Source organism: Haliotis rubra, unplaced genomic scaffold (genome assembly GCF_003918875.1).
Source record: "Haliotis rubra isolate DU_JTF1 unplaced genomic scaffold, ASM391887v1 Scf486, whole genome shotgun sequence".
NCBI classification, from domain to species: domain Eukaryota; kingdom Metazoa; phylum Mollusca; class Gastropoda; order Lepetellida; family Haliotidae; genus Haliotis; species Haliotis rubra.
In genome coordinates, this window is record NW_025767175.1 from 417712 (window position 1) to 706069 (window position 288358).

The following is a 288358-nucleotide window of genomic DNA, read 5'->3' on the forward strand; positions in this document are numbered from 1 at the left end:
ACAAACTTAATAAATGCAATAAATATGAATCAGCCACTTTATGGAATAATATATTCAGTATATTTTGCATACAGGTACACCTACACAACATAGTAGTCAACCAGTATTTAAACATCACACGTCTGTATGTGAAGGATTAAAATCAAGCTGAAATTAAACATCAACATACAATGTTTTACTTTTCACAAAAATAAAACAAATTTGTCAAAAATATGACCAACACCATCCCATCTTAAATTGCATCCTAACATATCAAGATGTTAGATTTATGACACAATATGAAATGTTCCCCTTACAATAAAAGTAATATCTCAGAAAAATACCAAAGACACACTCACACCAACCCCACTGGCTGTTCTGGAGCAGGGAGTGCAAACCCAGAGATGCCAACCCTAATTTAGCCCAATTAGTATTTTGGCCACCAACTGATGCAAAAATTAGTATTAACCTTTCCAAAGAATGTTCATATTTAACACAGAATATATAGATATTCTAAGAACTTGTTATTAACATTGTACTCACCTAAATCAGTATTAAGTATCCACATATTGCTTGATACTGAATAAAAAGTGGTTGCAATTTATTGTGTATGGTACATATGCTATTAATAATTTAATTTAATGTATTTTATCAAAAATTAGTATATTTTTACTGCTATCATAGTCTCGTATTTTATGTTGTTTTTTCGTAATGAATACGATAAAATCGTATGGGTTGGCATCTCTGCAAACCATCCCTTTATTCAGACATCTTAACAGAGCCCTCGCCCATATCACTTAGTGACTTGGACGGTATGAGCTACCTTTTAAAAACTATCTACCTGTGCATACCTATCCATACCCCACTACACTTTTAGCAAGCAAGGACTACAATGAAATCAATGTGGGTGAAGATCTTGTAGACCTGTTATTACTCCTGCAAGTTTGCGAAATGACCAATTCCAACTTGTTCATGAGAATCACAGACAAATCCTTACCATTATGCAAATGAATTCCATACAAATAAACAGTGTAACAACTGTAAAAACTTCCATCAGCTTGCCGTCTAGGAACTAATGAACACAATTATCCATAAAGAGAAGTGTAATGATACGTTATGTCTACTGATACACTATATTTGGTGTTGCTAGGATACAGACAACTGGGTATTGACTTGTGAGGGCTGCAGCGACACAAGCCCCTACGTGTACGCAATGTTAAATATACTTAACACACATCGACACCTAATACTTGCTCACTTGGGCTGCAACGATTCGGTTCGATTCATCGAAAATCGAATCTGACACCTTAGTTTTGATTTTTGATAACCATTATCATTATTTTGATTCGATATTTAAATATCTATTTAAATTATTTCCACATAGCCAGAACAAGCAGTTTCGAGCGCTGAAATAAGGCGAAATGTGATTGGTTGACGCCAGGCTAAATATCCAATATGAATTGTTGTTAGAAGACATCGCCAAGTTGACGGTGGATTTCTCGCTAAAAAAGCAGACTCTCAGTCCAAGTAAATTTAGGCTCAGTATTATTCGTTACACTGCTATACTGAATCTAACAAAACCTAGTAGAAGGTCGCATCAGCTAACCTGTGAGCGACCTATGATCGCCCAATCAAACGCGAGACGGCCGAACGGATTTAACCAATCAGACAACAACTACTTGTTAGGGTTCGGGGGACCTACAAAATGTTTTGGGATTTTATCTTCCCTGGTCGCTGACACTGATCTATCAACAAACGAAAATCCGCATAAAACACAAATTTGTGACCTGCAGAAAAACGCTTATGGGTTTCTAATAACATGGCTACTATCTGCTTATATTTTCGCAAGATGACATCCTTGAATATTGACAAAAACGCTATTTTCGGCGACTGTTTACTCATTGCGTGTATCACTCGGATGCGATCGTGCGGAAAATAGAATTCGGAATAGGTAAAGGTTCAAACGGTATGTGCGAATGTTTACTTTCGCGATTTGGTAAGCTGTGTTCTGATTGGTCAGTCCAAAAGGTTAGCTGACGCGACCTTCTACTAGGTTTTGTTAGATTCAGTATAGCAGTGCAACGAATAATACTGAGCCTAAGTTTACTTAGACTGGCAGACCCTAAGTTTACTTAGACTGGCAGACCCTAAGAGTTACATGAAATCTCATGTTTTTACTTGTGGGCAGAATCGAACAGGAAATGATCGAATCGAGGGTCAAGTATCGAAAATCGAATCAAATCGAGGTCCGGGTGAATCAATGCAGCCCTACTGCTCACGTGGATTGTCATAATCCATAACAGCACCAGCGGTGGAGCTTGTAGGTGGGCAAGAGTTGGGTCGATGTAACTCAAAGATGGAAAAGCATTAGCACCATGGAACTTGGTCCATATGTTCATCTAAATGTTTTACTCCCATATGATACTTCTCTGCTTGAATATATGACAACCCAACCGCAAAAGGAAAAGGTTGTTACAGGTGAATATATTTTAAGCTAAGGCCAGACCAATTTTATTTCTTGTTTTACGGATCTGCCGGTCATATTTTTTCAAGAATAAGAAAAAATTAAAACTTAATTTTCCCCACTCAAAAAATAAAATCCTAATGTTTTATTGGTCAAAAATGTAAATTTACAAGAAAAGTTGTTTTAGATTGTGTTTTGCCCCATATAAACTTCATAAATTGCCAAAAGTAAAATACTTTTTTTTATTTTTTTATTTTTACCCTCCTGCCTTTAGGTTTTCTGAGGACAAAAATCCGTAAAACAAGAAACAAAATTGGTATGGCCTAATCTGAGTTGAGACTTTTGAATTCTTGGTACGAGTGAGCAAAGCTCTTGCAGACCAATAAGAGTCTGGAATATTTGTGTTCTGTGTGGGTTTCCATGTTTCTGTAATGAGGTAGTGAAAATATAAAAATGAATTGTGAGGAAGGGAGACAAAACATAACAATATTCAAAACATGTGAAAAAGTCTTACTGTGTGGTCTCTAATACATGCAGCCAGAAAAAAAGCATTCCTGCATCAACATGCCAGAGTTCACAGCCCTGCCCACATACATATTCCAGCATCCATCTTGAACAGGATCACCATAATATCCACCACAAAGCATCACTACGCTCTATATCTCCTGAAACACACTCCCGTAGCAGCACCCAAACTTCAACAGAAACTTACACGATTCCAGCTCTCCCTTCTATCCAAAAGAAACTTGACATTTGAAAAAGTACAATGGTCTGTGATGGAAGCATACCAGGGCAGAGATGCCAACCGATACAATTTTATCGTATTCGTTATGAAAAAACAACACTAAATACGCAACTACAATAGCGGTAAAAATGAATGAATTTTTCAAAGAAGACATTTAATAAAATTATCAAATAGCATACGTACCATACACAATAAATTTCAACCATATTTTATTCAGTATAAAGCTATATGTAGATACTTATTACTGATTTAGGTGAGAATATCTAAATGTTTTTATTGAATATGAAATTCTTTGGAAAAGTTAATACTAATTTTGGCCCCAAAAATACTAATTTTTGCATCTGTTTTGGCCAAAATACTAATTGGGCTCAATTAGGGTTGGCACCTCTGCTAGGGTGTCCATAGATACATAATGTTATTTTAATATTATTCCAACTTAACCATTCAGCTACACTGGCTTTTGACAAGAGCCCTTTAATGTTCATGAATAAGTTCATGTCAGCGTACACAATATACACTGATGTCAATGCTGTTAAAAACAAATCATATTGATAGTAGAGATGACAGCTGGCATTATATCAAAGTGTTACTGTCAACGCTATGCAAGAGGAAACACTTAAGTGCCAGCATCATGTACTGAACGGAATTGGGCAAAACAGCATGTAGCAGATCCTTGAACATCTAAGGACCACAACTCTGTACAGTGACTTAGGTGTCTAAACTGCTATTCACTAGAAGTCATGGAATGGTAATAAGGAATAAATTGTGCCCCCTGAATGTTAAAAAACTTGAGAAAAACTAGAGATACTTATTAGCACTAATCAGAAACAGTTTCCACAATGTAATGGGTATCTAAAGGACTAGCGTTTGGGGATGTTTCTACAGGTTATATACCAAAACTTCCACATCCCAATCCTACCACACATTGTTAAAACAACAACTCCTCATCACCCCTTATCAGGTAATAATTTATTACGAAGTGATTGTTTGTATTCATTACTGATTAATGGGTTAAACCATTACAGACTGAGGTAATCAGTATGCTAAAGTGTGTGCAGTCAACCAGAAATGTTGTTGTTATAAGCTGTGGAAGTTTTGGGATGTGGAAGTTTTGGGAGGATACCTTTCTATGTGTTATCACAATTCAGGCTAGTGAACTTTCAAGGTATATTTCAAAAGACACTTAATATTCACAGGCCTAACAAAGAAAACAAAAACTTATGTTTTCAAAACCATAGAAATGAAATAGACACTCATTGTTTGTTTTAGTGTGCTAAATTAGTCAGTGTTTTAGTGTGCTAAATTAGTCAGTGTTTTAGTATGCTAAATTAGTCAGTGTTTTAGTGTGCTAAATTAGTCAGTGTTTTAGTAAGCTAAATTAGTCAGTGTTTTAGTGTGCTAAATTAGTCAGTGTTTTAGTGTGCTAAATTAGTCAGTGTTTTAGTGTGCTAAATTAGTCAGTGTTTTAGTGTGCTAAATTAGTCAGTGTTTTAGTGTGCTAAATTAGTCAGTGTTTTAGTGTGCTAAATTAGTCAGTGTTTTAGTGTGCTAAATTAGTCAGTGTTTTAGTATGCTAAAAGTCTACACTAAATTAGTCCAGTGTGCTAAATTTGTGTTTTGAAGAAGTCTTAAGTTGGTGTTTTAGTGTTCATTGGTTAGGCTTTCATTCATTGTTAGGTCTGATATTTATGTAAACAGAAGGTAAAATACCAATATATGCATATATTACAACTGGAAACTGATTGTCATTGAATGCAAGGACTAAATGGTTTTTAAACCAGTCAGTCTTGGTTAAAAGATAACTTGAACTGATGATAATTAACTTCTAAAGTCCATAAATACTTTGTAATTATGCACTTGGATAAACTAACAGAATCTGGGTAGTACACTGAATATGTAGTCTGTTATGATAGTGTGAAAATGGCTTCTTATCTTCGATATCCATAACACAAGGTGGAAACAGCTCAGAATCTGTCATCGATGTCGAAGGATCATAACCATCTTAAGCCAGAAAAGCTTGACACCCAAGGAACTCATGCTCAGTGAGTGAGTTTGGTTTCACGCTGCTTTTAGCAATATTCCAGTAATATCACGGCAGGGGACACCAGAAATGAGCTTCACACATTGTACCCATGTGGGGAATCGAACCTGGGTCTTCGGCGTGAGGAGCCAACGCTCGAACACCTTAACCACTAGGCTACCCCACTACCCCCTCATGCTCAGCGAGTTGTGCCACTTAATGCCAGATTCTATTTCAGGACATAAATAATTAAAAATGTTTCTCAGCTCAAATCACTGACATGATCAGATAAATCTTCATTTCCACCTCCAGCTGTTAGATGCTTATTCGAGATGTGATGCTTCAAGTCTTTATTGCAGGTTGATTTGATTTTTACAAGAGCTTCTCGGGTGGATGAAAATTTCTTTCACTGTGGCGAGATCGTCTGAGCTCATTTTGAAAGTACTGTATTGTCTTGTTTATCCCAACCATCATTGGTACCTGTGGATGAGAACAAATTTGTAATCACGAGAGAAACCAAACCAGATCTTTAAAGTCATGGCAAAAAAAAAGACTTTTACTCACTAGACTGTCACAACACACTTGTGGAAATAGAACTGCATGTGCCTATTCCAGCTGACTATACATATACATTATTACACGAGCAAGTGTGTCATACGACTTATACGAAACGAGTGTAACTGCATGTGCCTATTCCAGCTGACTATACATGTAGATTATTACACGAGCAAGTGTGTCATAATTAACTTATACTGTAAACGAAAGTGTAACTGCATGTGCCTATTCCAGCTGACTATACATATAGATTATTACACGAGCAAGTGTGTCATACGACTTATACGAAACGAGTGTAACTGCATGTGCCTATTCCAGCTGACTATACATATACATTATTACACGAGCAAGTGTGTCATACGACTTATACGAAACGAGTGTAACTGCATGTGCCTATTCCAGCTGACTATACATATAGATTATTACACGAGCAAGTGTGTCATACGACTTATAATGGAAGCGAGTGTAACTGCATGTGCCTATTCCAGCTGACTATACATATAGATTATTACGAGCAAGTGTGTCATAATCACGACTTATAATGTAAACGAGTGTAACTGCATGTGCCTATTCCAGCTGACTATACATATAGATTATTACACGAAAGCAAGTGTGTCATACGACTTATCTGAAACGAAAGTGTAACTGCATGTGCCTATTCCAGCTGACTATACATATAGATTATTATTACGAGCAAGTGTGTCATACGACTTATACTTAAACGAGTGTAACTGCATGTGCCTATTCCAGCTGACTATACATATAGATTATTACACGAGCAAGTGTGTCATCACGACTTATCATGTAAAGCGAGTGTAACTGCATGTGCCTATTCCAGCTGACTATACATATAGATTATTACACGAGCAAGTGTGTCATACGACTTATACGAAACGAGTGTAACTGCATGTGCCTATTCCAGCTGACTATACATATAGATTATTACACGAGCAAGTGTGTCATAACGACTTATAATGAAACGAAAGTGTAACTGCATGTGCCTATTCCAGCTGACTATACATATAGATTATTACACAAGCAAGTGTGTCATACGACTTATCTGTAAACGAAAGTGTAACTGCATGTGCCTATTCCAGCTGACTATACATATAGATTATTACACAAGTGTGTCATACGACTTATAATGTAAACGAGTGTAACTGCATGTGCCTATTCCAGCTGACTATACATATAGATTATTACACGAGCAAGTGTGTCATACGACTTATACGAAACGAGTGTAACTGCATGTGCCTATTCCAGCTGACTATACATATAGATTATTACACGAGCAAGTGTGTCATACGACTTATACGAAACGAGTGTAACTGCATGTGCCTATTCCAGCTGACTATACATATACATTATTACACGAGCAAGTGTGTCATACGACTTATACGAAACGAGTGTGACTGCATGTGCCTATTCCAGCTGATTATACATATAGATTATTAAGCGAGCAAGTGTGTCATAACGACTTATAATGAAACGAGTGTGACTGCATGTGCCTATTTCAGCTGATTATACATATAGATTATTACACGAGCAAGTGTGTCATCACGAACTTATCTGAAACGAGTGTGACTGCATGTGCCTATTCCAGCTGACTATACATATAGATTATTACAAGAGCAAGTGTGTCATAACGACTTATCTGAAAGCGAGTGTGACTGCATGTGCCTATTCCAGCTGACTATACATATAGATTATTACGAGCAAGTGTGTCATCATACGACTTATCTAAAGCGAGTGTAACTGCATGTGCCTACTCCAGCTGACTATACATATAGATTATTACACGAGCAAGTGTGTCATACGACTTATACGAAACGAGTGTAACTGCATATGCCTATTCCAGCTGACTATACATATAGATTATTACACGAGCAAGTGTGTCATACGACTTATACGAAACGAGTGTAACTGCATGTGCCTATTCCAGCTGACTATACATATAGATTATTACACGAGCAAGTGTGTCATACGACTTATACGAAACGAGTGTAACTGCATGTGCCTATTCCAGCTGACTATACATGTAGATTATTACAAGAGCAAGTGTGTCAAACGACTTATACGAAACGAGTGTGACTGCATGTGCCTATTCCAGCTGATTATACATATAGATTATTACACGAGCAAGTGTGTCATACGACTTATACGAAACGAGTGTGACTGCATGTGCCTATTCCAGCTGATTATACATGTAGATTATTACACGAGCAAGTGTGTCATACGACTTATACGAAACGAGTGTGACTGCATGTGCCCATTCCAGCTGACTATACATGTAGATTATTACAAGAGCAAGTGTGTCATACGACTTATACGAAACGAGTGTGACTGCATGTGCCTACTCCAGCTGACTATACATATACATTATTACACGAGCAAGTGTGTCATACGACTTATACGAAACGAGTGTAACTGCATGTGCCTACTCCAGCTGACTATACATATAGATTATTACACGAGCAAGTGTGTCATACGACTTATACGAAATGAGTGTGACTGCATGTGCCTACTCCAGCTGACTATACATATAGATTATTACACGAGCAAGTGTGTCATACGACTTATACGAGACGAGTGTGAAATTTTGTATTGCCCGAGCTAGAACGAGGGCAATACATAATTTTGCATGTATTTCGTATAGGTCATATGACACACTTGCTTGAGTGTAATAATTGCTTTATAATCCATTTTATTCAGGTACATTTGATCAGTAAAACACGGTATGCAAGTGTGAAGGCCCTCTTCATTGACGTCATGTTCAATTGTTTAATGACGTCACAGACGATGAAATACAGAAACAATTGTAGCTAGGTAAAAGTGATATGAGCACATATGATATATATAGGACACTGGTTATGTTTCACCATATGGGTAATAATATGATATTATAAACCTGGTCATTTCCAGCAAGTCCACAGCTCATTTCAGGTTCACATTAAACATCGACATTTTTTAAGAGTGAGTGAGTGAGTTTAGTTTTACGCCGCTTATAGCAATATTCCAGTAACATCATGGCAGGGGACACCAGAAATGGGCTTCACACATTGTGCCCATGTGGGGAATCGAACCTGGGTCTTCGGTGTGATGAGCCAACACTTTAACCAGTAGGTGGAAACAGTGGAACGCCTCTTGTTAGGACCCCATGTTCAGGTTGTTCCAGGGTGCATATACAAATTACTTTAGATACATTTATAGAGTTGTTCCAGGGTGCATATACAAATTACTTTAGATACATTTATAGAGTTCTTCCAAGGTGCATATACAGATTACTTACAGAAATGTTAAAAGCTTGTTCCAGGGTGCTTATTTGAGAAGTGAACTTGATGTGGCAAATACATTTATGTATAAGGTTCAATAATATGTAATTTTTCAAGTAAAATTGATATTTTTATACTCATCCTGACTCATGATCTTTTGCTTATTTCCCGTCCCTTTGCGAATGGTAGTGGAACACTTGAATCCCTTGAATTTCCCGAAGCGGACGTAAAAATACACTCACCCACGAGTTACCTCCCTTTTCCCGCGTAAACAGTCATGTGACCAGCCTTATAATAATGATTCTTGAAGTAACTGTTAACAAAACCAAAGAAAAAATCACGCAATCAAAATGAGGATTTTACCACAGGCTGCCAGTTGAGATATTTCCGGGCTCGTGTGATGTCTGGGCGACGCACGCTTTGGATCGTCCTGCATTGCTGGTTTCGTAATAATCTTACTCGTGCTGGATTCTGCAAACATAGTTTGGGGCTGAAATTAGTCTCATAAACACAAACAGTGATAAGTATTGTACATATTCCTAGTTCACTAAATCCACAACCTAATAATACTCACAGCACAAAATGATTACCCTGCTCAACAGATCAGTGTGTAGTTGATTCTAAGCTTCCTGGTTACATGCAACCCAAGTCTGTGAGTGGCCATGTTATCTCATCCTGCTGAACAGGAGGTATGCAACCTGACACACTAAAAAATGTTTTACTAAGGTTTTGAGTGAGTGAGTTAAAATTATAAGTCACATCGGCAGTATTTCAGCCATATTGTGACTATATCAAGTTATATATTTATAATAGCTATAGGTACATTATAAAAGTCTTTCAGCGAAGGACAGTAAACAACTAGTTTATCACAGATGGAAATTTAAAAACTAGTAATTACACTTAAAACATTTTAAACTATACAAGACGATACGATATAAACAGGCTATAGACTGCCAACAACTGAAGGTAGATCACCATACTAGGGACCATGGGGACTTACAGTACATTTGCTTCCTGCATGGACCCAAGCTGGATTTACATCATCCCTTCAGCTATTGGCAATTTGAGATAATCTAGCCATAAATTAAAATAACATATATGCTACGATTAACTAAGGATTTGAAGGCAATGAATGAGAGATCTTCAAATATGTCCACCAATCCAAAAACAATTTCTGCGTACTCCATCTAACTGATCTTCTTGGTTGTTTGCGTGTATTGGTTCACACCACAGTCGCCAATGTTCCATCTATATGACGAGAGCTGTAAACAATCAGGTCCAGATGAGACATACCAGTGATTGATGTTATGAGCAGGCTTTACACTGGCAGGGTATGAGTACATGCAATCAACCATGTCACCTGATCATATCAACCCGTAAAGATCCGGGGTTAGAATTGATCTTCAGTAACCCATGCTTGTCGTAAAAGACGACTAAAGGGATCGGGTGGTCAGACTCGCTGATTTGGTTGACACATGTCATCGTATCCCAATTGTGTAGATCGATGCTCATGCTCTTGATCACTGTATTGTCTGGTCCAGACTCGATTATTTACAGACTGCTGTCACATAGCTGGAATATTTATGAGTGTGGCGTAAAACTAAACTCACTCACTCACCTGATCATATCAGTCACTTCTGGAGAAAGCAAAAGCTGAGAGGACAATTTTGACTAAGAATCCCTTTCTATGTTTGAAAAGTTTCATTGCTACCTATTCAGTGGAAGCATAGTATCGTCAACTCATGGAAGATATACTTACTGACAAGTGACTTGATGATCTTGGCAAAGTCCATGATAGTGTGTTCCTCTGCATTGCCGAGGTTGCAGGGGAGGGAGTAGTTGCTGTTCATGAGAGCAATGAGCCCATCCACGAGATCGGATACATATTGGAAAGACCGAGTCTGGGTACCCTGCCCATACACCTGGCAAAACAAGCAAGACAAGAGGGAGTGATTTACGCTGCCTTCAATGGAATTTCCAACAAGTTGAACCCCAACATCTCAAACGAATGGGACCGCCTCCGTGGTGTAGTGGTTAGAGCATCCGCCCGGAGAGCGGAAGGCAGCGGGTTCGATCCCCGGCCGCGTCATACCAAAAGACGTTACAATGTGGTACTTGTTGGTTCCTGCCTGGCGTTCAGCATTAATGGGTACAACAAGGACTGGTCGGCTCGGAGTCAGTATAATGTGTCTGAGTGGGGTATTCACGCTTCACTGGGGCATGGTATCTCAGTGAGCTAGCACTATAAAATCAGCTTAAGTCTGGGCTAGTACAAGCAGCCACACACACATATACACACGCATGCAAGTCGTCATATGAGTGAAATATTCATAAGTGCAACGTTAAACCCCATTTCACCTCACTTTCACCTCTTTTGGTATGGCCATTTCGGGGATTTTGTTAATTGACCTTCCGTTCTCTATGTTTCGCCTAACCACTACACCGCGGAGGCGGTTTGGGGATCAAGAAAAAATAGAACATTTACAGCAGGGTTCGACACATCCGACCCAACCTTCTAATCGTCAGACAAGAGAAGGCAAACTCACTTTGAGCATGTTTTCCTACTTGTTAGGTTTCCTTCGATATTGTGTTCATCTCAGTATAGCTGAGATGCATTTTGACTTGACTTGTTTTGTTTGTACATGGGTGACTTGACTTGTTTTGTTTGTACATGGTTTTTTTTAATGCCATGTGACAGTGGTATGTAAATAATATGGATGCAACATATACACTATGTGGCGAATATGATGTGTATCACGAATATTGGGTAATGAAAACGATTAATTATTCCCAAATACAATATTGTCGTTAAGTGATTGATGCACAACATGGAACGCCCATGTTGACAGTGTTAATTTGTCACAGCAATAACCAGTTATCTCATGACACTCACATTTGGTATGTAATAGTTATAGTCGACAGTACCATGTGCGGCCTTGGCAAACTAACATGACTTGCGCTATTGCATGACTAGTGCATATTCCATCCTTGCATATCTCACTTTGAAAAAGGACATAAGGGTTCAAGTAAAACACACTCCTTAAAAATATTCGTTAATATTCGGTTCTGGTGACCACGAATAACGAACTGAATTCATGAAGGGCTAAGGTTTGATTCACCGAATATGCGAGTGAATCGCAACAGCCTTAGTAAATAACCAAGTCTGGACCAGAAAATCCAGTGACTGACATCAACAGCATCAATGCAGCGTTTAAAATCCCATCTGTCCGACCGTCCGGAACGGTCTATTTTCATCTCGGACGGTCAAATTTCAAAAGCAGCCTGTCCGGTGGTCTGGTAGATATTTTTACCCCTAAGAGTAAATATTTCACAATATCAGACAGGTTCTCTTGTCGTCCATTTAAGGTGTTTAAGGTATTATGAAAATTATGTTAAACTATTTACGATTGTACAGTTCATGTTACAATAACCAATCACAACACCTGCACTTTCAGTTTACCTAAACTCGGTGCATTGCCTGTTAGTGCTATGTAGTTCATTGTGATGCCTACAAACAGTGAATGGAGCTTGCGCGAGTTGGAAATGGCAGTCACAGTTTATTATTGTTGACAACCAGACGGGCAAGTTTGTATCTGGACTGGTAAGTTTTTAAAGTGACCAGTCCAGCTGTCTGGCTTGGAGTTTTGAGAGTTTTAAACACTGATCAATGTACAGGATGGGAATATAACAACACGCATCAACGAAGTCAGTGAGTCTGTCTATCTGATCTCTTTGTCTTCTGTTACGACAAACATGGATTGCTGAAGACCAGTTTAAACCCAGATCTTCAGGAAATTCATGTGGTAAGGTGTGTTTTGTACATATTGGGGCAACTTACAGTCAAGGATTCATTCTGTAAAGCCTGTAGTATAAAGTTGCTGACCACTCTCCCATCATTCATGTGCTAAGGTGTGTTTTGTACATATTGGGGCAACTTACAGTCAAGGATTCATTCTGTAAAGCCTGTAGTATAAAGTTGCTGACCACTCTCCCATCATTCATGTGCTAAGGTGTGTTTTGTACATATTGGGGCAACTTACAGTCAAGGATTCATTCTGTAAAGCCTGTAGTATAAAGTTGCTGACCACTCTCCCATCATTCATGTGCTAAGGTGTGTTTTGTACATATTGGGGCAACTTACAGTCAAGGATTCATTCTGTAAAGCCTGTAGTATAAAGTTGCTGACCACTCTCCCATCATTCATGTGCTAAGGTGTGTTTTGTACATATTGGGGCAACTTACAGTCAACGATTCATTCTGTAAAGCCTGTAGTATAAAGTTGCTGACCACTCTCCCATCATTCATGTGCTAAGGTGTGTTTTGTACATATTGGGGCAACTTACAGTCAAGGATTCATTCTGTAAAGCCTGTAGTATAAAGTTGCTGACCACTCTCCCATCATTCATGTGCATACGGGGACCAAATGTGTTGAAAATCCGGGCAACTCGCACTTCCACACCATCCTGTAATACAATAGATCATATTTATTAGCCTCAAATACAACAATTGGTTCATGGCATCGACCTTTAGAATATCTTCAAACATGTCCATCATTTCATCAATCAAACTAAACCATTCCTCTGTTCATCCCAATCTGTTATATTCTCAAACTCAAGATCTCTCATGTATATATTCTCTGTTTTATGCATATTTGATTTAAATCATGTAAATATAATTGTAAATGTTGGGAGAGGTCTTCATTAAGTTGGGTAACCTGTGCCCAATCTTTTTCTTCAATGAACTATACTACCCATCAAAGTTTAGACAAGCACACCAACTTGGGGAACCAACTGAAAACCTTATGCAGATGAATTGCACAAGGATGATGCTTCAAATTGCGAAAGGCATGAGCAAATGTCGTGCATGTGAACAGATTCGTTTTGGTGTAAAGTTTTGTTAAGAATTAGCCAATTTTCACAGATTTTAATCATTTACTGAACTCATGACAATAATCTTTTCAATGTTACGAATATGTTTTACAATACACCAGTTCATAACTAAACAGTACCTTTAAACAGTATGGAATATTTTGCAAAAAGCTAGTTTAGAACAGTGGACAAGTAAGTGGCTACATTTACACTAGTGAGTCTAAACTTTTGATGGGTAGTATATGTTAAAATCAATCACCTTTAGAAAACTTCAAATTAACTGCCATATTTACAGAATTAGATCTTGAATGACCAATGTCGAATGATTAATCATCTGCATCAAAATGCCAAAGTGAAGCATCATGGTTGTTCAAAAGTTCGTGTGAATACAATACGTCCATGAATACCTGTTTAGCATAAGCGTAACATGTGGTCTCTGCAACCCTCTTGCCCTCATCATAGCACGCCCTGGGCCCGATGGGGTTCACATGGCCCCAGTAGTCCTCCGTCTGTGGGTGCACCTCGGGGTCTGCAGGCACAAGTAGAGAGTGAGTGGTGGCTTCTGGGCAAGTGTGTGTGTGTGTGTGTGTGTGTGCGTGTGTGTTGTTTGGGTGGACACCGGAGTGAATGGAGTTTAAGCATTTCAGGTAACATTATTACAGGGATTCCTGCGTCCTATACACATAAAAATTGACAATGGACGAAACAAAATTTATTAGCGCGTCCACAGGGATGCAGAAAAAGTCCAAATACTTTTTCAGTGGCATTTAGAAGTTGTACATTGATGTCCAAGATATTTTTATGGATTAAACTTCTTTTTTAATTTCTCTGATGAAGGGACCTGGAATGAAGGGACCGAGAATGTTGTGAGACGTCGTGAATTAAAAAGAAGTTTAATCCATAAAAATATCTTGGACAAATACTTTTTGTCAAAATTCCAATCAGGTAACAATAAGTTATCACTGAGTCTGCTACTAGCCGGGTTATGGTATCATTTGCAATTTAATTATCCTCGAGTCATCTGTTTTCGTTCAACATCTGTTTTCGGTCGGCCGTTTGCGTGTTCATTTCTCACGGTTATTAGCGAGATATTACGTCACCAGACAGGTTTTTTTTAGCAGGAGGTCGACTGCTTCAGCTCTGAGTAACAAAATGCTTCTTGTCAAATTTAGTAAGGTACATGATTGCAAACACATGTAAATGTTACGTTTTAGAACCGAGTTTACTAATGCATAAATTTCCATGTAATCAAAATGCTATATCTAAAATATCGTCAGCTCCACCTTTTCAGTATAAGCGTCGTCTCTGCTTGTTTATGGTATGACGTATCATTATCACATAACATATCACGTAGGCGTTGCCGTTGTAAAATATATATGGAAACTGGATAGGGTCATCTCTTATTACGATTTTCAAAATACTCATTTAATTTTGAAACTGCAATGAATATTTCTAATGCGATGGGCCCAGCTAGTGTACTCATCCTGCATGCTGTCATTGGGTCCACCTCAAGCTGTGCACCCCGTATGTGTAGTGAGATCTTCTGATGAGTTTTGGTGCCCTTGTCAGCGAACCCGGAGAAGTAAGAAAGAAACATGCCTGGACATGTGGCTGTAACTATGCAAAGTCTTATCATGATTAACTTTGTCATGAAATTATTTGACCATAGTTTCTAATAATTAGTATTGGAACTATTACAAATATTATTTTTGGACTGGATGTTTATCAACTTTATATTATAAAAATATCAGCATAGCCACCCGAATACTGCTATTAGATTTCAGTTTTACGGAGAACCAATGAAGTGAACGAAAACAGATGACGTCACTTCCGCATTCACGATCTTTGCGTAGCGAACTCTGAGGCCTGCTGTGCGGGTGAACCGTGGGATTAATCCGTCAGATATTTGAATATCATAAATAAATAACAAACAAACGAGGTAAGTTTGTTTATTATCGATTTATTTATGCACTTTATGTTACGTTGGTCGACAATCCTTACATGACCGAAAACCGAATACACAAGGATACTGTAACAATGTGATGATCATGATACACAATACAATAACAGTAACTGAATTACAACAATATTACAACATAGTATTAATAATAATATTTAAGTGTCTGGGGCCCCTGAAAATTAAGAGTATGAGTCCCAGGGACCCTCAAATATAGGACTCAAGGTAAATCCCTGATTATTTAAACAGTTGCAATATCAGTGGAGAAAAGTGTGAAACGAGCGGTAGAGAGAGTTTGGTCAAATAGTTTTTGAACAGTACATCAGTTATTTCAGGAAGCCCAAACTTACTCATGAGCGTTGCCATTATTACAACATTTGTGGAACAAGACAGATGGGGGTTCATAAGCAGGGTGAATGTGAGACTCAACAGCAGATCCTGGCATGGCTAAGAGATGCAACTCTCCTAATCAGGTCACCAGCTACCATCCCCAATTCATTGTTTACATACCCCATCTGTGTTGTTTTCAATCCCGAATTTCTGTTTAACCAACAGCATTTTAAAGCCAGGGACAAACATGTTTTTATCTCTCTCGAATACACGGAGCATCACTCACCTCCGTACACCTCAGATGTGGATGCAAGAAGAAGCCGGGCTCGCACCCTCTTAGCTAGACCTGGAGAAATAGATGAAAGGGATAACTTCTTAAACTGAAGGGTTCTCTTGTACAAAACCCTAACACTATCTCAGAAAAGAGAAAATGGTAAATGACAGTCACAAGTGCCGTGATCTATTGCAATCACTGGCTTGTCTGGTCTAAGACTCATTTATCTACATGCTTCTGTCACAGAACGTCCAGAATATTGCTGAGAGTGACATGGACCACAGCTCATGATACAAACCACTGGCTTGTCTGGACATAACTCAATTATATAATGTCTAGACATAACTCAATTATATAATGTCTGGACATAACTCAATTATATAATGTCTGGACATAACTCAATTATATAATGTCTGGACATAACTCAATTATATAATGTCTGGACATAACTCAATTATATAATGTCTGGACATAACTCAATTATATAATGTCTGGACATAACTCAATTATATAATGTCTGGACATAACTCAATTATATAATGTCTGGACATAACTCAATTATATAATGTCTGGACATAACTCAATTATATAATGTCTGGACATAACTCAATCATATAATCTCTTAACGCGATCTTCTCAATTTATGCTCTGGGCATAACTCAAATATGTCAGACATAATCAATTATATAATGTCTGGACATTCTCACCACAAATGAAAACCCATAATGTTAAGCCCACTGCTTAAATTTGGGATAACTCAATTATATAACTGACATAACTCAAATTCAATTCTCTGGACATAACTCAATATAAATGGAATGAACTGTATATATAAACAGAATAATTATGAATGTCTGGACATAACCATGAACAATATCATTATAGAACTCAATTATATAAACCTTGACATAACTCATTATATAAGCTTCTTAGTGCTAAGATAGTCGTAAGTTAATGTTAATGTATGGCACTTATTACGACATATCTTTAATGTCTGGAAGAGAGTTTCGAAAATCTAGGCCCTAAACTATATGAATGACACCCCGTCTTTTGATGCGATATTTACATACTTTACTCTGTTCTTTGGGAACGTGTCCTATGATATCATCATATTTTATTGCGACTGCGTATGAGTTATATGCATTAGAGATTGTCTATTTGAGTATAGAGTACCTGACCTCGCTTGGGACTCCAAAATGTTATGTACATGTGAAAAGCTCTAACTGCACTACAAACGTTATATATGCTGAAGTTTGCCATGTGCTTTTGGAAAGGGACGTCACTCTAAACAATAAAATTTGAAATCTGGGAAAAATATCCCATTTTAAGCCCATAGGGTTGTACATAAAGTGTGGGAGCTGAAGTCATCCCTTAGCTCTAAGATCGCTTTCAGACAGGAACAGAGGCCTGTGAGATCCCAGCACATCTTAGTGCTACAGTGATCACAAGCCAATGTTAAAGTGTGGGAGCTGAAGTCACCTTAGCTCTAAGATCGCTTTTCTGGAACAGAGGCCTGTGAGATCCCAGCCATCTTAGTGCTACAGTGATCACAAGCCAATGTTAAAGTGTGGGAGCTGCCAAGTCACCTTAGCTCTAAGATAGCTGCTGACGGAACAGAGGCCTGTGAGATCCCAGCCATCTTAGTGCTACAGTGATCACAAGCCAATGTTAAAGTGTGGGAGCTGAAGTCACCTTAGCTCTAAGATCGCTTTACGGAACAGAGGCCTGTGAGATCCCAGCCATCTTAGTGCTACAGTGATCACAAGCCAATGTTAAAGTGTGGGAGCTGAAGTCACCTTAGCTCTAAGATCGCTTTACGGAACAGAGGCCTGTGAGATCCCAGCCATGTTAGTGCTACAGTGATCACAAGCCAATGTTAAAGTGTGGGAGCTGAAGTCACCTTAGCTCTAAGATCGCCAATGTTTTGGGACTGGAACAGAGGCCTGTGAGAGCCCAGCCATCTTAGTGCTACAGTGATCACAAGCCAATGTTAAAGTGTGGGAGCTGAAGTCACCTTAGCTCTAAGATCGCTTTACGGAACAGAGGCCTGTGAGATCCCAGACATCTTAGTGCTACAGTGATCATAAGCCAATGTTAAAGTGTGGGAGCTGAAGTCACCTTAGCTCTAAGATCGCTTTACGGAACAGAGGCCTGTGAGATCCCAGACATCTTAGTGCTACAGTGATCATAAGCCAATGTTAAAGTGTGGGAGCTGAAGTCACCTTAGCTCTAAGATCGCTTTACGGAACAGAGGCCTGTGAGATCCCAGACATGTTAGTGCTACAGTGATCATAAGCCAATGTTAAAGTGTGGGAGCTGAAGTCACCTTAGCTCTAAGATCGCTTTACGGAACAGAGGCCTGTGAGATCCCAGACATGTTAGTGCTACAGTGATCATAAGCCAATGTTAAAGTGTGGGAGCTGAAGTCACCTTAGCTCTAAGATCGCTCGGCACGGAACAGAGGCCTGTGAGATCCCAGACATGTTAGTGCTACAGTGATCATAAGCCAATGTTAAAGTGTGGGAGCTGAAGTCACCTTAGCTCTAAGATCGCTTTACGGAACAGAGGCCTGTGAGATCCCAGACATGTTAGTGCTACAGTGATCACAAGCCAATGTTAAAGTGTGGGAGCTGAAGTCACCTTAGCTCTAAGATCGCTTTACGGAACAGAGGCCTGTGAGATCCCAGCCATCTTAGTGCTACAGTGATCACAAGCCAATGTTAAAGTGTGGGAGCTGAAGTCACCTTAGCTCTAAGATCGCATTTACGGAACAGAGGCCTGTGAGATCCCAGCCATCTTAGTGCTACAGTGATCACAAGCCAATGATAAAGTGTGGGAGCTGAAGTCACCTTAGCTCTAAGATCGCTTTACGGAACAGAGGCCTGTGAGATCCCAGCCATGTTAGTGCTACAGTGATCACAAGCCAATGATAAAGTGTGGGAGTAGAAGTCACCTTAGCGCTAAGATCGCTTTACGGAACAGAGGCCTGTGAGATCCCAGACATGTTAGTGCTACAGTGATCACAAGCCAATGTTAAAGTGTGGGAGTAGAAGTCACCTTAGCTCTAAGATCGCTTTGATCTCTCGTAAACAAGGGATGCAGGGGGCCTAAACTGCAAAAGAATCCCCAAACAAGTGGACTCAATCCCTCACAACTGACCTTCAATGTACAAAGGGTTGACGATGTCATGGTGAAGTAGTTCAAAGTTTTCGTGTCCCATCCAGTGTTCAACATTCCGCTTTCTGCCAGTGAAAAAGTTGTCAACAACGGTAACTTCATGACCTTGGAGCATCAGCTGGTCAACGAGGTGAGACCCCACAAAGCCAGCGCCGCCTGTGATCTGAAACAAAGATGGCTGAACTTGGCATCTGCTTCTCAATAATGAGCCCTTATTAGCAGTTTAAAGCGTTTTTACAGTTATCGGCTAAACACCTATGAATCACCTGATAATAAATTCACATCATCAAAGTTTCCTCGATTCTTATGTCTGTGCTAACACAGAATAAGTCTTATATGGTCTATGCACTAGTGGTCATGACTAGCAGTGAGATCCAGCAGATTAGTGGTTGTTTCCATCCCTGGGAACTAGCAGACTAGTGGTCATGACTAGCACTATCCCTGGGAACTAGCAGACTAGTGGTCATGACTAGCAGTGAGATCCAGCAGATTACCTGTCGTTTCTATCCCAGGGAACTAGCAGACTAGTGGTCATGACTAGCAGTGAGATCCAGCAGATTACCTGTTGTTTCTATACCTGGGAACTAGCAGACTAGTGGTCATGACTAGCAGTGAGATCCAGCAGATTAGCGGTCGTTTCTATCCCTGGGAACTAGCAGACTAGTGGTTGTTTCTATCCCTGGGAACTAGCAGACTAGTGGTCATGACTAGCAGTGAGATCCAGCAGATTACCTGTCGTTTCTATACCTGGGAACTAGCAGACTAGTGGTCATGACTAGCAGTGAGATCCAGCAGATTACCTGTTGTTTCTATACCTGGGAACTAGCAGACTAGTGGTCATGACTAGCAGTGAGATCCAGCAGATTACCGGTTGTTTCTATCCCTGGGAACTAGCAGACTAGTGGTCATGACTAGAAGTGAGATCCAGCAGATTACCGGTTGTTTCTATCCCTGGAACTAGCAGACTAGTGGTCGTGAATATCCCTGGGAACTAGCAGACTAGTGGTCATGACTAGCAGTGAGATCCAGCAGATTACCGGTTGTTTCTATCCCTGGGAACTAGCAGACTAGTGGTCATGACTATCCCTGGGAACTAGCAGACGAGTGAGGAAAGGCAACATAATTTGGGCAGTACATTTTAAGTTTTTCCTTCAAGGGAAATCTGAATGCTTGAACTTTTGCTATTTTCTGTAGGATTACAGATTCTGCATTACAATGAAGGGTATGACAGTACCATAGTGACATGTGGTACAGTGCTCAGCCTCCTCAACTTGCTTACTCTTCAGTGAGCATGCCCACTTCATGCTGTGCATCACTCTTTCCATGCCAGCCATGTATGCAAGTAAATCACATTGACTTCAACATAATATATCATTCGAGCACATTAAGCACCATTATTTGTTTGAAGTTCATGTCAGTGTTTCCTGAATCAAAGCAATTCAAAACAATGGACACAATCCATGCTGCTTTGCCCAGTATATTCTCTGAAACCCCAAAGAGTCTGCAATGAATTTTGTCAATTGTTGAAAGGAGTTTAACATTTGTTTTTCATTAACAGCCAGGTTACCTGTACATCCAACCTTACCATATTAACATTTGAAAACACCCACTCCAGTTTAGCCTGGTTGATCTACAGGTAACAGAAACCCATTATGTCTATCTCCAGAGGGTTCCATGCATGGATGTCTCTCTCTGTATGCAAATAACATTTACAAATCAAACTGTGCTGTCAATCTGTCATGATGCCACCAACATCTGTGTACTGACATCATTACCACCTGTGCAATGACACACCTACAATTACTACTCTCCCACTAACACCTACAGGGTTTTACCTCAACTCACACAGAGTTTTAAGGGTCTCCGACATATCACATCCACCTTTAGTTTCTTGTAAAAGCTGTATGTTGATAATGAACCAATTTGAAACATTGCTACTGGTACAGAAGTATGACAGTCAAATATCAGGGTAATGTTTTGACATTTTGGGATCAGTAGTAGACAGTGTTTGCAATACTTTAATTTGCCAGTTGGCCATCAGGGCCTGCTGCCGCCTGCAGGATTTAAAATCTGCAGGCCCTGAACCAAATCTGCAGGCCCTGAATGAAATCTGCAGGCCCTGAATGAAATCTGCAGGCCCTGAATAAAATCTGCAGGCCCTGAATGAAATCTGCAGGCCCTGAATGAAATCTGCAGGCCCTGAATGAAATCTGCAGGCCCTGAATGAAATCTACAGGCCCTGAATAAAATCTGCAGGCCCTGAATGAAATCTGCAGGCCCATTTTGCTAAAGTCAAACCCATAAAATCAAAATAGACTACACTGTACACAGTTTCACACTGTTTCAACAAAACCAATTAGCGAAGCCTATGGCGCAGAACGACGTTTTATTTGTTAAAGACTGGTGTTGACATTCCTATGTGCAAAGAGCTGAAACACCAGGATGTGAAACTGTAAGTTATCGTAACATGATGGATCATGGATGATTCCCCAACGATAATAGAGAAAAACAAAACAAGGAAAGATTCCAGTTGAAAAACAGACCGATAATTTACTGAAGGCCACAATGACCTGCAGATGTTTGAAACTGCCGGCCCGATACAATAACAACCGACGCTGGGCCTCTGTGCCGGCGATTATTTCGAACGCTGGTAGTAGACCACCATGATTTGTCCAACTTTATTCAGTCTACGAGGCATACTGTGTACAAGTGATCCCAGTGGCGTATTGAGGGAGTCTGACTCACTCCTCTTGCAGTGCATAGCCAGGTTCAGCTGCAGAGAATCAGGGGATCTTGATGTAGATCACAACTGATCAAGTTGATCACAACGTATGATAAGCAGAATCAATAATATTGACAGAAATAATAGTCCACAGAGATTAATATCAACCCTTGAAATCAGGAACAACACCCAGAGCACAAAAGTGGCTCTTATGCACGTGCACGTTCAACTATAGGATGTGTTTTTGTGGTAGTGCTGACATGAACCTTTCATGGAAGAACTTACCAAAATCCTTTTCCTGTCTTTATAGGTCAGGAACTTCACCTCAGGATAAGTCTTCTTCCTGTAACAGGATACAGAAGTATTGGCATCACACATATTTACTCTTACACACGCACGCACGCACGCACGCACGCACGCACGCACGCACGCACGCATGCACAGACAGTCGTATTGACAAATCCCATGCAGAGAGTTACATATAAACAGATGCACATACAGGTATATAGTAACAGATCGAATATAGAAACTTTAATGTACACACGTGTGTGCACTCTGACCTGAAACTCCACGAAGGAGTATGAAGGTTGTGGCTGGGGGTTACAGGGTAGGAAGGATTGGCCACACACCGAGGAATTAGATCTGAGAGCAGGATATAGTTGCCAGCTAAAGCATGGGTACAGTGTCATATTTCATTTATGAAAAGAAAAGCTAAGGCCAAGCTGTTGCTCCTATAACAGAGACAATGTATCCACAATAACCAGTTTGTCACCATTTAAAGTAGATATTAATTTTAGTGAGTGAGTATGGTTTTACGCCGCTTTTAGCAATACTCCAGCAATATCTCACGGCGGGGTACACCAGAAATGGGCTTCACACATTGTACCCATGTGGGGAATCGAACCTGGGTCTTCGGCGTGATGAGCGAACACTTTAACCACTAGGCTACCTCACCGCCCCTACTTTAATTTTAACCACAGTAGGTGGTGAGATCAGGTGAGGTTTGTTTTGCTCATATACTGACATACATACATATGAGCGAGTGACTGCTTGTACTTGTCTTAGCAGATACCAGTTTCTTTTTGTACTGAGCTCACTGGAGACACGGTACACTGACTCCTGAGCCGACCAGTGCTTGTTTCATCTCAATCATGATATAGGTTAACATGTATACCCCACTGGAGACACGGTACACTGATTCCTGAGCCGACCAGTGCTTGTTTCATCTCAATCATGCAGGTTAACATGTATACCCCACTGGAGACACGGTACACTGACTCCTGAGCCGACCAGTGCTTGTTTCATCTCAATCATGCATATAGGTTAACATGTATACCCCACTGGAGACACGGTACACTGACTCTGAGCCATGTATACCCCACTGGAGACACGGTACACTGACTCCTGAGCCGACCAAGGCTTGATGCAAGTTAACAAATCTTTTTGGTATGACATGGTCAGGAATCAAACCAGTGACCTTTAGCTCTTCAGATCGGGGCTCTGTCCACTACACCACAGAGACATCAGAAAACCAACAGTCAGACATTACAGATATACACATCAATGTTAATATCTTCACCATGTTAATGTAACAGAGTTACACTTTTGCTTTCTTGGATTACACAACAGTGCTAAAAGAAGCAATAAGAAGAAATATTAATATTTGTAATTTTTCATTTTTGAGATGCAGAGGATGATTTAACCAGTACCAGCATAAACATCTTCCTACAACACCAACTAGCCCAAGCCAAAAAAAACCCAAACATGAAGAACTACACATATATATTTTCACTGCCACTGACAAAGCAATTGTATCACAAAAGTCCACAAATCATGAAATTATCACTGAGTGGCATTTGGTAAAGCTATATTATTTTGTTAGCAAATTAGAATTTCTTCTTCATTTCAAACATCATGCAATTATTTTAGTGACAATTATATGTGTAAAGTTTCCATAGCCTGTTGTCTGCAGATTTGAAACAATGTAAATGGGAGAAATAATCAGTAATAATGTCACAACATATCAGGTTACGTAGATAGTTTCTAAAAGGTTTCAAGGTTCTTAAAACGGTTGCTTTACACTGGAGGCAGTGATGATACCAGGAGGGTCACAGATGTGGAGAGGAGCTTGGGCGAGCTTTTAGCAATCATCTGTTTGGGGAAAATGCTACAATCCTGAAGACTACTTACCAGTGTTGAGGCCTTTAGAAACAAAACAGGAGGAACAACAAGTTAAAGTCATGTTAAAGAGTTTTACTAAAGAATCCTAAACTCGACTCAATACATTTGCAGACTGCCTGGTTTTCTGATTCCATCCAACACATATGAAATAGGATATGAAATATCATTCTATCTTAAAAGAAGAATTTTGGGGCACTTATTGAAAAAAATGTTGGATTTTGCAATCTAAATTTTCATTTCTCTCGTCATATTAAACTTGACATTGGACACTTATTGAAAAAATGTTGGATTTTGCAATCTAAATTTTCATTTCTCTCGTCATATTAAACTGAAGGTTATAAATGAAACACATTTCAGATGAGAAGTTTGTCAACTTTGTTGATATGAAAATAGCAATATTTTATGCAGGGGTTGAACAAAGCGTAATGGGATCAGACACAGGGTTTGTGAGTTTGAATGTCAATATCCTGCTAGTTTTGACATTCCATGTTAATAAACCTTATGGTGTCATTTGAACAAAAGACACGATGACACTGAAAATACCATTTTCTTTTCGACAAACATTTGTGAATATTATTTTACAGAAACAGTTTATGACTTACCATCATGCTGATATTTGCCCGTTGAAAACTCTGAATTTTAGCTCAGTTAAATACAGCATATCATAAATATCGTTACTGAAGTCAGGTTCACAAAAATTGAACTATTTATACAGGTTCCTAGTATGAAACATATTTCACACTACATCAAGTTATTCAGTTATATTTTCATAATCGCTTTGGCCTTAATCTCTGTACTTTTTAAAACACCAGGATATTTTTGGATAATGATGTGTACTATATATCTAGTATTTATATGCAAAATATTGGTTCAATAGGCCCCTATTTATTGCAGCTGAAACTGCTTGAAGATACCCACCCTCTTTAAAGTACCTTATGCTGAAATTAATCCATCAGGCAGGGCCAGGTGTGTGAAAACAATTCAGCAGGCTAAAGGTTAAAGAAATATATTATCCATTTGGGGTGAAACGGTATACCACGGTTTTAGCAGAACCGCGATATTTTGTCCCCGGTTTGGTAAACCGTAATCATCATGCAATCTAAACAAATCAGTATTTTCGGTTTTCATACCGTCATTTTATTAACCTTTCCTAAAATGTCTAGAAATTGAATCATTTTGTCAAAATCTATGCATTTTTTTGCTTGACTGCCGCTCTTTTCCGAGAAGTAAGTTTTCGTATACTGAACTGAACCGGACTGAACTGAGGTGAGGTGAGGTGAATTTGGGTTTAACGTCGTGCTTGAGAATATTTCGCTCATATGACGATGTGCATGCGTGTGTATGTGTATGTGCGGCTGCTTGTACTAGCCCAGACTTAAGCTGGTTTTATAGTGCTAGCCCACTGAGATACCATGCTCGCAGTGAAGCATGAATACCCCACTCAGACACATTATACTGACTCCGAGCCGACCAGTCCTTGTTGTACCCATTAATGCTGAGAGCCAGACAGGGACCAACAAGTACCATATTTTAACGTCTTTTGGTATGACGCGATCGGGGATCGAACCCGCGACCTTCCGCTCTCCGGGCGGACGCTCTAACCACTACACCACGGAGGCGGTCCGGACTGAACTGAAAGCCTTGTACAGCAATATGTACCAGACCATGATAAAAGCGTACTGTTTCACCCCTATTATCCATAACCTGCAGTAGTCCCTGTTAAATGCCATATGAAAACAACTATAGCTGTGCCAGATTCATGCAACATTTATTCAGCTAATTCCTTTTCATGTGTGGTGCAGGAGCTCTATTGTACAGTTGGGCAATCCTCTCCTGTTCATTGCCTCGATGCTCTTGAGTGCATCATCAACAGGCAGTTAGCGGAACTCTTCCTTGTAGATCTAGGGCATTGGAGTTGACTCATGCCTGACTCTTTTTCTCAGGGTGCTCACGAGTCTAACTGTGTCTGGACTGTTGGCCCGTGATAGTGCTCTCCAGTAACTGTTCTGATGAAATTGTTGACAAGTTGCTTCTACGTCTTCTACTTTCAGTAATCAGCCACATTACCAGACTTGTTCAGTTTATATAGAGGATAATATATAAGTGCCCATGTCATACTATGTCTTTTTGTTTGTTTTTCCACATTTTTTTATTCACATCAGTAGGTACAGTCATTTTATACAAAAATCATACACATTGACAGGTGACAGTTCTAGTTACAATCGTTTTATACAAAAATCATACAATCAAGGTTGTATAATTTCGGATCGTCTAAGCTTGAGCAATGAGGTAAGTCGGTGCTATGGGTAATATTACTTGTTTGCTCCTGGGTTCATTTGGTTTGTTTTCATAATAGCACCATATCATTCTGGGTAACTAAGAGGTAGAAACATTCATACATTATTATACAGATGTCATGCCTAATACAAGCTTGTACATGTTGACAGTTCACAACACATCAGTCTTCAAACATGAGTAGATACATTCAAGTATTACTGCACAAAGATCATAGATTGTATACACTGAAGAGTCATAACACATCAGACCATGTTGTGTAATGGGAGCCCGTTTACTCCACATTCGTCTGGCTGGTTTTTCATTCTGGCAACATATCTTTCAAAGAAGCGATGGAGGATTTTAAGGAAAAAATTAAATTTATAATACAGCTTATGGATATAAATATGTATATCTTTTCCCATCCTTGAATCGACACATATTGTAATTCACTATCTCAAAATTCTACTTTAAGCATGTTGAAGAGTCATGACGCATCAGTCCATATTGTGAGTAGTGGTAGCCATTTGCTCATACATTCATTTATTTGGTTTTTTATTCTAGCAAGATATCTCTCAACTTGAAAAATATCTTTCAAGGTAGCAATAAAAGATTTGAAAGATAGAGATTCATTTCTAATACAACCTATCTGCTAAAGATCTCCCTGGAATGAATCCTGTTTGATTTTCGTGTATCAAAAGATCCAAAACAGTTTTCATTCTCTTAGTGATACATGTGCTGATAATCTTGTACAGACAATTTAAAAGGGTGATTGGTCGCCAGTTTTTAAGATAGGACCTATCCTTGTTTCCTTTAGGCAGGCATGTTATAATTCCTCTGTTAATGTTCAAACTCAAACAGCCGTTATCTGTGAACCCAAACCTTTAGTTCTTTCCAAAAAAACTTTAAAAATTCTATTGGAAAGCCGTCTACCCTGAGGCTTTTGTTATTTTTCATTCCTTTTACTGCTTTTGAAATCTCATCCAATGTAATTTCTTTTTCCAAATTGTTTCTTTGTTGTTTATGTCATACTATGTTTACGACACTCGTGCCTAAATGTTGGTATTTCTGGAGCGAGAGCGAGGGATATACCAATATTTAGGCACAAGTGTCGTAAACATAGTATGATATGGGCACAAATATAATATTCTGTTTATTTATGAAGTTGTCAAATTGAGGAAAATAAACCCAGATCTACTTTCAAACACAGGCTGGCTATCCGCCATCGCCGTATGTTGAACGCAACGTCACAGAAGAAACGTAACATCATAGCACTGCTCATGACGTCACTTCGCCATGACAAAGTGATATTTTGCCCTAGGGCATCGTTAGAAAAATATGAACTCCGATATTTTCGCCTCCGTAGGTAATAAGCCGAAATCCTGCATGCAGCACTTGTTGTGGTCCTCTCTGAGATGCAACAAGCTCTGCTTGCTGAACACCAGCCATAGAAAACACAAAATCTCTATGACTGGGTCTTGTATACTTGTTGGTAAACGTGACAATTAAAACATTTTAAGTTTGTATCCCTATAACTGAAAAGCTGAGTAGGGGAATCAAAGTATGATGATTATCGGTACCTTTAATCAGAGTACAGGGATTATCGTAGCTTGCTTTCTATAGTCTGTTTCGCAGCGAAAATGTACCGATGAATTTCAATTTAAACAAAAAAGTAAATCGAATAAAGTGAAATTAAGATTGCGAATCCTCATAATTTTACCTTGCCATTTGAACATTTAAATCTCATAATTTAATTCAACTTAGGATAAAGTCATAGATTCAAATCGCTATTATTGGTATGTATTACAAGGGGTAAGCGCATTAGTTAGAACAGTGAAACAAATGCACGTGCGGTATGTGATGAGCGTTGACTTAGCCAACCCTACTTGTTCTTGGTGTTTCATTTAGTGTGGAGGGACTATGTCCTATTTTCAAAACAAACAACCTCTTTTTTTTTTTCCTCGATCACTGGATGTCAATCTCAACGGCACGTCGTATTATCAATCTCAACTCCCTGGGGACAATACAACTCTTGCAGCCACTAGGCGCACCGAGTTTGCGTGGCTTTCCAATCCTTACAAGGTACCCATTCACAGCTGGGTGGACTGGGACAGATAGTCACAGTACTTTGTCCAAGTTTACTGCACGTTGCTGTACGTCCGCAACTAGGTGCACTTATTCATGTGGCCACCATATAAGTGCACAGGGTTGTGTACTGTACACTAGGGGTTGTGACAACACCGAAAGAGTCTGCACACAAAGCTGACTCCAAGGTTTTTACACCCAGTCACAGGTGGGCTCGATCCCATCACCTCAAGCTCTCTGGATCACTAGCCCGACTCTTTAGACAGTTCACCCACAACGTCACAAATATCGACATAATTAATCATAAAATGAAAACATCTAGGAACTCTAACCCGCATATTCACTGCTTGAATATTCAAACGCAATCACTGTCACTACTGTGTTCCACTTGTGTGATAGGGGTCATGGGACATTGTTTATGTAGGACAAATCTCCAGCTTCATTACCTCACAAGGTGCAACAATATCCACAGACATGCCTGAAGCAGGCCTACCAAAGAAAATTTTCCCACTGTGCAGAAAAACACAGAAAAGCCCACATTACTTGTGGAAATAGCAACATAAACATAATACCTCGCTACTGAAACAGTAAAAATGGCAACAAAAAGACTATGAAACTGCAACCATTTTATATCAGCGAACTTTGACATGCGCATGCATGTTATGATCTAAGCTTTTTTAAAATTTTTGAGCAGCCGTGAATCCTTTTAGTAGAAAAAGTATGGAAAATGTCGAAATAGTTGCTGTCAGTCATTTCATACAAATGAAAAGTAAATATACAAGTGAGAACACAAGTTTGATGATGATAAATGCCAAATAACACAACAGAAATACTTTAAAAAGAGAATGTAACTTTTGTCCAAGCTGGAAAATGTCAACATGCGGTAGAGGCTTCCTCTTCCATGTGCGCATGCGCAAAATCGAAGTTGCAGGCTCTTCGTTCTTTATCCAGTTTTAGAGATTTAAAGTAGCCATTTTCACTGTTTCAGTAGCGAGGTAATATGTTTATGTTGCTATTTCCATGAGCAATGTGGACTTGCCAGGGTTTTTCTGCACAGTGGGAAAGTTTGTTTGGTAGGCCTGTAAATGATATCCTCCCCATCTCACACTGCCTGTGCTTTAAGCAAATTTCACAACCAAATAGTTCATCTATGTGTACAAAGTGGAACACTGTCTTTGTGTGCCATTTAGACACTATTGTGATGAACAATGGGGAAAGTTCTATGGATATACATATATATTAATAATAAAGAAGTTGTATATCGATTTAACTTTCCCTGTTGTGTGGACATAGTGGAACACTGTCTTCGAGTGGCATTTAGAAATTGTTGTGATGAACAACAAAGTTCTATTCATAGAATGCTCAGTACTTTGGGGAAAATCAGTCGCGGATTAAAACTTTTTATGTTTAATCCTGGATTGGCTGCTCTGTGCCCATAACACTGAAAGCTAACTTTTCATTACAGTTAAATAACAATGTGTTGTCCACTTGAGAAAATATGCTGGCTGTGCTAAGGATATCATATGGTCAGCCATAACATCTAAGGACAGGTGTACTGAAATATTACTGGCTTTCAACATGAAAAGAACCATTGTACTACATAAACATCCACTAAGAAAAATATATCTTTCAACAATGTCAACTGTATTACTCTCAGCAGGTGGCAACACTTGGATTCCATGCCATAGAACTTGTATAAACACATACAGATCGATTTCTTACATTGACAATTATACATATACAATAGACGTACATGTATCAATAGGGCTTCCACGGGTACTCGAGTACTTGAGGACAAGTCGGGTCTAGCTGGACTCGAGTCCATTTTCAAGGACTCGAGGACTCGAAAAGGGAAGATAACTCTGATTATTTGGCGTTGACAGACTGTCTGCCATGTGCTAAGCATGAGCGGCCGTTAACGTCTAATATTAAGATAAGATATAACTTTATTATCCCGGAGGAAATTCTTATACATCCAAACTGTCTCAAAATGAATATATACACAGTTCACAAAAATATACACAATAATTACATGCTCAAAACGTATGCTATTTATAAATAAAACTGACATGATATAATTCAATTAACCACATAGGTAAAGAGGCTGAATAATTCTAGTTCTAATCACATGATGGTGATTCAAAATATTTGTTGCATTCACGAATACTTGATGGTATGAAAGACTGTCTAGCTGAGACTGTTTGTTTTGAGGGAAGGTAATCGTCAGCAGCGTCCAGAAGGAAGTAGTTCAAAATGGTGAGATCAAATATATCAACTATCAAATCTAATTTTAGCTCCCTTTTTGACAATCTGGCGCTCATAGATAAAGGGAGTATACTCGAAAGACACTCCAGAAATTTTGCAAGCAGTATTAACAATTTTGAAAAGTTTGTTTTTGTTGTGATGAGACAGATCCCCATACCAACATAGAAAATTGTAGGTCAACACACTTTGAATAAAGGTTTGATAAAAAACTGTCATTACGGTTTTGTCAATGCCTTGACGATAATAATGTTCAGAATCAGAAATTAGGCCAGTAACAGTGGCATCATCTGCAAATTTCACAGTGAACAAGTCATATATTGACAAGTAACAGTCATTGGTATACAAAACGAAGAGTACGGATGAAGGAACACAGCCATGTGGATCTCCAGTAGAGGTTGAGAGCAAAGAAGATTGATAGCCATTGACACTGACATACTGAGTTCTATGTACCCTGAATTCTTTAACCCATCTGATAATGTTTTTATTAACACCTAGATTAAATAGTTTACTCCTCACACGGTGTGGCTGTATGGTATTAGTTGCTACAAGTCTGCAGATGAGAGTAAATATGATACATCGTTTGAGTTTTCACTTTGTAAAATGATTAGGTAACTATCTTGACAATTGATAGACATGGAGAAAGATAAAAAATCAAATGTATGGGCGTATCTTGATCTGGATAGTGAAAAGAGCAAAATAACCAAATGCCGCCTGTGCGGTATCTCACTGCGTTTTGCAGGCAGTACAAGAAGTACGAAGAAAAAAAAACGTTTGTCAAGTAAACATCCAAATACTGATTCTGACCAATAGGAAATGTTAGTCACATGACGATATGAAGTCGGAAAGAAGTAAGTGTTCACTTGTGTGATCGGAACACGTCATGCCGGTTACGCTATCGTTTGCTTGAAAGGTATGAATTTCGAGTACTCGGGTCCGAGTCGAGTCTCACCCCTCGTGTACTCGAGTCCAAAAAAATGGACTCGTTGAAGCCCTATATCAAGGAGAATATAACGATCCAGATCTGCTGTACTCTCCTCAACCTTGTGAATAAGTGAGTTGGAATTAAAGGACCGTTCATAATTAATGGCTCGTGGCGTGATGATGCTTTTTATGGAGAAGCATGTACAATGTAAATGACCCCATAATTTTAAAATATTTTTATGCACAAAATTGCTCTACCCCTCTAGTTCATGTGTAAATAATTGATGACCCCCCTACCTCCTCAGAACGACAAATGTTGTCAAACTCGAGTTTGACAGTGTGAACATTCCAACAACTTGCCACGAACACCAATTTCAGAGTTGTCAAACTGTTGTTGAGAAATACGATCGGTCTTTATTCTCACCAACTTTTCCATCAAACTTTCGGTGTTGTCAAACTCATGTTGTTCAGAAACAACCATTTGCAGTCAAGAAAATTGTCACGGGACCGCACCGAATAGAGACATGGTGCTCAAATGACATGAAAATTTGACATGTGTTTGACGTGTGAAAACGCGTAAGTTTGACAACTTTAAAAATTCTAACAACGTGTGTTGTGAAACTTTAGTTTGCCGTGGAAAGGAATGGAGCAAGGGATGGTGTAGACAAACTGAGAAACACGATAGACACAAATCACGATACAAATTCACAAGGATAGGTTTCTGGTGCACCCAAGGGACACAACTCTGGCTGTAAGAGGTGACTAACGGAATTGAGTGGTCAGATTCGCTGACTTGGTTGACACATGTTATCATATCCCAATTGCGCAGATCGATGCTCATGCTGTTGATCACTGGATTGTCTGGTCACGACTCGATTATTTACAGACCGCCGCCGTATAGCTGGAATATTGCTGAGTGGTGCTAAACAACCAACCAACCAACTCTGGAAGATGTACACACTTTTAACAGAAATTACCAACACCACAATCCCCTTTAAGTCTGTAATCATCGTTCGACCTGCCCGGCCAACCCAGAAGGGTGATTTTCAACTTGGACTGCCAGATTCTCAAATTCACCTGCCTGACGGTCGGGTTAAAATTTAGACATGTATATGAAGATATTTTGTGGGCAGGTAAGTTTTGGTCAGGGCTGGCAAGTTTTACATCTAACCAGTCCTGCGGTCTGGCTAAAATTTTTGGGAGTTTCATACCCTGCTATAATGATACGACCTTGGTACATTTTCAAAGAGACCACAACAAACTCAGTTTGAGCAGAAACTTTGCTCCATTCAGAGTGAAAAACCGTGTTTGTTTCCATTGAAAATGTTGTGGGTTTCAATCACTGTGCCTTGTTTGCAGTTTGTGTGGCTATTTCAGCTTGAAGTGTGGACCTATTCCATAGTACATTTGTATTTTGCTCTCGGATGAATTTCTTTGACAGGCTCTACCCTAACCCAGAGTCCCAAACACACTTTGGTCAATAGCAACTGTAAAACTGACGCACACAAAGTGAGACTGCCATCTGATGGCTGTTAATTTACTTTTAATTCATAGCTTCCTGTAAAAAGAAATTGGCACAGAGACCTTTAAGGTTTTCACCAATGGCACTGAGAAATATTGGTTTTGTTCAGTTAGGTGTGGCATGGATAACCTTTGACCTTGCCTGCATGTGGATGCTGCACCTTTGTACACCTGTAACAGCTCGGTACAAAACAAACTTCAGCGTTAAGGCATTAAAGATAGGACCCAACCTGGCTAGTACATGCACAGCACACAATCATTTTTCTGTCTTCTCCACAAAAGAGTGTCCTTGATTTCTGTGTTTGCAAGCTGTGAAGACTACTAAATAAGACTTCATTCAGTATAAAGGCCACAGGCCGAAGTACAATATGAATCCAAGATATCTATATACAAGGTGCTAAGTTCACAATAGCAACATATAACATATATTCACAGCATTGATATTATGTACATATACATGTACAGTAATGAGCAACGTAACATGAAAGAAGTTTGCATTAAGCAGGGGTGGATACAGCTTTTTTGAGAAGGGTGTGGTGTGTGTGTGTGTGTGTGTGTGTGTGTGTGTGTGTGTGTGTGTGTGTGTGTGTGTGTGTGTGTGTGTGTGTGTGTGTGTGTGTGTGTGTGTGTGTGAGTGAGTGAGTGAGTGAGTGAGTGAGCGAGTGATTGAGTGAGTGAGAGTGATTGGGTGGGTGAGTGAGTGAGTGATTGGGTGAGTGAGTGAGTGAGTGAGTGGGTGATTGGGTGGTGAGTGAGTGAGTGAGTGAGTGAGCGAGTGATTGAGTGAGAGTGATTGGGTGGGTGAGTGAGTGAGTGATTGGGTGATTGAGTGAGTGAGTGAGTGGGTGATTGGGTGGTGATTGGGTGGTGAGTGATTGGGTGGGTGAGTGAGTGAGTGAGTGAGTGAGTGAGTGAGTGAGTGAGTGAGTGAGTGAGTGAGTGAGTGAGTTAGTGAGAGAGAGTGATTGGGTGGGTAGGTGAGTGAGTGAGTGAGTGAGTGAGTGAGTGGGTGAGTGAGTATGAGTGAGTGAGTGAGTGAGTGAGTGAGGAACGAGTGAGTGAGTGAGTGAGTGCCTCATGAGTTAATGGGTGGGTGAGTGAGTGAGTGAGTGAGTGAGTGAGTGAGTGTGTTTAAATGCCACTTTCAGCTACATAACAGCACTTTATGAGTGAGTCTGGCTTAGTGCCTTTTCAGTAAAACTATGGTATCTCATGTGCTAAGCTCCTCATAATTTAGCGGAACAAGTGAATCACCACAAAGGAACCATGAAGATCTGGTTCAAACTGGTCTCAAGCAACCCATGCTTGTTGTAAGAGGCAACTGACTTTCTGACTCAGGTCGCCAAATCCCAAATGAGTGATCAATGTTCATAATGTCAATCACTGGATTGTCTGGTCCAGACTTGATTATTTACAGACCACAGTAATATGGGTGGAATATTGCTGAGGGTAGCGTTATTCAACAACAAAACACAACAAATTTCACCCTGAGGCTGCCCTACCATCTCAGCACCAATGACAGGTTAACAAATCATGGTATAGGTCCGTCTCCTATTCTCGCGGGTTTCCTATTCTCGCGGTAAACACGTTTTCTGCCAAATCGCCGAAATCGCCCGACCGGTAGTTGACACTTACCGGGTGTTTACACCACCGACTGGTAACTAGGAAGTGGAGTGTCACAAATATTGGGTAGTTTATACCAACTTGGACATATCATTACTTTTTCCTGCCATTTCCGGCAGGATTGCTCTTACATACACTCAATAACGTTAATTCCTGGTAATACCGCGAGAATGGGAGAAGCCTCGTTTCATCAATGGCGGATGGCATTGTTTATCACCGGGCTCACGAGTGGTAATTCACCTGATGGATCTGGCAGCTGATAGATGCAGATGTTAGAGGAGAAGGCCCTTCATTTAAAAACAACAAGCATTCATACGATAAGAATTGTTTATGTTATTTTTTCAGCCGATATCCGTAAGTACCGCAAAAATAGGAAACACCTTCCTACAGATTATTCAAAATCACAAAATACTTCGTTGACTCTACATAAACATGTTATGAAGCATACTAAGGCCTTTTCCCTAAATTACTTGGTTTACAAAATTTTTTAAAAGGTATTAGGTCGGTAGGGAGTGTGAAAAGAGAGAAAGGGAATATGGAGTGAGTGAGTGTGGTTTTACCCCGTGTTTAGCAATATTCCAGCAATATCACAGCAGGGGACACCAGAAATGGGCTTCATATATTGTGCCCATGTGGGGAATCGAACCCGGGGGCTTCGGTATGAAACCGCCTCCGTGGTGTAGTGGTTAGAGCGTCCGCCCGGAGAGCGGAAGGTCGCGGGTTCGATCCGCGACTGCGTCATGCCAAAAGACGTTAAAATATGGTACTTGTTGGTCCCTGCCTGGCGCTCGGCATTAATGGCTACAACAAGGACTGGTCGGCTAGGAGTCAGTATAATGTGTCTGAGTGGGGTATTCCTGCTTCATTGTGTAATGGTATCTCAGTGGGCTAGCACTATAAAACCAGCTTAAATCTGGGCTAATACAAGCAGCTGCACATACACATACACACGCATGCACGTTGTCATATGAGCGAAATATTCTCAAGCACGACGTTAAACCCAATTTCACCTCACCTCACCTCACCTTCGGAGTGACGAGGGAATATGGAGATGTTATTTGCACACTTGACTATATCAGATATGCCAGGTGCAGCATGCCTGTGGCATTACCTTTCTCTCTGTTCCACAGGTAAAAGCGAATATGTCTCACTAATCAGCTCAGAGAATAAAATATTTAAGTTGAATGGAATGGTGTGGACCAGCAGAGATCTTACACCCACATACAAGTACTGTGAACAGGGTTGCACAGGGAAAGCTCAAACTTGAAATGTAGTAATTTCTGAGACATGATTTGATTTCTTTTGTAAAATATAAAATAGTTTCAGGGAATACATCTATATCACTACAGTGAAAGGTGACCCTCATACCAATAACATGATTGGTGATTTATGATTGATCCTCTGTGAGAAACTGTGATTTATGATTGATCCTCTGTGAGGAACTGTTATTTATGATTGATCCTCTGTGAGGAACTGTGATTTATGATTGATCCTCTGTGAGGAACTGTGATTTATGATTGATCCTCTGTGAGGAACTGTGATTTATGATTGATCCTCCGTGAGGAACTGTGATTTATGATTGATCCTCCGTGAGGAACTGTGATTTATGATTGATCCTCTGTGAGGAACTGTGATTTATGATTGATCCTCTGTGAGGAACTGTGATTTATGATTGATCCTCTGTGAGGAACTGTGATTTATGATTGATTGAGGAACTGTGATTCATCTTTGATTTTTCCCTGTGATTTATGATCATAATTTAATCACCCCTACCATATGACACATGGATCACAAACAGTTACTGTGACTTTTCCTAGCCAAAATTGTGACTATTTATATCCGTGACTTTTTTTCCTGTGACTTGTGATAAAGTTTGTACAGCATGTTTCAACAGAATGAAGCCATTTCTGCTACGTGCATCAGATTGAGCACTTCCCTCATATACCACGATGAGTGAATTAATTTCTGGACTTTGTAGAACTTAGCATGGAAAACGTCATGACGGCTGCTCCAAGAATCTCCCCTTGTTTGGATTGTAGACAACAAATATGTATTACATGACAAAATGGCTGCAACAATATCTTCAACAAAACAAAAGATATAGTCAACATGGCTATAACTTCCATGGATGGTTAAACTGAATAGATTACATGATGGAAGAATTATCATTTTCTAGATTTGTTGACTACACAATGTCATAAAAGTGGTCAAATGTTACATGTTCTATTTGGGATTACAATTTCTTAGAAAAGTTCAGATTCTTGTACATTTGTTGGGTTGAGTCCCATCCGGGATTCAAAACCACACCCTCAGAGTCAGGCACCTAATCGCCAGCAAACAAAGTCAGCCGCCTAACTAGCTCAGCCACCGCAACTTCTACAAAATGAAAGTCGGACAACTGGTAGTCTAGACTGCGGACATTGTGTACCCCGCTGAGGGTGTGGGTTCGAATCCCGGATGGGACTCAACCCAACAAACGTACAAAAATCTGTACTTTACTAAGAAGTGTTATCCCAAATATAACATATGTCACCTTTGATCACTTTCTAAACGGCATTGTGTAATCAAAGGTTTCGGCCATGGGAGCCGTGCCAACTTACAATTATCACTACACATAAAAAGACACCGCCCAAAACTGAACAGGACCCAGGTTGATTTCATCCCACCACCTAATCCAAACCCAAATAACTCAATCTCCCTCTCTCTGGCTTCTCTAACTAATCCCATCGCCTACTATAGTTTGGCATGAAATGCATGTGGACCCGTCTTTTTGTAAATATCTCTTCATCCAATGACCCAATCAATCTCAAACTGTGCAAGTGGATGTTTTGTCAGACAACCTAATCACATTGCAAATCACCGATTTGATGCATTTGTATTAAAGAATCTGTCTATGTAACTGTCAACAAAATAAACAGCAGAACGCAGACGGCTTGCAGAGGGAGGGAGCCAATGACCAGTGTTGGGTCATGTACCCTCATGTGCCCTATTTATATACGAATGTACTCATTCACCACTTCATGCTTGAAAACAGTATAAGTATCTATAGCGAAATGTCGTTATTGTACAATAAAGAAGTTGATCATCTATTAAGACTTGTCATTCCTATTGCTGAATCTTCAATGAGTGAGTGAGTCAGCAATATTAAAGCAATATCACAGCAGGGGACACCAGAATTGAGCTTCAGTCATTGTACCCATGTGGGGAATTGAACCCTGTTCTTCGGCACGACAAGCGAATGCCTTAACCTCTTGGCACATTCTTAAACAAATCTTGAAAAAGATAACTTTCATTAAAGAGCTATTATTTTTAATAACTCTTGTCTGACACCAACCCTTGTCTCTCACACCCATCCTTGTCTCACACCCACCATTGTCTCGCACCCATCCTTGTCTCACACCCACCATTGTCTCTCACACCCACCCTTGTCTCACACCCACCATTGTCTCTCACACCAATCCTTGTCTCACACGCACCCTTGTCTCACACCCACCTTGTCTCTTGTCTCACACCCACCCTTGTCTCTCACACCAATCCTTGTCTCACACGCACCCTTGTCTCACACCCACCCTTGTCTCACACACCAATCCTTGTCTCTCACACCAACCCTTGTCTCACACGCACCCTTGTCTCACACCCACCCCTGTCTCTCTCACACCAATCCTTGTCTCACACCCACCCTTGTCTCACACCCACCCTTGTCTCGCACCTCCACACCAACCCTTGTCTCACACCCACCTTGTCTCACACCCACCCTTGTCTCAACACTCAATCCTTGTCTCACACCCACCTTTTGTCTCACACCAACCCTTGTCTCACACCCACCTTGTCTCCACCCATTCTCTCTCACCCACCCTTGTCTCACACCAATCCCTTGTCTCACACCCACCCTTGTCTCACACCAATCCCTGTCTCACACCCACCCTTGTCTCACACCAATCCTTTTCTCACACCCACCATTGTCTCTCACACCAATCCTTGTCTCACACCCCATCTTTTCTCACACCCCATCTTTTCTCACACCCACCTTGTCTCACACCAATCCTTGTCTCACATTCCACATTCAACATATATCAGGCCTATATATTTGTAAAATTCATGGATGCGAAATACTTAACACTCACCCTTTTTCAAGATCTCGGATTTTAGATTCCAGCATCTGAATTTCCCTTTCTATGTATCTGTTGGAATTTCTGAAACAGAAACATTATTCAAGTCACAACATGTAATGATCGGCAAACCTCCAACCACTTGTATATACAGTGTGTTTGTTACACAAGGAACACAAGGTAGATATACTGTGGAACTACACTGTTCTGACATCAGTGAGTGAGTGACTTCAGTTTTACGCCGCTTTTAACAATATTCCAGCTATATCACAGTAGAACTACACTGTTCTGACACCAGAAATGGGCTGGGACACCAGTAGAAAATGGGCTTCACACTGTTCTGATATCAACACAGGGAAGGTGTACAGTAGAACTATACTGTTCTGATATCAACACAGGGAAGGTGTACAGTAGAACTACACTGTTCTGATATCAACACAGGGAAGGTGTACAGTAGAACTATACTGTTCTGATATCAACACAGGGAAGGTGTACAGTAGAACTATACTGTTCTGATATCAACACAGGGAAGGTGTACAGTAGAACTATACTGTTCTGATATCAACACAGGGAAGGTGTACAGTAGCACTGTGCAGAGAAGGTGTACAGTAGAACTACACTGTTCTGATATCAACACAGGGAAGGTGTACACACAGGAAGGTGTACAGTAGAACTATACTGTTCTGATATCAACACAGGGAAGGTGTACAGTAGAGAAGGTGTACAGTAGAACTATACTGTTCTGATATCAACACAGGGAAGGTGTACAGTAGAACTATACTGTTCTGATATCAACACAGGGAAGGTGTACAGTAGAACTATACTGTTCTGATATCAACACAGGGAAGGTGTACAGTAGAACTACACTGTTCTGATATCAACACAGGGAAGGTGTACAGTAGAACAACACAGGGAACAGTAGAACACTGTTCTGATATCAACACAGGGAAGGTGTACAGTAGAACTATACTGTTCTGATATCAACACAGGGAAGGTGAAGGTGTTCTGATATCAACACAGGAAGGTGTACAGTAGAACTATACTGTTCTGATATCAACACAGGGAAGGTGTACAGTAGAACTACACTGTGATATGATATCAACATATCAACACAGGGAAGGTGTACAGTAGAACTACACTGTTCTGATATCAACACAGGGAAGGTGTACAGTCTGATATCAACACAGGAACTGAGAACTATACTGTTCTGATATCAACACAGGGAAGGTGTACAGTAGAACTACTGTACTGTTCAGGGAAGGTGTACAGTGGATAACACATACTGTTCTGATATCAACACAGGAAGGTGTACAGTAGAACCATACTGTTCTGATATCAACACAGGGAAGGTGTACAAGAACATAACTGTACCGGTAATCTAATCTTTAAAACAATCAACACAGGAAGGGTGTCAACACAGGAAGGTGTACAGTAGAACTATAATATCAACACAGGAAGGTGTAAGGACCTTTGGTCACATACCGTTCTGATATCAACAAAGGAGACTAGTTGGTTATGGTGGTAAAAGCTCACCTCTTTTGTACATCATCGATGCCAGGCAGACTGCCGTACACCACTGAAACAGAGATGACGAGGAATGTATCAATAATATTCCAAGAAATGACCGATCAGCACAAACTAAGGCAAGACTTATTTATCTTGGTTTACAAATCCGCTCTCGAAACTGAAATGTAAAAGAAGGAAAAAAGCAGTCGTATTATTGTTCCAGCCAAACCAGAAATAAGCAAAATGTTAAACACCCAACTCACATCTGTTGCTATCATTTTAAATATATTATTTCACATACTAGCATTAAACCTATTGAAAACGTTTCTTTAAACTTCCTGCCCCAGTTTTATTGAGGTCTTATCCTGCCTATTCAAAATCTTCAGGAAATTAAAGAAAATTATTTCAAGTATCAGGGATCATTTTGGAATTTATCTGAATAGGGCCTATGGACTTAGATATGAGTGGACCCTGTGTCCCAGCACTGGTGTCTCCACGGGGTACCAACCAGACACAGAACTGTCGAGGAGGGTATGAGAAGTAGCAACCCTCCATCAGTGTAGATATGAGTGGGCCCTGTGTCCCAGCAGTGGTGCCGGGACCCACGGGGTACCAACCAGACACAGAACTGTCGGGGAGGGTATGAGAAGTAGCAACCCTCCATCAGTGTAGATATGAGTGGATCCTGTGTCCCAGCAGTGGTGCCGGGACCCACGGGGTACCAACCAGACACAGAACTGTCGAGGATAGTATAAGTATAGCAACCCTCCATTGGTGTAGGTTTTGAGAGGGCCTTAGGAAATTTTGGAATTTGTTTAATGAAATGATTATATCTGAGGCTGTGAATATATATCCATTTTTTTCTGCATTTTTTGTGGCTGAACGGCCATGATGATTCACTGTCAAGCTCATTATTGAAGCCTGAAAGAAAATGAATACATTTTATCATAAAATTTTAATCAGGGCCCAGGGTCATACTGTATTGTACCATGAGGGATCAGTATGTGTTATACCCCCCTGAACTTGTTTACAATGTGTCATTTCATATTTCAGTCCACATATGCCGCAATGGCACAGTCATAAATGATCCCTGAGTATGTAAATTTTGTGTCTTAATTGTTTCAACCTAGTAACCTGAAATTTTGGGATGACTTATAAATACCCGTAAAGACACTTAAAGTAGAAGATAAATGAACACATGCAATGTTTTTTAAGCTCACATATCAAACATTTGTGGAAATTCACTCTCTGTCATTGATTCAATGAGGGAAAGAACTCAGAGTATATATATATATATATCTATATATCTATATCTATATATATAGATGGAGGTCTACTGATTAGTGAGTGAGTGAGTGAGTGAGTTTTACACCCGCTCAGCAATATTTCAGCTACATGGCAGGGGTCCGAAAATAATCGAGTCTGGACCAGACAATCCAGTGATCAACAGCATGAGCATCGATCTGCGCAATTGGGAACCGATGACATGTGTCAATCAAGCCAGCGAGTCTGACCACCTGATCCCGTTAGTCGCCTCTTACGACAAGCATGGGTTACTGAAGGTTCATTCTAACCCAGACCTTCACGGGTTCTACTGATTATAGGGTTAGTGAATATTTCATTGCACTGTTAATAACTGCTCCAAATTCACACCTAATAATATCCCAAAACGTTCGACGTTTGCAGTGCTTTCGCCTATATCGGGCTATATACGTGCGCGATCGGAGTGAACAAGCACTTTCATCGATAAGGGCGGATGACTAGTGGTTGTCTTGAGAAGTTTTATTGACAATGGAAATCCGGAAGTTAAGTTATATAAAAAGCAAACAAACATCAAAATTATTTACCATGATCGTTAATATCACTTCAGATGCAAAATCAACTGCCTATATAACAAGAAATAGCAAGCGAAATTTCAGTAAGATCAGTCGTCTGCTTGGGACAGGCAATATATGAATACACATGTAGGAAGCCACGTTTTCACAACACTCCCTCGTGGTGCAGAGCGAAAAGTATGGCTCAATGTGGAAACCCCAAACAAAATCCCTGGATGTTGACAGCGGCAACGGTTTCGCCGATATGATGTCATCAATGCCATTTTTTAGGAAAGACTTGATATTTTTGTGTGAAATAGATGAATATATCCTTTATCACTCAAGGTTAGTAAAATAAAAACTTTAAATGATATTAAACACAAAAGTTACGTTTTTGTCTTACATAGTCGAAAACCCCTGACACCGGGATAGAGGCATAAGAAATATCATTCATTGTAACAATATGCTTTATCTATAATAGTGGTAGACTGACATCCAGTGCTATGTAAACCCCTCCTAAATGAAGTTTTGTTTTGCCGCTAACATCAAACAATAGTCAAAATTTTTAAGCTGCTGTGAACAGAATACAATACCCTCCGAGCAGTTTACTGAACATAAACATCATGTATTTTAGCTATCTGGTAGATTCATAGTCAAAACAGTACAGATATCAAAAGTATCTAATTTATCTTTTGTGCTTCATTGATTCATAAAAAATACTAAAATATATGTCCCTCCTCTTCAACCCTCACTTTGATGTCGAAAAGATATCCAAATACACCACGGATAGAAATGCACTTCACAGTTTTTAATTCTGCAGGAAATTCCCTCTTCTGTTATGCCATCCACTTGGAGGGAGGGCAAAGTCACTGAGAACTACAATCATAGCTGTAGCTTTAGGCTGCTTTATCTAGAATACAAAGCCATATGAGCGGATACCCTTAAGCTGCTTTGTCTCGTATACAAAGCCATATGAGCAGATACCCTTAAGCAGCTTTGTCTCGTATACAAAGCCATATGAGCAGATATGCATAAGCTGCTTTGTCTAGAATACACAGCCATATGAGCAGATACCCTTAAAGGTCACATGCAACCAAAAAATCAAACATAATTAAAACACAATTATCACTTCTTCATGACATATAATATGCATTGCTGATTATGAAAAAACAAATAAACAAAATTATAAGCGTATAATCGCAAATCAAAAGTGCAATATTTTGTACTTGGGTTTACCTCCCTCGAAACGAAGCAGCCGGGATACCGAACCCAGTCAGAGCGGGTGGGTGTGCACTCAAGTGTAACGGCTGGTTCATTAGCAGATGCTGCCTTCACGGCTCATTGTGTGTGTATATATAGAGATGTTGGGTTTTATAAATACATGCTCATTTTTTGTGTATAACATTTTGCAATCAACAGACATCATAACATGTCATGTGTTCAAGTATCACACCTGCCTGTCTGTGTAATTACATAATGTGACAGAGACCGAACTCGGGCCATAAATCAATGCGTTTTGTTTATGGTGTATAGCCTGATTGGTGTTAAGTTCAAATTGCATGTGGTCAGTGATCGCAGTTGTGTATTTAATATTGTCATTAGCAGACAGGCAGGCAGGCCGACACACAGGTGTCAATAAAACAAGACATTGAGTTTTGTCTGTGGCAGCAACATATCTATATCACAGTTAGAAATTGTGTCAACGCTAAATAATGACATTGCTTTTAAGCATCGAACTGAGAAAGTGACTCAGTAAGAAGAACGCGGTGGTGAAATAGACAAATGAAATTATATAAACAGTTTATTTACTGTCATAACATATAAAAAGCTCGCTACTGTGAGATATCAACAAAACATTATGAAAATAGCTCACACCAAAGCCTTCACCGAGTATTCACCAGACAGCCCGCTTCCAAGTTGCGCGAACCTATTTCACTGCGCACGTGCTATGAGCGCAGCCCAGCTGTTGAAACCCGTATTCCCCAGAAAAGTCTGGGGAAAATTAGTGAATCGTTTGAACTCCGATTTCGCGCGGGTTTTTTCATCGCGTTATTTTTCAACTTTATAAGTTGAATTTGCATTTTTGACGCTTTGTTTCGGTAAGTCCATACCGAAAGGTATCAGAATCTGCAAAGTTGTGTTTTACGTTGCATGTGACCTTTAAGCTGCTTTGTCTAGAATACACAGCCATATGAGCAGATACCCTTAAGCTGCTTTGTCTCGTATACAAAGCCATATGAGCAGATACCCTTAAGCTGCTTTGTCTAGAATACACAGCCATATGAGCAGATACCCTTAAGCTGCTTTGTCTAGTATACACAGCCATATGAGCAGATATGTTTAACCTGCTTTGAACAGTATAGAAAGCATATATGAGCAGATATGCTTAAGTTGCTTTGAACAGTATACAAAGATATAGAAGGTGACATTTATAAGCAGCTTGGAACAGTATGTTTTGCAATGATTAGAAATGCTCTGTTTCATTCGTAGATAAGAGTGTGAACAATCTTCAACACTGCAGAGGTACAGATAAGCTGCGTATCTGCATAAATTAAAAAAATATATATGTGAAAACTCAATTCCTATTAAGTCTAGTGCATACAAGTACGCTTGAGGCTTGGTAAATACTCATTAAATTTGATCTTACATGCATGCTTACAAAAATGTCAAATCTTAGCTTGCGTACCGGTGGATAGATAAAATAACTAATGTATATTGAGAGGTTCTATTTCAACACATGAACTTGGCAACTTGCTGTCTTTCTTATAGTTTCTCATACTACAAATCAAATATAAATAACAAACCCGTAAACCAACATTTAAACTTTATTATATTTTACAGTTAATGGAAAATGGCAAAATACCCAATTGAGTTTGAGTGAGGTGGGTACAATTCATTAGGTTACTCATAGGAAAATTTGGATACCCAATTGAGATGAACACAAGCGAGTACATAACTCAATGACCAAAAAAGTTATCTGTAGCTCTGACACTCGGGTAGGGCAAAAAAGTAAAATCAGTTGGCGGGAAAGTGAGTCCAAGGAAAGATAACTCCTCAGTTTGAGTTGCTGAGTTTGGTTTTATGCCGCTTTTAGCAATATTCCAGCAACATGCCTGGGGGACACCAGAAATGGGCTTTACACATTGTACCCATGTGGGGATTCGAACCCGGGCCTTCGGCGTGACGAGCCAACGCTTAAACCACTAGGCTACCCCACCGTCCCCTCCTCTGTGTTTGAAGTGGGGGACAGCCCTAAATGTTGCACATCATTGACGTCTACCAATGAGCCATTGACATCCAGATTCAAAGACATGTCCTCAAAGGAAATTAGGTGGACACATCCATTTGAGTGTGAGTGAGTTTGGTTTTATGCCACTTTTAGCAATATTCCAGCAATATCACGGCGGGGACACATCAGAAATGGGCTTCACACATTGCACCCATGTGGGGAATCGAACCCAGGTCTTCAGCGTGATGAGCAAACTTCTATTTAAAGACGAACAAACACAATATGTACAGTTACTAGTATGATTTATTCATTTCGTTGTGATTGCTAAAATGTGATTGCCAACCTCATTATTGGGTTTTTATCTGCTCAGCAGGGAATACAGTTGAGTCAGAATTATGGATTGACAGCCACATCTAACCAAAACAAAGTTTAATTCCCGCAAGTAATATACAACAGCTGTGATCATCACTAACCCAAGAACAGATGTGTCCATAGATGGATCAATTATCAAACCTATGCCATTTAAAGCTGATTATAATGACTCATGCTTGTGGGATAGCTCTCATTTCATTGGGATTCTGACACAGTCCTTCTCAGTTGTATTTTGACAAGATTCTGATGAGGTACAACTATAAGGAGGTATATTGGTTACCTGTGAAATGACACTTGAACACTGTCATGAGGCTGAGTCGGCTAAAGGACTAAGGACAGATAATTCAAAATAAATTCAAAACTTTCAGTTTCAAAAGCAATACTACTCATTATAATCACACAATGCCATTTAGAAAGCAGGGGTTCAAAAATCCCATCCCCCGACGCCCGGGACAAGTCAGTTTTCATTTCGGGCAATCAAATAATGGTATCATACTTGTCCATGGGCTACTAGATAATTTCCACTTTCAAACTGCAAATAAACTTGGATTTAATTTCATATCTGCTAAAAAATGTAGCTATTAAATTTGGCAATGATAATAAAGTAGAGTTATCTTTCTTTGCTATTTATCACTTTTCAATAAATAGTCCAGTAAACATTAACATCAAATACCATGTTGATTTATTCTTTCATGATTACATCATCATAATTATGTCATAAAATCAGGGCACGTGGAAAATTAGTCAGGACAAGTTACTTACTTAAAGTCACTTGCCCTGTGGCAACTGGCTTTTCAAAAATATTTTGAACCCCTGGAAAGTAGTCAAATGTAACAAGTGCAAGTTGCGGTGGCTGAGCGGGTTAGGTGACTGACTTTGTGTGCTGACAATTAGGTGCCTGACTTTAAGGGTGTTGGTTCGAATCCCGGATGGGACTCAACCCAACAAAAGTACTAGAATCTGTGCTTCACTAAGAAAGTGTAATCCCAAACATAACAGATGTTACAATACTACTTGTCCTTTGACTTTGAAATTTCTTATACTGGTGCAGAATCAGATTCCCTTAAATTTTGACTGTAGGACCAATGTGGCTAAAGGCACTGTTTGGCAGCCATATTGGATTGAAGTTTTTAGACCTGTTTTAGTCAGTTTTCAGCTCAATTCACTCTAATTTACATTCAAAACGGAGGACTGAGTTCAAACTTGACAACTAAGGTTAACACATTTTGGGGAAACACATTTAGAGTTCACACAAACAAAATCACCAGAAATGGTACCATGAAGACATCCCAAAAGTCAGTATCGTGTGTGGTCTCTATGGGCATCTATGAAATCGTTGTATCGTCAGTACATGGAATGAATTAGCCGGTCGATGGAGGTCATACGCACTTGGGTCCATACTCTGCGAAATGCCTGATCGAGTCAAGCCGTAGTTGTCGGCCTTGGTTGGAGGCCATTCAGTGTTCTTTGAATTTTGTTCCAAAGATGTTCTACTGGATTTAAATTCGGAACGAGTGCAAGATTTTGTAGGGTTTGGATGCTATTCTATCTTAGGAAGTCATATGTTGCTCTGGCAGTGTGGGCACGACCGTTGTCTTGCTGGAAGATGTGATTTCTGTAACGTCGAAAATGTGGTACAACATGGGGTCCTGTGACTTAATCAATATAGCGAGCAGTTGTCATGTCATTTCCTCATCCTTGACCAAGATTCTGGAACACCACAGTATTAACTAACTGGTTCAGACCGATTGCACCCCACACTACGTTGCTTGGACCACCCCACGAGTCTCTTTCAACAATACACTCATTGGAAAACATTTCAGCACGTGCTCGCCATACTCTCACTCTGCCATCGACTGTCGAAACACAATATCGGCTTTCATGAGATAACAGCACAGTTCTCCATTGTCAATAAAGCCAATTTCGATTGCTGAGTTGCCCATTTTGGTCGGTTTTGGCGGTGATGAGCGGTGAGGACGGGAGTACGATATGGTCTGTGACAGTAGAGGTTTGTCCCGTGCAAACGTCCACGCGCTGTATCGGCACTGACAAGTCTGTTGTGAGTCCAAATGGTCTGCCGTGCTGTTTCCGTCGCTTTCAGAAAAGCGATTCTGCAGATGATTGCGCACAGCCTGCCATTCTTGACGTTGTGATGTTATTGAAGGTCGCCCACTGCGTGGACGGTCTTGAATGCTGTTAGTGACCTGATACCATCCCTGATGTCCTAACATGAACATTAAAATGATTGGCAACCCTCCATGCAGTCTGGACAACTTGCAACCGTCCCACGACTTGGTCCCTCTGAACTCTTGTAAGACGTGCCATGGTTATTGTGTCAAAACAAAAATGATTTCAGGCGAGTTTGGGACTCGCTTTCATTGGTAGGGTTATGACGACATGCACGTGCATTTTCATTTTCACGAATGTCATACGGAACCGTTAACCATGTCTGCCTTTTTCGGTGCATTTGGTCGATATGCTTTTTCATCAGAAAACACACTGATGTTGGTAATAACTGTCAATTTGGATTGGAAAACATGTTAAAGGTCACATAAACCCTAGGGGGTACAAATACATAAATCACTAACTGGCATCGTTATAAATGAAACCCTGTCATTAAAACTACTCATTTCGACCTTTAATTGACTTAAATCGACCTTTTTGACAACAGTGCACAATTCTCACCCGCGAACGAAATTTCAACCAATCAGAGCGGCGCGCCTCTGTGACGTCATATGAGGAATAGCTTTGAGAGCCGATGCAGAATTCATCTACATTTTAGGGGGTAAATTATCGTGTTTACAGGCTTGTATAAACCTGAAATCGTGACAATTCTTGTGGAAAATGAAAGCTATATGTTCTCACAATCTACTGTCATTTAATTTTGTCTCCTGCTTTGCCTAGTTTCCGAAGTTACAACTTGTTTTCATAGACGATTCTGTCAAAATCGATTGGTGTCGTTAGGCCCTATTTGTATAATGACTGATCCAAATTGATCCCATTTCTGTGTTGTTTTACCTCGATATTTAATCATGTCATGTAAAAATCTGTTTGTATTCTCAAAACAGTGTCGGCCCATAAGTTTCCACATGCAATACAGCAATTAATACTCCCTCGTTGTAACCCGTGTTAGGTGGTATAAACCTACACATGTTATTTGTCATCATTCACTTGATGGTCAGTTAATGAATTTATAACAGGTATAATTAGTGGTAACACACTTAGATTACCCGACAAAGGTTCCCATTTGGCATTTCTTGTGTCTGGAGTAAATATTCAACATTATAAACATCGATCAAAGGATTAACCGATAATCATCATCATCATCATCATCAACTAGGAACTTATATAGCGCAAGAATCCAGTCAGTATAACTGCTCAAACGCGCTTTGAGAGAATGCATGTCACATGTATCAGCAAAGTCCACTCGGTCTAGGCGTATGTCTTTGAGAATAAGTGAGTCTTGAGATTGGTTTTAAAAGTGGCCAAGTTATTTATAAGTCTCAGTTCTAGTGGCAGATCATTCCAGATTCGTGGAGCTGCTCTGGCAAAAGATCGATCTCCATAGGTGGTGGTCCTTGCATGTGGAACACACAGCATGCTTTGTCCAATGGATCTAAGAGACCTGGCTGGCTTGTATTCCTGGAGGAGTTCCTGGAGATACACAGGGCTAGGCCTGTCCTTGCTTTGAAGGTTAACAGGAGCACTTTATAAGTGATTCTGTCTGCCACCTTCAACCAATGAAGTTTCTTTAGCACTGGAGAAATGTGGCTGTCTTTCTTTGTCTTTGTTACAAGTCTAGCTGCACAATTCTGAACGCGCTGCAGCTTTGCAATCAATTTCTTTGGTAGTCCAATTAGAAGAGCATTGCAGTAATCTAAATGGGACACAACACAGCACTGAACAAGAGATGTCACGGTCTTTAGATTTACAAATCGACGATTTGGGCAATGTTTCGATATTAAAATATGCATGTCTGCATACTTTGTTTACATGGGACTCTGCATTCATAGATGAGTCAAATACAAGTCCAAGATTTCGTGGCTTCTTTGCTTGGTTCAATGATGCAACCTCCAATTTCAAAGATGGGCAGAGCAAGTTTACTTCTCGCTGACTTTGAAGAGAGAATCAGCAGTTCCGTCTTCTCACTGTTGAGCTTGAGAAAGTTTAGGGTCATCCAGTCCTTGATGTCCTTGATACAGTTCATCAAACCATCGATATGTATCCTCTACTGATGTTCTGTTGGAGGGCTTGAAGGCCAGATACAGCTGGGTGTCGCCAGCGTAGAGATGGAAAGAGAGATTTTTGGCGAAAGCAATGTGTCCCCAAGAGGTGATGTGTAGATTGTGAACAACACTGGTCCCAGTACAGAACCCTGTGGAACTCCATACTTGAGGCTAACTTTCTCTGACATTTGCCCATTGACTCTCACAGCCTGAAATCGTCCAGACAGATAGGACTCCAGCCATAAATAAGCTTCACCAGTAACTCCGAATCTCTCATTCAATCTCGCGGAGAAGAATGGACTGATCAATTGTGTCAAAAGCAGCTGACAAATCGAAGTTAACACCAACACTGCCGCACCATCTGAATCAATGGCCTGCAGCAAGTCACTCTGCACACGCACAAGAGCTGTTTCCGTGCTATGATTACATCGGTATGCAGACTGCAACGCTTCTTCTTTCCCAGTTCCGGATGATATGATCATGAAGCCTTGACGCTGCCACTCTCCATGATCTTAGCAGCAAAGGGCAAGTTGGAGACTGGTCTGTAATTTTTTAGGTTGTTTGAGTCCAGCCGAAGATTCTTGATCAGTGGTGTTATAGATGCTAACTTGAAGGTTCTAGGAACACAAGCTTGACTGAAGGAAGCATTGATCACACTGGTTAGTGTTGGTACTGTTTCATCGAGACACTCCTTCAACAACCAGGTCGGCATGGGGTCTAGTGAACAAGACTTTGTAGGACTCCTCACAATCACCTGTCTCACCTCCATCTCATAACACGCTGATTGATTAATTACTTTTATCTTACACAGCGGAATTGTCAAAAGGTAGTGTTTATGTATGTAGATTTACTAATCTATACTGAATACACTCTGTCGTGTCGGTGTCTGCGTAAAAACAACGTCCTTCTTTCAAAGGATTAACCGGCAATACATTGATTGATTGCCCATTATTGGCTAACTAAATTACTGTTTTTAAAGAAAGGCGGACATTATGCAATTAGTTGCCAGGTGTGCTATCTTGGGTGACCAATGAGACTATACACCAATACCTGAAAAGATTTATCACTTTTTCGTATATTAAACTGTTAAAAGACACATCATTTGGAACAGTTTTGTGGATATTGATGGATACATTCCTCAAACAAGGTAATGGCCTGATATTGTTCCTATAACTTAAATCTGTTTTAATTTTAATATTTGCATTTTGTTTTTATTCATTTGTCGTAGCATTCAACAGAATCCTTGTTTTCGCCGTGAAGTGTAATGAGACAGACAACATGCACTAGGGTGTGTGTGCGAATTATGATTCACATTGGCAAACTATAAAATGTCTAGATATTACAGTTCTGTTATAAATTCACTATAAGTATCAGCAGATCGTCTGCTTTTTATTTAGTTTCAAAATGCATACAAGTGTGATAATAAACTAATTAGGATTATAAGACCAAATATAAAGATGCACATTGACTAGTATCTACATACTGGTGAGTGGACATTAACCATGGGAATGTAGCAAGAAATGTATGGGGCAGTGACTTCGACCCCCACCTCGCTTCAAATCGTTATGTTATAAGTTGTGTCATGCAAAATCCGTTTGGTTATGATTCCAATACATATTTAACAACGAGTAGAAAGTAGTCTTGATTTTCTAACTTGATGAAAACAAACTATAATCTCATTAATTCTAACAGATTTTTTTATTTTTAAAAATGGCGGCGCCCTGTCGGGAACATCCGCCAGTCTGAGGATAAATGGTATTTAGGTTTGTTTTCACCGAGTTACAAAATCAAAACTACTTTCTACTGGTAGTAAAATATGTATTTTATTGATGGCCAATAGGATTTTGCATGACATAGCGTATATCATAACAATTTCTCTCGTGGCAGCGAGGTGGGTGTCAATATAATACTACTTACAATATTATTGTTACTTGACCACAACCTCACTTCCGAGGAAGAAATCGTTATGTTACAAGTTGTGTCATAGAAAATCTTTATGGTCATCAATCATATGCATATTTTACTACAACTAGTAAGTAGTTTTGATTCTTTAACTTCCGTGGAAGCGATCTGAACACAAGTAAGATATCGTTTCAGGCTTCCACAACGCCGCTTACGCGACTCACAAACATAACCCATTTAGCACTTAACTTCGCGGGTCCTGTGGAAATCTGTGCATGGGGACACCATCGCCCGACCCATAGGAGCAATTGACGACAAAGCAACGATTCGGCATGTCGTCGTTGATGTCGAGAAATCATCAAAATGATGAGCGTGCTACACATTTTCTATACAACTAACTGAAAATCGTTCCTCATATGACGTCACTGCAGTGCTCTGGCGACAGAGTTACGTAACCTGTCTGTGGTTTCGTTGGCGGGCGAGAGGGAAGCAGGCGACTTTTTGGCCACTTTTAATCGCTCGGTATTAATTAACCACAAGTTTTTAAAGAATATATTTGGTGTTCCTCATAAGACTAACCACAAATCTTTCATATGTAATGGTTAAAAGAGTAACAAAAAACAAAGTTTAGTGGTTCTTTAAGAAAACGGTACATTCATAAGAAAAACACCACCTTGCAAGAACAAACTTTTGCATTTGGTTTTGAAAAGCGACGTTTTTTTTGTGGTTCAGTATATAACAATGAGGTGAGGTGAAAGTGGGTTTCATGTCATGCTTGAGAATATTTTTGCTCATATGACTACGTGCATGCGTGTGTATGTGTATGTGCGGCTGCTTGTACTAGCCCAATCTTAAGCTGGTTTTATAGTGCTAGCCAACTGAGATACCATGCCGCAGTGAAGCATGAATACCCCACTCAGACACATTATACTGACTCCGAGCCGACTAGTCCAGGTTGTACCCATGAATGCCGAGTGCCAGGCAGGGACCAACAAGTACCATATTTTAAAGTCTTTTGGTATGACACGATTGGAGAACGAACCCGCAACCTTCCGCTCTCCGGGTGGACGCTCTAACCACTACACCACACAGGCGATCTGTATAACAATGTTATAATACAAATACACTTACTGTAAAGCAACCTTACTCTCAACATTAGGCCAGACCAATGTTATTTCTTGTTTTACGGATCCACCGGTCGTATTTTTTCAAGAATAAGAAAAAAAATGTATTCTCCCCGCTGAAAACATACAATTTTCATATTTTTATTGGCCAAAAATGTAAATGTGCAAGAAAATGTTTTAGATATTTTTTTTGCCCCATATACACTTCATAAATTGCCAAAAGTAAAATACTTTTAGTATTTAAAAGGAATATTACTCTGACGGGTGATTTATATATTTATTTATTTTTCCTCCTGCCTTCAGGTTTTCTGACAACAAATATCCGTAAAACAAGAAATAAAATTGGTCTGGCCTTATCAAGAAAATGAATTCAAACAATATTTCCAACTTGTGAGACACCCCACCCGTGAAGATCTGGGTTAGAATTGGTCATCAGCAGCCCATGCTTGTCTTAAGACGTGACTCGCGGGATTGTGGAGTCCGCCTCGCTGGCATGGTTGACAGGCGTTAATTTTCACTGTTATTGTGTGCCAGTAGATCAATGCTCATGCTGCTGATAACTAAAGCAGTATTCAGCTAGTTGTTAATTATTCACAGACTGTCGCTTGGATCATAGATGAGTGTCGTATCAAAAAACAAAACAAATAGTAACAGCTTGAGTGTGGGGCGACATACATGGAAGCTAACAACAGACTGACTCATATTCTGACACCAGTATCACAGACTTAGTACCGTAGCCAGATACCAGCCAGATGTGGCAAATCAATACAGCAAGTGAAACCTAGTATAGCTTTAATGATGCTTCAAACCCATATATATTTTATAAAACCGATTCATTACAGTACATCTGGATCTGCCCACAGGCCAATGTTCAGACCCGAAATAAATGTCAGTTTATGCTCCTGAATTGTTTCTTTTATGAAAATTTCAATTCATGGTGACATTTTGTGTTATTAATGATTGCATTGGTAAGTCGACCAGTGAAGAAGGGCGAGGTTTTAATGCTTGGTGTTACAATATTTTCCAGAATGTAAATTGAACTTACAATGGTGACATGTTAAAATTAGGGCTGCGCAATATCGTCGGTTCTGACATGGAAACGATACGTATTGCATACGCTGATCGAAACTTCGTAACACTCGGAAACCTTCGGATATTTCTTTTTTTTAAATTGTTCCTTTCCTTGTTTAATTTGTGCCAAACATTATTTACATTTATATTTTGCCATGATTAAAAGTTTTCTTAAAGCCTAATCAAGCATTGTGATTTTGTTGTGTTTTTGCTTTATAAATCAAGCATTAACTCGATTATAAGTATTTTTTTTGTTAAAAATAATTCTTGCAATATATTGCAATACATATTGCAATACATGTTTTCGCATCGCAATATATCGCAATACGAACATTCCCTGCAATACCCACCCCTAGTTAGAATCAGAATCTAAATGCCACTTAAAGACATTGAAAAGATATCTCTTCTTGACAAATGTAACTATTATTACACCTTTATCTGACAGCCAAGAACATGTACCTTTGAATCCCAGATAAAGCCCACTTATGATATTGATAATGTCTTTAGTGTAAAATAGCTACTTCACTTTGCATGATGTCAGGGCTTTGCTTTGCAATAGTTGTACTGGATTAATATTTAGCAGCTTACATGAAAAATGGTTCACATATGTATTTTTTTAAAATGTATTTCAATTACATAAATAAAGTACAAGGAGATCATATCAAACATGGAAGACATTAGCCCATGGACGACAAAGGAACCACGTCATTGTCAATGAGTAAGTGAGTTTGGTTTCAAGCCACTTTCAGGTGAAGTGAAATAGGGTTTAAAGTTGTACTTAATAATATTTCGCTCATATGAGGACGTGCATGCGTGTGTATGTGTGGCTGCTAGTACTAGCCTGACTTATGCTGTTTTTATAGTGCTAGCCCACTAAGATACCATGCTGCAGTGAAGCATGATTAAATTACATTTGTGACGTCATTCCATTGTCTGTTCGCTCCATTACTTTTCAGGAATGGAGCGATGTGTACCAGTTTCAAAATAAAACCTTCATTTTGTCATTTTGACATTTAATTTTGATAACAGAAATATTCCCAATACTTCGAATGTAATTTAAGTAGGGTAATATCCTCGTAACTCTCCATTCCTTAAAAATAATGTGCCTCGGCCCCTCAGGGGCCTCGACTCCATTATTTTTAAGGAATGGAGAGTTACTCTGACATTACCCTCTACATAAACCACTCAGACACATTATACTGACTCCGAGCCGACCAGTCCTTGTTGTACCCATTAATGCTGAGCGTCAGGCAGGGAACAACAAGTACCATTAATTTAACGTCTTTTGGTTTGACGTCACCGGGGATCGAACCTGCGACCTTCAAGCGGACGCTCTAACCACTACACCATGGAGGCAGTCTCAAGCCACTTTGAAGAGTATTTCAGCTATGTTGCAGCAAGTCAGCGCCATGTTGGAGGAAAGCCTGACCTGAAGCCTTCACCACTTTGGAGCTGATAAACTTAGATACATAATGTCTGGGACTTGCTGCCACTATCATGGGTGTCTGTTGTGCCCAAGGGACCTAACTCTGAACAGCAAATAGTGGTGCCTTAGATAAATGGGCACCCATACCCATGAAACACAAATATGTTGTACCAAATAAAAAAAAACTATTGTTGCAATCAACAAAGCATATGAAAGTCCCACAATTGAAGGGGAGAGAAGAGACAGATAATGACTCCCATAGCTCTCGGAATCTGTTATCCGTAGTTTCACTCTATGTTCTTCAAAGTTTTAAATGTCAGGGCTCGATTTAAAGAAATGAAACCTACTTGCACCCGGTGCAACCTTAGGTAGAAACCTTGTTGCATCAGATAAAAATAGGTTGCACCTGCTGCTCAATATAAAATCTTGTATAAAATATGAGGTTTGAGTTTTGGTAATGATAGTTTAGAACATTATAACAAAAGAAATCTGGGACTGATAAGATTAGTTATCTTACTTCCTAAAATGTCATGAACAGTAAGTCCTTCAGTCGCTGCTCATACAGTCATCAGAGTCACTCTTCCAAGTCAGTTACTCATCATTCTGTTTTCCAGCTAAAGTCTCAAAAATTGACTTGCACCTGGTACAAGTTAGACTAATAACTAGGTTGCACTTTGTAGTATTGGGTTGCACCAGTGCAAGTAACAAAGCATTAAATCGAGCCCTGAATGTCAATCACTAAAATCACGAGAATATCTAGGTATTATCACATATAACCAATATCAAAACTGCTGTGTAAAAATGTTTGTATAGTTCTCTTGTTGTGTAACACCGCGCTGAGCAATATTCTACAATTTCTACCCACATGACTGAAGCGTGTGAATGAGTGAGTATGGTGAGCAATATCCAGCAATATCATGGCTGGGGACACCAGAAATGGGCTTTACCCATGTGGGGATTCGAACCCGGGTCTTCGGTGTGATGAGTGAACGCTTTAACCACTAGGCTACCCCACTACACCCGAAGCCTGTGAATAATCCAGTCAACCCAAACATCATTGAGATGATGACAAGCATGTCAGCCTCCCATTAGCCACCTCTTATGACAAGCATGACTTGCTGAACAGCCACTCTAACACGGAGCTTCACAGGGGATGTAAAAATGTAAATACCTGTGCTGGTATACAAATCAACTGGACAGAATAGACAATTCTGGCAGCCAACCAACCTGACTTCACCAAACGAAAATTAACCGAAGCAATCCACATCAAACGACACCGACCCCTGATCAACAGAGACCAAGGTTACTTCATCCCCTCTGTGTACGATATCCTCATCAACCAACCGTAACTGGTTGTGTAACTTGTACAAACACCCGTAAACCCCATTGGCTTCTATATATAATCCCTTGTCACGGGCTTCTACATATAATCCCTTGTCACTGGCTTCTACATATAATCCCTTGTCATCACATTGTTACTGTACATCCCAATTCACGTCCTTGTTGTCTTCGTTAATTATTTACTGTATATACAGTCCCCAGTTTTCTACCTAACTCATACTTGCTTGACGATACAAGAATGTGTATAGAAATGTCGCATCTACCGAATAAAGAAGTTGTTTATCCATAAAGTTTGTCTGTATATTACTCTCCAACATCTAGACAATGCCACTCAAAGAAGTTACCTGTGCTGGTAGCAAACAACATCACTCTTGTACTGTCTACTGCACTGTACACAAATTGGCAAGATATCGTTCCACTGCTGTTACTAGTGAGTGCTATTTGCCTTCAACACTGGTCATGTATATTACCAGATTAGTATCATCAGGGGTGGAAATATCTTAAAAATTGCTAGTGTACTCCGGTACAGTGGCACAAGTAAAATCACTTGCCCTGATAATTTTTCCACTGTACTGGCCGATTTTGTTGTTGATTTTTTAAATAAACAACATAATTAACATTGAAAAGTCAACTGGACACCAGTACAGTGTGATATACAAATTTGCTTGCCCGACAGAAAAAAACACTGGACTGAGGCGTCGGGCAATGATCATACTTCTGATTAATACCAGGTTATCTTCTTAAGGTGACACACAGAGATGTTTTAGCTTATAAAGTAAATATTAAATACTGCATCTATAAAATAGCTGCTTTCCTGTTTCTGGTAGATATTTATAGATGGAATGCAGACAAATGCATGGGTACAAATTGACTTGAATGGTTGTGTGATGAGGTATTATAAGGGTTACTAGGCTTTTCATGATATTATGTGTTATCACTTTATACTTAGAAGCTTATTACAACCCATTAAGCATTGAATGCTCTGTCGTTAACACAAAAGACGGCCCAAAGTTGTTTGGATTTAATATTATGTTTTGGAGATTTAAATAAATAAATACAACAAAGAGGATTCAGGTGATCCTGGCAGGCAGACTGGTTAAGCTCATCATCAGCTCAAGGCCTTGTACCTTCACACACAGCCCAGTCAGTGAATGGGACGTCTCCCAGTAACTGCTGCCTAGTCAAACCCACCAAGTACTGACTTTTCTCAGAATATGTAGACTCCCCAACACTGTAGCCTTCTGCATTACTCTGAGTGTCAGAGGGGATGTGTTCTCGGTGGAGAACCTGGGGACATTCCTGTTCTGTGTTAAGTGAGTGAGTGAGTTTGGTTTTACCCCGCTTTTAGCAATATTCCAGCAATATCACAGCGGGGGACACCAGAAATGGGCTTAACACATTGTACCCATGTGGGGAATCGAACCCGGGTCTTCGGCGTGACGAGCGAACGCCTTAACCACTAGGCTACCCCACCGCCCCGATCTGTGTTAAGATGACATCAGTATATAGCAAACCAACGACACAATTTAAAGGACAATGGGGACCCTGGTGACAGCTTATGTGTGATGCAAGCACCACATTTGCGGAGTACTGCACTTTACCGGGCGCACTTTTCCCGATTAGTTAACCCCTAAGGATCGTAAAGGGTGCCTAACCCTAAGAATCGTAAAGGGTGCCTAACCCTAAGGATAGTAAAGGGTGCCATACCCTAACCCTAAGGATTGTAAAGGGTGCCATACCCTAACTCTAAACCCTAAGGATCGTAAAGGGTGCCATACCCTAACCCTAATCCTAAAGATCGTAAAGGGTGCCATACCCTAACCCTAAGGATGGTTAAGGGTGCCATACCCTAACCCTAAAGATCGTAAAGGGTGCCATACCCTAACCCTAAAGATCGTAAAGGGTGCCATACCCTAACCCTAAAGATCGTAAAGGGAGCAGCGAGGGCTGCGCCTGGTAAAGTGCATTCTAGCCCACATTTGTTATTATATATGTTTTTAATTATTATTATTGCCCTCTACTGTATCAGGATTATATAACAAATTCTTATTACACATTCATTACAAACACATTGAACACAAACACACATAATGAAAGCGTTCTCATAAGTCATTCGATAGAACCACTACCTGTATGTGCATTTAAACTGTTAGCTGAAACGTGCTGTTAAAAAGTATGAGAAATTCACGAGACATTTCCAAAACCAGGACGTCTCCTTGCAGTTGATGGAAGTCAGTGAGGAACATTATATTTGGATCGTGTTGTTTCTGCAACTGCTCCAAGGTATCTCTAAACTTCATCAATCTAATTACTAATACGTCATCAAGAAATACAAATTGCTACTTACCCGCAACGATAATAACAACAAGAATAATTATCACAATTTGTCGCATTTTCTTGATAGGTAATTTCATCTGCCGGTTCTTGAGCGCAATCATCTTGTATCTCAACACATCGTTACATATTTCATTTGGACCAAGACTCGACAGTCACGCAGATCCAAATGCAGCTGTTCGACGCAAATCTTATCAACACATACTAACATCCAGTAGATTGGGAACACCTGCAATTCGATTTGACCTTACAATTACTTCCGGGTTACAATGGGGGAGGCTAATGAATATTTTGGACCAATCGTCTTGTAGTAAATTATTTGGCCCGGCGACAAACGTTTGAGCGCCAGTTTTGACAACACATTACGAAAACACGATAGGTAATGCATCCTAAACGTCTTTATCACTGTTTTTAAATATTTGTCATTCATAGTTATTCTGAGATACACATCACTGCCTTCCACATCATTTGTTTGAGAAACAGTTGTTTTCTTTTGTATAGGTTAAAACTCAAGCGACAGTGTTTACGTTTCCGCAGACTCCAGTTTCACTCAGCTGTGAGTGTTTTGGTCCTGGGTCGAGTTATGGACACTTTAAATCAGATGACAGAAAATTAGTGTGCCCAAAATTAGGTTAATAATTGATTGTCTATGTTCAACACCCAGTAATCGTTTTGAGGTAAACATTTTCATACTTTTGTTGAGTTTAACTTCCATCGGTAACGCTTGTTTTGGAAAACCGCTGGCTTTGAAGTTTTAAACAGAGGGTCCGCTAAAGAATATGTTCACCAACAGTTTTTGTCAAAGGATCCCAGGTTAAAGGTTTGGGGATAATCATCCCTGACCCTAACACAACAAACCAAGTTAGAGAATTCTCGAGAGATCAGTGAAGTGATACTGGAAAGATTTCTGCCCGTAACCCCCAATTTTTATCATTCTATGCCAAAGATTTATAGTAAGAATAGATGTTTTTTATAGAAAGCCTAACCTAACCCTAAACCTAACATAATGCTAAATATAAACCCTAACCCCTTGAAATAAACATAATAAATAGAATACATTATGATTCCAAGCAGGGGTTAGGGTGGAACTCTTACCGCTTCTTGTGGCTATTTTGCCAACATGTGTTTTAAAATACCGCTGATGTAGCTAACAAGCAAATTCTGTTACATTTGATAACACCAGTATGCTCGTGATAGGCAGTCAACGTGTTAAGATGCAAATAATGGTCCTTTCCTAAGTAATACTATGATACACCCTTGAGTATTCATAATATATGAGCTTTGATTTGTGTACACCTTTTGTTGCAAATATTGATCAGTGTGTGTTTTATTTTTGTTATGGTTTATTTACTAATTCACTGATTTCAGGCATGGCGGAAGATCAAGACGCTATGGAGGTGGACCAGAGTGTTCCACCCACTCCAAGTGCTTCTCGTGTTTTCAATCCTGCTGGTATGTAACTTTGAGAAAAATGAAATATGTCACAAATGTTTTCCACAGGGCTCCCACAGGTCAGGGAAAAGTCAGGGAGTTTTGGCTTTTCTCTGAAAGTGAGGGAAAAGTCAGGGAATTTTGGTAATGGTATGCCATGCCTGTGGGAACCCTGTTCCATCTCCACAGTAGTAACCATAGAAACAACAGGTCATAAGTGTTTAAACATGCTTAGAATTTATCTAGCTCAGTGTCAACATTGACCAACAAGTCTGCTGCAACTGGCAGTAAAATGTCTAGATTTAAAAACTTTCAATTGCTAAAATATTATGAAAATCATACCTTTTTTGAAATAATACAATTTTGAAAAAAACATGATTTTTACCCCAGTTTGCTGCAAGGGTGCATTGTTGTGGAGAGATGGATGGTACATGTAAAGCTGTTGTCTAAGGTGTGGAAATTCACTGGGCACATCAGAAACACATCTGTTTTGGTTCCATTCCCAGTTCATTTAATTAACAACGCCTAGTTTGGGAGGTGGGGTGGTAACCAAAGTGTGACTTTAATCACTTTAGGCTTTCCTCCCTTGTCAAGCTGACATCATGATAGAACTTGAATGTTGTTGAAAGGTATGGAACCTAACTCACTTCACATAGAACCCTAGATAGATTTCAGCATCAATAAGCTGTTTGATGTTGGCCAAAGTGGCCTTTGGTTTGAATGCTGGATTCATCTCTCTTTGTTTGATTAGTTTACTAGCACCATATGATATAATAGGTGGTGAGGTAGCCTCACAAGCATTTGCTTGTCACGCTGAAGCCCCAGGTTCAATTGCCCACATGGGTACAATGTGTTAAGCCCATGTGTAGTGTCCCCTGCTTGAATGTTGGTAAAAGCAATGCGTAGCCACACTCACTGCCTGAATCAGGATGGTGAGGTAGCCTCATTGTTAAAGCGTTTGCTTGTCATGCTGAAGCCCCAGGTTCAATTCCCCACATGGGTACCCTGTGTTAAGCCCATGTCTAGTGTCCCCTGCTTGAATGTTGCTAAAAGCAATGTGTAGCCACACTCACTGCCTGAATCAGGATGGTGAGGTAGCCTCATTGTTAAAGCGTTATGCTTGTCATGCTGAAGCCCCAGGTTCAATTCCCCACATGGGTACCCTGTGTTAAGCCCATGTCTAGTGTCCCCTGCTTGAATGTTGCTAAAAGCAATGCGTAGCCACATTCACTGCCTGAATCAGGATGGTGAGGTAGCCTCACAAGCGTTGGCTTGTCATGCTGAAGCCCCAGGTTCAATTCCCCACATGGGTACCCTGTGTTAAGCCCATGTCTAGTGTCCCCTGCTTGAATGTTGCTAAAAGCAATGCGTAGCCACACTCACTGCCTGAATCAGGGTGGTGAGGTAGCCTCATAGTTAAAGCGTTGGCTTGTCATGCTGAAGCCCCAGGTTCAATTCCCCACATGGGTACAATGTGTAAGGCCATTGCCTGGTTTTCCATGCCATTATTTAGCTTTAATATTGCTAAAAGCGAAGAATGATCATGCTCACTGCCAGAGGCCTAGTGGTTATAGCATTTGCTTGTCACAGATACTATTTGTCAAACCTTTGGCTTTACTGTGATATTGCTGGAATATTTGCTAAAAGTGGCATAAAATTAAACTCACTCGCTAGACTTCAATGAGCCAGTACACTGTTTTCTTCAGATTTTGCTCCTATTGAGATTCCGAATGCACCGGAGTCAGTAGCGACATATGACATAAACGGCCCACGTCTGATGATCACACACATTGTGAATGAAAACTTCAAGTCCTATGCTGGAGTGCAAACATTGGGGCCTTTCCACAAGGTAGGAGACTGGTTAAACTTGTGCACTTTATCATTGTACACTTTACTAAGTATTTCTTTTAACTATTAATTCTTTTTCAGAAGAGGTCTTCCTTGGGGTGTGCATTTTTTTCTGCTGCTGAAACTGTCTAATGACAATTGTAACAAGCCCATTTCTGGTGTCTCTATCCATGATATTGCTGAAATAATGCTAAAACACTTTGTGTAAAACTAAACTTACTCACTCACTATTAAAAATATTTTACAGATAGAAACCTCATTTTGTAGGTTCCTCCCTTCTCTCCCCTACCATGCATGTGTTGGAAGCCAGAAGAACTCAATCCCCAAATCATCGTTCTTTCTGCTAACAATAAATATCCACACATGACCACTTTCTAGATAGCTCTGTGTATTCGTATGTCTGCTTTTGTACTTATGTGCCTTTGTCTTGAATTACAATGGGCTTCATTTCTTAAAATCTGTTGTTATTTTGCAGAGTTTCACCTCAATTGTTGGACCTAATGGCAGTGGAAAGTCCAATGTCATAGATTCCATGTTGTTCGTGTTTGGATATCGGGCAAATAAGATACGATCGAAGAAGATCAGTGTTCTCATCCATAACAGTGAGAACCACAAGGGCATCACCACATGTACAGTGGCAGTACACTTTCAGAGGATCGTAGATACAGGGGTTAGTAGACAGTAGTACACTTTCAGAGGATCGTAGATACATGGGTTAGTAGACAGTAGTACACTTTCAGAGGATCGTAGATACAGGGGTTAGTAAACAGTAGTACACTTTCAGAGGATCGTAGACAGATACAGGGGTTAGTAGACAGTAGTACACTTTCAGAGGATCAGATACAGGGGTTAGTAGACAGTAGTACACTTTCAGAGGGAGATACAGGGGTTAGTAGACAGTACACTTTCAGAGGTTAGTAGACAGTAGTACAGTCACACTTTCAGAGATACAGGATTAGTAGATTCAGAGGATAGTAGACAGCAGTACACTTTCAGAGGATCGAGTCAGATACAGGGGTTAGTAGACAGACAGTACACTTTCAGAGGATCGTAGATACAGGGGTTAGTAGACAGTAGTACACTTTCAGAGGATCGTAGATACAGGGGTTAGTAGACAGTAGTACACTTTCAGAGGATCGTAGATACAGGGGTTAGTAGACAGTAGTACACTTTCAGAGGATCGTAGATACAGGGTTAGTAGACAGTAGTACACTTTCAGAGGATCGTAGATACAGGGGTTAGTAGACAGCAGTACACTTTCAGAGGATCGTAGATACAGGGGTTAGTAGACAGAAGTACACTTTCAGAGGATCGTAGATACAGGGGTTAGTAGACAGTAGTACACTTTCAGAGGATCGTAGATACAGGGTTAGTAGACAGTAGTACACTTTCAGAGGATCGTGAGATACAGGGGTTAGTAGACAGTAGTACACTTTCAGAGGATCGTAGATACAGGGGTTAGTAGACAGTAGTACACTTTCAGAGGATCGTAGATACAGGGGTTAGTAGACAGTAGTACACTTTCAGAGGATCGTCAGATACAGGGGTTAGTAGACAGTAGTACACTTTCAGAGGATCGTAGATACAGGGATTAGAGATACAGGGGTTAGTAGACAGTAGTACACTTTCAGAGGATCGTAGATACAGGGGTTAGTAGACAGTAGTACACTTTCAGAGGATCGTAGATACAGAGGATCAAAGGGGTTAGTAGACAGTAGTACACTTTCAGAGGATCGTAGATACAGGGGTTAGTAGACAGTAGTACACTTTCAGAGGATCGTAGATACAGGGGTTACTTTCAGAGGATCAAAGATACAGGGAACAGTACACTTTCAGAGGATCGTAGATACAGGGGTTAGTAGACAGTAGTACACTTTCAGAGGATCGTAGATACAGGGGTTAGTAGACAGTAGTACACTTTCAGAGGATCGTAGATACAGGGGTTAGTAGACAGTAGTACACTTTCAGAGGATCGTAGATACAGGGGTTAGTAGACAGTAGTACACTTTCAGAGGATCGTAGATACAGGGGTTAGTAGACAGTAGTACACTTTCAGAGGATCGTAGATACAGGGGTTAGTAGACAGTAGTACACTTACAGAGGATCATAGATACAGGGGTTATAGTAGAAAATTTTGCATTTTTAGAAGAAAGCCGATGGCTAGTTAGCTCCTAAGGAAACACCTTGTCATCATTGTGAGTGCCCTGTGACACGTTTGAAAAAAAAGAAACATTTCCCTGTTATCTATATCAACTGCTGCGTATTCACTCAAAACTTTCGAGGACAGGATTTCTGAATATTCCCTCATTATATTCCATTATTAACCAGAATAGCTTTTATCATGTGTTGACATGTTTAGACAACTCATAAAAAAACCTGTTGAACATTATTCAGGAATCTTACGTCTTTCTTGGGGGAAAAATTGAGTTTGAGTTATTTTTCTAGCCAGGAGATGATGAATATACGATTGTCCCCAACTCCAAGTTTGTGGTATCTCGTACAGCATCGAAGGACAACAGCTCCAGCTATTCTGTGGATGGGAAGCGAGCCACGTACAAGGAAGTGGCCAAGTTTCTCAGATCTAGTGGCATAGACCTCGACCACAATCGTTTCCTCATTCTACAGGTTTGCTGGTTTTGTATCTCACTGAAGTTAATAAAGCATTGCATGTTGAACATTTTAGACTTCATTGTAGCCACGGTTTTAGATTTTGGAAATTTTGGATCCAAACAAGGAAGTGACCTTCTGTTATAAGCACAAGGCATCACGCAGGCTTTGTATTTTGTTTGCTGTTGTCACCCTGCGACTCTATTTTAATGCTAAAGATCCCCATGACTTGTAAATATATTGATAAGCTAATTTCAGTATAACACGTATATCATGCATTTATTCCTAAATTTCAAACACTGACAGTTAAAGTGGTTGAATGGACCTTTGTAAATATTTCAAGTTGTCCAAAGTTTGACACAAAACACACAACTGCAAAATGATGACAAAATAAGGAATATATGGGTATAATAAGAGACCCACAGTGTTCTTGTTAACACAAAAACCTGTGCGCTTCACGCAAATATTTTCTACCTGCGTGTTTTGCGCGCAAAGCATTTTGTGTTCTGGGAACAAGTAACCGAAAAACATTTTCCCCAAGGAAACAACTAAATAAAATATAGTTTCTCTCAGCTAATTTAACTTGCTAATGATGACAACATGCTCTAAAATGCAACAAAATGACGTCTAAATTTCAAAAGTTTACGGGGGAGACCCCGCACCTGTCTAGAGATCTTGCCGCACTCTAGCTCAGGCATACATCTGTGGTGCATGCACACGCAAGATACTTGGGGCTGTGCATTTTAGGAACACAAAGGTTTTTTTCTTACCGTGAACACTGGACCCAACTTTTAGCTTGAGACAAATGTAACAACAGCAATGTTTGACTGAATTCAACTTGAACAAGTTTGAAATGATTGCCCCAATGATTCCATCTGTTTGTGTGCAGGGCGAGGTGGAGCAGATAGCCATGATGAAGCCAAAGGCACTCACAGAACACGAAGACGGGATGCTGGAGTTTCTGGAGGACATCATCGGCAGTAACCGTTTCAAGGAACCCATTGAAGTATTGTCAAAGAGGGTTGAGGCTCTCGGCGAGATGAGAGCTGAGAAGGTAGGGTGAAAATGTTCATGTGATGCTCACTTGTTGAGTAATGAATACAATAACAATTATTCGATATGTTCATTGATGACACAAGTTAGGTTTGATGATAAGGCTATTAGACAGACAGACAGACAGACAGACAGACAGACAGACAGACAGACAAAATAGTTTATTTATGTGTCACGTGAATGTACATGTCAAAAATGGCATTGGTAAAAAGACATAGAAAAATACAGACACCAGGCCAGATGGCCAACGAGACACACTAGACAATATGTGCATAAAATGTGTAGAATATAAGATTAAAACATTAAGGAGTATTAGAATGCAGCTGACCTGATAACACCTGGACTGTAATAGAAAGACAATAGATGGGCTTGGATACTGATTAGCTTGGACTCGACTGAGTGGACTAGACTGATTGAAGGGCACAGGTAGTTGACTTCAGGCAGTGGCCAGGAGAGGATGTATTATGCTGGTGAGTAGATATATAGCTGAATTTACAATTTACACAATAAGAAATACATAATTTGTCATGATTTGATCATGTTGAAAGGGGGCGGTGGGGTAGCCTAATGAATCATTAAAGCGACTGCTCGTCACGCTGAATACCCGGGTTCGATTCCCCACATGGGTACAATGTGTGAAGACCATTTCTGGTGTTCCGTGCTGTGATATTGAATTAATATTGCTAAAAGCGGTGTAAAACCATACTCACTCACTCATGTTGTCAGTGTCATTTGTCACGGGAGGGTACGTAAGATCCAAAAACTTTCAAAGTAAATTTAGGCTTGCCACGTTTTTTATCGTAGAATATTTGTGCTTTTAATTTATGGCTAGATTTCTCTTCTGTCGCCAATGGCTGTGGGGATGGTGTAAATCCAACTAGGGTCCATGCAGGTAGCAAAAGTAATGTAAGTCCCCATGGTCCCTGGTATGGTGATCTACCTTCAGTTATTGGCGACTTATAGCCCATTTTTATAGTGTATTGTTTTTCCCTATAGTTAAAACGTTTTAGATTAATTACTAGTTTTACATACATATCTGTGATATTCTAGTTGTTTTACTGTTAAAACGTACATAATTTGTCATGATTTGATCATGTTGAAAGGGGGCGGTGGGGTAGCCTAATGAATCATTAAAGCGACTGCTCGTCACGCTGAATACCCGGGTTCGATTCCCCACATGGGTACAATGTGTGAAGACCATTTCTGGTGTTCCGTGCTGTGATATTGAATTAATATTGCTAAAAGAGTCGGCAGGTGTTTTACAATATACATATATTTCATTTTAATATCAAATGTTCTCGTCACGATATGGCTGAAATATTGCCGATGTGACGTTAAATATTAACTCACTCACTCACTCATTTGTCACGGCAATGACCAGTGACCATATTATTGTTATATTAAACATACAAACAAGAATGTTGACTGTTATCCTGTTTGTCTTGGATATATTCTAGTTTGCATTTTTTGTTTTAATAAATAACACCTGAATCCAAGTAAAACCTCTCACCTTTAGAAACTTCATGAACATTTGATTGTTGCGATCACAAATAATGAGTTGAATTCATGTAGGGATCCAAGACGTTTCCTGTGTTTATTTTCAGTTGAATCGTGTGAAGGCTGTAGAGAAAGAGAAGGATGACCTGGAGGGTCCTAAGAATGAAGCCGTGGAATTCCTCACCATGGAGAACAGTATCGTGAAGCTGAAGAACAAGCTGTACCAAAAATACATGTGAGTGGAACAACTTCCAGGGAATAGGGGGCGGTGGAGTAGCCTAGTGGTTAAGGCGTTCACTCATCATGTCGAAGGCCTGGGTTCGATTCCTCACAAGGGTACAATGTGTGAAGCCCATTTCTGGTGTCCCCTTCGGGATATTGCTGGAATATTCCTAAAATTGGCATAAAACTAAACTTGCTCACTTCCAGGGTGTCGCAGTTTGCCGTGTTGCTTTGAATCTTGCTTTGCACTGATTATGCTCCCAAGTGTGTCACTTTAATCTTTTACATCCTGTATATAACTAAAATACTGTTCAAGGCATTGATAAACCAAACTTGATCACTCAGGCATTTATCCAGGGTTCCAAACTAAACGTTCTTGGCAATACAATTTGGGAATTGTATTTTGTTTAGTTAACAGTTGCATTTTTTTTTTAGTTGTGTTCTGAAAGTCAGTGTTATTTTAACATAGCTTTCAATGAAATAATCTGAAAGTAAACATCGGCATGATTAAGACATCGTCCAGGGCTAAGATCTCGTAACTTTTCTCGTAGTATTCTTACTTCCTATACTCTAACATTGACTTATGATAGTCGTAGCGCTACGAGAGCTTTGTGAAACGGGGACCAGGTGACTAAACCATGACTGGTTTGTTAAGTCCCATTCTAGTCACATCTACACTGTGTTAGCATTATTAGTACATCCTTTACATAAACAGGAAGCAGGGCTCCAGATAAGGGCCGTATCGGCGTATGTACGGATAAAAAATATGCACGACACGGTAGCAAATAATTTAGAAAACGTAGCACATACGCACCACAGCAATGGTGTACGGTCTTGGAATCATTTACAGACGTATATTTATCTGAAAGAGTGTTGTTTTATTGTAGATTGACCTGTTTACACAGGAGTAGCAGTATTGTGGTGCATATAATAAACGAAACACAAGATTACTGACACGCCATTAAATTCCATTCAGTACTCAAATTGTACTCTTAAGTTTATCCAGTACTCCAATATTGAAAAAATAAGGAGTACGTACTCCCTGATGTTGAAAAATTATCTGGAGCCCTGAGGAAGGTTGCTGTTTCAATTTGACAGATTAGAGGTGCCATGATACATTATAAATTGTTCACTTGTCTCGAGGGGGACATGGGCTGATGTACCATCGATGTTTGTTTATATTGCCTGAGCCCGAAGGGCGAGGAGAACATAAAGAAACATCGAGGGTACATCAACCCATAGGTCCCGAGGGACCAGTGAACAACGTATTTATCTTACTGAACACCTCAATGGGAATTTTGAACTGTTTGAAGCATGGGTATCGGATCATAGTATGGAGGACAAGACGACAAGAAAAACAAATTTAGAGTCATCTCTCTCCCATTGATTTGCATTCGCAGAACATCGGTAATTTCCGTACATCAATGTTATTCGAGATAAAGAATTGCTACTACAAAGTACCAAATGAGTTCGGCATTTCCAGCGGGGTACATAGAAAATGTTACTCACTTGCAAGAGGGGTACATTGAAAATAATAGAAGAGCACTCACCCAATCAGAAAATGACATTTATGTGTGAGGCAAGATAAAGTGTAGGGTGAGACACAGTGTGTGCCGATTTTGTATGATATTCTCCATGTTCCTGTCAGTCAGCTAACAACATGAACAAGTTGTTTATCAACCAGTTCCTAATTAACTTGCATGACTGCTTTATTTAGGAAGAGAGCTTTTATGGATGTCAACTTCTTTATTATGAGGAACACGTTTCGGAGTATATCCTTTCTCCTTCATCAGGTAAATAATAAAGAAGTCCACACCCATAAAAACTCTCTTCCTTATGTGTATCACTTCTAAATGCCATTCAAAGACATTGTGCTGTATTTAGGTTTGTTCTTACAGTTTTGTACTAGAGACTGCTGATATAGAATGTTTCTTGCCATACAATACAAGGAAATCTCTTGCTTTATTAATACAAGACATAGAATTTGTACTTGTTCAGTCTTATTACAAAATACAGACTTGAATCAGTTCATAGATAGGCACTCATCTACTACAGAGGCCCAGATAAGCTGCGTATCCGGGTAAAATACGCATAGAAAATTTCCAATTACGCATTGAAAAATAATTGTTGCGTACCAATTACACATTTAAAATGTCAGATACGCAAAAAGTTTAATACAAATGCGTACGGAATATATTGATAAAAATCGTTCGTGTAATGGAAAAAGACATCAATTGCTATCAAGTTGTACTGTCAGTATAGGATGAGTGATGTTTTATGAAATCATTTCCATTATATTTAAGTTGGTTTTGCTTCGGTATGACATAAGGCAGAACATACCTGCTTAGTAAACTTACTCAATGACATAATACTTAGGTGAGTAAAATGACTGAAATACGTGAAATATGTGAAATATGCAGATATATGAAAGCAGTGGGTAACGGAAAATGAAATACCCACTCAAAATTCATAATACCCACTCCAAAAAAATACAGTGGGTACAGTACCCACATAAGCTAAATCTTATCTGGAGCTCTGCTACTATATTGTGATTGAAAAATTTGTAGTGCATTGATACATCTGTAAATTGTAACGACTACAGAACCGACAGAGTTCAGTGTTCAAAATAATCGCTTGTCTCCTGCCTGAGGCTCTGTTTGTCTTGCACCTTTTAGAACATGATTTCCAGCTGGCTGATACTTTTGTCTAGATAAAATGAAGTATATAATATAATACATGTTATAAATAACTGACCCTATAAAATGTGTATAATTCTTCTCATCCATAGTTATTTATCTTCATTGTTCAGTGCAGCATGAATATAAATCTAAGGTTTTTATTTTTTATTCAAGAATGACAATTTATTAGCCTATCCAGTCAGGGCTGGAATCTCTCTGAACTTAAGGACTGCTAATAGTGCTATGTATGTATGTATGTTATCCAGTGGAGAGTGTGCAGTGAATGAGGAGAAGGCTACCAAAGAGTATGACAAGATCAACGATAGCATGAAGGAAGTGAACTCCAAACTGGAGGAAATCAATGCAGCCAAGAAAGAGAAGGGGAAGGATCACAAGAAAATATACAAGTAAGATGTGATGGCTTATCTTGTGTGATTAATTATTTTTCCTTATCCTGACTCATGCTTATTGCTTGTCTCCCTTTCCTTCCGAATGCTAGTGGAACACTTGAATCCCCTTTTGAAGCTCCCTTAAAAAAAGCGGACGTAAAATCACTTACCAGGATTCATCTCCCTTCCCCAGGCTTTGGCGGGAAAACGGCGCCACCTGTCACCATGCTCCTCACTCTCTCCTGATTTGAATACCATATCACCCTGATTATTATATGTCGGCTTCTTAAACACACACACACACACACACACACACACACCCACACACACACACATATCATATTATGGTCGTCCCTTTTTGATATATATGCAATTGCATTCGAAAACAACAGGGTTTACAAAATATCCACAATATGATTGTACCGCCTTTTTTGTTTACATAAAAAAAAAAAGTTCAACATTTTACCATAAGAGGATCTAAATTCATTTTAGCCTTGAAAACACCCTAATTGCCAGTGATTTGACCTAAAAAAGGCCCTATATTTAGCTTAGCTATGATTTTACAGGAAACTAATGCATAATAAAACCACCTTGCAATGATAGTCATGTAAACTAGTCTCCATTGCAAAGCAGAACTTTCCCAGTGCAGCAATATAAATAAGAGTTATTTCCCCCTGATGGTTGGTCCCACTTATGTGTTTCAATTCTTGATTTGGCCCTGAAAGGCCCTTAAATTTGATGGGTGATAATTTGTATGAACCCTGTTGTTATATACATCCATTATTGCTGTTTAAATTCAATTTTGAGATAGAGACATTAGAGCTACAGATAACTTTTTGGGTCATTGAGTTATGTACTTGCTTGTGTTCATCTCAATTGGGTATCCTAAATTTTTAACTAATCCTGCACTACTTAATTTTCCTGTGCCAGATGATTGAGTTGAAAGCCGTGAGACTGTGATCACTTCCTGGTCTCGGTAAACATCCGTCTCAAATCACCGAAGGTGACGCCAGCCACCTCAAATTCAATTGCAAGGGTAGATTTTACTAATTTTCCATTAATTGTAAAAATCAAATCAGTTGGGTATTTTGAAGTAAAATGTAATGAAGTTTAAATGTTATTTATATTTGATCTGTTATATGAGAAACTATAAGAAAGACTGCAAGTTGCCTAGTTCATGTGTTGAAATAGAACCTCTCAATGCACCTCAGTTATTTTATCTATCTATCAGTACGCTAGCTAAGATTTGACAGTTTTGTGTGTACGCATGTAAGATCAAATATATTGAGTATTTACAAAAATTCAAACGTTCTTGTAAGCAACAAACTCGGTAAGAATTGAGTTTTCACATAAATGTTTGCGTAATTTACGCAGATACGCAGCTTGTCTGTACCTCTGAGACATCAAATATATCAAAGGGGTGTTCATATTGGAGAAAATTATTGTGTTTGGTGAACAAATGAGCACATCTCAAAATCTTCATTGTTCTTTTATTTCACTTTTGAATAAGAACAACATTTCCCTCCCTGGTGCAGTGTTCACTTTTTGAATAGCGTCTGACCCTCTGACAAATCTGGCAGATTCGAAAAAGGTCTGATAGAAGTCTGGTGCTGGACCCAGTGTCTGACTGTATGTTTCACAATGACTTTGACTCAAGTTGTTATATGTGACATGTGACACTTGTTTGCTGTTTGTAAATCTTATACTTGTGTAGAATAATTTAATGCCAATTATAGACAAATGTGTAATTCTACTTGTACGCGGTGCATTCCTGGTGTAGATGTAATTTTGTATGTTTCTGACCCTGGTGTAGATGTACTACTTGTATGTTTCAGGGAGTACGAGACCCTGGTGTAGATGTACTACTTGTATGTTTCAGGGAGTACGAGACCCTGGTGTAGATGTACTACTTGTATGTTTCAGGGAGTACGAGACCCTGGTGTAGATGTACTACTTGTATGTTTCACACGAGACCCTGGTGTAGATGTACTACTTGTATGGGAGTACGAGACCCTGGTGTAGATGTACTACTTGTATGTTTTCACGGAGACCCTGGTGGATGCAGGAGACCCCGGTGTAGATGTACTACTTGTATGTTTCAGGGAGTACGAGACCCTGGTGTAGATGTACTACTTGTATGTTTCAGGGAGTACGAGACCCTGGTGTAGATGTACTACTTGTATGTTTCAGGGAGTACGAGACCCTGGTGTAGATGTACTACTTGTATGTTTCAGGGAGTACGAGACCCTGGTGTAGATGTACTACTTGTATGTTTCAGGGAGTCTGAGACCCTGGTGAAGCAGTGCGAGGAGACCAAGAATGAGTTCAAGGAGTTCGAGCGTCAGGATGTGAAGTGTCGCGAGGATCTGAAACACTCCAAGGCCAAGGCTAAGAAACTAGACAAGACACTGGATCAGGAGACGAAAAAGGTTTTATTTGTTTGTTGTTTAATGCGACATTCAGCAATTTGCCAGAAAATTTGGTCCCATGAGATTCAAACAACAGCAATCTTGTATACATAAGCCGAAGTCAGTCAATGAGAAGTTGATTGGTGTAGCAAACCTAATCCAATTAACAAACCAGCGGCTCACACCTTTCCGCCTTTGACGGGTGAGTTCAAAAGGCAGATTAGTGATTTTACGGAAATCACTGTCTGTGCTAATCAGACTGAACTGATAAGGTGCCCCTATTAGTGATAGGGAAATCATTAGATAAACACATGCTTAGGCGGAGGAATTAGGACTGGATCATATATTTTTCTACCCTCATAGACATACCTATGTCTCGAATACATCGATAAGTCGAATATATTACTTGGTCCCCAGAGATTCGCCTCATCGGGATTTGACAGTATATATTTGCAGTCTGTAAATAATTGAGTCTGGACCAGAAAATCCAGTGATTGACATCATGAGCATCATGTAGGAAACTACCGTGATGTTCATCAACCAAGTCAGCAAGCCTGAACTTGTGAGAAAGATAGCACAATGTGACATTTCTTAATTAAATGATTAGAGGTTCCAGAAGATGTGCCTGACTATCGCGGTATGTTGTCAGATTAACATCCACAATATTGGCATGGTCATCGATATTGAGTCATACCAACATGCAGCTGTATTTCAGGATTGTTTAATTCACATAGTTGACGTGAATCCTCTTAGTCACCACCAAATACTGTACAGAGCTGCCTGCCAGGAACCTGGGATCATGGGTTTGAATCCCGGCTTTAGCTATATTCCAGCAATATCACAGCAGGGGACACTAGATATGGGCTTCACATATCGTACCCTATTACACATGTGGGGAATTGAACCCTTGTCTTCGATGTGACGAGCAATTGCTTTTCTTGGCTAGGCTACCCTACCATCCCCCTATGAGTTAGCATCATTATGCTAGTTTAGGTGCAGTAAAACTAGATCATCTGTGCGTTTTGATAATGTATGTTTTTAAAGATAAGAACTTGACATAGAATAAAAATCATTTTTACTGGTTTATCAAAACTTTGATTGCTTCGACATTGGACCTTCTGAGCAATTTTTGCTTATTTCAGTTAATAATCTTTAATTCTGTTTGTGTACAGATCGAGGAACTGAGAGCTGTGCCAGAAGAAAGCGAGAAAGCAATTGCTGGTCTGAAGAAAAAACTGGAAAAACTAGAAGCGGACAAAGCCAAGGAGGAAGAAAAAGTGAAGGATGTCATGGAGAGTCTGAAGACAGAGACAAAGGTGGGAGACAAAGGTGGGTTGTGGAGGGTCTGAAGACAAAGGTGGGTTGTGGAGGGTGGGTTGTGGAGGGTCTGAAGACAAAGGTGGGTTGTGTGGGTCTGAAGACAAAGGTTGGTTGTGGGGGTCTGAAGACAAAGGTGGGTTGTGGAGGGTCTGAAGACAAAGGTGGGTTGTGGGGGTCTGAAGACAAAGGTTGGTTGTGGAGGGTCTGAAGACAAAGGTGGGTTGTGGGGGTCTGAAGACAAAGGTGGGTTGTGGGGGTCTGAAGACAAAGGTGGGTTGTGGAGGGTCTGAAGACAAAGGTGGGTTGTGGAGGGTCTGAAGACAAAGGTTGGTTGTAGAGGGTCTGAAGACAAAGGTGGGTTGTGGAGGGTCTGAAGACAAAGGTGGGTTGTGGAGGGTCTGAAGACAAAGGTGGGTTGTGGAGGGTCTGAAGACAAAGGTTGGTTGTGGGGGGTCTGAAGACAAAGGTGGGTTGTGGGGGTCTGAAGACAAAGGTGGGTTGTGGGGGTCTGAAGACAAAGGTGGGTTGTGGAGGGCTGTGAAGACAAAGGTGGGTTGGGTCTGAAGACAAAGGTGGGTTGTGGAGGGTCTGAAGACAGGTGGGTTGGTTGGTCTGAAGAGGGTCTGAAGACAAAGGTGGGTTGTGGAGGGTCTGAAGACAAAGGTGGGCTGTGGAGGGTCTGAAGACAAAGGTGGGTTGTGGGGTCTGGAAGACAAAGGTGGGTTGTGGAGGGTCTGAAGACAAAGGTGGGTTGTGGAGGGTCTGAAGACAAAGGTTGGTTGTGGGGGTCTGAAGACAAAGGTGGGTTGTGGAGGGTCTGAAGACAAAGGTTGGTTGTAGAGGGTCTGAAGACAAAGGTTGGTTGTGGGGGTCTGAAGACAAAGGTGGGTTTTGGAGGGTCTGAGGACGGACAGGTTGGTTGTGGAGGGTGTGAAGACAGGTGGGTTGTGCAGGGTCTGAAGACAAAGGTGGGTTGTGTGTGTCTGAAGACAAAGGTTGGTTGTGTGTGTCTGAAGACAAAGGTGGGTTGTGGAGGGTCTGAAGACAAAGGTGGGTTGTGTGTGTCTGAAGACAAAGGTTGGTTGTGGGGGGTCTGAAGACAAAGGTGGGCTGTGGAGGACTGAAGAAGGTGGGTTGTGGAGAGTCTGAAGACAAAGGTGGGTTGTGGGAGGGTCTGAAGACAAAGGTGGGTTGTGGGGGTCTGAAGACAAAGGTGGGTTGTGGGGTCTGAAGACAAAGGTGGGTTGTGGAGGGTCTGAAGACAAAGGTGGGTTGTGGGTGTCTGAAGACAAAGGTTGGTTGTGTGTGTCTGAAGACAAAGGTGGGTTGTGGAGGGTCTGAAGACAAAGGTGGGTTGTGTGTGTCTGAAGACAAAGGTTGGTTGTGGGGGTCTGAAGACAAAGGTGGGTTGTGGAGGGTCTGAAGACAAAGGTGGGTTGTGGAGGGTCTGAAGACAAAGGTGGGTTGTTGGGGTCTGAAGACAAAGGTGGGTTGTGGAGAGTCTGAAGACACAGGTGGGTTGTGGGGGCGTCTCAAAACAGACAGGTGTGTTTTCAGGGGTCTTAAAGCAGACAAGTGGATTGTGGGGGGTCTAAAGACAGACAAGGGTGGATTGTGGGAGGTCTCAAGAAATAGGGGGCTGTGGGGTAGCCTAGTGGTTAAAGCGTTGGCTCGTCACGCCGAAGACCCAGGTTCGATTTCCCACATGGGCACAATGTGTGAAGCCCATTTGTGTTGTCCCCTGCCGTGATGTTGCTGAAATATTGCTAAAAGGGGCATAAAACTAAACTCACTCACTGACTCAAGAAATAGATGGGTCATGGGGCTCTGTGAAATAGAATCTCACCTGTGTGACCTTTGCAATGAAATATATCATGAGATAAAAACTCCTCAGCAAGCCTTGGATTTTAAAACTTTTTGCATATATATATTTGATATCAAAAGACACTTGAGTATATTATTGTCAGCAGAGTACCCGTTAACAGACCATTATCAGTTGAAAGAATTTCCTCAACTCAAATTCAAGCCACAGATTGCTCTATGTTAGACGTTGTGTTTTAGCACCTAAAATACTTTATATATTGCAGCTGTGGTTTGATAAATATAGATAAATAGGACATTTCTGTATTTACTATGACATGTTTCAGGGCCTACAAGAGGAGAAAGATGGGAAGGAAGAGAAGCTGTTGGATTTACAAAAGAGTGTCAATGAAACCAAGTCAAAGGTAGGCATCAACAAAAGATTTGAAGAGTTTGGCCTCCGACAGGTGCTTATTGTTCCCAGACATCCTGGTGCCATGTGCATGTCTTCCTTGGTTCAGTTTCCTGCATCAATACTTCAAGGGCTTGTCCACTAGTCTGCAGCAAAGTCTGTTTTCCAGCATTGGCATTTCATGTTCTACACTTTTACACTTCAGCAATAATCTAATCTATTGTCATAATTAACCTACCTGTGAAGATCTGGGTTAGAACTGGTCTTCAGCAACTCTTGCTTGTTGTAGAAAATGACTAATGGGATTGGGTGGTCAGTCATGCTGACTTGGTTAACACTTGTCATCATATCAAATTGCGTAGAACGATGCTCATGCTGTTGATCACTGGATTGTCTGGTGCAGACTCGATTATTTACAGACTATCGTCTGTCTATAGCTGGAATGTTGCTTAGTGTGGCGTTAAACAACAAACCAAAATCATAATCAACCCTGAATTATTACCATGTACAATAAATTAAGACATGTTTTTGCCTGATATATGTATAACAAAGATGTGTAGTGTAGAATGCAAACATAGACATTGTGCTATATGAAAGTAATTTTAATTCAGCCTGTATAGATCCTCTACACATGGTACAAATTTGAAGCAAAATGGAAAAAAGGCATATGGGAAAAAGGCTTATAAAACCCAGGCTGCACAAGCCAGTTGAATCTGGTACCAGTGCAGTTTTTTCAAATTGAAATTGTATTAATACAAGTTTTGTGTATTATTTTGAATATTAGAGACATGTACTGAGGATGATTTCTTCTCCCTCAGCTTCAAGTAGCTCAGTCTGAGTTGGACCTGTATCTTAGCAACCAGCAGACGGCGACCAACAAGCTGGAGGAGATGCAGAAGAACCTCAGCAAGGCTGAAACAACCATTAAGGAAAGGAAGAGGTACATCTTAGAATCTAACTGAAATTAATAGCCTCCCAGCTAGGGCTGGAACCAATATGTCAGGATTGTCATCAGGGGTGGAAATAACCCTTTGCCCGACGCCCGAGTCCAGTGTTTTTTTCTGTCGGCCAACCATATTTGTATATCACACTGTACCGGTGTCCAGTTGACTTTCCAATGTTAATTATGTTGTTTATTTAAAAAATCAACAAGAAAATCGGCCAGTATAGTGGAAAAATTATCAGGGCAAGTGATTTTACTTGTGCCACTGTACCGCTATTTGAGCTGAACACTAGCACAGCCCATTTTTGTAAGTTATTTTCGCCCTGGTCATCAGCCCTGTACCGGATAGACACTGGTCTCAAGTCTTACTGTTCACTACACAAAGATGTGAGGACATCCCCTGGACCCGTGAAGATCCGGGTTAAAATTGATCCTCAGTAACCCATGCTTGTAAGAGGCAACTAATGCAGGGATGGAAATAACCCATTGCCCGACGTCCCAGTCCAGTGTTTTTTTCTGTCAGGCAAGCAAATTTTTATATCACGTTGTACTGGTGTCCAGTTGACTTTCCAATGTTAATTATGTTGCTAATTTAAAAAATCAACAAGTAAATTGGCTGGTATAGTGGAAAAATTATCAGGGAAAGTGATTTTACATGTGCCTCTGTACCAGAGTACGCTAGCTGGAATAGCTGAGTGCGGCGTAAAACTAAACTCACACATTCACTGAAGACATCCCATAACAGGTCAGGTGCGGTGGGGTAGCCTTGTGGTTAAAGCGCTCACTCGTCACGCCAAAGACCCAGGTTTTATTCCCCACATGGGTACAATGTGTGAAGCCCATTTCTGGTGTTCCCCCCTGCCTTGATATTGCTGCAATATTGCTAAAAGTGGTGTGAAATTAAACGCACTCACCCGTAACAGGTCATGTCGAAACGACCTTTTTCTGATCCTACTGCCTTGAAAAGATTGACACAAGGAAATCCAACAACAGTTATGTCATTGAAGATGTGAGTGCATGGCCTCAGATCAGTCTCACAATGTGTTCATTCTTTCAAAGCATGGTCATACCTGCTTGAGGCCTGCAGAAAAAGAAATTACAGAAGGAAATCAACCTCAGAGTCTGCGTTTGTTTCCCAAAAACTGTCTGGTAGCTTTTCGCCATGCTGACATTTTGTTTTAAAATATTTTTTATTTGTATGAATCATGAATATTGTGTAAATTTTGTTTGGTTTTCTTAAATTTGTAAGTGTGCAAATAATAATGTACCCTGAAAAGGAAATGTTTGTTCTTGTTTGGCTGTGAGATATACTACTGACTGGAATAAATCCCTTATTTGTATTTCAGTGGAATTGCTGAGCTGGAGAAGACCATCCCTGAAGTAGAGAAACTGGTGGCCAAATGCAAGAAGGACTTAGAATCAGCCGTCAGTGTTGAAACTAAGTCTACAGAAGAGGTATGTGCGACTTGTGAAACAAAGTGTATATGAAAGGGGGGTTGACTACCTTAATCAACATCTTTGGTAACACTTTACAGGAATGGTCAGGTCCAAATTGTCAGTGGATCATTTTGGACTTAATAATAATAGTGCATATTTACAATGCGCTCATTTCCATGCTGGCAGCATGCTCAAGGCATGTGAAATATTGCGTTTCTATTGACGTTTTGTTCAACAGTCTCAGGCTAATAGACCCGTGAAGGTCTGGGTTAGAATGAACCTTCAGTAACCCATGCTTGTCGTAAGAGGCGACTAACGGGATTGGGTGGTCAGGCTTGCTGACTTGGTTGATACATGTCGTCGGTTCCCAATTGCGCAGATTGATGCTCATGCTGTTGATCACTGGATTGTCTGGCCCAGACTCGATTATTTACAGACCGCCGTCATATAGCTGGAATATTGCTGAGTACGGCATAAAACTAAACTCACTCACTCACTCACTCAGGCTAACAGAGTTCTGGCTGTGTCTGTCCCTTATTTTCCAATTGTTTGTCTGAGCCAACAACCTGGCAACAGAGACAATGGGTCAGCACTAAGATATGTCTCTGGACTTCTAAAATATTGACTAGACAGTATATGTATGACTCAATTAATTGCAGTCCAGTTTGTCCAGCACAGTATGTCTCAATATAGCCCTCACTTTCAAGAGCTGCCAGTTAGGCATTAAGCAATGATTATGATTGCATAACACGTTTGATGGATAACAACTTCCTTTTTAGTCTTTATACAGCGTTTCTGAGCTAATTCTGGGTCCTTCATGAGGTGAATGCTGAAGGAGCAATAGTTAGCTCTGAAACACTGTATAAAGAATAAAAAGGAAGTTGTTATGCATAAAAACGTGTCATGTATTCATGTTCGTCCAACTTCTTAATGCCTTTCAAGAACTTTCAAGTGATTAGTCTCTCAATATAATATGGGGTGAGGGAGCTAGACCAGTGGTTAAAGTGTCCGCTCGTCATGCCGATGGCCCGGGTTCGAACCCTCACATGGGTACAATGTGTGAAGCCCATTTCTAGTGTCCCCTTGACGTGATAACGCTGGAACCATACTAACTCACACAATATAATATGGGGTGAGAGGGTTAGACCAGTGGTTAAAGGGTTTGCTTGTTATGCTGAAGACAAAGGTTCATTTCCCCACATGGGAACATTTGTGTCACTCATTTCTGGCACCCCCCTGCAGTCATCATCTTCATCATCATCATCATCATCAATTTCTAATTCTACCTCAATATTTTGTGTCAATAAGTCATTAATCTTCTAAGGATACCAGAGACAAATACACTTACAGTAACATTGTGAATGAGATTCAGTGATTGTAGTATCTTGCTGTCTGTGTTAATCTGATCAATTTATCTGTAGGTTCGTGTTCTGAGAGGCAAGGTGGAGGACGCCCGCAACTCAATGCAGTCCGCCAAGAGACAGGGCCGGGTGATTGAAGCATTGATGGAGCAGAAAAAGTCTGGCAAACTGCCAGGGATTCAAGGCAGATTGGTATGGTGGCTTGCAGTTAACTTCATCTGAAAATGATTCTGTGAGATGTTTTTGTCAGATGATAAAATACCTGATAGCCGAATTATCATTGGTTGATCCGAAATTCCCAGTTAAAATTGGTCCGAGGCACACCAAGCAAGTGACTTATGGGATCTGGCGGTCAGAGCTGCTGACTTGGTTCATTGATGTCAATGTCTCCCAGTGATGTAGATCGATGCTGATGATGTAAATCATTTAATTGTGTGGTCCTGGCTAGAGTATTTACAGACTGCTGTCAAAAAACAGGAATATTGATGAATGCTACTCAGATAGCAACAAAGTCTAACAACAATCATATCAGCACTTATTAGATTCTTTGTAAGTTGTACTTATGTTATGTTGTTTTTAGGCTTTCATTTTGAAAATAGATGTCATGTGAAACAAACGTCAACAATAATGGACAAAGTTTACAAAGTAAAGTTTTACAAATTTACAGAAAAAGTTAATGAGTTAATGAAACATATCTGTGAACAACCCTGACATGGCATGCAATGTAAGAATACATCCTGAAGTACACCAGGGTACACTGAAGGACAGCTTTCCCATGTTTGTTGTTTAATGCGGGTACTCTGCAATATTCCATCTATATGGTGGAGTAGTGTTGGGAATTGGTGTAAATCTCATAATTAATGATTGGTTCATTACAACCGATCAATCATCGAAAATAATTGGTTAGCGTCATTTATCAAATTTTCATGGTTATGTTTGTTAATGCACAAAAAATAAAGAAAGAGCATGTAGTTCTCTCGTTTTTTTCCGCAAATTGCTCAAAATGCATTTGCAAATTTCACATCTTTAAAGGATGACTAGTGAGTTAGGAACATACATTTCCTGAAGTTGTTAAGATAAACTTAATCATGACTTGGAACGAGCTTGTAGTGCTTATGCAATGTCGAGACAAAATCAACCTTTTGAAAAATATTGTTATTGTAAACAAGTGGTCCAAAATTGTTTGTGTTCGATCATGAGAAAACATGATCGATTGTTTGGTCGTGTTGTCATTGTGACCAATCTTCGATTATTTCAATTAATCGGACCACCACTATGGTGGAGGTCTGTAAATATTCGAGTCTGGACCAGACAATCCAGTGATCAACATCATGAGCATGGGATATGATGACACGTGACAAGTGCAGCAAATCTGACTACCCGATCCCGTTAGTTGCCTCTTACGATAATTGTGGGTTGCTTAAAACCAATTCTAACCCAGATCTTCACAGGGACCCAAGTTGATCGGTTGTATGTGTTGTTACTATGTATATTAACTGTCAAGTCGATATTTACCCTTTACTGTTTGGTGTTTCAAGCGAAGTAGCATCCCTTTGTATCACTTAGTGTCTATTCAAAGGATCATCGACCACCTCCGTGGTGTAGTGGTTAGAGCATCCACCCGGAGAGCGGAAGGTCGTGGGTTCGATCCCCGGCCGCGTCATACCAAAAGACGTTAAAATATGGTACTTGTTGGTCCCTGCCTGGCGTTTGGCATTAATGGGTACAACAAGGACTGGTCGGCTCGGAGTCAGTATAATGTGTCTGAGTGGGGTATTCATGCTTCACTGCGACATGGTATCTGAGTTGGCTAGCACTATAAAACCAGCTTCAGTCTGGGCTAGTACAAGCAGCCGCACATACACATACACACGCATGCACGTCGTCATATGAGCGAAATATTCTCAAGCACGACGTTAAACCCAATTTCACCTCACCTCACCTCAAAGGAGCATAAGACTGGTGTTCCGACCAACTCATCATATCCTGTGTGATGTTTACACAGGGAAACCTAGGAGCTATAGATGAGAAGTATGATGTTGCTGTGTCTACTGCCTGTGGGGCCCTGGATCACATTGTGGTGGACACCATCAACACTGCACAGAGGTGTGTCGAGTTCCTCAAGAAGAACAATGTGGGTTCGGCCACCTTCATCGGCCTGGACAAGATGCAGCGATGGGTGGAACACACCAAGAGGAAGATCACAACGTAAGAAATCACTGACACCCATGCGTCAGAGTCTTAAGTTTTAATAGCCAATAATTTTCAAAAATGTCTGAGCAATAAACATGAACCTGACACTTGTTTCAAGACAAAGAATCTTCCATTTAAGCTTTTCATCCCCTAGTATGTAATATGGTGGTGGATATAGTAATCAGCATGTAATCTGTCATCCGTCCTGTCTCTTTGTCATGTTTGTCTGGACCATATCTCTAAAACTACTAGATATACATCCAGGAAACACACATGTTCATTTTATCACCTGTGCCTTCTGTTATTTATGGCTCATTTTGTTTCTGCTTCCAAGGCAACAAGCGTGATGTTCATGTTATTCATGTTGGTGTGTTTGTCCAGACCATAGTTCCAACACTACTCATTCATGAAACTTTGCAAACAGTTCAATTGTCAACTGGTGCCTTTTGCTATTTATAGCTTTTTAGAAATTTCATGTTTTCGTTTTCCATTGCAACAAGTTTGACTTTGACTTAATTAATAGGGATGTGTTTTTCCAGAGCATTTCACCAAAACTGCCTCTTTTCTTCAGTTCTCATTGTCAATGATTGTGGATCATATATAATCATATGTAAATTTATGGGGAATGTACTGATTTGTTTCAGACCAGAGAACGTCCCACGGCTGTTTGATCTCATTAAAACAAAGGATGCTACAATCCTGCCAGCATTTTACTTTGCACTGAGAGACACTCTTGTAGCTAAGGACTTGGATCAGGCTACTCGGATAGCATACGGGAAGACACGCTACAGAGTTGTGACACTGTCGGGACAGCTCATAGACACATCAGGTACTAGAGGCTCTACTACACTGTCCTTGGATATAGGACTGTGAGCATTATGAAATGACATGATGTTAAAAGGTGAAGGCCATGGGAGGTAACTCAAGTTGGCTTGGTTCTGTGTTAAAGGGTCAACGATGTTCCACACTTATATTAGAGGTACCATGTATTAGTTGTGTACTGGTAAACCACCATTTGCAATGCTAATGAATCTGTATCTCAATATATTTTTTCAAATTCATGTGACCCATGAAGATCTGGGTTAGAATTCATCTTCAGCAACCCAGGCTTGTTGTAATAGGCAACTAATGGGATCAGGTCATTGTATCCCAATTACGTAGATCGATGCTCATGCTGTCGATCACTGTATTGTCTGGTCCAGACTTGATCATTTACAACCCCTGCCATATAGCTGGAATATCACGGAGTATGGCATTAAACAACATCCAAACCAAAACCAAATTGAGGCATATTTTCATCTTGCAAAATTTCCTTGACAAGTGACAAGTCGAGGTGAGATTATGACACTCAAAAGTGAGCAGCCTGATCTATAAAGTGAAACTATTCACGTCCATCTTCCTGTATATACAGTTGTTACAATTTGTGGAGATGTCCATTTTCTGTTCAGGTTCAGGAGGAAATGAATGACCAAATTGTTTTAGGTGCTACAATTCACTTTGCAGAGTTGTCCCTTGAGCAAGTCAGAAACATATGATCTTGGGTTCGAATCACAGTCAGGGGCGGTGGGGTAGCCTAGTGGTTAAAGCGTTGGTGGAGATGTCCAAGAACGGGTTCGAATCCCCACATGGGCACAATGTGTGAAGCCCATTTCTGGTGTCCCCCGCCATGATGTTGCTGGAATATTGCTAAAAGCGGCGTAAAACCAAACTCAGTCAGTCGAATCCCAGTCTGGCCTTACTGTTTGTCTTAGTTTGTCAGAATCATATCCCTGCTTGTTGTTTTCACCACTGTAAATGTCTAATACTGCATCATTATAGGCTTGCCTCCAAGATTAAGCTGAGATGCTTTGTTATGACTCAAACACTGTTCAAAGTGGCAATAGTGAGTGAGTTTAGTTTTACACCACACTCAGCAATATTCCAGCTATATGTGGGCGGTCCGTAAATAATCCAGTCTGGACCAGACAATGCAGTGATCAACAGCATGAGCATCGATCTGCACAATTGGGAACCGATGACATGTGTCAACCAAGTCAGCGAGCATGACCACCCGATCCCGTTAGTTGCCTCTTACGACAAGCATGGGTTACCGAAGGCCAATATTCTAACCCGGACTTTCACGGGTCTCAAAGTGGCAATAAGACCAGATAACTCACTCACCATATCAGGTTCCTAACAAATTATAGATTAAAGAACACATGCAATGTGTTGTGGTTAAACTGCAGTACAGACTCAGATCACTTTGTAATATAAATATGCTCATAAATGTACTCATTTATTGAATTTTCAATTGATTTTTGCTATATTTTTCACAATATTGCTGCCCTATGTACAGTGGAAACCTGATAAGTAAACTTTCAAGGGACTCACCAAAATTGTTTACTTATCAGGTATTTTACTTATCCAAACTCATCAAAACCTGCAAATGACAACCATATGCATGTATATGTATACATATGTAACATGAACAACTTATCAGGGCTGGCCTCCAGTTGTCAGTGTATTGTCAACTGCTTGACGCCAGCGAGCTGTAAGTAGGATGTTTGTTTGACTGGAGACTGACACGACTGCCCCTCATGTCGGATTATGTGACAACCATATGCATGTATATGTATACATATGTAACATGAACAACTTATCAGGGCTGGCCTCCAGTTGTCAGTGTATTGTCAACTGCTTGACGCCAGCGAGCTGTAAGTAGGATGTTTGTTTGACTGGAGACTGACACGACTGCCCCTCATGTCGGATTATGTGACAACCATATGCATGTATATGTATACATATGTAACATGAACAACTTATCAGGGCTGGCCTCCAGTTGTCTGTGTATTGTCAACTGCTTGACGCCAGCGAGCTGTAAGTAGGATGTTTGTTTGACTGGAGACTGACACGACTGCCCCTCATGTCGGATTATGTGGTGATCTCTAAGTTATCCAGTCTCTTTTTGTTAAGTAATTTACTTCCAGGGACCGTGAGAAGACATTTAGTTAAGCGGTATTGTTTACTTATCCGAGTTTAGTTAACAGGACTCTAATAGTGATAATTAACAAAGAAATTTGCCGGGACCAAAGAAAAGTGTTTACTTATCCGGTCTGTTTAGTTAAGCAGTCTTTACTTAGGCGGTTTCCACTGTATTATACAAGAATACAAACGGAAATTGTGCCAAATGACCTGATACTAAACTGAAAGTGGAAGTTAATTCTGTGGACCAGTGTAGCTTCAGCAGATTGAGCCCAACCACATGCTTTGCTGAGTGTGACATTTTGCCTTTGTCAGGTACCATGAGTGGTGGTGGTACATCCGTGAGTAAAGGCAGAATGGGATCGTCCCTTGCCTCTGATGCTGTGGATCCGAAACAGCTGGCCAACATGGAGAACACGCTGGAGAAGGTGAGACAAACAGCTTGGTGAGATGGCCGTAGACTTGGTGGAGATAGCCACGCTGGAGAAGGTGAGACAGATAGCGGCGTAGACTTTGTTACTGATACTGTCCATGCTCTTGAGGACCATCGCCGTCGTCCAGTGGGTATATCCCATGTTGGGATTACAGAAAGTCTTTGGTTTGATCCTTCACTTCAAAAAGAGACAACACACAACACTTATACATTTGTGACTTTTGGCATTTATATCTGAGCTTGGAAAGACCAACTTTGGGTATTCTGGATAAGAATATAGGTCTCCAGCAAGCTGTGCTTGGAAGGGAGTATTAAGTGGATCAGATGGTCAGGCTCAGTGACTTTGCTGATGGCATCTCACAAATTTGTGGATTGCGTAGATTGGTGCTCGGATGTCAACCACTGGATTGTCTGGGCTCAATTGCATTCAGAATTACATACGTTTTGGCAAACAATGCCCCCAAACATCCCTCCAAACCAGTGTGCAAGAAATAGCCACTGGCATGCTAGCCTGTGGCTAGTAAAAATCCAGTCGGGCCAGTAAATCTCCACAGTCACTGGTCCGACTGGCTAGTGAATTTTCATTGGGTCATTTTGTAAATATATCACTCTCTCTGAATTGTTAAGTTATGATACACTTTTAAGTCGTGCAAGATTATGGCCTGATAAGTGTTCATCATATTAGCAGCTTAATGATGAAGCCCGTGTCTACATTCAAATTTTGGGCTTGTGATTTATTTTGTGTGCTAGTAACTCTCAGGCATAGCTAGCCTGACTGGCCAGCAACTATTTCGCACACTGCTCCAAACATTAAAATATCACTTAAGATATATACTGAAACTAACTGTTGCTGTCCTGTGTGTTGGCAGTTAATGTCTGAGTCCCGGGAAGCTAGAGGACGGAAGGAGGACCTAGAGGACAAGATAGGGCACAATGAGAAGGATCTCACCAACATGAAACACAGTCTGCAGAAGTTCAAGATGGAGATCAAGGTAAGATCTTAAACACAGCTTGTTGGATGACAATCTTGTTGAATGACAATCTTGTTGAATGACAATCTTGTTGGATGACAATCTTGTTGAATGACAATCTTGTTGAATGACAATCTTGTTGGATGGCTGTCTCTTAAAACCAGTCACAGACAGAATGTGTTCATTTCTGTTAAATTATTCTGTCCTGCATCAGCAACTGCTGAGTCTGCCATTGGACAAGTCCATTAAAACTACTTTTAGTCAAGAGGAAGCACAGGGGGTTGTCTAAGGCACCCTAAATAGCTGTGTAGAGTTGCATCTCACAAGACCAGCAGAAACCAATGATTGTTAGTTCAAAATCCCCATCTGACCCGATTTGTTTCAGCATCATACCTGTGTTCATGGGCTTCACCAAAGTGGTGAACCGTCTGAAAACTTCCTCACACATTCAGCTGACATGCAATGATATAAGTGGAATACTGTCTGCTGTACTACCTGAACCGAATTACTAACTTCCCTTCTAGCAACCTGAGGGCGGTGGGGTAGCCTAATGGTTAAAGTGTTGGCTCGTCACGCCGAAGACCCGGGTTCGAATCCCCACATGGGTACAATGAGTGAAGCCCATTTTTGGTGTCCCCCGCCGTGATATTGCTGGAATATTGCTAAAAGCGGCGTAAAACCAAACTCAGTCAGTCAGTCCATGCAGTAAAACAAATATCCACTGAAAATGGCATTAGGCAAGTTAGTTGTCTTGTAACACCAACATTATTGTAACTTTACTCAAATCATCATAATCTTGCAAAATGGGTTTATTTTTCTTACAGGGTTATTCATGATGAAATGGTTTCTGCTGGATTTTTGTTTCAATTCACTGAATCTAACCTTGCTGATGTTGTCTGTCTGCAGGCTCTGTCAGACCAGACCACAACACTAAAGGCGCAGATCGTGGAGCAGCAGGAGAAGGTGAAGGCCGCAGCTCCTGATCAGAAACAGCTGAAGGAGTTGGAGAAGAAAGTCCAGGAATACAAGAAAGGTTTGATAAATCAGCTTGATCTTATTGTCCAGTAGCTATAGAGAGGTTGGATAACTCCACAGCCTCAGATAGTCCCTCAAGTCTTATTGTCTGGGTTTGAAATGTGTCAACCAAGTCAGCAATCCTGACCACCCGATCCCATTATCACTTCTTACAATGAGCATATGTTGCTGAAGACCAATTCTAACCCAGATCTAACATGTGTTAGACTGCTAGTACTTCACAATTCTTGCAAAGATTGTTTGAAGGTTACTGGTCTAATACAGGGATAGTGTTAAGCATCCAATGGCATGCTCCATTACTGATTTGTATTTTATTGAGGAATTATTCTTTTTCCAGATTATGACAAAGCCAGTGGCGCTGCATCAAAAATAGAAGCTGAAGTACAGAGGTAAATTTGATGAATATATTTTTAGGACCTAGTGTTGAAAGAAGTTGGATTATGTCTGTGAAGCTGATGCAGAATAGAGAAATATGCCAGTAATATGTATATCGTAAATTTTGTTTCATGAAACATTAAACTCAGCAGTGATGAATTTTTTGTATAATTGTATTTTCTGGTGGAATTAGATGTTAACTCTTCGAGTGTGGTTTGTTGTTTCACACCACACTCCACAATATCATGTGTTGATACTATTAGGTGATATCATTAACATCTTTTGACACAAACGGGATGCAATTACACGCAGCCAAGTCAATGAACCTGACCAGCTTCTGTGTTAGTTGTCTCTCAAAGCAGCACAAGTTGCTGAAGACAGTACTAACACAGATGTTCATTGTTACATATTGTGGTACTGGAGTCATGAAACTTGACTCATAATAGGATGGATATAGTTATAATTGTTTAACGTTTTTGCAAATTCTCATTAATATATGACAGGATGTCATTGTCAATCAATTTGTGATTACCTCAGTGCTGAAAAGCTGCTGGCCCTAAGGACCCAGAACCATGAAAAACTGTGATTAGAATGTGGAAATAATTCCTAATTATTGGGGATAAAAAAGCTATCGGCCATAAGGACCTGCAGAAAACAAAAGCTGTGGGTCCGAGTGGTTTTCAGTCGGCTTAGGGCCTAAGGACCAATGTTATTTCGAATGCTGCCTTTCATTGTTTATGAGTGAAGACACTCAGCAATTATTACTATGCAGTAAGATTTCACATTCTCTTTGTTGTCATTGATCATTTACAGTAGGGAATGCTAGTACAAGTAGTTATCAAGCTGGGTTGTAGCACACCTTTTGGGAATTAATACAGAATTGATGTGTATCACAGCCAGCAGACTGTAGTGGAAATATGGATACTAAAAGTTGAATTAAGGTGTGAAGTCATTGATACATGTGTGTATAATCACACACTTAGTACCTCTCATTATACCTATGAAACACACCACTCATATGCGAATCTTGATAACTTCGACTAATTTTCTTTCAGCCTCCACCAGCAAATCATGGATATTGGCGGCTCAAAGTTGAAAGCTGTTCAGAGTCGTGTGGATGCAGTTTCACAGCAGATAGATCAGGTCACTGGACAGATTACCAAGGCCAACGTTGGAGTAAAGACATCTGAGAGGTAGGAATGTGGCCTTTGTTTTCTTTTCCAATGTTCCTGGTTCCCCCATGTGTCTGCTTCCTCCATGTGACTGCTAACCCCATATGATTGGTTCCCCCCTGTGACTGCTTACCCCATCATATGATTGGTTCCCCCATGTGACTGGTTCCTCCATGTGACTGCTTACCCCTTATGACTGGTTCCCCCATGCGACTGGATCCCATGTGACTGGTTCCTCCATGTGACTGGTTCCCCCATGTGACTGGTTCCTCCATGTGACTAGTTCCCCTTGTGACTGGTTCCCCCGTATGACAAGTTCCTCCATATGACTGGTTCCCCCATGTGACAAGTTCCTCCATGTGACTGGTTCCCCCATGTGACTGGTTCCCCCATGTGACAAGTTCCTCCATGTGACTGGTTCCCCAATGTGACAAGTTCCTCCATGTGACAAGTTCATCCATGTGACAAGTTCATCCATGTGACTGGTTCCCCCATGTGACAAGTTCCTCCATGTGACAAGTTCATCCATGTGACTGGTTCCCCCATGTGACAAGTTCCTCCATGTGACTGGTTCCTTCATGTGACAAGTTCCTCCATGTGACTGGTTCCCCCATGTGACAAGTTCATCCATGTGACTGGTTCCCCAATGTGACAAGTTCCTCCATGTGACAAGTTCCTCCATGTGACTGGTTCCCCCATGTGACAAGTTCCTCCATGTGACAAGTTCCTCCATGTGACAAGTTCATCCATGTGACTGGTTCCCCCATGTGACAAGTTCCTCCATGTGACTGGTTCCTTCATGTGACAAGTTCCTCCATGTGACTGGTTCCCCCATGTGACAAGTTCATCCATGTGACTGGTTCCCCCATGTGACTGGTTCCCCCATGTGACAAGTTCCTCCATGTGACTGGTTCCCCCATGTGACAAGTTCCCCCATGTGATAAGTTCCTTCATGTGACAAGTTCCTCCATGTGACTGGTTCCCCCATATGACTGGTTCCCCTATGTGACTGGTTCCCCCATGTGACTGGTTCCCCCATGTGACAAGTTCCTCCATGTGACTGGTTCCCCCATGTGACAAGTTCCCCCATGTGACAAGTTCCTTCATGTGACAAGTTCCTCCATGTGACTGGTTCCCCCATATGACTGGTTCCCCTATGTGACTGGTTCCCCTATGTGACTGGTTCCCCCATGTGACAAGTTCCTTCATGTGACTGGTTCCCCTATGTGACTGGTTCCCCCATGTGACAAGTTCCCCCATGTGACAAGTTCCTTCATGTGACAAGTTCCTCCATGTGACTGGTTCCCCCATGTGACAAGTTCCTTCATGTGACAAGTTCCTCCATGTGACTGGTTCCCCCATGTGACTGGTTCCCCCATGTGACAAGTTCCTTCATGTGACAAGTTCCTCCATGTGACTGTTTCCCCCATGTGACCAGTTCCTCCATGTGACTGGTTCCCCCATGTGACAAGTTCCTTCATGTGACTGGTTCCCCCATGTGACAAGTTCCCCCATGTGACAAGTTCCTTCATGTGACAAGTTCCTCCATGTGACTGGTTCCCCCATATGACTGGTTCCCCTATGTGACTGGTTCCCCTATGTGACTGGTTCCCCCATGTGACAAGTTCCTTCATGTGACTGGTTCCCCTATGTGACTGGTTCCCCCATGTGACAAGTTCCCCCATGTGACAAGTTCCTTCATGTGACAAGTTCCTCCATGTGACTGGTTCCCCCATGTGACAAGTTCCTTCATGTGACAAGTTCCTCCATGTGACTGGTTCCCCCATGTGACTGGTTCCCCCATGTGACAAGTTCCTTCATGTGACAAGTTCCTCCATGTGACTGGTTCCCCCATGTGACAAGTTCCTCCATGTGACTGGTTCCCCCATGTGACAAGTTCCTTCATGTGACTGGTTCCCCCATGTGACTGGTTCCCCCATGTGACTGGTTCCCCCATGTGACAAGTTCCTCCATGTGACTGGTTCCCCCATGTGACTGGTTCCCCCATGTGACAAGTTCCTCCATGTGACAAGTTCCTCCATGTGACAAGTTCCTCCATGTGACTGGTTCCCCCATGTGACAAGTTCCTCCATGTGACTGGTTCCCCCATGTGACAAGTTCCTTCATGTGACAAGTTCCTCCATGTGACTGGTTCCCCCATGTGACTGGTTCCCCCATGTGACAAGTTCCTCCATGTGACTGGTTCCCCCATGTGACAAGTTCCTCCATGTGACTGGTTCCCCCATGTGACAGGTTCCCCCATGTGACAAGTTCCTCCATGTGACTGGTTCCCCCATGTGACAAGTTCCTCCATGTGACTGGTTTCCCCATGTGACTTGTTCCTCCATGTGACAGGTGCCTCCATGTGACTGGTTCCTTCATGTGACAAGTTCCTCCATGTGACTGGTTCCCCCATGTGACAAGTTCCCCCATGTGACAAGTTCCTCCATGTACAGGTGCCTCCATGTGACTGGTTCCCCCATGTGACAAGTTCCTCCATGTGACTGGTTCCCCCATGTGACTGGTTCCCCCATGTGACAAGTTCCTCCATGTGACTGGTTCCCCCATGTGACAAGTTCCTCCATGTGACTGGTTCCCCCATGTGACAAGTTCCCCCATGTGACAAGTTCCTTCATGTGACAAGTTCCTCCATGTGACTGGTTCCCCCATATGACTGGTTCCCCTATGTGACAAGTTCCCCCATGTGACAAGTTCCTTCATGTGACAAGTTCCTCCATGTGACTGGTTCCCCCATGTGACAAGTTCCTTCATGTGACAAGTTCCTCCATGTGACTGGTTCCCCCATGTGACTGGTTCCCCTATGTGACTGGTTCCCCCATGTGACTGGTTCCCCCATGTGACAAGTTCCTCCATGTGACTGGTTCCCCCATGTGACTGGTTCCCCCATGTGACAAGTTCCTTCATGTGACAAGTTCCTCCATGTGACTGGTTCCCCCATATGACAAGTTCCTCCATGTGACTGGTTCCCCCATGTGACAAGTTCATCCATGTGACAGTTCATCCATGTGACAAGTTCCTCCATGTGACAAGTTCCCCCATGTGACAAGTTCCTCCATGTGACTGGTTCCCCCATGTGACAAGTTCCCCCATGTGACAAGTTCCCCCATGTGACCAGTTCCCCATGTGACCAGTTCCTCTATGTCACCAGTTCCTCCATGTGACTTGTTCCTCCATGTGACTAGTTCCCCCATGTGACCAGTTCCTCCATGTGACCAGTTCCTCCATGTGACTGGTTCCCCCATGTGACAAGTTCCTCCATGTGACTGGTTCCCCCATGTGACAAGTTCATCCATGTGACCAGTTCCCCATGTGACCAGTTCCCCATGTGACCAGTTCCTCTATGTCACCAGTTCCTCTATGTCACCAGTTCCCCATGTGACCAGTTCCTCCATGTGACCAGTTCCTCCATGTGACCAATTCCTCCATGTGACCAGTTCCTCCATGTGACTAGTTCCTCCATGTGACCAGTTCCTCTATGTGACCAGTTCCTCCATGTGACCAATTCCTCCATGTGACCGGTTCCTCCATGTGACTGGTTCCCCCATGTGACAAGTTCCTCCATGTGACAAGTTCCTCCATGTGACCAGTTCCCCATGTGACCAGTTCCTCTATGTGACCAGTTCCTCTATGTCACCAGTTCCCCCATGTGACCAGTTCCTCCATGTGACCAGTTCCTCCATGTGACCAGTTCCTCCATGTGACCAGTTCCTCCATGTGACCAGTTCCTCTATGTGACCAGTTCCTCCATGTGACCAATTCCTCCATGTGACCAGTTCCTCTATGTGACTAGTTCCTCCATGTGACCAGTTCCTCTATGTGACCCGTTCCTCCATGTGACCAGTTCCTCTATGTGACCAGTTCCTCCATGTGACCAGTTCCTCCATGTGACCAGTTCCTCCATGTGACCAGTTCCTCCATGTGACCAGTTCCTCTATGTGACTAGTTCCTCCATGTGACCAGTTCCTCTATGTGACCAGTTCCTCTATGTGACCAGTTCCTCCATGTGACCAATTCCTCCATGTGACCAATTCCTCCATGTGACTAGTTCCTCCATGTGATCAGTTCCTCTATGTGACCAGTTCCTCCATGTGACCAATTCCTCCATGTGACCAATTCCTCCATGTGACTTGTTCCCAATGTGACTGGTTCCCCCATGTGACTGGTTCCCCCATGTGACTAGTTCCCCCTTGTGTTTGGTTCATCTGTAAAGAGACCTGAGTTCTAATCAGTCATGGATTCCTGGAATAGTCGTGGAATCTTTGTGTGAGGCTCCAGGCCTGAAAATAGATCATGGTGATGTAAGTGGCAGGAAAATATATAATGATGAATGACTGTCAGCTTTCCAAACAGAGCCATGCTGGATTACTGCAGGTATTGGTGTATTGAGATTTGGGGCAGATATAAAAATTGTAGATGGATGTATTCCTTTTTTAATAGCTAAATAAGTATGATGGAAATATCTATAGTTTCAAATAAATTAAAGTGACAAAAATAGACACAGCAATGCTACTGCTTTAATTTCTAAAGAATTTTTCAGTGAATAATTATGATAAAAAATATAATTTGGCATTCCAGTTTGTCTTTTGTGAACCTTTTTTCCAACTGGATTTTATTTATATATCACGTTTGACTGGCAAAATATGGTGTCAAAAATATTTGTCAGGCTAATAGTGTATGACGCTGTATAAAGATGAAAAGATGAGAACTTACAGGTGAAGAATCTGACCTAGCTTTTTTCACTCTTCTCTAGTGTATAGAAATATGAATAGACAGGTTTTTCAATTTGTGGAGAAGATTTAGTTGTGTTAAAGTCATTTACAGTTTCCATCCTTTGTCTCTTTGTGCGATGTACATTGATGTGTTTCTTTATGATAAATGAAATGATCTGCGTGCAGGAACTTGAAGAAGGCCGTGGACAAAGTGAAGTCTGTAGAAGAGGAGATTGAGGAGAACAAACAGAAGATTGCTGAACTGGAGGCACAGTTTAAACAACTGGAAGAAGATGCCAACAAAGTCCTGGAGGCATACCAGCAGTCTCAGGTAGGTTGTTGTAGCCATGATCGTCTACCAGCAGTCTCAGGTAGGTTGTTGTAGCCATGATCGTCTACCAGCAGTCTCAGGTAGGTTGTTGTAGCCATGATCGTCTACCAGCAGTCTCAGGTGGGTTGTTGTAGCCATGATCGTCTACCAGCAGTCTCAGGTAGGTTGTTGTAGCCATGATCGTCTACCAGCAGTCTCAGGTAGGTTGTTGTAGCCATGATCGTCTACCAGCAGTCTCAGGTAGGTTGTTGTAGCCATGATCGTCTACCAGCAGTCTCAGGTAGGTTGTTGTAGCCATGATCGTCTACCAGCAGTCTCAGGTAGGTTGTTGTAGCCATGATCGTCTACCAGCAGTCTCAGGTAGGTTGTTGTAGCCATGATCGATCTACCAGCAGTCTCAGGTAGGTTGTTGTAGCCATGATCGCCTACCAGCAGTCTCAGGTAGGTTGTTGTAGCCATGATCGTCTACCAGCAGTCTCAGGTAGGTTGTTGTAGCCATGATCGTCTACCAGCAGTCTCAGGTAGGTTGTTGTAGCCATGATCGTCTACCAGCAGTCTCAGGTAGGTTGTTGTAGCCATGATCGTCTACCAGCAGTCTCAGGTAGGTTGTTCAGGTTGTAGTTGTTGTAGCCATGATCGTCTACCAGCAGTCTCAGGTAGGTTGTTGTAGCCATGATCGTCTACCAGCAGTCTCAGGTAGGTTGTTGTAGCCATGATCGTCTACCAGCAGTCTCAGGTAGGTTGTTGTAGCCATGATCGTCTACCAACAGTCTCAGTTGGGTTGTTACAAAACCATAAAACTAACATATTACAAAGGCTTATGGATCTCCTGGCTTTGTCTCGGTCTCTTCACACATGGCCAATCATTTTCACAGGTAACAGGCCTCTTGACCTATGAGGGGCAGTGGGGTAGCCTAGTGTTTAAAGCGTCCGCTCATAAGACCGAAAACATGGGTTTGATTCCCCACATGGGTACAATGTGTGAAGCCCATTTCTGGTATCCCCCAGATATTGCTGGAATATTGCTGAAAGCGATGTTAAACCATACTCACTCACTCACTCTTGACCTATGAGGATTGACATTATGAGCATCTGATGTCATGGAGTTGTTATTCCAGGAGAAGATGGGGGATGTGGAGAGCTCCCTGAACGAGATCAAGAAAGAGCTGGGCAAGTTGGAGGAGGAGGAGAACACCCTCCAGAAAGAGACTATTGAGGTGCGACATGAGCTGGAGAAGTATGATGGCATCATCAAGACAAACCAAGCCAAGATCAAGCACTGGAAGAAAGAGGTAAGAGACATATAATAAGGTGAACACAGAAGAGGTCCTGTGACTGTAATCAACACACATACTTACAGATGATTGTGACAGTGCTCAACCCATTTACTGGATTGGACTGATGTTGTAGACAACCAATTTACTTGCTGATGACTGTGACTAAGAAAACCCATTTACTACAGTAGACAGTGGGTGTTGTCAATGTCTTTACTCAAGAAAAGCAAGATTTATGCATATTAGTCACAATAAAGAAGTTGACATCCATAAATCTTGCTTTTCTTATGTATTCCACTTCTAAATGCCCTTTAAAGAAATGTGGAGACTGCTGTTTTAGTCAGCCCATTTAATCTGTGTGTTGTAGCTTGGTCATCTGAGCCTGAACAAGTTGGATGGTGTTGAGAATGAGGAGATGGAGACCGTGGCAGCAGAGAAGCTAGCCAGCATCAACAAGGAGGAGGTCCAGTACGAGATCACTGTCCTGGAAGAGAAGCTGGCACAGATGAAGCCCAACATGGCTGCCATTGCAGAGTACAGGAAGAAGGTGAGTTTGCCTGATCTGGTGCATGGATTTATCTAACCTTCTCCAAGGTCAACACTGTAAGTCCGAGACTGGTAGATGCATGTGTCCCTTGTTCACCAATATATTGTTGTTGCCTTTTTCTTGAAATATTGGACTTACTATCAACCTGAGATGGAAAAAAATCACTAATGTTTGTATTATTATAACTAATTTGTCTTCCCTCAGTCTTAAAGTGTTCTTTCAAACAAGGAGGTCACAAATAACTACCATTGACTTCAGTAGCATTGAGGATATATTAGACATGATTTAATTCTTGGTAATCAAGGGTGCTACATAATGCTAGCTAGTTACAGTTCATGTTTATACAATGCACCTCCCTCCCCACAATTACAACTGTGTTTCAGGGGAGGGAATCAGTACACTGTATATTATGGAATCACTAACAACATGTGTGCACTACATTCACTATTGACTTGCAGGAGGAGCTGTATCTCCAGCGAGTGTCTGAACTCGACTCGATCACCGAGGTACGGGACCAGCAGCGGAAGTACCACGAGGACCTTCGCAAGCAGCGACTGGATGAGTTCATGTCAGGATTCAGCACCATCACCAACAAGCTGAAGGAAATGTACCAGATGATCACTCTCGGGGGAGATGCAGAGTTGGAACTGGTCGACTCACTCGACCCGTTTTCGGAAGGAATTGTGTTCAGGTGAGGACAGCAGTAACAATTATTGTACCTGACAGTTATGTATGCATCATTCTCTTTCCCCTTTCTGAGAAGCACATTGTTTTCACAGGTAATGATAGGGCACCTGACGTAAAACTTATCAGAGCCAGTAGCCCAGTTGTTAAAGCGTCCGCTCGTCACACGAAGACCCAGGTTCAATTCCCCACATGGGTACAATGTGTGAAGCCGATTTTCTGGTGTCCCCTGCCGTGATATTGCTGGAATATTGCTAAAAGAGGCGTAAAACCAAACTCACTCATTCTGATGACACATCTGTTCCAGGTTACATGAGGTAACCCTGAACAGACTTTGAACACCAAATCTAACTGAAGGTTGTATATGTGTTGAGTCAGTCAGATGTCAGCTTTCTAAAATACTAGTAATTTACTTTCCTTCCCTCACCACCTTGATTAAAAGCAGAATCCTTCCTTGGATGACGTTCTCTCTTGGGTGTATATGCCATGGCATTCACAATAAATGGTATATTATTATCTATTCAGGACAATATGTAGGTACAACCTTTGTTATTTAAATTCTGAACAGGTTTGGTTTTAGATAGAGAAATCAGATATACTGGTCTGCATGCTTTGCTCCCCAAAACTTCAGGGGTTGTCAGATCTTCATGGAGAGGAGTTGCGTCAAAGTAAATGGTTTGATGAATCATTATCATGTGGAAATCGTGCGCTTGGGGTCATGTAAAGCCTACTGTCTGCTCACATCCACATTTTGTTATGTTGCAGTGTGCGACCGCCCCAAGAAGTCGTGGAAGAACATCTCCAATCTGTCTGGAGGAGAGAAGACTCTCAGTTCTCTAGCTCTTGTGTTTGCCCTCCATCACTACAAGCCCACGCCTCTGTACGTCATGGACGAGATTGATGCTGCTCTGGATTTCAAGAATGTCTCCATTGTTGCCAACTACATCAAGGTACGTTACACAATAGTGGGATTTAGTATCTTTATCACAACCCCATCAGGATTCCAGGTTACAATACAACCCTAGCAACCGGGGCGGTGGGGTAGCCTAATGGTTAAAGCGTTGGCTCGTCACGCCATAGACCCGGGTTTGAATCCCCACATGGGTACAATGTGTGAAGCCCATTTCTGGTGTCCCCCGCCGTGATGTTGCTGGAATATTGCTAAAAGCGGCGTAAAACCAAAATTAGCCAGTCAGTCAGTCCCTAGCAACCAATGCTTGACTAAAGGTACAACTTAATGGATGAAGTGGAAGACTTGGTGATTTGCTGTGATGACATGGATCAATCTGAACCAGACAATCCAGTGATTGTCGATACCATGCAGCCGCCTTTCTTAATGTGGTACCTCCACTGATTTAGCAAGCTGATGGTAGGGGTGTGAGTGTCATTTGACCATCAGAAGCATGAGCATTTATCTATGCAAATGGGAAACAATGATTTCCATCAACTGTGTCAGCTAGCTTGACCACATGATCCTGTTTGTCACCTCTTACACACATGGTTTGCAGTAGACCAATTCCCAACTGGGTCTTTATCTGGCTTTCAGCTACATAACAAGAGGTGTTGAACTCAATGACTATTTGAAAAACTAAAATCATATTTCTTTTCAAAACAAATTGGACATTCTATGCATTACTTTAATACTAATTTCTACAACTGATTTATTTCAGGAGAGAACAAGGAATGCACAATTCATTATCATATCTCTGTGAAACAACATGTTCGAGTTAGCAGATCGATTGGTAGGGATCTACAAGACAGATAACTGCACAAAGTCAGTCACCATCAACCCCAAGAAACTCTCTATACCACTGCAGGAGATCAATGCCTGAGATCAGTGCCTGAGATCAAGATGTCTGTACAGACACCAGTCCTGACTGGTGGAAATATCTAGGATGACAGTCACTATGAAAAAGCAATGCTGATTGGTGGAAATATCTGGGATGACTACCAAACTGAACCAGCAATGCTGATGACTGACACAATATCTACATGAGAGTCACAATGTAAGACCAATGCTGATTGGTGTTGTTTTTCTAGGACTGTTACAAGGTGCACCAATACTTATTGGTGGAAACTTCCAGACTGAATGTCATGAAACACCAATGCTGATTTGTGGAAATTTCTTGGACGGTCACAAGAAAGATCAGTGCTGATTGGAGGAAATGTTTACGTTGACTGTTTTTAACAAAAATTATGGGACAATTATCTGAAGAAAGTTATAATGGTATTTATAAGAATATCATTCATTTACTTCATTACTCCTCTGCATACAAGATGCATATATAAGATCATGGTTAACATTGAAATGGTTTACTTGACCCTAAACATGTTTCTGTCACAGAAAAAATGTGAATCTTTTGATAATCGGTAAATGAAGTGAATTTTAATAATAGATGTAACAAAGGTTTTGAAGATGCATTCATATTTGATATAGCGTCATCTACTCAGGTCATTTCCTCGAGAATGAGTCCCGTACATGCATTACATTCAGTTTCTGTTAGACCAAGCCCATACAGGGTTTTATTGCAAGAAACATTCATGGACACAAACTGAGAATAGATACCCGTGACTTGTTCTGCTCTTCCCATGGGATACAAAAACAGATTGACTGTTACCAATTGGTAAAAGTCAATGTACATTATATTTCACTCTCATGATATAAGCACCCTGTCTCAAAGATTGATTTTCTTTCATCATTACAGGAAGGCTTACAGAGGCGTAGCTACCATTATAAAAAAGCCCAGGCTTACACATGATTGTTGCTAAAAACATTGGGCAAGCCCTCAATACCACCTAACTAATGTTTTGCAACCTATCAGGCTTACTACGCGCTTAAGTAATTTATAATTGTCGTTGATATAGTGATCACCCTGGCACCTCTATTTTCATGTCTCAGATCCTTAAACATTGTTGACAGTCCACCAAAATCATATACAGAAAGATGCCTGGGCAACTGCATGGGAAGCTGTAGCTGACTGCCTTTATGTCAATGCCATACTGTAGACCTAGCCCCTTTGATAGGTGGCATATTATACAGGAGATTGGTATGTTAACACAATAGGGATTTCACGATACATAAGTTTCATGAATTGATACGTATCACAATACCCATTTCACATTGTATACTTGTCTTTTATTCTAATTTCCCATCTTTGTCCATGAAAAATAATCATTTATAACATCAAAAAACATGATACAATTGCAAAATGAAAATGACATATAAACATATTTAAACCGATACTTTCAAATCAGTTTTGAATGTATCAATAATTGTATCATCTTAGAAAAAGTATCAATGCATTGTGGCATCCCTATAACACACTGTCTCAATGATGAATTAAGTTAAAAATACTTTCAAGAGTTGTAGCTCTAAGAATGCTGGTTTTGCAAATGGCACTTGGTTGAGTTATGACATTGGTACTATTTATTCCTCATACCTCCTATTCATTCACTTCTACTGTCATACTGAGATTCTTTTCACTTTCTATGCCTGCTTCTGTCCTCATTAAATCAGACATCAAACAAGTGTTGGTACTTTTATTTACAAATATGTACAATGTCGACAGTAGAAATTCTGGATTCACCTTTGTACATTTGCATTTTGGAACCAATGTTGTGTGCAGTGATCAGTAAGTAATTCTTGAATACATGACACGTTTTTATGGATAATAACTTCTTTTTATTCGTCACCTGATGAAAGAGCAAGAATTAGTTCTGAAACAAAGTGATAAAAAATAAAAAGAAGTTATCTATAAAACGTGTCATGTAATTCTGATTTCAAATATTTGCTGTAGCATTTCATCGAGTCCAATACACTGAACCCTAGCTGACTGGAGTACTCTCACTAAACGCTAGATTAGGGATATAGATCCAACAGAGTCATAGTAGCCATCTTGACCTGTTGAGTAGCGCTTTGAAAGATGAATGGCAGTGACTTCCTGAGGACCAAAGTCATACTTCCCAAATTTCTGAAGGAAACAAAACAAAAAAACAAGTGAAAAAATACAGCAACATTTATGCGAGTACATTCAGTTAAGTTCTTCTGCCATATTCTCATGGCATTGGGATCAGGTGCAAATTGATGTCGGTGAATGTAGATTTCAACCCAGACATCTCAGCTATATCACAATATTGCCTGTATATTAGTGAACTGAGTTTTATACGCACTCAGCAATATTCCAGCTATATGGCCTCGTTCTGTAAATAATAGTCTGGATCATACAATGCAGTGATCAACAGCTTGAGCATCAATCCACGCAATTGGCCTGTACATAAAGTCTTGGCTGTATGAAACTGATGGATGATAACAGCAACATCCGTGATCTTAGGCTGTCATTGCAACCCAAAGTGTAAAGACCGATGTACCTCCTAGGTACTGTTTTCAGCATATTCCAGCATCCAACACAAATACCTATAGGGCAGTGTATGAAATAAGCCAGTTACCAGCCCAAAATGGATTTAACCAGACCAGACACCAAGATATGGTGGATTCACTTAGATGTATGGAACATCTAAAGCGTTTACCAGACCATCGGGCTGGCAAGCAGTAAATTTAGACAGTGAGTCAGAAATCTAGCTCGTCTTGGACGGGCCTTATTTCATATACTGCTATAGGGGCAGCTGTCTGTGGACCAGGTTGGTTGAATGTTCTTGTATGTCATGGTACATACTTAGTAGCAAGTAACAGATAACTCACTCTTAAAACCCCAGCAGCATCAAAGACTCCCTCTCCTTTACATTCCTCCTCGACTCCGTCACTTCAGCCTGGGCAGTTCCAGTGGGATCTTTCCTGAACAGTGTGTTCATGACAGTCACGTGAAGCTTGACTCTCTCAAACTGTCGAGGCATCAGTCCAGCTGCACTGAACTTGTCCACTAGTCGGTCACACAGAATCTGTAGACTGACAGTGGTGATAATCTATGATTTTAATGTAGAGTTGTGTTCCCTAGAGATATGGTGTATTTTTCTATCTTCAACCAAAAAATTATGTAAAATCCAAGGAAAACAATCAGATTTACCAACTTCTAGTACAATTAACATGGGTCAAACACTTGCTCACGTCCAAACAGTAACAGGATACTTTCTGACATGGACTGAATATTATTTCCTTGGAATGCTCTCCCACTGGAAATCAGAAATTGTCCAACAAGACTCTATTCTAACTCATCTGAAGACTTATCTCTTTTCCGCTCAGTTAACAAGCTCAGTGGAGCAGTCATGTTTATTCTGGAAACAAGGAGCTATACAAATCATTCATTCATTCGTTCGTTCATTCATTCAATTACTGACTCCCTGACTTACACATCGTGAGACGCATCAGTCATCTTTATCTGGGCGGCGTACAGGACGTCCACAGCGTTGGGATCGTCGTTCATGTACTCCAGATCCTGGACCCGAGTCAACAACTTCTGTCCCTTCAGTATTGGCCTGGAATCAGTGGGGTTATATGATAGAGAATACAATAAAATAGTCCTTGGAACATTTATATCCGATGAAATGAGAATTTTTACTGCCAAACATCAGTGGCTATCAAGGTGGAATATCCGTCCATAATTCTACACACACAAAATTGCCTTTACGTGGTGATATACAGTACATGTTATATTTGGCATTACACTTTCTCAGTGAAGTACACATTCTAGTACTTTGTTATGTAGAGTCCCATCCACGATTTTAGTCTACATCACAGACTGTACCCATCAGATAAGTGTATTAACATACAGAATATGTCTCACAAAGGAAAAATAATCAATGCCCGTTTGTGCCCAAATTTAAGAAATACCAAAACTTACATAAATAATATGGAACCTTTATCAATCAGGTTTCTGTGTTGCTGCCCCAGAATTGTGTCATGAACTATTATCACTTCCAAACATGAGTGAGTTTAGTTTTACGGCGCTTGTAGCAATATTCCAGCAATATCACAGCAAGGGACACCAGAAATGGGCTTCACACATTGTACCCATGTAGGGAATCGAACCTGGGTCTTTGGCGTGACTAGCCAACACTTCAACCACTAGGCTACCTCACCGCCCCTCAGGTTGCTAGAAGGGAAGTTAGTAATTCGGTGCAGGTAGTACATCAGACAGTATTCCACTTATATCATTGCATATTATCAGCTGAATGTGTGAGGAAAGTTTTCAGACGGTTACCACTTACAGCGCTCCAGATAATTTTTCAACATCAGGAGTACGTACTCCTTATTTGTTCAATATAGGAGTACTGGAAAACCTTAAGTGCACATTTAGAGTACTGAATGGAAATTAATGGACTATCAGTGATCTTGTGTTTCGTTTCATATATGCACCACAATATTGCTACTCTTGTGTAAACAGAACAATACTTTTTTCAGATAAATACGCCTGTAAATGATTCTAAGACCATACACCACTGCTGTGGTGCGTATCTGCTACGTTTTCTAAATTATTTCCTACCGTATCGTGCATATTTTTTATCCGTACATACGCCGATACGGCCCTTATCTGGAGCCCTGATAATACGTAACTACTAATACCCATTGTGAATGGTCAAGCAACAACACTCATTGACTCATAGATCATCTGAAACCCTGGAAGAGTACTGAAGCAACAACACTCAATGACTCCTAGATCATCTGAAACCCTAGTAGAGTACTGAAGCAACAACACTCAATGACTCCTAGATCATCTGAAACCCTAGTAGAGTACTGAAGCAACAACACTCAATGACTCCTAGATCATCTGAAACTCTGGAAGAGTACTGAAGCAACAACACTCAATGACTCCTAGATCATCTGAAACCCTGGAAGAGTACTGAAGCAACAACACTCAATGACTCCTAGATCATCTGAAACCCTGGAAGAGTACTGAAGCAACAACACTCATTGACTAATAGATCATCTGAAACCCTGGAAGAGTACTGAAGCAACAACACTCATTGACTAATAGATCATCTGAAACCCTGGTAGAGTACTGAAGCAACAACACTCAATGACTCCTAGATCATCTGAAACCCTGGTAGAGTACTGAAGCAACAACACTCAATGACTCCTAGATCATCTGAAACCCTGGAAGAGTATTGAAGCAACAACACTCATTGACTAATAGATCATCTGAAACCCTGGTAGAGTACTGAAGCAACAACACTCATTGACTAATAGATCATCTGAAACCCTGGTAGAGTACTGAAGCAACAACACTCAATGACTAATAGATCATCTGAAACCCTGGAAGAGTACTGAAGCAACAACACTCATTGACTAATAGATCATCTGAAACCCTGGTAGAGTACTGAAGCAACAACACTCAATGACTAATAGATCATCTGAAACCCTGGTAGAGTACTGAAGCAACAACACTCAATGACTAATAGATCATCTGAAACCCTGGAAGAGTACTGAAGCAACAACACTCATTGACTAATAGATCATCTGAAACCCTGGTAGAGTACTGAAGCAACAACACTCAATGACTCCTAGATCATCTGAAACCCTGGTAGAGTACTGAAGCAACAACACTCATTGACTAATAGATCATCTGAAACCCTGGAAGAGTACTGAAGCAACAACACTCAATGACTCCTAGATCATCTGAAACCCTGGAAGAGTACTGAAGCAACAACACTCATTGACTAATAGATCATCTGAAACCCTGGAAGAGTACTGAAGCAACAACACTCAATGACTCCTAGATCATCTGAAACCCTGGAAGAGTACTGAAGCAACAACACTCAATGACTCCTAGATCATCTGAAACCCTGGAAGAGTACTGAAGCAACAACACTCAATGACTCCTAGATCATCTGAAACCCTGGAAGAGTACTGAAGCAACAACACTCATTGACTAATAGATCATCTGAAACCCCGGTAGAGTACTGAAGCAACAACACTCAATGACTCCTAGATCATCTGAAACCCTGGTAGAGTACTGAAGCAACAACACTCATTGACTAATAGATCATCTGAAACCCTGAAGAGTACTGAAGCAACAACACTCAATGACTCCTAGATCATCTGAAACCCTGGAAGAGTACTGAAGCAACAACACTCATTGACTAATAGATCATCTGAAACCCTGGAAGAGTACTGAAGCAACAACACTCAATGACTCCTAGATCATCTGAAACCCTGGAAGAGTACTGAAGCAACAACACTCAATGACTCCTAGATCATCTGAAACCCTGGTAGAGTACTGAAGCAACAACACTCATTGACTAATAGATCATCTGAAACCCTGGAAGAGTACTGAAGCAACAACACTCAATGACTCCTAGATCATCTGAAACCCTGGTAGAGTACTGAAGCAACAACACTCATTGACTAATAGATCATCTGAAACCCTGGAAGAGTACTGAAGCAACAACACTCAATGACTCTTAGATCATCTGAAACCCTAGTAGAGTACTGAAGGAACAACACTCAATGACTCCTAGATCATCTGAAACTCTGGAAGAGTACTGAAGCAACAACACTCAATGACTCCTAGATCATCTGAAACCCTGGAAGAGTACTGAAGCAACAACACTCAATGACTCCTAGATCATCTGAAACCCTGGTAGAGTACTGAAGCAACAACACTCAATGACTCCTAGATCATCTGAAACCCTGGAAGAGTACTGAAGCAACAACACTCAATGACTCCTAGATCATCTGAAAACCTGGAAGAGTACTGAAGCAACAACACTCAATGACTCCTAGATCATCTGAAACCCTGGAAGAGTACTGAAGCAACAACACTCAATGACTAATAGATCATCTGAAACCCTGGAAGAGTACTGAAGCAACAACACTCATTGACTAATAGATCATCTGAAACCCTGGAAGAGTACTGAAGCAACAACACTCATTGACTAATAGATCATCTGAAACCCTGGAAGAGTACTGAAGCAACAACACTCATTGACTAATAGATCATCTGAAACCCTGGAAGAGTACTGAAGCAACAACACTCATTGACTAATAGATCATCTGAAACCCTGGAAGAGTACTGAAACAACAACTCACTCGACCAGATCCTCCTTACACTGCTGCAGTAGCTCTGTTGCCATGGTGATCTCGGCATCGTTGAGAAGTGCCAATGTCCCCAGGGTCAGGTGGAGCTTCTTTGGGTTCTGGAACAAGCTGGCCTCCAGGCTCCGATCCTGCAGCATTAGACAGGTGTTACATCGCCATTAGACAGGTGTTACATTGCCATTAGACAGGTGTTACATCGCCATTAGACAGGTGTTACATTGCCATTAGACAGGTGTTACATTGCCATTAGACAGGTGTTACATCGCCATTAGAAGTAAAAACATTCCACAAAAGTTTAGGGACTGTCCATAATATATGGGGTGATGATGACTTTAAGGGGTGGGGTGGGGTCACCCATTTTGTTAAGGGGTGGTCAACTATTTTGTCGGGGTGGGGTGAGTCATTACATGGGGGGATGATGGGATGTCACATTGTACATAAATTATAGGGGGGGGTCAGTCACATTGTCCGCTTCTCCATAAAAATCATCACCCCCCAAAAAAAAACAACAAAACATTTCTTGACAAATAGGAAAAGAATACTTGTTAAAACGAATACAATATTAATTCAATATAAAGTTTGATCCATATCTATCAGAACGATTTTGATTTATTTTTTTTACCACATTCTGCATCATCACGGAAGCACTAACCATGCCTATCACAATACTGTCCTGTCTGTCTCGCGCCTGGTGCAGTTCACATACAGACAAAGAGCTTCGAGGAAAAAGCTGAGAACTCTTGTATTTCGCAAAGTCCATTAACAGCTTTTTCACATTTGTGTGTTCTATAGACTGTTTGTTTTCAATAAATCTGGAGGTGTTAAATGTTATGCTTCCTGGCATCAAATATGTACTAAAACCTGCAAATCTGACAAACATAAACCGGTAAAGTTTATGAAGGAGATGGTGTTCACTCATTGCACCCAAGTTGGGTTTCGATTCAGGTGTTTAGTGTTAAGGCCAGACCAATTTTATTTCCTGTTTTACAGATTTTTGTCCTCAGAAAACCTAAAGGCAGGATGGAAAAAAAATAAAAATAAAAAAATCACCAGTCAAAGTAATATTCCTTTTGCATACTAAAAGTATTTTATTTTTGGCAAGTTATGTGTATAAGGGTAAAAAAATTTTGTTGTTGTAAGTTTACGTTCTTTGCCAATAAAAACATGAGCGGGGAAAATTATTATTATTATTTTTTCATATTCTTGAAAAAATATGGCCGACGGATCCATAAAACAAGAAATAAAATTGGTCTGGCCTAAAAGTGATTGGGTGTGGTTTTACCCGGTACGCCACTTTTAACAATATTTATCCAGCAATATCGTGGTGGGGGACACAAGAAAAGGGCTTCACACATTGTACCAGTGTGAGGAGATGCCATACCTACCTCCACATGTAGCCTCAGGACATACTCCATGTAATAACATTTCATTTGATGCAGTGAAGGTTCAACACTGATTCTGTTTGCCGTTAGTGTGTCACAATAACTTTTGCCTTTGAACATACTGTTGGTCATTGGGTGTGGGAATATGTTTGGCCTCTGGGTGTGAAATTATGTTTGGCCTTAAAGTGTAGAAATATGTTTGGCCTTAAAGTGTAGAAATATGTTTGGCCTTAAAGTGTAGAAATATGTTTGGCCTTTGGATGTGGAGATATGTTTTGTCTTGAGCTGTAGAAATGTGTGGAAATAAGTTTTGTCTTGAGCTGTAAAAATGAGTGGAAATATGTTTTGTCTTGAGCTGTAAAATGAGTGGAAATATGTTTTGTCTTGAGCTGTAGAAATGAGTGGAAATAAGTTTTGTCTTGAGCTGTAAAAATGAGTGGAAAATGAGTGGAAATATGTTTTGTCTTGAGCTGTAAAATGAGTGGAAATATGTTTGGTCTTGAGCTGTAAAAATGAGTGGAAATATGTTGGGTCTTCATGGTGTGGTAAACATATCTGGTCTTTCATTGCTGAAAAGGGATGCTACTGACAACTCACCCCATCACACTCGCGGAGCACATCCGTCTTGAAGTCAACAAAAGATTGCTCGATGTTGTTGATGCAGATGGAGAGGAAGTGGGTGAAAGGTTGTTTCTGGCGGGCCGACTCTACGATCACATCAATCCGTGTCTTGGCAGAACTCACTCCCTTCCTGTCGTGTCCAAGAATAACTGCAACAAGCATTACATTGACAATAATGTTACATTTCTACATACATGACATGGTAGTTAGTTTGTTGTTTAACACCACACTCAGCAATATTCCAGCTATATGGCGGCAGACTGTAAATAATTGAATCTGGACCACACAATCCAGTGATCAACAGCACTAACAATAATCTATGCAATTGGGATACCATGACATGTGTCAACCAAGTCAGCGAGCCTGACCACACGATCCCTTTAGTTGCCTCTTCATGGATTACTGAAGACAAATTCTAACCCGGATTTTCACGGGTGTCACCGCACTAAGCAATATTCCAGCTATATGGCAGCGGTCTGACAATCCAGTGAACAGCATGAACATAGATCTACGCTTTTGGGATACAATGACCTGTGTGAACCAAGTCAGTGAGTCGGACCACCTGATCCTGTTAGTGGCCTTTTACGACAAGCATGGGTTGTTTAAGACCAATTCTAACCTATATCTTCACAGGTGACTTGACATGGTAGTTTCACAACAACATAAAATTTTCTACATTCATGAAGTGTGTTTACAATAACATGACATTTTCTACCATGTTCCATAAACAAGAAATATTGGTTTCTCAGTGACATGACTTATTCTTCATTCAGGACTTGAGCAATTGCATAGATCGATACTCATGTTGTTGATCACTGGATTGTGTGGTCCAGACTCGATTATTTACAGACCGCCGTCATATATATAAACATGAGTGAGTAGGTTTCAAAGTGACATGACATGAGCAGAGGTTTTCAAAACATGACCGTAGTGTGTCAGTTTCATAATATTATCACATGAGCATGATGAGCATGTAGGATGAAAAATGTGTCCTAAGCAGCTGATTTGTAGGATGAAAAATGTGTCCTAAGCAGCTGATTTGTAGGATGAAAAATGTGTCCTAAGCAGCTGATTTGTAGGATGAAAAATGTGTCCTAAGCAGCTGATTTGTAGGATGAAAAATGTGTCCTAAGCAGCTGATTTGTAGGATGAAAACTGTGTCCTAAGCAGCTGATTTGTAGGATGAAAAATGTGTCCTAAGCAGCTGATTTGTAGGATGAAAAATGTGTCCTAAGCAGCTGATTTGTAGGATGAAAAATGTGTCCTAAGCAGCTGATTTGTAGGATGAAAAATGTGTCCTAAGCAGCTGATTTGTAGGATGAAAAAATGTGTCCTAAGCAGCTGATTTGTAGGATGAAAATGTCCTAAGCAGCTGATTTGTAGGATGAAAAATGTGTCCTAAGCAGCTGATTTGTAGGATGAAAAATGTGTCCTAAGCAGCTGATTTGTAGGATGAAAAATGTGTCCTAAGCAGCTGATTTGTAGGATGAAAAATGTGTCCTAAGCAGCTGATTTGTAGGATGAAAAATGTGTCCTAAGCAGCTGATTTGCAGGAGAGGGGCAGGGTTATTTATCTACATAGACTTATTTAGATAAGGTTTCTCATTCATTAAAAACAAGTATGTACTTTGTGTGGCAGGTATGAAGTCATGTAAGATTTGGTTTATTTGAAGTTGTCATTGTCTATAATTTTAACACAAGTAGTATCATTTTTAAGCGTTAGTCTATGGTTATTTCGAGCATGATTATGACATTTTTGTGCTGACAGAGACATGGCTCAAAGATCGTGATCAGTCTGTATTGGCTGAACTTCTTCCGGAAGGGTGTGACATCTTACAGGCTAACAGACTCATCGGAAGTGGAGGAGGTGTTGCAGTACTTTATAAAAGCTCTCTCAAATCTAACTTTATTGACATCAATCAAGGAAAACCTTCCATTTTATTCATTCAACTTTCAATCTGATGAATGACTTTGTGCGGATGATATGTATTTATCGCCCTCCTATATCAAGAAAACATAAGGTCACATTTGATGACTTCCTGGATGAGTTCTCTGATGTTTTGGAACAAGTTACGACAGATCAAGACCGATGAATTGCAATCTAACTTGAAAACTAATAAACATAAAATACTCAATGAAACGCTGATCATAATCAAAACATAATACCCACTCTGTGAGGTTTTTGCAGAATTTTTGTCCTAAAAATAAAAAAGTTGTTTAACAAACTATCATTAAAATATTGACACAGTCCATTGTTTGTTACGAGGGAGGAGTGCAGAGAAAGGGACAGCCAGGTGTTCGAGAACGGATGGAGACAGCACAGCACAGGTTAATGAATAAATAACTTTGTGAATGTGCTTCTCGAACACCTAGCTGTCCCTTTCTCTGCACTCCTCCCTCGTAACAACAGTGAACTGTGTCAATATTTTAATGATAGTTTGTTAAACAACTTATTTATTTTTAGGTGGGTGTCTATAAATAGCAATGTTTTGGTGCCATAGCTATTCAAAGTTTAGAAGAAATATGAGCTGACATATTTATGCTTATAATGTTAGGTTTATTGTTGATTTATTTCTCGAAACTTGACTTGCACCTGATGCAAGTTAAACTAATAACTAGGTTGCACTTTGTAATATTGGGTTGCACAAGTGCAAGTAACAAAGCACTAAATCGAGTCCTGCATTATGTAATGTGCATCTGTTCGCATGAATTGATATTACATTCATTCCTTATATGTTAGAAATGATATCACAGGTTCAATGATTGTATATATTTATCTACCTTTATATGTTTGTGCTTAACTTGGCACTTATTTTGTAAACATGTGTTTCAGGGTGTCTGTCAATAAAGAACAGATCCCACAACCCGTAATCAGTGTCTGGTCCTCAGAATTTCCATTCACATCCCGGTTACATTTGTACCATTGTGTATCATGATACAGGTGCATATGTATCAAATAAAAGGTGTGTGTGTATTGTGAGTATTACAATGAACTGTGGTGAAAGGGAGTTTCACTAAAATATCAAGGCTAATATATCTTCTTTGAGTCAGTCCCTTTATATAGAGAGTAGTGATGGTAAAGTCTGGTTTCAAGAGGGTCTGGTTTCAAGAGGGTCCAAATTAACAGGGTTACATACTAGTCCTGATATGATTCATTCGTGTATTCATTAAATTGAACCATAACTTTCATGAATTTAATTTATTTGTGAATATATATTCGCATTGGTATTCGCCTCATAGTGTATTCGTTGCAGCCCTATTACATACCAATTTCCCCCTCCTGTCCAGCCTTGGGAATACGAATCTGTGTACGTGTTTCAAGCTCCAGCTTCTTCTTGTTCTCTGCCTTCTTCCCAATGATGAATTTGAAGTATGCACTGGGTATGTTCAATAATATTCGGAAGCCGTTCTCCGTCTCCTCAATATTGCTGAAGGCATCACAAACTTCGTCGTTGTAAACACAGCTAGTGACATCATCTGTAACACAGAGACACCTTAATCAGGGGGGGGTGTTATGTTTGTTGTTTAATGCCACATCCAGCAATATTCCAGCTATATGGCAGTGGTCTGTAAATAATTGAGTCTGGACCACACAATCCAGTGATCAATATCCAGAGCATTGATCTACACAATTGGGAACCAATGACATGTGTCAACCAAGTCAGTGAGCCTGACCACCTGATCCCATGGTTGCCTCTTACAACAAGCATGGGTTACTGAAGATAAATTCCAACACGGATCTTCACAGGTCTCATGAGTCAGACTTAAGCTGGTTTTATAGTGCTAGCCCACTGAGATACCATGCCGCAGTGAAGCATGAATACCCCACTCAGACACATTATACCGACTCCGAGCCGACCAGTCCTTGTTGTACCCATTAATGCTGAGTGCCAGGCAGGGACCAGCAAGTAGAATAGAATAGAATAGAATAATACTTTAATGCCTTTTCAGGAATTTGTGTAACATCAGCAGAGCTACTGACACATCAGAGAGATACAAAACATATTTACATAAATTCATTGATTTAGGTATCTTCACATTTGTTTAAGAGAGTTATGGTACTTGGAATAAAGGATGTACGGGCTCTCTTAGTTTTCACAATTGGAACTTTGTAGCGGCGGCCTGAAGGGAGGAGGTTGTATTCCGAATTTAAGTAGTGAGTACGGTCAGATATGATTTTGACAGCTTGATTCACGATTTGCCGCTCATATATTGATGATAAACATTAAAATCTGACTACAGCGATTTTATTTGCAGTGTTAACAGTTTTGTCTATTTTAGATTTGAGATGAACTGAGAGAGATTCGTACCAACAATGGAAGGAAAATGTTAAAATACTCTGAATAAATGCTGCATAAAAAGATGACATCACAGATGGGTTAACATTAAAAGATCTCAGTTTACGCATGAGATGAAGACGTTGTTGACACTTTTTGTACAGGGCTTCAGTGTTAGAGTTCCAGTTCATCTTACAGTCAATGAAGGTTCCCAAATACTTATACTCCGACACTGTCTCAACACATTCACCGTTGATTATCACTGGAAGCATTTCTGTGGACTTACTGCGAAAGTCAATTTATCAGAACTTTCCTTTGTTTTTGTGACATTTAAGAATAAGTGGTTTTCTGCACACCAAGTCGTAAAATGATTAATGTCCTCTTTATACAGTTCTTCAGAATCAGTGTCGTTCAGTTTGCCGACAATTGCTGCATCATCTGTAAACTTTTGCAGTTGAACAGGTTGAATTTGAGCTTGCACAATCATTAGTGTAGAGGATGAAAAGAACAGGAGATATTACACAGCCTTGTGGTGCACCAGTGTTGGTGGTCCGTTTACTCCGTTGAACAGTTTCTGTATCATGATATGTGGCTGGATGGTGTTGAACGCAGATGAAAAGTCAACGAAGAGGATCCTGATGTATGACTTAGGTGTCTCTAGATGTTTATAGACATTATTCAGGAGTGACAGTGTGGCATCAACAACTCCTCTCCTTGACCTGTAGGCGAACTGAAGCCGGTCCAGTATGTCGGCAACTTCCTGACTGAGATGTCTCAACAAGATGTGTTCCAGCTACTTCATTGCTATAGATGTGAGAGCAACTGGCCTGTAGTCGTTGAGTTCTTTTGGTTGTGTCTTTTTAGGAACTGGTACAATTTCTGATGTTTTCCAGACCGAAGGAATAACGTGTGTATTCACTGAGAATTGAAACAATCTAGTGAAAATTTGAAGTCTGCACTCTTTCAACACAATGCCGTCAAGGTTGTCAGGTCCTTTTGCTTTTCTGATGTTAATTTTGGAGCAGCTTTGAATGACGTCAGCTTCTGATATATAGATACGACCTTCACTATCCTGTACAGCATCACTAACTTGAGCTCTCTCATTGATATAGTCGTGACAATCAAAGCGGCTGTAGAAAGTGTTGAGGTCCTCAGCAAAGGTCTTATTGTCCCCGGCTTTGGTTGTCTGTCGTCGCCTGCTCTTGCCAATCATCGTGTTCACGCCTTGCCAGGCTTGGTGCAGATTGCTTTGCTGAAACTGTCTCTCAACTTTCTCTTTGTACGCTAGTTTACATTCACGAGTTTTAAGATTGATGTCCTTCTGTACGCATTTGAGATTTAATCTATCTTTCTTAATGTACACTCGTTTCTTTTCGTTTAATAAAGATTTCATTTCTTTTGTGATCCTGGGCTTGTTGTTTGGGAAAATTCTGATTTCTTTTTCTGGTATTATGTTGTTGACACAAAAATTAATATAATCAGTAATGACGTCACCCATTCCTTCTAATGTTTCTTCTGCATCATAGAACATGTCCCAATCCGTACACACAAAACATCCTTGTAGAGTATCAATACATTCTTTGTTCCATGATTTGACAGTCTTAACATATTACCATATTTTAACATCTTTTGGTATGACACGATCGGGTATCGAACCTGCGACCTTCCACTCTCCGGGCGGATGCTCTAACTACTACACCACGGAGGCGGTCGAGTGAGTGAGTTTAGTTTTAAGCCGCTTTTAGCAATATTATAGCAATATGATGGCGGGGGACACCAGATCATGTGTCTCATGAGTAGGACAACATAGTATTACCTACATCCTGGTACACAGCAATATGATGGCGGGGGACACCAGATCATGTGTCTCATGAGTAGGACAACATAGTACTACCTACATCCTGGTACACAGCAATATGATGGCGGGGGACACCAGATCATGTGTCTCATGAGTAGGACAACATAGTATTACCTACATCCTGGTACACAGCAATATGATGACATGGGGACACCAGATCATGTGTCTCATGAGTAGGACAACATAGTATTACCTACATCCTGGTACACAGCAATATGATGGCGGGGGACACCAGATCATGTGTCTCATGAGTAGGACAACATAGTATTACCTACATCCTGGTACACAGCAATATGATGGCCGGGGACACCAGATCATGTGTCTCATAAGTAGGACAACATAGTATTACCTACATCCTGGTACACAGCAATATGATGGCCGGGGACACCAGATCATGTGTCTCATGAGTAGGACAACATAGTATTACCTATATCCTGGTACACGGCAATATGATGGCGGGGACACACCAGATCATGTGTCTCATGAGTAGGACAACATAGTATTACCTATATCCTGGTACACAGCAATATGATGGCGGGGACACCAGATCATGTGTCTCATGAGTAGGACAACATAGTATTACCTATATCCTGGTACACAGCAATATGATGGCGGGGACACCAGATCATGTGTGTCTCATGAGTAGGACAACATAGTATTACCTATATCCTGGTAACACAGCAATATGATGGCGGGGACACCAGATCATGTGTCTCATGAGTAGGACAACATAGTATTACCTATATCCTGGTACACAGCAATATGATGGCGGGGGACACCAGATCATGTGTCTTATGAGTAGGACAACATAGTATTACCTACATCCTGGAACACAGCAATATGATGGCGGGGGACACCAGATCATGTGTCTCATGAGTAGGACAACATAGTATTACCTACATCCTGGTACACAGCAATATGATGGCGGGGGACACCAGATCATGTGTCTCATGAGTAGGACAACATAGTATTACCTATATCCTGGTACACAGCAATATGATGGCGGGGGACACCAGATCATGTGTCTCATGAGTAGGACAACATAGTATTACCTACATCCTGGTACACAGCAATATGATGGCGGGGGACACCAGATCATGTGTCTCATGAGTAGGACAACATAGTATTACCTACATCCTGGTACACGGCAATATGATGGCGGGGGGGACCAGATCATGTGTCTCATGAGTAGGACAACATAGTATTACCTACATCCTGGTACACAGCAATATGATGGCGGGGGACACCAGATCATGTGTCTCATGAGTAGGACAACATAGTACTACCTATATCCTGGTACACAGCAATATGATGGCGGGGGACACCAGATCATGTGTCTCATGAGTAGGACAACATAGTATTACCTATATCCTGGTACACAGCAATATGATGGCGGGGGACACCAGATCATGTGTCTCATGAGTAGGACAACATAGTATTACCTACATCCTGGTACACAGCAATATGATGCATGGGGACACCAGATCATGTGTCTCATGAGTAGGACAACATAGTATTACCTACATCCTGGTACACAGCAATATGATGGCGTGGGGGACACCAGATCATGTGTCTCATGAGTAGGACAACATAGTATTACCTATATCCTGGTACACAGCAATATGATGGCGGGGACACCAGATCATGTGTCTCATGAGTAGGACAACATAGTATTACCTACATCCTGGTACACAGCAATATGATGGATGGGGACACCAGATCATGTGTCTCATGAGTAGGACAACATAGTATTACCTACATCCTGGTACACGGCAATATGATGGCGGGGACACCAGATCATGTGTCTCATGAGTAGGACAACATAGTATTACCTACATCCTGGTACACGGCAATATGATGGTATGGGGACACCAGATCATGTGTCTCATGAGTAGGACAACATAGTATTACCTACCATCCTGGTACACAGCAATATGATGGCGGGGACACCAGATCATGTGTCTCATGAGTAGGACAACATAGTATTACCTACATCCTGGTACACAGCAATATGATGGCGGGGACACCAGATCATGTGTCTTATGAGTAGGACAACATAGTATTACCTACATCCTGGTACACAGCAATATGATGGCGGGGACACCAGATCATGTGTCTTATGAGTAGGACAACATAGTATTACCTACATCCTGGTACACAGCAATATGATGGCAGGGGACACCAGATCATGTGTCTCATGAGTAGGACAACATAGTATTACCTATATCCTGGTACACAGCAATATGATGGCGGGGGACACCAGATCATGTGTCTCATGAGTAGGACAACATAGTATTACCTACATCCTGGTACACAGCAATATGATGGCGGGGGACACCAGATCATGTGTCTTATGAGTAGGACAACATAGTATTACCTATATCCTGGTACACGCAATATGATGGCGGGGGACACCAGATCATGTGTCTTATGAGTAGGACAACATAGTATTACCTACATCCTGGTACACAGCAATATGATGGCGGGGGACACCAGATCATGTGTCTCATGAGTAGGACAACATAGTATTACCTACATCCTGGTACACAGCAATATGATGGCGGGGGACACCAGATCATGTGTCTCATGAGTAGGACAACATAGTATTACCTACATCCTGGTACACAGCAATATGATGGCGGGGACACCAGATCATGTGTCTCATGAGTAGGACAACATAGTATTACCTACATCCTGGTACACAGCAATATGATGGCATGGGGACACCAGATCATGTGTCTCATGAGTAGGACAACATAGTATTACCTACATCCTGGTACACAGCAATATGATGGCGGGGACACCAGATCATGTGTCTCATGAGTAGGACAACATAGTATTACCTACATCCTGGTACACAGCAATATGATGCATGGGGACACCAGATCATGTGTCTCATGAGTAGGACAACATAGTATTACCTACATCCTGGTACACAGCAATATGATGGCGGGGACACCAGATCATGTGTCTCATGAGTAGGACAACATAGTATTACCTACATCCTGGTACACAGCAATATGATGGCAGGGGGACACCAGATCATGTGTCTCATGAGTAGGACAACATAGTATTACCTACATCCTGGTACACAGCAATATGATGGCGGGGACACCAGATCATGTGTCTCATGAGTAGGACAACATAGTATTACCTACATCCTGGTACACGGCAATATGATGGCGGGGGACACCAGATCATGTGTCTCATGAGTAGGACAACATAGTATTACCTACATCCTGGTACACAGCAATATGATGGCAGGGGACACCAGATCATGTGTCTCATGAGTAGGACAACATAGTATTACCTACATCCTGGTACACGGCAATATGATGGCGGGGGACACCAGATCATGTGTCTCATGAGTAGGACAACATAGTATTACCTACATCCTGGTACACGGCAATATGATGGCATGGGGACACCAGATCATGTGTCTCATGAGTAGGACAACATAGTATTACCTACATCCTGGTACACAGCAATACGATGGCGGGGACACCAGATCATGTGTCTCATGAGTAGGACAACATAGTATTACCTACATCCTGGTACACAGCAATATGATGGCGGGGGACACCAGATCATGTGTCTCATGAGTAGGACAACATAGTATTACCTACATCCTGGTACACGGCAATATGATGGCGGGGGACACCAGATCATGTGTCTCATGAGTAGGACAACATAGTATTACCTACATCCTGGTACACAGCAATATGATGGCGGGGACACCAGATCATGTGTCTCATGAGTAGGACAACATAGTATTACCTACATCCTGGTTGGTACACAGCAATATGATGGCGGGGGACACCAGATCATGTGTCTCATGAGTAGGACAACATAGTATTACCTACATCCTGGTACACGGCAATATGATGGCCGGGGACACCAGATCATGTGTCTCATGAGTAGGACAACATAGTATTACCTATATCCTGGTACACAGCAAAATGAAATGAAATTTATTTTCTGACACATGAGTAATGTAAAGATATTTTGCAAAAAAACCCAAAAACCCTTCCTACCTACCTACCCTAGTTCTGAAATGTAGGAAATCGGAACCATAACATTTATTTTTTTGGGCCTAATAAACATGCATGATACACATTAGTGTATCACGTCAGTCATAAAATAGCTACGGTAATACATACAGTCACCATAGCTATACATGACACATATACATGATACAAATTACAGCATCATGGTGGTATAAAATACCCTACAGTACAAATAAACTCACGCCAGTATACTAATGTACTGGTGCACAATACATCATATATTTGTCTAAAACACTAAGTATGCATACAGTAGAACACGGATATAACGAACTCCAAGGGACCAAGAAATTTAGTTCGCTATATCCGTTGTTCGTTATTCACATTTGACCGTCATCTTGGATTGTAGAGATGTAGAGACATGTATATGCTGAGGCTACAAATCTTTATTCTTGTACATGTACATTGACATAACACTTAGTGTTCGGTGGAAGGAAGACCAGTTTGACGTGTGTCCGGTGTTTCACAACAGGATGGGCAGGACAATTGTCTACAAACATCAGGATCTTATGTTTTTGTCTCGTCATACTCTTTTCCAGGTTTTTTATCCACTCTGTGAATAATTCACCAGTCATCCAGGCCTTGGCATTTGATCTGTACGTTACTGGCAAACTGCGTACATTTTTTAAACATCTAAGCTTTGCTGACTTCCCTGTGACTAACAACTTAAGTGTTTCACTCCCGGACATGTTTGCCACTTGATGTATACCGCTAAGTGGCTGAGCTGACACTGAGTGAGTTCGCTAATCACGTCGTTAATTGGGTCTTGGGGGTAGTAAATCAGTTCGCTATAGCCATTAATTCGCTACTCACGAGTTCGTTATTCGCGTATAATTTTAATGATATTATAAAGGACTATTGACGGGACTTTTACATTTGTTCGCTATATCCGTTTGTACGCTATATCCGTGTTCGCTATATCCATGTTTTACTGTATATTTATAGACAAACACCTAACATACACTAAATAAGATCAAACACTATTCATTAAAACATATAATCTAACACACTAAATCGTAATAGCCCTACTATACATACAATACTAAAACATTTAACTTACCCCATAATGTGCTGGTGTTGTGCTGTGATTCTCATGGAGAAAGATGTAGAAAGTAAAAGGCAGTAGAAAGCTTTAATATGATAAGGTCAGTGATAGCTGAAATCTATGAAACAATGGAAACCATGACAACATTCCAATGCAGAGACTGAACCTGACACAGATCACTTACCTAATCTAACCCCTAACAATAGACCCCAAGCTAGATGCTGCAACAAGATTACCAATGAGCTAGAAAAACATGCAGTGCAAGTGTTAGTGTTAACATGGGTAATGCATAGGTGGAACCAGAGGGAGGTGCATCCCCCCCGCCTTTTTTCCAGAAAGTTCATCAAAACTCTAGTGAAAACGGGTGAAAATGACCTGTGCATCCCCCACCCCACCCCCCACCCTTCTCAAAAAGCTACATCCGCCCCTGTAATGATAGGATATTTTTACCGTTTATAATAATGAAGTTTAACACATTAAAAATGTTACCCTTTATTTACACATTGTTACAATACCATCTACCAATTCAATGATAAATGACAACAGGGGATAGGCTTGTACAAAACGAAAACTGTAACTCACCTGTGAACATGTCCTCTTCTGCTGTATTTACTTCATTTTTATTAATTGGATTTTTTCTGTAACATCTGTTTGATACGACAACAATCTGTGGGCGAAGCACGTCCATTACGTGACTTGTGTCTTGAGTTATGAATGTAATGTACTTCACACACGAAGATTATGATATATTTAGTTCAGTTTAGTGCTGCTGACATGTCAACAATCTCTTCTCGCGTGTTTTCAGAGGAAGTTGGTATCGGAAGTTTAGTGAACGCATGCGCAGTCCATTCGATAAAAATGTCAGCCATGAATGAACCTCGGAAAGTTGCAGGTGCCCGTTTGATTGTCTGTTACTGAATTCCCTGCGGAGGTATTTTATCAATTGTGAGTGATCATCTATATGACATTAGCATGTGTGTGTCCTGTTATTCAAACATTATTTCTAAAAGTCACTGATTTTCGTCTTGAATAATTTCTATTTTCACAGTCAGTCTGTCAAATATTTTTATTTTTGAAACACATTGTTTCGTTTGTACTTTCGGTTTTAAATATATGACTGTACTTGTGTAATAACAATCCCATAAATATTGAACTGTTATCTTTATGGATAATTATTGCATCGGCCATAATATCCGGTCACTTTACCGGTTTCTAGTCCTTTAAATTATCATGTTCAAGGGAAACAGAGAGAGGTTGTCGATGACATTTGAATGTATGCATGTATTGCACAATTTACTGATGGTGAAAAGGCCTTCCTGTTAGGAATGTTCGTTTTACTATCTCAGAATTGTGACCTGCCTGTTCTTTGCAGGAAATTGTTTGTAACGACAAAAACTGTGACTAAACATGCTTTCATAAAATAAATAATAAACAGTGTTGAAGTACATACCGCCAATTCGAAATAATCAGTTTCATGTTGCGTAATTTCATTTATCTCTGACATTTATGATATTTTGGCATATTACATTTTACTGGGTTCAGCTTATAAGTATGTCACATGCCTCTTGGATCCTTTGTGTTAGTTGTACATAGGATTAAAGGATATATATTCAATAGTAAATATGCTGCACAATACAATGTTAGGTACCAAATAAACTGATATAACAGATTGACTTAAATACAAAATATAAATACCTTGTACTTAAACATACTGTTCAAAGACTTTGTGCGGAAAGATATGTGCTATGGCACTGAACGTGATTACAACATGGAGATATACCCCAAGTCTTTCTCAAATGTAAAGAAAATATTCCTACCCAGTAAGTTGATGTAATATAAGGACATGATCTCAACTGCCCCACTTATGGAGTGCTATGTTCCTGGACTTGAAGGATGTTACTCATTAGTGTTGGGAATTGGTTAAAATCTCACAATTGATGATTAGTTCATTACCACCGATCAATCATCGAAAATAATTGGTTAGCATCATTTATGAAATTTGTTAATGCACAAATTAATAAGGACAAAAACATGTAGTTATTTTTGGGAGTTTTGCTAAATTTCACATCTTTAAAGGATGACTAGTATGTTCGGAACATAAATTTCTTGGTGTCTTTAAGATAAATTCAATCATGACTTGGAACAAGCTTGTAATGATTATGAAATGTAACAGACAAAACCAACTCTGTGAAAAATATTTTTGATGAAAACAAGTGTTCCAGAATTGTTTGTGTTCGATTATGAAAAAACATGATCGATTGCTTGGTCGTTTAGTCACTGCGACCAATCTTCGATTATTTCAATTAATCGGACCACCACTTTTACTCATAGACCATGTAGACTAAATATACTACAATAATGCACATATACTATTACTATTCACAAAGATTTGAATTTGAATATCTACATTTGTATGTTAAACAAACCATCTACAAATACTTATTAAACATTCTAAAAATAAAATCAATACTTGCACACTTCCATTCATTCACTAGATGTGATATCATCAGGGGTGGAAATAACTCTAAAATTGCTAGTGTACTCCGGTATAGTGGCACATGTAAAATCACTTGCCCTGATAATCTTTTCACTATACCGGCCGTTTTCTTGTTGATTTCTTAAATAAACAACATAATTAATATTGGAAAGTCAACTGGACACCGGTACAGTGTGATATACAAATTTGCTTGCCCAACAGAAAAAAACACTGGACTCGGGCGTCGGGCAATGGGTTATTTCCACCCCTGTATAATATTTAGTGATCTTTGTAAATATTTAATTAGACAGTCATAAGCTACTTTAAACTGATATTACATACATTTTGTTTACTCTTAGAGACAATACAAATACTGTATTATTCCAATACTAGGGCTGCGCACTATAACTGGTTTACCGGTTTTTACCAGTTCAGACGTGAAAACAGTACGTATTGCGATACGTGATCGTAAAACCGGTATCTTGACATGCATTTGAGTGTTTTAGGACAGAGCCTTGGGGTACTCCACACTTCAATATAGTAGCAGGTGACATGGTGTTCTGTACACATACAGACTGGGTTCTGTCCTGTAGATAGACTGGGTTCTGTCCTGTAGATAGACTGGGTTCTGTCCTGTAGATAGGAAACACACCACTTGAGGGCAGTCCCGTGGATACCGTAATCTTTTCCAACCGATCTGTCAGAAGTTTATGATCCACAGTATCAAAGGCGGAAGACAAGTCTAAGAGAACAAGCATTCCAAAGTTACCTTCATCTACATCTTTGTCATTAGACTGAACATATCTTTGTCATGCCAAAGACTCAGGTTCGATTCCCTACATGGGCACAATGTGTGAAGCCCATTTCTGGTGTCCCCCACTGTGACAATAGGCTTTGGCATTGCATTAGTGTTTTTATATCTTTTGGTGAGGACCTGATAGCTAAATAATTGTTTGTTGTTCACATTCACAACCCTCCTATGAATGTGTGTGCAATTCTGCCAACAACATACTGTGCATAATCCAGCAAGTACCAAGAAGAACAGCCAGGTAACCAACAAACGTGTGCAGTGAAATTTCAATTTCACACGTACAACTCGCACACCTGGCTGTTCTACCAGCAAGTGGTCCTCCCTCGTAAGAAAATAGCGAAAAGTGACCACAAAATAATGATCGTTTGTTAAACAGCTTTTTTATTCTGGTGTCCAAAATTATGACTCAAATCATCAGAGCTGTCTGTCGATTTCATGGGACTGTGCAACATTTGGTTTTGTTGCAGTTATTAGATTTTGTGTTAGTGAGCAATTCATCAGTCTCAAATGATGTCAACCGGACTTTACTTACTCATATATACATACACAAACATAAACCCCCAGCCCCAACACAAATCAGCATGCCTGTCTAGCTGACAGAAGTTGAAGAGTTAGGACAGGTCGGGACAACCAAATAACAACAGAAAGTTCTTTTCACTTCAGGGGTGGTGGGTAGCCTTGTGGTTAAGGGGTTTGCTTGTCACACCAAAGACCTTGGTTCAGTTCCCCACAAGGGCACAATGTGTGAAGCCCAATTATGGTGTCCCCCACCATGCTATTGCTGGAATATTTCTAAAAGTGACATAAAACTGAACTCGCTCACTCACTCAATTTTTACTTCAGTCATCTTTACCATGACGTCGGTCGGCAGTGATGTCGGAGCTGAACCAAGCAGCACGAGTGAAGACGAGCAAGGGATGTGTGTGAAATCATCAGTGTTGGATGTTGAGCAGGGCACCATGGAAGAATGTGTGAAGCCCTCTGAGGCTGTTGATGCTCTTGGACAGCAGCTAAGATATCCCTCTGATGAAGACCATGCTGGGAATGAAAGAGTTACCTCCCCTAGTGATGTTGGCAGTGGAGGTAAGATGCTCAGATTTATGTCAGGCCTTGTGATGTTCAGTTTGAAGTCACTATACTAGCAAGAGACTGAACAAATGGGAGTTTCTCATTTAGGTCATGTGTATTACAATTGTATCCTAAACTCCAACCAATCCACTTTGGAAAACAGTTCTGCCCAAGCTACAAGTACCTTTAAAGCTATGGGCCATGTTTTTGCATGGAAAGTGAAAGGTTTCATTTATGTCAGCTGTTCATTATATATTTTGGTGGAACTTGAGCATTTGCCTGTGATTTAAGTCAGAGGTTGAAAATGAATACCAGTATGTTTCTTATCAATATCTGAATCAGTCTTGGACTAAGAGCACTGCCAAATACACACAAACTATACACTACAGGTTGCACAAAGTCACTGTGTGTTGAGTTGCATTACTTAGACATGCAATAAAACCATGGGTTTGAATCCTGTTCTGATCATATTTCCAACACCAACTCCGTTGTGTAGTGGTTAGAGCGTCCGCCTGGAGAGCAGAAGGTCATGGGTTTGTTCCCCGGCCGCGTCATACCTAAAGATGTTAAGATGTGGTACTTGTTGGTCCCTGCCTGGCACTCAGCATTAATGGGTACAACAAGGACTGGTCGTCCTAGAGTCATTATAATGTGTCTGAGTGGGGTATTCATGCTAAACTGCGGCATGGTATCTCTGTAAGCTAGCACTATAAACCCAGCTTAAGTTTGGGCTAGTACAAGCAGCCACACATACACATGCGTGCACATCGTCATATGAGCGAAATATTCTTAAGTGCGACATTAAACCCCATTTCACCTCACCTGATTATATGTCCAGGTTTGACAACACTGTACACTTGCCCTTTGGTTCCGTCAAAGTGGTAAGCTTCTAAGACTTGCATCAGTTAGACTATGTCCCAACTGGAAACATGTTAAAGGAGGAGTTCAACTTGCTTTCTCCCTAGAACTCAACTTTGTTTTCTTTGGTTGTAGGTCAAAGCAGTTCAACCTTTAAAGTACAAGAAGAAAGCCTCTCTAGCATGGTGTCCACCGACAGGCCAGACAGACAGGAAGTCCACACAGGTGGGGATACATTTGCACATGGTTACATGGGATATGTGGAGTTGAATGGGCTTGTAACCCATACTCTCTCTCTTTCTCTCTGCCTCTCTTTCCTTCTCTCTCAGGGGCGGTGGGATAGTCTAGTGGTTAAAGCGTTGGCTCGTCACGCCGAAGACCCGGGTTCGAATACCCACATGGGTACAATGAGTGAAGCCCATTTCTGGTGTCCCCCGCCGTGATATTGCTGGAATATTGCTAAAAGCTGCGTAAAACCAAACTCAGTCAGTCAGTCAGTCCTTCTCTCTCTCACACACAGACACACACTTGGTTCACCTTCACTCACACAGAGAAAGAGAGAGTTCACTCACACACACATAGTTCAAGTACGCAAAGCTCTCACTCAATCACTCAATCAATCACTCAATCACTCCAGGAAATATTGCTGACCATGCATAAATCATCATAGACTTTCTCTTTTTCTTGCAGTGAGGTACTCCAGTCCAGTGTCCAATTCTTTCGCAGATGCCACCATGTCTTGTTCAAAGGATATTAGAGGTATGTAAGCTTGTATGACCTGCATTGTCCATTTTCTATAATATTGGTAAGACTTCTTGGTGTAATCTTCAGGCTGAAACAATTCCACTTACTCCAGTTAGCTCCCTCTAACTCAACACCTTTCAGGATCTAATGCTGGTTAAATTCTGTTACATATGCTTGTTACTAGTGTTGGGAATTGGTTAAAATCTCATAATTGATGATTGGTTCATTACAACCGATCAATCATCGAAAATAATTGGTTAGCGTCATTTATGAAATGTGTTAATGCACACAAAAATAAGGGAAAAAACGTAGTTCTTGGGGGTTTTGGCAAAATTTCACATCTTTAAAGGATGACTAGTATGGAGGAACATAATTCTTCTTCATAGAGATCGTCCTTGGGGTACATATTATGCATTTTCCGGCTGAAAAATGTCCTGTGACAGTTGTATCAATGTTGTTTGAATAAAAAGATTGAACAATAAATAAACTCTTTTATTTATTATACGGCCCCTACCTCACGGAGTTACCGCCCGTGCGCATGCGCACCATATTCCGCGAACTTTCCCGTGGTTTACGCACGTGTTGCTCTGCCATGGCGGGAAGTTTAGCGTGCCATGTGGTCGTAATATTGCGTATTGAACCAACTATTACTTTCCGTGGTAGCCTTCACGTATTTTTCAATGTTTTCTACGTGTATATATGCTGCTGGTCCGCCGTTAGCTACATGCTTGCGTGTTTGCTTTCAGGCCTTTTCATCCTGTTCGGTCTGTGGACAGAGCATTCCACGGGCCGACAGGCATGACCAGTGCGTCGCCTGTCTAGAAAAGACTGGCCATGACGCGGACACATGTACCATATGTCTTGGGTTTTCCCCCCGGGCCCAAAAGCGGAGGGCGGCGGACACGCTATTTTACAAAGAGATGCGTGAGGCGGGTGGGGAACTGACGCAGGTCCCCCCGTCTAAGACTAAGAAACAGTCACGTAAGGGAAAAAAATCCCGAAGCCAAACCCCGTCTCCTGCTAGTACTGGTGGTTTTGATATGACACTAATGGACAAATTGTTTCAGCAGCATATGGACTCTGTGAAGTCCCTTGTTCGTGAGTCTGTTGGAGGTCTCCGGCAGGAGTTCCTTGCTCACTCCGGACGGGGGGCGGAGAGTCAGGGGGTGGGATCGCCGGGCTCGGCTCGATCCCTCAGCCTTGAGGCGTCTGTAGACCCGTTGCCTCTGGCCGGGTCCGACGCCTCTCGGCTGCCCCAGAGGGGAGGTGCTCCCAGTCCCCTCTCGGAGTTGGCGCAGGGACCGTTGAGTATTCCTGGTGTTCCGGTCCCTGCGCACTCCCGCCCCATGAGAGCGGAGGCACCAGTTCTGCCTGGTCTGCCTCCAGCGTCTCGGGACCGGGGTCCGTGCACGCTTCCAGGCGCCGACGTGGAGCGCTCTGTCTGCTCTTCCCTCTCTGTGCTTCCTAGCGCTAGGCCGCCCACCGGGTCGGGGTTAGGGTCCTCTTTGGAGGAGACCCAGCCTCTGACTTCGGGCACCGGCGCCGAGTCAATGGAGCTTGGGGAGGTAGAGGAGCATGACGGAGGTTTCCGCTTTGCCTCGGCTCTGCGGGAGGTCGGCAAAGAATTGCCGAGGGCCTACCCCAAGCCGCGGTGCCTGTTGGCCGCTCGGACTCGGCTGAGTTCCGCTTGCCAGGCGAGGCGTTTGCCCCTCGGCAGCCCTCGCAGACGCAGCTCCGCATTCTGCCTTCGTTGGTTCAGGACGTGGTCGAGCCCCTCTTGTCTGGTACCCGTGTTCGGTTCGACTTGCCGGACTTAGTATGGAGGTACCAACTTGGGGAGGACTCCCTGTTCGTTGTTCCCATCGTTGACGAGTGCGTGTTCACTTCCGTCGCCCTGGGGGGAGGCTCGGCTTCCTCCGGAACAGCTCCGGCTGCTCGGCAAGGGCGCCTCACTCCACCGTTTGCCCTCGCGGGCGACCCCCTGCGGCACGCGTACCGGACCTACGAGGTGGTCTACCAGAACGCGATGCAGCAGGTCAGGGTGGTGGTCCATGAGGCCTCTCCTCGATTCAGAGGTCGGCCCTGAGGCGGAGGGCATGCTCGGCGTTTACCGCGGTAAAGATGTGCTGCTCCGTCCGGAAGTGCAGGCACACCTTGGCGCGAATCTTTGGCGGTCTGCTGCGCCGACGGTGATGTGCGCAGTCATGGGGATCGCAGAGGCTGTGGCTGTCGACGGCGTCACCGGTGCTCCACAGCGACGCAGCAGACCTTGCTGGCCCTCCCTTTCCGTCTGGGAGCGACCCTCTTTCCAGGGGCACAGCAGGTCATCAGGGAGGCTGCAGCTGCAGCTACCTCCTTCAAGGACTCTAAGGCCTTGTTGGAGCATCCGCGGGTGTCTCGCCCCAGCTCCCGCTCCACCTTCCTCCGCCGGGTGCAGCCTACACCCGAGTCTGCCGGCTGGCTTCGGCCGCTTGGTAGGGGTAGGCGGAGGAGCAGGTCCGCCAAGGGTAGGGGCAAGGAGCAGTCCTCTGCCCCGACCTCCCGTTAACCCATCAGGCTGCCGCTCAAGCCGTGTGTCACACCCAGTCAGCTCTGCTGCTCGGGACAACGCAGCTTCCTACCCCATATCCCAGTGGGAGGTCAGCTTCTCTCCTGCCGGAATGGGGAGAAGGCTACCAACAATTTTTGCGGTCTGCAGCATCGGCCATTTACCACTGTGGAAGCGAGGTCCGCCGGCATCGCCGCATACCGTGCCGCCATGTCAGGCAAGGGCGGACATATTGCAGTTCAGGCTCTGCTGGACAAGGGCATTCCACCGTGAGAGGAACAGGGCGGGATTTTACTCCACGTACTTCCTCGTCCAAGAAAGAGGCGGGTTGGCCCCATTCTCAACCTCTGAATCGCGATGCAGGGAAGTACCATCCTTCAAGATGGAGACACTCGGTGATCTCATCTGTTCAGCCCGACAGCTCAAATCAATCGACCTAAAGGATGCGTGATTCTGCATGTGCCCATACATCCATCGTTCAAGCAGTACCTTGGTTCTCCGGGATGTGTTACCAATTCAGGGTGCTCCCCTTGGCATATCGACTGCCCCAAAGGGTGTTCACCAAGCTCATGTTAGTCCCAGCTACCTCGCCGCTCGCAAGGAAGGCGTTGTTACCATTACCTCGGCGACTGGTTGCTCGGAGCACTAACACAGCCAGCGAAGTCTAGATGCTACTCACACAGTGATAGACATTCTAACTTCACTGGGGTGGATAATCAACCTCAAGCAGGTACCCACCCAGGACTTGGTTTTTCTGAAGCAGGATCTCCGTTCCTTGGGAGGCAGACGGTGTCCCCAGCCCCAGGCCTCCGGAGGCGCCATATGGGACTTTCTCCTCTGCTTTGGTGCGATCAGTGCGACTGTCAGGTACTCACCCCTGTTTATCTCCCGGGCTGGAGACGGGCGTTCTGGGCAGCGAGCAGATGCGGCTCTCGGAACGGATCCTGGCCCTGCGACAACCAAGTGGATGCTCGACAGGCAGATTTTCAGTCAGTAATCTCCCAGTTGTGCAGATGGTCGCTCCAGGTGGATCTGTTTGCGTCCGATCTGTTTGCGTCCGTGGACGCATCAGACACCCGATGTTCTGCTCTCGGATACCGGACCCAGGGGCGTTGGCTGCCGACGCCTTCCTGCTGGATTGGACGGGCAAAGTGCTCTGGGCGTTCCCGCCGTTACCACTCATTCCCGTGTCCTTTCACAGCTGTCCACCCAGCCAGCTCGGGCTACTTGTGCTACTGGCACCGCTTTGGCCGTCCACAGAGCGGTTTCGGTAATTCTCAGGTTTCTGGCTCAGCCTCCTGTTCTATTACCTTTACGACCGGACATTCTCACTCAGAACGGAGCCCCACCCAAATCCACGGATTCAGTGGGTGGCTTGGCCTCTGTCAGGTCTAACCTCGAGGCACGGAATTCCTGCAGCAGTTGCAGACACAATTCTGGCTTCGGACGGGATTCGACAAACGTTCAGTACGAGGATAGGTGGTCCCGCTATGCGCGCTGGTGTTCAGATAGGGGGATTGCAGATCCCTTTTCTGCGGATTTAGTCCGAGTATTGGAGTTTTTGCAAGCTCGTTTGGAAGAAGGCCTGGCGGCTTCGACCATTCGTGGCTACTCCACCGCTATTTCCACTTTTCACACCCTTGTCGATGGTGCTCTTCTGGGGCAGCACCCTCTCGTACAGCGCTTTCTTGCTGGCGCGGAACGGATTCGACCTGCGCTCAGGCGAACCAGTCCACCTTGGGATTTGTCAATTGTGCTAGATTGGCTGTCCGGTCCCACTTTCTCACACCTATCGGCTATTTCCATTCAGTTGTTAACTTGGAAAGCTGTTTTTCTGGTGGCGGTAACATCTGGACGTAGGGTCGGCGATTTACATACTATGTCGTCCGACCGGCGCTGACTGTGTTTCACACGGATCGTGTCAGTATTAGCCTCCCAGATACTTACCGACCGAAGGTCGATCACGCTTTCCATGTGACAGCTCCTATCGAACTTCCTACTCTTACCCAGCCTTCCACATCGGGGACCACTCCTACGAGCACTCACCCGTTGGATGTCCGTGAAGACGCTCAAAGTCTATATCAAGCGAGCGTAGGGAATCTGCACGGGTACCCAGCTGTTCTGTTGTTACGGTGGCGGGAAGGCTGGTGTGCCAGCGAGCAAGCAGACTTTGTCTCGCTGGCTAGTTTTCGTATTTGTGCCGCTTATCAGGCTAAGGGCAAGCCTCCCCTGAGGGGTTGAAGGCTCACTCGGTCAGGGCAGTAGCCGCATCAAAAGCTTTTGCATCGGCACTCCCCATTGAAGAGATCTGTTCTGCCGCTATTTGGAGCCGCCAAGACGCGTTTATACGGCACTATCAGCTCGATACACATTCCCCGTAATCGCGCGAGGTTTGGCCGTTTGGTTCTCTCCAGTGGACAGTGTCCTGCCACCCTGACCGAGTGAGTCTTGGTTTATTGGTTTGTTTTTTGACGCTGCTGTACAATAATTGCGTATTATTGACATATCTGCTACTGTGAGCTAACTACATGTACCCCCTTCGATTCTCTCAGGAGTTATTTGTCGAATGTGGCGGTATTTACATTCCCCCCTACGGTGCTCACTAATAGACACATGGTGGGTGGGGCTTTGTTGACATTCGCACCACGTGCGTTGTCTCACTATGCTAAATGGAGGTCGTCTTTGAGTACAATTCCTCCCTGTCAGTTCCCCTCCCATAATGCCTCTCGCCGAAGCGCAACTGGGACAAGTGACAGGTGAGTGTTATGGCGTCTGTTCAATTTTTTTCCATGATACGATCGCTATATTTTGTGTGTACTTGGACAGAATTCCCTCCTCCCTGGCCTCCGGTCTTTGGGAGTCTGTGTTTATGCATAATATGTACCCTAAGGACGATCTCTATGAAGAAGAATTAACCAAACCTGAAGAGGTTTTCAATTCTTCGAAGAGAGAGTCGCCCTTGAGGTAGGAACCTCCGCCTCCCGCAATTCTGTTCACTGATATATTCAGCAGAAGGAATGATGATACGGGTCTAGGAGCCTACCCAGTTGGTGCGCATGCGTAACGGGAGGTAACTCCGTGAGGTAGGGGCCGTATAATAAATAAAAGAGTTTATTTATTGTTCAATCTTTTTATTCAAACAACATTGATACAACTGTCACAGGACATTTTTCAGCCGGAAAATGCATAATATGTACTACCCCAAGGACGACTCTCTTCGAAGAATTGAAAACCTCTTCAGGTTTGGTTAAATTTCTTAGAGTCTTTAAGATAAATTCAATCATGACTTGGAACAAGCTTGTACTGTAGTGCTTATGAAATGTAACAGACAAAACCAACCTAGTGGAAATACTGTTAATGAAAATAAGTGTTCTAGAATTGTTTGTGTTCGATTATGAGAAAACATGATCGATTGCTTGGTTGTTTAGTCACTGCGACCAATCTTCGATTATTTCAATTAATCGGACCACCACTACTTGTTATATTGAGTAATCAATAAATCATCAGCAAAACTAAATAGGCAGCGTTAATCAAAAGAACCTTCTGAACAATTTGATTATCTTACAGACCCATGTGCAGTGCACGGAAGCAGCGGCTTGTACAACCTAGGAAACACATGCTTCATGAACGCTGGGCTGCAGTGCCTCACGTCCACTGCCTCCCTTGTCAAGTTTCTGCTGGAAGACTTTGTTCTTGAAGAAACCAACAAGAACACACTCCTGGGTCAGTTCTATAAGCTGCTGTGCAAGATGTGGTGTGGCCAGTTTTCTGTCATCCATCCTAAGGAGTTTAAGGACACTCTTGGACTTTACCATTCCCAGTTCCAGGATTACAGACAGGTGAGATTGGAGCTCTAGAACTATGGACATTGCACTAAGTATGTTAAATCAAGCGTGCTTCAGCTTGTCCACCACATGGCTCTGTCCTGCTTGTATCCTCCTCAAGGAAGGTCGTGGGTTCGACCCCCGACCGTGTCATACCAAAAGATGTTAAAATATGGTACTTGTTGGTCCCTGTCTGGTGCTCGGCATTAATGGGTACAACAAGGACTGGTCGGCTCGGAGTCAGTATAATGTGTCTCAGTGGGGTATTCATGCTTCACTGCGGCATGGAGGGGCGGTGGGGTAGCCTAGCTGTTAAAGCGTCCGCTCGTCACGACGAAGACACGGGTTCGATTCCCCTACATGGGTACAATGTGTGAAGCCCAACTTTGGTTGCTAAAAGCGGCGTAAAACTAAACTCACTCACTCACTCACTGCGGCATGGTATCTCAGTGGGCTAGCACTATAAAACCAACTTAAGTCTGGGCTAATACAAGCAGCCGCACATACACATGCATGCACGTCGTCATATGAGCAAAATATTCTCAAGCACGACGTTAAACCCAATTTCACCTCACCTCACCTCAGGGAGTCTACAAGACTGCAGGTCTATTTTGACCAGACTGTAGATTTTTCAGAGCTATGCAATATAGAGGGATGAACACCAAGCTGCAGGGACATGCTCTAAGTGCTTACAACATGATATACATTATTACCCCGGATAACCAAAGATGCTGTGAGGTGCTGGAAGGTTAATAGTGATATGACTTAATAGCAGAGATGCCAACCCATACGATTTTATCGTATTCGTTACGAAAAAACAATACAAAATACGCGACTACAATAGCAGTAAAAATATAAGAATTAAAAAAAAACACATTAAATTAAATTATGAAGTAGCATACGTACCATACACAATAAAGTTTGACCTCATATTGAGTATCAAGCTATATGTAGATACTGACTACTGATTTAGGTGCATACAGTGTTAATTACAAGAATACCTATATATTTCATTATTAAATATGAAAATTCTTTGGAAAAGTTAATACTAATTTTGGCCCCCAAAATACTAATTATTGCATCAGATTTGGCCAAAATACTAACTGGGCTAAATTAGGGTTGATATCTCTGTAATAGTCACATGACTGCCGGGTGAACAGAGGCACTTCTGAACAAACTCACTTAAGGTGAGACCGCAGGTGTCACTTGTGTTATGGTGTACTTCCTTGTGTCAAGCTGGTCTGTTAGTAAGGATCTCTGGAATGTCTCTGATCTTGTATGTTACTGATCATATAATCTGAGACCCGTGGAGATCCAGGTTAGAATTGGTCTTCAGCAACCCATGCTTGTCATAAGAGGCGACTAACAGGACCTGGTGGTCAGGCTTGTGGACTTGGTTGATACATGTCATTGTATCCCAATTGCACAGATCGATGCTCATGCTGTTGATCATTGGATTGTGTGGTCCAGACTCGATTATTTACAGACTCTCGCCATATAGCTGGAATATTGCTGAGTGCGGCGTAAAACAACAACCAAACCAAATCATATAATCCTACGATTCTATCGCTGACAGAACCATAAGACTAATTTCACTCACTCATGTGTTCTGTATTTCAGCACGACTGTCAGGAGTTTCTTGCACTCCTGCTAGACACATTTCACGAGCAGCTCAACACGGGGCGGTCCAACCTGGCCCCTCTCTCCAACAACGAGGCCATGCCTGGGTGCTCACCTTTACATGTCCTCGAGCCCCTGTCCAACTCGCTCAATAATCAAGACTCTTGTCTGCTGATGGAAATGTCAGATGCTGGTGATGACCAAACCCCAGATGGAACTTTATCATGTGATAACAATCATGTGACTAGCTCTCATAGTCAATCAAAGCCCTCTGTGTTTGTGATCAAGTCGACACGGAGAACCAAACGTTGCTACGGGCCCAAAGACAGGCAGCGAGTGTATATCTAGTACCACTGTAAATAATTCCTCCATGTTTTCTTCCGAAGACAGCAACCAATCAACAGTGTCCCTGCACAGTACGGACTCCGAACAAAGCCTGAATATCAAGAAGTTGCAGCTGCAGTCGACAGGAGATGTGGGCAGATCAGAAGAAGATGTTACCATGGGAACGGTATCCTCATCCACCGATTCTATGGATAAGAACAACCACAGAACAAATATCAACATATGCAACACAAATACCTCCATGCTGAACATGACAGCTAAAGCAGCTCACCTAGATGCCAGGACAGGCCACAATGTCGTTTCCAGCAAGACGGACAACTTGGCCCAGTTGAATAATATTTGTTCCTCTAAATTACCATCAAGCTTGCTTGAGTATTACGGTAAGGAAACCAAAACTCTTAATACAAATGTGTTAGTTAACGAAGCAGCTGAAGGCGAGATAGCAATAGATTCAGATAAGTTTGCCAAACAGGATAACCGGCGGCCAGTGCAGGAGGAAGTGAATATATTACAGGAAGTTCTCGGGGAAGAAGCAAAGGCTGACAAGGATGTCGATCCAGTGAATTTTGGGATCAAGGATACAAACCTGCGTGTTGAAAAAAAGAGCCGCTTTCTGTCCAAATCCTGTCCTAATGTTTTGGATTCGGAAAGGGTTCAAGATGTTTATGAATTAAATAATATCAAGCGAATCAAGATCGACTCTGCTGGGCCCAGTAAGCATGTTTCTATGCATGAATCTGAGAAAAATGTTCAAATGCAGGAAATGTCCAAGTTCAATACTCAAAAAGTTCTAGAGGAAGAAATGTCAGACGGAGAGTCTTCGGCGGAGAGTATGGATGCAGAGGAAGTGGAGAGTTCGGAAGATGAAGGGGACGTAACTTCTCGAAGCAGCTCTGTTAATGCTCTTTCACTAGATGCTAGTTTTGTTAATAACCGAGCTGAGATATACCAGGAGGAGGCAGACGCTGCATGGAATGATTATCTCCGGGAGAATAACAGCGTTGTGGTTGGCAAGTTCCAGGGCCAGTTTCAGAGCACGGTGAGTGCCATAGGTGGCTGCATACATCACATCGCATGCTCAAACACACAGAGTTCACACACTCACACACACTTGACTCATGCACAAAGAAAGCACACAACACACACAAAGTTCACTCATCCACACAAACACTTCTCTCATGCATACACACACTTCACTCACACGCACAGTACACACACACACACAACACTCATGCACACACACAAGACACGGAGTTCATTCATCTGCACAAACACTTCTCTCATGCATACACACAGCAAACTTATACTCAAATAACTGGCGCACGCGCACACACACTTCACTCACACGCACATTACCCCCTCCCCACACACACACTTCAACCAACACACTCATACACAATTAACTTGTACACACACACTTCACTCACACAGATCACACACAGCACTCTCATACTCAAATAACTTGTACACTCACACACACACTTCAATCACACACATCACTCTCATACTCAAATAACTTGTACATCACACACACACTTCACTCACACACTTCACTCACAGCACTGGCCTTCAATACAGTTCACACACATTCATTCACATTCACACACACACAGCACTCTCATACTCAAATAACTTGTACATACACTTCACTCACACACTTCACACACAGCACTGGCCATACAGTTCACACATTCACTCTCTCACACACACAGCACTCTCATACTCAAATAACTTGTACACACACTTCACTCACACAGTTCACACACAGCACTGGCCGTACAGTTCACACTCATTCATTCTCACACACACAGCACTCTCATACTCAAATAACTTGTACACACACTTCACTCACACAGTTCACACTGACCACTGGCCGTACAGTTCACACTCATTCATTCTCACACACACGGCACACTCATACTCAAATAACTTACACACACACACATATCACAAACAGTACACACATTCACTCATGCTCACACAGTTCACACACAGCACTCATACTCAAATAACTCATCCACACATCACACACACATTCACACACAGTTCACACACACTCACACACAATAACTCATGCTCACACACATTTACACAGTACAGCAAACACACTTCACATACACTCACTCATGCGCACAGTACACACAGAGCACACTTAAAGTTACACACAATGCTTGCTTTGTTTTTGACAGTAAGGGACCGTTTATAATTTATGGCCAGAGGGGTGATGATGATTATTATGGAGAGGCATGTACAATGTGAATGATCCCCCCCACCCCTCCAAGATTTATGTACAAAATGAATGACCGCCCCTGCATGTCATGTACAAATCAATCAGTAGCTGTACTGTAATTAAGGGGACTGCTGAAACAATAACTGTACTATAGCTAGAACTATATTTCCACTGGGCTAGAACTTTACTGTAACTGCTTTGACTACTTGGTAACTATACTGTAAATCGCTATAGCTTAGTGTAACTAACAACCTCCATAATACCAATCGACTTCCAAATTATCTGTTACACTGCTGCCAATTGTTTTGTCACTTGTAAGTCCTCACCACCAATAATGATAATGCATGTAGTTGACAAAATGGAGATGTCAGTTTCATGAGCAGCTGAAGGAGTGGATGCCGGAATCTTTGTCATCTAAAGCAATTAGTATGAATGAGTTTTCTGCAACATGGAAATCGTTGTTTGTCGGTCACTTACTGTTATTTCTGTCTGCAGGTTGTCTGTTCTGTGTGCCGCCACGTCTCCGTCACGTATGAGCCGTTTATGTACCTCTCGCTGCCTATCCCCAGGGCTATGGAGAGGCAAATATGTGAGTTATTAGTATATTAGTTACCAATCAAGCATAAAGTTAGCAATTATATGATGTAATCATCAGTAGGGGTGGGTATTGCAGAGAATATTCATATTGCGATATATTGCGATGCGAAAGCATGTATTGCGATATGCATTGCAGTATATTGCATGAAGTATTTTTTAACAAAAAATACTTAGAATCAAGTTACTGCCTGATTTATAGAGCAAAAACACAACAAAATCACTATGCTTGATTAAGCTTTAATAACAAATTTTAATCATGATAAAATGAAAATGTGAATAATATTTGGCACAAATGAAGCAAGGAAATATCCGAAGATTTCCAAGTGTTACGACGTTTTCCGTATCGCAATACGTATCGTTTTCATGTCTGAACCGGTAAATACCAGTAAACCGGTTATATTGCGCAGCCCTAATCATCAGTGTTCCATTCCTCCATCAGTTTGGGAATTCAGACTGTTGTATGTTACACTATTTTGTTATGCTATCTGACATTTGGTGTGTTTGGTTTAAATGATCATTATAATCAAATTAAACAATGTAACTGCGTGTGTATTCAGGGTGTTTTAGCATATTTGTTCTGAAAAGAAACAAGATCTGTGTGATAATACCCATACCTACACAAGGGCAGCTCTCTTATAAATGTACCGCCGCCATATGGCTGGAATGTTGCTGAGTGTGGTGTAAATATAAACTCACTCACTCACTCTTATAAATGTTACAAGACAATAGTGTTAACACTGCCCCCTGTCATGAGACACACTAGATTATCTTTCTGTTCATGTAGTGAACAGTTGGAAGATAATCTGCATGTTGAAACAAGTATTACCATGAAGTCTGAGAAAGAGGCACTGTTGTGACTATATAATGGGAAAATGGGATTAAATGTAAAATATATACGTACAAAAGACCCCTTCTGGTTGTTGGTTTGAAAATGCAGGGGTGGAAATAACCCATTGCCCGACGATCGAGTCCAGTGTTTTTTTCTGTCGGGCAAGAAAATTTGTATATCACACTGTACCGGTGTCCAGTTGACTTTCCAATGTTAATTATGTTGTTTATTTAAAAAATCAACAAGAAAATGGCCGGTATAGTGGAAAAATTATCAGGGCAAGTGATTTTACATGTGCCACTGTACCGGAGTACACTAGCAACTTTAAAGATATTTCCACCCCGGAAATGGGTTGAAGGTTGTGTAGGAAGGTAAATTAGGGTATCAATATTCAGTCTTCACTTCTCAAAGAAGGGTCTGTAAACTGTTATACAAGTAACTTATGTTGAGCAAATTACATGCATTGGAAATCATGGAGCAAGAGCCTTCATTTAAGACGCCAACATTTGAAATCATTTATGATCATAACCAGTTGCATTAGTGAGCAAAGTTTCACCACTCTTTCAGGGGCGGTGGGGTAGCCTAGTGGTTAAAGCGTTGGCTTGTCACGCCGAAGACCCGGGTTCGATTCCCCACATGGGTACAATGTGTGAAGCCCATTTCTGGTGTCCCCCGCGTGATGTTGCTGGAATATTGCTAAAAGCGCGTAAAACCCAAACTCAGTCAGTCAGTCACCACTCTTTCAATAGTTTTTTAATTGAATTGAATTCATGAAGAGATGCGGTTCAGTTAATCGAATACACAGGTGAATCATAACAGCTCTTGTCCGTACTCGGGGTGGTGGAGTAGCCTAGTGGTTAACGCGTTTGCTTGTCACGCCGAAGATCTGGGTTCAATTCCCATATGGGCACAATGTGTGAAACCCATTTCAGGTGTCCACTGCCGTAATGTTGCAATACTCACTCACTCTAGTCCAGACTCAATGACCGGTATTTACACACAGCTTCATAATGATAATAGTAATCCTGAACAAACAAACTTTCTGACGTGAACCTGCTGGTTTGTAGGTGTGATATTTGTGCATCGTGGTGTTCCCCCGACACGGTACCTCCTGAACATGCACAAGACTGACAAGGTGCACAAGTTGAAGCGGGAACTCCTCCGCCTGCTCCACCAACCTGACTGTGATATCATCCTAGCTGAGGTCCTCGACTCGCATGTCTCTCGAGTCCTGGTGAGTAATCTCAAGGGAAAGAAATACAAGACCAAATTCTTGGTGTCTGGGATAGAATTGGCTCCGTGTCATCTGTTGTGGTTGTTTGTTTGTTGTTTAACATGCTCAGGAGTGTTCCAGCTATATCAACCTGCGACGGTCCGGGTTAGAATTAACCTTCAGTAACCCATGCTTGTCGTAAGAGGCGAATAACGGGATTGGGTGGTCAGGCTCACTGACTTGTTTGACAAATGTCAACACATCCCACTGTGTAGATCGATGCTCATGCTGTTGATCACTGGATTGTCTTGTCCAGACTCGATTACTTACAGACAGCCGCCATATAGCTGGAATATTGCTGAGTGCGGCGTAAAGCTAAACTCACTCACTCACTCAATCCAACTATATTACGGCAGTCTGTAAATAATCAAGTCTGGACCAGACAATCAAGTGATCAACAGCATGAGCATCAATCTGCGCAATGTGTCAACCAAGTATGCGAGCCTGACCACCCAAACCTGTTAGGTGCCTCTTACGACAAGCATGGGTGGCTGAAGACCAATTCTAATCTGAGACTTCACGGGTTATTCTGGTTGCGAAATGTGACTAAAGTTTAGATACATCCAGGGAGTCAGGTTTGGTGTGGTGGTCGGTTCTGTGTCATTGTCACCAGTCACGTGGGGGTGTTGCTCATAACATCGATCACAAGGTTAAAGGGGGCAGCATTTCTTTTCTTTTTCATTTTACTGTGAATCACCAGATTGTCAGGTCCAAATTTGAATATTTACTGGCCACAGTTGTTCGTAAGCAAAACATATCACAACATTACACTTAAAACTGGTGAGAGTCACAGTGGCACAGAGGTGAGGTGAGGTGAGGTGAAATTGGGTTTAACGTCGTGCTTGAGAATATTTCGCTGATGACGATGTGCATGTGTATATGCGGCTGCTTGTACTAGCCCAAACTTCAGCTGGTTTTATAGTGCTAGCCAACTGAGATACCATGCCGCAGTGAAGCATGAATACCCCACTCAGACACATTATACTGACTCCAAGCCGACCAGTCCTTGTTGTACCCATTAATGCCGGGCGCCAGACAGGGACCAACAAGTACCATGTTTTAACGTCTTTTGGTATGACGTGGTCGGGGATTGAACCCACGACCTTCCGCACTCCGGGCGGACGCTCTAACCACTACGCCACGGAGGTGGTCCAGTGGCACAGAATCACAGACACTAGAGTACTAGAGGGCGTTGGGGTAGTCTAGTGGTTAAAGCGTTGGCTCGTAACGCTGAAGACCCGGGTTCGAATCCCCACATAGGTACAATGTGTGAAGCCCATTTCTGGTGTCCCCCGCCGTGATATTGCTGGAATATTGCTAAAAGCAGCGTAAAACCTAACTCAGTCAGTCAGTCAGAGTACTAGATATGTGGTTATATCTACCAGCGAAGTTGATTGATAATCTTTTTCAATTTTAGGATGACAATGTAATGCTGAGATACGTCAATGACACATCCAGGAAAATCTATGCATTCGAAATGGTACAGCCTTCCCTCCCTCCTGAGGAAAGCCCAGACGACAAACAGGAACCAGCTGTAGCAAGTGTGACAAGCTCATTACCAAGCTCTGCAACCAGGTCAGTGGCAGAAACAGCCACGTCGAGTGACGCCATGACAGATAGCGCAGATATATTCAGCAACATGGACACTTTTAGTAATCAGCCAATCAGAGATGGCCTATTCCACTCCAATAGGACTGCACAGTCCTCCATGGTGACTGTTGATCCAGAACTGGGAGATAACTTTTCCGAATCAAAGAGTTGGTCAAGAACGAAGACGGAGAAGGAGACTCCACATCCCACTTCCCCAGAGCTACCGTTCGCAGAGACCGACATGGGGAAAGAAAATCCCGATCTGGCCGGAACAGGACTCTGGGAATGGTCCCAAGTGGGTTTTACCGATTGTGACAGCACGTGGGACAATGTGGCAAGTTCGTCAGACTTTAATCCACCACCGATCCCCCAGGATGTGATAAACAGCATTCCCGGAATTGCGGATCAGTGGCGGACATGTGCAATCTGTCTGGAGGAGCTGTCCGACAACGACCTTCTCACCCACGAGTCCTGCAGCGGGACGTTTTGTCAAAACTGCTTAGAGGTAGGATTGCATTGTATGCTACTTCGTGTGCCTGAAATGAATCCACTGTGAGGTGCATATGATATGTATCATGATTACTGTGTTACAAATACAAATATTGAGTAACGAAGACAACAAAAAAGTTAGCAGTTGATGTACAGTCGTGACCCGTTTATCCGGACACTTGTGTTTTTCTTGAAATTTTCCAGATAAATGAATTTCAAGATATCTGAACCAAGGACCATATGTAAAAAGACATACAAAGAAACGAACATAATAGGCCTCAAAAGTAATCTTTATTGATAAGACGTCAACACGCTTCAAAGACTGCCAACTTGTTTTATGTTAGGCCACGCAAGGCCACTCGGTAAAATGCGTGTGTAAACGTACTGACATCCAGATATACAAGAAAAAAATGCATATAATTTAGGGTTTTGTATGTGGAAATGTCCATCCAGTTACGGAAACCGGATTTCCGGATAATTGAGTAATTTTTCAACGTTGTGAATTTGTTTTAAGGAATTTTTGTTCGGAAGGCGAGTTTTCCAGATATCTGAGGTTTGTATAAACGGGGCACGACTGTATTCATTATATTCAGTGAAACAATGACATGTTTTTAACCTTGTTGACAACGTTAATTTATCACACCTGTAACCACATATCTGTCAAAGTAGATAACGACTTTTATTCTGCCCGGCTTGGATATATTCCTTTTTGGATATCTTGCTTTGATAAAAATCACCTAAAATCGAGTAAAGATACTCCATTTTAAAAATATGTAGGAATATGTAATTCTAGTCATGGCGAATAGCAAATTGAATTCATGAAAGGATATTTGTGCATTTCTACTCCAGCAAGCATATTCTTGATTCCATGAATACTGATTGATGAATCTAGGGAGTGTTAGATCAGGGTGGTCTTCCCACACGCCCCCTTCTGTTCAACAAACAAAAAAAAAAGCATTTGATTTTCTTTCACATTGTTACCCTATTTCATGAATACATTTACCTGTTGAGTTACTTTTGTCTGTTTAATTGCACGTTTCTATATTTCAGATGTCTGCCAAACACACAACTGAAGCAGGATACTGTTGTCCAGTAAGTAGATTGTGTGTTTCTTGATGCATCAACACCTTGGTGTAGTGAATAGAGCAGAGAGCAAAAAGTCTTGGGTTTGACCCCCTGGCTACGTTTGTCTACCTAAACACTTTAAAAGATGGTACATGTTCTAACCCGAGTCAAAAGCCCCTCTGGACAAAAGCCCTAAAAAAATGACCAAAAGCCCCTCACTTTAAGTGTTAATAAGAAATGTTTAATGACTTGAACATTTTTATTGCTTTTGGTCGAGGGGCTTTTGGCAGGTATCCTTGTAACCCAGCCTGGTGTTGACCCTTAGCAGATAACAGAAGGACTGGTCAGATCTTGTTTAAAACTATGAAACAGGCATTTGTTTGGACAAGTACAAGCAGCGACAAACACGAACGCACGTATGCATACATATTGCTCCAATCCAAGTGCAGTAAGGGGGCGGTGGGGTAGCCTAGTGGTTAAAGCGTTCGCTCGTCATGCCGAAGACCCGGGTTCGATTCCCCACATGGGTACAATGTGTGAAGCCCATTTCTGGTGTCCCCTGCTGTGATATTGCTGGAATATTGCTACAAGCAGCGTAAAAAAATACTCACTCACTCACTCCAAGTGCAGTAATCTTGTCCATAAAAGTTAAATACCATTTCACCTCACCTAATGGGTGAAGCGTTCGCTCGACACGCCGAAGACCCAGGTTCAATACCCCACGTGGGTACAATGTGTGTCCTCTGACATGATATTACTGAAATGTTGCTAATAGCGGGCGTAAATCCATACTCGCTCACTAGATCTATAATTAACTGTATCACTGTTGTAACATGGCGGGTCCATGTAATGTAGAAAGATAGACCACAACTGTATCTGTTTCAACCTGACTGATTACCCCGACGTGAAGAAGCTGGCCACACTTGGATATTGCTGGAATATTGCTAAAAGTAGGGTGACACCCCACTCTTTTCATTTCACCTTGTGCCTTCATCATGAGGACGGGTGGTGGGTAGCCAAGTGGTTAAAGCGTTTGCTCGTCACGCCGAAGACCCGGGTTCGTTTCCCCACATGGGTACATTACGTGAAGCCCATTTCTGGTGTCCCCAACCGTAATGTTGCTGGAATATTGGGGTGAAACCTCTCCCTCTATCACTTCTCCTTGTGCCTTCATCATGTGGCGTTAAACAAACAATGAAAAAAGTATTCTGTCACGTCCTTCGGACATCCTTCTGTGTTATCTTGGTTCCAGATCTGCCTTATGCCCGCCAACATGATGGAAGACTTCTCCCCCTCTTGTGAGTGCGAGCTGTCAAAAGCCAAAACTCAGGTAGGCAGACGTCGAATATCCTCGATCTGTACACACTTCCAATGTGAGACGTCAGTCTAATGAGGCCTCACTAGCTGTCCATGCAATAACACTGTAATCTTTCTGGAAAGAGGTATGGTTGATAGGACTGCAATGGAAGTGATTGATACTAGTGTTGGGAATTGGTTAAAATCTCATAGTTGATGATTGGTCCATTACAACCGATCAATCATCGAAAATAATTGGTTAGCGTCATTTATCAAATGTTCCTGTTGTCTTTGTAAAAAATAAAGAAAAAACATGTGGTAATTTGGTTTTTTGCAAATTAAACAAAATCCATTTGCAGATTTTGCATATTTAAATGATTATTAGTATGTTAGGAACACAGATTTCCTGTATTCTTTAAGATAAATTCAATCATGACTTGCAACAAGCTTGTTGTGCTTGTGAAATGTAAATTTAACGACACAGACAAAAGCAACCTTGTGAAAAATATTGTTGATGCAAACAAGTGTTCCAAGATTGATTGCGTTCGATTATGAGAAAACATGTTCGATTGCGTGGTCGTTTAGTCACTGCGACCAATCTTCGATTATTTCAATTAATCGGACCACCACTAATTGATACTATGACTATTTGGTAACAAATACAAAAACAAGTGAGCAAGTTGATGTATTTTTATGTTCATTGAAATACATGAAAGACAGGCACCAACTGTCTTTATAATGCAGTTGTGAGTGGAGGTGTAGCCTTGTGGTTAAAGTGTTTGCTCATCACCTGCCATGATATAGCTAGAATATTGCTAAAAGCGGCACAAAACTAAACTCACTCACTCAATACATTTACCTTAATGATTATCAAGGCACAAACTATGGATATAGCAAGAGAAAATTAAACTCCATATCAATATTGAAAGTTTGTTGATTAATTACAGGGTAATGATTCTCATATGTTGCTGTTGAAGGTGATGTTACTGTGTGTTGTAGGGTAATAGCCATACCGATAGCATTCCGATGTGATGTGAACATAGAAGACAACAGCTGCTCTGAGAAGTTGTTTGGTCATCCTACTATTCTATATGTGCCAAATAGACTGCCTGGAGGTTGTCTGTATGACATGATTGACGCTGTGTTGCCATCCCCTGCGATGTATTCTGTCGTGTTAACTGATGGACAGGTGAGTCGCGATGACATTCCCTGCGATGTAATCTGTTGTGTTAACTGATGGACAGGTGAGTTGCGATGACATTCCCTGCGATGTACTCTGTTGTGTTAACTGATGGACAGGTGAGTTGCGATGACATTCCCTGCGATGTAATCTGTTGTGTTAACTGATGGACAGGTGAGTTGTGATGATATTCCCTGCGATGTACTCTGTTGTGTTAACTGATGGACAGGTGAGTCGCGATGACATTCCCTGCGATGTACTCTGTTGTGTTAACTTGTACTCTGTTGTGTTAACTGATGGACAGGTGAGTGGCGATGACATTCCCGCGATGTACTCTGTTGTGTTAACTGATGGACAGGTGAGTGTGATGACATTCCCTGCGATGTACTCTGTTGTGTTAACTGATGGACAGGTGAGTTGCGATGACATTCCCTGTGATGTAATCTGTTGTGTTAACTGATGGACAGGTGAGTTGTGATGATATTCCCTGCGATGTACTCTGTTGTGTTAACTGATGGACAGGTGAGTCGCGATGACATTCCCTGCGATGTACTCTGTTGTGTTAACTGATGGACAGGTGAGTCGCGATGACATTCCCTGCGATGTACTCTGTTGTGTTAACTGATGGACAGGTGAGTCATGATGACATTCACGGCAGGTTTTTCTGCCACATTAAGCCACCATGACTTAAACTGAAATAGTTTGTAAAGCAACTTTTAAACCAAACTCACTTGCTAAAACATTACTGCTACTTTAGTAAAGGGAAGTAACCCACATTACGTTTTGTTGCAGGGTCTACGGTGCTCTCGATGTATGTACACCGCCCACTGTACAGGCTGTGTGTTGTGTCGGGAAGGGGAGGTAACTCTCCAGCCAGGGGACAATCTGACCATCCACATGATGGACATGTCACATGACCAGCAACAGGAAGCAGCAGCGTATCATGAACACGCCTCCATGCAGGATCTCAGACCCAGCGACCCCATCACTGTCTATGACTGCTTTCGAGCCTTTACTGAAAGGTTGGTTTTGTTTGTTAACATCTTTGGGGGGCGGTGGGGTAGCCTAGTGGTTAAAGCGTTGGCTCGTCACGCCGAAGACCCGGGTTCGATTCCCACATGGGTACAGTGAGTGAAGCCCATTTCTGGTGTCCCCCGCCGTGATATTGCTGGATAATTGCTAAAAGCGGCGTAAAACCAAACTCAGTCAGTCAGTGTTAACATCTTCGGTCTGCGTCAGCCCAACTTTCTAAGCCAACATAACCAAGGACTTGTATTAGGAAAATGTCAGAGTAGAATGACACACAATCAACCCTGTCTGTCAGGCAAACCGCCAGAAATATCCCTTACCGTAGGTTAGTGGTATTTGCTTGTCAAGCCGAAGACCCACGTAAGATTCCTCACATGGGTTCAATATGTAAATCCCATTTCAGGTGTCCCCAGCCATGATATTGCAGGAGTATTGTTAAAAGAGTTGTAACACTCTTTTTCTTACTGAGTCGCATTAAGCCCAGGTCTTTTGCTCTGATATAATTACTTTGAGTGACCATCCAGCCTAAATTCAGGGTGTGTGGGTTCTTGAGTCTTTTATATGAAAGAGGGGCTTTTGGATGGCCTTGTGGTTAAAAAGTTCACTCATCATACCAAAGACCAGGGCCTAGATTTTCGAAGCTCTCTTAGAGCTAAGATAGTAGTAAGTTAATGTTAATGTATGGCACTTACGACTATCTTAGCACTAAGAGAGCTTCGAAAATCTAGGCCCAGGTGTGTACAGCCCAGACGTTCATGCCGTCATATTGTATGAATATTGACAAAAGCAGAGTGAAATCACACTCACACACTTTACTTTTCCGGGCAGATGTACAACATACAAAGATTTGCTTTTATCAAATCCAGACAATCTGTTTCCATGATGCTCGTTTGCTTGCAGTGAGATCCTGGACGAACACAACCCCTGGTACTGTCCCACATGTCAGCAGAACCAGTGTGCCAAGAAAACCATGACAGTGTGGCGCTACCCTGACACACTCATCGTGCATCTCAAGAGGTGAGGAGGCACACCTCACACATCCCCAGATCTGTGAAGATCCAGTGGTTGCAAGTCTGTCATCTGCCCTTAAAAGTTTGAAACCCATGCTTGTCATAAAAGGCGACTGATAGGATCGGGTGGTCAGGCTTGTTGACTTCTTTGACACATGTCATTGTATCCACATTGCATAGGTCAATGCTCATGCTGTTGATCACTGGATTGTCTGATCCAGACTTGATTATTTGCAGACAGCCATCATACTGCTGGAATGTCGCTGAATGTGGCATTAAACAACAAATTTTTTTTTTAAAATTGCAAATTGTGATTTGCATGTAACGAGTAATTTTGGCTTTTCTTACATATACAGTTTACGTGTACTTCCAGATTTGTCTTTCATGAGTTGTCGAGTACTAAAGTCGACAACCAAGTAGTCTTTCCTCGCAAGGACCTTGACCTTCAGCAGTTTGTATCAGGACCAAAGGTCAAGGACCTTTCATATGACCTCTACAGCATTGTGTGTCATTTCGGAGGTGAGATCAACCTTTCATCAAACTGTCTAGTTGTCAGGGGAATGTTATCATTTGCTTGTATATTGATGTGATTCTTGCCATGGACAAATGATGTCTTGTGTGCAGGTAAAAGAGTTTTAAAAATATGGAAATAAAAGTGCAAAATAATTTAACCAGGCGTAAAATTATGTGAGTAATTGAGTATAACATGTTACTACTGGTAATAATCTGCCTTGAAATAGGGACCCGTGAAGATCCGAATTAGAATTGATCTTCAGTAACCCATGCTTGTCGTAAGAGACGAATAACGGGATTTGGTAGTCACACTTGCTGACTTGGTTGACACATGTCATCATATCCCCATTACATAGATCAATGCCCATGCTGTTGATCACTGGATTGTCTGGCCCAGATTCTATTATTTACAAACCACCGCCATATAGCTGGAATATTGCTGAGTGCGGCGTAAAACTAAACTCACTCACTCACTTGAAATAGGACTTTCTCACTGACTCTCTGATGTCACCTACAGGCTCTCACTCTGGCCATTACACATCGTACACAAACCACCCCCTGACTTCTGAGTGGTTCTACTACAATGATGAGACGGTCAGCAAACAGGAGCCTCGCAACGACGACTACAGCAGTGCATACGTCCTCTTCTACCAGAGGAAAGGTGAGAATATCCCAATAAATTGAGAAGAATTAAAAGAAATTCTATAACATGGAGAAAAAGTACTTTAAACTCTGATAGCGACAGGCATTTAGAAATATTGGTTGTTTATGGAGACAAGGTACAGATTTTTAGGTCAGATTTTTTAGTCACCTTGTCCACCTTCCGTCATATGTCATAAACTTCTCAAACCATGGAATCAATTTTAGGTGAAACTTGCTCATTTTCGCCAACAGTTAACTTCCCTATTTTTTACTTCAAATTTACATAAGCTGCTTGGGCAGCCATATTGAAAATATGATTGCTCACATTTTTTAGCTGTTTGGTTATTATTTTCACAATGGAATGAAATTTGGTATGTGAGGCAGTAGAGGTGGGCTCAATGTATTCAGTATTGCACCCTTTTGGGTTTTTTATTTTTATATATTTAAAAAATTTCTTAGCCAGATTCATATCATTTGTTTCTAACCTAAAAACTACATTTCTAACAATGTTCTTGCTTTTCTCCAGGTACATCCAGTAAGTTCCAGCCCCCAGCTATTCTGCCCTTCCTCCTGGACGACTCCTCCCCTCACACCTCCCCAACCCCTCTAGCCGTCGACGCCCAACCGGGACCCTCCACCTCTGAGACTCATCCCCTCAAGCCAAACCAGCCTGAAGACACACCCTCACCATCAATGAGGGACGAGGCGGGGCCATCTGACTCCACCCTACCTGCTATGGACAATATGATTGGACAGTCTGACGACAGCCCCATGTCAGTCATTCAGCCTCCTGCAGAACAGGTGGAAGCTGACAGCACCTTTGATTTCTATTCTTAGTTTCTTTTCTGAAATATTTGTCATCTTGATTTCAGTTTTTAATTTTATTCTGTCGAAATAATAATTAATACCAGTATACGGGTATTTGATTTGCTGATATCAAAAATTATCATCTGAAATATGTTTTGTTGAAAACAGAAAACTGGCAGATTACAGTTGAAATTTGTAAAGATTGGTAGAAGTGTTTAAGGATCGTCATATAGTTTACCAGATGGTTTAAAAAATCCAGAAGACTTTGTGAAATCTGGCAAATTGATCTGCTAATTGTGAATATTCAGTGAACAATCAGGATTTACGTCACACACAGACGATGGGATAGCCTAGTTGTTAAAGCGTTTGCTCGTCACACCAAACACCCGGGTTCGATTCCCCATATGGACACAATGCGTGAAGCCCATTTCTGGTGCCCCCTGCTGTGATATTGCTGTAATATTGTTAAAAGCAGCGTAAAACTCGCTCACATCAAACACCCATGACTTGAATTGAACAGATCTTTGACTCTTCAAGGGTAATGCTAAGGCAAGACCAATTTTATTTCTTGTTTTACAGATTTTTGTCCTCAGAAAACCTAAAAGCAGGAGGGAAAAATAAAAATAAAATAACCAGTCAAAGTAATATTCCTTTTAAATACGAAAAGTATGTTATTTTTGGCAATTTATGAAGTGTATATGGGGTAAAAAACAATCAAAACATTTTTTGTGTGTAAGTTTACATTTTTGGCCAATAAAAACATGAAGATTATATTTTTTTAACAGGGAAAATTGAGTATTTTTTTTCTTCGTATTCTTGAAAAAATACGACCGGCAGATCCGTTAAACAAGAAATAAAATTGGTCTGGCCTAACATGGCTACAATACAGGATAAACCAATGAGTTGTTTACTGACTTGTACAGACTAGCGATGGGTCACAGCTTTGTGAATACAAGTACGATGATGATCAAGCAGTCTGTTTGCTGATCTAGGTATTTATTGTCACACTGGGAGAAATATAACTACTGAACACACTAGTGGTGGTCCGATAAAATTGAAATAATCGAAGATTGGTTGCAGTGAATAAACAACCAAGCAATTGATCACATTTTCTCATAATCGAACACAAACGATTTATGGAACTGCTGTTTTTGTCTTTGAAACACTTGATGAAGGAACATATCTTCGAAGTTGTCAGGACCTGCAAACTTGTTAAATTCTTAGAAAACTCACTTCACTAACTGAAAAGTCATGACGACTTTCTTGAAGACTCCAGGAAGTTTATGGTCATGATATATTAGTCATCACTTTAAAGTACCAAGTTGCATCATGTTATACATATCTGCAATAACAACCTGGATAGGAAAATCTGTAAAATGATGTTAACCAATTTTTTTCGATGATTGTTTGTTGGTAATGAAGCAATCATCAATTGTGAGATTTCAACACTAGGCCCCACATCCCAAATGACTGCCTATGCATACCAGGATAATGTTTAATGGATGAGTCTGAAGCAATTTAATTTATTTTCGTTAATTCCTCCTTGTTGTTGGGCTGTCATGATGTATGATCACAGTAGGAATGGCAGGACTTGTCAGGCAGGGTGGCCAGCACCCGGTTGTTGTGCTGAGTCGTGTCCCTTGGGTGTATCCTAATAACATTTCCAGGTCGGTCAGCACCAACACCATGAGCATCACCAAAGATGTTAACATTTTCTGCCTGCATTACTCTGGGATTTCATCCCTCATCAAGCTGATACACTGTGATGTAACTGAGATACTGTTCTAAGCGGTGTTAAACTCACTCACATATAGGGGTGATACGGTATGCTCTTACCATGTTACGACACATATTCAGGTACAAGACCTTCGGTTCGGTATGTGAGATATGATCATAATGCAGAATATTGACAAGAAGAGTCAATATATTAATTAACATGGAAAACAAATGACCATAATCTTTGTTATTTTGAATGAACAAAACTGTCAATTTATGACTAGATAGAATGGTACGAAAACAAACAATACCAAATTTTTGGATTGCATTACCGTATACAGAACTGAAGGCAAATACTGCAGTTCTACTAATACTGCGGTGTACCGTTTCAACCCTACTCACATACTCACCTATAAGTCAGTTCTACTAATACTGCGGTGTACCGTTTCAACCCTACTCACATACTACACCTATAAGTCAGTTCTACTAATACTGCGGTGTACCGTTTCAACCCTACTCACATACTACACCTATAAGTCATTTCCGCCAACGTGTGTTGAGACAAAGTAGGGTGATATGTGACTATGGTATGGGAATATAGCTACATCATTACAGCCAGACATCGTGACGCTGACCCTCGATGTGTACTAAACATCATACTAAATCATTCCTTCATGCTATCATGTCCTGTGATTTAGTTGTATTCATTTTTACAGTTTGAATGTGTGGAGAAATCTTTGCATGTACAGTACAAGATGTGTGGAGAGGTGATTTTGGCAACAGTGAGGTTCTGTTAGTCCAGACACCCTGCCTTTGTTGCACTTACAGTAGTGTTTCCTTGGTGTGATAATGGATGAGAACACGTTACAGTAGTGTTTCCTTGGTGTGATAATGGATGAGAACACGTTACAGTAAACCAGACAGGGGCACACTGGAAGACAGAAAGAAGGGAAGGCCCGTGGTAAAGCCAATAAGACAGAGTTGTTTAATCTTTAGTCCATGTCATATGCCAAAGAAACATGTGAGTTAATTATTTTTATAGTCCGAGAATCATTTCAAAGATCATATAATATCAGAGGTGAAAGAATCATGTCAAAGGTCAGAGAATCTTGTCAAAAGGTCAGAGAATCTTGTCAAAGGTCAGAGAATCTTGTGAATGGTTAGAGAACCTTGTCAAATGTCAGAGAATCTTGTCAAAGGTCAGAGAATCTTGTCAAAGGTCAGAGAATCTTGTCAAAGGTCAGAGAATCATGTCAATGGTCAGAGAATCTTGTCAAAGGTCAGAGAATCTTGTCAAAGGTCAGAGAATCTGGTCAATGGTCAGAGAATCTGGTCAATGGTCAGAGAATCATGTCAAAGGTGGGAAAATCCTGCCAGGCTGTGGCTTGAAGCATACCACTGCCAGGTTCCAATTAATTTCAATTTTAATGTTAGCAACTGAACTCAATACGTTAGATTATCAAGCAAAATGTGTTTGTGTTGAACACATAACTTCTTCTCAGCCAATGAATATGGTTGAAATATTTGCATTATAAATGAATAATCTGAGTTGGGCCAAGCATGTTCGACCAAGAGATTGTGTATCATTGATAACTAAAATACCATTGTCGAAAGTGGAGAAGTATTCTTTGAAAAGTCTCTTTTGCATATATAATCCATTTTCATTTTAGGTGTGAAATGTCTTCTCTACTTACCTCTGAAATGGGTTGACCTCTACCAAAAACAAACCAATCTTTCAAGTGCTTCAACTGTTGTGCTCAGAAGTTGTCTCCCATTGGCCTTTACAGCACAACTTCATTTAAACAAAGGAAAATGAAAGAATATTTACACTAAGTGCTTCATTGTTTCACATATATTTGAAAACCAAACTGAACAAAAGTTTTAGGGATCATAAATGTCAATATAATGGGTATATAATTTGATGACATTGAGTGCGTAATGTTCAGAACAAGGGGCGGGTGGTATAGCCTGGTCATTAAAGCATTCACTTGTCATGCCAAAGATCTGGGTTTGATTTATGAAGCCCATTCCTGATGTAAATATAATTACGACTAGGTCTCATGTTTCAGTACACTATACTATTTCATTACTTTAAAGGACCCTTGTTTTTACCTGTTAGAGCCGGGGTGGTGGGGTAGCCTAGTGGTTAAAGCGTTGGCTCGTCATGCCGAAGACCCGGGTTCGAATCCCCACATGGGTACATTGTGTGAAGCCCATTTCTGGTGTCCCCCGCTGTGATGTTGCTGGAATATTGCTAAAAGCGGCGTAAAACTAAACTCAGTCAGTCTGTCAGTCCTGTTAGAGCCTTGAAAGTTAAAAACTGCGAGTCCTCTTGACCCCACAACAAAACTCTGTACTTTCTTGCTGTGTAGCAAGATGTATTCTCATGGCTGTGTTTCTGTTGGTGGTAGTGTTGAAAGATTGCACAAAGTTTGATCCCAATCTGTAATAGAATGCTAACAAATAACACCGGAATCTGCAATCTGGAGTACAGGCATCATGCAAGGACATATAAGAGCTCAAACAAGTTCATTTACTTTACATTAAAATACTGGCTTCTGATTGGCTAAGGAGAGGGCTATTGTTTTCCTTGCAACTGACTCCCAGTACAAATTTCACTATGAAATTTTCTCAGATAACAATCATATCTTGTGTCAGATTGGTTGAGTTTCCAAAATGAACTCGTTTATCCAAATGCATTGAGTAAAGAAAAGGAACATGGTTCGAAGGGTCGAGTCTTGGTGACTTAAGCTGCAGCTATATATTCCTGTCCTGTCTGAAATATGGAATGAATGTCAGTAAGATAAATCTGTTGTCAAGCAGTTCTTTAGGTTGTATGGCATGATGTAAGGCACATCCTACAACCTTCGAGATTGGTTGACAACGTAGCCACTCATACCAGGGTATTGCTTCTGTTCAGACTGTTACTTTATGTTATCTTTTTGCTGGATATGTTTGCCAATAACTATCAAGCCAGTCTGGTTTGTCATGGAAGAATAGGAATGCTTTAATATTGTTAATCATGGTTTTGTTTTCTCTCATTGGTTGATAGTCACAATATAATGTAACATTAGGCCCGTCAATTATCATTTTATCCCTTAAACATACACATGATGAAACAATTGTCTTCAAATAAGCAAATTTGTCAGTGGTCAAAAATAATTTGACACAAATCTCCGTAAACTTTCTGAAGTTAGTACTTCGAGCAAGGCACATGATCGTTCCTGCTTAAAAGATCGGATATTTCAAATCAAAGGGCCATAACTCATGTTAGTCTCCTCACTTCAAACTGCAATGGAAAAAACCCCACTTAACCAAGAATTGCATATTTTGTGATGAATGCTTTTCAAAACAAACCAGTTGAAGAGATATTTCATGTATGTTTTTTTAATACCATCAGCAGATTTGTCACCATTAGAAAATTTATTTTCCTTTCTCTAATTTTTATGTCAGCTGATCTGTTAACCCCCAAAAATACAATTAATCACCTTATCAGGTTGGTGTTAAGAAGCCAAGCTTAACACAGGATGTATAATTATTCATATTTTTATTTTAAGGTCTGTAAACCAGTTACCAAGACTAGCTTACAGGTTGCAGTTACTGCTGGCCTGCTGTGTGAGATAACTGCAGAGTATCTATTACTGTACATACATTTGTGTGTATTGATCGTCTTTCAGTGCAAGTCTAGGTGTAACAATGTTGAATGGATGTAAGCAGTGTTGTGTATATTTAAGCCAATAAACTGTCCGGAAAGGCAGCTGTACTTACAGATGTACATTTGATCATCCTGTTGAGTGTCTGTACAGTGTATTGTCTTGTACAATGTTATACCTGTATTTATGTGTGTACACACAGATTGTGATGAGATGACGTGAGGAGCGGCGAGCGGACCGACCTTCACCCTGAGTTGGCACTCAGTATTAACGGGCCCCTGCTTAATGGCTCGCCTTTTTACACTGTTCAAGCTGACTGGTGAAAGTAAAAGTCTGATCAACATCCGTACCGAGTCTTTGGTTTCTTTTTGTTGTTGTCGAGTACATGAATAGAGGATTATTATATGAGTGCCCATGTCATACTATGTTTACGACACTAAATGTTGGTATTTCCCGAGCGAGTGTTGTAAACAGTGTATAGTATAGTATGATATGGGCACGAATATAATATTAGATTTATCACTGAAGTCGTCAAATTGAGGAAAATAAACCCAAACATAAGCCTGCCATTGCTGCATGCAGAACGCAACCTCATAAAAGAAACATCACTTTACAATGACAAAGTGATATACCCGGTATTGCCCTAGGGCCTCGTATGAAAAATATGAACCCCAATATTTTCGCCCTCTCTTGGGAAATACACCATTTAGGCACTCATGTCGTAAACATAGTATGACATGGACACTCATATAATATCCTCAGTGTGTGCCCAAGAGACAATTACAGGGCGAGCCATGCCATCCATAGTGGGTAAAGCATTTCGGGGGCAGATACAGCTTTGTGAGAATGGGGGGTGAAACTAAACTCGCATCATTCTGAGTGACTGAGGAAATCCTGACGTAAAACCTGAAAGGATGGAGAGGGTGATGCAGAGCATGGACAACGTAATGACGAATCAGATCTATTCCACACGATTGGAAAGCAACATGGGGAGATGTAGTCTTTATTTTTGTCAGTTAAATGATCATAATTTCATATTTACATTGCAAAATATAGCATATATTCATAAACATATGTACAAATGGACAAGGATATTATAGCTATTAAAGGATAAAGTCAGATTTTACTTCATCAATCATCCTTAGTTTCACAAGGCAGTTTTCAACTGGAGATCTAAATTGCTGAGTGCTGTTTGGTACATACACTGCTGAGATTAAGAGTAAATATGCAAAGATTAATACATTTACAATTTCTGCTTAGTCAGCAGTTTGTAACATATGATAATTTACAGAAAAAGCATAATACTGAGTATCTTAGTTTCCAATGAGTTAATACCAATAAGTCTCTCTGATATGAAACTTTGGTCACTGCTCCAGCCATTATTTTGCCATATATGAACACAGTTCAAACTACCTGTTCATGATGTCTTGAAATCAAAAACAGGAGTGACTTCATCAAACTTTCTGAAATGAATCGATGGTGGCAAATAAGTGAGTCGCTTTGAACAGTATTCGAGTGAGTGAGTTTTGTTTTACGCCGCACTCGGCAATATTCCAGCTATATGGCAGCGGTCTGGACCAGAAAATCTAGTGATCAACAGCATGAGCATCAATCTGTGCAATTGGGAACCGATGACGTGTCAACCAAGTCAACGAGCCTGACCACCTGATCCCGTTAGTCGACTCTTACGACAAGCATGGGTTACTGAAGATCAATATTCTAACCCGGACCTTCACGGGTAACAGTATTCAAGTGAATGGTAACTTAATGTTGGAGAAAACAAGGAAGTGATACAGGTCTATGACATTAATACCATTTTGGTGAAGCTCACAAACCTGGGGATGGTGCTTACAAACACTGAAACTTACAATCCATTATCACAGGTTTCTGGCTTGCCAAAGGGAGGCAACTCTGAAGGGAGAACAGCTGACACCTTAGACGACATGGCCACCTATGTCGCCAGGGTATCTCCAGAACTGAATGGCAACACTGGATAATCAAAGAACGAAATAACTGAATCAACAGTTTCTCTGTTAAAATATATGGTACACATTGATGCCATAACATCATCAAAACTTGCTTTTTTTCTGATTCACAGGGTTTCACTGCATATTTTTTTCCCAATCTCAGATTACGTTCTTTACAAGTGTTCATTATCTCAGGAGACCTTGTCACAGTGCTGGGATCATGGACCTTTAACCTCAGAATTTAATGAATGAACAGCCAACCACTAGACTGGACACTACTGTTTCTCAGCAATCTTCTTGTGGACCATCTCTCTGAACTGGGACAGAATCTTCACTTCTCGTTTAGCACGCTCTTCATGGTTGAAGTTTGCTAAAGCTCGCTTCTCGTCAGCACTATATATCTGGTTTTCTTTACGCAATCGGACAGCCTCCATTCTCCGATGTCTGAAAGATAATTACATAAAAATTTACAGTTACATTTAAAAACTATGTTGATTTAGCAACAAGAATTTCAAAACTGCTTTTAATCACTCTTCTTCAGTCCTGCTGATATTAATCTTACAAATAGATCTGACTTGTTTAGGCTAAAGCCTCCCTGTGTCAACCACATCCCACTGATTACAACTTCACAGTTCACACTGATTGAACAAATGACCCTGTTTTATTGTTAAAGTTTTCTGGTTATTTCGAAGAAAGCAGTAGTCAGAGATGGACATAAGTGCAAAGAAGCTGATATAAGGATCAACAAAAAATACTGACACAATTCAAAAGTCTCCACTCAGGAAATACAGAGGATCTGACTTAATTAGCCGAACCAAGGATAATTAACCCTTACAAAAATTACGCAAACACAAAATAAGTGAGTGAGTGAGTTTAGTTTAACGCCGCACTCAGCATTATTCCAGCTATATGGCGAAAGTCTGTAAATAATCGATTCTGGACCAGACAATCCAGTGATCAACAGCATGAGCATCGATATGCGTAATTGGGAACCAAGTCAGCGAGCCTGACCACCTGATCCCGTTAGTCGCCTCTTACGATAAGCATGGGTTACTGAAGATCAATATTCTAACCCGGACCTTCACAGGTAAACACAAAATAAAGTCTCACCTGCTGCCACTCATGACGTAGCCAGACTTCTCATAGCCCTCAATCTCGTTGCTGGTCAATCCGATCTCGCCTCTCCTTGGAATACGTTTCCCTTCAGCGATGTAGGCAGCCATGGCAGCACCTTCTCCCGGCAGCAGAGCTCGGCCATAGCTGGAGCGATAGAGTTAGTATGTTGTATGGCTCTATGAGCAAATATATGCTAGGCAAACAAGCGGTTGCTTGTTTTAGGCAAACCATCTGACATACCCAGTCAGAGTCCATGACGTTCACACATGGTCATAAGCTCAAGTATGCCCTTCCACAACACAATCTTAGCACTATGACAATCATAAGGCAATATTATTTGATCAGAGTTATGATCTCATCAGCTCTAAGATCACTTCGTGAAATTGGGGCTGTGTAGGCAAACAGACACATGTCTACACATAACTTTAAAAGCTAATTATTGAAGGGTTTAACATCGTACTGAAGAGTATATTGCTCAAATGACGACGTCCATGTGTGTATTGTGCTTGTACTAGCCCAGACTTAAGCTGGTTTTATAGTGCTGACTCACTGAGATACCATGACGCAGTGAAGCATGAATACACCACTCAGACACATTATACTGACTCCAAGCCGACCAGTCCTTGTTGTACCCATTAATGCCGAGCGCCAGACAGGAACCAACAAGTATTTTAACGTCTTTTGGTATGATGCGGACGGAGATCGGACCTGCAACCTTCCGCTCTCCCAGGCGGACGCTCTAACTACTATACCACTTTATCAATGATCAACAATCCATCAGCCTGTCCCCAAGAATAATTAAAATTTATCAAATGGAAACTGCTATAAGTTTGTATAGAGGCAGCCCCCTTCACTCCAGATTACACTGCCATAACTGACACGTAGTCAGATGCCACACACATTGAAAACATTAAATAAATCAGGTCAGCCATATTTCAGACAAAGTAAAATGTCATAAAACCAGGGAGGTAAACCAAGTCTCAGCAATCTAAAGACACAGATACAGAATACTTTCCCCTTCGTGGTCTAGAACGCAAGGTTATCTCCAATGTTGGCAGCACCTGCATACTCAGCCCATTGTCTCAAATTAATGTATCACTTTTTTGCTGATAAACACATTGTACTTTCGATATATGTTACCTGCACTCATTATAATTTGGAATCACACATCCATCAAATCTGCTGTACAGGTAATAATAATAATAAATAATAAGTCATCTTCTATAGCGCACAGTCTCCAAACACCAAGTGATTGCTCGTGGCGCTTAATCAGAATCTGATTCTTATTACCCCGGATAACCCAAGCTGCCTGTTAGGCGCTAGAAGGTTATAGTCACAAGACTTTATCCCACCGGGTACCCATTTTTCTGCTGGGTGAACAGAGGCAATTTGAACAAACCCACTTGCCTAAGGTGAGACCACATGCATCACATGTGGTTGGGGCAGGACTGAAGTCCTAGAAACTCTCAGGAGTCAGACTGCCAAAACGGTCATAGTTGTCCGAGCTTGACGCTGCTTAACTTCAACTGATTTGTGACCTGAGCTGTGTGCCAGGACCAGGTAGTAAGTGGTTACAGTGATTTTGAAACTTCTATTTTCTACTTTTTACCAAGGTAGATCTTGGGTACATGTAAACATAAAACATGAAACCTCTTATCATATATCGGAATTCTCCAAAATGATGGTAAAATACACATAAACTCACTTCAGTTTTTCATTAGCACCAGCACCAGCCACAAACGGTTGAGGACCCAGCACGTCTTCACCTTCTTCATCCGACACTGGAACACAAAGAAATACATCATCACATTCATACTCAGCCTAATGTTAAATCACCATCACATATCGGCCAGCCAGTGGCATAAGTGACTTGGGTTTAACATCATTAGGAATATTTTCACCACAATTATAGACGTACGTTTCCTCTCTGTCCATACTGCTTCCACATCCTCGTCATCTTCTCCACTCTCCTCCGAAGTTTCTCCCTCACTCTTCACCTTCGCAATCTTCTTCGCTTTACTCTTTTTACTTTTTTTCACTTTCTTACTGGAAGTAGAAAAGTGGACTATGGTTGAGTGGGAAATTTAATGCGAATGCTAAGACAGAAAACTAAACGAAATAATTTCAACAATAATTTCAAATTTAAAACATTTACCTTTATGTGATTATGCCGAAGCTACATCTATTCTGAGTGAGGGAATGAGTTTAGCTTTATGCTGCACTCAGCAATAGTATTTGGCAGCTGTCTGTAAATAATCGAGTCTTGACCTGACAATTCAGTGATCAACAGCATGAGCATCGGCCTACGCAATTGGGATAAGGTGACGTGTGTCAACGCAGTCAGCGTGCCTGACCAACCGATACCGTTAGTCACCTCTTACGATAACCATGGGTTACTGAAGATCAATTTTAACTTGGATCTTCACGGGTTCTATTCAGAGCCCCATTACCTGAAGTGAATGTAGCGCTACGACAGTCTGTGTTAAGGTATTGAAGTTGCTACAGCCTCAGCGATTTGACAGCTTTGTGAAACGGATCTGAGAATACCAGCCAGTATTCAGAGCATAGTTCCACAAAGTGATCGTAGTGCTACAACAATCATAAGTCTATGTCAAGGCATGGAAGCTAGGATCAACTAGAGCCACAACAGCTTTGTCAAATGGACCCCAGAATTCCAGCCAGTATTCAGAGCCCCATTCCACAAAGCAATCGTAATGCTACGACAGTCGTAAGTTTAAGTAAAGGTATGGGAGCTAGGATCACCTTAGCGCTACAACAACTCCTGAAACAGGCCCCAGAATACCAGCCATAACACTGTTGTGACAAACTGGATCACATAACTGTTTATGGCAGATTCTAAGATGCCTAGCGGTTAGAACAATCGAAAAAAAAACCATTATCAGACAATAAAGGTATAGTTTTTGATGACGTAACAATTGAATGACGTTATCCTGTCACTGCGCCATTCTAGTGTGCCCCCTCATAATCGAACCATTTTACATTACGTCACAATGTAAGCGACGTCACGATGCATGTCAGTTGTCATCGCCTTGTACGGCCTCCTACAGTAAACTACTCCGTTGCATCCCGTTTTTTGGTTTGCAGTTGCTTCACGCAGCTAACATCACTGATGGAAACATTAAGTTCATGTTTTACGATGGTTAAAATGTGTCAATTCGACTCACAAGTTTTCAGCGACACGGTAACTTTCGCAATGTTTACATTCCCACAATGCAATCGTGGAATGTCGCTTGACTACTCAGCTTCATCTGGATGTACTGATCTAAACTTACGTTGGTAGTAGAAATGCAACGTTCATATTGCCCCATATGGTTTACGTTAATGACGGATGTAATTAAAATAATTCAAAGATATTTAATCCAAACGTAAACCGTCATCAAACTGTTATCATTTGTTTGTTTCTGGTAACGTTCGTCTTAACGTAGGGGTCAGACACATCAATAGAACAGCGCGCCAGTTAGCCCTGTGGGAGGATTCTTAATTAAGGTCACCGAAACCGTCGTTTGTTTTCTGCCTTAAATTAATCGTAATTATCCTTAGAAAGTATTAAATTTGGCATCTTAGAAAAAGAAATACAGTTCGCTCTACCACCATGTATAGTGTAATAAAACACACTTTTGCCCTGAACTATTATGACGTTAAAGCACCCGGACGCAAGCGTCCTCATACTTTAACTATAATAGTTCAGGGCGAAAAGTGTGTTTTATTACACTACACATGGTGGTAGAGCGAACTGTATTTCTTAATTACAACATGATTTGAAGACCTTACAAGACAGATGAAAATTAAATCTTCTGGTCCTCACAATTTCAGATATTCTACTTACTGGCAATTACCATGGTAACAGTTGACTATTTGTCTGAATCTGACCTTTTCTTGCTGTGTTTCTTGTGCTTCTTACTCTTGCTGGACTTCTTCTTTTTTCTTCTTCTTCTTTCTTCTATCTTCTGAAAAACCCCAAATCAGTTTATTTTAATGTTTAGCAAATAAAAGCAGAGCTAGACTTAAGGAAATGAAACCTAGTTGCACCTACTTGCACAAGGTAATAACCTGGTTGCACAGTGTTCACGAATAGCGTCTGACCCTCTGACAAATTCCGCCAACAGTCCGATAGAAGTCTACAACCTGCCGGCCCCAGTGTCTGACTGTATATTTCACAATGTTTTTGACTGAAGTTGTTATATGTGACATGTGACACTTGTTTGCTGCTCATAAATCTTATGTTTGTTAATAATTTCAATACCAATTATAAGAAATGTTCAATCTGAAATGTATGTTTAATTTTATTCTATGGGTCCTGTGAATTTTCAATGGGTCAGGCAGACATCTGAAACTTACAGGACCCAATGCCCTGTTACTTTGAAACACCATTCGTGAACACTGGTTGCACAGACAAAAATAGGTTGCACCTGCTGCTCAGTATTAAATATGGGCGGTTGGATAGCCTGGTACTTAAAGTGTTCGCTTGTCACACCGAAGACCCAGGTTCGATTCCCCACATGGGTACAATGTGTGAAGCCCTTTTCTGGTGTCCCCCGCTGTGATATTGCTGGAATATTGCTAAAAGAGGTGTAAAACCATCACTCACTCACTCAGTATTAATAATGTATAATGCTTGAGTTTTGGCTTTGATGATTTAGAACATCATTAGAAATGTGTATGACATAAACAGCAACAGTCATTCAATCACTGTATAATCATTAGAAATATGCTGCTTCAAGCCACTTCCTCATCATTCTGTCTTCCAGATGAAGTCTGCATTCTTTGAACGACACAACATGAACAACCACTGGAGTCAAGTTGGTATAAATGTGTAGTTTCATTTTGCAGTTTCAATTTCTAAATGCTAAAATCGAGCCCTGCATAGATACCACCTAATGCTAAGAAAAGCAAGAACAGATTCACACACTGTAGACTTTAGACATCCTAAAATCTATTTGTCTTTATATCCGAGTGAGCTACAAGTCCATCAGATAGCAACCTACCTTCTGAGCTGCTGTCAGAATCTGAATCTGAGTCCGAGGATGCTTTATTGTTCCTCCGTCCTGCTTCGTCACTGTCAGAGCTGAAGTACAAACACTACAGAATTAACCTGTGAAGACGAGAATGACATTTCAACCATCACAAACATAACTGTCATGTTATTCTCAGAGTGGGAGTTTCAATGGGTATTACAATCTCTTAAGGCTTAAGTCTTTCCAAGTTTTATTCTTTCCTGTTGCGATGATTAATCTTTAAAATTGAATAAGAAGACACTTTTCCCTGTCCACCACCTAAGTTATTATTTCATAAAAATAAGTACCTACATGTTAAGAAAATTTGTAATATTTCACTTGATTCCGCACATCTAATATCTACTATCTTTTCGTATTTAAAATCGATCTTCCATGCTCTATAATTTATATTTTATTTTTGTTGTGTATATTTGTGTTAATATATTGTAATATGTAGTGTACCCTCATTGTATATTCTGCACCATGTGGAAAGGCATTGATATAAGCCTCAGGCTTGTTTGCCAATCCACTCCATTTCCTTACTACATTATATGCACATGCTGTATTGAATAATAAATATTGTTTAAACCAAGTCTTAAGAGCATATGAGTAACATCTATTTTAATATGACTCTACACAAAAGAACTCTTTTTCCCAATCATGTGTTGATACAGGTCATCTTCAACAAAGAAGACAAAAATGTACATCACGTCACATTTAATGATGCAGTGTCATGGAAGGTCATTAGGCCCTTGATGTCAGCTGCTATACTACTGGAATCTAGATATTAGGGCTGCAATGATTTGGTTCGATTCATCGAAAATCGAATCTGACACCTTAGTTTAGATTTTCGATAACCATCACTATTTTGATTTGGTATTTGAATACCTATTTAAATTATTTCCACACAGCAAGAACATAATTTTGACCCCAACTCAAGCAGTTTCGAGTGCTGAAATAAGGCGAAACATGATTGGTTGACGCCGGGCTAATTATCCAGTGAGAACTGTTGTTAGTAGACATCGCCAATTTGACGATGGATTTCACGCTGAAAAAGCCGACTCTGGGAGTTTAATGAAATGTGATGTTTTTTTACTTGTATGAAGAATTGAATCGAAAATGATTGAATCGAGGGTTCAATATCGAAAATCGAATCGAATCGAGGTCTGGGCAAATCGTTGCAGCCCTACTAGATATCCCTGGAGTGTTTTTTTCACATGGTTTTCATAAAAGTCAATTGTTTTTCATGCTTATTTTTTAACACCATGTTACAAAATTGACAGGATGTGCCTACAACTACTACACTAGATGGGTAGGGCTTTTTGTTTTTCAGATATTACTGAGAAGTCAAGCTCGCTAGACCAAACAAGTCACGGACACTACTAAGACCCTGGTTACAAAATCTTGGAATGACAAACTGCATTGTACAGCAATGTGCAGTAAAACTTGGACAAAGTATTGTGACTACGTGTCCCGGACCACCCAGCTGTGAATGGGTACCTCATTAGGATAGGAAAGCCACATTAACTTGGTGCACCTAATGGCTGCAAGAGTTGGATGATCCCCAGGGAGTTGACATTGGTAATATGTTGTGCCACTGAGATTGACATCCAATGATCCGCGAAAATTATGCGGACTTTCGTTTGTTGATATATCAGTGTCTGCGACCAAGGAAGAGAAAATTCAAAAACCGTTTTGTAAGTCCCGCTGAAGCCTAACAAGTAGTCGTTGTCTGATTGGTTAAATCCGTTCGGCCGTCTCGCGTTTGATGGGATGGTCATAGGTCGCTCAAAGGTTAGCTGACACGACCTTCTACTAGGTTTTGTTAGACTCAGTATAGCAGTGCAACGAATAATACTGAGCCTAAGTTTACTTAGACTGGGTTTTACATAGCTTTCAGCAATATTACATTACCAAAAGGGAACACCAGAAATAGGAATCACGTTGTACCCATGTGGGGAATCGAACCAGGCATTATGAGGAAAGGAAATCAAAACAATGGCTGGATATCACTGAGACAGACTTACTTTTCAACATGTGTAGGGGAACTACTCCATATTTCTGGTACACCAGCTTCTCCCAGACGTTCCCTCTCCTGTCTCCGTCTGAAGTACAACAGAGACCAATGAAGTACAACAGTCATCATATCATGAAGTACAACAGTTATATCAGGAAATACAACAGTCATCATATCATGAAGTACATCATATCATGAAATACAACAGTCATCATATCATGAAGTACAACAGAGACCAATGAAGTACAACAGTCATCATATCATGAAGTACAACAGTCATCATATCATGAAGTACAACAGTCATCATATCATGAAGTACAACAGTCATCATATCATGAAGTACAACAGTCATCATATCATGAAGTACAACAGTTGTATCAGGAAATACAACAGTCATCATATCATGAAGTACAACAGAGACCAATGAAGTACAACAGTCATCATATCATGAAGTACAACAGTTATATCATGAAATACAACAGTCATCATATCATGAAGTACAACAGAGACCAATGAAGTACAACAGTCATCATATCATGAAGTACAACAGTCATCATATCATGAAGTACAACAGTCATCATATCATGAAGTACAACAGTTATATCAGGAAATACAACAGTAATCATATCATGAAGTACAACAGTCATCATATCATGAAGTACAACAGTCATCATATCATGAAGTACAACAGTTATATCAGGAAATACAACAGTTAACATATCAGGAAATGTAACAGTGATCGCTGAAGTACAACAGTCATTATACCAGTGAGTGAGTGAGTGAGTGAGTATGGTTTTACGCCGCTTGTAGCAATATTCCAGCAATATCACGGCGGGGGACACCAGAAATGGGCTTCACACATTGTGCCCATGTGGGGAATCGAACCCGGGTCTTCGGCGTGACGAGCGAACACCTTAACCACTAGGCTACCCTACCGCCCCTCATACAATGAACTACAACAGTCATCATATAATGATGTTTAAGAAGACTACTGAAAATCCAAAGCATGAGTTTCAAAAGTGAAATTTAAGAACAAAATATATGAAATCCATGAGTACATTGTCAATGCACATTCACCAGCAGCCATCATAAAATGAACACCACCATAGTATTCTGGAAGAACCATTGGTTACAACAACAGAAAAGTAATCTATGAAAGAGTCCAGTCGAGCGAAAAACGTATATACAACAGCAATATGAATAATAATGGCTGTACCTTTCCATGAAGTCAGATGGCCCTTTATGCATGCTATGTTGATCACGGCTCTGGTGATGGAAGCCCCCAAAACCATTCTGCCTCATTTCCCTACAATAAAAATAGTTTTAGAGATAAATAAACTAATGAAATAATCATATCAAAACAAAAGTTATGATCATAATCAAATAATACAAACATTAGCCATGACAACAAGAAGAGTACAAAGTCATCAATATCCCTCCTAATGGTAAATATTTGTTGTGAGTAAATATAAGAGTGAGTGAGTGAGTTTAGTTTTACGCCGCACTCAGCAATATTCCAGCTATATGGCGGGGGTCTGTAAATAATCGAGTCTGGACCAGACAATCCAGTGATCAACAGTATGAGCATCGATCTGCACAATTGGGAACCGATGACATGTATCAACCAAGTCAGCGAGCTTGACCACCCGATCCCGTTAGTCAGCCTCTTACGACAAGCATGGGTTGCTGAAGATCAATTCTAACCCGGACCTTCACGGGTAGTTGATCTCAGACAGGAGAATTATCAATCTCTGGTCAGCCCTAAAGATGATCAACATTCTATGTTATCGAGTCAAGTCACAGCAGCTCTTAAGCCATGGGTTCAAGTCCTACCTAACCTGAGTAAAATGTATATATATCCTTCCAAAGACTATAATTTACCTGTCTTGCCCTCTTTCAAAAGGGTTACTTCTCTCAGGTGACCTTGACCTCTCCCTACGTGAAATAGGTGATCTAGATCGTGATTTCCGCAAACCTGGTGACCAGTGTGTATCATTCTTGCTTGATCTTGACATTCTGTAATCGTTATATTGAGGTGAACCACGAGGCTCCCTTTTATAATGAGGTGATTTAGACCTCGACCTCTTTCTTCGTGAGTAAGGTGACCTTGACCTACTCCTCTTTGAATATGGTGACCTGGACCTATTTCTCTTTGAATATGGTGACCTAGACCTACTTCTCCTTGAAACAGGTGATTGTGATCTGTCCCTTTGCATGTGGGCACCATTCTTTTTCCTATGTCTTTTCATGGCATCTTTTTGTCTGTGACGTGAGTCCTCTCTGTCACTGGAGGAGTGACGTCTGTAACGTGGGGAAGCATCACGACGTCTGTATTTGTCTGGAGTGGGACTCCTTGAACTGGCTGAACTTGATCGAACCATTGTCCTTCAGTGCAAACTGTGAATGAAATACTTGAATAATTCCTCAAACACATCTATTTAAATGAGGTGCATCAATAACTCATGGTTATTAAATGGAAGCTGAAATTAGTTTAGAGCTGCCAACCCTAATTCAAGCTGTGAAGTAATCAGTGGAGTGAAACTGAAAAGTAAATTCATGTCTACAAACAGATAAATGAATGATGAAATGGCATTGCAGTTTGGGGGTTCTTTTTAAAATGACAAATCTTGGACCTTGTTTCATTGAGAAATGGATATTTCAACACCACATAAATTGAAAGCATGCTTCTCTTTGGTCAGTATAGATTTACTGTTGAATGGTTCATTTCACTGTTGCATAAACAGTATTTATTATTATACTATATGTATGTAAATAATTCGTGAAAAACACGACAAAAATTGTCATTTGGTGGAGTAACGGTGTAATTAATTGTTGCCTCAAAACTGTAAGTATTATACAAAATTGTTATTACTTGGCATCTCTGCACATGTTCATCCATTTTATAACCATAGCTGGGTTCAACAACTAGCAATAAAGGCTACCAATATATAGTATATGGCTAGCCTCAACACTTATCCATCTTATTGTTTGGGGAAACTTTAGGAGTTTTGGAGTAAGACGGGGGTTAAACTTAACCCAGTTAGCTGTAAATTTACCACCTTCTTCCTGAGATTGAAAAAGATAACACCTAACTAATGTGCCTGTGTAAATATGTACTTGTGCGTGTGTGATTTATTAAAGGTGTTAATCACCCTACCACGGGCTCCATATCACCTCGTGTGGCAGCATCCGTGACCTGTGGTAAAGGTTGAGGGTTTGCCAACCCATTTGCCAAGCTTTGCTACGCTTCTTACTAAAGCGAGTGCGATAGTTAAGAATATTCTCGCACACTGACTAAAATTTTTCCACTGCATATACTGTTTCCGACAAAGAGTATGGGCCCATAATAAACTCACGTTCTTCCAACGTTGTTTCTAAATGATTACATGATCGAAAATTGGACGACAGAAATAACTGTGCATAATGACACAGATCTGTTCTGCCATCCTCACCTGAACTCGCAGTGAAAATCAAGTAAGTTCTGTGTATGAAATGTGCATGTGAAATTCTTTTCAGGTTAATTATAACACCTCTACAAGCAATATAATAGCACTTTACGAAACGTAAACAAGTACCTGACAATTCAATATGGCCGATCTCGCGTATTGTTGTCGGACGTACGAGAATTTTTTGTAATTTAGCTATATGTTTTATTTGTGCGTAACTAATCATCCTTTGGTTATCGTTTATGGTTCTTTCAACTAAGCAAATTTAAACAATAATAATGTAACACAGTTTAACTGGGATAACGTCTATTGATCACGTACTCAGACAGCAGTACCAGTTGGGTAGAGTATAAAACATGTTCAGGATTTCATAAACGAACACATGCTGAGATATTGCATTGTAAATATATTTTAAATTTATTTCATATGTAAAATAGCTATATACCCAACGTTCCTCGCGTTGTTTAGCGAGTGCGTTGTAGATGAAAGATTTGTTTCATAACTTTTTTCAGAATAGGATTCGGCCATGTCAACTTTTGGATGTAACCGCGGTTGCCCTAGCGATGTTTCAAAATGGCGACGGAAGGCGTACGATTTGATGATGAATCTGGTGTTTTTGCGTCAAATTGTTTCCCGGTCCGCAGTATATTTGGACATGGATACGACGGTACACTAATAAAATGAATATGATTGTTGTGTATTATGATTTTTGGTTTGCTGTCAAAATTTCAGACTTTGAAATTGTGTCAGTTTGCAAGCAGCAAAGTGCGTGTTCTGTAAATACGATTATCGGAGTGTCATTTAAAACATTTCACTTTCTATCATTGTGAATTTTCATTTCCATTTCACATATACATGTGTACAGTTATGGTGCTTAGGTCTTGGCCTAAATGTTCAAAGTAGTTTATGTGTCACATTTCCTATTCTCTCGTGACACTCATATCAACAACTTTCTCGTCTTAACTGTTTATAAAATTGTAGGTTAGTAGTTCTGACAGCAAATACCTCTATAAACGTATGTCTTGATGATGAACATATTTCTCCTTGTGTCTGACTGCCAGGTACCATTATAAACTATTTAGCATCATGTTAATTGTGTGATCACCAAATCAATGGAATTCTTAATCTTTAACTTATTAATTGAAATAGGAATATTGTAATCATGCTCTAGACAACTATTTTAAGACATTACAAATTTACTAAAATGTAATCATTTTCATTTGTTTTGTTTCAATTTGTCTCTTTATTTTATATAATTGTATAATATTTTATGTGTCATTATAATTATATCCTATCCAACATGTATAATATGATTATAATGAAATATAAAATATTAAACAATTGAATAAAATAAAGAGAAAATTGGGGATAAACAACAAATGAAATATCTTAAAATAGTTATCTGGAGCATTATTACAATATTCTTATTGTTACATTGTGTTCCAGTCCTGGAAGATTTTACTTTTCACTTGTTTACATGATTTTTGTCAATTGTTACAGAGGCATATGACATCCTCTATTGTATGTAATGCCATTTACTCACTGACCTTCTTGACACATGCAGGGTTTTACATAGCTCTTCGAAACTAGAAGTCCTGGGGACTCAGGGCATACTTTTTTGAGAGTCCATTTCCAAAATTGGGGGTCCATCAATTTGCATTAAATCAATGATAATGAATGCTTCCCATTTGGTAATGATTATGTTAAGATATGTGTTACTTCCAATGTCATTAGAATAATGATTGTAAATAGAATGTTTTTATTTTAATATGGGACATCATTACAAACTCAGAAAGTTCTTTCCCAGAAAAAAATTATATTGCGTCCACAAGGACGCACAGGATTTTAGTTTGGGGGTACTTCACCAAATTTCTGCGTCAGTACGCAGGAATCTTGCGTCCCGTAAAACCCTGCACATGTCATCGTATCCCAGTTGTGTAGATTGATGACTAAACTCACTCACTCACACACTCACTAATGTCATGTATGTTTTACAGCTGTTGGAGTATATGTCAGTGAAACTCCAGTGAAATACAACAGAAATCTGTGTTTGTGTTTACAACATCACTGAACATATGCATTTTTCACTTTACAGTGTAATTAAGCTCTTGATGGACAGAAGTGATTTTCATTTGAAATCTCAGGCTCACACTATCAGTTTAAAATAACAAACCTGAAACCAAATAAATGATGGTTCTACTTTCAGGAGGTGGAGCATGGCTAATAGCTCATAGGGCTGAGCAGAGGAGAAGATTTAAAGCTGTCCTGTGCACAAAACCAAGGACTTACTCAAGGATTAGAGAAGAAAGGAAAAAGACAGAGCGTCTTGGTACAACACTTGATGGCCAGAGATTTGATGAAGATGAGGCGGAGGAAGAGGAGGCCGCTACCTTGGATGGCTTCTTTCTTGTAAGGATAACTATTGGATATGACTGTAGATAAGCTGATCTCATAGCTAAGCCTTAAAATCAGGATCAAAATGCTTACGTACATCATCTCATTATGATCAGTCATTGGAAATAGAACATCAACAAATCTGTATCAGTTTACTGGAGAAACAGACATGGCAATCGTAATACCTGCATATAATGCATGGCCTATCAAAACAACTGAAATGGTAAATTATCGTACTGAAGTAAATTATCACATGTACTGATGTGGTGATGTTTATTTGTAAAGTTGACAGCTGCACTAACAAAGTCGTTTTCTTCTGTTCACATGAAGCGATACAATTATTTCTTCACCACTAGAAAAAATGTTTAATGAAAGTGTAACCTTTAGAAAAGCTGATCCCTTTCAACAGAATACTTTTTCAGGTTCTTGTAATTCGTTTTTCATCTTCAGTCATATAAGGTATCTCTCTGTATCTTTCAACTCAGATGATGTCCTGATTTCTATGTAATTCAAACTAAGTTGCTTAATGTCAGGTATCTGAACCATTTTGTACAGTGTTGTGATGTTTAACTGTTGCAGATGAAGCAGTGTTGTGTGGAGGACCCATCAGACCTGTGCTCTATCAACATCGCAGGCAAGGAGCTCAGTGAGGTCAAGGAGGACGACTTCAGCCTCTTCGACAATGTTGCTTATGTCAACGCGGGAGAGAATTATCTCCCCTTTGGTGAGACATTTGTAATGGTTTTTATTCATTTATTCAGTTTTTTATCCTACACACCTGATGTTTTATTAGGATGCTTATGACCTCAAAAGGCCAAGTGAATCAAGAGCTTAGCTTTCTGAGTGTGTGTGTGCATTTGTTGTTTAATGCTACTCTCATCAGCATTCCCGTGAAGATCTGGGTTAGAAATGATCTTCAGTAACCCATGCTTGTCGTAAGAGGCAACAGGATCGGGTTGTCAGACTGGTCAGATTGATTGACACATGTCATCGTATTCCAATTGCGTAGATCGATGCTCATGCTGTTGATCATTGGATTGTCTCATCCAGTCTTTATTATTAACAGACCGCCACCATATAGCTGGAATATTGTTGAGTGTGGCGTTAAACAACAAACCAAAAAACCAACTATCAGCACTCCAGCTATAAGTCATCAGTCTGTAAATAATCAAATCTGAGCAGACAATCGGGGAATTATAACCAATGATCAATTTCATCAAGTTATGATATCACAGAATAAACTAAGTCACCGAGCCTGGCCACCTGATCCATTTAAGGATTAGTCGTTATTGAAGGGCATGCAAATGTTTGTGGCTGTTTGCCCTTGTCCAGACTGATGCTAATTTTATAGTGTTATCCCACTGAAGCACTCTGCTACAGCTTAGCATCGATACCCCATGCAGATACAGCCTGCTGACAGAGCAAACCAATCCTTGACTTATCACTCTATTGCCAAGCTTCAGTCTGGGAAACAACACAGATCATCTTTTAAGGAGGATTTGACACATCCAGGGAACACTAGCATGTGACCTTCCAGTCTCCGCAGGGGTGGAAATAACCCATTGCCCGACGCCCGAGTCCAGTGAATTTTTCTGTCGGGCAAGCAAATTTGTATATCACACTGTATCAGTGTCCAGTTGACTTTCCAATATTAATTATGTTGTTTATTTAAAAAATCAACAAGAAAACGGGCGGTATAGTGGAAAAATTATCAGGGCAAGTGATTTTACATGTGCCACTATACCGGAGTACACTAGCAATTTTAAAGTTATTTCCACCCCTGCTCCCGGCTTGACACATGTTCCACTACCACATACCACCAGACAAATGTGTCCACTCTGACTGTGGTATCTGAAATGCTTTATGTGTCTTGATATCAGAATAGTCTATTAAATATTTTCTTTCACTGTTTCATTGTCAGAGGCCTTCCGTGGCTTCCCAATCATACGTGAACTTGAGATGCCTTTGAATGGTTTGCGCAGTTTGAAGATAGATGTCACAGACTACCCATATCTGGAGGTAAGACGGTGTTCTACATGTACAACATAGGCGAAAACCATGAGTAAACGGCAGTTTGTGACTAACAACATCATAGTTTCATAAACAACTGTTTCCAGTGATGGCATAAAATAACAAACAGCAGATATTGTTGTGTACAGGGTATTCAACTATTCATCGCTGTAAACCATATTGAAACTAAAATGACTATCTACATATTCTGAGTTATTTTGAAACTTGTTGCACTGAGTATCCACCATTATAAGCTACCTTTACCACATACCACTACCACATACTACTACTACTACCACATACTACTACCACTACTACATACTACTACCACTACCACATACTACTACCACTGCCACTGCTACATACTACTACTACTACTACCACTACCACATACCACTACCACATACTACTACTACTACCACATACTACTACCACTACTACATACTAGTACCACATACTACTACCACTGCCACTACTACATACTACTACTACTACTACTACTACTACCACATACCACTACCACATACCACTACCACATACCACTACCACTACCAGTACCACTACCACATACCATTACCACTACCACATACTACTACCACCACCACATACCATTACCACTACCATTATCACTACCATTACCACTACCACATACTACTACCACTACCACTACCACATACTACTACCACTGCCATTACCACTACCACTACCATTACCACTATCACACTACCACATACTACTACCACTACCATTACCACTACCACATACTACTGCCACTACCACTACCACTACCACTACCACTACTACTACCACTGCCATTACCACTACCACATACTTCTACCACTACCATTACCACTACCACATACTACTACCATTACCACTACCACTACCACATACTACTACCACTGCCATTACCATTACCATTACCACATACTACTACCACATACTTCTACCACTACCATTACCACATACCACTGCCACTACCATTACCACTACCACATAACACTACCATTACCATTACCACATACCATTACCACATACTACTACTACTACTACCACTACCATTACCACTACCATTACCACTACCACATACTACTACCATTACCACATACCACTACCACATACTACAACCAGTACCACTACCACATACCACTGCCACTACCATTACCACTACCACATACTACTACCACCACCACATACCACTACCATTACCACTACCATTACCACATACCATTACCACTACCACATACCACTACCACATACCACTGCCATTACCACTACCACATACTACTACCACTACCACATACCATTACCAATACCAATACCATTACCATTACCATTACCACTATCATTACCACTACCATTACCACTACCACATACCATTACCACTACCAATACAACATACCACTACCATTACCACTACCACATACAACATACCACTACCACATACCAGTACCACTACCATTACCATTACCATTGCCACTACCACATACTATTACAACTACCACTACCACTACTACATACAACTGTTACATCTTCTCCATAGTACTACATACTTTGACTGTGTGTTACAGTTACTGGACTTGTCGTACAACAACCTCTCCTCTGAAGACGTCCTGGCACTGGGGTTACTCCAGAACCTCAGGGTTCTACACCTCAGCGGCAACAACTTCAAGACTCTGCCCGCTGACATGTCGCTGCCCTACATCCCAGATCCCAAACAGTCAGTGTGCTTCATCTCCATAGACCTTTGTAGACAAATAACAGCTATATCTCTTGCCTATTTGGATGTAGGATACTAGTAGGTTAGAGCTCAGTTAAAGGAGGATTGGATGGTTGCAGTGTGTGATCTGGCTGGTGTCATTGTAACCCGAAGATCATTGCTCATACTGTCAACCACTAGGTGGTCATACTGTCAACCACTAGGTGGTCACACTGTCAACCACTAGGTGGTCATACTGTCAACCGCTAGTTGGTCACACTGTCAACCGCTAGGTGGTCACACTGTCAACCGCTAGTTGGTCACACTGTCAACCGCTAGTTGGTCACACTGTCAACCACTAGGTGGTCACACTGTCAACCGCTAGTTGGTCACACTGTCAACCACTAGGTGGTCACACTGTCAACCGCTAGTTGGTCACACTGTCAACCACTAGGTGGTCACACTAGTTGGTCACACTGTCGCTAGTTGGTCACACTGTCAACCGCTAGTTGGTCACACTGTCAACCACTAGGTGGTCACACTGTCAACCGCTAGTTGGTCACACTGTCAACCGCTAGTTGGTCACACTGTCAACCGCTAGGTGGTCACACTGTCAACCGCTAGTTGGTCACACTGTCAACCGCTAGGTGGTCACACTGTCAACCGCCAGTTGGTCACACTGTCAACCGCTAGTTGGTCACACTGTCAACCGCTAGTTGGTCACACTGTCAACCGCTAGGTGGTCACTAGTTGGTCACACTGTCAACCGCTAGTTGGTCACACTGTCAACCGCTAGTTGGTCACACTGTCAACCGCCAGGTGGTCACACTGTCAACCGCTAGGTGGTCACACTGTCAACCGCTAGGTGGTCACACTGTCAACCGGCCGCTAGTTGGTGGTCAACCGCTAGTTGGTCACACTGTCAACCGCTAGTTGGTCACACTGTCAACCGCTAGTTGGTCACACTGTCAACCGCTAGGTGGTCACACTGTCAACCGCTAGTTGGTCACACTGTCAACTGTCAACCGCCAGTTGGTCACACTGTCAACCGCCAGTTGGTCACACTGACAACCGCTAGTTGGTCACACTGACAACCGCTAGTTGGTCTGTCACTGTCAACCGCTAGTTGGTGGTCAAGCACTGTCAACCGCTAGTTGGTCACACTGTCAACCGCCAGGTGGTCACACTGTCAACCGCCAGTTGGTCACACTGTCAACCGCCAGGTGGTCACTGTCAACCGCCTGGTCACACTGTCCCGCCACTGGTCACACTGTCAACCGCCAGTTGGTCACACTGTCAACCGCCAGTTGGTCACACTGTCAACCGCCAGGTCAACCGCCAGGTGGTCACTGTCAACAGTTGGTGTCAACCGCCAGGTGGTCACACTGTCAACCGCCAGTTGGTCACACTGTCAACCGCCAGGTGGTCACACTGTCAACCGCCAGGTGGTCACACTGTCAACCGCCAGGTGGTCACACTGTCAACCGCCAGGTGGTCACACTGTCAACCGCCAGGTGGTCACACTGTCAACCGCTAGGTGGTCACACTGTCAACCGCTAGTTGGTCACACTGTCAACCGCTAGTTGGTCACACTGTCAACCGCTAGTTGGTAACACTGACAACCGCTAGTCAGCCTAGCTTTTGAAAACAGAAACAGTGAATGCTGAGTTCAATATATATTATAGATTTTAAAACCTTTTGAGAAATGTAGAACTCTTTTGTAAATGTATATACATGCTGTGATGATTCTTATTTCTATTATATTTCCAACCTGTGAAGATCCAGGTAAGAATTGGCCTTCAGCAACCCATGTTTGTCATAAAAGGTGACTAACAGGATCGGGTGGTCAGGCTTGCTGACTTGGTTGATACATCTCATCATATCGATGCTCATGCTGTTGATCATTGGATTGTCTGATCCAGACTCCATTATTTATAGACCGGAACAGCTGGAATATTGCTGAGTGCGGCGTTTAACAACAGACCAACCAACTATTTTATTTCCTGATTCGGAATTGTTTATTAATCATTCTTCTTCATTTCCGCATCAGGAGTAAAACAATATCACCAAGTCAAATATCATCCCTCTATTTTGTTTCCTTCAGAAAGACACGATACCAAAGGTACACAAAGCTGGAGGTCCTGATGCTGGACGACAACAAACTGAGTGATGTGAGCGTGTTCGCAGCACTGGCTGGCTTACAAAAGTAAGAAACAATATTAACATATCCACTGAATTTTATCCATATAAGCACCACTGACACAAGGAGCATAACTTCTATTATTATGCAAGCATATTTTTCCGGCTACCTGATTGGTCTAGAGGCGGTCACGTGACCGTCGACAGAAAAGCATATTGACTCCAACCCAGGTCCGACCAAAAGTCATATTGACCTGAGTTACTATGACATCAAGCTATGACGTCATTCTATTGTTTACATGTCGCAGTATTGTTGACATAACGTTTTTGGTTTCTAGTGAAAATAAAATTACTTTTCTTGACTAAATGGACATGTTTTGGATTTTAGAAGTGTTTTTTTTTTGTAATTACATAATAAAACAATTATAGACTAGCGAATTCGGTCAATACATGTTTTTATGGTCCCGTGAAGTCCTCGGTCAGTATTGCTTTTTGCGGGTCCATAAAACCAGGTATTTACCAAATTCGCCAGTCTATAATTGTATAGAATAAGAAAGACTGACTGAGTTTGGTTTTACACCGCTTTTAGCAATATTCTAGCAACATCACGGCGGGGGACACAGAAATGGGCTTCACACATTGTACCCATGTGGGGATTCGAACCTGGGTCTTAGGCGTGACGAGCCAACGCTTTAACCACTAAGCTACCCCACCGCCCCAGAATTAGAAAGAATAATGATGGGTTCACTTTGTTTTGGTGATCAACTTGTATTGGTTTTTATGCACAGACCATCTGGCCAAACGACTTGTTGGTTTTTCAACGAGTAAAGCATAATGTTTCTTTATAAAGGGTGTTAATTATGCGCCTTTATTTTAAGAAACTGATGGAAAACAATAACTGCTTTGTTTGGAGTCAGTGTTCATTGTCTTAGTAGGGATACTTGTTAAAACTATGCCATTGTATCTTGGTAGGCTGGCATAGTAACATTGGCTGTAGTCAGGACAGGTACAAGTAGCCACACACACACACAAGTACATCACTATAGGGCCTGTAAGTCTCGCCAGGCACTCCTTCGGGGACTAAGCTGCTTGGTTGTCACAGGTGTTGACAGTCGTAATAGTTGGCTAATTTGGGGATGGTTAGATCGGTCAGCTGACAACCTAGAATAACGATTAATCTCTGAATATATCATTTTGATTGTAACAAATAAACCCATTTAAATTGAAAAGGAGCCCAAGGGAGACCAGAGATTTCTGAACCTGGGGAAATCTAGACTTGCTTCATTTAGGACTTTAGCATTGCAGGGAGGGCTAGGCAGTAGGGAAAATAATATGGTTCAGGGACTGTGAGACAGACTACTGACAACCATGAGACCATTTGAAAAGGTATGAAACGTTGTTTGTCACATGCTAAATGCAGTGACCTACTTACGGGCCCTATATAAGTGCAGTAATCTGGAGCACAATACTAAACCTTAATTCACCTCATATCAACTTCCTAATGTCACTGAAAGAGATAGATCAAGTAAAAGTTGTCATCCGTTTCAGACTTCATCATCTCAATATGGAGAAGAATCAAATTGCTTACGTTCCACAACTAAAGTCAGTGGAGGGCAAGGTCGTGACCCAGGAGGTCACAATCCCTGAAAAGAAAAGCAAGTCAAGCGCAAGGGGAGGCAGAAGTAGCCGACGCTCGAAATCAAGAACAAGTAACTCTGCACATTCCACTAATGCAGATGTGCAGAGAGCCGGCACTCCTGAGGTCAAAGTTTCGTTTGAGGTCAAGGCTGAAGCAGTGAAGGAGGTGTCTCATCTGACCAAAGTGAAGGAGGAAGAGGAAGAAGAGACTTGTGAAGAGAAACCCAAGATGGAGGCGGATCCCGTGCTGGATAACATGACAACAGAAGAGAAAGGTAAACTTGACTGATGCTGTGAGGGGACAATAGCAGTGAGTGAATAAGTCTAGTTTTACACCGCTTTTAGTAATATTCCAGCAATAACTGTGGGGACACCAGAAATGGGCTTCACACATTGTACTCGTGGGGAATCAAACCCGGGTCTTTGGCTTGAGCGTTTTAACCACTAGGCTACCCCACTGTCCCCCGAACAATAACTGATTTACACTGACAGTATTACCATATGTGTACAAACCTGTGGAGAACTGGATTAGAATTGGTCTTCAGCAACCCATGCTTGTCGTAAGAGGCAGCTATCAGGATTGGGTGGTCGCTGACTAGTTGATGGGTCATCGTATCCCAATTGCGTTGATTGATGCTCATGCTGTTGATCACAAGGTATGGAGTAATGGAAATGGTCCAGATCCAGGGTCCTTGTGTTCACATGATGACCTCGTTAAGAGTTATCAGTTGTTTCGTTGTGCTGAAAGTCAATTATTAAGTGCTCAATGTCACCTCTGGCTGTTACTGCTGCCCCTGTTTTCAAGCATTTGACTGTGATCTTCTTCAGAGAGATTAGAAAACCCTTGGTTGCTCCCCAGCAGATGCCGTTTTATTTTAGCAAAGTCAGTACTGAGTCAATCTCCTTTGTTTTCCCCCACCCTTAGATGCCCCCCAAAGTCAGTACTGAGTCAATCTCCTTTGGATGCCCCCCAAGAGATGCTTTGGATTTTGTAGCAAAGTCAGTACTGTGTCAATCCCATGGTTTCCTTGTTACAATGTTTATTTTATGTTTAGCTGAAAAGTCACTCTCTAATGCTTCATTTGGATTTTTGTTCCCCGCCACACTGCGGAATGGGGAACTATGTATTCAGCAGCGTCCGTACATACGTACATCCCAATTGTTGTGAACACGAATCTCATGAACTGTTGTACTCAATATCTTCAAATTTGGTGACAGCCTACATTGGGGGATTACACAGTCACCAGTCAATTTGGGTGACCTTGACCTTATTTTAGCGGTCAGAACTTAGTCAACATTTACTGGTCACTGTTGTGTGAATTGTCTTGTTTTAATGCCAGCATTTAAATATACTGTTTTGTCTATAGATCTGTTGAACGATGACCTAAGTTTGAACATTGGAGACCTGACCGCTCGGTTGGCCATAACCAGGATGAACGAATTAAATGATGAAGGGGAGACAACACAGCGTGCCGAGGACCAGCAAGCATCACAGTGCCCCTTCCCCGAGCTACGCTATCTCAGCCTGGCTCACAACCAGGTAATGCTCCCTTCAGGGCATGTTAGTTTGTGTTAAGTGCCACTCTCAGCAATATTCCAGCTACATCGCGGCAGTCTGTAGATAATCAAGACAGGACCAGACAATCGAGTGATTGACATCATGAGCTTCAACCTACACTTTTGGGACTCCATTCCTTTGCCTCTCACACAAGCTGGAGACCTACAGTCTTACCCAGAATCCCTACGGCACCATGTTAGCCTTCATTTTGCACTGTTTGATATGTTTCTGGTCATTGCAATTTGTTCTTCTCTGAATGTGCTTGTGACCCGTGAAGATCCAGGTTCACACAGGCACGCGACGCACGCACGCCTGCATACGCGACGCGCTTACGCGACGCGACGCCTACGCGCCTACGCCGCGCGACGCGCCGCCACGCGCCGCGCCGCCTTACGCACGCGCACGCACGCACGCACACACACACACACACATTTGTATAGCGCCAATATGCAGCTCAGCTCAGCTGCTCAAAGGCACTTTGTTTTTCCCCCGTTCACTGGATGTCAGTCTCAACGGCACATCGTATTGTCAATCTCAACTCCCTGGGGAGCATACAACTCTTGCAGGGAGCATACAACTCAGGTTCAGTAACCCATGCTTGTCATAAGAGGCGACTTACAGGATTGGGTGGTCAGACTTGCTGACTTGGTAACATATGACACATGTCATCGTATCCCAGTTGTGTGGATCGATGTTCATGCTGTTGATCACTGGATTGTCTGGTCCACGACCGCTGCCATATAGCTGGAATACTGCTGAGTGTGGCGTAAAACAACAAACCAACTAAAATCATCTGAAAATGAAATTGTAAAGTAAAATGTTATAGATTTGTTTACATGATATTGGGTTAACCCCGATTATGTTACTGCTCACAGGAGTATTGCATCTAAGTCAGTGATGCTGTTTGTGTGTAGATCAGTGACGAGGATGCCTTGCTGGCGGTGGCGGCTTGGCCCATGCTGGTGGAGCTGGTTCTACACAACAACCCACTGACCACCAACCACAGTGGCAACCCACCACTACTGAAGCGCTTCCTTCATGACAGGCTCGGCATCAAGCTGGTCAGGTAATACATCGTACAATCTCAGCTCCCTGGGGAACATACAATAAAGCTAACATTAATAGGCTTGGTGCGGTTTTACATCCACGTTGTTGTCTTCCAATCAGATATTCATTCACAACTGGGTGAACACTGATGCTTATGTAGTCTGTCTCACAGTCCCTGAACCACAATATTTTCTCTACTGCTAAGCCCTCTCTGCAGTGCTAAAGCCCTAAATAAAGCAAATCTAGATTTCCTCAGGTTCAGGCTTATATAACACAACTACCTGCTATTGGCGACACAGGACATTTCATTATCTGTGACTCACTGTGGGGTTGGACTGAAGGCCTAGAAACTGTCAACAGTCAATACTGGGACCAATATTTAATTTGAACTATCTTGATGTTTCAGGAAAGAAGAACCATCACTGGTGAAGCCGCATGTAGAGGTTCATTCACATAAACACAGGACGGTTAGTCATTTATTCCAGTACAGGGCGGTGGGGTAGCCTAGTGGTTAAAGCATTCGCTTGTCAGCGAAGACCCGGGTTCGCTTCCCCACATGGGTACAATGTGTGAAGCCCATGTCTGGTGTCCCCCGCCGTGATATTGCTGGAATATTGCTAAAAGCGGCGTAAAACCATACTCACTATTTCAGTAAAGTTCATACAATTCAAACCCCACTTCTGTCAATTTCAATTTTACTTAAGAAAGTGGTATATGATAGAATGACTGTGGCTTCTATTTTGAAAATGTCATGAACGACAAGAATATTTCTTTAACAGGCCCATATGATGGTGTGAGCATGGCATGGACTGAGCATGGACGCTGATGGCTGTATTCTACCTGCATTCTACCTGTTTATTTGTAGGTGTCTGGCAGTGTGCCAAAGGTCCCCAAACCCAGCATAGAGGACAGGCTCATGTTAGAAGCTCCCCCAAAACCAGCCCTTCAACAGCCTGAGCAAGGGGAGAGAACTCTGTCTGGTCTGGATCAGCAAAAACCTCTGCCACCAATTTCATCCCGGGTCCCCAAAGAAGGTCCCCAGCCATCACCACGATTTGATGCGTGGACAGAGGATAAGACAGACACCACAAAAAATGAAGATGCCTTCTTTATGACACAGGTGAGATGGTGAATCCTTCCCCAGTGCTTGTTGTGAAATCCGGGTTAGATCGGTCTTCAGTAACCCATGCTTGTCTTAAGAGGCGACTAACGGGATCGGGTGGTCAGGCTCGCTGACTTGGTTGACACATGTCATCGTATCTCAATTGTGTAGATCGATGCTCATATTGTTGATCACTGGATTGTCTGGTCCAGACTCACTTATCTACAGACTGCCGCCATATAGCTGGAATATTGCTGAGTGCAGCATTAAACAACAACCAAACCAAACCGGAATGCTTGTCGTGAAAGGTGACAAGATGGACTGGGTTATCAGTCTCTGTAATTTTATCAGTTGTGTGTCCTCGTATCCTGACAGCATGGATTGTTGCTGACAATGTGAATCACTGGATTGTCAAGTCCAGACTTGACTGTTTACAGGATGCCATTATATAACAAAGAAATAAATTAAGGCTTGCTTACAAGTTAAAGCAACCGCCTCCGTGGTGTAGTGGTTAGAGCGTCCGCCCGGAGAGCGGAAGGTCGCGGGTTCAATCCCCGACCGCGTCATACCAAAAGAATGGTAAAATATGGTACTTGTTGGTCCCTGCCAGGCGCTCGGCATTAATAGGTACAACAAGGACTGGTCGGCTCGGAGTCAGTATAATGTGTCTGAGTGGGGTATTCTTGCTTCACTGCGGCATGGTATCTCAGTGGGCTAGCACTATAAAACCAGCTGAAGTCTGGGCTAGTACAAGCAACCGCACATACACATACACACGCATGCACGTCGTCATATGAGCGAAATATTCTCAAGCACGACGTTGAACCCAATTTCACCTCACCTTACAAGTTAAAGCAATGTTCCACTGAAGGTATGATGTTACATGGCACAACAAATGTGATGGTTACCATGGTGACTGACTATAATTTGCTTCAGGTTGAAGACCAGGAGGAGGAGCAAAAAACTGCTCCAGAAGAGGAGACGGAGAAGAGACCTCGAAGGAAGTCTGGGAAGACCACTGATAGGTATCGTGGATATGAGGAGTTGCTGGATATAGATTCAGACGAAGAGGAGGGGGATATACCCAAAGGTAACTGTTACGAACATTTTCTGAATGTTTTTGTGGTTGGCAGCTAGCGTTGACCTGTATCTTTTATTTTATTATCTCCCTTTCAATAACAAACAGTTCGTCTGTGCATCTCAGGGGACATGTTCGTCAGAGAATGTCTGAAAGGATATCTGAAGTGTGTAGCTGCATTCACATTAATTTCATGTCTATAGTATGGGATACATTCACATTAATTTCATGCATATAGTATGGAATACATTCTCATTAATTTCATGTATATAGTATGAGATACATTCACATTAATTTCATGTATGTAGTATGGGATACATTCACATTAATTTCATGTATATAGTATGGAATACATTCACATTAATTTAATGTATATAGTATGGAATACATTCACATTAATTTCATGCATATAGTATGAGAGATACACACATTAATTTCATGCATATAGTATGGAATACATTCATTTCATGCATAGTATGAGATACATTCACATTAATTTCATGTATATAGTATGGAATACATTCATAATTTCATGTATATAGTTGGGATACATTAATTTCATGCATATAGTATGAGATACATTCACATTAATTTCATGTATATAGTATGGAATACATTTACATTAATTTCATGCATATAGTATGAGATACATTCACATTAATTTCATGTATATAGTATGGAATACATTCACATTAATTTCATGCATATAGTATGAGATACATTCACATTAATTTCATGTATATAGTATGGAATACCTTCACATTAATTTAATGTATATAGTATGGAATACATTCACATTAATTTCATGTATATAGTATGGGATACATTCACATTAATTTCATGCATATAGTATGAGATACATTCACATTAATTTCATGTATATAGTATGGAATACATTCACATTAATTTCATGTATATAGTATGAGATACATTCACATTAATTTCATGTATATAATATGGAATACATTCACATTAATTTCATGCATATAGTATGAGATACATTCACATTAATTTCATGCATATAAGTATGGAATACCTTCACATTAATTTAATGTATATAGTATGGAATACATTCACATTAATTTCATGTATATGGTATGGGATACATTCACATTAATTTCATGCATATAGTAAGCCTGTGTGAAGATGAAATCATGTCACCAGCAAACATGACCGGCTGCAACCCACTGTTTCAGATATCCAAGGCAATGTACGAGCCCTGAAGTACGCCCTGACCCATCAGCTGGTGTACAGGGACCCGACCATCCACCTGGACAAAGTCAAACGGCCGGTCCAAGAGTACAGAAGGGTCAGTTTGTCATCTTACAGCTAAATATTCCAAATTTTGGGAGTTGGAATATTTGTGACGTGTTTGTAGCCTGCATACTTCTGGTAGACTGTAGATTTCAATGCTGTTGTCGACAGCACTATCCTTGCATGGCTACAGGGTACTGAGCTTGCATGGTAACACTCTCCTTCCATAACAGCACTATCTTTCCTTGCATAACAACACACTTATGGCTACTTTGCAGCTTGCAACACTATCCTTGCATGGCAACACTATCCTTGCATGGCTACAGGGTACTGAGCTTGCATGGTAACACTCTCCTTCCATAACAGCACTATCTTTGCATTGCAACACTATCCTTGCATGGCTACAGGGTACTGAGCTTGCATGGTAGCACTCTCCTTCCATAGGAGCACTATCTTTGCATTGCAACACTATCCTTGCATGGCATCATCATCCTTACATGTCACCACTCTCTTCATCCTTGCGTGACAACACTATTCTTGCAGTGCAGCATTAGCCTAATGGTTAAAGCATCTGCTTGTCACACTGAAGACCTGGGTTCAGTTTCAGTGGCTACAATGTGTGAATCCGATTTCTAGTGTCCCCCGCCATCACACTGCTGGAATATTGCTAAGGGACCATTCATAATTTATGGCTAGGAGGGGTGATGATGATTTGGCAAGATTACAGAATACCGGATACCTATCCGCCATTTTTATTTTGATTGCGCATTTATTTTTTGCGCACTTCCGTTTTGTTTCCTTAGCAACGGCACGCCATGAATGAAGGCTGTGTTGAAGCAGCGTTCAATATAAAATATTAAATAATAAACAATATTAAAGCTTAAAAAAGGTAAGATAATGGGGGTACCTACCTTACAGCTGGAAATCATCCAAACTGTCGTTTTGATTATCCTGGTTGTAACGATTGGCCGGTTTTAATGGCATCCTAACAAGTTCACTGTCCTTTGAATGAGGGTTGTAGATTCTCACAACAAGATCGATAAAAGTTTCAAATTTTTCTTCAACACACAAATATTTCCTTCTGGTGCAAAATTCTTCAAAGTATGTTGAATATAGGCTTTTTTTGGTGCCAGACCTGGGTAGGGAGCGTTTTAATGCACCCCAAGTTGACTCGATGGTGTTTGTATGTGCCCCGGTCTCGGGGTCCTTGAAATTTATGGAATGATTTACTTTTAGGTGAGTAAAGTCTTCCTCTTTCAGACAGTCATATGCTTTCTAGCAATCACTAATAATAGTGGTTCCGGGTTTCATGAATTTTAATATCAGTGGAATCAATGCCTCCAAAGACCCACTGTCCCTCTACCCTCTTTCCCCTATTAAATTTCCTCTTTCCAAATTTTGACTCATCTATTTCTACTACATGTCCCACACCACCTATCTGTTCACTGTCCTCATCAACAATGCAAACACATACTTCCCTGCAAAAGTTGTACCAGTCCACAGATGTACTCCCAGACACAATGTCTAATTCTCTACGCACAAAATCTTGTGGCAATTTATACACCCAACAGTATGTCAACAAAAGTAGTGTTCCCAATTCTAATTTACTGTTTTCAAAGAAAGAATCGTGCCTTATAGAAAATTTCCTACCACAAGTTTTCCTTGAACATTTCCAGCATCTGCCATCTTTCCCGTAAGATTTGTCCATGCACAAATAATATTTTCCAACACCACACTTACTACAAATTTTGCCTTCCCAGTTACCAAAAAGTCCCTTTCTTCTTAAAAAACGTATTAGTTCCTCGTGATTTCTTGCTATTTCATAGACATCCCAAATTTTCATTTTGTGTCTGACATAACGCTTCGTCCAGAGTGAGCGAACTTTCCATATTAGGAACGTGTTATTGTATTACGTCATTAGAAATCAACCAATCAAAAACACTTACCATCAGAGTGTTCCCCACGCTGTAGAGTTCCTTTTCCCAACATGCATTTGAATAAAATTTCCATACACGATTACTTTTTACTCTGTTTACATCAGTGAACGCTGTTAAAATCCCCAGTGTAGGTTTCCTAAACCGGAAGTAAGGTGAGGAATTCGATTTTAACCTTATTTTTACCTTAAATTTGTATTTTTATTGGATCGCTTCACAGGCTCAAGGCTCTCTGTTTCTTCTATATATAGGAGCCTCACGCGCACATTAGAATGTATATAATTAGATATCCGGTATTCTGTAAGTGTACCGATGATTTTAACGGGGGTCACCCATTTTGTTCTGGGGAGCTAGGGGTCATCAATTTTGTACATGAAAGTATGTTTAAAATTATGCTTAGAAATTAGGGGAGCTGTCATTGATTTTGTACATGGCACATGGGGTCACTTATTTTGTACATAAATTTTAGGGGTCATGTTTAAAATTATGCTTAGAAATTATGGGAAGGGGAGGGGTCATTGATTTTGTACATGGCATGCAGGGGTCACTTATTTTGTACATAAATTTTAGGGGTGTCATTCACATTGTACATGCTTCTCCATAAAAGTCATCATCATCCCTCCTAGCCTTAAATTATGAACGGTCCCTAAAAGCGGTGTAAAACCATACTCACTCACTCACTCGCTATCCTTGCAGTGCAGCATTAGCCTAATGATTAAAGCATCTGCTTGTCACACTGAAGACCCGGGCTCAATTTCCCACATGGCTACAATGTGTGAAGCCCGCCGTGATATTGCTGGAATATTGCTAAAAGCGGTGTAAAACCATACTCACTCACTCACTCACACTTCCTTGGCGTACAGATCTGTATTTGTATGAAAGCAGTACCCTAGCATTGCAGCACTCTCCTTTATCCTCCACAAACATAGTCATAACAGGGCCTTACACACAACTTATCTAGTATCTGATTTGTCTTTAGGTGCCAGTGCCTCCAGCTAAGCCCAAGACCAGAACAGAGAAAGTTGATGAGGTGCTTGAGAACCTGCGGACTCGAACCACTGTGGATGAAGCCAGTCTGGTGGATGTGCTGGGCCACCAGAAGCAATACAGGAAGCAGTTCCCTGAAGCCCAGTCTCTCCTTCACCAGGTAACATTGCTCACAGGGAAGGGTAACCTATAACATTATTTAATGTCTTTTGCTATCAAAGCCTTCTGCTCTATTGGGAGACAAGGGGCGGTGGGGTAGGCTAGTGGTTAAAGCGTTGGCTCGTCACGCCGAAGACCTGGGTTCGAATCCCCACATGGGTACAATGTGTGAAGCCCATTTCTGGTGTCCCCCGCCGTGATGTTGCTGGAATATTGCTAAAAGCGGCGTAAAACCAAACTCAGTCAGTCAGTCAGTATTGGGAGACAATGCTCCCCAGGCAGGGTAACAAGTACCATCACTTAATGTCTTTTGGTATTGAAGCCTTCTGCTTTCACTCATCTGCCAAACAAATTTATCAGGAGTAATGATTTCCAATTGTTTTTAAAGAGTTCTTCATTCATTCATGATCAGGAATAATAATACAATGTTTATTTTATGTTTAGCTGGTGCAAAATTTCATATCTTTAAAGGATGACAAGTATGTAAGGAACATAAATTTCTTAGAGTCTTTAAGATATATTCATTTATGACTTGGAACGAGCTTGTAGTGCTTATGAAATGTAACAGACAAAACCAACCTTGTGAAATATATTGTTTATGAAAACAAGTGTTCCAGCTTTGTTTGTGTTCGATTATGAGAAAACATGATCGAATGCTTGGTCATATAGTCACTGCGACCAATCTTCGATTTTTTTAATTAATCGGACCACCACTATTTGACACCTCTGAATAACTCCAAATAGAGTATTTTAGTAACTATTCTAGAGTATAAGGTTATTTGAACTACTGAAATATTGTTGCGATATATTAAAACATTTTGCACATGTAGATCTCATGATACCTATACCTTGATGAATCCAGTGACGAACAACTCGCATTACTAAGGGTAATTCAGGGAGTTTATGAATATTGTCCAGAATAGACACCATAGTGTTGTTTAATGGGAGTCACTGACTGATTGTGTATGTTATAGATCCAGCGTCGCTACAACGTGGTCCGTGTGAGCTCCATGAAGGAGGCCCGGGAGGCCAGGAAGCACCTGCAGGGGGCTGCAGATGAAGTAGGGAAAGCCAACAAACACCTCACCTCCCTCAAGAAGAAGGGGGTCAAGGTGTGCGAGTGACCGCATCTCACCAGTTGTGGCCTGATGTCCCTCCAGTATGTTGATAATACAAACATGTTGCTTTGGAAGTCACTGTGACAGACAAGACATTATTTTCTAACATCGTTGCCTTCAGTTCAGTGGTTGATTTTATGAACATGTCGCGATTGAAGTCTGTTACAAACCTGTGACTGTGACAGACAAGTTAGTTTCTGACACAGAAATTTCTATTCTTCTGGGTTATGTCAATATGCGTGTTGTCACATGTTGTGGTAATCAGATTAGACTGATCATTCATGTATTTGTGGTTGTTTTAGTTTGGAATGTTTTAGATTCTGTTTGAAAGTACAAGAGGTTTTATTGTTATTATTAATACATTCCTGTGGAAAGTTAGTTAATAATCAATTTGATTGATTGTAAATTTGTTAAATTACATAACTCCATCGTAATCAATGTGATGCTGATCTGTGATAACTGATAAGTGAGTTTTATTGTATACACTGCTTGTATTCAAGCTGAACAAATTGTTTTCATGGTTGCCTCTTACAGATAAATACTTTCATACATCATCAGTTTTGTTTATTACGAGGGCCCAAAGACTTTTGGGACTACAAACCTAAACATGGCTCAGTATCATTATTCAAAAAGAGTTTTTATTCGATGGGGATGATGCGTCGCTGTTGCACAATGTTACTCAGTCACTAGGACTGGACTTGAATATTTACTGGCTACAGGAACACAGTTTGAACTGATATCAAACACTATTCACTCACTCATGAAGAAGCTCATCAGCAATAGCCACTTGTGGGGATTTCCAGGGTAGAACAGCCCACGAGCTGGTGGCAAGGGATGACAACTTGGCATGCAGCATTATTTGTACATCAATCAGTTGACTGTTTACTGCTGGCTCAAAATATTTAGTTGCTGCCATTATTGTAGCTTTATTTGGCATGGTGTTGAACAACTAGTTGCTATGTCTTGTGTTAGTTGTAACTTGACGTCTCAAACAGCAGTATTTTATTAACAGCAAGTTCTAGTCTGTAAATGGTCAAGTTTGGACACGACAGTGTGACTGATGCGGTCAACCTCACTCTCAGGGGTATCAGGTGTGTCTCAAATTATGAAGCCTGACCTCTCGATCCTCTTGGAACTAGCATGAGCTTTTGTTGGCTGAACAGTGAACCCCTACAGGAAGTCCTCAGTGTAGAACTTGTACATATTGGCTGGTGGAAGCTTGTTACAATTGTTACTTGCCAGCAGACTAATGGCCTGGATGAATCCTACACTGTCCCCAATACCTGGACACAACTTCTTCACCAATGAAAACTAACACTGATCAGTTTTCTTGATGTTTATTTGAATATCATTATATTTTACAAGAAATGGACTTGATTAATATCAATCAGATGTAGAGATTAGTAGTGTGGCAGAAAGAAGAAATGTCCTACATAAGTTTCATCATACCAATCAATATGGCTGCCAACAGCAGACGGACGCTATTACACAACCGAGGAGACAGATCACAGGTTTCAAAATGGAAGAAGGGGACGAGATGGATTATCTCCCTTTACCGAGATATCGTTCCCACTAACAGCAATGATTCTCAGTAAAAGCTCTCTAATTTCCCATGAAAACTACAGCGACCACAGAAGACATTGCTGGAGGGCCTGGCGTCTCCCCTCTTTCAGTTCAAATGTGTGGCAACCCATTACCCAATGTTGTAAGAATGTTTATGATACAAGTAACTATATTCCACTACAGATATATTAAGTGAGTTAATAAAATATAACCATTGGTCTCACAGAGGAATATGCTACCTGACACTGGCTCTGTGTGTCTTGTCATTGGAAATTTGGACTTAACGAAAATCATGAACATATTCTAACCCAGAAAGAACGTGTTGGGATTAAACCAACATACCTAACGAATCAAAAAGCTTTTCTCACGGTAAGAAAGAAAAATTCAACAGTCCATACAGCTTATACACAATAGGAACTAATTAACAATGTAGAATTTAAATCGACAACATGCAAATCAACATATTTCTTGGCACATCAGCTAAACAACTTCATTAATAGGGCTGATTGATAACAAAAGAGTTGCTTTATTTGTCAAGCGTTGCTTCCTCAGCCCTGAAACAACCACATATGAACATTACTCTGTAAGCTTACACAGTACTACATAACATTGCTCCTTGGGAATAACTCCAAGTACCAATCTATTAAGAAAATACTTTATTGATTAACAGCAGTGATCTTAGATTGAGACTGCAATACGTAAGGGAAATATCCGTCCAGCATCAATACGCCAACTTCTGTGAAATATTCATGGTACGCTGTGGGGGATGATGATGTATACATTGTGAGTGAGAATGTGATGATCCGGCCCAAGTCAGAGCACATATTTATCCAAGACATAGAAAAATAAATTAAACATCATATTTATGCAAAGCATGATACATGAAGATAACGTTTATTCTTTTTTTCCAAAACTAGCATGTACCGTTTGCTGAACATAGCTCTCGTCATCTAATGCCATTGCAGACACTGCAAGACACTTGTTTACATCGTGTGTATATAGAATTATTTCTGTGTCTAAGTTTAAACAGGTTACTATTTCCAATGACAATATGGCTAGTGTTATGTAAGGGTTATTCAGTTGGTATATTTAATAGTGCTCTAGTCATTAACAGTACTTCACAGGCCCAACAAACCACAACCTGCCTTCTCAGTGAATACATACATCCAGTCAGTCATAGCTACTTTCATATTACACTGCATGTATGTATTGCTGGTTGGACTAGGAACTGGTGAGTACAGACCTGTCAAGTATTGACAACGTGATGTAGTTACAATGATGAGACTGTGCGTGAGGATACTATCGACATCTAATATTCCCCTTATAGAGAGTAGCATTTGATATGGAGAATACATAGTGGGTGAGTGAGTGAGTATGGTTTTACGCCGCTTGTAGCAATATTCCAGCAATGTCACGGCAGGGGACACCAGAAATGGGCTTCACACATCGTACCCATGTGGGGAATTGAACCCGGGTCGTCGGCGTGAAGAGCAAACACTTAAACAACCTCACCACCCTACATATATAGTTGGGGCATTGGCTGAAAAACACAAACAGCATGTCCTCTAGTGATTACTTTTAAAAGGAGTCGTGTGAGATGGCCTATTTTCTTTTGGTGTGAAAAATATGAGTTACCCAGGTTTGGATGCTTTCGAGAGCAGCGAATACTGCCATCATGCAGGGGAGGTAACACATACAGGGTCTGAGAACCAAGATTATTTTAAGCTGTATTTCAAATGTCAAACTGTTGTTTAGTAGTTTTACATGATAACCCACAGTCATTAGCTATGTACAAGCTATATCATCTGCTTACTACAAAGTATACAGATCTATATTTACAAATAGAAATTTGCCCAGCATAATTTGATATAACCATAATTTCTTGACAGGTGAGGTGGTTTGTTTCCACTAACAATAAATAGATTGTTTCAAATTCATTCATCAAATTTCTAAATTTCTTTAAAAGCATTATTTCAGGCAGTGATTCACTAACCCATTCAATCTACTGCTGCATTACAGGGGATAGATTCAGACTTGTCTTTGTCTGCTCTGAACACATTTGAAGCAAAATGTCTGTACGTAGGTCACGGCGCTTCACAAGACCTTAGTACTTCTGATGACAAACGTTTCATGCATGTTTGAATGGTTTCATGGCTGTAAGTTGACAGTAAGGAAGTGATAATCCTTTGCAGGAATAACAAATTTCCGATTTAACCATCCCCAAATTAGCCAACTATTACAACTCTCAACAGCTGTGACAGCCAAGCATGGTTGTACACTTGGTTCGGTCCAGGAAAGTCATATTTGGTGGTGGTGGTGCAATTTGTAACCAGAACTGGGCCCTTATTCTCGAAACGTTCGTAGCCCGAAGAATTCTTTACTTTGATCGTAGCCAATGTGTTAAGAATGGGCTTAAGAAGTTCGTAGGACTACGAAGGTTTCGAGAATAGCTAGCCTGGTTCTTGAATATACACCTGTCACTGGAAATCTGGTACCGGAAGTAAGCTGGGGCCTGTCTCACATATCACAAGTTGGCTCGCGCAAAGGGAGCCGGGAACCAGCTTAGTGAAGGAAGTAGCACCTCAAGACTTACATGCCCTATGGAGAATGATGTTGATAAACTGGGCTTCAAACCTATACCTTTTTATATGACAACACTATGGCCCTAGGCTTGCCCATTTTCCTAACCTTATCAGAGCGTCTCCTACTGCAGTGAAAGTGAACACCATTTTGAAGGGCCCTAGAGAAGCAGCTTACATGTCTAAATCTTTCAAATCCAGGAGGATCTTAATCAGGCAAATCTAGGATTTGAACCAAGCAGCAGATCCTTGCACCTAAGGGACATAACTCCTCCAGACGTTATGTCTCACTAAGAGTGTAACTTCCACTAGACTACTCTAAATGGATGAATGGATTTGAAACAATACAAAGTGGTTACTGACAGTATATGACAAGTACAACAGGTTCAGAGATTAAAATGAACACATATAAAAACAAGAAAGAAATATACAGCCAAAAATGTAGAATTTTGCACACAATACAAAATTATTTCTATCATACATTGTTAGATATATACTGTACACATTAATGAAATCGTCTCCATATATACATTATTAAATCAAAAATAAAATATATGTGTAGCACAGGACTGTGGCAGACATAATTTGCTCCAAATATTAACACAACAGATGTTTACACAATGTGCATCACATAGTATAGCTTGGAGTGAAAGCTACATAATATATCTCTCTCTAGTTTGTTATATACATAAATAAGATCTGACAGATATGATATGTTTCAATGTTTCACGTTTCCACACCTTTTCATTTCATCCATCCATCTTTCCTGTAATCTGAAATCTTTGGATACACACACAGTAGGGGCGAAACAAAGAGTCACGATAACAGTTATATCACTATACAGAAAGATTAACCCTAGTCGATAAGTTCAATAATGTACTGAAATTACCCTGCACAGCCAAAAATTACTTCTATACTGAAAACTATGTATCATTTAGTATCGATAGAGCAACTTCCAACTCAATAGTTCAGCGAAATGTGAAATATTTGTCAATCAACTCATTACACTGGACAAACATTCCAGTGATCTGCGATACAATTGTCATAATGAAATTTGATGAATCTGTGAATCGCCCCAACCCTAAAACATAGAAGGACAAATCTTCCAAATTTAACAACAGCACACAATATGCCACTTTAGAAATACTAATTTGTTGCCAAGGGAACATATTTTTGCTGCATATTCAGGGAAAGATGGTATATTTCGTCAAGACTTCACTGTTACACAAGTGGATGTTTGTGTGCTAATAAAACAGTAGCCATTTAATTTCCCAACAGAGTGTTTTCAAAACTTGTATTTAAAAAAATAATGTGGACTGAAATTAACTTGGTGAAACAAACTCAAAATTGAATATTGCCAACAAAATATAACCATACACAAGAAAGGATATAATAGGAAAACTGTAGAAGTAATGGCTGCTGCTGCGTGTAACCATAGCAACAGCTTCCATCACTGTCTGTAACCCTAGTGACAGCTTCCACCACTGTGTAATAAACCAAAAAGTGCGTAACCATAGTACCACCAATGTAACCAGTGACAAGTGGCGCTATGTGTTACCAACTACAATGATCAAGTTGAGGTTTGAAAGCCACTTTGAAACTAGGTGAGTAACCGTAGCAACAGCTTCCAACAATGTGAGTAACTAAAGTGACATTTGACCAGTCAGTTGAAATTGAAACGAAAGAAGATTTTTCCCAAACCCCAGACACATACTAAGAAACAGATGCAGCTATTGGCACAAGGTGGCTAAATACGTCTCATAAATAAACCTATAGATACAGAACGATTCATATGACACAGGTGCGTCGGAGCTGCAGGATTCACATTTACAGCATTAGCGTGGCAAAAAATACACCTGAAAAATCCATTTCAGAATTTCTATCCCTACCATAGTCACTTCGCTTTAACTTTGAACTTGCAACCATGGAGGCTGTTCAGTTGAACCTACTGGCTCGAAGTACTTTGAAGTGCTGTTTGTAACCCTGGCTCTTAGAAACGAGTATTTTAGGTAGGAAATTAATCTGTCCAAACCTTGCCATATGCAATGGAAATCTACACAGTGGATTTAAGTGACGGACCGAGAAAGAGGTATCTCAATATGATAATACTGGAATGCACTACCAATACAAATGGGTGAGAGTTATCCCCCTTACATACATTCACTTAACTCTGGTGTACCATGGACTACGCGTCGTTACATGATCTGCTATACTACGATATCACTGATTCATTGGAATACACATGTGCATGAAATACGTATACTGCTGTTATAATACACTGCAGTCAGGTTAACAATGGAGTTTACTTTGAGGGTACCTATATGTTAGTATGGAATACAACATACACTCTTCCTCTGGAGAAGAGGTGGTGTTAGTAACTTAATTGGCCATATTGTTTCCTTCACAGACAGGAACCTGAGTGTGGTCACACACGGGCTGATGAACACCAGGTTCCCACAGAAGGTTGAGGTTTCGTTCGCTGCCAACAACGTCTTGTGTACACCTCATGCCAGATGTAGAAATATCCAACACAAAAAATTTGCTTTAAACATAAACTCATCACTGGAGCGCAAATACAAGCTGTAGTGGGCTTTGTGTCCAACTGTGATTGTCGAGGATGATCTGATCTGTCAGGTCAAAATGAGGATCTCTTTGTAGTCACGACATCAGGGTCTGATCTACCAGGTCACTTTGAGGATCTCTGTAAGCAGGGCATCAGGATCTGACAGACCAGGTCACTTTGAGGATCTCTCTGTAAGCAGGGCATCAGGATCTGATCTACCAGGTCACTTTGTGGATCTCTCTGTAAGCAGGGCATCAGGATCTGACAGACCAGGTTACTTTGAGGATCTCTCTGTAAGCAGGGCATCAGGATCTCATCTACCAGGTCACTTTGTGGATCTCTCTGTAAGCAGGGCATCAGGATCTGATCTACTAGGTCACTTTGAGGATCTTTCTGTAAGCAGGGCATCAGGATCTGATCTACCAGGTCACTTTGAGGATCTCTCTGTAAGCAGGGCATCAGGATCTGATCTACCAGGTCACTTTGAGGATCTCTCTGTAAGCAGGGCATCAGAATCTGACAGACCAGGTCACTTTGAGGATCTCTCTGTAAGCAGGGCATCAGGATCTCATCTACCAGGTCACTTTGTGGATCTCTCTGTAAGCAGGGCATCAGGATCTGACAGACCAGGTTACTTTGAGGATCTCTCTGTAAACAGGGCATCAGGATCTGATCTACCAGATCTTAACGATGATTCTTTTTATTCATGGCAACAGGATCTGATCCATCAGGTCACCATTACGATCTCTATAAGCATGACATCAGCATCTGATCTATCCCTCCTCTCACAAAGTGCAACAAATGGAATCAATGAAAAAATCTATATTGGAAGATCTCAAGCTCATGTTTGGTCAGCATTCACACCATGGCACAATTCCACATGATCAAGCACAAATACATCTTGTGAATATTAGAAAGGAAACCTTTAGAAACCTCTTTCCATTGCCATAACAGTTCAACAAGTACTGCTCCAACAAAACCTGTAGGAAACCTAATAACGAGCACTCTACCCTTTGAACTGAACTGTTTCCATGGTATTGCGCTTTCTGCTGTTTCAGGGGACACAACTCCTATACAGGGGATATAACTCCTCCTCATCACCAACAAGCTGATGAAGATGAAACCGTGGGCAATACAGAACACAATCCAGGAACCCTCTACAGGATCTCTGGCTATTCTGGAGCGATGACATCGGCTGCTACTAAGTTTAGGAATGGTGTCGGTAGATGCAGACTGTTCATGCAATGTTCAGTTGATGAGCTCAGTCAGTCCAGCATCAAGTCAGTAGTTGGCGTAGTAGTATCATGGAATTGTCTATATACAGAGCAACAACAGTGCAGTAGAAATTGTTACAGTTGCCCATTCAAGTTGGTCCTAGGAAGGTCTGCAAAGGAAATAATAACTTGTAAACATGTGTTTTTAGCATTAGTGAGTGAGTTTAGTTTTACGCCGCACTCAGCAATATAAGCTATGTGTAGACGGTCTGCAAATAATCGAGTTTGGACCAGTCAATCTAGTGATCAACAGGATGAGCATCAATCTGAGCATTGCAGATACGATGACATGTGTGAACCAAGTCAGCGAGCCTGACCACCCGATCCTGTTAGTTGCCTCTTATGACAAGCTTGGGATACTGAAGATCAATTCTAACCCTGATCTTCATGGGTAATTCAGCTAATTACATAACAGAAGAATTACATAATGTCAGAGAATAAAATGTGTCAGAATCACTGGATTATGTGATCCATATTTGATTACAGTATACTATGTTTATAATGAACACACTTCTAACAAACTGATGGATATAACTTTATTTGGGTACTGGTCATTTGAGTATATTTTGTAAAATTCTTACAACGAATACAGTTATACTGAACAAAAATTAGTGGTATCTTTGAGTTTGTTAGTATCATAGTTTACTGAAATCCAATCTGAACAAGATAATCCAGTGATTTACTGTATAAGCATCAACTTACACATTCAGCTCACTATGACATATCTGCAACCAAGTCAGCAAACCTGATCAAACATCTAGCTTCTTACAACAAGCATGGGTTGCCGTTGCTGTTGACCATTTCTAAACCAGAGCCCTGATCCACAAATTATCCGCAGTGCTACAAGCTAATGTAACTATGTAAGTTATTGTTGGCGAATGAATATTGTAGTGCTACAAGCACTTTGTGGATCGGTCCCAGATCAGCAAGGGGCTCCAAGCAATGGATTTGCCTCTTTATAATTAACACCCTGCAGATAATCCAGTGGTTCACTGCATGAGCATCGATCTATGCATTCAGCATACTATGACAAGCTGCAGTGAATTAGTGAGTGAGTGAGTGAGTGAGCTGGGTAAACACCGCTTTTAGCAATATTCCAGTAATATCAAGCCAGGGGACACCAAAAAATGGGCTTCACACATTGTGCCCATGTGGGGAATTGACCCCGGGTCTTCAGCGTGATGAGCGTATGCTTTAACCACTAGGCTACCCCACCACCCCTGACATGTGGGGTAAGCAAGTCAGCAAACCTGATCAAACCTGTTAGCCTCTTACAACAAGCATTAGTTGCTGAACCATTTCTAACCTCTAATCTCAATCTCCATGGGGAGGAGCCCCATGAATGCAATGAATTTGCCTCTTTAGATTTAACACTGATATATATGTGCTCTCACCTTTTGACTTTGTCCACTGCCCGTCTAATGTCCATTTCACTCAAAGACGGTGTCCCTAAACGATTGAGTATCCCAGAGATGAGGTCATCTGCCAGCCCTGGACATGACTTCTCAGCCAGATCAAATGCATTCTGCAACTCATCAATGGCCTCCGTTTTCTGGACGGGACGTCCAAGACGCCTGTACTCATCACGGTAGTCGTCTTTCAGCTGTGAGGGCCAGATCAGGAATTAATGGAATGCACAGGTAAAAGTTAACATGGTAAGAGAGAAGTTGATGAAAAACGAAGGATCAATTTCATTATGGCCTCATACTAGTGGTGGTCCGATTAATTGAAATAATCGAAGATTGGTCGCAGTGACTAAACGACCAAGCAATCGATCATGTTTTCTCATAATCGAACACAAACAATTCTGGAACACTTGTTTGCATTAACATTATTTTTCACAAGGTTGGTTTTGTCTGTTACATTTCATGACCACTACAAGCTCGTTCCAAGTCATGATTGAATTTATCTTCAAGACTCCAAGAAATTAATGTTCCTAACCTACTAGTCATCCTTTAAAGATGTGAAATTTGCCAATGCCTTTTGTGCAATTTGCAAAAACACCAAAGAACTACAGGGTTTTTTCTTTATTTTATTTGTCCATTAACAAACATAATCAGGAAAATTTCATAAATGACGCTAACCAATTATTTTCGATGATTGATCGGTTGTTATGAACCAATCATTAATTATGAGATTTGACCAATTCCCAGCACTACCTCATACGATGTGAACAGTCATTTTGTCCAGCCAATACGAACCTTGTCAATATTGATTTAAGTTTCATAATATGCTTAGCCGACAATGCGGAGGTTGGTTTGTATGTTGTTTAGCGTTATACTCAGCAATATTCCAGCTATATGGCGTCAGTTTGTAAATAATCAAGTCTGGACCAGACAATCAGTTTAGGATACGATGACGTGTCAACCAAGTCAGCGAGCCTGACCACCTGATGCTGTTAGCCGTCCCTTACGACAGACAATTCTAACTCGAATCTTCACAGGTCGAACAGTGAGGTGAAGCCAACTCACCTGAGAGAGTGTGGGGTGTATCGCACATGTGAGAGTAGCTGACGGTGAAGGTCGGATGTCATTTTCCTTCTGCCGGGGTGGCTGGGGTGCATGCTGCTTGGCTTGCTGTAAGTTAAGAGCATTGTTTTGTTAGGATCACTGACAACAGACCTCATTAGATACTCATCTCTTACAGAAGGTAATAGCATGTCGGCAACATCTTTTGTCGCTTTTATGGAAGTGGATGTATGGATCATATAAGCTGAAAATAAACATTTTTTACACATTTGACACCACACTGACATTTGTAGAGCTATATTTACACAGAAAGCTCTCATATTCAAATAAATGAGTACTTGCAAAATTAAAGAAAAATCTTGAAGTTAAAGAAAAAGAAAAGACTGGAAATATTACCTTCTTTCCAGTCACATATAAGTGTTGCATAATATGTATTGCCTTGCCTTTCACCATTAACTATCAGACAGTATATGATATATATATATTAACAGAAATATGCAGTCTTCAGCAGTATCTTACCAAAGTCCTCTTCAAGTAGAAAACATCCCATTACATAATCACATTATATTTTTACCTTATATTAATGTATTCTCATCAAATCTTCTTATTTACCAATGTAATCTTCAAATGTTCAAGTTTTTCTTTTATCCATCCCAACTTGACACACAATCAGCCCATCTTGACATACACCCAGCCCATCTTGACACACACTCAACCCATCTTGACACACACTCAGTCCATCTTGACACACACCCAGCCCATCACCCAGTTGACACACACCCAGCCCATCTTGACACACACCCAGCCCATCTTGACACACACCCAGCCCATCTTGACATACACCCAGCCCATCTTGACATACACTCATCCCATCTTGACACACACCCAGCCCATCTTGACGTACACTCATCCCATCTTGACATACACCCAGCCCATCTTGACAGACTCAGCCCATCTTGTCATAGACCCAGCCCATCTTGATGTACACTCAGCCCATCTTGACGCACACATCCAGCCAATATTGACATACACCCAGCCCATCTTGACGTACACTCAGCCCATCTTGACATACACCCAGCTCATCTTGACGTACACCCGGCCAATCTTGACATACACCCGGTCCATCTTGACGTACACCCAGCCCATCTTGACATACACCCAGCCCATCTTGACGTACACCCGGTCCATCTTGACGTACACCCAGCCCATCTTGACATACACCCGGCCCATCTTGACATACACCCGGTCCATCTTGACTTACACCCGGCCCATCTTGACGTACACCCAGCCCATCTTGATGTACACCCAGCCCATCTTGACGTACACCCAGCCCATCTTGACGTACACCCGGCCCATCTTGATATACACCCAGCCCTTCTTGACATACACCCAGCCCATCTTGACGTACATCCAGCCCATCTTGACGTACACCCAGCTCATTTCGACAGACTCAGCCCATCTTGACATACACAAAGCCCATCTTGACCCACACCCAGCCCATCTTGACATAGACCCAGCCCTTCTTGACATAGACCCAGCCCATCTTGACATACACCTGGCCCATCTTGACGTACACCCAGCCCATCTTGACATACACCCAGCCCAGCCCATCTTGACGTACACCCAGCCCATCTTGACTTACACCCAACCCATCTTGATGTACACCCAGCCCATCTTGACATAGACCCAGCCCATCTTGACATGGACCCATCCCATATTGACATTCACTCATCCCATATTGACATAGACCAATCCCATCTTGACATACACTCATCCCATCTTGACATAGACCAATCCCATCTTGACATAGACCAATCCCATCTTGACATACACCCATCCAAACCTAAAGCTATCTAGATACACACATATGGCTGGTGCTTTCTTCACATCACCAATGGCATATCCTGACAAATGCACGCTCTAGCTTTCTACACACCCACTTCACATCCTGTTACAGGTGCTTTTTCCAGATTCCACACACCCACTTCACACCCGGACAGAGCATCACCTTAAACTGCGGGACAGTTTCAGGAAGAGCATCATTTGGGTCACATTTCTATAGAAGTATATATTCCCAACACCCTCTATAAGAAATACCACAAAAGAGTCACAAACTGACCACACTAAAATACAAGGTCATCAACATAGTTGATTCAGAATTCATCTCAGCATTGTATGAACCGCAGCTGAACTACTGAATTAAAAAAGAATGATCTAGCACTCCCTCCACAACTAAAGTTCACATGTACTTTTACAAACTTCTCACACCAATGACAATTGCATTAGCTCACTGACAAAGATTTTCAAAGACTACTTCCATGAACTGACTTCACCTCAATAGAGAAGCTTAATGTTACCACACCCAACCCAAACTAAATGCATTCAGCTTCATTGATCGCCTGTCAAGTCTGTGAACACAATGAATGAACACGAGGACCTGTGATGGTCTGTGTGTTGTGTTGTGTGGGTATATGGGTTTAGTATGTTAAGCAGCTGACTGAGAAGTATACAGGTTGTAAGGTTGTTAGTGCAAGGAGTACATGTTTTTCGGAAGCATAGATGTACGTTGGACAACAGACGGAATGTAGAAATAGAACTAGCTGACTGTCTGCCTGCCCATGTTGGACAATAAGGCTGACTGAAATACCACTGTTTTACAGACCAACCTTGCAATTCACTTATAATACAGATTTTTATTAAAATTCACCAAAATTATGTTTTGAATAATAGCGACCAATCTTTGTAAAGGGTTAAAAAGGAATAATTCTATCAAGAACATAACGCTATAGTTAGCTGACGAACAAGCTTTGAACAGCGGTGAGATGAAATAAGTCTGTAAAGCTATCTTTTCAGTGCAAGACTGAAATCCTATATGCTGTCGATTAGTGACCCTTGAAAGATATTCTGCAAGACATGTTACACAAAAACAGCAGCTAGAGAATGATCGTGGTAATAGTCTTAAATTGTGCGAAACATTTCACAGGGAAGATAGAAAACTGTGAGATTGTTGATTGTGATAGGGTCTTAGCTTTTGTTTAAACACAGTTGTGTAACTTTCTCTCTGTTCATTTGTGTAAGATATGATGAACAGACACCGGTTTTGCTAGTATAAAATGGTCTACAAGGGAGGTCACTCTTACCTGACCCATAACACTGATCCACAAAATGATATTATTATATACCACTACTCTAAAGCACATATCAATGGCTGATGTATAACTGCCAAGATTTCTATGTATACAAATTTTCAAAGACGTGTAGAAGAACCAGTATGAAATCATGTAGTTGTGTAGGGTTTGTGAATACACAGCCGCCAACTTTCCTGAAACTACAAATAGTACTTTGTTACGATCTTGTGATCAGCCATCACTGCCCAACAATATGACGTGATTCCGAAACTCAGATGATAATTTTACACTTATTGTCTATTTAGGCTACAGAAACTGTCCATAAGACAAATGGAGCTGTTTAGATAATAGAATTGATAGATGCAACACCATAAATAGCTTTAATATCCGTTGATAAATGCGTGCATGAGAGGCTAAACAAAGACATCACTTTACCAATGTCGTAAAATTTCAGCTTTTGGTTACTGGACCTATAAATTGTCATAATATTCATATGAATTTTAAAATAATAACCTATCATTCTTATGAAATTAAAAATATGTCCTGTTTTCATATTTCAAGTCGTAACAAATACGAAATGTTGGGAACAGTTGGCAGCGATATGAGTGTACAAGGGGTGAGAGCATGCAGTGCTGCAACCAGGCAGACAGTGGACGTCCCAGCGCCAACATTCTGGATGTACAACGATGCAAGCGGGAACCTGATGGCGAGGACCAGTTGGTTGGCTAGAGCAGGATACATGTACATGCGGACAAAAAAACAACTTACACTTGAATACCCATGAGGTGGATGGACATACTGAGGTGGCTGCCGCGGGGTAGCCCGGGGATTGGATTGGCTATTGTTTGGAATATCGTATTGAGATTTAGGCCTCATGTCGTAACGCTGAAGGCAAATTGAACAGTTGTTAGCCAGGAAAATGGACGCCACAGCTATCATTTAATGCCGATCACGATATTCTCTAGAAATTTCACCAAACAAGTTTCTGTTACAATGAAAATGAATTTATTTGTTGAGGAATTGATAAGTTTTGCACACTTTATCTAAAAAAAGGCAAAAGATGAAATTCCAAAGGGTCTTTCATTAATTTATTTGATGAGTTTTTGAACACTTTATCCAACAGAATGGTAATAGTTGGAGCTATCCAACAGGAGTTATCTCCCCTGTGACTTACTTCCTGTTGAGGGGGTGTGTTATATTTGGGTGGTGAGACGGGCTGAGCAATGTCCGACCGACTACGGAGATGTTTAGAGCCTGGGGACTGGAAGAAGATAAACCGGTCAAAATGCGAAAAAATACCACAACCACAATGAACTCCCCATATACAGAGCTAACGGTGAGACACAGTACTGCGAGGTTACTGCTCTACTATGATGTGATTGGTTAATGACAATAGTGTTACATGGGCTTACACAAAGCTACAACATTCAACAAGTCTACGACATCGTACAGGTCATGCCCTACAATATAAGAAAACACATATTGCATAAAAAAAGAAAAATTAAGTAGAAAGTAATAAATAACTTAACCAAGACAGAATGAGAGAAAATTTACATAGAAACTAATTCTTGGATAATTGTGACTTTAACAATATGGATTTACAATGAATTTACTGGGGGAAGGTGACTGAATCTTGTGATACAAAGAAACTCCCGTGCAGATATTGGCAGGGTCAATTCTTCACAAAGCAAGCAACCATGTAGCTATCTACTGCAACTAGACACAGGTGGGAGCTTGTACAACATGACTAGCTTGTCTTGACAACATGTTGAACAACACTGGACATGCTGATGATAACATAGTAACTACTGTACCATGGATGATATTGTGTATGTAGATGGTAACAAGGATTATCTTGTACATTGTATAAAAATGGGTATGCAGATTGTAACAATGATTATCCTGTACATTGTATAACAATGGGTATGTAGATTGTAACAATGATTATCTTGTACATTGTATAAAAATGGGTATGCAGATGGTAACAATGATTATCTTGTACACTGTATAACAATGGGTATGTAGATGGTAACAATGATTATCTTGTACACTGTATAACAATGGGTATGTAAATTGTAACAATGATTATCTTGTACATTGTATAACAATGGGTATGTAGATTGTAACAATGATTATCTTGTACATTGTATAACAATGGGTATGTAGATTGTAACAATGATTATCTTGTACACTGTATAACAATGGGTATGTAGATGGTAACAATGATTATCTTGTACATTGTATAACAATGGGTATGTAGATGGTAACAATGATTATCTTGTACACTGTATAACAATGGGTATGTAGATGGTAACAATGATTATCTTGTACATTGTATAACACTGGGTATGTAGATTGTAACAATGATTATCTTGTACATTGTATAACAATGGGTATGTAGATTGTAACAATGATTATCTTGTACATTGTATAACACTGACTGACTGACTGAGTTTGGTTTTACGCCGCTTTTAGCAATATTCCAGCAACATCACGGCGGGGGACACCAGAAATGGGCTTCACACATTGTACCCATGTGGGGATTCGAACCCGGGTCTTCGGCGTGACGAGCCAACGCTTTAACCATTAGGCTACCCCACCGCCCACATTGTATAACAATGGGTATGTAGATGGTAACAATGATTATCTTGTACATTGTATAACAATGGGTATGTAGATTGTAACAATGATTATCTTGTACAATGTATAACACTGGGTATGTAGATGATATTATTGATTAACCTGTACATTGTATAACATTTGGTATGTAGATGGTAACAATGATTATCTTGTACATTGTATAACAATGGGTATGTAGATTGTAACAATGATTATCTTGTACAATGTATAACAATGGGTATGTAGATGATAGCATGCATTATACTTTGCAAAGTAACAATGGGTATGTGGTTGGTAACACTGATTATCCTGTACAATGTATAACACTGAGGATTATGATATTGATCATACTTCACTATGTGTTAATGTGGGTATGTAGATGGGTAACACTGATTATAGATGCTAATATATCTACAAATGACACAATGTTAAAATACTTGATAACCCTGATGTCAGTGATGAAGAACAAGATGAAGAATTAGGCAATGGTTAAAACAGATGGAAACTCACCCAAAGAAAACCAGTCGACAGCAAACAAAATGTGAAATATTGCAAACAAGACACAAATAAAATTAAGAGACAGCACTCATAAAGTCTCTTTCGCAATGATTAAAAACCTGCCTCATTTTAAAAGGAGACTGCTACAAACCAATTGCATTTTGCCTGTAATTTGTGTGGCTATTTCTATCTCACATTCCATAGTTTGTTTGCCCTCTGTCAGTTTTTTTGGGAAAGCTGAAGATGGTTATGACAAAAAGATAGCACTTGTAGGATTAAATATCATAACTTTTCTACACTTTAGTAATGTCACCCAAATTCTATAGACTGGGTGCTTTTTCATTTTTTTAAAAAAATGACTGACTGACTGACTGACTGAGTTTGGTTTTACGCGCTTTTAGCAATATTCCAGCAACATCACGGCGGGGGACACCAGAAATGGGCTTCACACATTGTACCCATGTGGGGATTCGAACCCGTGTCTTCGGCGTGGCGAGCCAACGCTTTAACCACTAGGCTACCCCACCACCCCTAAAAAAATGATGACTGTCCCATAAACATGGCAGCCTGAATTGAGGAGGATTCCAGACAGCATTCCTGCAACGGTTTTCCAGACACTACATTCCTCCATCACTGTGAATACATACTGCCAGATATTATGTACTTGCTTTCTTAACTAACAAATCAAATGAATGCCTGCTTCAAGGAAGAGGGAAACTAGCAAACATCCTGACCAATGAGCACTCATGTTACATAGGTAAGAATACAAAAAAGGTCGGAAGAGATGTAGGTTCCGAAAGAAGTTGGCACAGGTATTTCTGCAAATGCAGTGAGTGACCTCAAGACTGGTAGTTTGATTTATCCATGATAATTAGAATAATATCAGAGCACACTTTGTAATATTATTTACTTTATCAAAAAGGCGAATGTTGGATACTCAACAATAGGGAGTGAGTGAGTTTGGTTTTATGGCGCTTTTAACAGTATTCCAGCAACATCACAGCGGGGGACACCCAAAATAGGCTTCACACATTGAACCCATGTGGGGAATCGAACCTGGGTCTATGGCGTGCCGAGCGAATGATTTAACCACTTGGCTACCCCACAGCCCTTTTGACAATAGGCACAAGTGACCCCTATATTGAGTGTTATAGGTATGTATTCAGTGACAGAGGAGCGTAGTGTACACAAACCCGTGAAGTTGCATTCCAGAAGAAGGTTCCATAAGTGATATATTGTCATTAACACCTGGAACCATCTCACTTCATCCATGAAAGCATGATGCTGTACAACAACATGGTGACTCAAAAATAAGTGGGTAACAGTTTCAGTGATTAAGGAGAAGAAGTATTAAGGTAAAATCATAAATCATTTCACATTGCAAGGAAGGAAGCGTTGGTAAAGGCATAGTGTAAACAAGCTTTTATTGCAATCTTTAATTTAAAAAAAGTTTACTTCAATCAAGCAATGACTTAAAAGATGCAGTGAAAAGTTTAGCAAAAAGGCTTGAAAAGCAAATGTAAGCTGGCAATTTGAAAACATTGCTATGCATTATAACATTATCTGTGAAACACAATTGAACACAAATGTCAACACAAACAGATGCAAAATATTGGGCCACAGTGTGGCAAGGGTAAAATTTGGTTAACTTACGAAATCATTTTGGGACTCTGTCAAAACAGGGGCAGACTCACTTCGACCATGATTAACTTGACCAGCACTGACATGCTAGAAGAGAGCAGCAAGATATGTCAACACTAGTTCATGCCCTGGGGGGGGGGGTGTCAATGGGTGGGGTGGAGGAAACAGGAACAGAAAAAGAGAAAACACACACAGGGCACAATGGGAGGGCAATAAGACACATATTGATTTTGTTAGATTTAGAAGAAAAACAAATTCAATCACCACATTTACTAACTTAAATGATCAAAACTTCAAATCATGAAATGAAAACGATTAATCCCCCAAATAATACAGCAAAACGTGAGCGAGCTGACTTTAATGCTCCAACAAAACATGATTCCAGTTATTAGGTCACAGCTGGTCAGCTCCTGTGGGATGATAAACCATGAATATTGTGCTGACACACAGGCTGGATTGAAGCATTCACATTAATATAACCAAATTTCCTGTTGAATTAGTTAAAATTACTACTAACAGGCACATTACGGTTTTTATAGCATCTGTATTGCTTGTGACAACATCTCAGTTGAAACCTTCAACTGAGACTCATTCCACGAGATTTCAGTGCTAAGGCAATTGTATCTCATGTATTAAACACAGACTAAGACAGCTGTGGAACCAAGGCAGCTTTGAAGAACAGGAGCCTGTGTCAAGACATTCTTTGCTTTCATGTCCGACCTTGCTGTCCAGTACCATGGTCTCTAACCACATGGGATCTTAGCACTGAGATCATGGTAACTCCCACGCTTGAACATAGACATGGGGGAGTCATATGCTCAGATGGCCTTGAGAGACAGATCTTAGCACTGAGATCATGGTAACTCCCATGCTTTAACATAGACATGGGGGAGTCATATGCTCAGATGGCCTTGAGAGACAGATCTTAGCACTGAGATCATGGTAACTCCCATGCTTTAACATAGACATGGGGGAGTCATATGCTAAGATGGCCTTGAGAGACAGATCTTAGCACTGAGATCATGGTAACTCCCATGCTTTAACATAGACATGGGGGAGTCATATGCTCAGATGGCCTTGAGAGACAGATCTTAGCACTGAGATCATGGTAACTCCCATGCTTTAACATAGACATGGGGGAGTCATATGCTCAGATGGCCTTGAGAGACAGATCTTAGCACTGAGATCATGGTAACTCCCATGCTTTAACATAGACATGGGGGAGTCATATGCTAAGATGGCCTTGAGAGACAGATCTTAGTACTGAGATCATGGTAACTCCCATGCTTTAACATAGACATGGGGGAGTCATATGCTCAGATGGCCTTGAGAGACAGATCTTAGCACTGAGATCATGGTAACTCCCATGCTTTAACATAGACATGGGGGAGTCATATGCTAAGATGGCCTTGAGAGACAGATCTTAGCACTGAGATCATGGTAACTCCCATGCTTTAACATAGACATGGGGGAGTCATGTGCTAAGATGGCTTTGGGAGACAGATCTTAGCACTGAGATCATGGTAACCCCCATGCTTTAACATAGACATGGGGGAGTCATATGCTCAGATGGCCTTGAGAGACAGATCTTAGCACTGAGATCATGGTAACTCCCATGCTTTAACATAGACATGGGGGAGTCATATGCTCAGATGGCCTTGAGAGACAGATCTTAGCACTGAGATCATGGTAACTCCCATGCTTTAACATAGACATGGGGGAGTCATATGCTCAGATGGCCTTGAGAGACAGATCTTAGCACTGAGATCATGGTAACTCCCATGCTTTAACATAGACATGGGGGAGTCATATGCTAAGATGGCCTTGAGAGACAGATCTTAGCACTGAGATCATGGTAACTCCATGCTTTAACATAGACATGGGGGAGTCATATGCTCAGATGGCCTTGAGAGACAGATCTTAGCACTGAGATCATGGTAACTCCCATGCTTTAGCATAGACATGGGGGAGTCGTGTGCTAAGATGGCTTTGGGAGACAGATCTTAGCACTGAGATCATGGTATCTCCCATGCTTTAGCATAGACATGGGGAGTCATATGCTCCAGATGGCCTTGAGAGACAGATCTTAGCACTAAGATCATGGTAACTCCAGCCATTTTAGCATAGACATGGGGAGTCATATGCTCAGATGGCCTTGAGAGACAGATCTTAGCACTGAGATCATGGTAACTCCCATGCTTTAACATAGACATGGGGGAGTCATATGCTAAGATGGCTTTGGGAGACAGATCTTAGCACTGAGATCATGGTAACTCCCATGCTTTAACATAGACATGGCCTTGAGGAGATCTTAGCACTGAGTCATGGTGCTAAGATGGCCTTGAGAGACAGATCTTAGCACTGAGATCATGGTAACTCCCATGCTTTAACATAGACATGGGGGAGTCATATGCTCAGATGGCCTTGAGAGACAGATCTTAGCACTGAGATCATGGTAACTCCCATGCTTTAACATAGACATGGGGGAGTCGTGTGCTAAGATGGCTTTGGGAGACAGATCTTAGCACTAAGATCAACGTATCTCCCACGCGTTAACGTGTACCTTTGTGCTGAGACAACTTTGAGATACAGAGCAACAAAATCTTACATGGCACTTTCATAACTGTATTAATTAGTTTTCATAACAGTGCATTGTTATGTTTAAACATAAATTTCAATTTGTGCAATTATGCCCTCTCATTATGCTGGTTAGGGGCTGAAGGGAGCAACAGAAGGTTAATCAAAAAGAAAAAATAATGATTAAACAAGGAAAACAAATATATAAGAACAATCACAAATCAATCAAAGAAAAGTATGAAAGGACTGAATTCATGCACATGCCTTTGTGTGATACTTTAAAACAAATTCTTTTGAAGACTCATGCCATTTGATAAAAATTATATTTCTAATGAAAACAAAATTATCTTAATAAAATGAAAGAAACAAACAATTCAAACAAAAGAATATATACCAAACAAAAAGAAAAGGATCAAGGATATTTTGGAGGATATTTTTAGTCTTCATAACAAGAAAAATACTCCCCAAAATATTCAGGATACCTAATTATATTTGTTGAGTATAATATACGAAGTCTATATGGAGTAGGTTAGATAATGAGTTAGTTGGCATCTATTTACTACAAACAATATATAGCACTACCCTGAAGTAAAAGTATGTAATATACACATTACAAAATGTCTAACCATTAAAACATCAAGTATGGTTGTCAATATTGTTAGGTGCATTATATAAAATTCTGATGTACTTTCTACAGGTGTTAGTGAAATATAACTGCCTGCTGAATATTTTCACCAGAACACATGTAACTGTAAGCAGCTATCTAAATAATAATAATAATAATAATAATAATAATAGGCCATTTATATAGCACCTTTCCACGTCACAGGGATATGCTCAAAGCGCTTCCTAAAATCAAGTTAAAACTATATACAGCTGGCAGGTACGGATGATTGGAAGTCACTTGTAGCGGAGAAATAGATGAGTCTTTAAATGCATAAAAGTTACATCTCAGGGGGTTGAATGTAAAAGTACATCAAGAATTTTATACTAACCTTTTTGGCCACAACAAATTATTTGGGTGTTCTAATATATTTTTCTTTTAAATATTTCTTGTTCACAGTGAATTTTGTTCAAAATTTAGCTAATAGTAATCCCATTATCCCTTGTAGAAAAAGCATGAAAATACTGACAAAAGAAAGTGGGCCCTGACAAAGAACAAACTGTTCATCTGTTGTGGCCATGTCTCATTGTAAGTGTGGATCGTGCATAATTACAGATCAGTGCAGGCGATGTGAAACTACAGATGCAGTGCATGTGATGGTGATGGAAGTCACTGAATCTGTTGTGCAATATTCTAAACCGATGGATGTTGTGATGGATGACTGATGAAACAGATGATCATTCACCAAACAGAATGTGTTATTTTACAGCCAAACCCATTTTCCCCTTCATAAAATGAAATACAGTGCGACCACATAGAGGCATTTAGAGTGAGTGAGTATGGTTTTTTGCCGCTTTTAGCAATATTCCAGCAATATCACTGTGGGTGACACCAGAAATGGGCTTCACACATTGTACCCATGTGGGGAATGGAACCCGGGTCTTCGGTGAGATGAGCGAATGCTATAACCACTAGGCTACCCCACCGCCCCTGCACACAGCAGCACGGGATAGAATAGGCGACAGACACCAGTAATGCAGCACAGTCTATGTTCTTTAAACCTCAATCAGCAATATTCCAGCTGGGGACGGCATCATGTAAATACTCGAGTCTGGACCAGACAATACAATGATTGATATCATGAGCAATGAGGAATTTCAAGCAACCAGAATGATGTGGTTGGTTTGCTGTTTAACGCTGTACTCGAAATATTCCAGCTATATGGCGGCAGTCGAGTCTGGACCAGACAATCCAGTGATCAACAGGATGAGCATCGATCTACGCAATTGGGAACCGATGACATGTCTCAACCAAGTCAGTGAGTCTGATCACCGGATCCCGTGTTGCCTCTTACAACAAGCATGGGTTACAGAAGACCAATTCTAACCTGGATCTTCACGGATTAGCAACCAGAATATAACCCAGATCCATTATGTCACTGCTTATGACAAGCATGAATGCTGGGACATTTTTCTAATCCAGAATCCCTCATGAGGTGCATACCAGCTATCACTGCTGGTATGGATTTCACAATTTGTCCTCTTGTAAGGTGAACATCAGTCTATCCAGCCAAACCAATGGATGATAGTGTGAACACCAATCCAAACCAGTGCAGTGAGTATAGATGGATGCCGTTATCAGCAATACTGAAGCAACATGGGCTTTACACGCTGTACCCATGCGAGGAATCCAAACCAGATTTCATCGTGAAAGGAAAGGTCATTCCAGAAAAAGCCAGGAATTGCCATCATATAGATTACCAATGTTGGGGATCAAACTTTTGTTAGAAGTGGGAACACTAACTACTCTGCTACAATCTGTGCCATCTCTGGTAGAACTCAGGGACTGTCAGCTAACAGATGACCCAATTGTTAGTCATAAACTGAATTTCATCACTCTGACTACATGAGGAAAGGCTGGGTTCAGGTTGACAGTTTGGGGCTATACTGAGGGTTAGTATCTCATGCATGTGACTGAAGTCTCAGCTGTGATGCAGCACTGGTCCAGTGTCGTGTTGTACAGCCAGTATAGGTGTCGTGTTGTACAGCCAGTATAGGTGTTGTGAGTATATAACTGATGCTACAAGTAACTCTCAAATAACCCCAAAACATAAATATGTTCACGAAGAAATACTCTGGCCCATCACAAACAATGTGTGTGGATTTCAGGATTTCCCAAATATCCAAACAAGAATATGTGTAAAGAAATGTGAGTGTTACGTTGCAACCATTAAAGAATACAAGTCATACAGTGGAGATTAATGACCCAATAGTAGAGGTTATATAAGGGTTACTACTCGATCCACCGTGACGGTGAATACGAGCATATATGAGCACGCAACTTACTTGGACTGGCCCTGGATACACGTTATGGGCGGAGTACACTTTTTGCCCTACGCCATAAGGTTTGGGGTACGTAGGAGGAGGCAACTCTTTCTTAAACCCCCAACTGCGATTGTCCTGGAAAAATGTGGCTCAACAATATACAAGTCTCTAACAAACACACTTATGTTACATATATTTCATTCTACATAGTACAAAACAAAACAGTTGATTTATACTGACAAACAGTTTGTTTTTAACTTATTTTAAAGAGCATAAACAAGGTTTAATACTATCTGTAATTTTCTGTTTTACAAATTGTCCTGTTACTGTTGTTCAAGTTTGTAATGTGTTATACTGATAAAGAAGAGGATCACACATGTTCACAGCAAACAAAGCAAGGGAGAAACACAAACAAGGTCAAGGTTAATTCAACTAAGGGAGATCACTCTCATTTCTGTCCATATCCACTGCACTAACGGATAAAGTTGAGAAACTGGCACACACTTTGAAAAAAGGAAGCCAAAGGGAAGCCAAATGGAACTGTTTGAAGTTTCATATTCCAAATAGGTTCTTCTAGGTTTCAGAGGCAATTACTCAGTATTGCTTCAAGGTGCAATTTTGCAGTTTTTCACAGCTGCCATCATTTTGAAGAGATTTGGCTACAGGGATAAACATAATGATCATTATGAAAGTTGTTAGGAAATAAACACTGACAATATTAAAGAGTAAACAGACAATATACAGTTATTGCAAGAGGATAGGACATTTCAAGGGGAAATTGTATCAGCGGAAGGAGAAAGACTAACAAACCATACAGAACAAAATCAGAAATACTATATATATTACATAAAGGGCAAGTGGCACATACAGTTCACTTTAATACTAGACTATAATACTTTTTCCAAATTAGTAATTTCTGCAAGATGTTTATCTTCATCCATGAAAATTCCTCTGTTAAAGAAGTTGAGCTGATAACTGAACTAACAGGGAACTAACTTCAACACTCACTCTGGCCTTGCTTCATTATCATTTCAATTTTTCTGATCTTTACATGTACCTTTGTAACTGTCTGTCACAAGCCAATGGTGGGGGTTGGTTCAAGGAAATTATTAATGATCAAGTTTGTGTCTTACAATGTCGATATACACATTTTCCCATCTCAACTGACTGACTGACTGAGTTTGGTTTTACGCCGGTTTTAGCAATATTCCAGCAACATCACGGCAGGGGACATCGGACATGGGCTTCACACAATGTACCCATGTGGGGATTCTCAACACTGTCAGTCCAAAATGAAATTTCCAGGCGATCAAATAGTCAGCCTGTAACTTACAAAACAATGGTTGTCAGCTTATTTAAGACCCCTTTCAATGTTGATTCTGTTTATGGTACAAAAGTAAAGATCATAGTGTGTACACTGTGCCAATCAGTACAGCTAATTTGGGTAGAATGTGAGTTTTTTCTACACCATTTCACTGTAAGAAGCAGAGAGATGTGTCCCTTTATTCCAGTATTTCAACATGAAGCTATTTTCCCACTGTGGTGTAAACTTTCTCAGATTCAAATATCCTAATGAATATTTATACTCGTATATTACCTAAACCCATTCGTCAAGTGTCAACATTTGTAAAACGTTTAACGTAAAAAAATTGAAATCATAAAATGGAACTATTAAGGTTTCAATCTACTGATTCAATCTATCTGAGTGAGATGATAAATGAAGTGAATATGACACTATGAAGACTACAAATAAACCATATCAGTTCCAAACAAAGATGATTCTGCTTGTTCACACTTCATCCTTCACAAACTTTCTAGCCAAATCAACACCTTTCAGAATGTCAAAATTATTACACATAAAGATAGCACTTTCTGGACTAGTTCACTAACAAGTACTGTTAAAATAACATACATTTTTAAGCAACACATGATTTGAAACACCATCGATAATAGTTAACATTTTCAGGAAAGAGTGGAGATGTCTCCAAAATGCAGTTGATTGGATTAAAAAAGCAATCTATTGCTGTAGTAAAACTTACAATTTTGAAATGGACTAATTCTATTTAAAAGACAGTTTGTGAAGGTGAATATGGACAGCCTACCTTGGAACATCTTAGTGTCTAAAATAGATCCTTGAAATATTTCTAAAAAGTATATAAAATAATAGAAAGGAATATTTATTTTGCATTATAAGAAGAACAAAACTTTTAGTGTAAAAATGAGCAATAAAAAATAACTAAATAAAATTTAATTGTAACACGAAGGAAGACAAAAACAGCTAAACTAATCTTGTATAAAAAACAGCAACAGATATTTGTGAGAGAAAACAGACAATAATATTCAGTCTAAAACTACACAACAGGAAGAAAGGTCGGTGTGCAAGTGAACTCAGCTATAGTGAAGGAGCAAGTTAAAGTGTGAGTTAGTCAGTCACCACTTCAGTGTCAAGATGGATACCTCTATGAGATGTGAATTGTCACTCTGTGGGAGTGGCACAGGGGGTGCCTGACGTTTGGGCACTGGGTTATTTACACGAGCCATCTACAACACAAGGCACGCATGCATTCAAACAAAATGGCCGACTAGAACCAAAGAACACATCGAGGCTGATCACAACATTCTCCAGGAATCATGCAGAAGAAGATTTCAGAACTGGTCCTAAATCAAGTTTCTTTTGCAATGTTATTGGATATTTTGGTTTTATTAATACATGAAAATGACAATTGAAACTAAGGATCTAGCCACTAGTTCTAGAATTATTGTACTGAATATTAAATGCACACATTTTTAGCATTCGCTAGGTAAGAAATACGGTTCACTCTAGCCCGATGTACAGTGTAATTAAGTACAGTTTTTTCTGAACTATTATTGTTGCAGCAAGTGGATGCTTGCCAATTGTATTAATTCTGTATGTTTGCCATGTATTTACATGGAAAATAGCTATCCACCAATTCCACTCGATTACCTTGCTTACATTCAAACAATGACAGTACTTCCATTCTGGGATATAAAATATGGAAGCTGGGATTCAAATTTACAAAGTAACATTAACTTACAAGTCTGAGGCTATTAAAATTCAGGAAGGACTCAAGACATTTCCTTTTGAACTACCTCTTTCACAATTTGATTCGAAAAATAAAAACTAATCGTAACTCCAGCCAGGCTGATATTTTTCAATAAAACAGTCAGTCCGACACATGTTCTTACTCATGTCCACTGGAATTTGTCTTGTGGAACCGCATATTTGTGGTATCATCCAATCACATCTGGTTGTTCAAATAGTGGTTCCCCAGTCACTAGTCATACAGATACACCACTGTGATGCAAAGCTTTAGTTGGCTCGTGAGTTGTTAATTGCTTTCATCTTGTAGGCTGCAGCATGTTCTGTGGTGGTTAATTACCTATATACAAGCTTCAACAGCAGGATTCTCTCACAAAGCTACCTATGTCAGAGCTTAGATACTCTGACACAAGTCACATGAAACTAGTCCCACTTAGCAAAGCAATTTCAGTGTGATGACTGCTCCAACTTCAATTCTGTCACATGGACTCACAGTGATTAAGTGAGTGATCGAGTATGGTTTTACGCCACTTTTAGCAATATTCCAGCAATATCTTGGCGGGTGACACCAGAAATGGGCTTCATACATTGTACCCATGTGAGGAATCGAACCCGGGCCATTGGCGTGACGAGCAAACGCTTTAACCACTAGGCTACCCCACTGCCCCCATGGTAGAACACCTGTTCATGTTCTGTTCGACCTTTCACCCACACGCTTGTTGTCCGTGTTAGAATGTTCATGTTACCCTCACTAACTGAAAGAGCTCTTGTACAGGTATGTGTTTTGTTTTCAGAGTTCAAAACTGACACACATTTGGACAGTTTTCTCTGTCACAACAAGGGGCTCCCTAAATTGGTGCAACTCAATGTGAGGACTACGCAAAGGACCCCTTGATTAATCAGAACACCAGAGTCTGATTGTATTCTTGCTCTCCCTCATACAAAAAATTATCATATCTAATTCTCTCCCCACCTTTGAACGCAAATGGTGTGTTGAAACATCCCTAATGGGACTTGACATGAGCACAACAGCAAGTAAACCCAACAGCCATATTTCATGCATCTCCTGACCAGTTGTACATCCTGAGTATCCTCCTCCTCCTCCTCCTGGTGAGAGCATCAACCCTGTCTTGTGCTTATACAACATTACTGCTTCTGCCTGTTAAGCCATGCCCGACATTGTCACATGCTCAGTGATAATGTTTGCACTACATCATACGCTGGGTGACAATGTTTGCCCACAAGATTGTGACAATGTTTGTCATACACTGAGTGTTTGCACTACATCGTCCTACACTGAGTGACAATGTTTGCACTACATCGTCCTACACTGAGTGACAATGTTTGCACTACATCGTCATACAGTGGGTGACAATGTTTGCACTACAAGATTGTCATACACTGAGTGACAATGTGTGCACTACATAGTCCTACACTGAGTGACAATGTTTGCACTACATCGTCCTACACTGAGTGACAATGTTTCCACTACATCGTCCAACACTGAGTGACAATGTTTGCACTACATAGTCCTACACTGAGTGACAATGTTTGCACTACATCGTCCTACACTGAGTGACAATGTTTGCACTACATCGTCCTACACTGAGTGACAATGTTTGCACTACATCGTCATACACTGAGTGACAATGTTTGCACTACATCGTCATACACTGAGTGACAATGTTTGCACTACATCGTCATACACTGAGTGACAATGTTTGCACTACATTGTCCCCTCTGTGGTAATATTTGCACCATATTGTCCCCTGCAGAAGAGTGTGTACATCTGCTGCAGCACTTACTTGTTCATTCAAGCCATTCATCATCAACGTCCTGTCAGCTTCCTTCACAGTCATAATCCACCCCTCCTTCATGACTTCTTCATCGCTGCCATTTTCAGAGCTAAAACAGTCACATCATCTTGTTACAGCAGCTAAATAAGTCATATCTTACTTGATTATGCTGCATTAATATCAGAGCTAAAACAACCACAAAACCAAGCTCAGCATCCCATTATCAGAGCTGAAAGTGTCACACTTTAATTGCCATTCTCACTGTGTAGAATTCATACGGCCTTCATACGGATTAAAATCACAAATTAAAAACAACATTTCAAAGATAAACTCACTCATCACTTTCATCATCACTGTCACTTTCATTGGCCCTTTCTGCCTTCCATCGCTTGTGGCGGTCTATCAACTCCACCAGGTAGGCAGTCTTCTTGGCTCTCTTCATGAACTGATGCCGCAACAACTCCTTCGCGGACGGCCTCTGCAATGTGCAAAATGGCAGAGAAGGTACTGGCTGCAATGCTGCTTTAAATACACTGTTTAAAATGTTTATTTTATTGAAACATTCAATTCTGTTCAAGACACTGTATATTTTGCAGATCAGCCTCTGCTTTCCAAACTACCTAATGGAAGGTCATCCAAGTCCCAATTTTGGCTCCCAAGGATGACATTCTTCTTGACAATGACTGACTGACTGAGTTTGGTTTTACGCCGCTTTTAGCAATATTCAAGCAACATCGGCAGGGGACACCAGAAATGGGCTTCACACATTATACCCATGTGGAAATTCGAACCTGGGTCTTCGGGGTGATGAGCCAACGCTTTAACCACTAGGCTACCCCACCGCCCCTTCTTGACAATGAAGGAAAGTAGAGGTGAAATTGGGTTTAACGTCGTACTTAAGAATATTTCGCTCATATGATGACATGCATGCATGCGTATGTGTGGCTGCTTGTACTAGCCAAAACTTAAGCTGGTTTTATAGTGCAAGCTCACTGAGATAACATGCCATGGTTAAGCATGAATACCCCACTCACACACATTATACTGACTCCGAGCCGACCAGTCCTTATTGTACCCATTACTGCCGAGCGCCAGGCAGGGACCAACAAGTACCATATTTTAATGTCTTTTGGTATGACGCGGTCGGGGAACAATAAAGGAGAACAAGTGATGTACGTGATGCATGGTAACATACAGTGTCTTGATGCCAGCAATGATATTAACACATCCCACTGATGAACGAATCAATGTGTTTTAATTATTTATAAGTCAAAAACATAGTACTTTTATGCAAAACGTGTAAAATAACAGGCCCATATGCCTCAATAATTAAGTGTAAATTTGGTGTCGCTGTAAACAAGCACAAAAAGGGAGTCAAGTATATAATGCCCATAAACCTCATTCGTTTGTCAGTAGGAAATATCACATTTATACCATGTTGGGGATGTTTATATACTGAAGAACTGGAATGACTAATATACAGTGATCGACAGATCAAATACTTACATTGTTTGGATCTTTGTTCAAACAGAGCTCCACAAATTCTTTAAATGATCTACTATAGTTGCCCATTAGCTGGGGGGGATTGTTCTTGGGTATGAGGAAGAGGACCCTCATTGGATGGAGGTCGGAGTTGGGAGGTTCACCCTTGGCCAACTCGATTGCTGTGATGCCTAAGCTCCATATGTCTGCCTGGAATAGGAAAAGTGGCACAACATAACCAAAAATGAAAATAACAGTGAATGGTTAAATGAGTTTGATAAATTTTGTTTTGGGTCTCAATGCAGTTATGGTGTTAGCTAAATCTGGGAGGATTGCCCCATGTCTTAGACTTACACCTTGGTGAAACCCACAAGCACAGTTATCGTGATGACAAGCTTAGAAACATAACCAGGAAAATCCATGATTCGGAACCGGCATGCCAGTTGTTTTTAGCAAACCTAAGGGACGCAACTCTGTATTGTGAGCTGTTGAGGCTCAGACAACAGGGTCTCCAGTTAATAACAGAAGTGAGTGAGTGAGTGAGTTTAGTTTTACGCCGCACTCAGCAATATTCCAGCTATATGGCGGCGGTCTGTAAATAATCGAGTCTGGACAAGACAATCCAGTGATCAACAGCATGAGCATCGATCTGCGCAATTGGGAACCGATGACATGTGTCAACCAAGTCAGCGAGCCTGACCACCCGATCCCGTTAGTCGCCTCTTACGACAAGCATCTTCGCCTTTTACGACAAGCATGGGTTACTGAAGACCTGTTCTACCCCGGGACCTTCACGGGTCAGTTAATAACTGCAGGACAAACACTTGGTTGGTATTCTGTTTGTCAATACAATGTCCAATGAATGCTCCAGTTGGACATTCCCTGAAGTCTTACCTTAGTATCATAGGCTGATTGTTTAATGACTTCTGGTGCCATCCAGAATGGAGTGCCAACAAATGTTTGCCGTTTGTTGGTTGTATTCGTTAACTGACCCGCTACACCGAAGTCCGCAAGCTTCACATCTCCGTTTTCAGATAACAAGACATTAGCAGCTGGAACAGAGAGACATCAAGACATGTGAACCACTGTGGGTGTTATCACTTTATCAATACAAGCATGGCACACTTACATTTTCACTCGGACCTCTTGCTCACATTTCATAAATTTCAGTTTTTGAATTTTGACAATCTGAAATCTTCAGTATGTAACAGCAGGCCCTTGGACAAGGCTCCCTAAAACCCTTTGCTTAATACACTGATATCAAAACCATGCAGGATCCTAACTCTCCAACTCATAACAAAAAATTATTTCAATGAGGGCAGTATTTCATCATATTCATCACCCATTCCAGTGTTTAGGAATAGCGTCTGACCCTCGGACAAGTCCTGCACATTTGCTCTCAATCCGATGGAAGTCTACAACCCGCCAGGCCACAGTGTCCGACTGTATACATAATGAAGTTCATACTGACTTTCACTGAAGTTGTTATATGTGACACGTCACACTTGTTTGCTGTTTATAAATCTTACATTTGTTAATAATTTCAATGCCAATTACAAGAAATGTTAAATCTGAAATGTGTGTCTATTTTTTCTTCTGTGGTCCCGTGAATTTTCAGTGGGTCAGACAGACATCTGAAACTTACAGGACCCAATGTCCTGTTATTTTGAAACATCATTCGTGAACACTGCCATTCAAGTGGCAATCACAATCGATACTTGCTGCTTAGACTCAGACTGATTGTCTGTCGAGGAAATTAAACATTCTGTGACAGCTCTCACAAACTATTTCAAAGGTACTGACAAATACAGTCCAAACTCAATTTTATGGATGCCTACTTCAATGGGGTGGCAGCTTAGTGGACAAAATCAGATAAAATATAACTCATTAATTAGTGAATAGTTCTCTTTGGTGACTTCTTGTTGAACAATGACAGGACAAAGTGTTCTCTTTGGACAATTCTAGTAAGTTGTGGGGAGGTGAACGTCTTTCGTTTTGACACCTTTAGCCTTGACCTAAGAATTTCTAAATACAAAGAAGTAAGGTTTTGTTTGTTAGTCGTTTAACGCCTCACTCAGCCTTAGCAGTATCCAAGCTATATGGCGGCAGTCTGTAAATAATCGAGTCCGGACCAGACAATCCAGTGATCAACAGCATGAGCATCGATCTACACAACTGGGATATGATGACATATGTCAGCAAGACAGCGACCCTGACCACTCGATTCCGTTAGTCGCCATAAAGAAGTTAGGAAATGGTTACCTTTAATATCTCTATGTAATTTCCTCTCTGAGTGAAGGTAATCTAATCCTTTAAGAATTTCCCTAATGATGATTGCTATGTCATTTTCTGTGAAAGGTCCCGCCTTCATCAGGTCTAGGGCGGATCCACCGCCCAAATATTCCATAAGGATCCATAACTTTGAGCCCTGAAAAAGAAGAGAAGACAACATTCACTGGGGTCCAACATACTGACTGTAACACAACGCCATTAATGCCATTGGTTAAAAGGGGTTTAACATCATGTTTGCAACTATTGCACTTATATGGCAATGTGTGTCTGATTGTGGACTGACATCGGTCGACAGTGCTAGCCCACTGAGACGTCACAGGTAAACAATGATACCTTACTTATACTCAGAGCTCTCCAGTACTTGCTTTATCCATTTGATGCTGAGCACCATGCAGAGCAACAAGAAGTACCATCTTTAAAAACAAACCTAATGATGCCTTGAGACACTGACCTTCTGTCTTCCAGGCAGATGCCCCATCCTGGGCCCCATTTCACAAAGCTATCGTAGCGTTATGACTGTCGTACCTCTTTACAACATAGACTTACGACAGTCGCAGCGCCCCGATAGCTTTGTGAAGGTCTCCTCTCTTTAGTTGAAATTTTATAAAAGAGTTGAGATTGATATTGATATGATTTAGTATTTAAGTAATATCAGGCCTGTCTTCAACACCATGATCTTGATGGGTGTGGGGTGACGAGCGTGGGCTGTGGGGTGTTGGGTGGTGGGGTGAGACGTGGGTGGGGTGTCGGGGTTCTTTGTACTTATCACCTGTACAAATGAAAACCCACTTTAACACAGCTATTCCTTTATTGATACTCCATTCTGGGTGCATTTGCCAGTGTGCTTAGAAACAACAGGATGTAAGAAACATCCACAACAATATACTGCCACCCCAATACTTACAATCACATGCGAGCACCCCCTAGTCTCAGCTGTACAGAACCCTCCCTCTACCAACCTCAGGTGCACCTACCTTGAGATAGGAGCCATAGTATTTGGTAACATACGGACTGTCACACTGGGACAGCACCATAATCTCCTGCTGAATGTCCTCAATTTCATCTTCTGCTTCTTCCAAGTCAATTATTTTGATAGCCACAACCTGTTTCGTGTCATTGTCAATTCCTTTGAACACTTCACCAAATGAACCTTTTCCAATCTTTTCTAGCTTCGTAAACCGCTCCTCTGGGTCGATGGTTCCTCCTCTACCCTGCAATACAAAACAGGAAGTGAGTAAAGGAAGATTATGCCAAATCCTTTTAATCTTTACATGTTTACAAATCCCTGATCAAAATAAAACATGAAAAGTAGTGTAAACATGACAGATTATAAACAAACTAGGTATTTTATAAATACCTTTTAAAGTATTATATTTTATCAAAATGACGACAAATCCCCTGATCAACAAATAAAAATGAAAAGTAGCGTTTTTTATACTTTACATGACAGATTAACAACAGTAATATAAACAAACTAGGTATTTTATAAATACCTTTTTAAAGTATTATATTTTATCAAAATGACGACATACTAGTAATGGAGAAATGACGAGGTACTAAGGGAGTACAACAGGCTTGTTCATTGCCAAGCACCAAACACACATACACTGACCATATTTACTGTACAGGAGTGAGTGAGTGAGTGAGTGAGTGAAGTTTTATGCTGCTTTTAGCAATATTCCAGCAATATCACGGCGGGTGACACCAAAAATGGGCTTCACACTTGGTACCTATGTGGGGAATCAAACCCGAATCTTCAGCGTGATGACCGGACTCCTAAACCATTAGCCTATCCCAAGCCCCTTTACTGCATAGGAAGAAAATGGAAAGACACAAGAACCTGACTTTACATGTGACATTCTGACACAGGGCAATTTGCCACAGTCAAAGAGGCACAAAGTGAAACCCCCAAATAATCAAAAGTATACAATGAACAGTAGTTGTGTTCCGATGATCGAAAATAATCGAAAATCGATCGAAAGGAGGATAAAAAATAATTATCGATTGTAAAAAACATATTTTCAATTAATCAGAATTTTGCTGTTTCAGTATAACACACTTGAATGAAGTAAACTAACCATTAAAATTGACGAATATTCACAAACAACCATGCGCTATGAATAAATTTTACATCTATTCTGAAGGTAATGAGATATACTGATAAAAATTTGGCAATATTTGTTGTGTAAATAAACAGAATAATTACATTAACATTAATTAGAAAAGAAAAACCTGGGGAAAAACCCTTGAAATTGGTGATTACATTAAAAATGTATATATTTCGATTATAATCGATAACCGTTCACCACAAGTCCTCCGAAAATCGGTGTGGATTGGTTTCCGATTCTCAACACTAATGAACAGCGAGGCAATGACATCACACAAATTACACTATCTGCCCCAACCAGCCCTAGTTAAGTCCCAGCTATATCACAACACAGTTCAAGTAGTCATCTTATCAAGGTATACCATTATCAGATTAAGTCCACACCAACATTCTGTTTGAGGACATTTCCACAAGGCTTGACAGCATTTGTAATTGTGAATAATTGAGACATAATTTCACTTTACATGCTTCCAGGGTATCCGGGCAGTGAACACCATGAACAGAAATTGGTGTAACACTTGATATTTCTAGCCAGTGGAATTTATCTGCAACAATTTGTATTTATATATGTACCACAGTCATAAATAATCATGTTGCCTTGTTCCCCTACTTCTGCCTATGGGGTGGTTAATCATAAATGTTGGAAGATGTGCTGGCGAGTGCTTTGCCAGGGGCTCCACACAAATGACGATACCTCATATTTTGGGGCAATATCGAGCCTCTTGCCACGTTTTATATCAGTACAGTCCATCAGTTTCATGGTCAGTGAGTCACTTGACCCATAGTATTCTGCTAAAACTGAAGCCAAGGACAACTGCATGACTGCTTTACGTTCAAACAAGTTATGTGGGTGGCGGGGTAGCCTAGTGGTTAAAGCATTCACCCGTCAACTCCGAAGACCCAGGTTCGATTCCTGCATGTGTACAATGTGTGAAGCCCATTTCTGGTGTCCCTTTCCGTGATATTGCTGAAATATTGCTAAAAGCAGCATAAAGCTAAACTCACTCACTCAAGTTATGACAGCCAAACACTCTTTCCCCAGCTCCAATGTTTTGACTTTCTATTCCATTTCTGTCATGAAACAGTTAAGTGAGAATGCAAGTGGAAGTGTGGTGCTTTTCAATTTGTCTGCAATCTCAAACCAAACTGATCAAACAAAAACAAATTCATCTATGATTTAGAAAGCTGGTCGTAAAGCTTTTCCCATTTCAACAGAAAGCATTTCTACAGATGTACAGACAAATACAAATTTCACAAACATTTCTGGTTCCAGGGAAACTACTAAAGATTCTCGGAAAGGTTGCTTAAACACTAATGTCAACAATGTTTCCTGGAGGGTAATGAAGATGTCACAGACGAGGAAGGAACTTAGATTACTGAACACTAAACATGCTACGGACACCATTATCTGCTTGAGATCTTAGACAATGCTTATCTGTAGGAGGTTAAGACTATAGGTCCCAAGCACCCTATGCCTGAGAACCATGTGTATTGGGTGGTTAGGCTTGGAGTGAGTGAGTGAGTTTAATTTTATGCCGCTTTGAGCAATATTCCAGCAATATAACAGCAGGGGACACCAGAAATGGGCTTCACAAATTGTACCCATGTAGGGAATTGAACAAAGGCATTTAACCACTCTTAACCCCAAGGCTTGGAGTACCCATGTGAGTTTAGTTTTATGCTGCTATTAGCAATATTCCAGCAATAAAGGCTTTAACCACTGGGGAATCTACCCCTATGGCTGATAGAAAAGCTTTAACCACTGGGCTACCCCACTTAACGCCCCGGTCAGGCTTGGAGTGAGTGAGTGAGTTTAGTTTTATGCTGCTATTAGCAATATTCCAGCAATATAAAACATTGTACCCATGTGGGGAATCGAACCTGGGTCTATGGTGTGATGAACGAAAGCTTTAACCACTGGGCTACCCCACTTAGCCCCCCGGTTAGGCTTGGAGTGAGTGAGTGAGTTTAGTTTTATGCTGCTATTAGCAATATTCCAGCAATATAAAACATTGTACCCATGTGGGGAATCGAACCTGGGTCTATGGCGTGATGAACGAAAGCTTTAACCACTGGGCTACCCCACTTAGCCCCCGGTCAGGTTTGGAAATTGCTGGGCTATATACTGATGGTGACAGTTCAGCTGTAACACTGCAGGTTGCAGCATCAAACAACAATACATCCGGTGGACACAAGTCTGACTGATGTTATCGATACATGGTGCAGGAATGCTACAAGGGAGACAGGATGCTAAGGTTCAAGTGTTATCACATGACTTCACAAATGAAATGAACAAAATTCATGAGAAGAGTTGCTCCCCTTAGAATCACTAGAGTCCTATGAGTATGATTGTGGGTTAATGATCCTGTAACAGCTTTTATTTTGTCAGCATCATACCCTTGCAGTGGGTTTCACCAGAGACCATATAATAGAGGGACAACCCTCCCCAACAGTTTATCACTAACCATCAGCGCTACGGTCTGGAATGTAACTGATACACATCGACACCCTGCTGCTAACTTCCCTCTACCGGTACACATGCGCAACAGATGCGCAGCCATTCGCAAATGAGCACTCTTGTAACCACGTAAACAATATTGTGTAATATCCGGGCTGAGAGTTAATTCCCTTAGCGAGATTTCACCGGCTGCGTTTGACAGTTAAACATTACATGGACAGCTCCAATAAACTGATTACAATAATCTTAATTTTTATCTTATCTCTCATTTGCACATGTCAACTGACAACATCGCAGAACATGTATCATTCACGAAATGAGTGTCGTCAGAAGCCTGGAATATTTGTTTCAAAATTCGGCATGGCCATGGACGACTTAATTCATTCACTGGGATGACTACGACAGGACACAGAATATCAACCAAAAATACAAAAATCAAACTAACCCAGTCAGGTTAAGGCAGTTTTAACATTACAGTTGCCAATATCCCCGATGCTCGCTAAACGTATCATCACATGGCTAATCTCAAGATTTACTTGCAAGTATTCGTTGGCACAACACGAGGGTGTGGTCGAAGCAAGCCCTCTGGTTGGTTGATGTTTGTTAAGGAGACAGTTACAACTCATTCTTTCTTTTGAGAAGCCATTGCTGGAAAAAGAATTCTTACATTTTAAGTCAAGCAGTCGATGAAAGTAAAAATGCCCGCAAATTTATAAAGAATGTGCAGATTTGCAAGCGTTGGCCAATCAGAGGACTTGCTTCGACCACACCCCTGTTGTGTGCGGACATATCGTCATCCATCTGTGTCAAGATCGTTTAGTTGAGAGTCAAAATCGGTTTTCAATTGACTTGTAGAAATAACAATAAAGAATTGGTAGGTGTCATGAGTGTTGCTCGATAGGCCAATCATCCATGATTATGTTTTAATCGATTGCATGCGATGGTAGCATAGCGATTGGCAACGCAGTCGGGTAGGGTGCACCCTAGAAGTGTCCAGCCTTGTTATTATTTATTGTACTGTGAAGCATTTCGAGTCGGGGTGTCATCTCAAAAACAATATTTTTAAAATCATTAATCCTCGGAAAAACACGAGGGCCTGTGACTGGCTGTTGTTTCACTAAATGACGCTATTAGTCTCTGATTCTAATTTTATATTAATTCGCATAATTTTATATTATAAAGTTGATAGTCCCAACGAAACACGATTTCACATTATCCAAGAGCATTAATGTTTTTATAATGCCAGTTTGGGGCTAGCGGTGATTATGCTTTGGGCCGTACGGAGACATTTGTTTTTTTCAATATGGGCTTCACACATTGTACCCATGTGGGGATTCAAAGCCGGGTCTTCGGCATGACGAGCCAACGCTTTAACCATTAGGCTACCCCACCGTCCCCACTTAATATGAACTGACAAACCATGAAATAACTAAAATATAACCACTAAACCAACCTCACTATCTACTTCCACTGAAACAAACAGCGATATTTACAGCAATATTCCTGTTCACCTGGTAGACTATCTCGAAGTAAATTCCTAACAATATAAAATGAACAGTACATTAGATATATAACCTGGCCCGTCAATGACACTGACCTCCTTGTCAGAACAGTTTGTCAACACTGGGCGTGCCTACTTTACATATCACTAGTTCCCCTGTACAATTTGAAAGCTTTGAGAGGAGGCTTTCAAATTACATTAGCACCTGATCTAGCCACATGACAAGAGCTATGATATAACCATTATCACCATGATATAACTGTGATATTCATTAGGTTCATACCTGGGAATTGAATACATAGGGTTTTCTCATAGCAAACATGACAGTCAGTACAGAGAGTTGAGCTAAATTACACAGTCAACGGTATTCTGACAGTTCTATCTATTTCTTTGATCAATTGCACAGAGGTTGAAATTGCTGTTCCACAAAAACGCCTTGTCTGTTCAATTATAATTTGTAAAGTGGGGACTGAATAGGACCAGGTAAATCCAAAGACCTCTAAAATATAAACTATAAAACTATGTGAACAGTTTACATAAAGGATACACACTGCTGTAATATATATCATTTCAGCAACAGCAACCATTTAAATACCGTAAGTCACAACGGGCTGCACTACAAAACAAGGAATGAACAATAATATACTAATTGTTGCAATAAAATTCTTCCGGCAGATGATGAAATAGGCAGGGAGTATAATATATTTTTTTAGTTTTTCACACACAAAACTATGTCTGTACAACACTGTGAGCAATAACCCACACCAGTGTGGTATGATGGCACTCCACCAACCCGATCACAGTGTCTGCCGATCACCAGTATATGCAGATAGGGGCCAATTCAAACCTAGAATCGTCAAATAGCTCTTCTATTTAGTGACCCTTAAGTCAATAACCTTAGACATAATGCAGAGATGTCAACCCTAATTTAGCCCAATTAGTATTTTGGCCAAAAACTGATGCAAAAATAAGTACTTGGCCAAAATCAGTATTAACTTTTCTAAAGGGTTTTCATATTTAATAAAAAATACATAGATATTCTAAGGGCTTGTTATTGTGTACAGTGTACTCACCTAAATCAGTATTAAGTCTCCACATATAGCTTGATACTGAATAAAATGTGGTTGAAATTTATTGTGTATGGTACGTATGCTAAGATAATTTAATTTAATGTGTTTTATTAAAACATCGTATATTTTTACTGCTATCGTACTGGCGTATTTTGTGTTGTTGTTTCGTAACGAAATAATGGTACCACCACGACCCCTTCACTTCCATGACCAGTGATTATGGTACCTTGACACAAAGTATGGAGCTGCCACCTTTTGTTAGTTTGTTGTTTAACGCTACACTCATCAATATTCCACATATATGACAGCAGTCAGTAAATAACCAAGTCTGGACCAGACAATTCAGTGATCAACAGCAGGAGCAACCTTATGATTATGACGTTTCAAGAGTAATTTCTATTTGCAAGAGTAATTTCTATTTGCAAGAGTAAGTAATTTCTATTGCAAGAGTAATTTCTATTTGCAAGAGTAAGTAATTTCTATTGCAAGATTAATTTCTATTGCAAATTGCCTTCATGAAAAGTGGTAGTCAATAAACAAACGTCCTCATCTACTTTCTGAAGTTTACATCTCTCAAACCAGTGGACTTTGTCCAATATCAAACTCTGGTATGGCAGAAAAATCCAGCTTTATCCCACCATGGAATGTCAAGTCTTACAACAGGGGGACACCCATGATATGAATGCATAAGGTGTGGCATATTGACATAGCTTATCCCAGTAGGAGCGGGTCTTACTTCAATGATGATGGCCTAGTTATTAAGACATTTCAATCTGTCCCCCAAAAAGACAAACTGAAACATCAGCTCACAGCTTGTCAGCACACAAGGAAGCACTTCAGGGTGACACAATGAAATCAAGATTCGGCCATGATAGTGACTTCTCCCTTTGTGTGCACTGCATTCCATATGCAGAGCTTCACATCCTTGACAAAACAACCATTACATGTTGGATGGCATTTCAACGATATCATGGGTACCTCGGCTATTAGTGATGAGTCATAGTAGATGCAGGTGGCATGAGATTTGTTTCACTGTATTTTCCTTATGCAAGTAGTTGTTAAGCAGCTAGTATGCTTGTTTGAGAGGCATTTGGAAGTTGAAGCACTATAATTGGTTGGTTTGTTGTTTAATGCCACACTCAGTAATGTTCCAGATATATTAATAATCGACTCAGGACCAGAAAATCCAGTGATTAACAGCATGAGCATCGATCTACTGGGATACGATGACGTGTGTCAACCAAGTCAGCGAGCCTGACCACCTGATCCCATGAGTCACCTCTTACAACAAGTATGCGTTGCTGAAGACCAATTCTAACACAGCACTAAGGAAGGATAACAATATATGGATGAACAACTTCTTTAATACAGTGAAAGCGACATTTCGGTGTAGGATCTAACACTGTATACTGCTGCTCTCATTTTTCCAAAGCCACATTTTCAGCTTCATTAAAATGCATTATCATGATTTTTGACCATGTTGACAATCTTAAATAATTGATTATTCATTAAAAAATATATACTAAATCCACAGTTGACTTCACAACAAAATACATTTACGGCTCTGCAAGTGTCTGGAATGAGTGAGTGAGTGAGTGAGTTTAGTTTTACGCCGCTTTTGCAATATTCCAGCAATATCACAGTGGGGGACACCAGAAATGGGCTTCACATATTGTACCCATGGTGGAATCGAACCTGGGTCCTCGGCCTGACGAGTGAACGTTTTAACAACTGGGCAACCCCACCGCCCTGTGTTTGGAATAAAATTTACATTTGTTGATATTAAGTCAACATACAAGTAAACTCATTTACAGAATTAAATATATCATAAGCCTTGTACACTTTGATAAAACAAACATGCAAGAATATATTTCTCACAAAAGGATCTTAAAACAGTAGTTAAGTGTAATGTTTGCCAACTGTCAAGTATCCATTGAGATCCTTCCTTTCAGACTTTGTTTGTCACCAATTTCCACTGTGACTTGTACAACAGTACAATGAATGATTCCTTATCAATGTTGAACATATTTCCTGTGGAAAACATCTCAGATTAGGCATCCTTTCATAGCCTGCAAGGGATGTCCCGGACCTAAGTATTTCTCAGGTCCATGCTTTACAATACTGTGAAGTATGAAAATATATTTGATGTTAATTTAAAGTATTCAATCATCAGTTTACAAATTTGTAGAAAAAAGAGTATAATCAAAATTTCATGAGTGACTGAGTGAGTGAGTTGGGTTATATGTTGCTTTTAGCAATATTCCATAAATATCACAGAAATAGGCTTCACACATTGTACCCATGTGGGGAATCGAACCACGGGCAGTGCTATGGTGTTGACAAATCAGTTAAACTTCTTCCAATGAAAGCTTAATCAAATTTGAAGACAATCGGCACTTCCTCAATATCCTCATAAGTTTATATCAGTATTAATTCACAATAGACATACAGTACAAAGTGTCAGTGTTTTAGGATCTGGAAATCAGTGTGTAACATCACTGAGCATCTAGTTGAAAACATTTGTCAAGATAAACAATGCCAAACCAAAGTTTGGTTGGTTGTCTAACTCATTAATATTCCAGCTATAAATAATCTGTAAATAATCGAGTCTGGACCAGACAATCCAGTGATCAACAGCATGTGCATCAATCTATGTAATTGGGATATGATGACATGTGTCAATCAAGTCAGCGAGCCTGACCCTCCGATCCCGTCATTCGCCTCTTATGACAAGCATGGGTTACTGAAGACCAATTCTAACCCTGATCTACAGAGGTCACAAACCACAGGTTATGGAGACAAATCAACTGATATGTAACCTACATAAGGCAAAAAGGACAAACAGTGCAAGTACTGGCTTGACAAGAGACCAGCATCTGGTCTTCAGACAGGCTGTATATTTCAAACACTGCACCCACCTCCCAAACTGAAGGGTGTTGTTAGGTTAACATTACAGTAATTCTATGCCATAATTCAGTGACCTGCTGACAATGACCTTTCCACTATTTATGTGAAACATATCTTAGTCATGTAATGAACATTGCATGCTCCTATAATTTGATACGGGAATTTTATCACCACCTGCATTCTGGCAACCCAGACTGACTGTCCCTGCCCTGGTCGGAAACGGTCGGAATTCCCCCACACGAAGGATAATAATACAATAAACTGGAGCAGTGTTATCAATAATTTAGTTATTTATTGCATTGATGGTGAAACAATTCCTGGTTCCGCAATCCCTGATGACTGTAGTATGTGTGGTTGTATATGTACCGGTACTAATTGAGTCTTGAGTATATTTGGTGCATTCTCTGATTCTCAAGACCCCTTAAACCTATAATCAATGTTTCAGTTGCCTTTTAGAATTCAAGAGATTTTAATGGGCTCTATAATTTCTAAAGTGCAGGTTAATTTGTGAATCAAACTGTGCACTAAGTGTCTTCACACCTTCATGATATTCTGGGAGGTGATGGGGTAGCCTAGTGGTTAAAGGGTTTGCTTGTCACACCGAAGATCCGGGTTCGTCCCCCGCCGTGTTATTGCTGAAATATTGCTAAAAGTGGTGTAAAACTAAAATCACTTACTCACTCATGATATTCTGTTTGTTTGTCATGTTTATTTGTCAGAATGCACATTTAACAGCATTAAATAAACATTCTCACAAGTCATTGTTATAAAACATGATTTGTAAGAAAGCCCTTCATGCACAAGTAACTCATCTTGACTGTGCCATGGTGATTTAAACGGTTTCAATAGCACTGAAATGAGAAATTTGTAACACTGTATTGTGTCAGTTGTTTCCATATTAGAAGTTTTACAAAGTTATGTCACTCACAAGTAAGCTTCCAAGCCACTAAGTACATGAAAAGGCTTCTATTGTTATGTTAATTTGTGTTTTTTTCAGTGCTGTTTATTGATCACCGATTTGATTCTAATTCGGTACAAAAAGCGAAGCAGCCACCTTGAATGCAATACTGCACGTAATCGCTTTTATCAGAGCCAAGTATTTATGATGGCAAAATGGTAACAAACTAACCTCTTTGCACTCCATCTGCCAACATCGTAATAATGTGTCGGTTTCTGGGTTATTAGATCTTTGCATGTAGCTTTTCCCCAAAGTAATCTTAACACTTCGATTGTTGAAGGTTTAATGTTATCGTGTAGAAAATAAAGTGAGTGAGTGAATGATCCTCTTAGTGTTAGCATGGACTTTCATCTGTCTTAGGTCTATGCTGAAGCATGAAAACAGTGGTCTTAGCAATACAACTGTATCTTCAATGATGACTGACTGACTGAGTTTTGGTTTTACACCGCTTTTAGCATTATTCCAGCAACATCACGGCGGGGGACACCAGAAATGGACTTCACACATTGTACCCATGTGGGGATTCGAACCCGGGTCTTCAGCGTGACAAGCCAACGCTTTAACCACTAGGCTACCCCACCGCCCCCTTCAATGATGAAGTGTGGGAGGAAAGACCATCTTAACTCCATCAGCAAGTATTTTAACATCTTTCTTTGTTTGTTTTTGTTGGGACACACTTTGCAATTTTCTAGTTATATGGTCGTGGTCTGTACATAACCAAGTCTGTGCCAGACAATACAGTGATCAACATCATGAGCATCAATCAATCTCCACAATTAGGATACGATGACATGTGTCCACCATGTCAGCAAGCCTGCCAACCCGATCTTGTTAGTCGCCTCTTAGGACGAGCATTGGCTTGCTGAAGACCCATTCTAACACGGATCTTTGGGTGGTTTGTAACATCCAGCTCTATGTCTGATATCAAAACAGAACAGTGAGGTGAGTTGAATGCAATTTTACCACAACTGCAGTCACATCACGACAGAAGGGGGTAGCAATACGAGTGAGTGGGTGAGTGAGTGAGTGGAGTGAGTGAGTGGGTGGGTGGGTGGGTGAGTGAGGAGTGAGTGAGTGAGTGAGTGAGAGTGAGTGAGTGAGTGAGTGAGTGGGTGGGTGGGTGGGTGGTTGGGTGAGTGGGTGGGTGGGTGGGTGGGTGGTTTGGGTGAGTGAGTGGGTGGGTGGGTGGGTGGGTGGGTGAGTGAGTGAGTGAGTGGTTGGGTGGGTGGTGGTGAGTGAGTGAGTGAGTGGTTGGGTGAGTGAGTGAGTGAGTGAGTGAGTGAGTGAGTGAGTGAGTGAGTGAGTGAGTGTTTGTTTGTTGTTTAGCACTGTTTTTGAGACATATTTCAGACATACCATGGCACATATATTTGATACTAAGGAAAGCCTGAAGTGTCAATCTGCGAAGCCCATGAGTGCATTGATGAAAACCCCACAAACATAACCATGGTTAACCTGTGATTCGGTTAACAACAGAACCTTCTGGAATATCTAACTAAGGGATACAACTCTGACTAACAAAGTGCTTCGCACAGCTTGGCCACTAGTGCCACCTCCCCCAATATGAAGAAATGACAATGGAATATTCTACAACTGAGGTCCCTATGAAATCACAACCACATCTTACTCAAACCACCACCACATGTGGAGCAACCAAACAATCACTGTTTCATATATTACACTCAGAGTATCCACTGACAAGTGGCCATATCAATTTCCACTGCTATTTCGGCAGTGTTTTTTCAACCAACACAATAATACATTAACATTTGCCAATGAAAGAGCCTAACAATGAAGGAAGGTCAGCCCGATCACGATAACAAACCATCCAACCCTTCTAACACATGCAAGCATGCTTCCACCTCACGCCTTGCTATAAATATTCACACAAATTTGTCCAGGATAGTGTTCTGGGGGTAATATCATGCTGTGTTGAGAACTGGCCTGTCAGACAGCACCTCCATATAGGCATGTGTCTGGAGAACAGAAGATCCAAACAAGGTCAACTAGTGCTTCTAGAAGTATTTTGTTTGATTTACCTAATCTTTCACCTCTCTTTCTCACTTTCATATGATGGACTTCAGCTTAGAAATCCTCCTCAAGTATGATTAACAGATGTATTATTACTATTAGTACTATGGAAATTGTGCTTGTTGGTATGATCTACGATAGACTATCCTTGTATGATTCATCCCTTGAATTCTATATCATTTTTCAGACAGTGAGTGAGTGAGTTAGTGTTGGGAATTGGATAAAATCTCATAATTGATGATTGGTTCATTACAACCGATCAATCATCAAAATAATTGGTCAGCATCATTTATCAAATTTTTCTGGTTATGTTTGTTACTGCACAAAAAACAAAGAAAAAACATGTAGTTCTTATGAGTCTTTTTGCAAATTCCACAAAATGTATGTGCAAATTTAACATCTTTAAAGGATGTCTAGTATGTGAGGAACATAAATTTCCTGGAGTCTTTAAGATAAATTCAATCATGACTTGGAACGAGCTTGTAATGTTTATGAAATGTAACAGACAAAACCAACCTTGTGAAAAATATTGTTAATGCAAACAAGTGTTCCAGAATTGTTTGTGTTCGATTATGAGAAACATAATCGATTGCTTGGTCGTTTAGTCATTGCGACCAATCTTCGATTATTTCAATTAATCGAACCACCACTAGAGTGAGTGAGTATGCTTAACACAGCTTTTAGCAATATTTCATCAATATCATGGAAAGGGACACCAGTAATGGGCTTTACAAAAATCAGAATAGTCAATACTACAAAGTCAAAATTAACCTCTCATGCAGGTCAGTCACTAACAGGTTGACAGCAACAAACTCTGTGTAACCTGGTCACATGAGAGTCACACATAAACAAGGAAATCAGACATTGTGATCTGTATCACATCGTGACTCAAATGTCCAGATGTGCATGAATACACCAGGTTGACACTGACATCCCTGATCTGTCCATCACTTAATCCTTAAAGTCACGGACCAAACTGGTTATATAGCTACTGAGTTAGTGAGAGGGGAATTTGGTTCATGTGGTTAACAGGAGAAGAGAAATGGGTTTTAACATTGTGTTCACGATTACTAACTTCTATCTCACTATTCTCAGCATGTATGAATGTGTGTGAGAGGCTGCATGTACTGGTTCAGACATATTCTGGCCCACTTTGACAACAAGCTCTTACAAGGATGCCCCACTCAGACATGGTAAGCCAACCCCAAAATAACCAGTCCTTGTTTTATCCTCACTGACCTTCCACTTTCCCAGTAAGTATGTAATCGAGTGTAAATTGTTGAACACTGTCAGCAATATTCCAGCAGCATCATGAGAGTAAGTAAGTCTGGCAGTTAAACCAGTGGTTGATAGTACGAGCACCATCACACTGAGACCCACAATCCTCAACTAAGTCACCTCTTTCAACATACTCCATTATAAATTTGCAAATAATGAGACCCTATTTTAAAAGAAATCAGGACTTGCTTTACAAAATATTGAAAGGGTTTTCCAGATACAATATCACATGGTCAATTCCTGTGACAGTCTTAACATCCACAAGAGTGAGTGAGTTTAGTTTTACTCCGCTTTTAGCAATATTCCAGCAATATTACAGGGGACACCAGAAATGGGCTTCACACGTATCCATGTGGGGACTCGAACCCGGGCCTTCTGCATGACGAGCAGACACATGAACCACAAGGCTATCTACCTCACGTCCTAACATCCTCAAGAGACAACATACATATGTACCAATAGGTTTCATAATTTTCTCAAAGACAAATACATGTACATGCATGTAAATAAGTTTTTATACAACCAGTCACCAGCTAACACAGAATTTCCAATCAAGAAGCGATGACTTATTTATGATGTTCTAATAACCTATCAGCCCTGAAGAGTGTCAGGTACTAATATTTGATCTGCCATGTTTACTGTAACCACTAATCCATCCCTAACGTGGAGATGCTCTGTGAGCGAGCTCAAACTCCACCAGCAACACTAATGCACAAAGTCTGTCTATGCTAGCGGCGGCCATGTTTGTTTACCTTGTGTATGTTTTATATAACTAGGGATACGGGTCAGAGACAGAAATAACATGGACCACACCCAGTCGTCTCACATGGACTGCTGCCGTGTGAATGTTGTAATATGTCATTGTGCAGTGATAATAAACATGTGTGACTTGAAACTAATACAGTAATTTTCTGGGTAATATTCAAGACGTGGCTCGGCTACAGTCTGCTTGTCTGCCTGTGACAACAGGGAAGAAAATGATAAGATAAGCTCACCACTTGAAATGACACAATCTTCAGTGAAACTGAATAAAATCTTTGTGTCTACTTTCTATGATAATCTTCAAAAAGGTTTGCAGAATCTTCCTTCGGGAGTCTGAAGGGAACAATTGATTGTAACAAAATACAAATTTAAGCAATATTTTGATTTCCGCAGTGTTAAGCAACTAGGGAAAAAATGTTGGGTGTACTTCCTTGTTAAAGATAAAGTTTAAACCATTTTTAATTATAGTATTTTCAATAATTCAGCCTGCTAGTGTTCAACCAAGAGGCTACCCCACTGTCTCACTCAAAAGATAAGTAAATTCAGACAGATCTTTGTTAGAGCTTTCAAAATCTACACTGGTACATGATTTTAGCAAGTTAATCATGATAATTGATTGATCCTCTTGTCTGGTTTCGATTCTTTAGATCACTTGTCAAATGCCAGTTAATACTATTAAAAAACATCCACCAGGTCTTTGACCATTGTGGGAGGTGTGGTAACCAAGTGGTTAAAAATTGGCTCGTCACATCAAAACCTGGGTTCGATTCCCCACATGGGTACAATGGGTGAAGCCCATTTCTGGTGTCACCCACAGTGATATTGCTGGAATATTGCTAAAAGCAGCACAACTAACTCACTCTCTGACCATTGTTCACTGGTATCACTGGTTGAAAATGTCAGTTGTGGATAGTTCACAAATGACAAAAGGAACCGAAATTGTCAAAATAACTGTTAAGGCAAAAAAACAAATATTTTTTTCCAGAGATGGTAAATCATTCTTTAGGCCCACTACATAATTCCACAACACTAGTCACCCAAACAAATCATTCCTGACAAAACTACATCTGCTAAACGCAGAATGAATTTACACCTGCACAAGATGGCAGGATAATTCGCAATTACAACTGAATATTCCATTCATTACTGTCGCCTCTTAATATACATCAATACACATTCAGATAATAAAACACTGTGTCACATATGTAGGTGCTCGGCCTGGGCAAGGGACAAGGTTCACCGTTATTATATGCTATCTGCACTCCACGCCTCTTTGTCACACACACAGGCATAGAAATGATTGAAATAAGTTCAATACCTATATCAATATCTTTTATTACATTCAGAGTACCGCCCTTATTTGCATACTGCTATGCCCGTTGGTAGTTACCACATACAGTCTGCTCAGTGTGTGCCCTAATTTAGACGGTATTACATTATGAATTTAACATGACAAAGATGTCTTGGTCGTGTTCATCAAATATGTCAATAAACAGTGGGTGTTGATTTTATATTTATTTCCTCCTAAACAGACACTGTATCCAAAAAGGACAAAGTAACCAGTTCCTGTAAGTGGTGCAACCAGGTGCATCTAATGCACTTGCAGCTGGTCCGCTGGCTTTAAGAGATTTAGGTGGATGAGAGAATGCCCTAACAACGCTGCTAGCAAAGCTGCAGTTTCACCAGCTGTTGAAGTCAACATGTCACGTCTTAGTTTTCTTACTGTCTCTCACCATAGCGAGTAAATGCAATGGGCGTAACTTGGGTACAATTGTTGATAAGTGTTGCAGAAAAAGCCAACTTGGTGCTCAACTAAGGCAGTTTAAAACTTTCTTGAAACCTACAAACATATGTAAGGTGCAGGCTGACCAAGAATCTAATTAAACACAACTAGGGATTCAAACCCATAACAGATCCTGGACTTGCTAAGGGAAGTAACTATATGTAACAGATTTTTCACAACTTAAGACTACATAGACATCCATGCCCTATATACCATTAGTTTAAACGGAGCAACAAAACTGATAGGAAATGAACACACGTATTTATTCATTGGTGATTACATCACCCATATAATACATAGGGATTATTACACGGGCAAGTGTGTCATACGACATATACAAAACGAGTGTGAAAGTTTGTATTGCCAGAGTGAGAGAGAGGGCAATACATAGTTTAGCACGAGTTTCGCACGTCATATGACACACTTGCTCGAGTGTAATAATTTCTTTATTATCCATTTTATTCATGTACATTTGTGCAGTAAAACATGGTAAGCAAGTGTGACAGCCCTCTTCATTGACATCACGTTTAATTGTTTAATGACATCACAGACGACAAAATATGGGAACAATGGTTGCTAGGTAAAAGTGATATGTGCACATAAGATATATATATGACACTGGTTATGTTTCACCATATGGGTAATAATATGATATTATAAACCTGGTCATTTCCAGCAAGTCCACAGCTCATTTCAGGTTCACATTAAACATCGACACTTTTTAAGAGTGAGTGAGTGAGTGAGTTAGTTGTACGCCACTTATAGCAATATTCCAGCAATATCATGGCAGGGGACACCGAAAACGGGCTTCACACATTGTGCCCATGTGGGGAATCGAACCTGGGTCTTCGGTGTGATGAGCCAACACTTTAACCATTAGGCTACCCCACCGCCCCCACTTTTTAAGAAAATAGCCCGACCTTCAATATTTTCACTACCTAGCAGACCGCTAGAACCGTTAATCTGTGAACTGTGTGTCTGAATCTTTGAAGACTCATGACTAGTTTGACGAGCTACATAAAGCATTATCTTGCCTCACACATAAATGTCGTTCTCTGATTGGCTGAGCACTCTTCTATCATTTTCAATGTACCCCACTTACAAGCGAGTAACATTTTCTATGTACCCGGCTGGGAATGCCGAACTCATTTGGTACTTCATAGTAGTAATTCCTTTATCTCGAATAACACTGAATCATGTATGATGTACGGAAATTACCGATAATTTGCGAATGCAAATCGATGGAAGGGAGATAACTCTAAACAGTTCAAAATTACCATTGAGGTGTTCGGTAAGATAAATATGTTGTTCACTGGTCCCTCGGGCCCATGGGCTGATGTACCCTCGATGTTTCGGGCTCATGGAACATAAACAAACATCGAAGGTACATCAGCCCATGTCCCCCCTCGAGACCAGTGAACAACCTGTATTGCTGAGTCTTCCCTTCTCTTCACACAACACCCCCGACTTCAGTAACCAATGTTGACTATCCCTATGTATTAATATGTCAAAACAGGAACTCAAGTTCAAGCCATAATAAAATAATCAACCCTAAGATAGCATTCAGCCAGACAGAACTGGTACAATAGTAGGCATTTGACCAAAGCCGTCTAGCCGGTGTTAAACTGCCTGAGTTTGGTTTTACGCCGCTTTTAGCAATATTCCAGCAATATCACGGCGGGGCACACCAGAAATGGGCTTCACACATTGTACCCATGTGGGGATTCGAACCCGGGTCTTCGGCGTGACGAGCCAACGCTTTAACCACTAGACTACCCCACCGCCCCGCTGGTGTTAAAAATTTGGCAGTGTAGCAAATTCCTTTTTCTCTACTATATCACTATTCCAGCTAATTCCCTTTGGAAACAAGTCCTATTTCTCTGCTAAATGAACTAAGGGTAACTAAACTCTGACGAAACCATGTACCTCAGTAACAGTTTTCTTCTGGTCAACTGATCCACGTCGTATGTCTACATGTTGTATGGCTGCCTTGTTCTTCATTGTCTTCACCATATCTACCAACACAGGCTAAAGTAATCCACTAAGACAATGTCTGTCGATTCACAAACCACTTAAGTATATATCCCGCTTGATGAAACCATCGTAGCTTCGAAATCAGTTGATTTTATGAGAATCCATGTACACATCCAGTCCGTCACGAACTTGCTGTATGACTAAGCAATTGTACCTCACAAACATGCCTCCACCCAGAACCCAATCAATAGAAGATATCTAGGCCGACAATAAAGCTGTATTCATACTAAGCTCACCAGCCCTCAAGCATGTCACAATGTACAGTGGCGGCGGCAGCGTTACGACACCATCTAGGGAGCATAATAGAGAGAAAACAGGTGCTAAGGTGTAAAGCAAATATGAACGAACCATTAGATTTACATTTACCTTTTCAACCCATGTTAATCATATTTTTTACTTTTTATTGAGATTTAAATTATACACTGAAGTCAAGGATCCTTATCAAAATCCCTGTTAATAGTGAAACATTTTGGGTCAGTTGATTCAATCTCCATAGAAGAACCCCAAGGACCCGGAAGGTATTAACGCTGTTATACTGTCATAAACAGGGGTGCGGTGGGGTGAGTAGCCTTATGGTTAAAGTGTTCAGGTTCGATTCCCCACATAGGTACAATGTGTGAAGCCCATTTCTGTTGTCCCCACCTGATACGGCTGGTATATAGCTAAAAGCAGCGTAAAACTACATTCACTAACAAGGTATCTGTGTTTAACAATGTGACAAGACGAAAAATGACTGCCTAGTTCGACTATATGTATATTGTGAATATCACAAAGTACCTAAATACGTGATCACACTTGACAATGTTTTCATGTGTTTCAATGGATATTAATATTGACCGATTTTGTATGCAAGTAGAATTTCAAGCATTTTGGCTATGTGTTACCACTATTTAGTTAGGCCAGTAGACAGTCTTGGCTAATTTCCTTCCTTGTGGGGGTTCCCTTCTATTCTAGAGCAATCCAGAAAACCCTTAATATTCCCATAATTAAGGCTGAAGGTACCACCTAATTTTCAGTGTTGATTTCAACCATTCACAGGGTAATATTGGCGCCATGACTGATTTGTCGAGTGAACCGTGAGACAGGTTCTGCCTGATGTTTTCATAACCATTGGCCACGCTTCAATTGTTCCCTGACACTGAGAAGGCATAAACCTTGGCCACGCTTCAATTGTTCCCTGTCACGAAGAAGTCAATGGGATGAGTCAACAAAGTCCCACAGACACTGTCAACTGTAATCATACCCTAAACCCTGGGAGGAGATCTCTAGGCTTTCTAGGGCATAATGCGTAGTCTATCTGTACATCAATTTGTGATAAAATCAGAGCAAGAAAAACTCCCTTTCATGTCAGTTTTGAGGATTCTATTATATTGAGCATAAGGAAGTGATTAGCAAACTATCATATTAGAAAATAAGTGGGCTGAGAGCAAGGGAGGTTAATGAGGTTTTCTGCCAGCCTTTGAAACTTGGGACGCCAAAATCTTTCACTCCTAAATAATTTCAAACAGTAATGTAATATTGATTATTTAGTGATACGAAAACACTAATTTAAGATTGTGTATCAATATATAATAACAGTTATTACCAGCCTGGCAACAACACAGGTATTTGACTTTTCAACCCTATAAATAGATTGCCAAGCCTTATATTGACAACCGGACCACTCCACCCTCCCTGGGTAGGCCATGGAGGTGTGGACTTTGAAACAAGGAAGTGAGCGTCACTGACAACAGGTGATCCTGGGTGTGGTACAACACTGAGATACACACTTACAGATAACACAAGGAACATATAACACAGTGCTGTGCTGTGTCAGAATATATTCATTATGGTCAGATGATCCTGGTGACATGCCTGTGTTGGGCCAGGTTGTACTTCGCGGGTGTTAGTATATACCAAAATTTCATTTGCAGAAACAAAGATCGATAGATAGATAGGAAAAGAATATATTTCAGGTTAAATATATGATATTAGTGGGTTCACCTTTTGAACAGTCAACATGGTCAATGACTACCAGTATATGTTTGAGTCACAAAAATTAAGGAGTGGTCGGTTAAAGGGTGCTTACTCCTTAATGCTGATACTTTACTGATACTAAGTTCCTAATTCACTGTCTAAGACAATTATAGTGTGCTGATACCATTCCAAATATGAAACAAAACGACTTTAACTTCAACATTCATTCACATAAAAGTAATCATTGATAATTCACTATTCAGTATATTTCAACAATGAATCGTAGCCTTCTAATACAGACAATTCAATACTATTCACAGAAGCAACTATGTGCCCAGCTGGCTCAAGGAGCAGACGTCACTGCTAGCAGCATTGTCTCCATTGCATTCCAATGATGAGACGGCAATAACTCGCCGACAGGTGACGGCAAACATCGCCATCATCAGCATCAACGCCAACACATGCTCCCAGAAGGACTTAACACACGACTGGACATCAATGTCCTTCCCCAGCTGCCGTACAATCAATGAACACTATGTCTCAAGTGCATTTACATCAACGTGCCAGACTCTGTTTAAATTCAATAAATAGCTGTAAGCAACAAGTCTCGGCTGAAGGTTCTTAATGCACCAACAGGACTGAAAGACTGTCACCAGAAAGAGAGCATAGTGTGCTCTTTAAAGCGTGTATTGATTGTAATTTTTACAATATCATCACATGATGCTCCCACATATCACAGTGATAATACACTGAGTGTTTTGTCAGGGAGACAAACGACAAAAATATCCTGATCAATTCTGCAGTTTTAATTTCATGTCAGCTATGACAGCTCTTAAGATTCATCATGTTACCTCATAAAACCATACTTTCAACATGAATATAAAACCAGTATTCCATACTGTTGATATGAACATATAACCAGTATTCCATACTGCCGATATAAATATAAAACCAGTACTCCATACTGTTGATATGAATACAAACCAGTACTCCATACTGTTGATATGAATATAAAACCAGTATTCCATACTGTCGACTGTTGATATGAATACAAAACCAGTATTCCATACTGTCGATATAAATATAAAACCAGTACTCCATACTGTCGATATAAATATAAAACCAGTACTCCATACTGTTGATATGAATACAAAGCCAGTATTCCATACTGTCAATGAATATGAAATGAGTATTCCATACTATCAATATAAATGAAAAGCTAATATTTAATACTGTGGATGTGGATGAAAAGCCAATATTCCATATTGTCAAAATGAACATAAAGTCAGTATTCCATACTGTCAACATGAAACATAAAACCAATATTCCATACTGTCAACATGAAATATAAAACCAATATTCCATACTGTCAACATGAAATATAAACCAATATTCCACACTATCAACATGAAATATAAAACCAATATTCAATACTGTCAACAAGAAATATAAAACCAATATTCCATACTGTCAACATGAAACCAGTATTAAATACTGGATGTGGATGAAAAGCCAGTATTCCATACTGTCAAGATGAATAAAAATGTATTTGTTGCCATATAAAAGGTTATTATCATGTACTTATTATGATAAAGTATATATAACATTAATACAATGCTTAAGACTAATAGACTTAAGCTTGTTAATATGCTAGTATAAACTCCTTAGAGTTTGTTAGCTAAAATACTTTAAGATATAACATAGTACTAAGCTTAAGATATGATTAAACTTAAGCTAATTATATAATAGCAAACTCTTTAGAGTTTGTTAGTTAATATACTTATATGATATAGATATAATGCTGAGCTTAAGATATGAATAAGCTTTAGCTACATATATAATAGCAAAAACTCTGTAGAGTTTGTTAGCTAATATATTTTTATAATATGAGTATAGTACTGTGCTTAAGCTATAATTAACTTAAGCTACATATATAATAGCCAAACTCTGTAGAGTTTGTTAGCTAATATATTTTTATAATATGAGTATAGTACTGTGCTTAAGCTATAATTAACTTAAGCTACATATATAATAGCCAAACTCTGTAGAGTTTGTTAGCTAATATATATTTATAATATTAGTATAGTACTGAGCTTAAGATATAATTAACTTAAGCTACATATATATAGCAAAACTCTGTAGGGGTTTTGTTAGCTAATATATTTTACAATATGAGTATAGTAGTGTGCTTAAGATATAATTAACTTAAGCTACATATATAATAGCAAAACTCCATTAGAGTTTGTTAGCTAATATATTTTACAATATGAGTATATAGTAGTGTGCTTAAGATATAATGAACTTAAGCTACATATATAATAGCAAAACTCCGTAGAGTTTGTTAGCTAATATATTTTACAATATGAGTATAGTATTGTGCTTAAGATATTATTAACTTAAGCTACATATATAATAGCCAAAAAACTCTGTAGAGTTTATTAGCTAATATGTTTATAGTGTAACCATAGTACTAAGCTTAAGATAAGATTAGACTTAAGCTAAAAGTATATAGCAAAATAAACTCCTTAGAGTTTATTAACTAATATACTTTTATGTTAAAACATAGTACTGAGCTTAAGTTATGATGAAACTTAAGCTATATATATATAATAACAAAACTCCGTCGAGGTTTTGTTAGCTATCTACCTATAATGTAAACATACTGCTTAAGATATGATGAAACTTAAGCTAATTGTATAATAGCGAAAACAACCCTTTAGAGTTTGTTAGCTATGATATAAACCTAGTATTGAGCTTATGAAGGAAAACTTAAGCTACATATATAATAGCAAGAACTCCGTAGAGTTTGTTAGCTAATACATGTTATAATGTAACCATAAAGCTTAAAATATGATGAAACTTAAGCGAAATATATAATAGCAAAACCCTCTTTTAGAGTTTTGATAGCTAATATACCTATATGATATAAACATAGTACTGCGCTTAAGATATGAATAAGCTTAAGTTACATATATAATAGCTAAAACTCTGTAGAGTTTGTTAGCTAATACATGTTATAATATAACCATATTGCTTAGAAATATGATGATACTTATAGCAAAAAACTCTTTAGAGTTTGTTAGCTAATCTACTTATATGATATAAACATAGTACTAAGCTTAAGATATGAATAAGCTTAAGCTACCTATATAATAGCAAAACTCCTTAGAGTTTGTTAGCCAATATATTTTAATAATATGAGTATAGTACTATGCTTAAGGTATAATTAGCTTAAGTTACCTATATAATAGTAAAACTCCGTAGAGTTTGTTAGCTTAATTAACTTAAGCTATGTATAAAATAGCCAAAACTCTGTAGAGTTTGTTAGCTAATGCATTTATCATGTAACCATAGTATTACTCTTAAGATATGAATAACTTAAGGTAAATATATATAATAACAAACTCTGTAGAGTTGTTAACTTATATATTGTATGATGTAATAATCATAGTACTGTGATGATAAAAGGAACTTAAGTAAATTATACATAGCATGAAGCTATTTAGTATTGTTATAAGATAAGTAAAAATCTGTTAGATTGACTTATCTTCTCCGAGAACTGTCAGCTGTTGTGCGAGGACCATGGGATCGAATTGGTGTATACCTGAGACGCCCTCGGTGGTGATATCTCTCAGATAATGGTTTGCAACCACCATATCGGATTTCCAGAAATAACCCTCCATTATTTCAATCACATTTGTGTAGAACAATTGTAGAAGTTAAGCTATAATATCATGAGTATTAAGCTCATGGAGGGTCGGAATAGGTCCATCCGCATATGCACGTAGTATGACAGTTCTGATCCAAATGGAGATATAGTACATGAGACTTCACTCTCGTAAGTTGATGATAGAGGAAATAATCTGTTGCATTTTTCCTCCTGTTTGGTTTGGTGGAGATAAATTTACAGTGCTCTTGCTGGCCAACTTGATAGAATCATCGTATCATGGGGTCCAAGTATGTCATCCAAGCGTGTTCATAAACCTCACTTGTGAGGTGTTGGAGCACTATATTCATATCCCCAGGTTGGTGAAATTTCCGTTTTATTCTCCAAACAGAAGTTTAGTAGGTTTACTAACCATCTAGTTGTGTTAGTCGCTTTGATGAAATTCAGCTGTAGTCTGAAACGCTGTGGATTTAGATCCACTTGTATCTTCGTCTAGGTAATTAGCTCGCGAAGTCCTTGACGATGTAGGTGCACAACCAGGTGTGTCTGTCCTCGTTGAACTTTATGTAAATCGCCTGACTGCCCGATCCTCGTCTTAACTTTGACAGGGGAGGTCTCTAACTTGAAGAAAGGCAGTCTAATCATGAATGTTCAGGTTAACTGGACTGTAATGAGGCTTGCTCGTTCACTGATATATAGTTGTCACTTGTGGCGTAAGTCTTGAACTGTGAATTGAGATCGACCTCTGTGTAGGTCGTTGTCCCTCGCGGTCCAATCAGAACAAGGCATTTTGATTCTGTATAATACCCAGCTGTGATGTCACCGGTGTGTAGCGGAAAAACCCACCTTGAATAAATTCTTGTCGCCGTTGATATTAGCATAAAGCGTCGGTCTTCACCGTAGCTTCCCGAAGTTATCCGAGTGACCACGGTGTTCGAGGGTTAATGGTAATCGCCTTGAAAACCTCCGGTGAAATATCTCGCTCTGTAATTTTATGCTGGGTAGGTTATTTTCCTGGTTGTCGTTGAAAGTAATTTCAGTTTTGAATATAATTCCGACTTCCTTATATATATAGGGTATAAACAACTTGCAAGTTGTGAGCTTGTAGACTGTATACATGAATGTATCGCCATAATTGTAGAATTAACGTTGAACTTGTTGTACATATTTCTTCTCAGAAACTTGACGATTAAGAGTTATACTGGCTGTAACAAGGCTGCTGTTCAATTTCGATATTGAATTGTCTGCAGATATGCGCGTAATGGTCGCGCGCATGTAGATAATGGTATGTCGTCGTCCGGGATTGTATATTAGCAATTTATACGAATAGTTGATTTCTGTGAAGATCTATGAAATGTCGTTGACTATTAATACAGCGACGTTCTGTGTTGTAAATAGCCTGAGCAATTATCTTAGCGTGGGCTTATAGGCGGCATCTGGCATACAGTTGATAATCAACTTATGCGGCGTCTTGAAACGGACTGACGAAAGTAGCTATATATGGCGAGTGGCTAGTATATGGAAACCTTGGAGGAGACTTCCTCGGTGAGCGCCCGGAGACTTCGCGAAGTTCTCGAAGTATCCCTTCTAGATCTTCTGGGTGAAGTAGACTTGGAGCCACTTAGCCTTCAGCGACCATCGCGAAGGTGTCGAGAATCAAAGCCCGATTAGTATATATATATATATATAAATATATATATGGCTTGCTTCGTGAACAGCCTCTGTGTTTAACAGGATGTGGGATCGTGTAGCTTTGCCTAAATAGGGCGCATGGATCATCTTATCATATTCAGAAGTCGGTATTTATGAAGTCTGGTGATAAGTGTCTAATTGATCGTTCTAGATCTATTTAGGCCAGCCGAACATACTTCGTCGCCTCGGATTCAACAGAACCAATATACGATTGTAGTTCTTATACTTGATATCGATGATCAACTTGTCTATGGGTTGATCTTCGAGGAGACTCTGTGAGGGGGGAACGTTGATAGTTTCGTGAAGCTCTTGTATAGTCCCTCGATGTCCTTCTAGATGATGATGATCTGGATTCAGGTGTCTCGCTTGGCCTTCGCCGAAGCTTCCTCTGCGTCCGGTCCGGGAACGACGATATGACCTTCAGCGAAGGCTTCCGTGATGTCTGATGGTCCGAGTCCACATCTAGGGATGAAACCGCGCATAAGGTGATGATCTATCCTGCCTTCGCGAAGTCCTTCGAAGGCTGTACATCTAGGTTCTTTCGCCGAAGGCTGTACATCTAGGTCCTTTCACGAAGGCCTTCCGCCGAAGAGCTGTACATCTAGGTCCTTCGCCAAGGTGGTCCGTGACTTCCTTCGCGAAGGTGACATCGATCCTGGCTGCTACGTTGGACGGGGGTGCCTCTGGGGTGCTGTCTCACGTTGGAGCCTTCGCGAAGCTTCGGACCCTGCTACCGCAGATATAGTGGTCCTCCATGATGTTCATAATTTGTCCATCATGTCTTCTGGGATGGTCTGCGGCAGGTCGTCGGGTGCTTTATGCGGTGTTAATGGAGGGGTCCACCGGAAAATCGTCCGACATCAGTGTAGAGGCATCAGGCTGCATGGTGATCTCTGCTGATGTCGTTGTAGCTGTCACCGGTCGTTTCTTGTGGCGTACGTCGGGGATGATGATCAGCTGATCATCGTAGAGGTCCAGGTCATCGGCTGGAACAATCTCGGTTGAGAAAGTCCTAGTAGACTTCGTTGATTTTCCCTCAGAGGTCGACGCTGCCCTGGGTGTGCGACGTCTGCGTTGAGTGTTGGTAATGATGGGACCCTCAGGACGATCATCGCATATCTGCGTTGGTACATCAGGCTGCATGCTGATCTGAGCCGACATCGGTCAATCTTTGATGTACTGGTAGAAAAACCCTCTAGTCTTCTGCTGCGACGATGGGATGTCTGGGGAAGCAGGATGCTTCTTGGAGATGGCGGACTACGTCCCACACCTCTCCACCACTCTAGCGGAACACCACACGGGAGGGGAGTCGGCCAACAGCAGTAGACTGGCGAGGGGTTCCGGTGTATCAGTCATACTAGAGTCTGCATACGCGACCTATCTGCTGTGCGTGCCAAACGCAAAGTAAATATTAATAAAAAGGTAGAATTGGATAAATTAGTACCGCAACTGCAATGTGAATATAATAAACATGGCGCCGTACATCATATTAAAGGCGGATCAGCAGCAGCATAAAAAACGTAATCTGCAATAGTACAGAATTTTCATCAACGTAATCCACTGAAACAAACACGGCGTCCCGTGAATAAACTGTAGAAAAACGACTAAATATCAATATATAATCGTTGAAGGATACTAGCTAAACCTCTATAGATGTCTATACGAGGTAACTAACTAAATATATTTCAAAGGATATAGTGTGTCGGGAGACACAGGCGCTCTCACGTCCAGCTCACTGGGCGAAGAAGGAGAGAGTGAGGCACATGGGTAGAGGTGGCGCCCTCGTTCCCGCGCTTGTGAAAAGGAGGTAACTCGTGGTGAATACTAATTAGTGATTTTAAATTGAAGGGAGCTTCAATTAGGGAGATACAAGTGTTCCACTATGTTCGCAAGAAGAAGAAGACAAGCAAAAAGAGCATGAGTCAGGATAAGGAAAAATAAACAGTATTCCATACTGTGGACATGATGGATGTAAATGCTTACTTAAGAATATTTGTTCCATGGGTTTCAATGTATCAAGTGGATAACAATGTCAAATCTGCCTAATCATTATATTTCTAATAATATTGCTATAAACACAGAGTTACATCTCTAAGAAGTGAAGGGTTGTTGTCACATGCTGCTAACACTTCAAGCAAAGACAACACACACCGGCTTCATAGACTGAACCTTTTGGAGGAGTTAACCCTTGTCCTAACACTATTTAATGAGCAAGTGAGTGAATGAATGAGTGAGTGAGTGAACGAGTGAATGAGTGAGTGAGTGAATGAGCGAGTGAATGAGTGAGTGAGTATGGTTTCACACCATTTTTAGCAATATTCTAGCAATATCAACGGAGAACACTAGGAATGGGCTTCACACATTGTACCCATGTGGGGAATCAAACCCGGGTCTTTGGTGTGATGGGCGGACACTCTAACCATTAAGCTACACCCCTCCCTTCCCCCCTTCCCTACCAATCAGTATGTAACATACATACACCTTTCTAAAAACCATTCAGTACAATAAACAATCTTGACAATAGCAGCATGAAGACTTTATGTCAATCAATATTCACAAACGACAGATACATTTTCCACTTTACGATTATCTCTGATAATGAATACATCAGCCTGAAAGATAAGTGGCCTCATGACATCATGTCACAACAGGATATCCACATTTTATCTTATCTACGAATGTCTACCAACCTGGTGGCGACTAAATCAACCCACAATGGCTACTTCAATGTTTTATCTTGACTTCAGACACTGTCAATAAAGTCATTGTGAGTCCCTATATAATACATCCTCAATGTCAGAATATTGTAGAAATGAAACGATCTCTGTTTGCTCAAAAGATTTACTCCTGATTTCCTCTTTCAATTTCAGGTCATCTGTAGAGGACATAAAACAATGTCCCTTTCAATTTCTGACAATTAATTTGAAAAGTTGTAATTTCACCTTGACCCTTCATGTCATCTATCATGTCTAGAGTAGTTCAATTTATTACTTGAATTTTGAATAGTTTCATTGTATCATCAACATGATGAAAAAGAAAATGCTCTAAGTCATGCCTGCACTTTTTCAGCCATATTGTGACCAGACCATATTTAAAAAAAATATACTATTCATCTTATAAGAGTGAGTGAGTGTGGTGTTATGCAGCTTTTACTAACTTTTAGCAATATTCCAGCAATATCACAGCTGGGGACACACTCATCTAATAACAGGGATTATCAGTCATTATGTTTAAATAAACACAGTGTTCACGAATAGTGTCTGACCCTCTGACAAATCCGTCAGATTCGCCAACGGTCCGATAGAAGTCTACAACCCACCGGCCCCAGTGTCTGACTGTATGTTTCACAATGACTTTGAATGAAGTTGTTATATGTGGCATGTAACACTTGTTTCCTGTTTATAAATCTTATTTGTTAATAATTTCAATGCCAATTATAAGAAGTGATAAATCTGAAGTGTGTGTTTAATTTTATTCTATGGGTCCTTTGAATTTTCAAAGGGTCAGACAGACAACTGAAACTTACAGGACCCAATGTCCTGTTACTTTGAAACACCATTCGTGAACACTGTAAACACTTGGCATATAATGAGAACCATATTTGTGTATCAGGTAGATGTATAAATACACCTAACAAAAAGAGAAGTAGTCTACATTTTGATATAATCTGTCAACAAAGGACCCCATAATAACCAATAACGTAACATAGACATACATTCAGTGTCAGAAAATAATCAAAGATGTTCCCATGATCAAACTTAAAATTCAGCCCACACCTGCTGCCTTATATCTCCTATAAATGTTAGTACTGTAATGTGAGCAGTATGGCTATCACTTCAAGGTGTTATGGTGGGAATCAGCCATGTTTACTGTAGATGCCAGCCTACAAACAATACCACTTCACAGTACTTACAGAGTGGTCTTCCTTGACATACACTGAGTGAGTTATCCCAGGATCCTTCTGTCTCCACATTCTGTATGTAAATCCTCTTTCACGATGTGTTCAGACGTACCATGACCAATGCCCCATGTTGTAACGTTTCATATCCCATTGCTGGCCATGTTATATCACCATGAGGTTTCAGTGGTCACCTGACGTGGTTGTCTCCATACAACAAACTCCACACAACCCTTACAACACAGTATGCCAGGGCTTGTTATCTTTTCCAAATCTCAAGTGCAAATCCAGTGTTGACGTAATCATACTTTCAAAACTGGACACATCACAACACGAGACAGCTCCTCACACCAGCGGGCACATATTCCACCTCCACAACACAAGAGTCACTGTTACAGCCAGAGCTATAAATGCATTGGGTACATTTCGTATCACACATGAGGTTTAAGGACCTGTGAACACAGGCCGATCTGTACTTGCACCTAGCCCTAATGTCTTGTCCACCACATACAAGCTTGGTATTTTTAGCCCCACCTAGTTGTAGCCAATGAGGTCAAAGGAGAGAGTAGTGTGCCTGCCGGGCTGTTGTATATAATATTGATACCGCAGTCAATCAAAGTCCCTGGCTGTGAACCGGACACAAGCTGTTCTCTGAAGATTAGTGAACCTGAGTACAGGCAGGCATGTGGCCCTACCACTACATCAATCATATGTAAGTAAACACATACATCTCAGTATCTTCCTGACTGACGTACTACAGCAATTACCATCAACACCTCTGTGAAAGAGAGGATTTCTTACAAAACATTAGGGTGTATCATGAATGTCCCTCATTTGAGTTTCATACCACCAGGCCCTGCACAAGCCTCACTGTTGTATGCAAGGCATATAAAAGACATGTCATACAGGGAAGAAATTACCACCAGCTCGCTATCCAAAAAAGCTTCCCACATGCATTAAGGTATCCTAAGGGCCAATAGAATTTTAAACAATTTCTGGGTGTGTTCTGTGCTATCACTCTTTGGACAAGCTATCGCAACTGCTACTATTTAGTTTTTTTAGGCTTTAAAGATTTTCAAAGGATACGTTATGCAGGAGAGAAATTAGCACCAGCCTGCTATTCTAAGCAAGTTTCCATAATGTTCATTGGATGCAATGAGCTAGCAGAATTTGGAACATGGGTGTGTTCTTGTATGTTATCACTATCTGGACCAGTTAATAAAGAAAAGACATGTAATACAGGAATAGAAATCTGCACAGGGATTTACCTTGATTGACAGTTTGCAGCAAATCCAATCAAATTTACAAAATTTAAATTGAAAATTCTTCAGTTCTTGTTAAATTACAGAACCATGGTGACTAATCCTATGCCTTAGTAGAGATGACCTGAATTTTACTGATAGCAGGACCAGTAAGTAGGGAAGCCTAAATACTTAGTTTTGTATTGCTGCATTGAATGCAATCTCAAAATAGAAATTAATGGAAACACATATAAGAAAATGTGAATTTTTAAAAATCCCAATATTGAACAAAATAACAATTCTTCCCCAAAACTTGCTTGGCAGGCGTACTTAGTGCAGATAAATCAGCGTTTCACATAAACTACTAAAGCAAACTGAGCTGTGACCAAACTGGATCCAACCACCCACATCACCCAGATCTAACCACCCACATCACCCAGTCCAACCACCTAGATCCATCCAGCTGCATTACCTAGATCCAACCAGCCGCATCACCTAGATCCTATCGCCTCGATCCAACCAGCTACATCACCTTGATCCAACCACCCACATCACCTAGATCCAACCATCCACATCACCTAGATACAACCATCCACATCACCTAGATCCAACCAACCAACCACATCACCTAGATCCAACCAACCACCACATCACCTAGATCCAACCAACCATCCACATCACCATCACCTAGATCCATCCACCTACATCACCTAGACCATCATACCCATCACCTAGATCCATCACCTAGATCCAAATCCACATACATCCACCTACATCACCTAGATCCAACCATCCAACCATCCACATCACCTAGATCCAACCATCCATACCAGTTAGATCAACCAACCATCAACATCACCTAGATCCAGATCCATCAACCACCCCCATCACCTAGATCCAACCAACCATCCACAACCTAACCATCCACATCACCTAGATACAACCAGCCATCAACATCACCTAGATGCAACCAACCACCCACATCACCTAGATCCAAACATCCACATCACCTAGATCCAACCAACCACCCACATCACCTAGATCCAACCAACCACCTACATCACCTAGATCCAACCAACCATCCACATCACCTAGATACAACCATCCACATACATCACCTAGATCAACCAACCATCCACATCACCTAGATCCGACCAACCACCCACATCACCTAGATCCAACCAACCATCCACATCACCTAGATCCAACCAACCATCAACATCACCTAGATGCAACCAACCACCTACATCACCTAGATCCGAACATCCACATCACCTAGATCCAACCAACCACCTACATCACCTATGTCCAACCAACCATCCACATCACCTAGATCCAACCATCCACATCACCTTGATCCTACCACCCACATCACCTAGATCCTACCATCCACATCATCTAGATCCAACCAACCATCCACATCACCTAGATCCTACCACCCACATCACCTAGATCCTACCATCCACATCATCTAGATCCAACCAACCAACCACATCACCTAGATCCAAACATCCACATCACCACTTAAACACGAGAAGTACCTCACCATACTGAACACCCAAAGACTGCAACACATTGTTAAAAATACATTCACTAGGAAAAAAACAAACCAAATTAAAAAATACTATAAGCATCAAAGGTAAGAGGCCTGGATGCCGTTGTACAGAGCGAGTTTAGGGCTAAGGTGACGGTTACTCATATAACTTAACATCGACTTATGCAAGTCTTACCGCTAAGGTTATTTTGTACAACGGCGACCAGACCAACAAGATCTGCCATGGTCGTCGCTATGTGTTGAAGTCCATAAGCCAGTGCACAAGTAGAACATTTAGCCTTAATGGTCTAGTCTAACTGGACAGAAATAGACAGGGTTTTGCCACAGGAATGTGAGAAGGGAGTCTTTATATTTATTTGACCAACACAAGTGTTTGGCCAGTCAATGGTATGGATCTTGCATCATGTAAACAATCAGAACAAAAATATCACTTCAACACTACATGTCTACACAGGCAAAAACTGCAAAATCAGCATGTCAGACATTAAGAAGACCTCTTTATTAGCTTCCTGAACATAAACACTAAGCTCTTTGTTGCTGTTATATTTTTAAAATGTATATATATCTCAAAACAAAAACTCTCAAAATGAACTCATGAGTTCTATGAGTGAGTGAGTATGGTTTTACGCCGCTTTTAGCAATACTCCAGCAATATCATGACAGACAAGGCACGATTTAGGAGATGTTAACCACTTGCACCAGGTGCAACCTAAGATAAAAACCTAGTTGCACCAGTCAAATTTCAGTTGCACTGTTTTTAATGCAATATGTAATATCAGAAATATGCTATTGAATTATGTAGATGTTTTATTCAGAAGTTTACCCACTCAAAAATTGACTTGCACCTGGTGCAAGTTACACAAATAACTAGGTTGCACTTTGTAATATTGGGTTGCACCAGTGCAAGTAACAAAGCAATAAATCGAGCCCTGACAGGTGACACCAGAAATGGGCTTCACAGTGTACCCATATGGGGAATTGAACCCGGTGCTTCGGCATGACAAGTAAACGCTTTGACCACTAGACTACCCCACCGCCCCTCAAAATACTTCAAAGTAACCCAAAATTTTGCTGAAAAGGTCAGAACAGGTAAAGTTAGCCATCACACATGAAAACGAAGTAAAACAAAAATCAGCTGGTATATCTTGACTGAATATATCACTGCTCTTGGGCTCAACCACTGGCCACTGCAACAAACCCTCATAAACACGATCAAGTCAGAAATTACTTTGGCCATTAACCTTTATTTTTCATGGACACATCACTTTTTGCAACAAACTATTGCAGGAATGTATTCATTGTTCTTTTTATGCAACACTGGTGCGAACATAAATATTTACGAATATTTAAATGAAAGAAATATGTTTGCATTCCCTCAAAATTTTCTATTCTATTCTTTTCCTGAAGCCATGAGGCCTGTCTCAAACAAAGGTTACTTGCATAAATAACAAAAACATATACTTCATAATTCATGTTGTGATAGCGGCCCAGCATGTCAATATTGGATGTCTGAAGTGAGCCTCCCTCCACAAAACATGCTAAAGTGATGACATAGGCATCTATTCAGAAACAGCAGTATAATGTTAGTCGTGTCAAGAGCAGATTTCGTGTTTGCAAGTCAAACGTGAGCTGGGGGGCAGAACAGAGGATCTGAACAAAATACAATCAATTGCCAGCGTTTTTTTTTAGTCAATAAACGCAGCAAATGACTCACAGGGCTGTCCCCATGAAATTGACATTACCATTCTGGCTGTAAAACAGCATGTTTAGAAGCGATAAATATAAATTTTGTACCTGGAGTTTGTCTCAATTACAGTGAGCAGGGGAACATTGCTTATCCATTGTCAAATATTAATGTCCATGTTTCAGCCCTTTGTTCTGTAAATGTACCTTAAGTTGCTACCTTATACCATACACAAAAATAAAAATAGAAATATAAAAAATAACAACACTGCTTTCACTATCTGCGGCCATGAGGTAATTTAGAATTCACTTCCGGAGTAAAAAATATGAATTTATTGGAGCAACGACCTTAACTAAGTAAAAATACATGATATGAGGAGAGTAACCCTGAAAAGAAACATACAATGTGTGGTAGTAATTTTCAACCTAAGTCTTGATAAGAATCTCTAAGTGTGTAAAGTTTCATTTCTGTTACTTGGGTAGTTTCTGAGAGAACTTGTCCCTACTGCCAGCTGATTGCAGGCTCTAACCACTAAGTAAAACATTAAACCATAAAAATTATTTTTATCAGAAATACCATAACATCATACCATACCCTCAGGTTAAATGTGTCTAATACATAGGCAAAGTTTCATACTAAGATTGTATACAACTTATGAGTTATGCTCTGGAAACAATATGTGGCATGTCTAAGCAGGGTATGAAACTGGGCTGGTTAGATGTAAAACTTGCCAGCCTTACCAAAACTTACCTGCCCACAAAAAATACTAAGTTACTTACTATAATTAATATTAAAACTTGTAAAATATTTAAAAAACTAATACTAACAGCATATACATGTCTAAATTTTAACCCGACCGTCGGGCAGGTGAATTTGAGAATATGGTAGTCCATGTTGAAAATAACCCGTCAGGGAAGTCTGGCAGGCAGGTATTTCGAATGCTGGTGTAAGTCAAGTGTGTTGCCAAGAAATGTTTCATGATAAAACACTCAATGACCCTAGTTATGCCCCCCCAAAATGATTGTGACATCAATTATTCTCCAACACTTCATATCCAGGTTTATCATTCTAACTCCCTCAGTTTATAAAATATGGGAACAATGATATTGTTCCAACAATTCTTTCAATAGCAACACCAAGTTTAGTCTGACAGACTCTGAAACAAATAAATCCAAGAAAGGCCATGCAAGTCTAGAATATGTGGCAAGTCTAGAGAACCACAGTTTGAAAATGAAGAAAGTCTGGGCTCTGTTTCATTATATTCTATCATTCTTAATAATGAAATGGTTTTTTTCCCCAGTAAGATATGTTCATTTCAGAGACTAGATGTTAGTCTACGCCAACATGTATAGATGTTGGTTGGTATGGGACAACATAACCAGATGCTGTTGTAGTGGGATGAGTCGAACTTTCCATTGTGGATATTTCCCAAATACCACTGTACAGCAGGGCTCCAGATGAGGGCCGTATCGGCGTATGTACGGATAAAACATATGCACGATACGGTAGGAAATATTTTAGAAAACGTAGCAGATACGCATCACAGCAATGGTGTACGGTCTTAGAATCATTTACAGGCTTATTTATCTGAAAAAAGTATTGTTCTGTTTACACAAGAGTAGCAATATTGTGGTGCATATATGAAACAGAAACACAAGATTACTGATAGTCCATTAATTTCCATTCAGTACTCTAAATGTACACTTAAGGTTTTCCAGTACTCCTATATTGAACAAACAAGGAGTACGTACTCCTGGTGTTGAAAAATTATCTGGAGCCCTGTGTACAGTATATCCCGAACCAGATACAGTTAAAATGGAGATCTGAAGTGCATCTGTACCCGACACATATCTGTGCATTCAGTTGTGTCCTTGTGTGTCACATACCACAGAAAACCTTCCTGCCTAGCACAACCATCTTGCATCACAGATAATCTTAATAACTATTTGCTTCAGTTCACTTTAAAAACATGCCGAGCATAGCTAGTGGGAACAGTTTTCCCCTTTCAGGTTGACACAATAATTTCTTATAAAGTATTCATATTTATGTGGCACAGATTATGTAAGGAAGAGTCTATAAATATTTGTGAAGAATCCACATTGGACTGGTTAATATTCTCAAACATTAGAATGACTACCATCATAAAATTCTTTCCTACTTGCTTATTGCATACAGGAATGTCCCATAAAAATAACGTAATTCTGCAAACATTCTAATGCATTGTCCATGTCCTGTCATAAGCAAAAATATTCCAAAGAAATTCATGACCACTCATACACACAAAACATGACAAACAAAGGTTATCATGACCAGCAAAATTCAGCAATTATTCCATGGCATGTTTCACGTCTGGCATTTTGAGTCAATTCTTTCTCTCATCACGATCGTGCCCATCACCACATGGACAAAATATATTTGCATAAATCACAATTATATTCATATTCATCTTATTGATACCATGATCAGCATTAACACCATGTGTTCACAGCATCATATATATGTTGGAATTCAAATATATTTGCTCTGTCGGCTCAACATATGAAAAAAAAATTGTCATTAAAACAAAAGTGTTCTTTTTAAAATATATATAATATAAAACATTCTTACCAGATTCATAATGGCAAATATCCAACGTTTCTCTCAAACAAATCATGACAACACCAGTTAAAACAGCTGACAATTGTTGATAATGTGTTTTCTGAACGCCAGAAGACGAGGTTGATTGTATTCATTTTCCAGTCCAATTTCCATGTCTTTATTTACATCAGATGAGCAGACTGCAGTGACATAACACAGGTGACCTGGCCCTGCTGGCTTAACCCAGTATTGACCACTCACAGCCCTCCTTACAAACAAGCCATGCTATGTCAGCCACTCAGAATTGGGCTTGCAAGCATGGCAGGAATGTTTACCCTCCCCACTTGCTGGGAGCCTTGCAACTCAAAGACGATAAACACCCGGCCCGATTCTCCCTGATCGCAATAGTCTACACACATACTGTAAATAAGGCACAGGAGATTAAATTAGGGGGCCCCGTCTGAGAGTCATTTACACCTGTTCAGGTGATATGCTCGACACCGCAGCGCAGTTGATGCTCAGTGAAGCATACCGACTATACAAATGCAGCAATCGCGTCAACAATGTCGGGAGAATGCGGATAACACAGTGGAATAGTGTCCAGCTATTTTGGCCTGACAAAGTACCCTCACTTCTGGAATCTACACCATACAATGAAGATATTGTCGGAGAACCCACGAACTCCTCATTCAGTTAACAAAGCAAACACTTGTAATTTCTCCTCACAGACGACATCAACAGGTAGTTTGCTTCGTGTGCAAAGATGATGCAAAGATGAGAGGAGCTTGTTATGGAAATTGTGTTAGCATGAATAACATCTGTTGCATAACTTCCCTCGTCTTTTAAACGGATATAAAACATTACTGTAGCGCACCTGGATTTGTTTCTTGTCTTGGCATAAAATGTCAAAAACAACAGATTCTTAACAAGTTGGTGTCAATATTGACATATACAGTTTCAACATAAACATAAACACTAAAGAATAATAAACAAATTGTAAACAAATCTTTGATTAAGTTTGGGCCTTTATTCTTCAATCATGTCGATGAAAATAATCTTTAATTAAAATTGCTCTTAAAATATTTTAACACTTTGACAAAAGAACAAAACCTTTGAATTTTGATGCCCATTATAAAACTTCAGCTACAGTTGTTTGTTACTAACTATATGGGGGCAAAGACAAGACAAGACAATCCAGTGATTGACATCAAAAGCACAGAACTATGCAATTGGGATACAATGACATATGTCAAACGACTCAGCGAGCCTGCCCACCCAATCCCATTTGTGCCCCCGTACGACAAACATCGGATGCTGAAGACCAATTATAAACCTCCAGTGACGTCACTCGTCTCGCCAGGTTCTCCTTTCACCGAGTACACCTCTACAGACAGTTTCGCGAGCATTAGGAATAGCCCTTGACTTTGAATTATTTTACTTGTACAAGTTTTGAATTCGATTCTAACATATCACATTATTGAAAACTTCCAATATATTGTGTCGATGCCTGGCTTACTAGCTTGGCAGTTTTATCCACTAGGCTAGGAAGGATTGCTGTGAAGTAAGTCAGTATGAACCATGTGTTCCTCATAAGAGGTAGTGCGAGAAGCGCACGTGCAGGACACGAGTAGTGAGTGCAGTACACGTGCATTGCGCATGCAAGGCAAGGTATCAGCTGTCAGTTGCATGCCAGTTGATTTCAACAGTAAATACCAAACTCCGAGGTTTTGTTTGAAAAATTAAGCCCTTGGCTTCAGGAAATTGGGGAGGGCGGATAACGTCACATCTTACCTGGTTTTCCCACAATTGTGACAAGGATGCATGTCAAGTTAAAAATATTTCATCAACGATATTCAGCATAGTGTGCACCTCAAACTAGGTCAACAGCCTTTGAGAAAACAACATCTATAGAAATGTTTCTTTCAGTTTGTGCTGGACTAAACAATGTACCTATGCTACACATGCTGCTTCATATAGATCCTTGCAGTCACCAGATTGACCATCTTACCTAAATTGTAACCATGTGATCAAAACCCAATTTTGTTAACAAAATGGGTATTGCTTTACAGATGCACTTTGCAATTTTTGCTGCTATTTGACGTAAATAGCTTGTTTTCAGTCGATCAGTATTACCACACAATATTAGTCATGAAGAGTAAGTGAGTGAGTTTAGTTTTACGCCGCACTCAGCAATATTCCAGCTATATGGCGGTGGTCTGTAAATAATCAAGTCTGGACCAGACAATCCAGTGATCAACAACATGAGCATTGATCTGCGCAATTGGGAACCGATGACATGTGTCAACCAAGTCTGCTGACCACCTAATCCTGTTAGTCGCCTCTTACAACAAGCATGGGTTACTGAAGATCAATATTCTAACCCTGACCTTCACGGGTCATCCATGAAGATCCAGGTTAGAAATTATATATAATAGACTTGGGTCTTCGGTAACCTTTTTTCAGTTGTGAAAGAGAAATATTACATTTTCAAGCAGGTTCATTTGGTATATGAAAAAATTATTTATCAGTATATATCCAACAGCTGCTTAATTTATCTACTGGACAGGTGGCCAAGCTTAAATTAATTATGCTAGTTGGTTGGTTGGTTTGTTGTTTAACGCCACACTCAGCAATATTCCAGCTATATGGTGGTAGTCTGTAAATAATCGAGTCTGGACCAGACAATCCAGTGATCAACATCATGAGCAACGATCTACGCAATTGGGAACCGATGACATGTGTCAACCAAGTCAGCGAGCCTGACCACCCGATCCCGTTAGTCGCCTCTTAGGCCAAAAAAAAATAAATGTTGTGGTTCCGATTTCCTACATTTCAGAACTAGGGTAGGTAGGTAGGTAGGTTTTTGGGTTTTTGCAAAATATTTTTACATTGACATGATTACTCATGTGTCAGAAAATAAATTTCATTTATTATGTGGTGAGTGGCTCGGTGGGAATATCTAGGGTCGGTCGGGAAATCGGAACCACAAGCTTTTTTTTTTTAGGCCTTATGACTGACACAGACTCATAATGTTGCATGCTGTCAAAAGACAGTACGCTGCAAAGTTAAACAACTTTCTCACTGCCATTACAGAGTACAAAGTCCATGGGTTGAAACAATCCAACACCATGTCATGTAGTGTGTGTGTTCACATGCTGAAGGGGATCAATACAGAATCGACTATTGGTGACATTCTGCGTCAGTCGGCATTCCAGGTGGGACACTTCAATGCAGCTGTCACAACAATGTTCAATTCTCACTCATGTACACTACTGCTTTAAATTACAGGTTTTACCTCCACTCACAAACATGGGGGTAGTTTTAGGGGTCCTTGCAATCAGTGGGAGGGTCCTGTGGAAGGAACTGTACGTTTTGATAATTCTTTAGAGCCTGGACTGACTGACTGACTGAGTATGGTTTTACGCCGTTTTTAGCATAATCCAGCAATATCACGGCGGGGGACACCAGAAATGGGCTCCACAAATTGTACCCATGTGGGGAATCGAACCCGGGCCGTCGGTGTGACGAGCGAACGCTTTAACCACTAGGCTACCCCACCGCCCTTTAGAGTCTGTAATGAATCATTGATCATATGGCCTGCTGGATGAAATGATGCATGTAACTGCTCTGAAAGAAACAACCAAACACTTAGCAAAGTCATCGATGTGTTGTGGGTACAGTGAATATTGCATGTCCCTTTGCAGGCCAACCAAAGAAAACCTTCCCACTGTGCAGAAAAACGCAGAAAAGCCCACATTAATCGTGGAAGTAGCAACATGAACATAATACCTCGCTACTGAAACAGTAAAAACCACAACGAAAAACTATGAAACTGCAACATTTATATATCAGCGAACTTTGACCTCTACTGAGCATGCGCATTACGCTCCGGGCTTCTTTCCAATTTCCGAGCAACCGTGAATCGCCTCGCGTAGAAGAAGTATTAAATATGTCGAAATAATTGCTGTCAATCGTTTCATACGAATTGAAGGTAAACTAAAAAAGTGTGCACACAAGTATCATGATGATAAATGCCAAATAACACAACAGAAATACTTAAAAAGGAATGTAACTTTTGTCCAAGGTGGAAAATGTCAACATGCGGTAGAGATTTCCTCTTCCATGTGCGCATGCGCAAAATCGAAGTTGCAGGCTCCTGGTTTTATGATGCAGTGTTAGCGATTGAAAGTTGCCGTTTTTACTGTTTCACTAGCGAGGTATTATGTTTATGTTGCTATTTCCAAGATTAATGTGGGCTTTTCTGTGTTTTTCTGCACAGTGGGAAAGTTTTCTTTGGTAGGCCTGCTTTGGATGCAGGGAATTTATTTTTGCATCCATTCTCTAAATTTGTGCGAACTGGACGCACATTTGCGTGTCGCATAAAACCCTGTTACTATGATACTGTATGCTTCAAGCAGCACAGAAAATGATCATGTGTATATTCACATCTTGTCTGTGACTTAAACAACTTGTTTGAACCCTGTCTCGTAAAGCATATTTCAGTGAAGCAATTTCAGCAAATAGAAGTTCAATCGCTAATGCTGAGATCTACTGAAATTGATGTAAAGTCACAAGAGAGATCTTTTTTAAAATACATAAATAATACATTATATGTGGAATGCTCAAAGGAAGGGGTAGGTCATGAAAAAATGTTCTATTCATTTTCAGGGAGGGAGAGGGGGAGGACGGATTGAATGAGTTTAGTTTTACGCTGCACTCAGCAATATTCCAGCTATATGGCAGCGGTCGGTAAATAATCGAGTCTAGACAAGACAATCCAGTGATCAACAGCATGCCATTATCAGTATTGATCTACTCAACTGGGATATGATCACGTGTCAACCAAGTCAGTGAACCTGACCATCCAATCCTGTAGCAATGTTTAAGTCATTGCTTTTGAACAGTATTCAAATTATAGTACAGTGTCAACATAATGCAATGTGAAAATATATTTTTGTCTGCATCCTTCTATACATGTGTGTTTCTAGACGCACATTTCTGTTTTTTTGTAAAACCCTGTGTATGACATAAGCTAGTCTGTCATACAGCCTCTGAAGCAAACATATCCAAGAAAGCCAACGCAAGTCTAGAAAATGTGTCTAGAAAAGTCTAGATTTCCACAGCTTCAGGGTCTCAGGGCTCCTTTTCATTATATTTTTTGTTGTTTACCATGAACTTTTTCCCCAGTAATATGTTCATTTTAGAGACTAGTTGTTAGTCTAGACGTAAGCCAACTTGGATCATTTCTACACTACTAAATTATTCTTTCACATGAAAAAAATGCAAATACATGAAATATGAGTGAGTAAACAGCAACCCATTGTAAGGCTACTGAACAAGGTCAGAGTGCAAGGGCGATGACACATGTTTCTACAAATCAAAGGTTCCTTCCCTTTCAGTCTGGATCTGGTTATGGCTTTGCACCTCGTAACCCAGGCTGTACAACCTTTTTACACAGCCACTCTCAATCAGTCTATGTGTGGAATAAAAGAAAGATCATCAACATCAACTCATCCAAACTGATTGTCCAACATCCAGATACAGAAACATTCTTTCAACAATAGCATCCATTAGATCATAATGAGGCCCCAGCCTGCCTTGGGAAATATCAATCCGGACTTGTTCTATCAAAAGTGATGGAATTTATTGACGTTTGAGGTGCTTTCAGGCTGTGAGTTTATGCTCCAATCTCAATGTTATTAATGGTACCCTTATTGATTGTAAGCATGGAGACAATTATACAGTTGATGGGCCGTGCTCCAGTGACACAGATTCTGACAATACATTTGTTTCAGCAATGCAGCTAACATGTGGTCTTGATTAACACAAGGCTCTCCTTCTACAACAGCAGAGGTATGGTCTGATGTGCTCCACACAATGCTGTGTGAAAGATCTTCAGCAACATGTAATACCACTCAACCACTGTTTGAGGCTCAAGACATTTTTGTGAAATGTCTTTTTGCAGTATTACAGTATTTTTTAAGGAATAAAGTGTATTAGACGATATTTAGAGAGGAAATTATGAACACCCGAAGCGAACTATGGAGCACACAAAACATTCCATTCAACAACCTTCCACCAAGGACAAGCCAATCCTGTTTCAGTTCTTGCACCCATTCCACAACATATCACCATATAGTTTCTAAACATTCTGTATATACGTTGACTTCAAATGGTGATTTTTATCAAGTGTTTTAAGTAATAAACTTGCGTAATACATTTGAAATGTTTTCGTAATTCGATAGGTTAATTCTTATTTACCTCAGACATGTGCATCCACATTAATACACATTCAACAACAGGTGATGCCACAAGATGGCAATGTCAGTTGTTTCCGATGTGTAACTGTCAAGACTGTCTTTAACACATCCTGTCATCTTGTGAACATACAACATTTACTGTTATTAGTGTTGGGAATTGGTTAAAATCTCATAATTGATGATTGGTTCATTACAACCGATCAATCATCGAAAATAATTGGTTAGCGTCATTTATGAAATGTGTTAATGCACAAAAAAATAAGGAAAAAAACATGTAGTTCTTTGGGGTTTTTGGGCAAAATTTCACATCTTCAAAGGATGACTAGTATGGAGGAACATTAATTTCTTACGAGTCTTTAAGATAAATTCAATCATGACTTGGAACGAGCTTGTACTGTAGTGCTTATGAAATGTAACAGACAAAACCAACCTAGTGAAAAATAGTGTTAATGAAAACAAGTGTACTAGAATTGTTTGTGTTCGATTATGAGAAAACATGATCGATTGCTTGGTCGTTTAGTGACTGCGACCAATCTTCCATTATTTCAATAATCGGACCACCACTAACTGGTATAATCATGGCAACCTTTTGATATGAGTGAATTTTGGTGTCAGTGTGTTGAGTATATCAAAGACATCATTACTTGTGATGTTTACATCTTTGATGCAACCAATGAACAAGCCGTGAGGTTGAAAGGATACAGGCCAGCACACACTAAAATGGTCAAATGGCGTTAAGATGTAATAGTGAGTGAGTATGTATAGTGAGTACAACAGAAATGGGCTTCACATATTATACCCATGTAGGGAATTGAATCCGGGCCTTCGGAGTGATGAGCAAACACTTTAACCACTAGGCTACCCCACCACCCCTCAAAGATGTAATAAGTTTATTGAACATTTGTATGAAATGTTGGATGACAGTTGTTTGTACATTACAGTGAACCACTGAGTGTACTGATAATGATGATCTGGCAGAATTTGAGCTAACACCTTGGAATGAAAATACAATGAAGACAGAGGTAAAATAGCCAAGGAAGAGGAGAGGTGAGGTGAGGTGAGGTGAGGTGAGGTGAAATTGGGTTTAACGTCGTGCTTGAGAATATTTCGCTCATATGGCGACGTGCATGCGTGTGTATGTGTGTGTGCGGCTGCTTATACTAGCTGGTTATATAGAGCTAGCCCACTGAGATACCATGCCGCAGTGAAGCATGAATAACCCATTCAGACACATAATACTGACTCCACTCCACCAGTCCTTGTGGTACCCGTTAGCGCCAGGCAGGGACCAACAAGTACCATATTTTAACGTCTTTTGGTATGACGCGGTCGGTGACCGAACCCGCGACCTTCCGCTCTCCGGGGCGAAGGAAGATATTTGAAAGGATACAGAAATGTCAATGTGGATATCTGCCTGATGCTGACATGATTCGAACACACACACAGGAGTGTGGAATGTGCCAACCATAAACATGATAAAGGTTTAGCAAATATTCACTAATTCAGTCACAATGAGAAACATATTCTGACACATTATTAATACTTTCCTAACAATATTTAGCAATTTGTTTTGAATTTTTTTTCATGACAAGTGGGGATTATGATACCCTGATTACTTATCAGCCAGGGTATCTGGAAAGATTGGAAATATTACACTAAAAAATAAATTGAAACACTGATTGTAGTCTGTACCAAATGTACTGAATTTCCTGTGCACTGATTTGTCAATGACTCAAACACCCCTACCACAAATACTGATCCTGTCAACGTATCCCAATGTGCGTAGATCGATGCTCATGCTGTTGATCACTGGATTGTCTGGTCCAGACTCCATTATTTACAGACCGTTTCCATATAGCTAGAATATTGCTGAGTGTGGCATTAAACAACAAACAAATATTGATCCTCTCACACCTAACTCTGGATACACATTAAGAAACATTTTTGTAATAATTCTCAATGCATAAAACAACATTCACCCACTAAGTTAGCAGGGCTTGACATTCACTCAAATTCCCGAACAACACCCCCTGACCAGTAACTTTTAAAAATCACTGGTCCTTTCAGATTCTTACTGGTCCTGCTAAGGGACTCTTAATGTCAAATTCTCACTTGCTTTGTAGAATTTTATACATTCACACGTCGTCGTGTTCACTTGTTTTTTTTTTATTCATTAATTTTTTTTGGAAAGCTCAAAACCTGTACAATTATATTGACAGCCTTAAATATCTACTAGACCGTCCAGATAGCGTTTATCAAGTTGCACTGGTCCTGTTAACATTTTACTAGACCCGGGCCAGTGGGATAGCGTGGATGATGAGCCCTGGTTAGAAACAAAACCATATACACATGTACTCCTTGACTGACTTAATTTCCACCAGTCACCATGGTCACAGACCAACTTACACAGATGATGTGAATTTATTAACATGATTAAGTGAGTGAGTTTAGTTTTACGCTGCACTCAGCAATATTCCAGCTATATGGCAGATATCTGTAAATAATCGAGTCTGGACCAGACAATCCAGTGATCAACAGCATGCCATGATCAGTATCGATCTACACAACTAGGATATGATCACGTGTCAACCAAGTCAATGAACCTGACCACCCAATCCTGTTTGTAGCAATGCTTCGGTGTAGGTTTTGAACAGTATTCAAATTATAGTACAGTGTCAACATAATGCGAGAGGAAATCAAGTCTGGACTAGACAATCTAGTGATCAACAGCATGAGCATCGATCTACGCAATTGGAATACGATGACATGTGTCAACCAAGTCACCGAGCCTGACCATCCGATCCCGTTAGTCGCCTCTTACGACAAGCATGGGTTACTGAAGACCTATTCTAACCCGGATCTTCACGGGTCATGAATTTATGAAACAAGTTATAAACTCAAGGTAAACAACACTGACCACAGTCCCAACCTAAAGTGTCATGTTCTGGCAACACAACTCAGTGATTCACCTTCCTACCACATCCTTCATGGACAAAACCTTGCTTGTCTTAGAAGCCCCAAGAACACATGGACCCTCAAATCACACTGCCTTCACATCTACTCCTCTGTTTGCACGGCTGAGAGTCAACAAAGATTGTCTGACAAATAAAGATAGCATTTGTGACTTTTGCAAAATACATCCAAAAGCTAATTTACATGTGTCTGAAGATAATGTTCTGAAATTTGACCTTAATCAAGTATTCACGCTTACACACAATATAAAGAAAATGAGAGTCAACTCCCTTGTACTCCCATACACATGGTACATGAATATTTGTTGTGAATTTTAGCAGCTAAAGAAAATAAACCAAGCCCTCGTTCCATCCGCATGATGAGTCATCCTTCAGTTATTTAAAGATATGCTTCTGCAGAATCACAAATTTCAAATATTCACACCAAGGATTTTAAACTTATATTAATTCTGAAGGAAATAACAATATGTGCTTATTATACATAACCTTTTTGTACAAGTCTTAGTCCTTAAAGCAACAATAAACATGATGGAAAAACATAAAGACATGAGTTTTCTTTATCATTAGCCACGGTAACAGCAATTGTCTTGGAAGAAGGGATATTAGAATCGTCCAGTAGCCAAAGTCTACTTCCCTGATGTTGAAGGTATTCGGACACCCAACAGTTAGTGAGTGAGTTGAGTTTTACACCGCGTTTACCAATATTCCAGCAATATGACAGCGAGGGACACCAGAAATGGGCTTCACACATTGTACTCACGTGGGGAATTGAACCCGGGTCTTCGGCGTGACGAACAAACGCTTTAAGTACTACGCTACCCCACAGCCCTAGAGCAGTGTTTGTCATGATGCAGAAAACCTGCGTATTTGATGCACAAATTATCTCAAATACGCAGTGAATTTAGAAGCTTGCGTCATTGTTGACGTAATGCTACTTGGCCCTTAGTTCAGATAATCTGAACTTCTTAAACATTTAGTTTGCCAGTTAACCATGTTAACTGCTCAGTGCTGATTAAATACCTGACCTGCCTTACCTTGCTTTTTGTCGTTATTAAACAATCACTCCCAAAACCATGTCTTGATGAATGTTAAACAACGTTCACTCCCAAAACCATGTCCATAAATCCGTCATACGACACAAAGGAGTCATGATGACTCCTAAATTTGTATGCCTATAGGGCAAACACTGCTCTGGAGGACCAGCAGAGTGAGTGAGTCAGTGAGTTTAGGTTTACACCGCTTTTAGCAATATTCCAGTAATACTAGCAGACTATCCAACTGATAATAGCACAGTATTGACAATGTCATCAGCATCCACTGTCAGTAGGGGTGGGTATTGCAAAGAATTTTCATATTGCGATATGATAGCATATATTGCGATATGTTTTGCAATATATTGTAAGAAGTATTTTTATACAAAAAAACTACGTATAGTCATGTTAATGCTTGATTTATAATGCATAAACACAACAAAATCACTATGCTTGATTAAGCTTTAATAAAAACTTTTAATCATGACAAAAATAATAATGTAAATAATATATAGCACAATTGAAACAAGGAAATATCCGAAGATTTCCAAGTGTTACGAAGTTTTCCGAATGCAAGTCAAAATACCAGTTTTCGATCAGCGTAGCGCAATACGTATAATTTTCATGTCTGAAGCAGTAAATACCGGTAAACCGGTTATATTGTGCAGCCCTAACTGTCAGTGAGGAGGAAATAAAGTGTGTATGATGAGTATAATCAGGATAGGGGAACAAAACCTGGATAAACAAACTGGACTGTTTTAAGTTTAAATTACTTTAACTCTAAAACCAACACAGCTTTGAACTTTCAAAATGCAAACTTCTAAGAATGTGTCATGACAACTAATTATAAACTGCTTCCTATCTGGCATAATACAGTACAAATAATACAATTTTCAAGTTGTTTATGTTACTATTTTTACAATAAGTACTTTTATTTTCCCCAAATTGAGATAATACTTGGTTAATCTTTATGAAGCTGAAAAATTAAATTTCTATTCTGATTCTTGTGCACATTTAAATAAGTTACTTTTTCGTTAACACTTTCTGTAAACATGGTAAATGAAGAGCGAGTGAGTATTGTTTAAGGCAATATTTAATTTTAGTAAGAATATAGCATGTCAACTAACAAAATTATGAAGTCAGGCTCAATGCCTTTTTTGATGTATGTTCTTGTTGATATTTGCCTCCAGTACAGTTGGTTGGTTTGTTGTTTAACGCCACACTCAGCAATATTCCAGCTATATGACGGCAGTCTGTACATACCGGGGTAATCGAGTTTGGATCAGACAATCCAGTGATCAACAGCACGACCATCCATCTACACAGCTGGGATATGATGACATGTGTCAACCAAGTCAGCGAGCCTGACCACCCAATTCCCTTAGCCTTACAACAAGCATGTTTGCTGAAGACCATTTCTAACCTGGATGTTCACAGGTCCAGTCATACAGATTGATGCTCATGATTTAAATTATTGGAATGATTGTTCTGAACTTGAGTGGGGCGTTCAACAATAACCACTATTCCTCAAGTGAGCTAGTGAGTGAGTGAGTTTAGTTTTATTCCAGCTATATGGTGGCGGTCTGTAAATAATCAAGTCTGGACCAGACAACCAGTGATCAACAGCATGAGTATCGATCTGGGCAATTGGGCACCGATGACATGTGTCAACCAAGTCAGCGAGCCTGACCACCTGATCCCGTTGGTCGCCTCTTACGACAAGCATGGGTTACTGAAGGTTCATTCTAACCCGGACCTTCACGGGTTCAAGTGAGCTAGAACATGTACAACATATCACGTCACCAAACACTCAATGTTCCACACGACACAGGTACAGTCATGCCCCATGTCTTATCTAGCAGTACCAATGTTTAAACACGATTAGAATGCAGTAGCAATAAATATTTGCTGTATCGGCAATGGGTGGCAATTACTTTCCAAGCCAATTCAATTTATAATCTATAAAACATTATGTTATCAGAATCTCCAGCTTGTGGGGGGATATTCTACAATACAGCAATCACACGCACAGCCAATTCAAAACCAGAGGAGTAAGAATTTGCCCCCACAATGTCAACTTAATTTCAGAACACATAATGACATGCATGATTTACTATGAACGGCTGGGTCCTTGGAGATAAGAAAAGTCGATAATGGAGACCTACGATTTCCTAGTTTGTGAAGCGGGTTGCATTCAATCATAAGCAACTGGAAATGAAAATACATTGTATATGAACATGTAGGTATCTTCATTGCCATAGATGTTTTGATATCTATGAGGGATGTATCTTGGATTTCACATGAAGTGCCTGTGGTAGGCACATATGGAGGGAAATGCCACATTTGAAAAAACTGCATTTATTTCAATCTTCTCTTGTCAAACTCTGAAGAATTGGGGAGTGTTAAAAAATTAGATTTGGGTATTTTACTCTTATTTACTGCAGACTTGGGGCTGAATGTCGGCCTTTAAAAAGGGCTAGATTAATCTCTAGGTATGCATTGCTAAGTGGAATCAGAATATGGTCTTTTTATTACAATCTCAACAAATGAAACTCATGGTATAATAGTCAAGGGTTGTGCTCTGGAAAGAACTGCAAACTTATCACTATCAGACTTGTCTATAAGTTAAAGCATTACACTTTACCCAAATAACAGATGCTAATTATGATACGGTCAATATGGCCCTACTAGTGTTGGGAAGTGGTTGAAATCTCACAATTGATGATTGGTTTGATACCAACGACCAATCATCGAAAAAAAATTGGTTCGAGTCATTTTTTAGATTTTCCTATACAGGTTGTAGTTGCAGATAAGTATTAAGAAAAAACATTTGGTTCTCTGTTGTTGTTTTGTTTTATTTAGAAACTGCACAAATTACATTTGCAAATTTCACATCCAGTGAAAATGATTCAGTTCCAGTGTAACATAAACTTCCCAGATTCTTCAAGAAATATTCAGTCATGACTTTTCAGAAAGTGAAGTGAGTTTTCTAAGAATTAAACATGTTTTCTGGCCCTGACAACGTCCTAGATATGTTCCATCATCAAGTATTTCAAACTCTATTACAGCGGTTCCAAAATCGTGTTCGATTATGACAAAATGTGATCGATTGCTTGTCTTCGATTATTTCAATTAATCGGAACACCACTAGGCCCTACCTCTTTTCCTTGCATCATGTGTATGTCATAAGATATATGCTAAGTTACTAAACATAGTAGTTGTTAAAATGATCATAATTAATGATCATTATTGTCAAGTTAAATATCAAATTAACACAAAATTTCATGACATTTCAGGCATTCTGCATGACAATTGGTCAATGTCCTAGAAACAAAACTGATCTGAAACCCTGCTTGACTGGTTAAACATGAAGTTGCTGAATAGAGGTAGACTGTACTGACTCCTGCAAATCTCCTCTGTATCTGGCAGTGCAAGATCTTGTTGTAAATACATTCATTCAATAAACAACAGTTAATGGTAATTAACACCAACAGATATGTTAATAAACTCATGATTGATACATGTGATTATCACAGGGGAAGACTAACATACCATATTTCACATTGTAATAACTACCCAGGGGTGGAAATAACCCATTGCCCGACGTCCGAGTCCAGTGTTTTTTTCTGTCGGGCAAGCAAATTTGTATATCACACTGTACTGGTGTCCAGTTGACTTTCCAATGTTAATTATGGTGTTTATTTAAACAATCAACAAGAAAACGGACAGTATAGTGGAAAAATTATCAGGGCAAGTGATTTTACATGTGCCACTGTACCGGAGTACACTAGCAATTTTAAAGTTATTTCCACCCCTGCTACCCTTGCACAAAGAGGAAACACAGCTAATTGCAGTCCCTAGAAATCACGATCCATGTAAACTGAACTTGAACAACTTCATGAAAGTAAACCATGTGGATGTTTATCAGTGTGTGGTATTAGCCACAAGCTTGCATTACAGTGTGTTCAGTCCAGCATGTATGGTAAGACTAAAACGTCATCACAATAACTGCCATTATCTACTGTAAAGCTTGACTGAAAATGTCAAACATGTTGATAACTAAAAGACTGATTTCATTACTTCAATAACACACCCATGAATCTGATCATGATCTGGATTAGAATTGGTCTTCAGCAACCCATGCTTTTCGAAAGAGGCGCCTTCCAGGAACAGGTGGTCAGGCTTGCTGACTGGGTTGCTGAGAGTTTCTAGGACTTGAGTCCTGCCCCACAACGAAGCACATGTGACACATGTGGTCTCACCTTAGGCAAGTGAGTTTGTTCAAAATTGTCTCTGTTCACCCAGCAGGAAAATGGGTACCCGGTGGAAAAAGTCATATGACTATAACTTTCTAGCGCCTAACAGGCAGCTTGGGTTATCCGGGTAATAATGTGCTGTGCCTTGATTGTTAGAGCTATGAGCATACCTAGTGTGGAATTTGGCGCTATATAAATGGACACATTATTATTATTATTATTTGACATGTTCCATCGTATCCCAATTGCATAGATCGATGCTCATGATGTTAATCACTGGATTGTCTAGTCCAGACTCAATTCTTTACAGACCACTGCCACAGCTTAAATATTGCTAAGTGTGGCGCTAAACAACAAACAAACTTAAATGATAAATAACTTTGGCACAAATTGACTTACATTAGTCTAACAATTGTACTACATTCTTAGTTCAAACTTTAATTTATTTCCTCATCAGCTTTTGTGTTTTCTTATACACCTGTACTTTATATGGTAGATATAAACTATGTTACAAGTCAGTAGGGGTCTTCAGTTAGCAGTTTGTTAGTAAAAAGTTTTTTTAAGGAAGTTTCCTTTGAAAATATTCATGGAAAAATAATAATGTTATTTTCACTTCCTCCCTCAGTTCAACTGACACTTGATACACCATGACCATGATCACAACAAACAAATGTTAACATCAGTGTTCATGAATGGTGTTTCAAAGTCACAGGACATTGGGTCCTGTAAGTTTCAGATGTCTGTCTGACCCATTGAAAATGCACAGGGCCCATGGAATAAAATTAAACACACATTTCAGATTTAATATTTCTTATAATTGACATTGAAATATTAACAAACATAAGATTTATAAACAGCAAACAAGTGTCAAATGTCACATAAAACAACTTCAGTCAAAGTCATTGTGAAATATACAGTCAGACACTGGGGCCGGCGGGTTGTAGACTTCTGTCTGACCGTTGGCGAATCTGCCAGATTTGTCAGAGGGTCAGACGCTATTCGTGAACACTGTAACATGCATGTTACTGTACTGAGGACATTTTCAATTGTGTTCTTCACAAACATGGCATGACCTCTCTCAGCATATGTGCATTCAGGAAGTCTTCTGTCCAAAACAACTGGACTTTTTATTAAAAATAAAAATAAACATAAAACAATGTGTGTGTCTTACTATTGCATGTGCTAATCGAATCCAATCTGTTTCCATTTTACCATTATTTGCTTTAAGATTGTTACTGATCCCCAATTGAAGTGTCTATTATTTGGATTATCATTATCGATATAGATCAGAGAGATTGATCATCGTTAACGGAACAGCGATAAATACTGAAGAAATAACTTCGATCAAAAATGCCCAAAATATTTGATGCTATATTTAGGCTTGGATTACAAGCAAAACACATACATCCTGAACATACTTTAGAAACAGCGTACGAACAAACACAAAAGTTTGTGCATTGACTGGGTGAATTAAAATTACTTATTAATTATTTAAAGATAAATCACAATAGTTTATGTACGATATTATTGATATTATCGATAATCATTTTTTCCTATGGACCACATTTGTGGTTGTCTTTCTAGCAAGCCCTATCAGTAAGTAAGGTAACACAACTTAACCATATCTTAGTTACACCTTATCACACGGAACAACTGATCATATCATGTCGGTTTAATCTGGCAGGAAGGACAAAGTTAAACAGCTAACTCGAATTTTACCTCTTCTTAACACCATCCCAGACTGCTTTTCTTCACACACTGTACTCGTGTCAGGACATGAACCCTGGATCCCAATCCACAAAGTGTTCACGGCATTACGAGCTATCGTAACAATATAGTTCATAATCGGATTATGATACAGATTACAACTAATACAAGAAATTTATAGAAATTAACCTCTTCTTCCTCTTTACCAGTGATGTCACTAAGGAAAAATATATCACTTCTCCAAAGCTGTAACATTAGTTGTAACCATAGCAGCATGAACCGTGATAAGCGGGGAAATACTCATTCAGTTTTGGAAACTTGTATTGATTATTGATATCGATTTCAAGACGAAAATTGGCCTCTGAGGAGGTATACATGCTCAACCTCTGGAAAGCGGTTTAAAGTTTCCCATATGAGTTATGTGTGTACAGTGAAGTGTGACTCCTTACACAACTGGGGCAGCTACCTGAAGGATCTAAGTGGTATACAAAAAGGGACATGGTTTAGTTCGGTTTGTTGTTTTATGCTGCACTCAGCAATATTCCAACTATATGGCGGCGGTCTGTAAATAATCGAGTCTGGACCAGACAATCCAGTGATCAACATCATAACCATCAATCTGGCTAAGTGAGAGGACACCATCCAGTGAGCCTGACCACCCAATACACCCAATATATTATATGGCAGCTTCCCTGAGGGCTGATAGTTAGTATTATCGAGAAAAATGCATCATGTATTTTCAAAGAAGTGTTGCGTGACATTGTGCCATTAAATACCTTCAACTATTACAGCATAATTTGTTTTTTAAAAATAAGTTAAAGTACATCTCAGCTGGAAAATTGAAAAGAAGTGAGTATGGTTTTATGCTGCTTTTAGCAGCTTTTAAACAGTGAAGTGTTTACAGTAAAGTTTGAAGCATTGTTGACATAGAAGAGTTACAGACATTCAAAATAGCATATGTGGTTGCTCAGTTGTCAAGACCGGACAATTGTGACATTCATGTGTCTCATGAGTGTAGTTAAGACCTTTGCCATAAAACTAGTGTTGATCTTGAAGATTGAGGGGGACCTTAAGTGCAAATAATTCTGCAGTCAGTGTGTCAAATAGCATCTTAGTTCATAAAAATAAACATTGATCAAACTGAAAAATCTTTCTTGATACAGTAGATCAATACAAACATAAAAAACAACAAACAGCATACATTTAACATGTTAAAGTTGTGGAAATTCACTTCGCCAGCATTGTCAGGGGTGGAAATAACCCACTGCCCGACGTCCGAGTCCAGTGGTTTTTCTGTCGGGCAAGCAAATTTGTATATCACACTGTACCGGTGTCCAGTTGACTTTCCACTGTTAATTATGTTGTTTATTTTTTTAAAAATCAACAAGAAAACGTCCGGTATAGAGGAAAAATGATCAGGGCAAGTGATTTTACATGTGCCACTGTACCGGAGTACACTAGCAATTTTAAAGTTACTTCCACCCCTGATTGTACCGATACAGTTTGAAACACGGATTGCAACAAAGCTCAAGGCCCACCGAGAACCCTTCCCATTCTATAACCAGCATAGGACTCTTTACCAGACACAGCTAACTAAGGGATGCAACTCTGCAAGGCAAATCTGTAACACCTTATGCCCTTGTACATTTGGACCAGTGGGCTTAGCTAAAACATTAGGAGCAGCCTGTCCTACTTGTATCAATCTGTTCTACTTGGTGGTTGCAATTTTATCAGTCATGGCAGAAACTATTCTTATCCAACAGATGAATATAACAATGCAACAATACCTCCAGTTATTAACAATTTTACACAGCAAATTGGCTATTTAACAGTGTTTAATGGAATGGTTCAACATAAACTACCTCATATCTGATCATCAGTTTTCACTCTCATGATTTGCAGAATGAACAATTAAACATTTCAGATAAAGCTGGATTTAAGATAGACTAACAACTAGTCTCTGAAATGAACACATTTTATAGAAAAAAAGCTCATACTAGACTCATAGTAAAAAAAATATATATGTCAGGGTAGAGACTGCGATGGGAGTCTCTGCTGGTAGAGACTACGATTATATGGAATAACCTATGCAAGCAAGTGCAAGCTTATGCAAGCAAGTATAATAGGTGGGGATAATGTTTTCCTATTATTTGCCAGTTATGATTGAACTTATTTATTGTTATCTTGTTAACTTTATTGTTTAAAACTACTTAGTTTAATGTTTGCCAGTTAACTGCTCAGTGCTGATTAAATACCTGACCTGCCTTACCTGGACCAGTTGTTATTAAAGGTCACATGCAACCAAAAAATCAAACATAATTAAAACACAATTATCACTTATGACATATAATATACATTGCTGGTTATGAAAAAACATATAAACAAAATTATAAGTGTACAATCGCAAATCAAAAGTGCAATATTGTGCACTTGGGTTTACTTCCCAAGAAACGAAGCAGCCGGGATACCGAACCCAGTCAGAGCGGGTGGGTGTGCACTCAAGTGTAACGGCTGGTTCATTTGCAGATGCACTCACGGCTCATTGTGTGTGTATATATAGAGATGTTGGGTTTTGTAAATACATGCTCATTTTTTGTGTATAACATTTTGCAATCAACAGACATCATAACATGTCATGTGTTCAAGTATCACACCTGCCTGTCTGTGTAATTACATAATGTGACAGAGACCGAACTCGGGCCATAAATCAATGCGTTTTGTTTATGGTGTATAGCCTGATTGGTGTTAAGTTCAAATTGCATGTGGTCAGTGATCGCAGTTGTGTATTGAATATTGTCATTAGCAGACAGGCAGGCAGACACACAGGTGTCAATAAAACAAGACATTGAGTTTTGTCTGTGACAACGACATATCTATATCAGAGTTAGAAATTCTGTCAACGCTAAATAATGACATTGCTTTTAAGTATCGAACTGAGAAAGTGACTCGGTAAGAAGAACGTGTGGTGAAATAGACAAATGAAATTATATAAACAGTTTATTTACGTCATAACATATAAAAAGTTCGCCCCTGTGAGATATCAACAAGACATTAGGAAAATAGCTCACACCAAAGCCTTCACCGAGTATTCACCGGACAGCCCGCTTCCAAGTTGCGCGAACCTATTTCACTGCGCACGTGCTATAAGCGCAGCCCAGCTGTTGAAACCAGTTTTCCCCCGAAAAGTTGGGGGAAAATTAGTGAATCGTTTGAACTCTGATTTCGCGCGGTTTTTTTCATCACGTTATTTTTCAACTTTATAGTTGAATTTGCATTTTTGATGATTTGTTTCGGTAAGTCCATACCGAAAGGTATCAGAATCTGCAAAGTTGTATTTTACGTTGCATGTGACCTTTAAACAATAACAGTTGATCTCTTGATGAAAGAAGTTGACTCCGCAAAACATGTCCATGACTCCCTCTCATGACACCAGGGAGTCATGATGACTCCTACATTTTTATGCCAAGGGCAAACACTGATTATGCAATTGATCTTGCTTGTAGTCTGTTTTGTAATATATGTATATACATGTATTGTAATATGATCTCTCAAGTCACATTTGTATTTTTAGTCCTTAATATATCTGTAGAAGTGGAAACAGTCTAGTGTTATATCTGAATAAAATGCATAGTACTGTTCAGAAAAAGTGTCTTTGTTGTTTACCCACAGATCACTCGGAGTTTCTACCAGTTGAATCGCAATCACTACGCAGTCTCTACCCTGACATATATATATAATGAAAAAGAGCCCTGAGACTTTCTTCAATTCCTGAAGCTGTAGAAATCTAGACTTGCATGGGCTTTCTTGGATATATTTGCTTCAGGGTCTGTATGACAGACCAGGTTTAAAATTAAGGAAGGATAACATTAACAATACATGGATGAACCACATCTATATTTAAGTGAGAGCAATGTTTCGGTGTAGGTTTAAGATTGCTTTTGAACAGTACTCAAATTAAAATACAGTGTCAACTTAATGTGAGAAGAAATCAAGTCTGGACTAGACAATCCAGTGATCAACAGCATGAGCATCGATCTACGCAACTGGGATACCATGACATATGTCAGCAGGTCACCGAGCCTGACCACTCGATCCCGTTAGTCGCCTCTTACAACAGACATGGGTTACTGAAGATCAATTCTAACCCGTATCTTCAATGGTGGAAAGCCCAAAGTAAAGCAGTTCTCAGATGTTTACTACTTAGGTGAAAGGCCCAAGGATAGGATTGATGCTGACTAGGGCCGCAACGAATACACTATGTGGTGAATATGATATGTATCATGAATATTGGGTAACAAATACGAATAAGTATTCACGAATACAATATTGTAGTTAAGTGATTGATGTACAATATAGAACGCCCATGTTGACAGTTTTGATTTGTCACAGCAATAATCAGTGATTGCATACTCTAAAATTTGGTATGTAATAGTTATAATGCACAGTACCATGTGCAGTCTTGGCAAATTAACATGATTTGCATTACTGCAATGCTAGTACATGTTCCATTCTTGCATATCTCACTTTGGAAAGGACCTAAGGGTTCAAATAAAACATGCTTCCTTAAAAAAATCGTAAATATTTTTTAATATTCGGCTCTAGTGACCACAAATAACGAACATATTTCATGAAGGGCTACGGTTCGATTCGCCGAATATGCCAGTGTCGTTACAGCCTTAATGCTGACAGACATGGAAATATAGTTAGGTGAACCAGGATTCCACTCCAAGATCATGGGTTTCTTGCATGGTCTAATGTTGAAATGAAATATGCATGTTAACATGGTTAACATCTTATTTAATTCATGTTTGGAAAATAACAGTCTAGGATCTGGGATTACTGGTCCACCATGTTCCAAAAGGTGACACTGCTGATAGAAGGAATAAGCCTCAGGTCACAATATCTCAGATATATTCCTTCATGTAGCATGTCTTGATTTGGCTAAAGAATCTAGTGTATTTTCCCTCATGACAGAACTAAACGACATAGTTCCAATTTGTTTCTTAGCAACATTTTCTGTAGATTTTGGTGTTTTAATAAGGAATGTTAATAGCCTGTCAAGTCTTTTAGGCCAAATTTAATCTTCATAGATTCAGGCTTCGCACAAGCAAACTAAATGACAAGACTCTGTGAGGCTAGTTTTACATGTTGTGTCAGTCCCATGAAACATACGACTCTCTACGAGTGCTTTAGTATGTTATTACGCCATTTTTAGCAATATGCCACCGATATCATGGAGGACACCAGAAATAGGCTTAATACACTGTACCCACGTTGGCAACTGAACAACGGACTTAAGCACAGCAGTATTTAATGTTCATCAAATAATGTACATTAACCTGTCCTTTACTTGACTGACTGAGTTTGGTTTTACGCCGCTTTTAGCAATATTCCAGCAACATCACGGCCGGGGACACCAAATATGGGCTTCACACATTGTACCCATGTGGGGATTCAAACCCGGGTCTTTGGCGTGACGAGACAACGCTTTAACCACTAGGCTACCCAACCACCTCCCCTTTCCTTGAACACTCCATCCAAATTATCTGCAGTTCGGATATCTCTTTTACTCGTTATCAACCCACATGAAAAACCTATGTACCAGGGTTGATGAATAAGAGAGTAAATAATGAAAGCGTTTACACATGTAATTCAGTAGGGTCCCTAAACATACATATCCTTGCATATCATTATCAATGATGCAGGGCAGACAGATGCACTTAACATGGGTAGTGGTGTGTGACCTGAAAAAAGGCTGTCAAGAGTTTACACCATGACCGTGACGACACATTAACTTCTCCATGTTGTATAATTCAATAAGTATATGACCTATCTTTGTATGTTTAATTTATCAAAACGCACTTCGGACTATCAAAAAGTTGACAGTGGCAAGATGGGCCCTGCCCCATATTGTGGCAAATGTCAACAAATCTAATCATCAACATTGATACATTAGACTAATGGTTTAGACACTGCTGCTGAGTATATGAACAAAATATAAACATAGATTTATTTACTTATATCAATTATCGCTCTTTCTGGGATATTAATAAAGTGTCAGTCGACCTCTTCTTTCTTCAGGTGACAACTTGTCCCAGTTAGTACAAATATGTCTTCCCTCTACCTGTCTCGAGGGGACGTTTCGAAGATGGAACTCGTTTCTTTGTAGCGGGGCACCAGCATAAACTAAAATAACGAAACAAGCATGCAAAGTGTCTAAATTGATTAAATGAGAATAGAAAAGTACTTACATTTTGTTTTACCTGCTGGTGTCCAGCCATTTTCATTCCGTAACAGGATTCTCAAAATCAGATTCCGTCAAGGTAAGCTCTATGACAGTGCACAACTACCGCGCTAATTTTTGGCTGAAGGGTATGGCCAATATCCTGCGTTAACTAATAAACTATCCGGACCTTAAATGATCGTTCCAAATGTAAACATTAGCTTATAATCCCACAGTTCACGACGTAGCACCATGTTTGGTGACCACTTGTCCACATCGAATGACTGCCGCCATCTTGGTTTGGGTGTGCCGATATCAAATTGAGACACTGCGCGCGAGAAAATAGTCCGGTACAAACACACTTTGATTTTGATGCTGCCCTCGTCTTCAACTTTTTGCTACCTAAATCAACCGATTTTTATAAATAGGTATGTAATTATCTACTTTATACGTGACTAATAGAAAGATCATACATTTTAAAACTGACATTCTTTACTTAAGTTTGTTGACCTTTGACCTAAAGGTGAGAAGGAGCACCTCCTTTTGATATTGCCGACGACAGGTAATATTCTTACACTGTCATTAAGATCTACCCGAAATACCGGGTGGAGAAAGTCATTGAATGTGTTCGGAATGTTTATGTTTTTTGTTTGCTAATCGTGAGTGAAGCTATTAATAGACTGCAACCTTGTGAGCGGAATGTACAATGTGTTTTTTATGACCGACCAGTGGTAACTTTTAACAACACGATGTATAAAATATATATGTACATGTATATGAAGAGAAGTTCACTTTCGCTATATCGATATAATGTTAAAGTGTTTATTGGACAGATTACGTTTTATCTTGAAGTCGAATAAATTAACACGATCAATCATTGTCATGCACAAAAATTTAGATAGCCACAAACCTTTCATCTTTAAGCAGCTTCATGAACTCGCACTTTGGATCCACATAGATTTCCATGGGTTTTCTCTCTCAAGTTTGGCCCCAATGTGACCATTAAGCAGTACTCCGCAGGAAGTTGAGAATGGATTTTAATCAGCACCGTATCGTTGACATTAATTTTGTAAAAGGGTATCACAGCTTTGCGTTTGTGTCAAACTGGAGCTTGTTGACCGTGGAACCAAATCTTTGACAAAAAGTATACGTTGCTCGTGTGAATCCATGTCATTTGTTACATCTGAAAAAGTGGTAATTTTTGCAAAAACCCGATATCAATTTTCCAATAATATAACACGACGGGTGACCCCAGAAAGGGGTTTAGACCTGTATGGTGTCCTCCCATTTGTGAGAACTCCCAGTTGTGAGACACATTAATTAATGGTACAGTGCACATAGGTGGTGTTTCCACATCCCCACAATGAAAGTGGGATCAGCCCAGTTGTTGAAGAGTACCCACAGGAGGCATACTTCATTGATGAGTTGGTTAATGAAATAGATTATCAAAGATTATATTTACACAGAAGAAATAGTTCATTGAATATTTTATTTATTCAGAAGAATATGTAATTACGATAACACATTTTTATTGACTATTATGAAGTTTGAAAGTCATTTTGGTTTAAACATATTTTATTATTATTTATGAAAATGAATTGGGATTGTTGAAGTATTACTGCTTTTGTTAACACCGCTCCCATGCAACATAAAATATAAAATGAAATGGAGGATGTGACGTCATCGATATTGACTATTGCATAAATATATTTTTAAGTACATATAAATATATACGGATTACAGCAGATACAGCTATTCTCTAAGTAGTCATAATTAGAGACTTACAGTTGTGTGTGTCTAACAAGCTATTGTAGGAATATAAATCAATCACGAGAAGGTTGTTGAGTTAATTTCACTATTTCCCTGTGAAAATTTGAAGCGTTGTGTCTTGTTGATATAATCGTGGACGGATTCAATTATATTCTGGTTTACACAAGGAGTAAATTCTTTGTTTCCGTTCAAAAAAATATCCAGGTTATAACGGGTAGTTGATATCCACAAGAGCAACATGCACTGTTTATTTAATGTCTGTTCGGCGTTTAGGTCGCTAGATCCGAGCCTGAGGCGGCAGTGAACGATTTGACAAAAACAGGAGCCATAATTAAGATCAATATAAATCTTGTTTTCGGTTTTTCTAATTAGGTTTTAAAATTCTTTGAGACTGCATGACTCTTTGGAATTTGGTAGGGCATTCCATAAATTTATTGTGTCGGGTAGAAAGGGTTTGGCATAAGGGCATTTCGACTGTAAATTTCAGAGTTATTTCAGAGTTATTTCTTAAACTATAGCTTGTAGTTTCGGAGACGAAGTAAATCTGAGTAGGTAAATTAATTTCTCTTTGATCACGAAGTTACCTACACAAAGTGTTTAATTATTAAAGACATTTACCTGAGTATGTTAATCAATTTATCTTATAAAGTTTCATTAAGTTACCTCCACAAGATTCAGTTACATAGCAAATCAGTAATTAGCTAGGGTGAATCCATTCTATCAGACAGGGGAGTATGGTGTGTTTTCGTTGTTAATTGCCGACTCCACTGTCTCATAACTGGGAGTCTCACAACTGGGAGTTCTCACAAATGGGAGTAGACCCTTTGCATCCTTGAGGAGAATCGAAGTCGGGTTTTCAGCCTGATCATCCACCAATCATTGGTATTATGTTAAGACTATTGTTATGAGATAGCAGCATTTTTCTTCATATTGCCAACTGAGCCCAGCACGATAATGTCAATGATCTACCGGGATTTCCCGTATTTAAGCCCACTCGTAATTACGCCCATGGGCTTAAAAACGGGATAGTTTCCCGTTATTAAGCCCATGGGCCTAAATTAAAATTTCAAATGTTATTGTTTAGAAATGACACCCCTTTGTAAAAGCACATGGCAAACTTCAGCATATATATCACGTTTGTAGTGCACGTTTGTGATGCAGTTACTGCATGAATAGAGGTTTTCATGTTTACATAACGTTTTGGAGCCCCAAGAGAGGCCAGGTAGTCTATACCCATATAGACAATCTCAATCCATATGACTCACACGCAGTCACAATAAAATATGATAATAACATATACGTTCCCAAAGAACAGTAAAAGTATGTAAATATTTCATCAATAGAGGGGCGTCATTCAAGTTCAGTTTTATGACAGTTCTTTAACGATTGTCTAAGGTTCAGGGTCCTGTTCCTCAAAGCGATCGTAGCGCTAAGGTGATCGTAACTCCCATACTTTAACATAGACTTACGACAGTCGTAGCGCTACGATCGTTTTGAGGAACGGGGCCCAGGTTTCTGTATTCCGTTTATATTAAAGTTCATTCCATTTTATCGTGTCTTAGAATAGTTTTCTTCAGTTACAAGCATTTCCCAAATTTAAGCCCTGGGCTTAATTATGGGATTTTTATTTGTGAACGAGAAGGGCCATTTTCCGATAATAAGCCCAGGGCTTAAATACGGGAAACCCCGGTGTGCATCACGAACACCAACAGTCAGTGTTAATATACACTAAGCGACGCCGTTTCGCTGTAAGGAGATCGACAAAATATCTATTACCATGACAACCCGGATGTATTTTATCCAAAGCTGTAAAAGCGCCATTGAGCAATAAAACTGAAATTAATTCCATATAAGGTAAGATAAGTGGATATACCTATAGGATACATGGCGGGTCTCAGCTGATCGTCTCAATCGTAGGAGATTATAAAACCCAATGTGACGTGACGTCATTTAGATAATGACGTCATAATGACGGAAATAACAAAAAACAAAACGAACAAAAACAAAAAACCCACCCAGGATGTAAAAAAATATATTCTATGTAGTATAGTCAGTGTAGAGCTAGGATAAATTACTTGTGAACTAAACCGCCCAAATGCAATATAAGGAGTCGACCATTTGGTTCACAGGAAATAAATAAGTTGAATTTTTGTAATATGGGTCTGAATCAAACTGACGATCGAGTGATATCAAGTTTGATGTAACAATAACATATTTGTATTTTACCCGCGCATACCCGATGATGTCACAGAAACCTAGTCAGGTTCGCGATCTGTGCTGCGCCAACCTTTATAAGCGCACTTGAAAGCATTGGCCGTATCAACAACACTGAAATATAGTTTCGTCTTAGAATTAACAGGAACAAGTAGGCTTGTTTTAACCTCGCATAAACAGAAATGCCTGATGATATTTGATAAGTCGCTTGCTTGGTATTCTGCGAATTTCCTTAACACTACTTAGACTTGTAACATCAACAGAACTATAATGGTTTGACATATTTCATGTGCAGCCATGCAGTGCGTGAAACATCTATTGTGATGTTTAAATCAGTTGGGACCATCCTTAAAGAATGTCAGCCTGTTAAATATAGGGGCAGATGTTTCGATTAATCTGTAAAGTGACTGAAACATAAAGGACACTTTATAAATTGCCAAATTGAATCATGTTTTACACGTCTGTACAACGAAATGGCTTGTGAAAACAAACGACTTAGTGTTGTCTGTCTCGCATACATTGAGAAGCTCCCAACGATAATGAAGTACAATATGACTCTGGTCAATACTACAAGAAATGAATGAAAACCAAATACAAATATCGAAAATTGTAAACGACAAATGTTACAATATTAAAACAGTAGGTATTTTAAAACTTACCTTGTTTGAGGGAATGTTTCGTCAATATCCACATAATTACACATTTCCTCACGTGTAACTTGTGAATTTATATGTCACCAATTAATATGCTCATATCATCCCTCTCATTGTAAATAAGAAACACGTGTATTATTTATTATTAAATGAGTTCATTTGATTGATTTCTATAAAAATACAAATGCACAACACATGTATTGGTTGTCACCATACTTCTTTTTCTGTGTACTATGCAATTGTAAACTTGTATGATAATGTATATTATGTTCTGACCTTACAGTTTGTATTGTACAATATGTTGTATGAGAGCGGTGTTAACATAAGCTGTAACAGCTTGTTCACCAGTCCCTATTTATTTTTTGAAAACAAATATGTTTAAATCATATCGACTTCGGTATCCCATACATCTGCAGCTGACAAAGTGAGTGAGTGAGTGAGTGAGTGAGTTTAGTTTTACGCCACACTCAGCAATATTCATGCTATATGGCGGCGGTCTGTAAATAATCGAGTTTGGATCAGACAATCCTGTGATCAACAGCACGACAATCAATCTACACAGCTGGGATATGATGACATGTGTCAACCAAGTCAGCGAGCCTGACCATCCAAATCCCTTAGTCTTACAACAAGCATGGTTGCTGAAGACCAATTCTAACCTGGATGTCTGGACAAGACAATCCAGTGATCAACAGCATGAGCATCGATCTGCGCAATTGGGGAACCGATGACATATGTCAACCAAGTCAGCGAGCCTTACCACCTGATCCCGCCAGTCGCCTCTTACAGCAAGCATAGTCGCCTCTTTGTGGCAAGCATGGGTTACTGAAGACCTATTCTACCCCGGATCTTCACGGGTCGCTGCTGACAAAGAAACGTTCGGTGTCAAGTGTCTTCATAACAATTTAATATTGTAAAATACATATAGTGTTTAGGATTTATAACTTGTTTCTTAACCGGTCATGTAAGTTTGTTTCCTGTGTTTCATATACGCATAAAATAAGTCTCATTGGACAAGTGAGATAGATAGGTATGCAACTATTTTTCATGTCACGGTACTTTAGAAACATCATTTAGAAAGAAGTGGGCGGTGGGGTAGCCTAGTGGTTAAAGCGTTGGCTCGTCACACCGAAGACCCGGGTTCGAATCCCCACATGGGTACAATGTGTGAAGCTCATTTCTGGTGTCCCCCGCCGTGATGTTGCTGGAATATTGCTAAAAGCGGCGTAAAACCAAACTCAGTCAGTCAGTCATTTAGAAAGATTTTGTTTGTTCGGTGTTTAACACCACCCATCAATATTCAAGCTATATGATAGCGGTCTGCAAATAATAGAGTTTGGAACAGAAAATCCAGTGATCAACAGCATGAGCATCGATCTACACATTTGGGATACGATGACATGTGTCAAGAAATCCAGACAGCCAGACCATCCAATCCCGTGTTCCTTTTTTTTGTCCGAGGTTTCTTCACAAGCTTTGTATTGCACAGTTTGTGAAGAAACCTGGAAAAAAATAAAGGAACACTTGTGCTTTCATGTGATCCATTATATTTTTCCCTCAGTATATATCCGAGATAAACGTACGCCCATGTTGGACAACAGTAAAAACAAACACGAAATGGTTATTCGTTAGTGATACATTTGATACGGGTTAAGACGAGTATTATAATTATTAGGGCTGCGCATTATAACCGGTTTACCGGTATTTACCGGTTCAGACATGAAAACGATACGTATTGCGATACGCTGATCGAAAACCGGTATTTTGACTTGCATTCGAAAAACGTCGTAACACTCGGAAAACTTCGCGTATTTCCTTGTTTCATTTGTGCCAAATATTATTCACATTTTAATTTTATCATGATTAAAATTTGTTATTAAAGCTTAATCAAACATAGTGATTTTGTTGTGTTTTTGCTCTATAAATCAATCAGTAACTCGATTATAGTAGTTTTTTTGTTTAGAAAAACTTCATGCAATATATTGCAATGCATATCGCAATACATGCTTTCACATCGCAATATATCGCAATATGAATATTCTCTGCAATACCCACCCCTAATAATTATGTTTAAGCCTTAGTTTGCAGAGTTTCAGCGACTGGTTTGAGACCACCAACGCTTTAACATAATTTTGAAAGTTTCGTACATTTTCAAGTGTACAGCTTGTAGTCCGTTTGATTTCATTTGAGACCGATGAATCTGAAAGTGGTCCTCCTCGTACAAAATAGCGAAAAGTGACAACAAAGTGATGACCGTTTCTTAAACAACTTTTGTATTTGGGTGCCCCAAATTATGAGACAAATCATCAGAGTTGGTCTGTCGATTTCATGCGACTGTGCAAAATTTGGTTTTGTTGCAATTAATAGATTTTGTGTTAGTGAGCAATTCATCGGTCTGAAATCAAGCGGACTATAGTTCTGAGACCGGTAGATACATGCATAACAATATCCCTTATGATTCACCATTTTTTGCCAAAACATTATGTTAACTTAATTGAAGATTTATAAACATAATGACTTCAACAAACATAAATGTTATAAATAATTTATGCCTATTTTTATATAATGTTGGGAAAATAAAAGATTCCAATGTTTTTATGCACAACGCATGTAACTTTTATCATATCTATGAATGTATTTTGGGCCAGTGGCCTATTACAGAATAAAATGTCTGCCTCTCTCTGTCCGTCTGTCTGTCTGTCAAGTGTACACTTTCTTTATAATTTTCAGCAGATGCACTGAACAACCAAATTTATGAACCTGCTGCGTCCCATCAGAAGTGTTTCCTAAAATGGGCGGTTTTGTTTGTTTGTTGTGTAACGACGCATTAAAGCGAGTCTGGTCCAGCCAACCCAGAGATCAACATCATGTTTCAAATGTTACACATTGTACCTGTAGATACAGTAAGGGTCAGCAGTGTGTTATGTTTAGACTTGTGCTAGATTTAGACAGAAAGATCTGGAAGGTACTGCAGGTTAGTGGTGGTCCGATTAATTGAACTAATCGAAGATTGGTCGCAGTGACTAAACGACCAAGCAATCGATCATGTTTTCTCATAATCGAACACAAACAATTCTGGAACACTTGTTTTCATAAACATTATTTTTCACAAGGTTGGTTTTGTCTGTTACATTTCATAAGCACTGCAAGCTCGTTTCAAGTCATGATTGAATTTATCTTAAAGAGTCTAAGAAATTTATGTTCCTTACATACTAGTCATCCTTTAAAGATGTGAAATTTTGCCCCCAAAAAACAAAAGAACTACATGTTTTTCCATATTTTTATGTGCATTAACAAATTTCATTAATGACGCTAACCAATTATTTTCGATGATTGATCGGTTGTAATAAACCAATCATCAATTATGAGATTTTAACCAATTCCCAACACTACTGCAGGGTGCTGGCTCCTAGGTCTACTGCCCGGCAGGGTATTGTGTAGATTGGAGCCGGCTATACCATATGATCTGACATTAAATCTCAAGTCACAAGAAGACTAGCATTGTCTATGATGATCCTGTTACACTGGAGTCTCCAACACTGACTGACTGGACTGGAGTTTGGTTTTACGCTGAGTTTGTTTAGCAATATTCCAGCAACATCACGGCGGGGGACACCAGAAATGGGCTTCACACATTGTACCCATATGGGGAATCGAACCCGGGTCTTCGGCGTGACGAGCAAACGCTTTAACCACTAAGCTAGCCGACCGCCCG

The 288358-nt window shown here is 40.4% G+C and overlaps 8 protein-coding genes and 2 long non-coding RNA genes across 17 annotated transcripts; 3 read left to right on the top strand and 7 right to left on the bottom strand.

The window, feature by feature from the left end:
- Window positions 1-3479: 3479 nt before the first annotated feature.
- On the bottom strand, window positions 3480-59933 carry LOC124291210 (UDP-glucuronic acid decarboxylase 1-like). Its single transcript, XM_046728146.1, has 12 exons — window positions 59701-59933; window positions 40876-40918; window positions 39358-39426; window positions 24554-24565; window positions 22649-22706; window positions 19624-19804; window positions 16477-16605; window positions 14311-14432; window positions 13379-13498; window positions 10795-10957; window positions 9399-9506; window positions 3480-5688 (listed from the first exon to the last, which is right to left on the bottom strand). The coding sequence occupies exons 1-12, from the start codon at window positions 59789-59791 to the stop codon at window positions 5639-5641; spliced, it is 1146 nt and encodes a 381-aa protein (XP_046584102.1). The 5' UTR covers window positions 59792-59933; the 3' UTR covers window positions 3480-5638.
- Window positions 45968-55476, bottom strand: LOC124291211. The gene is made up of 3 exons (XR_006902166.1): window positions 55330-55476; window positions 53511-53517; window positions 45968-45978 (listed from the first exon to the last, which is right to left on the bottom strand). It is a non-coding gene; the product is annotated as an uncharacterized LOC124291211 (long non-coding RNA).
- A 79-nt stretch (window positions 59934-60012) lies between the features above and the next one.
- LOC124291219 (structural maintenance of chromosomes protein 4-like) lies at window positions 60013-101328 on the top strand. The gene is made up of 28 exons (XM_046728162.1): window positions 60013-60066; window positions 61056-61139; window positions 62825-62967; window positions 63442-63636; window positions 65412-65591; window positions 66463-66627; window positions 68231-68358; window positions 71290-71430; window positions 73691-73841; window positions 74993-75136; window positions 77288-77365; window positions 78171-78292; window positions 79642-79750; window positions 81154-81285; window positions 83099-83301; window positions 83931-84115; window positions 86563-86675; window positions 87550-87672; window positions 88558-88684; window positions 89024-89075; window positions 90117-90254; window positions 95150-95294; window positions 96413-96586; window positions 96936-97115; window positions 97574-97806; window positions 98565-98749; window positions 99470-100197; window positions 100265-101328. The coding sequence occupies exons 2-26, from the start codon at window positions 61058-61060 to the stop codon at window positions 98698-98700; spliced, it is 3579 nt and encodes a 1192-aa protein (XP_046584118.1). The 5' UTR covers window positions 60013-60066; window positions 61056-61057; the 3' UTR covers window positions 98701-98749; window positions 99470-100197; window positions 100265-101328.
- On the bottom strand, window positions 101326-120838 carry LOC124291220 (activating signal cointegrator 1 complex subunit 1-like). Its single transcript, XM_046728163.1, is given in 8 exon segments — window positions 101326-101770; window positions 102499-102522; window positions 102525-102702; window positions 103104-103229; window positions 106783-106919; window positions 108771-108943; window positions 112062-112271; window positions 120621-120838. Coding segments are annotated over 8 exon segments (1071 nt in total). The 5' UTR covers window positions 120727-120838; the 3' UTR covers window positions 101326-101653.
- LOC124291222 lies at window positions 120838-149029 on the top strand. Its single transcript, XM_046728165.1, is given in 19 exon segments — window positions 120838-120983; window positions 124169-124408; window positions 125387-125476; window positions 125942-126010; window positions 132111-132382; window positions 133988-134345; window positions 134347-135371; window positions 137058-137151; window positions 139056-139222; window positions 140679-141356; window positions 142391-142432; window positions 143658-143735; window positions 144701-144718; window positions 144720-144890; window positions 145674-145903; window positions 146811-146927; window positions 147294-147439; window positions 147951-148094; window positions 148602-149029. Coding segments are annotated over 18 exon segments (4239 nt in total). The 5' UTR covers window positions 120838-120983; window positions 124169-124179; the 3' UTR covers window positions 148913-149029.
- A 7235-nt stretch (window positions 149030-156264) lies between these two features.
- LOC124291221 (NKAP-like protein) lies at window positions 156265-167992 on the bottom strand. The gene is made up of 10 exons (XM_046728164.1): window positions 167942-167992; window positions 166248-166763; window positions 165583-165672; window positions 164377-164454; window positions 162341-162420; window positions 161226-161302; window positions 159253-159380; window positions 159040-159115; window positions 157329-157478; window positions 156265-156662 (listed from the first exon to the last, which is right to left on the bottom strand). Exons 3-10 carry the CDS (start codon window positions 165656-165658, stop codon window positions 156494-156496), a joined length of 834 nt encoding a protein of 277 aa, XP_046584120.1. The 5' UTR covers window positions 165659-165672; window positions 166248-166763; window positions 167942-167992; the 3' UTR covers window positions 156265-156493.
- Window positions 167993-168377: 385 nt separating this feature from the next.
- LOC124291227 (X-ray radiation resistance-associated protein 1-like) lies at window positions 168378-188483 on the top strand. The gene is made up of 15 exons (XM_046728174.1): window positions 168378-168479; window positions 170019-170221; window positions 170786-170930; window positions 172128-172225; window positions 173788-173936; window positions 176020-176121; window positions 177603-177967; window positions 179060-179232; window positions 180165-180316; window positions 180704-180764; window positions 181163-181417; window positions 182336-182489; window positions 183674-183786; window positions 186645-186812; window positions 187786-188483. The coding sequence occupies exons 1-15, from the start codon at window positions 168386-168388 to the stop codon at window positions 187933-187935; spliced, it is 2382 nt and encodes a 793-aa protein (XP_046584130.1). The 5' UTR covers window positions 168378-168385; the 3' UTR covers window positions 187936-188483.
- Window positions 188484-194072: 5589 nt separating this feature from the next.
- Window positions 194073-195412, bottom strand: LOC124291213. Of its 3 annotated transcripts, none has more exons than XM_046728156.1 (2): window positions 195358-195412; window positions 194073-195256 (listed from the first exon to the last, which is right to left on the bottom strand). In XM_046728156.1, exons 1-2 carry the CDS (start codon window positions 195360-195362, stop codon window positions 194758-194760), a joined length of 504 nt encoding a protein of 167 aa, XP_046584112.1. In that variant the 5' UTR covers window positions 195363-195412; the 3' UTR covers window positions 194073-194757. The 3 variants fall into 3 exon arrangements, with proteins under 3 accessions (XP_046584112.1, XP_046584111.1, XP_046584110.1); XM_046728155.1 differs by having other exon boundaries at window positions 194073-195238; window positions 195340-195408; XM_046728154.1 differs by lacking the exon at window positions 195358-195412 and having other exon boundaries at window positions 194073-194767; window positions 194817-195297.
- Window positions 195413-195441: 29 nt separating this feature from the next.
- On the bottom strand, window positions 195442-280314 carry LOC124291212 (serine/threonine-protein kinase 26-like). Of its 6 annotated transcripts, none has more exons than XM_046728149.1 (15): window positions 280035-280314; window positions 221373-221609; window positions 220369-220534; window positions 219001-219158; window positions 218131-218316; window positions 216960-217102; window positions 216634-216733; window positions 214225-214308; window positions 211789-211902; window positions 206275-206349; window positions 202679-202765; window positions 202273-202389; window positions 198380-198484; window positions 197303-197511; window positions 195442-196018 (listed from the first exon to the last, which is right to left on the bottom strand). In XM_046728149.1, exons 1-15 carry the CDS (start codon window positions 280068-280070, stop codon window positions 196009-196011), a joined length of 1827 nt encoding a protein of 608 aa, XP_046584105.1. In that variant the 5' UTR covers window positions 280071-280314; the 3' UTR covers window positions 195442-196008. The 6 variants fall into 6 exon arrangements, with proteins under 6 accessions (XP_046584105.1, XP_046584106.1, XP_046584104.1 ...); XM_046728150.1 differs by lacking the exon at window positions 280035-280314 and adding an exon at window positions 257588-257907; XM_046728148.1 differs by lacking the exon at window positions 280035-280314 and adding an exon at window positions 250516-250967.
- LOC124291214 lies at window positions 264248-266672 on the bottom strand. The gene is made up of 3 exons (XR_006902167.1): window positions 266662-266672; window positions 266526-266533; window positions 264248-264384 (listed from the first exon to the last, which is right to left on the bottom strand). It is a non-coding gene; the product is annotated as an uncharacterized LOC124291214 (long non-coding RNA).
- Window positions 280315-288358: the final 8044 nt, after the last annotated feature.

Bases quoted from the DNA above. Each gene is read 5' to 3' on its own strand.
- LOC124291227 (XM_046728174.1), top strand. From the start codon at position 168,386: ATGGCGACGGAAGGCGTACGATTTGATGATGAATCTGGTGTTTTTGCG. The intron at 180,765-181,162 runs GTTAGTCATTTA...GTTTATTTGTAG, and splicing joins ATTCACATAAACACAGGACG to GTGTCTGGCAGTGTGCCAAA. The intron at 186,813-187,785 runs GTAACATTGCTC...TGTATGTTATAG, and splicing joins CCCAGTCTCTCCTTCACCAG to ATCCAGCGTCGCTACAACGT.
- LOC124291221 (XM_046728164.1), bottom strand. From the start codon at position 165,658: ATGGTTTTGGGGGCTTCCATCACCAGAGCCGTGATCAACATAGCATGC. The intron at 159,116-159,252 runs GTACGTCTATAA...TTTGTGTTCCAG, and splicing joins AGTATGGACAGAGAGGAAAC to TGTCGGATGAAGAAGGTGAA. The intron at 157,479-159,039 runs GTGAGTTTATGT...CTATCGCTCCAG, and splicing joins GGTGCTAATGAAAAACTGAA to CTATGGCCGAGCTCTGCTGC.
- LOC124291210 (XM_046728146.1), bottom strand. From the start codon at position 59,791: ATGATTGCGCTCAAGAACCGGCAGATGAAATTACCTATCAAGAAAATG. The intron at 14,433-16,476 runs GTGAGTGATGCT...TTGTGCCTGCAG, and splicing joins CACATCTGAGGTGTACGGAG to ACCCCGAGGTGCACCCACAG. The intron at 5,689-9,398 runs GTAAAATCCTCA...TCTCATCCACAG, and splicing joins ATCTCAACTGGCAGCCTGTG to GTACCAATGATGGTTGGGAT.
- LOC124291212 (XM_046728147.1), bottom strand. From the start codon at position 239,266: ATGGTGAAGACAATGAAGAACAAGGCAGCCATACAACATGTAGACATA. The intron at 221,610-239,179 runs GTACATGGTTTC...TTTGTATTGCAG, and splicing joins AGAAGAAAACTGTTACTGAG to GGTAGAGGAGGAACCATCGA. The intron at 216,734-216,959 runs GTGAGTTTATCT...TGACTGTTTTAG, and splicing joins AGTGATGATGAAAGTGATGA to CTCTGAAAATGGCAGCGATG.
- LOC124291213 (XM_046728154.1), bottom strand. From the start codon at position 195,297: ATGCCCTGTTTACAGAGAGATCCTCAAAGTAACCTGGTCTGTCAGATC. The intron at 194,768-194,816 runs CTCAAAGTGACC...CTTACAGAGATC, and splicing joins GCCCTGCTTACAGAGAGATC to CTCAAAGTGACCTGGTAGAT.
- LOC124291219 (XM_046728162.1), top strand. From the start codon at position 61,058: ATGGCGGAAGATCAAGACGCTATGGAGGTGGACCAGAGTGTTCCACCC. The intron at 73,842-74,992 runs GTTTTATTTGTT...GTTTGTGTACAG, and splicing joins TGGATCAGGAGACGAAAAAG to ATCGAGGAACTGAGAGCTGT. The intron at 83,302-83,930 runs GTAAGAAATCAC...GATTTGTTTCAG, and splicing joins ACCAAGAGGAAGATCACAAC to ACCAGAGAACGTCCCACGGC.